At 41.6% G+C, this 288,358-nt stretch overlaps 2 protein-coding genes, 1 long non-coding RNA gene and 1 other non-coding gene across 18 annotated transcripts; 2 read left to right on the forward strand and 2 right to left on the reverse strand.

Moving 5' to 3' along the window:
* Nucleotides 1-31,818: 31,818 nt before the first annotated feature.
* On the reverse strand, nucleotides 31,819-205,298 carry Zeb1 (zinc finger E-box binding homeobox 1). 15 transcript variants are annotated; one of them, XM_076572425.1, is made up of 11 exons: nucleotides 204,804-204,928; nucleotides 158,885-159,031; nucleotides 150,217-150,353; nucleotides 147,806-147,993; nucleotides 86,591-86,791; nucleotides 53,091-53,252; nucleotides 48,510-48,712; nucleotides 46,100-46,205; nucleotides 38,494-40,298; nucleotides 36,042-36,222; nucleotides 31,819-34,285 (listed from the first exon to the last, which is right to left on the reverse strand). In XM_076572425.1, the coding sequence occupies exons 4-11, from the start codon at nucleotides 147,840-147,842 to the stop codon at nucleotides 33,687-33,689; spliced, it is 3,294 nt and encodes a 1,097-aa protein (XP_076428540.1). In that variant the 5' UTR covers nucleotides 147,843-147,993; nucleotides 150,217-150,353; nucleotides 158,885-159,031; nucleotides 204,804-204,928; the 3' UTR covers nucleotides 31,819-33,686. The 15 variants fall into 15 exon arrangements, with proteins under 15 accessions (XP_076428540.1, XP_076428543.1, XP_076428542.1 ...); XM_076572428.1 differs by having other exon boundaries at nucleotides 147,806-150,001; XM_076572427.1 differs by lacking the exon at nucleotides 204,804-204,928 and adding an exon at nucleotides 202,842-203,570.
* LOC143273366 (uncharacterized) lies at nucleotides 156,373-166,371 on the forward strand. Its single transcript, XR_013051429.1, has 2 exons — nucleotides 156,373-156,599; nucleotides 163,531-166,371. It is a non-coding gene; the product is annotated as an uncharacterized LOC143273366 (long non-coding RNA).
* Nucleotides 202,975-210,437, forward strand: LOC143273213 (uncharacterized). The gene is made up of 3 exons (XM_076571580.1): nucleotides 202,975-203,029; nucleotides 203,563-204,629; nucleotides 210,002-210,437. The coding sequence occupies exons 1-2, from the start codon at nucleotides 202,975-202,977 to the stop codon at nucleotides 204,615-204,617; spliced, it is 1,110 nt and encodes a 369-aa protein (XP_076427695.1). The 3' UTR covers nucleotides 204,618-204,629; nucleotides 210,002-210,437.
* A 59,939-nt stretch (nucleotides 210,438-270,376) lies between these two features.
* LOC143273652 (U6 spliceosomal RNA) lies at nucleotides 270,377-270,486 on the reverse strand. Its single transcript, XR_013051834.1, has one exon. It is a non-coding gene; the product is annotated as a U6 spliceosomal RNA (small nuclear RNA).
* Nucleotides 270,487-288,358: the final 17,872 nt, after the last annotated feature.

The raw sequence follows: 288,358 nt of genomic DNA on the forward strand, positions 1-288,358 counted from the left end.
ATCTGCCCACCCAATCCAGAGGTTGGCAGAGGGTGGCACAGCAGGAGGAATCCTGGGGAAGGTATTTATTCCTTTCGGCCTGTGTGCCCTCTGGTTATGTCCACATTGGAAATGAATGTCCCTAGTTAAGTTGTGGGCTGCTTGACAGTACCGACTTTCACCTCCCTGGTTAGCTACGTGCAGGGACTGACCATCAAAGTCACGGGCCGATGGACGACGTTTCTCCGCTCTTACCATCTTGGAGGCACAAAGCGGGTTGGTTAGGCCTCTCTCCTCACAGACAGCTTTAGTTCTTACCTGCACGGCCCCCTCCAGCCAGCCAGTGTTGCCAGTGGCCGGCTGCTGACCAGCTCATTTCTCACTGTCTCTCTTGGCATGTCTGTTTCCAGACCCACCATTTTGAAACTTAATCTTCCTGGCCTCCACAGACGCCATCCTCTGGTGGCTCTGTCCTGTGAGCTGTTCCCTTTCATCTCTTAATCACAGTCCTCCCCCGGCCCCCTGCCCTTCAAAGCTGCATGAGGTAGTGGAAAGAATGTGGGTTCTGGAGCCAGAGCAACTGTGTTTAACTCTGGGCTGTATCGTTTATTAGTTGGGTAACCTCTCTGAGCCCCAATTTTCTTCACCGTAAAATACAGATCGTCATGAAGCTTGAAGATATGGTAGGTAGGGCGCAGACACAGGTAATGGAGGCCACGTGGTAGTCATAGGTATCCGTGGGTGACTCTGCTGCGTATTATACAATGGCCCATTGCCGCCCTGCTCACCTCTAGGTGGAGTGGAGCCAGCTCTGTCCTGACTTCTCTCAACATCTGGTCCTTGTCTCCACATATCTGCTAAGCTTTTTTGCTTTTGATGTCCTGCCACGACCCAGCAATGGCCTGCACAAACCAACCTTGTCACCCTTCCCTCTCCAGAGCTCCCTGCCAGGATTTCCATGTTGCAATTTCCCAGATGTTCTGGCTTGAAAGGCTCTCTGGAGTCTTGAATGCAGACATCTTTGTCCTTTGGAGGTGATAATGGCTGCTGGGAGAGTGAGGTCATGTGCATTTCTGAGTTAACCCCAGTGGGACTTTGATGGATATGGTCCTACAGATGCGGTCCAGAGAGAGGAAGCGGCCAGGCCGAGGAGAGAGCTTGCTGCACATGAGATGTAGATCCTGAGCTTTCTGTGTTTCTTGGAGATTCCTTCCATGGAGTCACAGGCTGGTACCACATCCCGTTAGGTCAAGACTGGAGTCTTCCAAACAAGCTGGCCAGCCTTTCCCAATGTCTCCCTTAGTGCCTGGTGTTCCCTCACCTTCCTGCCACCGGGGAGTCATGGTTGATTCCTAGTCATTGTAATGTTGACCCTCATCCCAGCCCTGGACTAGCTCTCACCAAGGCCAATGGGTGACTCTTCTCTGGGAGGTCTCTTTGCTCTTCCACAGTTTGGAGCCCTCATCACGAGCCTCATTTAGCCCTCTAAGTTCCCCTGGTTTCTCTTCTGCATTTTCTTCTGTCTCCCCCTTCTGCCTGGGCTATCTGCTCTGACCTCTCTTGAATATTGAAGATCTTCAGGTTTCTTTCTGTGTCAGTGACTTTTTCTTTCCCCCAAGCTTCATAGTCTCCTTGGTGACGTCATTCACTCCCGAGGCTTGGAATCTGCTCCAATACCACTGTACTGGTGATTCCCAAACATCAGTCTCTTGCTTGCCTTCCCAGATGGTGATTATTAATTTAACATATCCATATCCTCCCGCCCGGATATCCATATCCTCTCATCCTGTATCCACCACTTACTAGCAGTGTTCGTCACTGTCACCTGCATGTGGAGTGGCTAGATGTTTGCTGAAGCGTGATTCTGGGTCCGTTTGCTTCTGGAGGGGCCTGGACATCACTAGTGACAGGGACCATTGCCAATCAGCTGGCAAAGGATCCCCTCCAGACTCATCAGCAATCACTCTCGATGTCACCCATCTCTTAGGTGTTTCCTAAAGTCAGCGGTGGATGGATGCCTATGACTTACTGAGACTCTTAGGGTGGAGAGAGACGGGATGGGACAGGGAGGACTCACTCAGCAGGGTGGGTGACCTCAGCCGAAGCACAGACACGGCCTGATTCCTGGGAGCTCGGGAGCATCACAGAAACCGAGCCACCCTGAAGCTTCGAGTAGGTTCTCTGCTCCAGAGGATGAGGGGTGTGACCTCCCCTGTGAGGCAGCTCCCTAAGAACAAGGTGATTTCACACGGACACACACCAGTGGCCCAAATGAGAGATCTGGGAACCATTTCCACTGTCTTCCTTTCCTTCATTCTGTCCAATCCTGTCACTCTCCAGAGTTCAAATTCAGTCTCCTAATTATGTGATTACTCGTTTTATGCTTTTAAAATTACACGTATTTAGTGTGTGTGGAGGGGAGTTAGAGAACAACTTGAAAGAGTTGGTTCTCTCCTTCCACCACTCGGGTCCTGGGGATTGAACTCAGCTCGTCTGGCTGGGCAGCAGGTGCCTTTCCCCACACAGAGCCATCTTGCTAGCTCCCAGTTAATCTTTTCTGTTCTTGTGGTCATTATCTAAGCTGACATCACTGCCTTCCAATTTCTGTATTACTACAGCAGCTCTTGTGTAACTGACTAGCTTATTACCTGTAGAGAATAGATAATAGGCAGGCAAATTCATTCTTCTAAACCCCCATCTTTTCATGTGACTTTCTTTACTAACTCTTCCATGACTTGCCTGAGGTTTTAGACTTTGTTTGAGGTCGGGTCTCATGAGTCCCAGCTGATCTTGAACTCTCTAGCTGAGGATCACCTTGAACTTCTGATCTTCCTGTTTCTGCCTCCCAAGCAATAGCATCACCAGGCCCAGGGCTTTGTGCACACTAGTCAAGCACTTTTCTGCATGGTATTTTAAATGACCAAAAAGGCCATGCACGGTCTTGGTTCCACTCATCAATCCTGGCTCACCTCCCACTCTTCACTTCAGGCTACAAGGATCGCTTCCAGTTTCTTCCTTCATTCTGTGAACCACACTGTCCTCTACCTCCTGCCCCTTTACCATCTCCCACCAATCGCCCTGTCTTTACCTTCATCTTGAAGTACCTTCTAGCTGTCACGTGCCCTTTAGACACCCACCTTCCTCCTTGCTCCAGACTCCCATAGTTCCTTGCACCTCCCCATCTTCTCTGTTATCACATGGCATCAGAAGCATGGCTTTGGTGTCTGTATCTCTCAGGATACAGGATACACTAAATCGATCTTCTCTCTTCCATCCCTCTCTCCATACCATCTTCTCTCTATACCTTCCCTCATCTCTCTTCCCTCTCGCCATTTCCTGAGTTTTTAAAGATAATTTTCCTTTCCTTTCCTCCTCTCTAGTAGTTTAGCAGGAGTTCATTTGACATCTCCTCTTTAAAATCCAGGGATTAATTACCTGCAGGTCCACCTGAATCCCAAGGCTGATGGCTTCAGGGGTGGTGCTTGCTACCAGGGTGCATGGACAGAGATGAGTGAAAGTTTCTTTATGTGAGCCAACACATGAATAATAATACCCTAGCTTTTCTGCTCTGTTCTGAGTGCTAGCCTCTGTGCCTGCTTTATAGTAAATACTTAATTAACATGTATGTTTATACATATGTGATGTGTGTGTGCGCATGTGTGTGTGATGGGATGTGGTGTGTGTGCATGCGTGTGTGATGTAGTGTATGTGGTGTGTGTGCATGTGTGTAGGCATGTGTGTGCATGTGTGTGTGTCTCTATGTGTGTGCGTCTGTGTGTGTGTGTGTGTGTGTGTAGGGCTGGGAATCTGCCCAGAGCCTCACACATGCCAGGCAAGCCTCCAGCCTCAGCCAACAATGAACCTTAAAGTATCTTCTCTGCGAGGTTCGAGTCCTCAGCATTTATCCAGAGTCTTGTGGTAAAGTGTGACATTAGTGAATGCCAGTCCCCAGAAGGGCTTCTTAGACTTTCACTTTACTGAACCCAGGCTCAGAGTGAGCCTAGAACAGGGGTGACTGGGACACGCAGCCATCCTGCAAGGATAGGAAGCCGTGGATGGATGCTGTCCTCTTTGTTTTATTTGTAGGAGTGGGGCACTTCTTGTTTTTGTGTTTGCTTCACCTCCTGGCAGTTTAGGAAATTTCTGTTAAAATGTTGTTTGAACACAAACTAAAGGACAGAAACTACCATACAAAAAGTCACACATGGCCTTTGCAAAAAAAAGCTTGAAAAGTTTCAAGACAAGGGTACGTGATGGCTCTCAATGAGGGGGTTGCTTCTAGAGGTATTGCATTATCATAATCAAATGCTCATTTTTTCACTCAATCACAAGACATATGAAGAGACAGCAACAAATGCTTCACTCAGACACTGGTTGAGAGAACCTGTGTGCCCTCCCCCCAAATCAGCCCAGACATCCACCAGATAAAGACTTTAAAACAACTGTTACTCATGTGGTTACAGAGCTAACAGAAAACCTGGACAAAGAACTAAGTCAAGAGAAGGAGGAAAGTAACAATGAGGCGAAAGATTATGAATAGGAACCAAATAGGAATTCTGGAGATGAAAAATACAATGACTAAAATGGAAAATTTAAACTAAATGTTCACCAGAGTGTAGCATGAATCTTAAAGGTACTTTAAAATCTGCTACACCAGAGGGGAACAACAGCGGATCTGAGCAGCTAGAAGGAAGGGCATCAACAAAAGAGGAAACACGAGAGATCATGGGACACTATTCCGTGGACCAGCTTCGTGCAGTGTGAGCTGCAGAGGGCAAAGTGAGAGAGAGTTCTGAACACTGCTCAAATGTAAGGAGCCACAGCTTTATGAAGGGCAGAGTGTAACTATAGACTGTATAGAAAATGCCATACCGAAAACAGAAGATGAAAATCTGGCATCTAGCAAGACTTATTCCTAAAGAAATACACACCAACCCTATCTGCATATTAATTGTCCTGAAGCTGTACTTTGGTTGTGGTGATGCAGAGGTGGTTAATATGATTTGAGGAGGCTGTCTCTTAATAGTCTAGTCCTCAAGACTCTCAGAGCTTAACAGAAACTACAGCATATTGGAAGGGCTATGTGTCAAAGAAATGTAAGCACCTGTGGGCCACAAAAGTAGTCCCTAGCCAACAGCCAGCAAATGGCTAAGATTGTCAGCTAGACAGTTACAAAGAATAACATCTGCCAACAACTCAGAGGAGGTTCTTCTTCAGCCTGGCCTCCAGATGAAGAGGCTCAGCTGATAGAGTTGCAACCTCCGGATTGTTGATGTTTGGTTTACCCATTTGGGGGGCACCACCCAGCTCCCAAATAAGTCACACATGGAGGCTTAGTCTTACTTATGAATGCCCAGCCTTAGCTTGGCTTAATTCTTGCCAGCTTTCTCCTTAACTTTAAATGATTGCATCTGCCTTTTTGCCTCTGGGCTTTTCCCATTCTCTTACTTTTATAAATCTTACTTGTGCCTTGCTGTGTAGCTGGGTGGCTGGCCCCTGATGTCCTCCTCCTTCTCTGGCTACTTCTTTTTTCATTCCTCGATCTTCTTCCAGATTCCTCCTCCTTCTTTTTTTTTTTTTCTGGTTTTTCGAGACAGGGTTTCTCTGTGTAGCTTTTGCGCCTTTCCTGGAACTCCCTTTGGAGACCAGGCTGGCCTCAAACTCACAGAGATCTGCCTGCCTCTGCCTCCCGAGTGCTGGGATTAAAGGCGTGCGCCACCACCGCCTGGCCAGATTCCTCCTTCTATATATTCTCTCTGCCTGCCAGCCCTGCCTATCTTTTGTCCTGCCTTGCTATTGGCCGTTCAGTTCTTTATTAGACCATCAGATGTTTTAGACAGGCACAGTAACACAGCTTCACAGAGTTAAACAAATGCAACATAAACAAATGTAACACACCTTAAAATAATATTCCCTAACATGGGACTCCAAAGAGGAGACTTACATTCCATAGAAACTGTGAAGTCATAAATATATGCTTCGCACCATTCAGCTATCCACATAGAAAACTGAAGCAGACGTGTTCAGTGAGTAGACAGTAGCTGAGGTGGAATGTCCTTAGGGGAGGCTGAATGTGTTAGCCAGCCTTGACCTGGGAACCCAGAGCCTTGAGCAATTGTTGCAATGGGTTATGTATGCTCTTTGCTTTCTCATCATGAACTGACCTACTTGAAATTCAAGTGTGGGAACACACAGGCTTGTAAACTGGCTGGTGGGCAGAGCCCACAGTGGCCGTTTTCTGCAGAATGGGATGCCAGGAAAGTCCAGACGCAGTCCCCTGTTCATTCCACAAACACACTGGGGCCTCTTGAAGGGATGTGTTACAGCCCAAGTTCCACTACCCCGGTTTAACTAGGAGAGAGGGCAAGAGAAGAAAAGAGGCCAGGCTCCCATTAGTGACAAAAACCAATGACAAGATCTCAGAGGAAGTTATTTCTTAATACTTAGGGGTGATTAAAAGCTTCACAGGCTAATCAATTCTTGTTAGAATTGTTCTTATTAGATGGGTATACGTTGTGATTAGTACAGTTTAATTTTTCTAAAAATTTATTATTGCATGTGTAGGGTCAGTGTGCAAGCACAGTGATGTTTTGTGTGTGTGGAGATCAGGGGGCAACTTCTGAGGAGTCTGTTCAGGTCTTGCCCTAAGGGGCCTGCAATCAGCATAGTAATTACTGCTATTCTTGTGAAAGCTTAAAGATTTTTACCCTTTTTATTCTTTTTGTGGTGATGGAGATTAATTCGGGGCCTCGTGCATGCTAGGTAAGAGCTCTACCACTGAGACACATCCAATTTTAGATTTTTTTAAAAATATAGACTAAACATTAACTTCATCTTCATTATATACTTAGCTGATGTTTTAAAATAAGACACGGGCATGATATAATTGTAAACAGGACAGCCTCTATGTAAACAATCACAAACAAGTTACATACAAATTACATAACTTTTATTTTATGTTCCAAGGGCCTGAATCCCATCTTGCTGTTCAGATACCCTCCAGGAAGCTGCTGGTGGTACCAGAAGAGGAAGGATGAGTGAGCCTCTGTCCATCTATCCAGTTACTGGTGGTACCAGAAGAGGAAGGATGAGTGAGTCTCTGTCCATCTATCCAGTTACCCATCAGCCCCCCTGAGGGGCCTGCCTGCTTCTTTTTATTCCCCAGAAGAAAAGTCTCAAGAGAGTCTACAGGTGTAGACGTCAGAAACATTGGCATTGCATCCTGAGGTAGAGTGGCTATGCGTTCTAGGTCTCTGTTTCTCTGTCTTCTGATAATGTCCCTGCTACGTTCCTCCAGAAACTAGAGACTATTCAGGGACCCCCAAACTGTTGCTTTTGAGAAGGGGGCAACTTTTCCCTCCCATACTCAGGTCAGTGCTTTTCCCTGAGGGAGGATCCTGACCTTTATGTTAACAGGGCTCAACAGCAGCTTGGTAGTTCATACAGGAGCCCCCAGAGCTCTGGCCAGAAACCACAGACACCTTTTCTTACAGAAAGGCTAAGGCATGGATTTCTGTGAAGGACTCAGCTCTGGCTCAGGGAAGGAAGAGAGAGAATCAAAGAGAGAGTGCAGACCTAGAAATGCACTCAAGTCTGGATATACCCTGTGTAATCAGGGACGTATGTGCCTCAGGTGGACTTTTCCTTGGCTCCACATTCCTGTGAGGCCCCCATCCCAGGCCCAAGCTGGATCTGAAAGCGACATGACTCATGAGATGGCATTCATGCCAGGACCTGGGGTCCTGTGTCAGGGGCAAGGCTGGACACACTCCTAGCTCGGTAGCTCTTGGTGAATTCTTAGCAGTCCAGGGCTTCAGGATCCTCTTTCCTCCCTTCCTCTTCCTTCCCCTCCTCTCCCCTGTCTACCCTTCCCTCTTTCTTTCCCAGAGAATATGTCCTATCTCCTGCCTGCAGTTCAAGTTCCCAAGTCTGTTCCCATCTACCCACTGGGCCTAGGGCCAACAGCAGAATCTCCGATGATGAAGGAGGAGCCCATTTTTCTGTTTTTCATATTAGGTGGAATTTATTCGACTTCATGAACAGAGGCCCCAGTAAAACAGTTTAAACAAGAGCAACATTCCTTTCCTTCTGTGAAAGTCTAGGCCAAGGCACTTAGGTCTGTACTATCCTTAGATTGGACTTTCTGGGCCACTTGCTCAGCTGCCTTGCAGACACGGTTCTGAGCCTCATTTGAGGTGAGTATCAACTGTTAGCCTTGATGTCTTAAGACCCTGGGGAAGAAGGAAGCAGGGAGGAGATGCTGCTGTGGCTCACATGCCTTTGTTCAGTGTGGTGGTTTGAATAAGAATGGTCCTCATAGGCCCATATGTTTGACTGCTTTGTCACTGGGGAGTGGTGCTATTTGGGAAGAACTAGGAAGTGTGGCCTTGTTGGAGGAAGTGTGTTGTAGATTATTTTCAGGTGTGTTACTTTTGTTTATGTTGCATTTGTTTAACTCTGTGAAGCTGTGTTGCTTTGCCTGTCTACAACACCTGATGGTCTAATAAAGAACTGAACAGCCAATAGCAAGGCAGGAGAAAGGATAGGCGGGGCTGGCAGGCAGAGAGAATAAATAGAAGGAGAAATCTGGGAGGAGAAAGAAGAGAGGTGGAGGAGTGGAGAGATGAAGTAGCCAGAGAAGGAGGAGGACTCCAGGTGTCACCCACCCAGCTACACAGCAAGCCACCGAGTAAGAGTAAGATTTACAAAAGTAAGAAAACGGGAAAAGCCCAGAGGCAAAAGACAGATGAGATAATTTAAGTTAAGGAAAGCTGGCTAGAAACAAAGCCAAGCTAAGGCTGGGCATTCATAAGTAGAAATAGGCTTCTGTGTTTGATTTATTTGGGAGCTGGGTGGTGGGCCCCCCAAAATAGCAGAAACAAACAACAGAAATGTGTTGCTGGGGGCAGGCTTTGGGGTTTCAGAAGCTCAAGCCAGGCTCAATGGCTCTCTGCAGATCCAAATGTAGGACTCTCAGCTGCTTCTCCAGCACCATGTCTGCCTGCATGCTGCTATGCTTACTGTCATACTGATAATGGACTACGCCTCTGAAACTGGAAGCGAGCCCCAACTAACTGCTTTCTTTGGTAAGAGTTGCTGTAGTCATGGTGTCTCTTGACGGCAATAGAACATTGACTAAGAATAAGACAGTCAGCCATCACTTGGCCACAGAGCACTTGGAAGAATGCGGGAGTGGTCTGTCATATGAGAGGGGGCAGCAAGCAGCTCCGGCCACCCTTTTCCTTCAATTTTTCTACCCTTTGGTTTTTGAGCTTTAAAAAGCTTACAACTCGTCAACTAATACAAGGATATAGCAGACAAACAATACTACATGCTTTGGAGGGGATAAATGGTAATAATTCAGTGTACATTCTTTCCCATCTTCCTTGAGCCATTAAAAATGCACACACACCTCTGTCTCTCTGCCCACTTTGAGATGTATCTTTAAACAATGAAACTGGGCTGCACACACTATTTTCTCTTTGTTTGCAGAACATGATGGACTGTGTATATGTGATTTAGTGTCTTATTTTCCATTTTAGTAACTGAATAATATATAATTTTGACAAAGGGGTTCAGTCCTTCTGCCTCAGTTTCCTGTGTTCTGAGATTATAGTCATGTGTCATCACACCCAGATTATTGATTTCATGATATCTCAGAGTATAGATGATATATTATAGACACATTGTATTTTCTTCTTCTGTCCCCCAACTAAGCAATTGAATACATCTGCATAGGTTATTTACATTTTTTTGTCACTTAAACATTCTTGCAATAAAAACCCAGTACATACATCTTGAAGTGCTTCTGTAGGGTACTAAATTAAGAAGTAGGAACAATTTAAATTGCCGTGGATGTTACATAGTAACTTTGGGAAAAAACCTACATCAGTTGCAAATGGCTGTGGCGTTGGCACACCTCTTTTCTGTTGAAGGAACCGGGGAGAGGTGAGGATGTGTGTCCGGCAGACTGCAACGTTTCCAGGAACCCTTTGCCTGGGTCAATGGAAGGAAGCGTCTATCTCCTGCTCTCTGCTCCCAGAGACGGAAACCTTGAGGTCACCTCCCCTGGCTGCCTAGAAGCAGATGAAGTCACAGTGACTCCACACAGGCAGCTGAGCCCTGGGGAATGGAGATTAATGTTGGGAGGAGCTTTGCACCTTGTGGAGGGACTGGAGCGCTCTGCTCCTGTGTGGGAGGGCTGGGGTGGAGACAGCTGTTGTCCCACCAGCCGGTAGATGGAACACGGCTGTAGTTTCTACTTCCCTGCCATGAATGCCTAATGCCCAGCTCTGCATGGTCAGGACAAAGAATTGAAGCTTAGGACCTTGCAGCCCCACCCACATTCACTGGTGAAGACCGGAGCAGTGTTCAAGGATGGAGACTCCATTCTCTGTTCCCACTGATAACACATGGCCAGCATCTCCAGGCTTTTTGGCTTGACTTGTCCTTTGTTTCTTTCAGGGGGCAGCCTGGTGAAGCCAACAGGGGGGCCACTCAGGCTGGCTACATGTGGGTATGTGAAGGAGGCACAGATATTTCTGGGTATTAGGGGTAGAGGCCAGAGCTGGCCCACTCCCCCGTTTCCTTGATTCTGCTCTGGATGGTTGCTCCATGCATCTGCATCCAGCAGAGAGGCCCACAGGGCAGGCTTTGGAGACAGTATGGCCTTTCCACAGCTGCTGGAGGCAGGGTGGGAGCTGGCATGCCCTGAGTACCTGGCTTTCCTGTTCTTCCCAGTCTAACCCTGCTTACAATGGAATGGGGAGCTGAACTTCCTGCTAGGCAGGGCCCAGCACTCAACCTCTCTACAGTTTTCTCTGCAGGAAAGGGGGTATCTTAGTGAAGGCTTCTGCTGCTATGATAAAACACCACCACCAAGAGCAGCTTGGGGAGGGAAGGGCTTATTTCATCTCACAACTTATATAGTCCATCATCTAGGGAAGTCAGGGCAGAGACTCAAGCAGAGCCTGGAGGCAGGAGCTGAGGCTTACTTACTTACTGGCTTGTTCTTCATGGCTTGCTCAGCCTGCTTTCCTATAGAAGTCAGGACCACCAGCCCAGGAGTGGCCCTGCCCACCATGGGCCCTCCCACATCAATCATGAAAACACACTACAGACTTGCCCACGGGGTAGTCTAGTGAGGGCATTTTCTCAACTGAGGTTTTCTTGTCCAAAATGACTCTAGTTTGTGTCAAGTTGACATAAAACTAGCCAGTATATTGTGTAACCTCATAGAAGGCAAGGACTTAATGTTTTAATGTCAGAGTGCTCAGCCTGGGGGTGTGGAGCCTGGCATACAAATTTAGATGGCTCAGACAACCATGACCCCTTTGGAATTCATTTCCTGCCTTCTGGATTTCCGAGATTCTTCTCCCAAGGTTGCCGCATGGAAAGATGCCACCACCCCGCTGTGATCAGATCAGGGCTGGGACCTACATCAGTAAGCTGAGTACTGTCCAAGCCAGCAAAGGAAGAGGTTGGTGAGAGAAGAGCAGCTTTTTCCATCTCCAGGGTGCTGTCTGGGTATCTCCTATCCTGGGTAGGTAGCTGTGGCCAGGAGCTGAGGATCACCCCTCATTGAGGGTGCCAGCTTTTCCCAGCCACCCTGCAGAGCCAGGTTGAAGAAGTGCCCCCACTCCACCGCCTACGTTCTCACGAAGGAGCGGCTCTCCCTATGCAGAGAGGCTCCATTTCCATCAGCTTACGTTTTGCTACTTGTGGATTTAGCCTCTGGTTTTCCCCACACTTGGGGAAGTACTAACATCCTCCCCTCCCCCCAGGTATATCTACGCTACTTGGTCAGCAACTCAGGGAAATGTTGCATCCAAGGATACTATTGAATCTCAGAAAGCAGGACAAGCAAGGGAGCAGAATAGCCCGGAGTGTTCCAGGGCAGGAGCAGCCACAGGCTTCTCCTTCAGACTGTGGGCTCTGAGGAGCAGAGACTGCTTTGCTTCACTTGGAATCCATGGCACCTCTGCAGAGAACTGCTTCAGAGAATTTTCTAGATAAACATTACTGTACACATGTAGAGAAACTATGGGCTCACAAGCTGGCTGTGGCCAGAAATGACTGTGCTCACACACACAGTGCTTTCCGTTTTTATTTATTAAAGTACCAGAAATAGAACTCCGGGCCCTCTACCACTGAGCTACATGACTGGTCCCTTCCTGTACAGTGAGTGCCCTTTGTGTTAAGACACCCAGGGGTGGTAGGCACCACCACAGCACAGTACAAGCAGCAGGGCACTAGGGTATAGTTTGGGACTCACCCACAGGCTTCCTGAACCATGCCTGATGGGGAAGGTAGGGTCGAACCAAGTGACAGGAAACCAGGATGACTGTGGCCAGCAAGAGCCTCGTGCTCTAAGAGGCAGTGGGCTGGGAGCCCTGAACCCTGGATGCTCTCTGGGGCTCTTTATTTCTTTCATTTCTGCTCTGCTTTAGTGATTTACATCCACAGGCCCTAGCAACAGTTGCCAAGATAAACAAACAGTAGTGGAAACCTGGAGCTCACCTCTTCTCTGGGTGTGGGGGATGGTCCTGAGGGAGACACGGTAGCCCCCACAGGTTGGACACCTGGGTGGGTAGAGGGCCTCAGAGGATTTGGATTGTTGCACACCAGGGATCTCAGCAAGGTCCTTTGTTATCTGTAATTAAATTGAGCTAATTTCATTCTGTGACACAGAGCCAGAGTCTCTGAAAAAAAATGATCTTATCCCATGTTGTGTAAATGTCATCATGGTGCCCCCACAGGAGGAAAAAAGGACAGTTTTGATCGGCTCCTGGTCCCCTAAATGGATTGGAGTCTGATCCCCCAGCCTTAGAGCCAATCTGATGCCCGGGCCACTAGGAGCCAACCCACATGAAATGTTACATTTATATAATCAGCCCACAGACAGACAGGAAAGTGCTTTTTCTGGATAAATCTAAGAACTAAGGGAGGGAGGCTGACCAATCAGAGCAGTGTAGCCTCTGGGGCTCTGGGGCGGCTGCTGATCTCAGCCCAGCTGCGGCCATTCATCTTTCCAGGTTTGCCCCATGGGGAAATGACAGAGATGCAGAGAAAAACCCCAGGCAGCCAAGTTCCCCTTTTAGTCACTGTCCTAGAGTGGTTCTGAGAAAGCAGGCAGCCCTTGGGACTGGAAAAAAAAAAGACAGAAAACAGAAAAGGATGACCTCAAAATGTTTCTCAAGATAAAGATTTGAGACAAACCAAACACTGGCCTCCAAGAGTCAAAATCTGGACAAGCTCAGCCAAGTCTTTGGAAGGGTTATGAGGAAAAAGACTCATGACAAGAGCTTGAGGGAGAGTTTCCTTAGGGGACTAAGACTTTTCTGGGCCTTGCTACCCTCCAAGTCCTTGGCAGGGCTCCTGGGCCTACCTCCTTCCCTTGCTTGACCCTGTCCTCAGCCTTGACCCCTTCCAGAGCTCTCTCCACCTGAAACAACTTACTGTTCTGAGTGAGGAAATAGCCACTGAGGACAGGGAGGTCTCCTGCTAGGGCCAGCAATGTTTGCCTGAAGAACATTCTGGTTGGATGATGGGGTGGGGTGGGGGTTGCTGATGGTGGGAGCTCTGTCCTTCCCCCAACAGCCTGGCTGCTGCAATGGCCTCCTCACTGCCTCAATGTCTTGGTTTCTCTGCCCTCCAGCTCTATAGCCATGAGTACATCTCCTTTTGTTCAGGGCTGGGACTCTGGAAGGTTTCTTCGGGAGAACTGCTTTCACGGGGCTCTGAGGGCCTTTGCAGCAATGGCCAGTTACAACATGACGATTTCTGGGCTTGCTGTGATTGGTTGTTCTACAGAGATCTACCACAGATTCAGATCTTAGGAGGGACAGAGCCCAACTTCCCAAGAAGGTGTCCAGATACAAAGACCACACACACACCATTGTTGTGGAATATATTTTAACTAGACCAAGATGTGTTACATTTGTTTATGCTGTGGAATATTGCTCCAGCTGTGTAAAGGTGTGTTACATTTGTTTCTGCTGCCTTTGTTAACAATGTAAGGATGTGTTACATTTGTTTCTCCTGCATTTGTTTAATTATGAAAAGATGTGTTGCATTTGTTTCACCTTGCCTGCCTAAGGCACCTGATCGGTCTAATAAAGAGCTGAAGGCAGCCAATAGTTAGGCAAGAAAGGCTAGGTGGGGCTGGCAGGCAGAGAGAATAAATGGGAGGAGGAATCTAGAACAAGAGGAGGAGGAGAAAAGAAAGAAGAAGAGAATGAGGAGAAAAAAGAGGACATGCTCGGGGCCAGAAGCCAGGCAGCCGCCAGCCAGTGAAAGTAAGATATACAGAAGGAAAGAAAGGTAAAAAGCCCCGAGGCAAAAGTTAGATAAAGAGAAACAGGTTAATAAGTTAAAAGAACTATCCAGAAATGAGCCTAAGCGAGGCCGAGCCTTTATAACTAATAAGTCTTCGTGTCATGATTTGGGAGCTGGTTGGTGGCCCAAGAGAAAAAGACTGGTCCACACGAACCAGCGCTGGGATGTTCTTGAACTTCTCTAGGCTGCGCAGGCCATGTGACCACATTGACCCTTCCTCCACCTTGTGCTTGTGTCGCTGGAAAGATGACTCATCCCCAGCTCGTTCCTCACCAACACTGCATCTGCCCAGACCCAACCCACTTACTCTCCACCAAGTCCCCAGTCCCTCTGAGCCTTGACTCCACCTAAACACACACAAGTGCTATTGATCTGGACCATCAAGGAGAGGAGTTGCTTTGTAAATGCCATGCTTTGTGATCACCTTCATAGACATTTCCTCATTAAGGTTGTCATCTACCCTACTGAGACTACTGACCTGGACATCAAGGTCTGAAATGCTCAAGACACACATCGTAGGTCAGGGCTGAGTCTTCTCTCTCAGGGATCAAACCCCAGAGGCCCCTTTCCATCCTTTCTCCTCCTGGATTAGCACCAGCTTCTCATACTTGTGAAGTTTCAGGGACCAGGCCCCACCTCAGCCAGCTTTGGCCTTGGTCATCCTTAGGTGGGCCTGAGGCCGGCCCAGGATATCTGGAAGCTCCGTGTCCTCAGCAAGGATGGGAGTCTTAATAGGAGCAGCAGGTTCTAGAGTCCTGTCTGGCTGGAGAAGAGGCCTTTGCATAAAGGGGTTCATTGCAGAGTGGGCTCAACATTAGACACTCTAAAATCTTCCTTTGTCATAGGTCACCCGTGGCAAGCTGGAGATTTACTGCCGCAGAAGTGAGGCCCTGTGGCTCATGACTCAGTAGTGACCTCATTTAAAGTCCCGCCAGCTCTTTATGCCAGAATCTGATGGCTCAGATGCCCAGGGCTTTCAAAAAGCCTCACATAGACTCCAGAGGTGACTCTGGACTCCCCGGGGGCTCCTCCACCAAAGGTTTTACAAACATGAGGTGAGGTGTCCAGGACCATGCTGCCGCTCTGAAGAAGTTTCTTGGGGTGTGTGTGTGGGAGGTGTCTCTATTGTAGCTGCTCTCAAGCTCAAGATGAAAGAAAGTTGTTTGGCCTTCAAGTCAGATCGTGAGGGTTGCTGCTCCTTGTGACTGGATGTGTGCTTAGCTCAGTCTGAAGGGGTCATCACACATGCAGTCAGTGCTGGCGGGAGGAGTCTGACCTATTTGTAAAGACTCGTTCATCTGTGGGCATGGATGAAAGACTGGATTTATGCTGCTGTGTCCTGACCTTGATGGGAGCTGGCAATCGGAAGGCCTGTGGCATTTCCTGAGAGGGCCCAGAATGGGCATCTGAGTAGGGCCTGGTGGGAGAGAGGAACTGGGTAATGGAGGGAGAAGGAGGGAACCAAGTTGGAGGAAGTCAGGGCATTCAGCAAAGGAAAGGACAGGTAGGACAGGACCTGCTGACTGCAAGCTGCGGAGCCTCTGGAGGGACAAGCATGAAGCCGGCAGGAGTATCTGCCATGCTCCAAGGGGCTGTGCTGAAAGCGAAGGCCTCCGGGAACCCCTGCGCAGATCCAGACAGGCAGTGCCATGCAAGCCGTGTCTTGCCCCTCACCAGGGTCCAGGGGCTGACACTTATAGAGCCCCAGCAGCTTCTGCTCAATGCTAGACACTGAACTTAGAAAAGAAAATACTGTGCTTCCTCTGTCCCAGAGCTGGGCTTCCAGAACAGGGGCACACCACCCAGGATGAGCTGACATCATAATAATGTTCTTCTTTTGGCTAGATGCTCTGGTCTAGAAGACTGGCATTTCTCCTGGGAAGTTATTTGGTAATGGAGACTCTAAAACACACTCAGATCATGTTAGTGTCTTAACCACAATAGGGCTGGGACCTAGGCTTTTAGGAGTAGCCTTGTGTCTGCTGTCTCAATGACGATCTTCCGATTCGGGAGAGAGACTGAAACCAAGGCCAGATCCTAGGGGGAGGGTCTGTCTTCACTTTCTGGAGGCTTTGAAGCATGCACAGAAGAGTTTGTATGAGGGCATAGGCTGGGGGGAGGGAGCAGAGAGAGGAGGCTGAGACCCTCTTCTATCTCAGCTTGTAGAGGCTGGCTGTGTTCAGCTTTCCAGTGTCTCTCTCCTTGGGGCAGCAGAGTCGGGTGGAGATGATATCTCAGCCCTCCACAACCTGCCTTGCTACTTGTCCAGCATGTAATTAGTCTGGTTAGTTTTTTACCAATTTGACACAACTGGAGACACCTGAGAAGAGGGAACCTCCACCGAGGTGTAGCCTCCATCACGCTGGCCCCTGGGCACATCTGTGGGGCATTTTCTTGATGGATGATTGATGTGGGTGGTGCCAGCTAACAATGGGTGGTGCCATCTCTGAGTGAGTGGTCCTGGGTTGCATAAGACCATGAAGGCCATGAAGAGCAAAGCAGTACACAGTGTTCCTCTATGGCCTCTGCCTCAGTTCCTGCCTTGAGTTCCTGCCCTGACTTCCCTCCGTGGTAGAGGGTAAGCTGTAAGGGCCCCGAGCTGCTTTTGGTCAGGGTGTGTATCACAGCAATGGAAGGCAAGCTAGGACAGACATAGTTACCAGGATCCCCGGGGGTATTGCTGTGGCAGACCTGCACATGTTGTTTTGGAGAGGATTGTAGAAGGAGTCTGGAAGTTTGGGGTAGAAAAGCCATTGAGTGTCGAGAGCTTCCTGAGCTGTTGTGGGTACTTGGAAGATAAGAATGGGAGCAGTGCAGGTGATGGAGGCCTGGCTTGTCAAGTTTCAGAGGGAAATTTTGGAGTCCTTTAAAGATTCTATAGGGGCTCTTCGTATGAATGTTGAATTAAGAATCTGTGGTTTCTAGTGAGCTGGAGATGAAGAATCAGCTGTGATTAACAAGAGACCAGAACTACTGGAATAAAACCTTTGCTTTCCTGGGTTATAATGCTCGTCAGCTGGAGCTGAGAAGTCAGCTGTGATTAAGAAGAGACCAGTATCACTGAGTTGAAATCTTCTGGGAAGTGTGTCCTCAGGGTCAGCACAGAGCAGCTGTGGTCCAAAGGGCACCAAGGCTACATCTTATGCTGGCAGCCAAAATTGATAATGTGTAAGCATCTCCTCCATGGTGCAGGTTTTGGCAATCATGGAAACTGTAAAATTGAAGGAGTCATGGAGGGAAGTTGAGGCTTGGCACTATGTGGCAGAGTTGGAGTCTCTGAAGAGACCAGGAGGGGCCATGGTGAAGGTGCAGCCTCTTGAGACCCCAGGATACTGGAGATGGCAGTACAGTGACCACCAAGAGAGGCACAGGCACAGAGTGGTATGGACCAGCAGGTCTCAAATCTGCTATCCATTGCTCTCCCCTGTTAGTGCCTCAGAATTCCAGGTCCCCCTAAGCCTGGTTCTCCACCCTCACTTTCAGCCTTGCTTCATTTATGCTTTTTTTTTTTCTTGCTGATGATTTCTCTTATTCTGCAGCTGAACCATAATGTCTCTTTTTTACCATGGATATTGGTTGGATTGTTTCCAGTTTGGAATAGATGTGCTGAAAACATCTACTGCAGACTTGATTCTGAGTAAAGACGTTTTCACTTCTCATGTGTGAGACTGTGATTCGGAGGCAACCATATATCTAACTCTTTCAGGCCCCACCACCATGTTCTGAGGCCGTGTTGTGCAGTGTGTGGAGGGGTAAAAGCGGTTGGCTGTGTCCTGCTCAGACCCTGTCCCCTTCCATTCTAGCAAGTTCTCAGTGGTGGTTGTCTGGCTCTGGATTTAACTTGCCATTTTCTTCTTGATTGATGATGCTGAGTGTGTTGTACTGGGTCCATTTGCATCTGTGTCCCTTCTTCGGTGAAATATTCTTGAAAATATATTTTCCATTCTTAAATTGAGTGGTTTGTTTTGTGAACGTTAAGAGTTTTGAACTATATTCTGTGTGCAAGTTCTTTATTAGATATGATTTGCAAATATTTTCTTTTTGTGATGTTTTATTTTTAAAAAATTTATCTTTAAAATAATTGTGTGTGTTCCTGTGTGTGTGTGCTCCTGTGAGTGTGTGTGCACGCACACACGAATGCAGGCACTCACCTGTAAGTATGCAGTATGCATATTTAGAGACCAGCAGTCGATGTTGGGTCTCTTCCTGTATGTTCTCCATCTTAGCTTTTGAGACAGGGTCTCTCACTGAGTCTGGAGCTCACTGATTGGCAGCCTGGTTGGCCAGTGAGCTCCAGGGATCCACCTGTCTCCACCCCTTAGTGCTGGCGGTCTAAGTGTACACCACCACATTCAGCTTTTACATAGGTCCTGGGGACCCAAACTCAGGTCATCACGATTACAGAGCAGGAACTACCCACTGAGCCGCCTCCTCAGCCCTTCATGTTATCTTTTGAGGATCAAATTTTCAATGAAATCCAAATTATAGCCCCCACCCCTTTAAAGTCAAGTTTTTAGTATCATACTTAGGAATTTTTGGTGCATGCTATTTTTTTTTTTTTTTTGGCTTTAAAAAAAAATTTCTAGAAAGTTCATAGTTTTGAGTTTTCACGAGGCCTTAGTGATTTTTTTAAGATGCAAAAATGGTTCACAGTTGAGATTGTTTTAAGAACCAGTAGGTAAAAGAGTTCCAGTTTAGCCGGGCGGTGGTGGCACACGCTTTTAATCCCAGCACTCGGGAGGCAGAGGCAGGCGGATCTTTGTGAATTTGAGGCCAGCCTGGGCTACAGAGTGAGACCCAGGAAAGGCGCAAAGCTACACAGAGAAACCCTGTCTCGAAAAACAAAACCAAACAGATCCAGTTTGTTGGTGCCTCTCAGTGACAAGGTGAGTCTACCTTCAGCAAACCTCGTGAGACAAGGCTGTGGTTGAGCTACATGCTCAACAGGAAGGAGGCTAGAAAGCCAGGCAACAGGTGGTCTACAGAGGAAACGGCTGTTGACAAGCCATTGAAATACAGGATACAAAGCTGGTGTGCTGCCATCCCCTGTAATCTCAACACGCGGGAGCCTGAGGCAGGAGGGTCACAAATTCGAGGCCAGCCTGGGGTTGCAAAAGGAGACCAAAAAAGTCCTGTAATATTCTTAGAGTGGCTAGTTGGCATTTTGCCTTTCAGCACAGTACTGGGAGTAATGCATTTTCGAAGGCAGTGTTTTATTATCACCCCCTCAGCGGGCAGTTCTGGCTCTGGTTCTGTTAATATCATCTATGATTTATACAGAATAAATGTGTGCTTTTAGACTCAAGGAGGCTCAATATGTAAAAATCCGTAATATTATCGATGTTTTCAGATTTCTGGTGCCATTTTATATACATCTTTGAAAAGTATACATTACGTACATTTCTGATTTGATTTCTTCTCAACACTCCTTTTGTTTGTTTGTTTTTTGTTTTTTGAGACAGGGTTTCTCTGTGTAACAGCCTTGGCTATCCTGGAACTCATTTTGTAGACCAGGCTGGCCTCCAACTCACAGAGATCTGCTTGCCTCTGCCTGCTGAGTACAGGACTAAAGGTGTGCGCCACCACACACGGCTTCAACCCTGCTTTTTAAAGACCTCTTAACAGTGAATGCTGAACTACTTTGTAGTCTCCAATGGTGCAGAGTTGAGTGTATGCATTCCATGGGGCTGGTTTATTCTTGCAGTCACAAACGTGGGGTTCTTTATGTTCCTGACACTGCAAACAATGCTGTCAGCTGCCTTGGAAGGAAGGAAGACCTTTGGGAGGCTATCTCGGAGCTGTGTACCCATGGGTCAGCTGCTGGGCCAGCAGGAAGGGGACTCCTCAGTCCCCCATGCACGGGCAGCATGTTGGCGTTCACGCTCCTCTGCATAGTGCTTGAAGGGTTCTGCTCTTTCCCACTTTCTCCTCACCTGCCCCCGGGGGTAGTATCTGCTTCTCATGTGCACTTATTTGGTTGATTTGGTTGATTGTCTCTCAGTCCCCGTTCTCCCTCCCTTCCCCCTCCTTTGCCTTCCATTGATGGCTCACTGATCAATTTACAAAGTCTTGCTAAGTTACCCAGGCTGGCTCTGAAGTTGCTGAGTATCTGGGATTACACATGTGCATCGTGGTACCAAGATTCCTCTTCATTTGTTTCCTGTTCTTTTTTTTTTTCTTTTTTTTTTTTTTGCGAAGCACCTATTCACATCCCATTCTAAAGACGTCTATAGGGCTTCCTAATTCTGTTTCTTTTCTTACATATTTACTTTCCTGTTTCTGTTTTGTTTTGTGGTGCAGGAGATTGAACCTAGGTCCTTTTTCAAGCCAGGTTAGTACTCTACCACCGAGCTGGGCCTTTGGCCCCGAAGCTTCGTTTAGATCAATTCTGATTGTAACAGCGTTTGTGATACAGCCATCTCTAATTTTATGTTACTAAATACATCATTTTTACTTGATGTTGTATTCTCTCAGGTGCTACTTAAGATAGCTTTTCCTGCTTCTGGGTCACAAAGACATCCTCCCATGTTTTCTCCCATTGGCCTTAATGTTTGTTTGTTTTTCCTGCCCAAACTCATTGGCTTTTGATTCTTCTGCAGCTTCCTGATCTGCAGAGATCACCTCACCTGCATCCTCATATTTTCTGCACCTTGTCATCTTTTCACATGCAAGAGGCACTCAGGACAGCTAAGAGGGAGTCGACATCCTCCCCACCTTCCGCGGTGTGGCTGCATGGCTACCATCTTGCAGTTTCTCAATAGCGCACCACTCATACCCTCAGCTGTACCCCCACTTTCCCGCGGCCTCCTCCTGTAGTACTCTGTTACCTAGACTCTTTCCAGGGCAGCCTCCATACAGATGGGCAAGCTTTTCCTCAATACTCAGTTGGCTCACTGAGCTGACACACAGACTTATTTCTCATGGGTGCCCCCTGAAGGTGCCCACTGCCACCTGGCTCAGGAACACTCACTAGCACTCGAGCTGTGCTTGTGGGCTGGGGAGAAGGCAGAATTGCTGAAACCAGCAGACAGATGTAAAAACCATGGTTTTGGTGTTGAAAGATTGCCAGTGGCCTGGTTCATCCTAAGCTGACCTGGCCTGGCTGGTGACTCACAATCACAAAAATTCATCCTGAGAAAGTCTGGGCATGGCTGCTAACACTTGCGACTATTGATTTTGGTGTTACAAATAAATTTTAGCACCAGGGGAATTCACAAGTACAGAATCCACAAGTCAAGAGGGTGACTAAGGGTTTCGGTCCCTTCTGCACCTTTTGCCTGCTGGTGTGTTCCAGTTTTGTGTTCCGCTGGCTTTGAAGCAGGTTGCTAGGCAACAGTGTGATCTCGTCCACCCCTACCCCCCAAATGCCCTCCTAAATCTCTTCAAATTTGACTTTCCTACTTTGTGGACTCTTACTTTTCCAAAAACCATTTTACAGTTTTGAACCCCTGAAATATGCAGCTGGAGCTCCATTAGGTATCACATCAAGCGGCAGAGGAAGAAAACAACTGACCTTCAAGTATTAAGTTCTCCATCTATGAATATAGTGTGACTCATCACTTCAGGGATTTTGTTTTACATCAGTTAGAAACATGGACATTTTTCCTCTATAGTATTGACTAGGTAAATTTCTAGGTACTTTACAGTTGTTAAAATTATAATTGTCATCAGCTGTATCTCGTTTTTTATTGTATTTCTTCATAAGCAAAGAATAATACTATCAATTTTTGTGAGTTGATATTTCATCTTGGCAATATTGGTGAACTCTCCTTAGTCACAAATGACTCTTTGTAGCGGTTTTCAGTTTTGTATGTGAGGTGAGGTCAGGGCAAGCTTCTGAGAAGTCTTGGAGATGCTGGCTGAGTGGGATGGCCCCTCCCACTGTGAATCTCTAGGGAGCAATGTCCAGCAGCACTGTCCCTACTGGGGACGGGGAGAGTGTGGCCAAAGAGAAGCCGTCTCTTCTTATCCTTCTAGCGCAGGATTTCCTCAGTTTCTTTGTCCATTCAGGTGTCTCAGGAGCATCCTAGTTTGGATTCCCTCTCTGGGGCTATTGTTGTTTTGAGTAAACTAACATTGGTGAAATCAACTAATAGTAAAAGAATGAGTTTACAACATTTACACTGACTTGATTCTTTCTTCAGTACTTTTCCTTTATGAATATTAGTCTCAAACGTCTGAGCTGTATTTATTTTGTCATTAAAAGCCCAACAACTTAATTTTCTTGTTTGCAAGGCAGGCCTACTGGCAGCCAACTTTCATGGCTCTCAACTTTTGTTTAAGGTACAGATCCTTCGCTGCCCCCCCAATACTTTAAATATTGTATCCCACGCTTTGCTTTTCCTTGGTTTGCTTGGTTTCTGAGGAGAAACTGATGAGTTCTTACTTTTCCTGTTCTGTAGGTGAGCAGTCTGCTCTCTCAGCTTCTTTCCTCCTTTCTCTTTGATATTTTGGGGTTTGAAAATATGTGTACCTGTAGGGATTTTGGTATTTATCCTGCCTGGTGTTCTCTGCACTTCCTGGATCTGTGTTTTGATGTCTGGCATTAATTTGGGGAAAATTCATAGCTGTTATTGTTTCAAATATTTCTTTCTGCTATTCATTTTTCCACATACACACTTTCTGTTAGTTGCTCTGGGAGGCCTTGTCGTGGCTCTTTCTAAGGGTTTCTAGCTCTCTGCTTACACTCCTCATCTAGTCTTTCATACTGAGGACCTTGTTCACTGAACGCCTTTGCATGCCAATCGCAAGTGTTTTAAAGCCCTGTCCTGGCTAACACTCTTCACTCTTCACTCTGTCTGGCTCCGGCATTTGCCTGTCTCCTCATACTGTGAGCTGCTGCTTTTTCTTATTCTTCCTTGTAATTATTTCTTGATAACTGAGCAGGATTTGCTGAGTGAAGAGAAGTTATATAACCTTAGTGCCTTTGGTAACAGTAGATGGGGGAGGGTATTCATAGTAATAGTATCACACACACACACACACACACACACACACACACACACAGAGACATACACACACTTGTTACAACATAAGCATAGGCTACAAACCCAAGATGGAAAAAGTCAAGAAGATAAGGGGTGTGATTTGCTGTTTCAGGCAGGTTGTTGTGAAGTAATGTGCGCCTCTTTATAGAGCTTAAAAAGATGCTTCCCACCACACTTAGTGTAGAGTAGATGTTAAATGAAGAACTGTCTTAGGTAGAAAACTCGAGATTGCTTACTTGGTTTCAGCACATGGAATTCTCCTTGCCGAACCTCTACACATGAGGATGCCTTTCTATTGAAACGGGGATTCCTCTGCCACCATTATGCCACCTTTGCCTAGGTTGGAAACTTCCGGTGCCACAGGATACTGTGTGTCAAGCTGAGTCTGGAACACAGCTCACCGGGACCTTCCTTTCCGGTCTTGCTATCCCTAAGGATCACATGGGAGCCTTGTAGACCAACATCTATATGTTCTCTGCCTGTTTTGTACCTTTCTACCTCTGTCACTCATGATAGACCGCCTTGAGAGTCTCCTTCCTGTCCCCAGCCTTGGCAGTTCTCCATGATGTGCCAACATGAGACGAACCATGCTTCTGAAAGCTCTCCTGGGCTTGCCTAATTAAGGTAACTCAAATACAGTCCCTGCAAACGCCATCCCAGGGGCTGGAGAGACAGCCCAGTGCTTACGAGCATATACTGCTCCTGCAGAGGACCTGAGTTTGGTGCCTAGCACCCATGTCAGGTGGCTCCCAACTGCTTGTGAGTCTAGATCCAGGGGGAACTGGCCATGTCTGGCATCCTCCTGTGCACATACCACATAGAAACATACCCACATGCATAGTTACATACAAATAAATCTGAAAAGCAAAACAAAACACAGCACACCTGTCCTAAGATTCAACAAGACTGCTGCTTGAAGAGTCACAAAGCAGAAGAGCCTGGGCCACTGGGAAACACTGTCACCTGTTCATTTTCGCTTGGTCAGCAGTTCCTAACTGAGCTATCTGGCCACCAATTCCCACTTGACTACACCCACGAACTCCACAGAGGAAGTTTTGAAAGCATCTTTCTCTCTACACTGATCTCTCGTTTCCTCATTTTGTTTTAGTTCATCTGTTTACTTACTAAATAATTGTTGGCTACCTATAAGATGTAAAAAAGGAAACAAAACACTTGACTTCTGTGTTCGAGCTTTGAGAGATGCTTAAAATCCATTGGTAGAATTCTACAGTGACAGCATCCATTATTCTTCCTCCCATGATATCACCAGGAGGTATCTACGTGGGACCAAGATGGCTCAGGGGGAAGAAGGCAGCTTCACTCAAGGGGTGACCCAGAAGCAGAACACAGGACTGAGTGTGCCAGGGCTCAGTTAGGTGCTAGCCCTGGAGAGGCCCATGGAGCCTAACATCGACTGAGGACAGAAAAGGTCCAGTGACAGAATGGGCCACCGAGAGCTGACAATGATTCTTGAGGCTGTTGGGAGTCACTGAAGCCAGTGTCAGAGCTGTCCCCGGCCTCCTGGGATCAACATGTGGAGAGTGTGGTCTCAGGGTCCATAATCAAGGTAGTTCCTACAGGCCTGCTGGAGGCCAAGTGGGTGGTTGTTGCCGTATGAGTTCATTCTGTGGTTCCCTGCCCCGGTGACCATAAATATGTGGTTCCCCACTGCCAAAGCTTAGGTTTGATAAGTGGCTGGAGTAATTCCAGCATGGAAGAAAACACTCTAGGTCTGACTAGTTTATTAGAAAGGGCACAATTCAGGAACAGGCAAGCAGAAGAGGTAATGCAGAGTTAAGATTGGGGTGGCAATGAAAAGCTCCCCACTTTCTCCTGCATGTATGCATATGCACACTATACATGCATACAGAGGCACACACATCCACATACAAGCACACGTGCATGCATACATGCACATACCTCAAGGCTATAGCTCTAGGACCTGCCTCCTTCCCAACTGTCTAGCATGGTGCCATGTCTCTCTCAGAGGTTGACTGGATTAAGGATTTTTGCCCTCATTGGTCAGGGAAAGAATCACTGACCACAAACTACACTAACTTACAACGGTTTGAGCACAATTATTTGTTTTCATTGGGAAACTGCTCACTGGAGGTAATAATTCATGCAGGATTTCTAATGATTTTCTATTGAGCCTCAGCACTTTCTAGTGACTTATTTTGAGGAGCTGGCAATAGTAGCTTCATTAGGTTGAGCAGGACTTCACACTACTATCCCTAAAAGTGACTGGACTCTTGAGGGAAGCATTTTATAAAATGACCTTGACTCTAAAGTCCTGTCTTTTAGTGCATGGCCATCTCAGTCACAGAGAAAGCAGGCTGCTCGTGCCAGGGACTCCCTGGAGCAGCCCTAAAGCAGGATTAGGAACTTAGAATTTGGAGCCGTTCGTTCCCTCTAGAACGTGGCTGGACAGCTGCCTTTGTGTCAACTTGACACAAGCCAGAGTCATCAGAGAGGAAGGAGCTTCAGTTGAGGAAATGTCCCCATGAAATCTAGCAGTAAGGCATTTTTCTCAGTTAGTGATCATTGGGGGTGGTGCCACCCCTGGGCTGGTGGTCCTGGGTTCCATAAGAAAGCAGGCTGAGCAAGCCATGGGAAGCAAGCCGGTAAGCAGCACTCCTCCATGGCCTCTGCATCAGCTCCTGCCTCCAGGCTCCTGCCTTGTTTGAGTTCCTGTCCTGACTTCCTTCAATGAAAGAACAGTGCTGTGGAAGTGTGAGCCAAATAAACCCTTTCCTCCTCCACTTGCTTTTTGGTCATGGTGTTTCAGCACAGCAATGGAAACCATAACTAAGACAATGTTCTAGAATTTGGCTCTGGGCTGGGATGACTGAGGAGGAGCCGGACACACCTCGGCTCTCCATGTTGGTCTCCCATGAGTCAAACAGTCCAGTGTCTCCACGTCATCTCTGGAGTGGGAACATGACTGAGTGCAGCTCAGAGCTTCTCCCGGCCAAATAAAGCCAAGGACTGGGTTTCATTCAGCAACAGGCCAGCATTTTCTGGATATCCAGATGAAAGAAAACGTAGCTTGTAGTCATCCTAGACAACACCTAAATTAGAGATCCTGCTTTTTTCCTCCACCTTCTATGGCTGAAAAAAGATCCCACTAATCTCATGACAGAAACAGTGTTACTGACCAAAAACAGCCCCAACCCCAGCACCCCCCAGTGCAGTAAGGCCCCGGCCTGCTGTGTTCAGAAACCAAGTCTGTTCCTAATTAATGGAGGAAATGAGGCTTATGTGAAACTGACATCCCTAAACACAATCTATTCTCCAACGCACCCCTATTATTCTGACAAAATGCACTCATTCCTGCAGCTGAAATATTAAGTGTTGATCTTTAGTTACCTTAGCTTAAAAACATCTAACGGCAGGTGGGGAGTGCCTATTTAAGTCAAAATCAACCCTCACAAAATTACACTCATAAAGCTTTCAGCAATGATGTATTTCAAAGGGAAACTGAAATGTGCCGCAGCTAAATGAGATAATCATTATGTAAGCCAGCATTACGCTGAGAATGTTTTTTTCTAAGGATTAATTTTAGTATAATTGATTTCTTTCCTTTCAAACCAATAAGAACAGACGGTTTGGGGTGGAATATTCAATGTTGCCTGCACGCAGGAGCGGCTACGTCTTTCATCTGGAGGTGGGGTTTCCCTTGTGTCTATGGTCTCTTACCTACTTCAGAATCGGCTTTATTGAGCTATTGTAATTTGCATATGCTAAAACTCACCCAGTGCAAACATAAATCGTTCAGAGGTTTGGAAAATGTATAGTCCCTGCATCCTGCTCCGCCAGACACTCTGCTTTGCATCTTTATTCACATTGTACATTTAACTCAGTGCATGGGTAGACCTGTCTCTTCCATCATTGGCAATGGACATTTGGACTAAGTCTGGATGGGCTATCCTGACTGCTATGAGCACTCTAATACAATCCTTCAAGAGGACCTGTGTTTTCCTCTATCTTGGCTGGATCTCAAGGAGTGGGGTTGAACTTCATTAGATGGGTAATTTTCCAGAGGGGTTGTGGCATGTTAAATTCCCACCAGTCACATGCAAATGGTTTGGCTGCTTTAGACCCTGGCCAACATTTGGTGTTACCAAGTCTCCAAAGGTTTACCCATTGTTTAGAAGATAGTTTCTAGTCTTCTCCATACTTAGCACACATTCACATACGTTTTAGCAGCTTTATTGGTACAGTTCATGCAGTACAGTGACCCATTTGTAATGCAGTGATATGGGTTAGTACAGAGTTGCTCAAATAGCACCACAATCTAGAACATTTGTTATTCCCCAAGGAAACCTGTACCCACAGGAATTAATCACCATCTTTCCCTGCTTCCAGTCTAAGGCAGCCGCAGATCCTTCTCTCTGCCTAGATTTCCTTCCTTTTAGACCTGTCACTCGTGGAGTCAGTGTGTAGTCTTCTGTTGGTGATGTCATTCACTTAGCACAGGTTCAATCATTTTCAAGGTTCATTCAGCCCATTACACGTGTTACAATCTCATCCCTTCTCATGGTCGATACTTTATTGTATGTAAATAACACATTTTGTTAACTAGTCAACTCAGTTTTACCCCCAATTTTTTAGCTACAATTCTGTTAGCATTCATGTGTAGGTGTATCGTGTGGACATGCTTTGATTTCTTATGGGTATATACTATATACATGTATGTTCTGCTAATATTTTATCTCAGTCTGACTTTTAGTTTTCTCAATAGCATTTAAGGGCAAAAGCTTTTATTCTGCTTTGTTTTTCTTATCTAGGATTCTTTCTAACTCAAGGTCACACAGGAATTCTCATTCAGGCTTATCACCAATTTTCATCAGTTTCTGGACATGCTGTGAGGAGCACATTCATTTCCTGAGGACTTAATGCCAGAGTCACTGTTCTGGTTTTTTTTGTTTTGTTTTGTTTTTGTTTTGTTTTCTGATTGTGGCTTGCTATGTAGCCCAAGCTGGCCTCAAACTCATGTTTCTCCTCCTCCAGCCCCCCAGGTGGGGGTGGGTGCTGGGACTGGAATGGACCACATACAGGCAGGCCCAGCATCACGTTTTGAACAACATTTGACCACTGCATTGTCTTGTCTCCTTTGATAAAACCTGGTTGTCAGTGTATGTGATCCTGGGGGTTAATTCCATTTTCCTCATCTATTGCCTTTCTCATGCTCATAAACTGTTTTGAATATCGTAGCTTTATAAAACTACAAACTCCAAGCCCTCCAAATTTGTTCTTTTCAAAATGATTTTCTGAGTTCTTTGTTCTTCCACAAAATTATAACAGCATTGTGTCAATAGTTTAGTTGGATAAAACTTTTTCCTTAATACGCTTTCATCTTCTAACTGATAAACATAGAATTTCATTTTCTTTGTATTTTTATTTCATCAATATTTTGGAATTTTCAGTGCACAGGTTTTGTATTTGGTTAAATCATTACCAAATATTTTAGTTTTTATGGTACCATGTGTAGGTGTAAATTCCTACATCTAGGACTATTTAGTAGAATATGACTGAATTTCTCATGTCTCTTGCCTTTCCTTTCCAAATTCCTTGTTTCCTACATAGACAACTGGGCTGCCTGGAGACAACAAGCTCCTGCAGTCTGTATGCAAAGAACACCACCCTGCCTGAGGTTCAGCGCAGCAGGAGAGTGTCATTCTGGTCTTGCTCCTCATCCAGAGGAAGGTGTGCTTCTTTCACACTGAGTGTTTTACTTGTGAAGGTTTTGAAGATGCCAATTATTACAGTGGTTACCTCCCATTCTAACTGCTGGTAATTTGTGACTTGGTGTTAAGTTTTGTCTGTTTTTCCTACCCTACTAAGATAATCACATAGCCCTACTCTGTCAATCTTACTGTTAATGGGAGTTACACTACTTGGCTTTTGATGCTTCACGAATCTTGATGTTCTAGGGCAAATCCCACTTACAATATATTTTCCTTTTGATAAAGTGTTCAAGTAACTTTCTAACATTCAGTTATGTCTTTGCATCTTTTTTTTTGAACTTAAGTCTGTAGCTCTTGATTTGAAATACCATTGTTGGTTATCTGAGCTTCACAGGCACTTGAGGAAGGAGATGACCTGTGAAGAATTGTTACAAACTTCTTAAATGTATGAAAGAATTCACCAGTGGCACCATCTGGTCTGAATTTCCTCTGGAGGGAGGTTTTTAGCTGTCAATTTGATTTCTTTAATATCATTTAGGTTATTTATGAATGAGCTCTGGTAATTAGGGCCTTCTAAGAAGGGTGTCACTTTCATCTAAGCGGTCAGATATATAGATATGGAGTTATCACTTCCTTACCTTCCTCTGTAGGATCTGGAGACTGCCTCATTTCTTTCTCAAGATTGGCAATTTATGTCTTGTCTGTCTTCCTTGGTCGGTATGGCTAGAAATCTATCTTTTCAAAAGCTGAGTTGGTTTACACAGCTTTTGTTTATCTCATTGTTTTCTCTTTTCCTTATTATTGGCTCTCTCCTGCTTTGTTCATGGTTTTTCCTTTGATGGTTTGAGGTGGAAGCTTAGATGAGTGAGTCCTTTATTCCTTCCTGTTGTCAGCATTTAACACTGTGCATTTTCTTGCATATATCACTTTAACTTTATGTTACAAGTTTTGACATAAGACATCATCATTTGAGAATCATGTTTCCCATCAGGAAGAACTTGATATGGCTTTGTAATAATTTGGGAGATCTTAAAAATGCATTTATTACTGGTTTACAGTTTAAACATTTATATGATTCTTTGTGTGTGTGTGTGTGTGTGTGTGTGTGTATGTATGTGTGTATGTGTGTGCACATGGCATACATATGGTGTTCAGAGGACATTATTTTTTCCTTCCACTGTTGGTTCTGGGGATGGAACTCAGGTCACCAGGAGTTCTTGGCAAGTGCTTTTGACCCCCTGAGTAGTTAGGGGAACCTTCTGTTCCAATCCTCTCAAATGTGAGAGTTCTGTTGGGCCCTATAATGTTTTTTCCCCATAAATGGCCCAGGTGTTATTGGGGTAAATTTTTTCTTCTCTGAGCAGAGGTGCTTCTGAAGGTCTGCTGTTCTGAGACAGAGTTAATACATGATCGTCCTAATCCAGCTTTCCAGTGATCTCAGGTGAAATCCATGAGATTTCTCTGTCAACTTGACCACTTTCAAAGTACATTCCCCCAAGGCTGTCTTTTAAGTTTGCATTGAGATTGAGAAAAATCCTGTCTCCCTCCACCGTCAACTCTGTCAGGTTGTGTATTGTTTGAGGGGTATTTTTTATTCCTCTTGTCTGGGGCTGGGCCTGTTTCTATGTGGCCAGGAGAATCCATTTCAACATGAAATGTGATGCAGGCTGGGCAGAGGCATGAACCTTGAAGCCAGACAGGCCAGTGCGCAGAGCCTCAGTCTACTTACTGTGCATGTGGTCACGGGCATATGGCTTTTCTGTGGATTTTTAAGGCTCAGTGGAAAATACTCTTGATAAAGGCAGCAAGGCAGATGCATCTGAGGGTGTGGCTGCTGCCTTTTTGCACTGTGAGGGAGCCGTGGGAAGAACGGCTCCTTGATAATGCCTAGTCACGATTTCCTCATTGGCCCTTTAGCCACATGGGTCCTCTCCAAGCTTTACCTTTGTGACTACTGGACACCCCCTCAGAACGGCAACTTCGCATTTAATAACCTTTTACAGTATGTTTGTTTATGGGGTTTGGTGTTAGGGACAGAGGAAATCAGGCAGCCTGATGACAAAGGACATGGGAAGTAGGGCCCTGGCACAGGAAGATGGGGGGCAAATGGGAATGTGCAGCTCTGACATGGGAAGTTACTGTCAGAATTGGGTCTATCAAGTTTGAGGTAGTTCCACCCTCAGCTTCCAACGTCTGTACCATGCACCATGAAACTGAGCACCAGGAAGACACCTAGAAATAAGCTCTCCACAGATCATAACAGAGCAGCCGAAAAGGCAGTAATTTGTTGTATCTCCTATCCTGAGTGCCTAATAACTCAAATAATCCCACTGGCAGCTTATGGGAATCATTTACCATGTGGATTCTCAGATGTGAGTGCGGCCAGGCTCTATCAGCATGCAGCCTCTACACCCTCCAATGAACAGCTGTTGTAGCAACTAGTGAGAGGCAGTCTGCTGGGCAGTGGGCACCTGGGGTGACCGTGACAGAGGGAAGGGACGCAGGGACAGCACAGGAGCTGATGAGAAGGGTACAAAACCAGCAGAGTCAAGCAAAAGGCATCTAAACTCAGATATCCCTGAAGCACCCTAAGGGTAAGGCCTTCTGGGATGTGGGTGGAGGGTTCCGGAAGAAGGGGTGACCCAGGCAGAGGGCTTCCCCGGGGCCATTTCCCCACAGGAAGAGGCAAACTTCATGCTAAATGTCTAACATACTTAGTGTCAACAAACTCAGCTCAAGATGAATGAAGCTCTGGGATGCAAGGCCCATTTCATAGACAATTTTCCAAAGAAAATCTTGACAATGATCCAAAGAATGAGAGCGGGTCAGGCTTGTTGATGCATTTTATTGTGAGCTGGGAAGTCTGGTAAAAAACTAGAAAATGACCATGGTGTAACAAGGAACTTAAAAGGAAGAGTCGGATCGGTAGCTTACATACATGGATACAGGAACAAATTGGCACAACATGTTAAACATTGTTCCCAACACTGTTTACAGAAGGCAATTCTAATTTGGCTTGCTAAGGGAATGAGTTATGGCTGGGCTAACTCTTAACAGAAGAACTGCAGAGCATCATGCTATGAGTCACACAGTGAGTTTCAAAGTGTAAGAGTTTCATATTAAAAACTGGGGAAAGGGAGAATGACTTGATTGTAGTTGTAAAACTAATACATTCCCATTTAAACTCTGCTCGACAGCCCAAGGCGAGTATAAATGTTAACAGAACACTGTTAAATCAAATCCCAATGCACGAGAACCAATTGCATCTCTACTTTAAATCTTATCAACTTTCCAAAATTTCATACTAAAATATATTATTGTATTAATACAAACTACAGTATTATACACTACACTGTGTAATAAATAAAGAAATATAAAAATAAGACACATAAATATAAAAGTTTTCTAAAACTAAAAGTACGTGTCAGTAAGAAGGGTATTAATACTGCCAGGCTTGAAGACGTACAGTACAAAATGTTGCACAGATCTATAAACTAAAAGAAAGAAAATAATACTGATAGGTAAAAATCAGCTAATGTTGTTCATCAACTGGGTCCGTAATAACTAACATTTGGAAACGGTTGTGAGCCAAATTACCAATGGCTTATCCATGTCTGACACGCAAGTACATGGATGAAGTAGTTTAGAGAATTTCCCTTTTGTTTCTGTAGAGATTTCTGAAAGTCAATCAACGTAAAATGAATACTGAGGAACCAAAGTATGAAATGTCCCAGTGCTTCAGTTTCTCTGACAGTCAGTGGTTTTGAGTTTTATTTGGGAATTTTGAAACATCAAACAAATCAACAAATGCTAGTTATTGTAGGCCACACACTGAATGAAGGCAGTTAGAGCCTTGAAATACTGGGAATGGCACTTACAGCACACAGGTCTTGCTTAAGGCCAAAAGAGACCCAACGCTTGCTTCCTAGAGATCCTTCATAGTTGCTCCCACGTACGTACGCAAACACAATCACCAACACTGATTCTGCCGACTCTGCCGTCCTCACCAACACTGTTCGTCCCTGCAGTCAGAACTCAACGACAACCTTTGAACTCCATTTCAAATCACATGAGTAAGAAACTTCAGTTCTTCTCTCGGCTGCTTCCTTAAGGCTAGCAATACATGTTAATGACAACATGGCGTCTAACGTAGAGGTCCTACCTCCTGACTGACTTGGTAACAGGTAGTCAGCACGGCTGGAACTGCTTTCTACTGCTCTGTGAAGGGAATTCTGTAGTGCAGAAGTTCTCACATTTTAAAAAAACATAATAAAATACTGAAGCGGATTTAGCATATGTTTACCAATAAAAAATTATAAAATTTCTCCCATTGTACAGCTTAAGAATGAACCAACGTAAGAGTGATAATACTGATAACATGCCAGATGCTCATCCAGCTTCCTGTAACCTGCTAAGAAACCTCTGTTCTCTGAGTCATTAAAGTTTTCTAATCTGCTTCATGTTACAAACTTGTTCCTAACTTTGAAAACTGCATGAAAAATTACTAGGTCTGAGGTTCAGGCACACCCGGATTTTTTTTTTTTTTTTTTTTTTTTTTTTGTATTTTGTTTTTTTCAGTTCTGACATTACACAGTAGTGAGCAGGAACCACAGCACAGGGGCTGTGTTTCCATGAAAAGCGTGGGTAATATAGAGCAAATTTCATTACCAAGTAGAATTTCCTTCTAGAACTCCTAGGCTTCATTTGTCTTCTCTTCCGACAGCTGCTCGCTCCTCTCGCTCGCCTTCTGTTCTAAGCTGCCTGCCTGCTGGGCAGCTCCGTCCTCCATTGCACCGTCAGTCTTGGCTGCTGCCTCATGCTCAGCTTCATCCACTTCCTCTTCTTCTTCCTCCTCTTCCTCTTCCCCCTCTTCCTCCTCACCCTGTGGGTTTTCACATTCCTTTTCTTCCTGCAATTCTTCCATCTCTTTATCCTCCTCCTCCTCTTCCTCCTCCTTTTCACTGTCTTCATCCTCTTCCCTTGTCAAACTTTCTCTCTCATCTGAGTCAGCCTGGGAGGGAGACGCCCGGGCACCAACACGCTCATTCATCAGGACTTCCGGCCCAGCCTCTTCCTGCTCCTGCTCCGTTCCGTCTCTCTCTTCAGCCTCTCTCTTGCAGTAGGAGTAGCGGTGATTCATGTGCTGAGAATAGGATCCCGAGTGTGAGAAGCGCTTTCCACACTTGTCACATTGGTAGGGCTTTTCTCCAGAATGTAACCGCATGTGTTCAATCAAATGATGCTTGTGTTTAAATGCCTTTTTACAGATTCCACACTCATGAGGTCTTTTACCTGTAAGGTTAGAACACAGAGATGAAACAAAACAGTGGCATAAAGAAATAAAAGAGCTTGTGAGCATTAAGGGACATTCAGGTTGTGGAAAGGGACAATTATAGTTTCGTGCTTAAGAAACTAGCAGGTCTCCAACTGCACTTATAACACTATGGTTTATCTTTAATATGTGAAAATTCAAGGCTACACACTGTAATTTGTAGAGGAGGTCAGTGGGAATTACATAAGGCAGAAATGCCAAAAATACATTCATCAAGACCACACGGCAGGACATTAAGTGAGGCTCTCATGAGCCATGGGTGGCAAGCACCGGAGGCCGGAAATCCCTGTTTCCAACGGTATTTTAATGTCTCATATATTTCTTTACTTATGACCGAAGATTGCTTTGACCCCAGGAAACTGGCTTTTGCCCTAGAGGGCCATCTTGCTCCTGGAGAGTGGGCGTGAGCTTGAGCATCACCGCAGACATGGACAGCAGCAGCTGGACTAACAGGGATTGGCTCTTAACAACTCCAATGTCACGAGGCAGTCAGCCCTTCAAAATGCAGAAATGACTGGCTATCTCTTTGTACAGCTAGGACGTAATTTTAACTTCGCTATTTGCCAGTATTTAACTCTTTTTAAAGAATAAGAACATTTTCTAATTCTCTCAGTGAAAATAACTAGAAGGCTGTGGTCCGAGGCCTTGTTAAAGGCCCAGGTTTTCCTACCTGGTACTACCTTTTAGCTCCAACAACTGCCAAGGTGTCAGTCACACTGCAACATACAGATGGAAAAAGAAAGAACACGTCTCCGTGTTTCTTCTCACCAGAGTGAATGAGCTAACACAATTGATAAGCACATGAGAGGCATGTATGTGGACACTAGCTAAAACAGCTGATAAGGGCCAGGGAAAAGAGGCTGGGGATTAGAGTTTAAGATTAAACCAGTCCTTCATCCAGCCATCTTGGAGAGAAACTGGCTGGCTGTGCAGCTTTTATCAGCTAGGAGTCTGATAGTTTATATCAGAATTCTGTGAGTTTTCTGAAAGCAATTCAAGCTGGAGGTCAGTCATGGAGGGAGTTCTCGGGCCACAGGGGTCTGCACATACGTCCTAACGGGATTCCTGGGCTGCAGATACACGTACTGAAATTGACCAGGGTGGCTCTGGAGAGAGGGAACTGGGAAGGTCAGACTGGCAAGGGTTTTCTGTAAAAGCCCTTTAGGGAAGGGTCTTGGGATTGGCTGGCCTTTGTACCAACTGCAATCACTCAAATTTATCGTTGGCCGGAGCAGAAAAGCATCCTTGGGCAACAAGCAAGTTAGGGTGTGACTGAGAGAGATGAACCATCAGCTAAGATGCTGGCTTTCGATTTTTACCTTTTATCTTCTTTAATCACTAGAAACGAAAAGTCCGTTCTTGGCTCACAGGCATTAGAGAGATGAGTGGAGCCTTGTGTTATCTGTAAGACACTATTTGCCAGTCCCTAGACGAGCCCAGGGCTTGGGTATTTTGTGCAGAATTACAGAATCTCAGAGCTGAAGGGATCTTAAAATCAAGTTCAGCCTCTCATGCAGAAGTTCTTTCTAAAAAGCAAAGGTCTTAATTTAAAAACCTTCAGGTGGTCAGAAGGCAAGCCTTTAGCCAGGATGGCTGGCACTCCCGGAACAGTTGCCTCCTGAAGCTGGGCCCTCTTCCCGTCACCTCAGCCCACTGTCCCCACAGTTACCATGGCAGAAGCTGAACTGAACCTTGTGCTCGTGTCCACTGACATACCTGTGTGTTCATATTTGTGTCTCAACAGTGAGCTGCTCTTCTGAAATATCTTGTCACACAGGTCACATGCATACATTCCGTTCTCTGTCTTCCGAGTTTTCTTTTTGGGTGGTGTAGAGTCAGAGTCGTTCTGGTCCTCCACGGTGGAGACTCCTTCTGAGCTAGTGTCTTGCCTTTCATCCTGAGGGGGAAAAAGATTAAATTTCAAATGAAAAGACACACAAGAGATAGGGTCAGTGAGATGGCTCAGTAGGTAAAGGCACTTGCCACCAAGGCTGAGGACCCAAGTTGGATCCCTGGGATCCACAAGGTGGGAGGAGAGAACTGGCTTCCACAGGTGTCCTCTGACCGCCATGTCTGAGTAGAGGCATGTGAAGCTTCGCCCCCCACTGTCCATAAATAAATAAGTGTAGGAAAATCAGATAATGCACGGGAGGTGAGCCTCATGTTAGAGGGCGGCTTCCCTCACGCTGACCACGAGAAGGACACTATAGTGACAAGACAGATGGGCTCCCGGGTCACTGGGAGACAGAAGTGGGGCTGGGGACAGCACAGGAAAAATCATGGTGAAAACATTTCTTTATTGGTAAGAGGGACGGCAGCCACAGTTACTTGGTTCTGACAAATTATGAATTGACAGCAATTTTGCAGAAAGGTTTAATCACTGAGCTTGCTAATTCATCATTCATTTACAACTTCATCATTTACCACACTTTTCATAAAAGATTCTGGGATTCACTAAGTAAATATTAAGACACAGTGTTTAGAAAATGTCTTTAAACTGTGCCCTCCACTCTGGGGGTTCGCACCAGCTGTCTTGGTCTGACAAAGACAGGTTTCTTTAGTTCACATTTCCTCTGGAATGAGGAGGAGCAGTGTGAGAAGGTCTGTGATTCTTAAACAGTAGTAGCCGCCTGTCAAAAAGAACCCTTACAATTCTCCTAGAATGAACAAAAGACAACATAGTACCACAGACAGTTTCAGGGAAGCCATTTGAGGAGGAAGGCGCTCTTCTCAATGGACTAATCCTGCAGAGAGCCTGTTGCAGACTTAGGTCAGCTAAGATTTGTGTTTTTCCTAGAGTCTCCCAGAGTGCTGCCTCAACCCACTGATGTCCTGAAAACAGCCCTCTGCCTGTCACTGTGGCTGCTGGTGCGGAAGTGAGTCCCCTCCACAGCTCCCTGACATATCAAACAGTCATCTGAAATGGTCAAAGCTCCGTTTCCTTTCGATTCCAACGTGTCAAGAAGGGCTGGAAGACGGCCAAGTGGGAAGATGCTGGCTATACGAGCATAAGGACTTGAGTTCAGATCCCAGCACACATGTAAAAGCCAGGCATGTGTGACGCTCATCTGTAATTCCAGCACTGGGGTACATGTGAATGTGTGTAGACAAGCAGACAGTGGAGACTCACTGCTAGCCAGTCTAGACAAAATGGTAGGCTCCAGGTGCAGTGAGAGAACCTGTCTCAAACATTAGAGTGACTGAGGAAGACAGTCATTGTCAACCCCTGGCCTTTACATGCACACTCATGGGTAGACACACCTGTACATACAGAAGTATACATTACACACACACACACACACACACACACTAGTGTTTTGTACACCAGCAATCTAGTGTCATTGGTCACGTGGACACTTTCTTCAGGAGTTACTACAGTCTGGGGAAGCCCAAGGGCAGCAGCACTGAAGGGCACCGCAGATAGCAGGGCGCATCTGAGCAGGATCTGGAAGTAAGTGCAGCTGTACTTGTAAGATCAAACAGCCACCTCTGGTATCTGATTCAGTTAAAGAAACTGATGAAAAAGTGGTGACATCAAGGTAGTGACATGACTGGACAGACTTCGAGAAACATACAGCCATACAGCAGAGTTCTATCCAAAACCAAAACCAAGCAGGCAAAGCAAAACCCCTCTAAAGAGGGGAATGCACACCCGGGCCTGCAGCCGTACCCCACCATAATTATGACCAAACACTCAATTCACAACCCACAAATGCATGAGCTAAGTTCCCAGCATACTCTGTTTCATTAAAACCTCCTAACAAAGGCGTTGGCACACGCTGCACCAGCAAAGCCTTCCTGGTGTTTTATGGTAGATGGGAACACAATTGTTTACTTAATGATCATAAGCAAAGTAGAAACTTACCAATTTGAGAAGTCAACTAGAAAACCAGAAACCTAATTAATGAGTATTACAACTTTTCTCTTAAGCTTCTAAGTTCAAGTATGTCTCCAGCTGAAGTGTACGCACTATTTTTCAGAGGAGAATACACTTTAAACTGTAGCTGATGCCTCCACCTCAGATTAGTAGGCAAAGGAAGGCATCCTGCCACACAAGGGAAGCAAACTGGTTAAGTTCCTTTTAAACATAACAGTTGTACCAATCTGGTTAACTCTACAGTAGATGGAGGTTACTTCACTAAAAAAAGTTAGCTAGTACTTTACTAACCTGGTTTCCGTTTGGCTGGATTACCTTCACCGGTGGTTCCTGCATTGCAGGGCCGACTGTAGCGGAGTATGTATAAGCCACCTGGGGAATCAGAATAGTCTGCTTGTTGGCAGCGAGTGCACGTAAGCAGGGAACACTGTTCTGGTCGGCAATGGCCACGATTGTGGGTAACTGGGCAGTGACTGTAGGAATAGCAATATTTATGGGATTGGCACTTGGTGGGATTACATTTACAACTGGTTCTGAGTCTGTAACACAGCTGTCCTTTTGTGGCTCCTTTTTTGCACAAGACAAGTTCAAGGGTTCTTCCTGGACAGAATAAACACTGTTCTGGTAAACACTACTGATAGTCGACCTTTCCAGTAACTCTCCCTGTTGCTTTGGTAGTGAGAGGTCGAGAGGTTCTACTTGGGGCTCCTCCTGGGCACCGTCTGCCACGCAAGAGTAACCCTGCAGGTTCCTGGCCGAGGAAAGGTTGAGAGGTGAAGGGGATGATGTGCAACTTCTGGAACCATTAATGGCTGATCCTACTGGCAAAACTGGGGAGCTAGTCATCTTGAGAGGACTCTGTCCACTTGTGCTGTCTTCTTGGGGCTCACTTCCATCTGCAGGTTGAGGCTGTTCATCGTTCTTTGCAGGGATGTTGACCGTGCCTTTTTCTGGAGAAGGTGGTTCAGGAGACTGGCCCGGAATCTGTCCAGCTTGCATCTTTTCAAACCACTTTTTAACTACATCTAGTGGTAAGTTCACAGAATCGGCGATCTTTGAGAGCTCGTCTGCGCTAGGCTGCGCGTTCAGAGCGTAGTAGGCTTTTAAGAGAGACAGGAGGTTCTTTAAAGGTGGCTGGCTGGGAGACAAGTCGCCATCTCTGGCTGATGAAGCAGAGGACTCTGGCTTCTCGGCTTCTGGGGCAGGGGGTGGAGGCTGGGCAGGGTGCTCTGGGTTATAGTGCTTTAGTTCTGGAAGTGCATTGAGGTCTCCTGGGCAATCGTCACACAGAAGGCAAGTGCTATCATCCACAGCCCCATCAAAGCTTTTGTCCTTCTCTGATTTAACAGTAAGATCTTCTGGTAACTTCTCACTTTTGCAGCTGTTTGTTGGGGCTGGGTTTTCTTTCTTTAAATTCTGAGGAACAACCTGAAGTTGGCTAGGCTGCTCAAGACTGTAGTTGATGATAATTTTGGTTGTTCCATCTTGATCAACTAAAGGAAGACTGATGGCAGAAATAACAGAGTGGCCACCCTGTTGGATGGATGAAGCACTGGCTGCTTCTTGCTCTTTGGATGCAAGACTGGCTTGATTATTCTCCAAAACTTGCCGTATTACGTTACCGTCTACCGCCACTTTAAGTACATTCTGAATGTCACTTAGATTGATACTTATGGGAGACACCAGACCAACCGTCGGCAGAACAACAGCTTGCACCACGCCCTGAGGAGAACTGGTTGCCTGCAATTGGCCACCACCGCTGAAAACCCCGTTTTGTAAAGGGGTTGAACAGTTGATTCCTGAAGCAACCACTATGGGTTTGAACTCATAATCCACAGGTTCAGTTTTGATTTGGTTTACAGAAAGCGGTTCTTGAAGGGGTTTATTCTCTATCTTCTGTCGTAGCTGTGGGCGTGTGGGGCTGCCTGGCGATGCCGAAAGAGATGGCGAGGAACACTGCGATGTCTTGAGTCCTGATCTGGGCCTCCCATTCACAGGCATCAAGCTAATACACTTCTTACTGCTTATGTGTGAGCTATAGGAACCAGAATGGGAAAAACGTTTCTTGCAGTTTGGGCATTCATATGGCTTCTCTCCTAAACAACAAAATAGATTCAGTGAGTCGTACATTTCCACACTGCCACACAATAAGACATAGCGATTTTAAAAAAACAGGACTCCCCTGTGTGCCCATGACACTATTTATTTACAGCATTATTTCAAGTTCAAAAGCTACAGAAATGTTAAAAACATGCGAAGTAGAACCTTCCTCTGAATGGTGTGCTAGCCAAGCAGGGGCCCTTCTTAACATGTGCACAGCATTCCTGCCATGCTCTGTAACTTCCAATAATGCTCAAATATCAAAAAGAATCAGTCTACTCTTTTGAGTAACTTTTTCTTATCCTATTTCATCAATCTGTGTAATGTTGAGACTCCACACAAGCATCTGTAGAAAAAAATTAATGTTAGAGGAAAGAAAAATAAATGTAATCTCCTCTCAGACTTAACAAGCATGCGTGTCCTTGATTGATAAAAATTCCCACGTCCTTTCAGCTCCATTGGAAAAATCTTTCCCTTATGAGGAGGAAACCCTTAATAGAAGCATTTGTAACCACCAAATTTCCCCCAGAGACCAGGCTCTCTTGCAGACTGGGGACCAAAGCATCAGCTTAATTTCTCATGCTAGTGGGTATGGTAAAACTTTGTTTTTATGTTCAAACAGATTAATTCAGTTAAATCCAACATTTGTGTGAACTGGCAGGAAAAGCACTATGAAGTCAGAGACGCCCACAATGGTGGAAGCCTCTCCTGAAATGCTGTCTAGAGTAGCCAAAACATAAGACATCCTTTCTCTCTGGCCATCAGATACCCTTTAGGAGAAAATTTTGAGAAGTACTGAGATAAAGGCATTACTGTCACATGAGTCTAATTTAAAATTTTTTATTCCAACTTTGTTACAGTCGATTAGCTGCTTAGTAAGAGGTATTCTCTGGGTCTAACTAGCCATTGTCTCTAATACCTATGGTGTGGGTCACATGGATACTCTTACACCATTGAAGACTCGTGGTTCCTTAGGAAATGTGAGAATGCTGATCTCTAGTGAGTGTTACAGCAGAATGTGTTCTTTCCTTCAGGCTAAAGGAAAGCACTGAGGAAGTCCGTGTAAACGCTGCTGCTGCTGCTGCTGCTGCTGCTGCTTCGGGGTCAAGGCTGAGGAAAGGTGAACCCACCTTCTCAGCAGGGTGCTTCTCTGAAGGAGATGCTAGAATTTTAAGGGATCTAAGAAGCCTCTGCCTAGAACTCCTTCAATAGGGTGTGTCTGCATATTTGATTATCATTTTCTGCTTAAACTGTTTAGCACAAGGCAGGTGACTCCTGCAGGACCCCCCAGGGAAGACAGCCAGGCTCTTTGCCACAGAATGGGTTCAGATTCTGACTCCAGCATATACCACTTCAATTTTTCCAAACCTTGGTGCTTTGGCATGTGAGTAGACACATTCCCACTGGGTTGCTGTGAAGGTCATGAGATTATATACAACACTTTCAGCATGCTCCCTACAAACTGCAGTGTTTCCTTTAAAAAAGCAATTTTACCAAGGGACAGGCTGAGCCAGAGCTGCTGGTTCTCACACCCAGGCCTTCCCTGCTTTCCCTTCTGACACTACACACACACACACAGCAAGGCTAACCTTTTCTTTCTTTCTTTCTTTTTTTTTAAACAAGCAAACCTTCCAATCCACTACATGCTGTCTTCAGCTTCCCTGTAAACTGAGGAAATCAGGACCCTTTACACGCTTTCTCAGGACAGGGTTCTCAGGACCGTTCCCTACTTACTTTCCTGCCTCTGGATGTGCTCCAGTTTATCCAAATGTTGCCAACAGGCTGCTTGGAATAGGAGTCGGCGCTCAGAACGCCTTCAGATGTACAGTGGCCGTGTGATAAAGGGTGTGTGCCAATTCGGCTCTGTTTGACAAGGGTCTGCTCTAGCTCATCTCTGTTCAAATGTCAATGACTGGGTAATAATGAGGCACAGGAATATTTCCTACTAGAGAGACAGGCAGCCAGGAATACTACAGTGGGTAAGGCCATGGCTTGAAGTTGGGAAGCTGCTGACAGAGCTCAGGTATGTCATTATTAGCCAAGTGATCTTGGAGGAGTTAGTCAAGTATTTTGAGCCTATGTGTCTTTATCAGAAAAGGTGGGTGTAATAGAATCTACCTTATGGGGCTATTTGAGACCTACTGGAGTAAGTAGATGTCATCACCCCAACACTTCACTGCTGCCTGGAAGGATGTATACAGAGTAATTATTCTAAAGCCAAAGGTACTATGTCAGAAAACTGGTTTCTAATTTCAGAGCTTTATGTTTACAGCATGACCCAGTTTACCTTGGTTATAAGGTTTGCAACCAGCTTAGCCTGGAGTTCTGTCAGGAAGTGGCACTACTGAACTAGAGATACAAACTGAGGGTTCTTAAGGGCTAAGGAAAGGGGTGGTCGGATCTTACATGAGAATTTGCAGGCTATAATACTGAGTCCAGGTAATGAGTATGCCAGTACTCTGTGGGGGGCTTGTACCCTGGGCAGGGGTGCTTTTGTCTTCCCTGAATGGAGACATGGGAGCCTCAAGGGCACAGCTCAGATCCTAACACAGCATATCTGCCCATTAATGCACACGGCTCTGCCCACTAATGCATACGGCTCTGCCCACTAATGCACACGGCTCTGCCCACTAATGCACACGGCTCTGCCCACTAATGCACACAAATCTGCCCATTAATGCACACGGCTCTGCCCACTAATGCACACAGATCTGCCCACTAATGCACACAGATCTGCCCATTAATGCACATGACTCTGCCCACTAATGCACACAGATCTGCCTATTAATGCACACAGATCTGCCCACTAATGCACATGGATCTGCACACTGCTATACATGATTTGCCCATTAATGCACACGGATCTGCCCACTAATGCATACCCCACTACTGCACATGGATCTGCCCATTGCTATACATGATCTGCCCATTAATGCTCATGGATCTGCCCAGGGTTCATAGCTAAAGCTTTATGGTGGTAAGAACAGAGTAATAATCCAGGTCATTTTAGGGAGTATAATTTTGGACTCTGATCCTCAACAAATTTTAAAAGCTAAAGGAAAAAAAATAACTAAGAAAAAAATCACTATAGATGTTTTCTGAGGAGTGTGCAGTTCACTCATTATTAGGCACTCTGAACAGTGAGTGCTTTTCAAGCCACCTCAGGGAAGAACTTGAGTTTTGGGTTTGTTTGTTTTTAAGTTTCAATCTATTATTGCCTGTAATCTTGTAAAGTCTAAAAAAAAAAAGGGTCCAGTGAGATGATTCAGTGGACATAAGTTCTTCCCACAGGTCAAGCCTGATGACCGGAGTTTGAGTCTTGAGACCCTGTGGTAGAAGGAGATCGCCAACTCCTGCAGACTGTGCTCTGACCCGCACAGGTGTGCACCGTGGCACACACAAGCACACACAAAGCAAATTGTTAGAAATAATGAAACTGTCACAGCAGTGGCCTGAAAGCAGTTGCTCAGTCTCTTTCATAGTCTCAGCTTCTATGTCACCTACTGGAGAGCCCAGGAACAGGAGGCTGGCAGTGTGTGCAGGCCCTGGCTGACACCTGGAGAAGCCCTGCTCCAAAGTCTTCCTTTGTCATAAACCAGACTTTCAAAGTGCTGTAAACTGGGCTGTATCCAAGTGACCACCCTGGGGAAACATGTTCCTAAATCACACTTGGGTGAAATATCAGTAGCCTCTACTGAAGAATCCGATTTAAAAATAGAAACTCTACCAAGTCTTCCTATAGCATTTCAAAATAACTCGGATGATGAAATAAATCATATTTTGTTCTTTTTAGACTTCTTTTAAAGATTTATTTATTTTTATGTGCACTGGAGTTCTGCCTGCAGGTATGTCTGTGTTGAGGGTGTCAGATCCCCTGGAACTGGAGTTACACAGAGTTGCAAGCTGCCATGTAGGTGCTGGGAATTGAACCCAGGTCCTCTGGAGAGCAGGCAGTGCTCTTAACCATTGAGCCATCTCTCTACTCCTCATATTTTGTTCTTTATGATGCTCCAAGGAACACTTTCCATCAACCAAATGTCAGGATGACTAGTCCCATTTTACTCAAGTATTTCCGAATCTGTATCACTTGCTGAGTTAAATGTACGCATTCCTCGTATCAGAGAAGTTGAAAAAAAAAACACACATATAATACATGACGTGTGGAGAGTAGCATGAAGGGAAAATTTTGTGCTTCCTGAACTGGCCTGAACTGAGCTTTTAAGCATCAGCACATCGTCTGATCATCAAGCTCTTGACCATATAAACTCATTTCCTCATTTCTTGATTGTGGTAGTTTGAATATCATCAGCCACCTCTCCAGCATCACGTCTGCCTGCATGCCGCCATGTTCCACCATGATGAAAATGGACTGAACCTCTGAAACTGTAAGCTGCCACTTCAATGAAAGTTTTCCTTTATAAGAGTTGTGGTGGTCATGGTGTCTCTTTATAGCAATAGAAACCCTAACAAGGACACTGATTAAGATGGGGTTTTCATCACCACGCAGGATTTCTCCATTAAATTTCAATGTCTTATTTCTAGACCAGTGTTTTGATCTTTGGAATAAGCTATGCATCCCAATTTGTTCCATGAAGAGAGATGATAAATGCTAATGTAAAACTACAGCATAAATCTTATTCAAGTTTTGGCTTATTTTTGTTCTTTTTTTTTTTTTTTTTTTTTTTTTTTTTTTTTTTTTTTTGGTTTTTTTGAGACAGGGTTTCTCTGCGTAGCTTTGCGCCTTTCCTGGAGCTCACTTGGTAGCCCAGGCTGGCCTCGAACTCACAGAGATCCGCCTGGCTCTGCCTCCCGAGTGCTGGGATTAAAGGCGTGCGCCACCACCGCCCGGCTTATTTTTGTTCTTTAACCCTAATTTCAGCACTTATAAACCCTGTGTTTAGCTAACATTTCAAATCATCTCTAGTAAGAAGGAAGACTATTATCAGTGAGCACTTTCAGTAACACAGGGGGCTAAGGAATAGTACACTGTACATTAGCACACTGTGCAGGCTGCAGGAGATAACCTGTACATTCTAGAAACATTAATAAATAATATGTGAAGATAAATAAGAGCTCCCTTTAAGGATCTTGGTTTGAGCATTTTCAGGGAATGACTTTGGCCTATATATCACTGAGGGTTAATTTAATGGTTGATACAGTGAGAGTTCCAGAAATGGAATTCCAAAAGATACAGAACTACCACTACTCACAAAGCCAGCCCACAACTGCCTGGGGGTTCATCAGTGCATTAACCATCATGAGGTCGGTGATACCAAACGCCACGTTCTCACATTCATTGGTTGATGGTTTTGTCACTAAACTTACTTACTTAAATAAAAAACATCCGATTTTAATCAAAAGAACCGATCTGACAGTGTGATGTGGGATTGCTAAATTTTCTTTATAAACTTTTGTCATTAAATCTACACAACAATGCAAACTGATGTGAAATAGAAAGGTACAGACTCTGGAGATACATCTTTCTTTTAAATTTTCACTTATGCTACAATTCTTCCTCTTTGTGTTGCGTTAGCTCTCTGGGTCCAGAGCACCTGTCCACAATTTTATTCAGTCCTTTTTTACTTTTCTCAGGTAAAGGCTATCTTCACTTGTACTATATTCACGTGGGAACATGGAGTTTGCTGTATTACATACTTTAGAGGTTATATACTACTACAATACCATTCAAACAAAAGGCAGCAAGTAATCCTTACACATGTGGACCTGTCATGACAGACTGACTCATGAGCACTGACAGCATGGTTGCACAGGATGCAGGAAGAGGGCACATACTCACCACTGTGAATCCGTAAGTGCTCTTTTAGGTGGTGTTTGTATTTGAAAGCTTTTCCACATTCAGTGCACTTGAATTTACGATTACCCCCAGACTGCGTCACATGTCTCTGCAAGAAAGAATTGGTGTTTTATGTCTCACATTCCAGATGAGTTTGATGATTTCTTCGTCTGTTACAGGCCTGAAATTGTAGCAGTCACAAATACAGAATATTTACCCAAAGTAGAGTAGTATATGTTTTGCTAGGATTTAGGGATGGTCTTGTCTGCACTCTAGATTAAAGATAAAGAAGACAGGCTGTCTATAGAGATTTGCCAACAGAACAAGGACCTGACTAGAGTACCAGGTCCATTTCAGTATAAGGCATAGCTCGTGTATGTTTGATGTTTCTAAAATATGCCTTAATCTGATGATTTTGAATACACTTTAATTTTTTTCATTTTAGTTTCGTTTGTATCAGTTGTGTGTGCTCCCTGCTGTTAGGACTTTGTCCTCTTCCTTTTGGGTCCTTATTACCTGGAATGGGGGTCTGACATGTAACAGAAATGGAAATATGTATCGAGCACGTACATACCTCTCTAAGACATGGAAATGCTCACCCCTTAGTCATAGTGTGATTTCACAGGCCTGAAGGACCAACATTCCTGAAGGGTTTCCAAGACCCCTCAGCCATCTTTTCTCACACTGCCCCCCAATCCTCATCACAGCTCCATTTAGTTCACACCCACCAGAAAAATCCTCACAAAAGTGGTCGTCATGGTCATTGCAGATTTTAAGAGTTTGTTTTTATGGAGTAATTTCAGCTTTGATGTCTGTCTACTCTTTGGCAAGGGCCTTCACTACTGAGGCAAGATGGCGGCAGTTGTGGAGCAGGTCTACTTTCAGAAGTCCCACAGACATCTCCTCCCTAAGCCTCGGCTGTGCTGTGGCTGCACCAGCCTCTAATGCAGAGAGCACTCTGTGGGGCTGTTCCTGGCAGGCCACCTCAGCAAGGCCCAGGAGCAGGCGGCCACTCCCCATTAGCTCCTTCCAGGGCAGGCCTTCTTCCACTTTCAATGGCTCCTCTCAGACTTCACCATTAGGTCACCGCTGCAAACCCTGGTCCTTTCCTTCAGTACCACTCTCTCCTTATTACTAGATTTCGTGAGTGATGTCAAAGTCCTGAGCAAGCAGGTTGACTGTTTCTTCTTTCTGTTGACTTTTTTTTCCATGTGTATTTATTTTTATTTTTATATCTGCATTCCCATTCCTAGCTAGGCATATTTGCCTATGTGTGCATTTTCCCCCCCTAGAGCTGAGGACCGAACCCAGGGCCTTGCACTTGATAGGCAAGCGCTCTACCACTGAGCTAAATCCCCAACCCTTGTTGACTTTTTTATAGACATTATCCATCAACTGAGTGAAGGCGTGAAGACTCCTGTGGGACAAGTGCCTTAGAGAAGAACCCCCCCCCAGAGTTCTCACAAATCCCCCCCCCCAGAGTTCTCACAAATTCCCCGGTGTGTGTTCATGATCCTGTGATGTGAGGAGCTGGACCAGTGCTGAAACCCAGACCTCCGCCACAGCACCCCGCTGCACTGGTACTCGGTTACTGACCACAGCACCCTGCTACACTGGTACTCGGTTACTGGCCACAGCACCCCGCTACACTGGTACTCGGTTACTGGCCACAGCACCCGGCTACACTGGTACTTTGGTTTGTAAAGTGAATGGAAACAGGTATCAGCTTGCTTGCTGGTAGCTGACGGTTCCCAACCAGGACATTGTAAAAAAAAAAACAAAAAACAAAAAAACAATTACTAATGCTGCTTTGATTTTAATCTTAACTAGAAAGCCGACACTTGAAATGTAATTTATCGTACAAACACTCAGTTTATACTTTTGGTTGTGAGCCTAGCCTTTAACGGCTGAGCCATCTCTCCAGCCCAAACACTCAGTTTATACTTCTAGAAAATGTGTACGGTGACTAAGCCATCCAAGTTGAGTCTTCGGGCTAAAAATTCTCAGACTTTATAGAGGAGGCAGCTTCCTTTTCTACTGCAGACAAACCATAGTACCTTATACTTAGTAGTCACTACCTCCAGGAAAATAAAAAAAATTGAAGCCTCCCCTTGATTTGGTTAGTGCCAAAGTCAAGCGGTTTAAAGACCAATATTTATTTTCCTACAGAAAACATGTTGCTAGAACATACCCTGTGGTCTCTCTGACTCAGAGGGATACTTGTTATGGTTTATGCAAAACAAGTTAGGATGGCAAGGCCTTACCTGAGAAGAGAACTCACTAACCACCCTCTCGTGTCTGTAAGACTGCGCCCAAGGCAGCTTCCCCGCATGGCCTGTAAGTGCCCCAGGGGCCGCCTGTCCCAAAGCTCCCCAGGAGTGGGAGGGTGGCAGCCCCTGCTTCTCTCACTCACTTGCTCTCTTCCTGACTTGTGCGATGTCATGTGGCGTTCAAGCTGGGTCCTGTAGGCAAAGGTGTAACTGCACAGGGAGCAGCTGAAATTGTCCTCGTTCTTCTCATGGCGGTACTTAATGTGTTCTTTCAGAGAGGTAAAGCGCTTGTAGCCTCTGTCACAATATGGGCAGGTGAGCAACTGGGAAAATGCATCTGGTGTTCCTGGGAAGGGAAGGGACACTGTAACTTAAAGCATCCAAGCAATATGGTCAGCTACCACCGAGTCCCCGGGCCACACACAGCGGTAGAGCCGCTCACTTTACATCTGCCCTCAAACGATGGACTTCCATTTATGAAAGAAACAAATGTGACAATAAATACACAGAAAGCAAACAATTAATTCAGCATTCACCCAGCTTTCGAATCCCCTGTTTCAGAACCATTTCTTCCCTTGGTGTGTACGGCTAACTGAAGAGACACAGGTGAAATCAGGATGGAGTCACACGGGTAAGCACGCGCGCACTGTGTGGGAGCTCCGTGCAGAGTCTGCTCATGACAGTCCACTGCTTACTCAGCACGAACTCCCTTCCACTTGAAAACGACACTGTAAGTTACTGGCACAAGTAAGCAGTGCAGTTTCCAAGGCGCCCTGGAGTCAGGTGTGGTCACATGATTTAGTTCACACCTTGGAGCACCATGACTGATGATCCTAAACGGGAATACTCTGCCGACTAATACTACTGAGTCGTTTCCCATATTTTATTTCTTTATTTTTTAAAGAAATTAGTTCATAAGTAACATCTTACTGTAAATAGACTCTCTACTTTCTTTAATTTTAAATTCTTCATAGAAATAGGCGACCTAAGGTAGTTTGATAATACTCTTTAGATGTTTTATTATACACACATATTGCTTTACTGGAGGTCAAGTCCATGTAAACTACATGTCTTACTTAAAGACAAGCCTGCAGATGAGAGACTGAAAACCTGAACTTTAAATGACTAGTCAAGTATGTTGAAATATCTACAAATATGTGAGTAAAAATCAAATAACCAGAGCTCCAAAGTTCACCGAGGCATCTTTAGCTGCTAGCTAGCAAAGCACTTGATCCGGAGAGTTTGGTTAAGGATCATTCTAACATAGACTCTTCTTTTGGAGAAAACCGTGCTATGTTTTGCACAGGCCAATGGGAAACCAGCATTTTGGGGCCTCCCCCTTGCCAGAACGCCTAGTGCACCTGACTGATTCTAGTAGTGATCATGCCAAAAGGCAAGATCTGCTGCTCGTGGTGTTTGCCGGCATGGCAATGGCCCATGGTTCCATTAACTGAAGAACTGCTCTTCCCCGGGTGCCAGGGAGCTGTGCGTGCTCATTATGTGCTACAGTTTGCCTTCATGATTCGACTGTACAGTTAGTAAGCAAACTGTTAACGAGCGGAGAAAATGACAGAAGGTTATGCTATTTGAATAGCAACTTATTTTCATAAATCAGTATATTGGATCCTCTTAAACATGAAGTAGGGATTTCTTCTTTTCAGTCACTAGCAAAATACAGTAAAAAGTAAATGTGAATGTGTTTTAAGAATCATAGAATAAAGGAGCTAGGGTGGGTTGATCAAAACTATGAATGTATGAAAAAGCCTTGTGGAACCCTACTACTTTATAAGCTAATTAATAAAAATACAATTTAAAAAGGAGTCTGAATGGTGGTAGCCTGCCCAGGTGGACAATGCTTCCTCAGAAGATATGGATATTAAATGGACCGTAGTGCTAGGGGTTGAAGCATTACTGGTCAGGGAGACCCCAGGAGCCCCCAAAATTCAGGCTATTGTCATTACTCCTGGCTGCTCATCAGAACTAGATGGCCAGGCCCTATTCCTGAAGACACCATGCACTTTGGTTTCAGGACATAGCAAAATCAATCTCAAACTTACTGGGAAGCTTCCTGCTGGTTAGCTTTTCTAGTGCTGGAAGGTGCAAAGTAGGGTCACTAGGAAGGACAGCTGTCAATCAACTTAGCCTCTGGTAGACCCTACCTATTGCAACACTGAGCTGCCAGGAACAATGTGCCCACTGGAGAAACAGTGGCCCGACTGCTTTGGGGACAGCCAATAGCTGGAGGCGTGCTCCACAGGAGGGGTTCATGTCGGACACTGTTAGCCTGCTCAAAGCCTCTGGTGGGGAAGTCACGGGTGCTGGGGGAACCTGCTACCACTATCTTGCTAAACGGTCATGCTGTCACGCTGCCTTCTGGATATTTCTGCTTAGACCATGGATTAGCGCTGCTTTCAACCTTGGTTGAAGTGAACAGCAGTAAGGCCGACTCACAACTGGTCAAAGTGCCGGGAATAACTGACTGTTGAATGCGCAGCCCAAACAGTACATTGATACTGATTCTCCCAAACTTCAGGGAGCAATGTGGGAAGAAAGGCTGAAGGATGTGAGTGGTCAGGACAGGAAGAAGTGCTCTGAATGCTGTCTTCTCGTATGCCACGGCCACTGCTCTCAGGAAATCACAGTGGCTATGGCTGTTTGGATACATACTCGACAATTCAAATGTTTACTACTTCAGAGCAGTTAGTCCCCCACTCGGGGTGGGGGTGGGGTGTTTACTGCACTGACTGGCAACGACAACCCTCATAAGGCTGAACATACTGGGTCGATTGATGGAACAAACCTGTATGTTTGTATTTTTTTTTATCAAGGCTTTTAAAAAATTATTTGTTATAAAAAAGTTTTACATATATGTTTAACTTTTTTCCATTTCTCTTTCATGTCTGTTATAACCTCCTGCATCTTTGAGTGAAATGAAAACATATTAGAAACAAATAGCCAGGAATTGAAAGTAGAAACAGTAGTCTTCCAGTAATACAACAATAGCAACTATGAGTTCTCTAAGTGCCCTAACAGAACCCAAAGCACTAATTATTCAACTGAATCACAGAGACCCTTGAGCTGGCAACTACATTCTTCCAATCCACCTGCTTAGCATGCTAGAGGAGCAGTCCTTGAATGTTCTATGCTTACTTCCTTACCACAGCTTTCATTATAGGAAATCCTGTCCATTCTAGACTGAACCATGTTTCTTTTCTATGCCCCTCCCAAGACAGAACCATACAAGGAAGCACCGTTGGCTTTGAACTCATGATCCCCCTGGCTCCAGCTAGTGCTGGAATTGTGTGTACATTACCACACTTGGTTCTTGTCCTGCTCTTTTCTTAGAGTTGATTCTTGATTTAACAAAGATACAGTTGATTCTTGATTCAACAAGATACAAGATGCTTGATGATAGCATCTATTTTCTTCTGTCTTTGTTTTAAGATCTTTGTGATAAGATCTCATGTAGCTTAGGTTGGCCTCCAGCTTACTATGTAGTTAAGGATGGCCCTGAATTTCTGATCTCCCTGCCTCCATCTCCTAAGTGTGGGGATTACAGGTGTGTGCCACTACACTCAGTTTATTTCATACTAAGGAGAGAACTCAAGGCTTGGTGCATGCTAGGCAAGCGCTCTACATCTTGGCTGTTTTCTTTCTTCATGCCATCTTTTCTCAATTTCCTCAAAAAAGTTCAAAGTTGACTGTTTGAATATTAAGCTAAATCTATCCACTCAATGGAGAACCCTGGAAAATTTAAGAAGAATTTAGGAAATTAACACTCGATGAATCCTTGAAAATTTTAAGACTCTTCCTAGTCTCAGGACAAATATGACATCAAATTAACTATAGGGACACTTACATGTCATTTGCATTTGATTATTATTCTTGGAAGGAGAGACTGGCGGTCTGTTTCTGGGTAGGAGTTTTGAGCATCTTTTTTGTTTTATTGTATCTTCACCCTTCTTTACTCACTCACCCTGAAGTGGACTAAAGCACATCCAGAGAAACTACTGCTCCCAAGTTTGTATGCTTTCAACCAGACCACCATATTTCACTCGCTAGGAGAATATTAACAAACAAAAATTACCCAAGGACAGAAGGGGCCAAGGTCTGCCTCCCTTCTGGCAGCAGCAGCATCTCAACGGGAAGTGACCCAGGCACCGCAGAAGAGCCTGGTGTGTCAGGGCCTGGTGTGTCAGTGCCTGGTGTGTCATCAGGGCCTGGTGTGTCGGTGCCTGGTGTGACAGAGCCTGGTGTGACAGTGCCTGGTGTGTCAGTGCCTGGTGTGTCGTCAGGGCCTGGTGTGTCGTCAGGGCCTGGTGTGTCGACAGTTCCTGGTGTGACAGTGCCTGGTGTGACAGTGCCTGGTGTGTCAGTTCCTGGTGTGACAGTGCCTGGTGTGTCAGTTCCTGGTGTGACAGTGCCTGGTGTGGCAGTTCCTGGTGTGACAGTGCCTGGTGTGGCAGTTCCTGGTGTGACAGTGCCTGGTGTGGCAGTTCCTGGTGTGACAGTGCCTGGTGTGACAGTGCCTGGTGTGACAGTGCCTGGTGTGTCAGTCCATCCAAGAGCAGTCCCCAACTCAGCGCTGTGCTGATTCTCTTGAGTACCCATGACTGTCTGGCTCTCCTCAGAGTTCCCTTTATAGGAATACATTCCTGTGACAGAGAAATAGAACTAGCACCCTCTAACTTGAGGAAGAAAGGCACGTGCTAAGCCATACTCACCGTTTTCGTCTTGGCCGCTGGCTTCTGGCGTGCCCTGCCGCTGGTCCTCCTCAGGCGCCTCCGGATAAATGACGGCCGTGTCTTGTTGCTGCAGGAACTCTTCCACGTTAGGATCATGGTTTTGCTCATTTTCTGCATCGGAGTCGCACTCATCATCTTTTACTGAAAGAAACACACTCTCTATAAAAAGCTATTTATCATCAACTTGTTTTAAAGTTTTTCTAAGGATTTATTTATCTTAAGAAGGATCCTATGTTCTATTCAAACTGCAGGGCACATACTTGAAAGCTAAAAATGTATTCTACTTCTTTTTGCAATCTATTAAGTATCCGCTTTATAGAGTTCAAGTGCTATGGATGTATGGAATTCTCAGAGTCCCCTTGAAGCTTCAGAGCCATACTTCATTCCACCTGACACAACTCGGAGAAAGGAAGAGATTCGAAAGAACTGTCTCTCACTAATGATAAACGAAGGGAAAACACATCTTAGTTGTCTAGTTACCTACCATGACATTTAAAGTCATACCTTGACTCTGAGTCATTCCCACACACACCAGCCTTTCAATTTAGTTGTGTGATTACCTAGAAAGCTAACTTAGTAATCATCCGGAGTTAGACATCTTATATGAGTCAAAGGCATCAAATCGGTAAAACTGCTTTTCAGAACAAAGCTATTCCTTCTTGGCTTCTGCTCCAATAAGCATTTAGTTTAATCATGGTGTTATGGCAGGGACTTTCTTCTTGAGTTCGAAGGTTTAAGAGAACCAGACCGTGCTCCCTTTGGAATGGTGACCCAGGATGCTCTGGGACCTCTAAGGCAGCACTACTGCTCCATGGTTCCTGTTTCCTCCCCTGGCTGTAGAAGACATCGTCTACTCCATGCTGTGACTGAGTTCACAAGGGTCAAGTCTCTTAAGCTAGACTTCAGGCTAGTTCTGTAAAGTGCCCCTTCCTAGTAGACCAGGAATGGACCCTGAATAGTAGAACTGACCTTCTTAGAGTGAATCCTGTCTAAGACTTGAGAACTAATGATATAGTTATAGCTGTCACTAACTTCTCAGCTTTTTAATACAGCCAATGAGCAATCATTTAGCATTTCTTGTACACTGGGAACTGTATCATTTAATCCATGCTGGTCAACACCACATCACTTAGCCTCTCCTGTGTTGTATGATTTCACTCATGTTGGTCACCATCAGATTGGAGTCACTGATCTAGAAGTATATGAGGATACTCTGCAGAGGTAAGCCAGAAACTTTTGGTTCCAGTTCAAGGTCATCTATGTGCTTTCTTGGCATTGGAGGGTTCTTCTCATGCTTTATTTTTCACAGGATCCTTTGGTCTCACTTTCTTATATGGAAAGGGAGAAAAGGGCGTATCCCTTCTCTATTACTCTCCAGGCAAAATGTAAACCAAAGAGACATAAAAACAAAGTGGGTTTCCCAAGTTTCCCTATTTCCCTGGGTTTTTAGGAGGTGGGAAGGATGTGCCCTGAAGTGTGTGGGTTCTAACCTGAAAGCTGAGCCAACTATCTAACACCACAGATGATGGAGGAGTGGGCGACATTTTCTTGTGATGTCTTCATGAACTGCACCCCGAACTACTAGGCAGGAGCGTTCTCAGACATCGTTCTTAGGGCACTGTTAGCTGGGATTTCTGGATAGCTAAGGTAGTTCTCAGCAGTGGCACCGAGTCCTGTGAAACTTCAACTCATCACCTTCTAGACCCACTCACGAAGGACATTTAGATTTTATGTTACCTTATAGATCATATACAGTTAGGTCTGCCAAGATAGGCACACCTACTTTTCTCAACTAGCTGTAAAAATTTACAATTTATAATTCTTTCTTTTATAAAATGGCAATACTTCCCACATCCTAGTAACAAACACACATACATACATGTCAAAAGAGAGGAAAAGGCTCAAGACGGTACCGTTAGCTCGCACCATTAGCCTACTGAGGAATCTTCCTGCTTTTACAGAAAATGGGCAAAGGATTCAAAGCTAGGAAGCAAATCCAGTTGTAAGTTTGTGATAAAATGTGAAAGTAATTCACTGGCAACTAAATGTATTTTATGATGGTATACCCTCCTAAAGCTGTAGAAAAAATTAACACAGCTAAAACAAAAACCAACTACTTCATCTTATTTGAGAATAAGGTTAGCTAGTGCTGAACAGAACCAGAAATAGCATGGAGTACATTTGCTTTTTAAGATAACGTCACCAGGTGTGGTGGTGCATGACTCTAATTCCAGCCCTCAGGAGACTAAGGCAGGTGGATCATCATGAGTTCTAGGCCAGCCTGGGTAATCAAGTAAGACCCTATTTCACCCCCGCCCCCCCAAAAAAAAAACTCGGAGGGAAAGGATGGAAGAGTGGGCAGAGAGGGAGAGAGGCAGTAAGGAAGAGGAGGAACGGGGAAGAGCGGCAGAGTCATCAGGCCTGAGAGGGACGGTGGTGAGACCAGCACTCATCAGGATCTGTCAGGAGGATCCTGAGTTCAAACCTGGCCAGAACTATGTAGCAGGACACTCTCAAAAAAACAATAAAAAAAAGTAACATTAAACTGTTACACAGAGTAACTAAAAATACCTCAGTTCCTTTATTCTCATTCACAGTAACATTTCCCTTTAGTTTACCCTGAGGTGAGACAAACAGTATTGGTTGTCAAGAATTACAGTATCTTCAGCACCGATTAAAGAGACCAGATACTTAACAAAAAAACTAAAAGGTTTTTTAGGCCTCAGTATAATGTTTTAAAATTTATTTTCAAGCACATCTAATATATTTGTGTTCTGATCAACTCTGAACTAGTGATAATTAAATGATAAATCCACTTTTAAGTTTTAATTTCTTCTTGCTGCTGAAATTAAAGAGAAATTTTAACTTCATGCACATATATATTTGTTTATACATATATCCCCAAATACAACCTGTTGAGTCTATATAATGTTACTTGAGTGTATGTTTTCAGGGCTGACCATTTGTCATTGAACAACCAAAGCATATTTCCTGATAGTGAAATATGATGGTTGATCAAAAATACCTTCTCTTTTTTTGAGACAGGGTTTCTCTGTGTAGTTTTGGTTCCTGTCCTTGGAACTCACTCTGTAGACCAGGCTGGCCTCGAACTCACAGAGATCTGCCTGCCTCTGCCTCCCGAGTGCTGGGATTAAAGGTGTGCACTACTGCCGCCTGGTTGAGCAATTCATGTTTTATCCACTTATCTTAAATGTACATGATGAAAAGGTCAATAATGAAGCAAATCTCCTATGACTATATATGTAACCACTGGAGCAATGGGAAAACTCCTCAGCATCCAGTGATAATTCAGTTTTCCTTTAGGTGAGACAATACCGCACTGGCTGGCAAGGTGTAGAATTACAGGACTATCAGCACAGATTAAAGAAGAGCAGTTTTTAACACACCAACTGAAAGAGTTAGTCCTCAGTATGAAATTTTCTCCTTTGTGGACATCTTTACCTTCCATTTGTGAAGCTTTGTGAACTATACGGACACCAACAGGATGCTTAGAGGACCAGAGGGTGTTTGGGGTGAGTGTCCCAGTGTCTGAAGATGATGCTTGGCCAATAGCTCTCTTAATGCATGAACAGCTAAAGGAAGCCAGCTGCAGAAGACCAGACAGCACTCCAAATGGACGATGATGACCTCTGCACCGTGCCTGCCTGTCTGCAGCCCCTCCTCAGTCAAGGGGGGAGCAAAAGTGAAGGCAAACTCAAGTGTCTTTTTGTTCACTATGTAGCGGGCCCTGAACTGCTTATGCAGATCTAGTGCTGGGATTAAAGAAGCATGTCTCCACAGCTCCATTGCCATCCTCCCCTAAGGAGCCACAGTCACTAGAATCTGTTGGAAGTTTTCTCGTTCCTGACTCCACCTCATGTTCCTGGGAGACCCTGTAGACTAGGTGGAAGGAATAGCAAAGTCCAGTTAGGAGCCCCTAGGGCAGTGGTTCTCAACTTGTTGGTCATGACCCCTTTGGAGGGGGCAGAGAAATGACCTCATCATAGGGGTTGCCGAAGACCATTGGAAAACACAGAATATTTATGATTCATAACAGCAGCAAAATTACAGTTATGAAGTAGCATTGCTATAATTTTAAGGCTGGGGGTCAACACAACATGAAGAACTAATTTTAAGGTTGGGGGTCACCATATCATGAGGAACTGTATTAAAGGGCTGCAGCATTAGCAAGGTTTAGAACCACTGTTCTAGAGGAACCTTTCATTTGGGGAAGGGGTCTGGCATTTTGGCAGCCACTGTGGCTAATACTCTGCATTCTAATTTGGTTTTCTGAAGGGAGGAAATCTATGTGTTAGTACTTCAAACATAAAAATTGTTTTTATAGTGTGAGATAAACATATGAGTCTGGAGCTATGGGCGTGTTGTTTGACAGTATTTTGTCTGGAAGAGGGGAACGGTCCTGTGACTCTGGAGATACAATATTTATAAATCATCAAAGTTACCATAAAAGGCAACAAACAGCCCTTTTGTGTTCACCAGCATTACTTTTTTACTCAAAACAAAGACTTTAAATATTTCATATGACATTATTATTTTAATACTAAATGTCAAGTTTAATTACCTTATATAGTCTGTTAGATAGCATGACAAATATTTGATAACAAGCATATATGAATACATTATTCATGCAAGTTACACATGGCCAAGGTAAGGAACAAAAAAAGCAGGCAGTTGGCACAACTCATCATATACTTCATTATTAATTATTTGGAATTCAAAGTTTACTTTCTATTTGAAGGAAATGGTTATGTAGCGATAATGCTTATGGATGAACAATACTTGTTTTGGTCACTTGCAAGCCAGAGATCATTTATAAGATGCCATGGATTGCCCTGAGGACATATTTTAAAGTCAACAAGCATATAAAAGGAAGACAAAAAAATCTAATTGAAATAACATGTTAGGAATATCTAACCCAAGGCTGAGTTTATATTACACACACACACACACACATACACACACACACCATTTTGTGGAAAGGATATCTTTATGGAGTGTGTTGGTTTGGTTTACATTCTAATGGCCCTGCCTGGTTTATGGGCCTTGGAAGAATGTTTGATGCCAACACACGTGAGAGATGACTGAAGGTTCCCACTTACTCTTTTGCTTCTCAACTTTGGTCTGAATCCATTACAGTGGGATAGCCTTAAGTCTCAGGAATACCTACTTTTAGTCACCTAGGAGCAAATTTCCTTGTTTACTATAACTGAATTTCATTTTGGTTACTGCAATCACAGAACTTGAAAGAAAAAAAGCTAGTTTGTGTTTGTTGATATGTTCACTCGACTCATCAACACCCATGATTATCATCTAGTTTACATAAACCCAAGACACCGATTATTTTCTGTCTTCTGCTTTCTGGCCCATAGATAACTCAAAGCATGTGGGCAGCTAATGACTTGGGCCAAGGTAGTCATGAGTTCTGCACTTTTCTAACTTTGATAAAAAGCATCATATATGTTCAACATATCCTTTGAACACTTGTTTTTTATATTCAGATGTATAGAGTGGAAAATCTGTATTATATAAGCCTGTAATTTTATTTTATATTTAAATAACATTAACATCTGGATTTTTCTTTAGTGCCCCATATACTAAAGTTCTTAACCACATAAGGAGGGCAAGATAAAAGATGAGGAAACAGACTAAACTCAGGATTCACAAATGCAAAAGTCAGTGTCACAAAAGACCTCTATCAAGGCTAGTAGTGGGCCTGTTGGGGCCCACAAATGTTTCCTAGTGAGATCTTAGCTTGCTTTACACAGCAGGACTGCATAAGGGGATGGCTTGACCACATGTGTAGTCACCAGATGATTGGAATGTTCTGCACTTGGCTGTGCCAGGAGGAGGTCTTTTGCTCCACCCCTTGGCATTCCTATAAAAGCCCTTTAGCAGAGACAGAAGGGGCCAGTGTGTTTTGATCCAGGCCCTCCTGAGTCTATCCTGTGTTTCTCTCTTTCTTTATCTATCTATCTATCTATCTATCTATCTATCTATCTATCTATCTATCTATCTAGATATTTCTCACTCTTCCCTCAAGAGTACCCTGGGTTAAAAGTGGGAATGGCCTCCCACATGGGCCTACCTGCACATCCCATACCACCTCCCTGAGTTTCTGGCCCCAGGATTCCTTTCCCTTCCTTTCCTGACCAAAGCAAAGAAGAAAGGATTAAGACAGATCCACACTTTTAGCTTCTGAGATATGAAAAGGAAACCAAGTTCAGATTATACTTTATTTTGAATTTTTCTTTTAAAAATGGGTAGTGTGCTTTTGAAAATACAGCTTTGTAACGAAATCTCTCAAAGAAACAAAAATCAGACCAGTTTTGGATATAATTCTGGAAACATATTTGTTTTAGGATTATAGGTTACCTTTACCTGGACTGCTTTGGGACCAGAAGTAACTGAGATTTCAGATTTTTCAATATTGATGTAAATAAATGAGATAGTTTTGGGACAGAAGCAAATCTAAATATGAAATGTTTGTTTCATACATACCATATACACATAGCCCTAAGATACTTTTTATACAATATTCTTAGAACACTCACAGCTGGGCTCTGACCAGCTAGGAGGTCAGGAACAGTAACCTGTCATCACTCACCAAGTTCAGATTTAGATTTCTAACATATGGATGCAGCACACTGGGATGCTCAAGCCTCAGGAGAACTTCACTTTTGGGGGAGCAGTGCTTAGAAGTAGTAGAGATCTGCCCCCATTTCTTCTCCGAACTACACATTCCCAGGCTCGAGGCACTGCATGAGAAGCTTCACAAACTCTCCTATTAATCTCCACAGTGGCCCATTTTATAAGTTAAAAAGCAAAACAAACTGTCCTGGGAAAAGCAATAACTTGTTGGACACACAGGGAAGTAGAGGCTGAACGCAGGCTGGCCTGACTGTCACACCCTGCCCTTCACACTGGAGGTTAACTGTGAGCAGAACCGAACCAAATCTTGTCGTGCCCCAAACATACACATAAATAGGCTTCCTTTCACTCTGTCCATTATCATATCAACTGATATAAGAAATAGAGATGGAAGTTTGTTATTCTCACATGCCAGCTTGGTATTCATAGTGGGCTAATTATGATATTTGATATGGAATAGATTCAGAATAAAGATATTATAAATAAATGTCTACACTGGGGCAGGAAGCAATTCTGCTTATGTTCAGGTATATTTTACTTATCATAATTTAGGAATGTGCATTCACAAAAGATATAGAGTTAAAAATGAACTGCTTTTAGTTGGAGCAGGATACATGTCCCAATTATAATCAGAATACTCACAAAATTATATTAAATAGCACAGTTATTTGTACCCTAATCAAATTCCATTGAAGATGTCAGTCAAAATTCCTGATTTTGATTTATTTTTAAGTGGACTGTTGAGAAAAGAGCACCGATCCCACACCTGAACCCCCATTAGAACGTGCATCTTCTACACTGTGGATTACAGTGGGCCACGACCTCAGCATGCCCTCCTTCTCCGAGTCTGGCCTCTCCTCCACACTTTTTTTTTTAAGGAAAAGGTCTTACACTGTAGCCTAGGCTGGCCATAGCAATCTTCCTGTTTCAGCTTTTTGAGTGTTGGGATGGCATTATAGGTATGGCCCACCATGCATGGCCAGCAGATTTTCTTTATTTATTAGCCTTTACATTAATATTTAAGTATAATCATTATATGAAAAGCAGTTAAAATATGCACATCTTTGAAATAAATATAGAAAGTAGATAGTAATGAGAAAGAATTCTAGTTTGTACCCCTCTGACAAAATGACAATTAGGATGTACAGAATTACAGGATAGGCACCATGTCTGCTGTGTGTCTGAGAACCTCTAAGTATTCACCCTCCCTTCATTCCTTCTTTTTACTGTCTTTATTTCATTCTTTCTTTTTAATGCATCTACTTCAAACATAACGGTAATATGTCATCTGTGTAATTAAAAGATGGTTATACATACTTACTGTGCATGTCTTTCCTTTTTCTTCAATTGAAAAACAGTGACTACTTGCTAACATAATATGAACACTGATATTAATGGTATAATTAGCTTTTGAATATTACTGGTTTTTCTATTTATAGCTATTATATCTAATTAGAATCTATCTGTGATTCAATTAGGTAATTTCTCCATTTACTCTCTTTCATTGCTCCTTGGTGTAAGACTCTCTGCTCTTTAGTTGATCAGCTACAATACTTCAGGATCTAGTCCCAGAGTTTTATTAATTACTCATGATTTTATTCTTGGCACTTTATTTTTAAGTATTATTTTGAATAGACAAATGTAGCACATATAAGCATGCGTGGGTGGAGGCCAGAGGTTTATGTTGGGTGTCTTTCTCAGTCCCCTCGTTTTTTCTTTTTTGTTGGTTTTAGACAAAACCATTTTAAAGACAGGGTCTTTCCTAGAACCTGAGCTCCTCGCTTGCTGCCCTGGCTGCAGCGAGCTGCAGGGATGTTCTCTCTGCGGGTCCAGTGGTGGGACTACAGGTGCACGTGGCCACACCTGGCTTTTCTATCTTTTTAAACGTGAGCTCTGGGAGTCAGAACTCAGGGCCTCAGGCTGTGGGAGAGCACTTTACTAGCTCGGCCATCTCCACAACCCAAGTGACAGGTGTCCTATGGCGCTTTCACACATGCTTAGTCTGGTTGTTTCCCCGCAAACCCCGCTCTTCCTTACCTGTTCCTTTCTCCTGTCTTCCTTCCCACCCCATGTACCTCCCACTTTGCCTTCTGTCTCACACATGTTCTATTACCTCACTACACCCCTTCCGTACAGCTTATCCCCTCCCCCTTTGTGGGCCTCTTCCTAGTTTCCTGACCTCTACTCATACTCATGCCCACATAAATAAACACACAGAACTTAGGAGCTGGGGTCTGCACATGAGGGAGAACATGTGGATGCTGTCTTTCTGAATAGGGCTTACCTATCTTAATATAGTGCTCTCTACCCATTTTCCTGCAAACTCCATTTTCTTTATGGGTGAATGTGTACACACACCACATTTTCATTTTCCATTGATTTGTTGATGGCCATCTAGGCTGATTCCATTTCTTTGCTATTGTGACTAGAGCAGCAGTGAACACAGACGTGCAGGAATACCAGTGGTAGGAAGAGTCCTTTGGCCACACGTCCAGGAGTAGTATAGCTGAGTCATCTGGGAGTTCCAGCTGTGGTTTCTGAGAAGCCTCACAGTGATTCCTACAGCAGCTGTACCAGTTCACACCCACAACAGTGCACATCCCAGCACCTGCACCAGTTCACACCCACCAACAGTGCACATCCCAGCAGCTGCACCAGTTCACACCCACAACAGTGCACAAGGTCCCTCTACGCGCACATCCCAGCAGGTCCTCTCCATGCACATCCCTGCCAGTACTTGTTATCTTTTGTTTCCATGGTGATTGCTATTCTGACTGCAGGAGTTGGAATCCCAAAGTAGTTTGAATTTGTATTTCCCTAATGACTAAGGACAGCAAACACTTTCACAAGTACATACTGGCCATTTGTTTATATTTTTTTCTTCTGAGAACTGTCTGTTCAATGCATCAGCACTAGCGTATTTATTGTGTGCCTGTGTTTAACTTTTGTAGTTCTTTATATATTCTAGATATTAATCCCTTTTCACAATTACACCTGGCAAAGATTTTCTCTTGCTGACAGTTTCCTTTAAAATCAGAATCTCTACTCTTTTCTCATTTGGGTTGGGATTTTGGTTGAAGGCTTCAAATCGGCTGACTTAGTGAACAGAGAAGAGGTGCAATGCTAGCTTAAGGCATGAGCTAGGGACAGACAGACCCCAGCGATATTCTCCATCTTGTGTTTTCACAACCCTAACACGAGGGCGGACTCACAGAGACAGTGCTGGGAAGTGTGTGCACCAGCCTCCTTTCTGGGGAAGACCATGGGATGTTCCCCCTGGGTCTCACTTCCAGTTCTGAGAATACAAGAACAAAGCACTACAATCTATTTGTATATAGAATTTTTCCCAATGGACAATAATGACCATTCCTTATGACTGGTTACCTAAATGCAAGTTTATAAAGTAACACGTTGGGCTGGAGATTTGGCGCAAAGGTGGAACACTTTCCTGACAAATGTAAGAAAAAAAGGGAGAGGAGGAGAAAAGGGGAACTAAGAGAGTGTTCCTGAGGCTTTTTGTCCAAATTCCAAAGTGAATGTGTAGACGAGAGAAACTTCTTGGGTTAAGACTTTTCAAGTATGGCAAAATAAAGTCTCATAAATAAGTTTTATGTTACTTCTGACCAATTAAAAGGAACAACCTATAATACACACAGTAATCAGATGAATCACTAAGAGATTACAGGAAGTGAAAAATAGATCCAAAAGTTGATACTGAATGAGTTTATTTATATGTCATTCCTGAAATGATGACAAAATGAACCAGTTAGTGATTGCCAGGGACTAGTGATGGTGTGGAGAGGAGTTGAGGGTGGAGTAGATAAGACTCGGGAGCCTTGAAGAGGTAGTTGTAGAGTTCTGGGTCTCGATTATGAGTGTTAAGTGTCAGTATTTTGGTTGTGATTTTAATTACAATTTTGCAGGATTCGGGGAAACCATATAAAGGGCACAAGGAGTGTCTGAATTTTTATGAATCTATAATTTTGTGAATTTTCTACAAATAATGTAATTACATAAAATTAAAGTTCAATTGAAATGGGTCAAAAAAAATATCAGGAACTTAGAGCCAAAGAAGTAACGTGTTATTTTAGCTATGAGATTATTTTTGGTAAGGAAAACAAAGATGGCAAACAATTCATTTTAATTAAAAATCTAGAAGGTTTGCTTGCAATCAGAGGGCAGAACCTGTCAGAGTCAGGACTTGCTGCTTAAACAGCACATGTGCTGAACTCTAAAGCTTGCATTCTGAAATTCCAACTCATCTGTCTGTAATCACTTCAGATTGTTCATGGAAACTTTTACAGCCATCTCTAAAGGGCAGTGAAGGGCCTGCATCAGCTTTTCCATACCTGGCCCAACAATACTAACCTGCTGAGGAAAACCTATGGAGAAAGCAAATGCCAGCCAATTCCTGAATTCAAACTAAGTGTTGAAACTTTAATTGGGAATAATCTATTTCACTGTGTAGTTTTCCAGGCTATTTCTTCTTCTGCACTTTGTATCTCCTAGCATCTAATTCTATACCAATATTTGTGATACAGGTTGAACATGCCAAATTTGAAAATCTGAACCTAAGTTTGGGGTGTTAGAGCACTTTGGGATTTACAAGTCTGGATTGGGTATGCTCAGCTGCTTCCTTTATGCTGTATCTCCAGATCTGAAGAAACACTTTGGGTGCAGAATACTCAACCTGAGCATCCCACTGGAAAACCCTCAGCAATTGTAGTTCACGATGTCTATGAAGACCTGATGACTGGGACAACCATGAAGTAAGAAGCAAGGTTCAGCTGAGGTGAAGAAAGAACAAACTACTCCATGTTTCCTATCAAATGTTGCTGATGAAAGCTGGGAGAACGACAGAGCAGGCACCTGCAGATGCATTCTGGAGAGGGTACCAAAGCACCACCAATGGAATCCTTCCACCCCCACACCCCGCCACCCCCCCTCTCCCCACCAAGCAACTGTGGTGTCCTTTGGCTTGGTGGGACACTCTAGTTTAATCTTATGGATCAGAAAGGGCTGAAAGAAGAGAAAAACAACAGTTTTTCTTCCAGGTGCTTTTGCTTCAGCCCTGAGGTGGTTTTGAGGTAGAGACAATGAAAGTGACCAAGGAACCTGAAAACTGCAAGTAAGGGGAAACCTGCTGACTGAACAGTATGAGTCCTCCTCCTCTTCTTCCTGTAAGTGTAGCTGCAGGAACGCAGCCAAGTAGAGTAAAGTCCCAGATGTCTGATTTGATGACTGACAAGGGGAGTTTCCAGGGAACCACAAGTTCTGAGGAGTTTATGACAATGGAGATGCTCAGGAAAGTGAGCTCATTAGATTGTTAGTCAGATCCTGGATTAATACTCAAACTGTTCATGGATGAATCTGACCACAGACATGACACACAAACACAGGCTAGCTCACTACCTGAATTCCGGCCTGACCACTGGGTAGTATGCACAGGACAGACCCAAACAGCACAGTGATTGATGAGGAAACCAGAGCCTACAGAAAACAGTTCACTGCTTACAGCATACATACAACTGGGTACAGTACACTGCCTGCTAAACACCAAGTTAAAACAAAACCTAACAAAACCCCAAAAACAAACAAACAAAAAAACAAAACAACTCAAGAATCTCATACTACTCAAAACTCTCAGGATGCAATCAGGAATGTTGACAAATCTGCAACATGGAAGACAGAGGCTGGGATTATCAGTTAAACATTTGAAGGCACTGAATATGAAAGTGCTTTAAGAAATAAGGGCAAATACTTTTGTAGGAAATAGACAAAGTTCAGTGCACTGGAGATCTGAAATAAGAAGTATGGTTTGAAAGGCTAAATGGAAGCCTTAGATATGTGTGGGGCCTGGAACAAGAGAAGGCTCTTCACCAGGTCCAGGCAGCTGTGCGGGCCGCTCTACCACTTGGACCATAAGATCCAGAAGACCCGATGGTACCTGAGGTGTCAGTGGAAGTTGGGGATGCTGCTTGGAGCCTTTGGCAGGTGAATCACAGAAGATACCTTTGGAATTTTGGAGCAAGCCTCTACCATCATCTACAGACAACCATTCTTTGAAAGACAGCTCTTGGCCTGCTATTGGGCCTTAGTGGAAACTGAGTTTGACAATGGGCCACCAAGCTACCATGAACCTGAACTGCCCATCATAGAGTTGAGTGTTGATTTAACCCACCAAGTCATAAAGCAGGACATGCACAGCAGCAATCTATTATCAAACGGAAGTAGTATATGCGCAATCGGGCCCAAATAGATCCCGAAGGCACAAGCGAGTTACATGAAGCTATGGTTTCTTCTCCTGTTACAATGCCATCTGCTGTCAACCATGCACCTCATGGGGTGTTCCTTAGGATCAACTGACTGAGGAAGAGAAGAGTAGGGCCTGGTTTATTGATGGCTCTGTACATTATGCAGGCATCACCCAGAAGTGGACAGCTGCAGCATTATAACCCATTTCTGGGACAACCCCAAAAGAAGCTGGAGAAAGGAAATCTTCACAGCGTATGGAACTTCGGAAAGTACACATGGTCAGACATTTTGTTTGGAAGGAGAAATGGCCAGATGTGTGATTGTTCATTGATTCATAGGCTGTAGCCATGAATTGGCTTGAGGGTCAGGGACTTGGAAAGAGAGTAAATGGAAAATTGGTGAGAAAGACATCTGGGGAAGAAATACATTGATAGATCCCTCCAAATGGGTGAAGAATGTGAAGATATTTGTGTTCCATGTAAATGCTCATCAAAAGTGACTTCAGCTGAGGAGGAGTTCAATAATCAAGTAGACAGGATGACCTGTTCTGTGGACTGCCAGCCTCTCTCCCCAGCCATTCCTGTCATTGCCCAATGAGCCCATGAACGAAGTGGTCATGGTGGCAGAGATGGGAGTTATGCATGGGCTTAACAACATGAACTTCCACTTACTATGGTTAATCTGGCTATAGTTGCTACTGAGTGCCAAATATATCAACAACAGAGACCAACACTGAGCCCCAGATATGGCACCATTCCCTGGGGTAACCAGGGAGTGACCTGGTGGCAGTTTAACTACATTGAACCATGTCCCCCATGGAAAGGACAATGCTTTGTCCTTACTTGGGTAGATATTCATTTTGGTTATGGATTTACATTTCCTGCACATAATGCCTCTGCCCAAACCACCATCTATGGACTTACAGAATGCTTGATCCACCAACATGGCATTTCATACATTATTGTTTCTGACCAAGGGATTTACTTCATAGCCAGAGAAGTGTGACAGTGGGCCCATGACCATGGAATCTGCTGGTTCACCATGTTCCCCACCCTGAAGCAGCTGGCCTGACAGAAAGATGGAATTGTCTATTGCAGACAGTTACAGTGCCAATTAGGTGGAAGCAGCATGGAGGGCTGGGGCAGGTTCTCCAAGAAGGCAGCAGAAGCTTTGAATCGTGGTCAATATATGAGACAGTTTCTCCCAAAGCCAGGATCCACGGGTCCAGGAATCAAGGGGTGGAAAAGGGATAGTTCCACTTATTATTACCTGTAGTAACCCACTAGGGAGATTTTTGTTTCCTACTCCTATGACCTTAAGTTCTGCTGGCCCAGAAGTTTTGATTCTAGAGGGGGAGTGCTCCTGCCAGGAGCCACAACAAACATCCCACTGAACAGGAAGCTCAGACTTCCTTCTGGCCACTTTGGGCTTCTGACGCCCTTAAGCCAACAGGCTAAGAAAGGAGTAACAGTGTTAGGAGGGGTGACTGATCCAGATTACCAGGGGAAATTGGGTTGCTTCTCCACAATGGAGCTAAGAAAGATTTATGTCTGAAGTATAGGAGATACCTTAGGGCACCTCTTGGTGCTACCATGTCCTGTGATTAAAGTCAATGGGAAACTCCAACAGCCTAATTCAGGCATGATGACAGAGGGCACAGACACTTCAGGAATGAAGGTATGGGTCACTCCTCCAGGGAAAGAGCCAAGACCTGCTGATGTGATGGCAGAGGGTGGAGGAGATACAGAGTGGGAAGTAGAGGAAGGTAGTCATAAATACCAGCTATGGCCATGTGACCAGTTGCAGAAAAGAGGATTATAATTGACATAAGTGTTTCTGTGATATTTTGTTAAGAATGTGTTTGTACAGATACTTGCGCTTACTTCCCTTAATTTCTTTATCATGTGATATACCATCAATGAAGAGAATACCAATAGTTATCATATTTAAGTTTGAGATACTAAAAGAATATCCCTTAAGGGATATTACCACCTATTCTAAATTTATAAATGCATTTGTAATTGTATGAGGGGTAGTTATATCATGTCAGGTGTATTTATGACCTAGTTAAATATACAATGCATTTTTGAGTGTATGTGGGATAGTTATATCATGTTCAGGTATTATTATGATCTAGTTATTGTTTTCATTTGAAAATTAATCATGTGATGGGATACTCTTGGTTGTCAACTTGACTACATCTGGAATTAAGGAATGAAGGATTTTTGCTTAATTTTAAGTAGAAAGATCCACTTCTAATTCATATCTTTGAGATAGGAAGACAAGCCTTTAATCCAGATCTTTTGAGCTGAGAAAAGACATAACTTTAAGCCAGATCTAATATGGGCCATGCTTTTTCTGGAAGCCTATATAAGAATACAAAAGAAGGAAGCTTTTGCTCTTTGCCTGTTTGCCCTTATCTTGCTAACAAGTTCATTCCTTTATTTGCATCAGAGCCTACTTCTTTGGTATTCCATTATTTACTGAAGACCAACATTCAGCCTTGTGAACTGAGCAACTATAAGATTCTTGGGCTTTCTGTTTGCAGCCAGCCATTGTTGGATTAGCTGGACCACAGCTTGTAATAAATCTCCTTTCTGTATATATAGACAGACTCATAAATTCTGTTACTCTAGAGAACACTAACTCAAGAACCAAAAGGAAACTTTAGAACTAAAATCATAGTGACAGAAATGAAAGCAAAGCAAAACAAAACAGTTACTGGTTGAGCTGACTAGCTAAATGGATACAAAAGAGCAAAGATCAGTGAGCTTTACAGTAAAACAAGGAAAAATTATTCAATCTGAACAACAAAAAAGGATTAACAGATAAAAAAAAGTCCCGGAAATTAAGTAAAAGACAAAAGCCAATAGGTACAAGAAATTCACTGAACTTTAGAGATAAACTGAGAATAATCTGTGGCCAAGCCCATCACTCAAGTATAAAAATTCAAGATTAACAATATTCCAGCAAAGAGCCAGAGAAAATGACACATAACTATCGGAGGACAATGTCTTAAAAGACCAAACATTTATCATCAGAAGTAACATATTCAATAAGAAAATAGAACATTTTTGAAATGCTGAAAGAAAAAGAAATCTCATTCAACTCCAAATTCTATACCCAGTCAAAATATCCTTCAAGAATTTTCTTTCGGGAATAAGTTCTAAAGGAAGAATAAGTATACACTCAGACAAAAATTGATAGGAGAGGATCAAATAGGTGGAGGAATGACATTGTAAGAATACTTACAACAGTAGGAATAAATGCTGGGCCTGGGGGAGTATACCTGTAATCTTAGGGCTTGGAAGATGAGAGCCAAAAGTCAGTAGGTTCAAGATCACCTGCTTTGGCTACACTGCCAGTCTGAAGAAGGTAGCCTGAGCTACATTAGGAATAGGGACTGGAAAGATAACACAATCAGTACAGATCCTTAGGGCCCATGTAAAGGGCCAGGTACTGTGGTACATGTCTGTAACCGCAGCACTAGAGGGAGCAGGAGCAGACATGGGGGATCCCTGAAACTTCCTGTGTAGGTTGTCAGCAAACTGCTGAGCTCCAGATTCCAGGAGACTCTCTCAAAGGGTAGAGTGTGACAGAAGACAGCAGAACCTCTCCATGTGCATGGATCCCCCCTTATATAAACATGCATACATCACACCCACTAACACATACCCATGACATCAGGAAGACTATACCCAAAACAACAGAAACACGGTGGCAAGATTTCTATATTCTTTTTGAAGTGGTAAAAACACTAAATAGAATCTAAGAAAGTTGTAAAGTGTTAGGTTTGTTTATTCTAAAAATCTTACACTTTATTGATTGGGTTAGCTAGAAACTCAAAAATGCATCTATTCTAACTTATAAAGCTAATATTATATAAAGAGAGTCAATCAAAACTAAAAGTAGAAGATTGAATATACTCAGATAATCAAAAAGAAGGCATGAAAAGTAGAACACAGAAGTGGAAAAAAAACAGAAAAAAGAAAACAAGTAACAAAATGGAAAAAACCTAACCAAACATCAAAAACTGCATTATAATAGATGGTCTAAACAGCAATTAAGGAACAGACCTTCTCAGACTAGAAACTAACCAACCAACCAAACCTAAGTTCCACTTTACTTGCTAGCTACAAGACTTTATTTTAAATATAATGATAAAAGCAGTTAAGAAAGTTAAAATGATGGAAAATCATATTATACAAGTATCAATCAAAAGAAAGACAGAGTGATTATATTAACTTCAGACAAAAGTAGTGTGTGGAGCTAAGGACATTACCAGGGTAACAGAGAAATACCTCACAATGACACTCAATCCAGCTGGAGTATGTACCAACAGCATTTATAGAATTTCCACTCATCCACAACAGAAGTCACATTCCTACCAAGTGCACACAGAACATTCATGAAGACACACACACACACACACACACACACACACACACACACACACACACAGAAACCACATACACTTGTACACACATGAACACACATGTATACAAAGATGCTCAGGGTACAAAACAGTAAGTTTTAAGACTGAAGTCCTACTAAACATCTCCAAGATTACAATGAATTAAACTAGACACGAGCATCAGAAAGTTGCTATGGAAATCTGCACATGGAGATAAACACACTTTTAAAGAATCCAAGTCGAAAGTAAAAATTTTAATATGTCAAAAATTTTGGAATGACCTTAAATGTCCCTGAAAGAGACAATTATAGCATTAAATGCTAATGTTATTTATTTGTTCTTTTTTTTTTTAAAAAAAGCTCCAAGATACCAGGCTTCCGTGTTACAAAAAATAGAAAAGAAGATAAGGCAGGAACAGGCAAAAGGAAACCCTAAAGACCAGAGTAAATACAATTAAATATGAACGTGTAGGCCAATGAAACAAAAGCTGCTCTCGCTAACACAGCAGACTGACAGCAGCAGCACAGCCCGGGCATGTGTGGGATGTGTGGGTGCCACAGTAGTTCTGGAGCAGACACACACACATGAAAACTCCTGAAATGGAACTGAAACCAGAAACCATTAAAACACCCCAATGAAATGGGTCACCTGAAAAATCCTATACTTACTTTAAAAATTAATTTTAGCACCTTTTTAGCAAGACCCTGGGCACCTCAAAGCAATTAAATTTTAGAACATTTTCCCAAACAAAACTCCATGCCAAGATTATCCTACTAGCAAAGTTTATCAGATATTTAAAGAACAAATACATCAAATTTAACTTGTTTTTCTGCAGGAAAATAAGAGTAAAAAACACTTTCTAACTCATTCTAGGATCCCAGTGTTCCTCTGATACCAAAACCATGCAACTGGCCCAAAAGAAAACTACAGGCCACTATCCATACTAAACACAGACACAAAAAGATTCTACAAAATATTGCCAGTCAATTCAGTAACATACAAAATACTGAGTTGGGCTTTCCAGGGAATCAGGGTTGGCTTAATATTTGAGCACTCATTAAAATATAATCTACCATATCAATGGGCTAAATACACAAAACCTCATAATTTTAACTAACATGAAACAAGCCAATAAAAAAGGTTTCACTACTTATGATGTAAACTCTCAGGAAAGTAGGAATTTGGTCAAGACAACTTTGGAAAGCCAGCACAAGAATGTGGTACCCAATTTGAGAACATCCTTTAAATGACAGCAGTCAGGCTTATGCAGCGCTGACAAAAAGCATGGTCATCAACAGAACAGAATGGAGTGCAGGAACAGGTCCACCTGAATAAAAATGATTAATCACTGATAAAGCCAGTCCAATACAGTAAGTTAGTCTTTCCAACAACTAGACCTCTGTATCCAACAATAATGATCTGTGACTTCACATCTTAAAAAAAATCTTAAATGAGCTCTTAGCTACGACATCCAAAGCATTATCTAAAAGGAAAAACCTAGTAATTTGGATTTAACAGTTAAACCTTTTGTCCTGGGAAAGACTAGGCTAAGAGAATGAAAAGACTAGATGAGGACTGGGAAAAACATTTACTAAGGGTTAGGGGTGTTGCTCAGTGGCAGGGTGCTTATCCAGCATGTGCTGAGACTCTGGTCAATCCCAGCACCAGAAAGGCATATATTTACTACAACTCTAAAGAACTCTCAGATCTGTACTAAAACTCGGAACATACACAAAGAACAAGAGATGTTTCACCGAAGGACAGACCGATGTAAGAAAACATATGCAAGTACATCAACTTCACTAGCTATTAAGGAAAAGCAAATCCAACTACACTCATCATGATGGTACACATTTAAGGATGGATAAAGTGAAAATTATTGCAGGGCTAGGTTATCAATCAGTGATAGAGCATGGCTAAGCATGCAAGACCCTGGGTTTGATCCTCAGCACCAGAAAAGAGCAGCAGCATGGAGGATGAAACAAAGCAGAAAAATGCTTGTGGGGCTGCGGGGAAACCGCACCTGTCTGTGAGACGGGAGAACCAGTCTAGCGAATAGTTGGCAATCTCTTACAATATTAGATATACTTACGATATGCCGCAACAATCCTACCTCTGGACACTTATCATACAGAACTGAAAGTGTATTCACAACCTCTGCACCCCTGTGCATTAGTGTTTACAGGCTTTATCTATAGGTCTACAAAGTGGAAACAATTCATATACCCTTAACATGGAACAGGATGCATGTGGCACATCATACTTTGTACTATCACCCATCAGCAGAGAGGAAGAATCACATATCAGTGCTTAGTGAAAGATGACTGATGCAGATGATTTCACACTAGATGGTTCCATTTTGATGGCATTCCCCTAAGGAAAGAAACTATAGTAACAAGAGTCTAGACTATGACAGCCAGAGCTTGAGTGGGAGGAAGACATAACTAGAAAGAAGTTACACTTCAAAGTTTTACTGATGAAACATTCTTTGTCCTCACTCTATGTGTGCTAAAATGTACAGGACTATATAAAAATAATAAAAATCGATTAAATTTTAAAATGATTCTTAGGTTAACATTTAGAAAGACTCTGTTTTCTAGTTATAGGTTCTATATCTAATTCTATAAATGGAAATGTGCAATTATAGTGTCTAATTAAACTATTTTGCTATCTTAGTTTTTTTTGACACCAACTGATAATTATATTCAGTAGATTTTATTTAATTAATCAACTAACAAGACATCAAACTGGGTGTTGTGTCATGTATGTGATCTCAGCACTCTGAAAGATTGAGGCAGGAGGACTGCTTCCAAGTCTGAGACCAGCCCGGCAATATGTTCAGTTCAGGGCAAATGTGCATTGCATAGTGAGACTCTGTCTCAAAAACATGAAACAATAAACAAGTAGTAAATGAAACCGAACCCAGAACACTTGTGGTTACTTTTAGGAAATGAGAAGGCCAGAGATGAGAGCAAAGGTCAGAAAGGAGAAACACCACGTACTACAAGACTAGCAATATATACTAACATATGTGCAGGTTACCAAATTTTACCTCTAGTTAGGAAAAATGGAAAACATCAGAAGTCTCAAACCATCTGGGTAGATCAGTTACCCTAGTTAACATCCTGGTTCTACTAGGTCCATGAGTCACTTTGGGGCAGAGTTATGAGTTCTTATCTTTAGTCTTAATTGCCAAAAAACTAGGGTATCAATTACCTCATATGACTGTCTGAAGACGGAATGAGAACGTATATAAGTATTCAGCCCAATGCCTAGCATACAGCCAGTTCTCAGTAAGTGATGGCTGCGGCAGTGGATCTGAGGAAGACACAGTAATTGTTATGTGGAGGTAACTACGTGGAGGATTTGGAGATCATAGTCTGAAACCTTGTGACCTCAAACTAACTCATTCAATTCTAAGAGCAGGGTCAAGTGGTTTGACAGTTACAGGAATGACTTAATTAAATAAGCCACCCCATTCACCTGCTCATTACCAGAGCTGACCATGAACCAGAAATTGTGCTAGGTGCTAGGACATGATATTGCAAAGACTTTATCATTAACCTCAAAGGGCAACTTAAGGGAGAGATTGTGTTAAGTGAGAAAGACAGTTATTGTTATGAGTGCTTCAACAGGGTGCCATTGGATCACAAGATATAACTTAATTGCTTTTTTATTCCTATTTAAGTTGTCCCAAAGGGACTGATTAAACAAACAGTGGCATCCAATACAACAGTGATGGTGAGTAAAATCAGCTAAGTTACATTTCCAGACATTCATGTTTCTTCCTGTGAGCTAAGACTTATAATAAATAGCCTGCCTATACACAAGCAAGCTACTTTAAAAAAACAAAAAACAAAAAACAAAGATTAGTTAGCTACCAGAAGCCTCGAGTCACATGAGTGTCCTATGGCAGTGCAGAGGTTAACGGCATAACCTCCAAATTCAGACAAGCAGGCTTCAAGCCTCTGCTCGTACAACAGGGACTCTGGAAAAGTGTCCACTTTTGTTTCCTTTCCCTCATCTAAAAAGCAGGGACATTCCCCGCTTCACTGTCGAGAGTCCAACAGTTTAGAACATGGGCACACAGAACACACACATACGAAGTATACAGTAACTGCACTGATGATTATTAACAGGCTGTGATGTGTGGATTGTGATGAAATTTTTACAGTATGTGTGTAGTTTATACAATAATGCCTTCTTAAAGATGTCTGTATTATGATTCTCCAACTCCACAAAAATCTTCAGTGGCAAAACAGATGTGTAGATGTGATTAAGTTATAGACCTTGAGATAGGGAGATTTTCCTGGGTTATGTGGGCTCTTCACAGTGGAAGAGGGGGCGGAAGAGGGCAAGGTGAAATGGAGCAGCACGAGAGTCTAACGGACTGGACTTGTTCTGCTGGCTGTAAAGACTGAGGAAAGGGTTGGGATTGTTAATTGACAAGTTAACAGAACCAGGATCACCTGGGAGATAAGTCTCTGGGCATACCCATGGGGATTATCTAGACTGCTTTAATTGAAATGGGAAGAGCTGTCCACTGTGGGTGGTACCAGTCCCTGGCTGGGATCCTGGACTATATAATTGGAGAAAGCAAGCTGAACAGAGTATGTATTCATCCTTCCCCGTTCCTGACTATGACTATGATGTGGCCAACGGCTTCAAGCTCCTGTCATCTCAACTTCCCAGCCTTGCTGGGATGTACCTTAACTTTAAGCCAGAATAAACCCTTTCTCCTTTAAGTTGCTTTTGTCAAGGGTGGTTTTTTCACAGCAAGAGGAAAAGAAACTATGACATGGGTCATAAGCCAAGGAATGCAAGTACCCTCTGGAGGCCAGAAACGGGCCTGAGCCAGCAAGGAAATAACGTCCTTTCACAACCAAAAGGATGGTGTTTGCTAACATCTGAGAAGGGAGATTGTAACGGCTGTAAGAAAACTAACGTGTACAGTTTAAACCATTAAATTGTGGTAATTTGTCATGGCAGCATAGAAAACACCCAGCTGATGAATACTGTTAGAGCAGGGAGAGGAATGAGAATAGCAGCTATTTTCTGTTAGCCACAGGGAAGATTTGGTCTTGTTTACATTTTGCTGCTTTAGTTTTTCCAGATACTGAATCTGAAACCCAGTAATTACTGGTTCTTAGCCTTGTTGGAGGCCATGAAAAATACAGAGTGGAATTTGACATGGTAACTGATCTTAAGATATTTTTTTTATGTATGGGCAGTGATGGCATGATCCAACTATCTACCTTTTGTTAGCTCTCTTTATGAATGACATATTTAAAATGTATATATTTTCTGTTGTATTTAGTAGAAAAAGAAGACAGACTACTTTGGAACCACACAGATTTGGTTTGATTCTTGGTCTTCCATTTAGTTAATGAGTTAATGAACACTCATTATTTTTCATAGTGAATGTGTCTGCATTGTAACTGAATGTCTGTACCTGATAGCCTTTCCAGTCCTTCAATGTTTCAGGTAAATGACATGTTTCTTAAAATCCAGCCAGACCTGATTAAAAAAAAATCTCCAATAAAGTAAGAAAAGCTTGATTTATATTGACCCCAATTTCAAGTCTTTTGAGACTACCCTAAATGTGGGGCCAACGAGGAAGGGACAAGGGCCACAGGTCTGAGAATGACTGATCCTCTACATTATATAATATAGATTACATAAGCTCAATTGTTAGTTTTCAATGTTTTCCTTCTGTTCTAGTAAATGTTTATTTAAAAAGTTGAAAACTCAACTTTTATCAGAGAAACAGAACCTGATAAAACGTTTATTTTGATCAGGATGCTTACAGGCCTTTAATTTGAAACTTTTTACACTTATAGAGAAGTTATAATATAGGAGTTTTGTCTACTCTTTAATTGGCTCCCCTTATCAGAGCACGCATTAACAAGTACCATAGAAAATATGACATTAGCATATGGAGAACTTTACTGAGCAACTGGCTTTCTCAAGCTCCCGTGGCAAACTTGCATCCCCTTTGCCTTCTGAGCAAAGCACACTGATAAAACACCACAGTGTGTTCACATCCCATCCTCTTGAAGTCACAGTGACCTGCGACCCCACTGTAAGGAAGAACACTTGGACAGCAGAGCAGGCAGCTCTGATCAGGAAGAGAACCTGCCAGCAACAATGCTACTAGTAAGCTCTGCCCAGCAGGGTGGATGCAGCTCTGTGAAGAAAGCTCATTTTGTGCTGACTCAAATTCTGTTGATGTTTCAGAACTATGATTAGATCAACCATATCCAAACTGACAGACCCACATTTCAAATTTCAGTCCTAAGAATTGTTTTGAAGAGCCCCCAAATCATGTCAAGGATAGAAATTGTATGCAACTAAAGTCTCATTACCTAAACTGTATTAATAACCACTGAACTGATGAATGACAAGATGTGATTAGTCTTTGTATTTAGAAGTAGGAAGGGTTGGTAGGATTCTGAATCTGTGCTATGGCAAGGAGTCTTGCTTGCTCCAGATCTTCAGGCAGTGCTCACATCTGCCCTGGATCAGTGGGTAGGATGCATATCTGCTGCTCTGAACCTTTAACACCCTGGACTTGACTTCTTGTAATGGCAAGGCAGGTGTGGTAATGCACTGGCACTGCCCTGGGCTGGGCTCTCCGCGCCTGGCACTGACACTGGTGGTTCATGTGGGCACACTATCAAAGGACTCATAATTGTATTTTAGATCTGTTCTTTCAGCTTTCAGTTGGGCAAGGCTGTCGTAAGCATGGTGGAATACACATAAATCTTTACTTTTTAAAATTTAGTGAGGAAAAGCCTAGTGTTCTCACTTTACATAGGTTAGAAATGGAGTTTATGCATGAAAATTACATGTGTTAACTGGAGAATTTTGTTTCTAGAAGTTCTAAGTAATTTTCAGTGCTTGAGAATATTATCAACAACATATTATATGCTAACAGTGGATCAATATTTATGTATGAGGAATGTGCAGCTCTATATATCCCCTGACTTGAGTATTAAATTGTCTGTAGGATCATGTTGAATATATATTTTTAGGTAGCTTACATACAATGCAAATTTAAAATTGTTGATCATCTGGAGGCTGGTTTTGCTAATTTCATGTATCCATATTTGTGTTATGTCTGTTCAGTCTTCATAGATAACTGGATAAACTGCAGGAAGAAGACATGTGACTGCACATCCCTGTCCACACCTCTCCTTTTCCTGCCTCCTTCATCATCTTCATCAGCCCTGTGTTAGTCAGGGTTCTCATACGGGGATTTAGTAGAGTGACTTATAGGCTATGGCCCAGCTAGTACAACCATAGCTGTCTACTAACAAAAAGTCCTAGAATCCAGCAGTTCAATCCATGAGGCTGGATGTCTCAGCTGGTCTTCAGTAAGTGGGCTTTAATGCCAGTGAAGCAATGAACTTGCCATTGAGAGTAAGGGCAAGCAGGCAAAGAGTAAAAGCTTCCTTCTTCCATGTCCTTTATATTGGCTGTTACCAGAAGGTGTAGCTCAGATTAGAGATGGATCTTCCCACCTCAAAAGATCTGGATTAAAAGTGGGTCTTCCCACTTCAAATTATTTAATTAAATAATCTCTAATTAGTTCCAGATGTAGTTAAGTGACAACCAAGAATGGCCATCACAATCCCCTTCTGGTCAGACAGCTTTGTGCTTCATGTAAGCGAGGGTCCTTTATCTGAAAATGCCTGTAGTTCCTCTGGACCTAGGGACCTAGGCTGACAGCGTTCAGAATTTAAGAAGTGAGCCACACCCTGCTGGCTTCCAGAGGGGTTTCTAAGAAGTGACGTCATTCAGCCCGGGTTGTCCCTACAACCACAGTCTTTTGCATTTGTCTCTGTCACTTTGCCCATCCTTAGTGTTCGCAAGTTTGACTTTGATGTTTTCTGGCATGTGCTTCTCCAGGATTATTCTATTCAGGGCATAGTTTTATGTCTTTTGCCAAATATTAAAGCATTTCAGCCATTTCTTTGGACATTTTTTCCAGTCCCACCCTCTCTCTCCTCTTTTGCTGAAGAGCTGATGTCATAAACATCAACTCCAAAAGCATACAGAGGCACCCGTCTTTCTTCCTACTTGTCCAGACAGCTGAACTGTGTCCCATCTGCACGTTCATCTACCGTTTCCTCTTCCTTCTGCTACTGACTCCTGCTATTTTTGTTGTTGTTGTTAATGTATTTTTCAGCTATAACTTCATTTAGTGCTTCTATTTTCCCTGCTTTGGCTGGGTGGGGCTTTCTGGTTTTGGTCCCAAGCCATGTTCATAATTGTTGATTTTTCACTTTGCTGGCTTACATTTCTGGTCTAATACCTGTGCCACTTAAGTTCTGGGTATCTGCTGCCTTTTCTACTCAACTTGAAATTTCCTTGTTCATGGTAACAAGTATTTTTGAAAGAAACATGGATGTCTTTAGTTATCACTTAAGAAAACAGACAGTAACTCTTATTTAAGTAACCAGCAGAGAGGCAGAGGGAAGGAATTCCAGGGCACTCTTTCAGCATCTGTTCCCTGATGGGAAGAAGGGTTTCTTGGAAGAGGCTGCTCTTTACTGCAGAGCTGGATGATGTCAGGCTTTTCCTCACTAGCTCCCAGCCACATCACCCTGGATGGGAAAGGCTTCATTCCTGTCTCCAAGAGGCTTCTACTGAGAGCCTGTTTGAGTGAATGCTTTTGTAATCTTGACTCTCCAGGAGGTTCTCTGCCCTACAAGCAAGATGATGGGCTGTTTTATTGCCGCTTGCTCTTATCTGCCACCACTGTGGTAGGGGGCTGGGATGCTTCTCTTCAGTGAGAATAGAAGACAGAGCCTCCTACCGAGGAACCTGCAGTTTCCTCTGTGGTATTTGGCTACAGATGAACATTACTCTCTAAAGGTTTTCTGTCTCACAAGGCTGTTGCTTTCCTCATTTTGGCTAGAGAGAGCTTGAGCTATTGTGTTATGTGTGTATCTACTGAGGTTTTGGACCTGGCTTCCCCAGCATACAGTATCATCTATGAGAGAGTGAACAGAAAACCCAGGGACTGACGGCCATATCATTATTTGGCTTCTTGAGGTTTCTGGTTTCTTCTTTTCACCTTTTAGAGATTTTTTTTTAAAAAAATGTTTGTTTTGTATAACACACACACAAAGTACTTAGCAGGAGGAACAGAGAAAAATGTTTATTCCATTTTTCCTGAAGCAGAGATTTCTATAGATTTTTAGTAAGTTGGTAAGGGATTAGGTGATTATCTTACTTTACTAGTTTTTATATATTTTATTCATGAGCTAAGAAAACAATATTTTTAATTGGCTATATCCGCTATTCATATTTTAGGAGAGATAAACACTGAAGAGGGAGCTTTTACATAGCTCAGAGTTTATAAGTGTATTACACAGGTCAGACAGAATGTCACATAATTAAAGATGAATATAGTAATTTAAACAACGTACTGTCCAACAGTGTCAGGTAAAAATGACAAAGAACTGAAGCTCTCAAAATGAAAGGAAAAGCAAAGAAGGGAAAGCCCATTTTTCTTGAGATCAATGTCAGAATTTAAAAGGAAAAAGTCATAAGGTACTTATTGTAGACAGCTTTTCAGCATGTAGTGTGTACTGGGCATCAAGGGGCAGATACAGCTCTCAGTAAATCACAGTCCCTGCCTTTCAGAAGTTCTTTAGTAGAAAAAAAGCAATCAATAATCCAATCACAAAGCAGCTGTGGATAATGGTAGGTGGTTCAGCATCCACTGTGTTAGGAAGTTCAGGTTTAAGAGGAGGTGACAGAAAAGGAAGAGGAGGTTCTGCAGGCAGAGGGGGCAGGACATGGGAAGGGTTAAAGGGAAAAGAATAAGGGACAAGAGTGGTAATAAGGCCTGGTTTGGGAAGGGTGACTGCAAGGTACTAACTAGCATTTGCACTCAAATCCAAAGGCAACCAGGAGCTGCAGGAGTGAGTCTGATCTCTTTAGAAAGCACCAAGTTCAAGATCCAGACACCCAAACCCAGGGTACAAGTCTCCACACAAAACACTTGCTCTCCTGTTCTTGGTTTCAAGCCATGTTCATAGTTGTTAAGGCATTTTTACCATACCAGCTTAAGTTCCGGGTCAGAAAATCTATCAGTGTCATTTTGGTGTTGGTGTCTTTGATCTCTGAGTGGCAATGATCTTTGAGGAACAGTGAAAATGAAAAGATGGGCAAATGCCATCCACTGTGTATTGCTGTAGGATATTCTGTATGCTGTGAGTATGTGTTTCTCTGATTGGTTGATAAATAAAATGCTGATTGGCCATAGCCAGGCAGGAAGTATGGTCAGGATAAGCAGACAAGGAAAATTCTGGGAAGAGGAAGGCTGAGTCAGGAGATGCCAGCCCACTGTCCATGGAGCAGCATGTAATGGCACACAGGTAAAGCCACAGAACATGTGGTGACATACAGAGTAACAGAAATGGGCTGAGTTTAAGTGCAAGAGCTAGTCAGTAGTAAGCCTGAGCTAATGGCCGAGCAGTTTTAATTAATATAAGCCTCTGTGTGTTTACCTGGGTCTGAGTGGCTGCAGACCGGGTAGGACAGAGGAAGACTTCAGCTACAGTGTATTTCTACTTCTGACTTCCTGCTGTAAACTTCAGATAAAAACATTTAATTTCCAACCAGAAAATGTTTATGGGATAAGTTGATAACTAATACAAGCAATTAAACAAAGAAAAAACATACTAAATTAAAATTAATAAAACAAAACAAAAACAACCCCCCCCCAAAAAAAACCTAATCACCAGCAGCCAGATCACTTTACTAACAAACAGAAAAATAATTATAAACTGGTCTCATACCCATTTTTTGTAACTTTACTACAGTATGGGTAGAAAAACATGTAGCTCTATTATAACTGGGTATTTAACATGATTTTCTATTATATTAATTTTGAAGAGACAGATGGATTACAAACTAGTTGAATGAATGTATTGAAGAGTGATGTCAGGACTGGAAGGGAAGCTAAGGGGCAGGGCACTTGCCTCACATTCATGATGCTGCAGGTTCAATCCCCAGCTCTGCTAAATAAAACACCACCACCTAGGCAACTCTGACTTGAAGGAACTTGCCAAAAACCGTTTACAGAGGAAAGTTCGAGCCATGCTCCAGCTCTGTCCTTGGTCCCATTCAGCAAATATTTCAGAAGTCATGATGAATGATGGAATCAGGAAAAAACAAAACACAAGGGTAGTTAAGATGGTTCAAAGGGTAAACACCGCTTGAGCAAGACCTGAATTCAGACCCTCAGTACCCATGTAAAAGCTGGATGCAGTGGCAGATCTGTAATCCTAGCACTGATGGGTTAGGAGAAGCAAAGACACAAGGGTCCCTAGCTCACTGGTCAGTCAGCCCAGCCCACCAGATCCCCAGCTCACTGGTCAGTCAGCCCAGCCCACCAGATCACCAGCTCACTGGTCAGCCAGCTCAACCCACCAGATTCCTAGCTCATTGACTGTTCAGCTAGCCCAGCCCACCAGATCCCTAGCTCACTGGTCAGCCAGCCCAATCCACCAGTGAGCTCCAGCAAGTGAGACCATCTCAAAAGAAAAGGTGGAAAGCAATAAAGAAAAATACCAGATACCCACTTTCTGTCTTCCACATACATGATACACACTTGTGTGAGCGAGCACCTGCACATACATGTGCACCCATGCATGAACACACACACGAAAATGAAACTATGGAATTTTGATTGCAACAAGATTGAGAGTAATGAACATCTCATCCTTCGGTTTCCTTCAAATTTCAACAAATAATGGAGATGGGATCATCTTAAGCTTTCTTCTCTTACTCCAGATCACATCTTGTAAAACTTCCTCTAAAAACACAATCAATTCTATACCTTCTCACCTTCTCGCCAGCCATCATCTTGACTCAAGCTGTGGCTCTCCATCTGCATTTACGCTGCTGCCTCCCTTCCTGTTGTCAGGTTGGTGACACAGCATCTACAGCAAAGCACGCCACTACTCTATCTGCAGTCTCCTCACACCTCCCTCTGCAAATGAAAACCAAAGTGCTCCTAATACTTTTCAGATCCTTAGATGTTATGGAATTTCATTACCACTCTGGCTTCATTGCCTTTAATCTCTTTCTGCTTCTTAGCCTCTGGCTGTTCCTATCACAACAGCTGGAAGATTACAGTGATGCCCTGCAGCTATTGTGTATGGCTGATATGAAGTCAAAGAAGGATACTTCACTACTGTGTTATTTCCCAAACTCCACATCCCTGTCCAATTACAAGAAAAATCAGACAACCTCAAACTGAGGGGTACTCTACAAGGCACCTCACCAGTTCCACTCAACACCATCAGTCACGGGACCCTGTTCTGCAGCAGAGAAGATGAAGGGACACAGCAACTTCAGGAAGATGGCACATGAGAAGGATCCCTGGAGCATCAGTAACATGGAAAGCAAGTCTAGAGGTAAGTTAAACCTATCTGTTCCATGAATAGAATGCTCTTCACTCATGTGGTGTCCTCTAATACCCACCACTAAAACCTTATCATCTTCTCTTGTGGTCATACACACCTAATATTACTTTATAGCTCTTACTCATGTATGGAGATTAAATTCAGTTTATTACTTTGTTTGTTTTATAGTACTGGGGATTGAACTCAGGGCCTCACATATTCTAGACAATTCCTCTACCACTGAGCTATATCCCCAGCAGTTTATTATCTTGTATTAAAAAAAACTTGGCAAATTACTTTACTCACTGTAATATCTACTTATCTGTAGATTCATTATTAAATGTGTAACTATCATTTGTAAATGATAGCTTTTCCCATTCAAATTCCTACCTCTATTGACTGACTTTCTAGTCTTCTACAGTGGAGACCACCTCACCAAAGGGTTGACACAGTAATAACAATGGATGTCCTTAGTTTGTTTCTGTTCATAAAGATGTGCTCTTGTTAGACAAGGGAGTGCTCACTATTCCCAGGGTGTTTGCTTTTATGACAGCCACTAAATTTTACTAACCCTTTTTCTTCGTTGAGATAGTATTTGATTATTCTGAAGTCTGTTACAGTGACAATTAAAAACTCCTTCACAGGTTATTCTGATATGGCATTCACATATGTACATGCACATACTTTTCTCATTTTGAACACCTGTAAAATTATTCAAGTTTTTCATGTACATATATTGCATAGCTAATATTTAGTCTGGGATTTTGGTATCTGTGTTTGGACTATTTTCTTTTATTTGGTTCTAGGTATGGCAGTCCCTTAAAGAGGTGGGTGATCATCTTTCTCATATTGATTTTGAAGAACTTAGTGCTGAGACTATAATGTTTATGTCCTTGGATGTTTAATAGAATTTACTGATAACACACACTAATACATAGAATACCTTACTGTTATTTCTTTTGGTGTTCAGGTATATACATTTTAAACCAAGCATAGGCTCATGTAAAGACTTTTGCAATCAGGATACAGAACAGTTCTATCATTACCCTAAGTCCCAGGACTAGTCAACTATTATCAGACTCTCTCCCAGGTCCTAACAACCAAGGACTTGTTATTTATTAAATGGTTTCTCTATTAGAAATGTCAAATGCAGCATTACAGAATATAACCCTGGTAACAGGCTTCTTCCACTCAGCACAATGCTCTTGATTTAGTTTGACTTTTGTTATATCATAATGTCTCAGACCACACAAAGTCTCCTCATCTTTCACCTGTGAAGGAAGGTGGGTTTCTGGTATTTAATTTTAGGCGTCATCCTGAGTTTCTGTGGAAGGTTGGTATGTTGCTAGATAGAGTAGTTTATACAGCTGGCTGATTTTCTACCTAATGATGCGGCCACTGCAGAGCATGGAGGGTTCAAGGCCGCTGTGGTTATAATATTGCTGTTTCTTCCTTCAGTTCTATTACTTACTTTAGACACGTGTTAACTTATTTTCAAAAAATTTTGAACACTTATTTTAGTGAGTGTGCACTTACTTACACATGTGCCACAGTTTGTGTGGAAATCAGAAGACACCTTCCATAGCTGGTCTCTTTTTCCACCATGTGGGTCCTGTGGACTGAACTTACAGTCAGGCCATCTTGCTGACCCTGCTAACATTTTTGTAAATACACTCTATCATTAGTGATGACTTTCTTTGTCTGTGGCAACAGTGTTTAATTTACATTCTATTATTCTGTCTAGTCACCATTCTTATGGAGTATTTTTTCATCCTCTTAGAGTCTCTGTCTTCAAAGCTAAAGTGAATCGTTTGTAGTTGGAATAAAAAAATCAGTACAGTCACCCTGTAACTTCTGATTAGAGTTCAACCCACTCACACCTTTGATTTTTTGTTTCATGTATCTTCTGTGTTTTTTCTATTTGTTTTTCTATTTTTCTATTTCTATATTTCTTACAGTGTGTGTTTGAGGAAATTTTTATCTTGTTTCTAAAGGATAGCTTTGCTGAGTATAGTATCTTGGTTTGCAGGTTTCTCTTTTGGCACCTGTGGAATATATTATCCCACTTTATCCTTGCCTTTAAAAAAAGTTTCTGCTTAGAAATTTTACAGCCTTGTGCCGGGCGGTGGTGGCGCACGCCTTTAATCCCAGCACTCGGGAGGCAGAGCCAGGCGGATCTCTGTGAGTTCGAGGCCAGCCTGGGCTACCAAGTGAGTCCCAGGAAAGGCGCAAAGCTACACAGAGAAACCCAAAAAAAAAAAGAAATTTTACAGTCTTGTGGTCACTACTTATTTGTAGTGAGTCATTTTTCTTTTGGTGCTTTGGACATCCTCTCTGATGGGCTTTCTGTTTTGACCCCAGGCCCCTGGAATAGAGCGCTGCTCACTAGCTCTCTGCAGCAGGCACCAGGCATTCTTTCCCCTCCTCCATCTGGTGTTGCACCTGACGGCTGAGCTGTGTGTGCTTCTGCACACAGATGTCCTGTCTGTGTCAACTCTGAAAAGTCCTCGGCTTTTATCACTTCAGACACTATTGCTGCGTATCCACCTGCAGTTCACACATGCCTCAGACTCTGACGTCTGCTAACCTCTTTTACATGTGTCTACTGGAATTTCACTTTGTGTGTAGTTTTCTCGACCTTATTTATTCTCTCTTTGACTCTCTTGACTTACTATTAAATTCATTTTGGGTTCTTACTACTTAATTCTTTTAATTTTTGGAAATTATTTTTAACATGCTTCCTTTACTAAATGTGTTTTTAGATCATTTTGCACACATATGCGATACATACACACCACTCATCCCCACTCTTTTAACACTCCTACCAACCCCCCTCTACCCACAAATCCCTCTTTCACATTCTAGTCTATGTCTAGTTATTCTATTTTGTAGCCACTGAGATCAACCAGGGCCATATGATGCTCATGGGTTTGGAGCTAATCATTTATTAGATCTGTAGCTAGTTTCAAATTAATTTTTTCTTTAAACAAGATGGAACATTTCATAATCAAGATAGTCTGAGTTAACTTTTGCTTCTTTTTCTTTCCCATGTTCCTGTCTACTTACTAAATTATTGAGAGACATCTGTAGTACTAGGATGAAGGGGTATGTTTAATGGCTATGGATGTTTGCAATACCTATACTTTAAATTCAAATATGGCTTAAGATGTTTTAGGATACCACTCACCAACGTGAATTGGAGCTCAAACCCATGCACAAGAGTATGGTAACCATGTCTCAGGACAGTCCTCCACTTTCTAGTACCTAGCCTAGCCAACTTTATTTGCTAACTTTGGCAGGGCATAGACAGTAGGGGATTTGTTTTCTGTTCATCATTTTACTAAAAACACCCCCTCATAACATATCTTTGCTTGAGATTTTTGCATACTGAATTATTTTATTGTATTAATATGTCATTTATTATTAATTTGGGTATCCCAATATGAAATCAAAGGTAGCTATAAGTATTTCAACAATATGTTGAAAGCTTAGCCCTGGTTAAAATGTCTATTAAATTCCATATATTTTAGGTATTGTTTAAATAGTCCAAACAAGATAATTCTGATTCAAAATCTACTTTTGAAAAATAAGTAGGACATCTAGCCTTGGTAAACGAATAATTGTATTGTTTATTTAAAACATTTACCCGGCTGATCTTTTCATTTAGTACATTTTAAGAGAGCAGAGAGAAGAGATCTGTGAGGAGCTCCACTCACCGTCCTCCTGCCAGCAGTTCTCGGCACCGCCGTCCCCGTCCCCGCCTCCCGGTAATACTGTCTGGTCTGCTGGCAGCTCATCCTCTGGCACGCCACCTTCACAGTCAGCCGCATCTGTGATGCTTTCCTCCTCCACAATATGGAGTTTGTCTTCATCGTCAGAATCCGAATTTGCTTCTACCACAGTATTATAATTTGTAACTGTAATACAAAGGAACAAATAATCAAAATTGGTATAAAAATCTATTTTTACCCCTCACAAAAATACAAATTAACTTAAAAATAGATTGCAATTCAGTAACGTTTCCAAAACCATAATTAATAAGCAACTCACTTGATAACACATCTAGACACTAGATGGTCACAGTGACAAATAATAGTATCTACACTTATTAAAAATTCATGTAATGTATAAATGCTTTGCAAATATTAGCCACATTTAATTCTTACAATTTTAAAACAAGCATATGACACCGAGTTTTCCCAATTACTGCTTATATCCCTATTCTACACACTAGAAAACCAGGGAGAGAGAAGGTAATGTCTCTGGCATGCAGCCAGCAGGTCACGGAGCCAGGATTTGGAACTCAACAGTCTGAGTCCATGTTATCCTCTGAAATCACATTACACACTCTTCATCAGCACTGACCTTATTGTGTACAATGCTACTAATGTACAATTAGGCTTCACATCTTTATAGGGGCCGCCTTTCCTAATAAAAATACATCCTTCGTCAAAGTTACTCTATGAAAAGGACTGCTTTCAGCCACACACACTGCATATTAATCCCACAGTGACTTTGGAAAGTATCAGCTAATTTAGTCAAATTTATATGTAATATAATTTCTAACTAATTTTAATGAATTTCATATCAGAATTAGAAAGATAAACAATTGTTTTGAATGGTTTCCATACTTTGTAGCACTTGTGAGATATAGAAAATAAAATACTTGAAACAATCTAGCACAAATGAGTGCACAGTCACCACTCTGGTGGCATAGTTTGTGTCCAATGGGAAGAAGTCACTGAAAGACCTAGTTTCAACTATTTGCAGAAAGACCATCATTTGCTACATTTGAGAGGGAAGGAGGAAAAGACGTTCAGTTCTTTCTAGATAATGAACAGTTACTGCCCATTATTCTTCCCCTTGACTTGCAGTCAGCTAGCTGTTCTTGAGAGAAAGGAACCACCCAAATGCTTAGATGATAGGCATCCATAACCCTCTCCCTAAAAAGTGCATGCACACACTATAGGTGTGTGCTCCCACACACCCATACTCAACCACCCAGATATATGCACACCGCTAACAACATGAAGAAACATAATTGATAGTATAGTTAAGGATATTACGGGGCGAGCAAATGACCCAAACCCCCAGGACTGCTTTGGGAGCTGTAGGAAGACCCAGTCTGTTCACAAAGTACCTGGTGTGCCACTGCACTTGAAGCAGGAATTGGTCATGATTTGGGTCCAAAGTAAACACTGTTCAGTCTTTTAACATGAATACATTTATCTAGGTTTTCTAAGAGAAAACAGTTTCTCTCATTATAAAATGCATGTCATCATAAAAAAATCAGAATGAAAACTCTTGAAGTAAGCGAAAGTAACCATTTCCTCTCAACTTACATTATAAAGGAAAAACAGCCAAGTGCATTACTTCAATGCACTGGGCAGACATGACATTGAACATTATCACATACCTTATCCTAATCAATATAACAAAAACCCACATTGCTTGTGCCTGATTATCTACCACAAAAGCAACAACAGCATCATATTCTACTGTTTAGCCACCTTACAGTGTGTCATGGAGAACTTTCCCTGTCAATATATCTGAAACTCAATTATTCCCCAGAGTTACCAGACAACATTCCACTGTGCAGATACATTCTCACCTACCCCACCCAGTTTTTAATAAAATTTACTTTCTTTCTGGTGGTAAGCATGAACATCAAAATAACTTTTCTATGCTGATTGGTTGGCTATGAATTGTCCCCCAAAGACTCATGTATGGATAAGCTGGACCCTGGTGGGACTCTTTTGAAGGCTCTGGATACAGGTGAAGGGGGTGGGTCATTCCTGATACCTCCTTGTTGTGCCCTTCGCTTCCTGTGTGCCCGAAGTGTGGACCACTCTGCAGCATGCTCCTGCTGCTAGGTTTGCTTAAACGCACGAAGCCAACCAGTGACTGAATGTTCTGGAATATCGAATCAGACATTTTTCCTCCTTTAAGTTGTTTCTGTCAGGAATTTGGCCAATGTGACAAAAAAGCAGGCAATACAATGGTCTTCTCTCAAAGAGATTTATCAGACAGTTTGTGGGGTAGAATGGTTGGATTGGGGATGAGGGGTGAAGATTTGCTTGATAGATAGTGTTCAATTGCTACTCTTCAAAGTGACTTTTTAACCTTTCCTGAGATATTACTTGAGCAAGTCTGTTCAATATATCAACAAGGAAAATGTTCCCTTTACTTTAATAAAGATAGAAGCATGGGCGGGTTCTCTGTGACAAGCCAAAGCACATAGTTGGGAAGCAACTATGTACTATATACAACTCCAGAGGAGCAGAGTGAAGAGTGTGGGGAGGGAGGGAGATTCTCAAACCCAGCATGTGCACACACAGAATGGGGACTCTGAAAATGATAAATCAGGATTAACTTTCATCTGGACTTCCAAGGTTATCAGTAACCTGAATTATTTGTTAAAGGCATCTGATAGTTAGGTAAACCAGCTAGCTTTGACTAAGGCTGAGCCAGTTCTCAATTCCAACAATCCCTGGCTACTGTGGGCAGCTGTGCTGACTGCAGAGTTCTCACCGGGCTTGTGCACGGTGAGAGTATACACATGGACCACCGAGTTTCCTGCTACTTGTTGAAGGGAAATGCTGGTACATTTTGGGGATTCCAAATTGGCCATTGATTCATATGGCCTTGCCTTTTAATGAAGTAATACTACACTTCAGTATTATCATAATTAATTTTGTTAGTTGTAGGTGGCTTGGCCAACTCTAGATTACAAATTTAATGTATAGCTGGGGTATTTTAGACTTAGAAGCATCCTCTGAATTTGGTTTTAGGGCCTAAGTGCATCATATTTTAAGTATTTGTTTGCATGCCTTGTATTTTCAGACTCCCTTTTAACCTAGACTACAGGGTATTCCAAAGGCCACTTATTATTTTCTAGGACTTTCCTGTTCCCCAGCATAATCTGCCACTGTGATATGAAAGATAAGCTGAATAGCCAAAACACAGGAACAACATACATGTAAGACTATAGAGCATATTTTGATATGTGACATGAAATGGGGAAAACACCCAAACTTCCAAACTTTATTGCTTAAGATAGAGAAAAGAACAGCAACTGTTGTCCAAGGTTGTTGTTTCTTCCTTTTCTATCTTTTGTCTCAATCACCCAGGCAAGATGAATCAACCATCCTGATCACTATTTAGACAACAGTCAAGATTCTCTGTTTTCTGGATCTGTCCTTTGAAAGCTTGAGACAGGGTCTCTCTTTGTAGCCCTGTCTGTCCTGGATCTCACTCTGTAGACCAGGTTGGCCTCCAACACACAGAGATCTGTCGGTCTCTGCCTCCTGAGTGTTGGGTGCACCACCACTGCCCATAAAGCTTGTGGACTTCTCCAGAGGATTTTCCTAAAGCATCACCGAAGCACATGGAATACGGCAGGCCCTGATCAGTCCAGAGACAAATGCGAGAGCCTGGCATCTTAGTCTTCAGCCCATTGTAACTCCTTTAATCTTTGATTAAAATCTGTTGTAACTTCTTTAATCTTTGATTAAAATAAGTAACGTACACTTGGTGAAAGAGGGTATTTTTTCATACTTTTACAACATAACACAGTCATTTATAGCCTCATTTCATAAACTGTGTTAAATGTGCATGGGGAGGTCTTAAAAGATTTGACAACAACAAAGGGTTCTGAACCCAGAACAACTAAAAACTTATTTTACAATTAAATGCAGAATGAATCGAGGTGCCCTGGAAAGTGCTCACCCATGCTGTATCACAACCCTTGGCATAGCACTGGTTCCAGACATACAACATGGCACATATTGCCCCTGAAACACCTCATTTCACTAATGCACATTTAAACCACACCATAATGTTTAAACTATATCTACAAAGTTTCTTGCTTGTACAGAAACATAATTCCAGTATTCCTCAGCACGTAAGTATCAATTTAGCATTATGTCTGGATTGTGCTATATTATTTGATTTTTAAAACTGCCATTTGAGTTGCTAATTTGAGTTCATAAAAAAATGGTAAATGGTTTTTGGCCTGAGATTAGGACAGAATATTCAAGTTTCTGAAAGAGCCATTAATGTACTTCTGCTATTTGGTATTATATATTTATGTGAAGTAGTATTCACAGAATCAACAATTATAAAAATCAGAATAATGATGAACCCTGAAAAGCAGTGAAGATGCTATACATCCCGCAGTACGAAATTCATAGCTGAGATTTAATTTTCATGTGAAAAGAAACAAGAATTTCAAGCTCATTAGCAAGTTTCTTTTGTCTTTAGTAAGTAAGAAGATCTTATGTATGGCAAAGAACTGTTTTAAAATGCATCCTTTATGATTTGTTTTCAGCAAATCCTTGATTTGTATACCTAATGTGGTAGTTTGAACAAGATGTCCTCCACAGGCTCAGGCACTGAACATTTGGTCCCCAGTTGGTGGTGCTGCTTGGAAAGCTTACGGGGGGAGGTACAGCCTTGCTGGAGGAAGTATTGTTGGGTACATTGGTTTTCACAGTTTAAAGCCTCATGCCACTTCCTGTTTGCTCTTTCTGCTTCGTGCTTGTACTAAGAGATGTGAGCTTTTAGCTTCCTGCTCCAGACACATGCTGCCATGCCTCCTCACCATTACGGTCTCTTACCTCTCTGGAACTGTAATTCCAAATCAAGTCTTCCTTTTATAAGTTGCCTTTGGTCATGGTGTTTTACCACAGAAACAGAAAAGTAACCAACATACCTACTTTCTATAGTTATATACCAGGCTCACATAAAAATATACTGGGTAAAAAGGGTCATGAATGGAAACATTTACAAAGCCTTGGTATATAGGATATAGTAATTCAATATAAATATACCATATATGTATGACCACGTCAGGGCTATTAGTATGTCCATATCCTCACATGTTATCACCTCCATGTGTCTCGAACCTTAAACTCTTCTCTAAGTCATTCTGAAGTATACTATTATAGAGCAGAGCTGGCTTATTGTGCTACAGGGCAGTAGAGTTACTTCCTCTCCTCCAAGCATATATTGGTTCCCTTAATCGCCATAAAAAGAGGTATATTCTCAGTTACAGGTGATCATCCTGACTCCAAATTTAGTTAAAACAATGGATATTAAGAAAGCAAGGATAAAAGAAAAGATAGTTTTTAAAATCTTTAAACATGGAACTAGAGAGATGGTTTAGTGGTTAAAAGCACTGGCTATTCTTCCAGAGGAAGCACCCACATGGTGGTTCAATACTGTCTGTAACCCCATTTTCTGGGGATTTAAAGCCCTCTTTGGGACTCCTTGGGCACTGCACACATGTAGTGCACAGACATACATGCAGGCAAAAACACTCATACACATAATAAAAAACCTTTCAATGTGACTAATATAACGTGGCTTTCAGTAAGACACGGCAAGTGTTGAATGCATTCCTACTCTCCCCACATGTGGTTATGACTGCTGACTTAGAGCGAGCTCCTGTGGTATTATTTAAGGCTCCTGTGTTTGCTGTGGCTGCTTCCACTTTCCCCTCCTCTCCGAATCTTTAGTGCAACCCCAAAAAGACACTACTGCATCTCTCTTTAGTCTACACATGCAGAATAGATGAGAAATTTGCACAAGGTTGTCGAGTTGGACTCCAACATCTTAGACCGTACTGTGTGTGGTACTTCCCCATGGAGACAGTTGCATTAGTGATAGACACTGTTATATACATTTGTTGTTTCTCTGTTCCAGGAATTCTCAGTTATACATTGAACAACTTGCTACTGAAAATATTTTCAAATGACAGAATAATTTTAACCATTGGATTTTATAATGATATAACAGTATACTATTGGGTAATATCATCATTACAGCCAACAAATCTTTCAAATATGTCCTAAATTACTTAGCTTCTTGCACATTGCACTGTATTAACTACACCAATTAAAATTCTCGATGAACCCCCTTTCCTTAAGTGATATAGTAGTATATGATGATAATGAAAGTATCCAACAGATTCCATGCATACAGTTTCCGAGTGGAGCAGAGCGCCCTCAACCTGCACGGTCACCTCAGTGCTTTGTAAAGAAAGACTCTGACCACAGTGACTCACCGTGGACTGTGCAGCACTCAGCCCGCCTGGAGGAAGCCACTTTAGGAGGCTAGAGAAGAAAGATTACTTTTGGAATCTTTAGTTTTTGTCAGATGATACATGAGACAAGCTAAGGTCACATTTCAACATATGCTTTGGTATGCAAAGGCTTTTCTTTCCAGAGGTTTTTCATTATGTGAGAACATTAATTTAACTACATCTTATCCATTCCCATCTATCCCCTTAAAATACTCATCTGCACAGCAGAAAGATAGAGCCTTTTCTTGGAAAGTCTTACCAGTGAACCTTACAAACCAAGACTGCATCTAACAGAGCAGCTCTGTATTCACCAGGCTAGTGTACAGCCATGGGGTAAGAGCCTTGGAAAAGCTTTGAAGTGTCCAGAGCCAGTGGGTTCAGTTTTTATTAAGAATATTTTACATGTCTTAGAATGATGCGGAGAATAACACAAATTTAGGCATGTGTACTATGAAGAAAAATGTACTGAGAACTTCTATTAGTAGGAGTGATAAAACATTTATACATACATGACATACATTTACATGGAGTGCGTGTGTGCATGTATGTGATGTTGTACAGACAGTGCCTGTTTCAAGCACTCATGTGCCAAGCACACGTTAGCTTGAATGACAGTGGTGGTTTCACCAGTAGGATTTTAATCACTCTGTAGATACACTTCTTAATCAAGGCTACCTATTCAATTGAACAGGAATCATAAAACGTTTTTATATTCAAACTATCTTTTAAAACCGAACTCCAGTGGAAGGCAATGGTTGTAAACTCTCCTTGCAGAGGCCTGGTGGATTTCACTGCCTCCATACACAAGCTATTAATAGAATGAAAGCTGATAGGCAAAGGCAGAGGGCTGCCATCACTGGCAGAACCCTAGTTTTTATTTTTTCCTTTTCTCTCATTACATAAAAAATAGTAGAAACTCACGGGGTTTGTCTTCAGCACTCCCTCAGTCCTTCTGGCCCTTGCTCATCCTCCGCAAGTGCCCTACCTGCGCCCTGACACCTCCTTAGACCTCTCATTCACACAAGAGCTAATTTCAGCTGGAACAGACTCAGCTCACAAGCAGGGAGATAACACAGTGAGAGCCAAGTCTCAATTCATTGAACTAATTCAGTTCCAGAAACAGGGGCTGCATGTCACAAAGTATTTGTGCTAAAATAATTCATACCAATTTATCAATAACTAATACTCTCTTCACAGCCAGACTATGTCTTCACAGAAAGAATGATTTTAATTTACATGACCTGTGACTTATAGAATATTAGTATGACAAACCCAGGAAAAGTATGAAACAGAAGTGAAAATAAAACACAGACATATTGAATCAAAACTATACAGGCCATGTTCTGATGAATCAATACAAAATTCTGTCTGTAAGGATCAAATGCCATAAATGATCCACCAGCCTAGTTGACTGTGCAGGAAAACTAAGAAACACAAACATTCAATATCAAAATGCAGTGGGCTGGAGATATAATTCAGTAGAAGCGTGTGTGTGTCATGGGTTTGATTCCCAGCAACCCCCCCCCACATGCACACACGTGAATAAAAGCAAGTAAAATTAAAGTAACTGTAATTACAAAGGAATTTAAAAAAGTGTTTTATAAATAAATATTTTGTAAGTCTAAGCAAGCAAATTTGATAACTTAGATGAAAATTCTTTCTAGGAAAATATAGATGATTCTAGTTTTGACACTTCAGAATAAAACTGGGAAGTTGCCCAAAAGCTAACTAACTGTCCCCAAATTGCCAGAGCCTTCCCTGGAGACTTCCTTCCAAGGCCTGATAGTTCTGATGCTTCTTAAGAGCTCACAGAGCTGGGCAGTGGTGGCACACACTTTTAATCCCAGCGCTAGAGAGGCAGAGCCAGGTGGATCTCTGAGAGTTCAAGGCCAACCTGGTCTACAGAGTAAGATCCAGGACAGGCACCAAAACTACACAGAGAAACCCTGTCTCGGGGGGAAAAAAAAAGCACCCAGAAGAGCACCCCAGCAGTTCCCTGAGGCAGCATAATTGTCATCTAAGCTCTGAAAATGACACTCAGGCATATCCACTTCAACCGAGGAGCACTTTACTAGTCACAACTGACGAAAACTAAAAAGTCACTAGTTTATTAAAAGAATACAGCAAACCCTGGCCAACACCAGGAAACAGATGAGACTTTATTAACACAGAAATAGAAAGAGTGACGTCTATAAAGTCTGGAAGGCATTTGGAAAGAATTTATCACTCCTTGCTGATATCTGCATAGGGAACAGCTCTGGCACTGGAGAGCTGCTGCATAGGTGCTCCTAAGCAAACAGGCTCGAGGATCCAAACTCAAAGTAAATGCTGGGCCTGACTGGGATTGCCTGGGATGCCTGCACTGTGGACACAGAGTGAGGAGGGCAGAGGAGGGGGCTGACAGGCTACCAGCTTAGCTCTAGGTCCACTGAGAGACACTGACTCACAGGAATAAGGACAGAGCGGGAACTGATGTCCTCCTCTGGCCTGTGTATGTGTAAGGCTCTTGCAGCTACACACACATGCATGCACACACCATAGCTGTACACACACACAAAGACACACTTTCACACAAAATCCAGTAATAAATAAACCAAGCTAGCATCATGATATATATATTTATGTACTAGAGATATTTATAAGATAAAAATGCTTGCCATTATTAACAATGTTCTAAAACAGTTCATTTTTAAAAAGAATGAGAAATTATACTAAAATGAGAAAGTGAAATTTATTATTTGTAAGTAGCATAATATTTCTAGAAAATTCAGAAAAATAAGACTAAATATTCGCATTAAGAAAACTGGCAAACACCTGTAACTTAAATTGGAAAAATTAATAACCTTCCAATATGTCAACAACAACCAGCTGAAAATACAACGGAAGGAAAAAGTCCACTAATATGAACTACACAAAAGACAGTGTATAAAGGAAAAGCTTAAGGGCAGGAAGGTCTTACATGAAGACCTTTAGCATTTCACCAGAGGCCAAAACAAATAAACAAAAAGGTACATCATACTGGATAAGAAAGATTTTATATTATAAATACACCAGTTCTACCTAAAATATTCTATAGCAGTACAATTCTTATGAAAATACTAAGCCTGGCATATGGATCACAAATGTAAGTGATTTAGACCCAAGGACTCCAGAGTACATCTAAAGGGAGAAGCTCAGTCTCTGATCAGGCTGCCTGGTTCAAACCACAGCCTCGCCACTTACCACCCACGTCACCTTGGAATGTGTCCTATCCTTTGCCCACCCCAGCTCCCTCCACTCTAACATGGGGAGATGTCTCTAGCACGGTTACCACAGTAAAGGAAACTATTATATATGCAAAACACTTAGTAGAATACTATACACATAGTCTCAAGGAATACTGTTAGTATTATCTGAGAAAATAAAAATATTCAGGAAAATCAGAAAAAGTCACAGCAATGAGAGTTGTGGGTGGACACGGACTTGTCACTAACAGCAAATGCAGGTTTGTACTTTCACAGGCATAGAGAGTCATGGGCTTGACCACAGTCCACACACAGGTCCCCACACAAACACAAGTCTAAGTCAGTGTAGGGAAGAAGTTTTCAATGAAAATCATATGGGAAAAGTAAACCCAGAAACGTATAGTTCACTCTTTCCACCACAGTGAAATCCACACAAATCAGAGTTTACCTGGGTGAACCCTGGAAGATGTAAGGCAGAGCCTTACAGCTTCAGAGCACACAAGGCTGCTCCAGCAGGACACAAACCTCAACAGAATCTGTAAACACGAGAGAAAGCCAATTTCTTAATGACACAGAAAAAAAAATCCTTAAATACCCGTAAGGAAAAGATGAGTCACACAAAAATAATATGCAAACTACACACACAGTAGCAGGAATGGCCTCCAAACACGCCGAGACGAGCTGTACTCCAAACCGGGAACTACACAGGTGACTCGACCACTGCAATCACCTTCACAGTACTTTCAACTTTCTCCATCTTCCTCATCTCAAATTCCCACTTTTCCCACCTCCATGGCTCCCCCTGTCTTGATGACAAAGTTTCCTGGAAAAGTGAGTTTCTTCCTGTTTGGAACTGAACCAGCTCCAGTCCTAACCTTGCACCAGCCGCTGTCATGCCCGCGAAGGACAGTCCTACAAATCCAATGACCCCCTTCATCTGCCACACACTTGTCACAGCCCAGGACTCTCCCCTTTAGAAAGCCACTGCTCCTCTTGCCGGCTGGGTTCCCCTTAGTTCCCCGGCTGCTGCCTTCTCGGATCTTTCATCTCCTGGACTTCTGTCTGGCTCCTTTCTCTCTCAATGACCCTTGTTCACTGGCTTCATTCTCCAGCCAAAGTTCTGTAAATCCCAGGCTTGCATACGAAATGCTGACTGAACAGCTCCATTTCAGCAGAAACTCAGCACAGCCCAAACTCAGCTCTTGGCCTTTCACAGGCATCCCATCTTCAGTAAACGGTAACTCCACTTCCCCACTGTTTGGGTTCAGTAAGTCATACTACTCCATTCTTCCACCGTTCAGGTGACACCCCTCAGTCCCACTTGGCTGCTCTCCTTCTCTCATACCCCCTGTCTAATCTGGAGGGAAACACCAAGGGTGTGGCACTTATTATTGACTCCTTACCACGGCCACCCTACGCAGTGGCCCTCTCCCTCAGAACACTGTGTGGCTGTTCCTCTCATGTCCCTGGGGCTGCTTTGACCTCCTTCCAATCATTCTCAGCACAGCAACCCAAGAACTCCTCAACAAAGTGCAGCCTCCCTCCTCCTCCTCTGCTCAGTGCCTCCACTAACGGCTTTCCATTTCCTTCACGGCACCTGAGGTCCCTTAGAACCAATCCCCACTTGTCCTTATCCCTCGGACAAACGTACTTCACACCTGCCCCACTGCACACTGGCTCCACTGTCTCCTGTGCCAAGGCTCTCATGCCGTGCCTCTTACCCATTTCACCGCTCAGTGGTTTTCTCTGACCACTATTTAAATTTATAGACCTCATCAACCACAATACTGCATACACTCTCTCCTGATGAAATCCTCAACTTATCACTGCATTGTATCCAAATGGACCCATCTTCAGTTGAAAACATCAGTTTTCACCCTAGGGCTCACAGGCAGAGTAGTTATGGCTCACTGCTGTCTATATGGCAAGACAGCTTCATACCACAAATGGCTAGTCCAGGAAAATACCAGAGCATGGCCCTACTGAACGGATCTATTTTCATTCCACTGTAAACTTGAAAAATCCTAAACTCAAAGGCTGTCCATGTTTATCACTGATTTCCACTGTCTACCGGATGGATGGACAGATAAAAATTTAATATACTGGCCAAAAAATGTCCTAGAAAGAAATAGTATAAGCAAGGACAAAGGAAAACACTATAGAATTCAGTAAATATTTTTCAAAATTAAAAATGTTTACCTATTGATAAAACAAATTCCTTAGCATTTAGCCTACAAACTCACTTACACATGTGTGCAAACATACATATCTCTATCAGTAAACTTACTTTAATTACAAACCCCATTAACATCATTGGAGATCCATCCCCTTTTACTGATACACACAAATGTCTTTTATAAAAGTTTGATTCCAGGTGGTGGTGGTGCATGCCTTTAATCCCAGCACTCGAAAGGCAGAGGCAGGCGGATCTCTGTGAGTTCGAGGTCAGCCTGGTCTCCAAAGCGAGTTCCAGGAAAGGTGCAAAACCACAAAGAGAAACCCTGTCTCAAAAAACAAAACAAGTTTGATTCCATTCTTGCAGGGGTCACAACAGATGTCAAATAGTACTTCATACACGTAGAGCAGTATTAACTGACACTGTCCAGAAGGACACACAAATGAGGGAAGGAGAGAATCAAACAGTCACTTGTTTATCTGCTTTATCCTTTTCATAGGATTTGAATGTTTACCCTGCTTTAAAATACTTTAACAAACATAAGTTCTAAATGTTAAAGTTTGAAATAACTCTCAGCACACTGTTGCTAGAGACAAACTTTAGGAAACTTAACTGGAATTCAAGGAAATAGTTTCTTAATATTTTATTATGAATTTGAACTTTGATAATAAGTAGAAGTTACAATTGAAAACAGTAATCAAGCCGGGTGGTGGTGGTGGCACATTCCTTTAATCCCAGCACTCACTTGGGAGGCAGAGGCAGGAAGATCTCTCTGAGTTTGAGGACAGCCTGGTCTACAGAGTGAGTTCCAAAATAGCCAGTGCTGTAGAGAGACTGTGTCTCAAAACAAACAAACAAACAAACAAACAAACAAACAAACAAACAAACAAACCAAAAGCCCTAACCAAACCAAATAAAACAAAACGACAGTCATCAACATAAAGCAGTGTGAGCTGGGGAAATGGCTCAACAACTCAAGACATTTGCCACTAAGCCTGACGACTTGAGTTTACTACCTCAGTCCTACATGTTGGGATAAAAGAACCAACTCCCATGGTGTCTTCTGACCTTTGCACTCATTCTGTGGGAAGCACACGTGTTCATACACACAATAAAATAAAATAAATACAATAAAAAGTTAAAAGATAATAAAATTAAATCTTAAAGAGAAAGATTAAAATAATATTTAAGAAGGCAGTAAATGTTATAAATACACGTGTGAACACTGAACTAGCTTTCATGTATCAGAAGGTGCTATTCAAGCTGCCAAGGGAGAGGAACAATCAAATCATCCTACCCAGCTGTGACACTTATGAACCATAACAATGACCATCACAGCAAGATATTCCTAACAGTACAATAGTGGCACTCATATCTGGGCAATAACAGTTCTATAATTGGACTTAAGGCCAGTTCCACAGGAGGGAAATGATGCCTGGTACTGAAAACCTAGCCAGCTTCCCAGGGCCAGTGAAACCGAGTCTACCACTTTACAGAACTCTACTTATCCTCATATCCACAGGTAAGTGCAGTTCCTACCCTTCAACAAAGCCTCTCTATGCATCAGACAGAGACCACTCTTGAAAACCACAACTGGTCAAAAAGCTAAGAACAGCTGCTCATGGATGCCCAGCTCCAGTGACTGCATCTACAATACAACTCCTGCACCCAAGGTTCAGGGAACATCTCAGAAGGAAGAACAAAAGAATTTACCAGCCAGAGGACCAGGAGTCTGCTATAAGACTGTGTCTCCTAGAAACGACAGGGAAGCTACGCGCAGGATACTTCCACAAAACCTGAACGATGACAACCTCAACAGACATCCTAACATAGTGGGAAAATCTCATGGGGCCCCACCCCTAGACCGAGAACTACAGGCCACAATGACTGCCGATTGCCGAGAGCAGGAGAATGGTCTTCCCCAGAGATAAGCCTCCTAATTAGTTATCCCATTCCAAGTGTCAGTCCTCAAACTATAAACATACAGGCGACACCAAATGGACTCAGCAGGTTGTTTTGATAAATGCACAGATACATATGTGTATATGTAAAACTAATAATCAAGAAAAAGAGGTCATGAATTTGAGAGGAAGGGGAGAATGAGGGTGAAGTTGGAGGGAGGAGAAATGAAAGGACTGGGAAGGGGAGAAATTATGTAACTATATTTTAAGTACAATTTTTTTATATTTTTAATTAATAAAGTTCTTCCTGTATGAAAGCTAGCAATGTGTCACAATGTACATATAATATTCATGTTTCCTGTTCATAGCCTCATGAGACACGAAATTACATCGAACACAAAGGCAATATTTGATAAGAGGCAAGGAGCAGGGTGAGTTTCTTTCCCAGGGTGCACAGGAAGTCGTCCATGGCTTGCAGATGGCAAGGGCCTTCAGTCCCCAAGAGAAACTCTACTCTGGTTGTAACACCCACCTACCCACACCACAGTCAACTCCAGGGGTTTGCATCTCAGCTTTCTTCTCATTTTACAAAACAAACCCCTAAGTATTTCATCATTTTCTGTCTTTGATTTTGAGACCTGTTGATTAGTAGCTGAAATGGTGATGAGAAATATGATGAAGGGACCATAATTCTATGCTAATTAACGTCATTTGGTTCTCCCTGATGCCTTCAGCCTAGAAATACTAGTTTATAATGTGAACATGCTGGAATGGAAGGGAAATCACAGAAGGGAGAAAAAAAAAAGACCATGAACCCCAGAACATAGTCACAGTCTGACCACCAAGTCTCTACTTGCTTCCATGAGTGACAGTAATGTGTAGTGTCCCACTAAGACCCAAGGACAGCCCTCACCCGCCTCTTGCGAGCTCTTTCAAGGGCCAGTGTCAGCACTGAAGTACTCAGTCCTGCCTCAGAGACAAAATCCCCTTGCTCACTGCTGTACAGACTTGGGAGCCCAGGCTACAATGATAGAGTCCCAACTGAAACTTAGTCATATATATATGTTTAACATTTACTGTTTGCTTGTTTGTGTGTGGGGTGGGTGTGCAGGAGGAGGCACACATATGGAGGTCACTTGGGGGAACCTGTTCTCTCCTTTCACCATGTGGGTTCTGGACATCCAACATTGGTCATTCAGCTTGGCAACACCATTGCTTTTACTTGCTGAGCCAACCTCCTGGCCCAGGAACTTCTCTCTTTCTCTTTTTCTTTTCTTTTCTTTTTTTTGAGACAGGGTCTCACTAAATAGCTCTGGCTGTCCTGCAACTCAATATGTAGACCAGGCTGGTCTCAAATTTACACAGATCTGCCTCTATCTCCCGAGTGCTGGGATTAAAGGAATGAGCCACTACTACCTGGCAAGGATTTACTTCTTAATGTGGCATTGGAAAGAATTTACAGCTAACTAGAGTTCGATTTTGCTGAGATCTACTACACAACGAAACAAATGAGACCAAATTCCTTAGTTCTTCTAAAATGTCTGGAAGGTATCAGCAAGAAGATGTACTATCAAAGATTTCCACTTCTGAGATACACACAATTTTAAAAACTAGAGTTACAGACTGAATATTCTGGTAAGAAATATGATAGTATAAAACTAAATACTGAAGTAGGGGTGACATAGGAAAAAAGGATTCTAGGACCCAACCACATTCAAGCACTCTTTTATACCTTGCTAATATATCACATAATACAATTCGCAATACTTTGTTTCTATTTTAATTTGAAATGATTGCTGGGATATTAAATGGAAATGAATTGACATATGAAGGAATTCTTGACATTTTGTTTTACTTGAGTTACCTGAAAATCAAAGGGCATTCTATTCTATCTAGAATAGAATCTCTGGACATAATCTATTCCAGAAAATCAGTGATATCCTATGAGCCAGCACACATTTTCCTATACATTTATCTTATAGAGTAAAGATAGTAAGGCCAGACAGGGCCACTCTTGGGAAATGCATACAGATGGTAAATGAATACCATGTGTAGAGTAAACAAAAAAGTCTACTTCACTTAGGACATAACTTCTTTAAGATTTGTTTATCAGCTGGGCTTGGTGACATACACCTGTCACCCCAGCTACTCAGGAGGCTGAGGCAGGAGGATCAAGTTTAAAGCTCCCTGGGCTACAGAATGAGCTCAGGACTAGCCTGAGCAACCTAGTGAGACTCTGTTATCAAATACAAAGTTAAAAAGGCCAGAGACACATTTTACTAGGTTTATTCTCCAGTGTGGGAGAAAGAAATACAAACTCTCAAATTCTTACTACTGTCAAAAGAAAAAGCTTAGTCAATCAATGCCCCTGTGCATTTTTGTACCCTGTGCCAGCTCTGACCTCACCCTGACCCAAACATTTGGTAAGTATTCACGCTTCACATGTACTGAGTGAGCAAACCCCTAAAAAACCACTTTTCTAGCTAAGGAGACGAACACTTTTGACACTCAAGAGGGACACTGGTTAGCAGTGCTGCCAGAGATGCCAGCAAGGGCCATGAGATGCTGGCATGGGCCATGAGATGCTGGCATGGGCCATGAAACACCAGCAGAAGCCATGAGACTAGGGACAAGCCATGCCGCTCTGCAGGCCAGACTCAGAACCAAGATACTGCATGGCCTCAAGAAATAGAAGTCAAGCCCCCGAGTGACAGAAAGAACATCCTTGGCTATACAAGAGAAGGGTGAGGCTCCCAGTGAACTGTTAAAAGCTCAACCAACATTTAATCACATCTTTAATTATTGACTCCAATACATTTTAATTTTATATATCCTTATCATTTTTCTTTCCTTCAGAATAAAAGTAGAGGTCTATATATAATCACAGACCTCAGTTCAGATTATTTCCCTGATATAAAAATTTTAACACTTTCCACTGCAAATCTAATCCATTCCAAACTCCAGCTCACGGCATCTTAGCCTCTCCAGAGCCTGTGTTCTCGTTGTCTCCCACTATTCACCAGCACACACCAGTCCACACACCCCTTTACTTTCAGGCACCCCTTTCCCCTTATCCTTTTGTCTAGTGCCAAATGACAGTGCATTTTTAGAATCCACATCCAATCCAGCAACAAGGCTCTTGGTTACCTCACTGTCTCTAAAGCTATTGCTCCTGTTTCAAACTTAGCTCTTCCTCTGCACCAGAACCATGACACCATCAGGTGACCCCTGAAAACAGGAAACACAGTGTCTCTGTCTCTCTGAAGCCTGTGTGCTCTCTGCACTAGCTACTGTGGTCTGCCTGGCTCTGCATGTGCTCTGGCCCCCTGCACAGTCCTATGTTAGCACTGGAAGGTCTTTGTTCTTTGTAAATGCGAGCCTTTCCTCACCCTGTTAGCCCTTGTGCTTGCACTCTGACTGGAATGTTCTCTTTGCTAGTCTTCCCTCGGACCTGGCCTCCACTCTTTATACTCTCTCGTCGCCGTCTTGTTTATGTCCTGCCAGGCAGCCATTACCACTTGTGATTATCATCTTTAGTTATTTGCCCAGTTTCTTCTATTTTAGTTTCTCTGTATTTCGCTTCCTTTTGCTGCTTTAACAAATTAGTGTTGAAGAACAATGCTCTGCCAGTGCCTTGGGTTACCCCACTGTCTTAGTCCCTGTTCTGTGGCTGTGAAGACACACCATGACCAGTGCCCTGGGTTACCCCACTGTCTCAGTACCTGTTCTGTGGCTGTGAAGACACACCATGACCAGTGCCCTGGGTTACCTCACTGTCTTAGTCCCTGTTCTGTGGCTGTGAAGACACACCATGACCAAAGCAACTTATAAAAGAAAGCACTTAATTGAGGGGGCTTGCTTACAGTTTCGGAGGGTGAGTCCATGACCATCATGGCGGGGAGCATGGCAGCAGGCAAGCAGGCATGGCGCTGGAGCAGTAGCTGAGAACTTACATCTACAAGCAGGAGGCAGAGAGAGACTGGGCCTTGCATGGTCTTTTGAAACCACAAAGCCTGGTGATACACCTCCTCCAAAAAGACCACCCCTAATTCTCCCTAAACATCTACCAACTGGGGACCAAGGACTCAAACATATGAGCCTGTGGGGGCCGTCTGCACTCATGCCACCATATCCATCATGTTCTTTCTAAACTTCCCGGGTTTAGAAAGTTGGGAAATTTCATTTCCCTTGTCTTGAAGCCATTCCCATCTTCAAGGTCAGCAAGGGCCAACTGAAAATTTCACAGCATGTCTTCCTATGCCAGCCTTTCTTTGGCCTCCAGTGTCCACCATTATGGATTCTTACACTGGGCCTGCCCAGACAATCCCAAATGATCCCCCTTCTTTGAGATTGGTTAATTGATATTCTTTGACACCAGGAAAACAAAAATTAAAATCACATGATATCCCATTTGCCAGTCAGAATGTTCTGGTTAGATGATGATGATGATGATATGTCAACGGGACACAAACAGGGTCACTTGGGAACTTAGACTGGCCCATGGCAAGTGAGGGGGGCATTTTCTTGATTAATAACTTATGTGGGAAGGCTCAGCCCCTTGTGGGTAGTGCTACCCTGGGCATGTGGTCCTGAGTTGTTTAATAAGCTGGCTCAGCAAGCCATGGGGAACAAAGCCAATTTTCTGCCTCCAGGTTTGTGCTTGAGTTCCTGCTCTGACTTCCCTCATGAGTACTACCACCTGAGAGCTCTAAGATGAAATAAATCCTTTCCCCCCAGTTTGAGTTTGGTCATGGTGTTTATCAGATCAACAGGAAACAAACTCAGACAGCAATTATCAAGAAAAAAAAAAAAAAAACCCCGAATGGAGAACAAATGAGCTGGCGAGGACATGGGAGTAGGACGGGAGGCTAACAATGTGACTGGAGAAATCTAAATTATTACAGCCACCTTATGATTCTGCAGGGAGGGCCTCAAGCAATTCAAAACTGAATGACCATATGATTCAGTTATACAATTCCTGGCATATTCCCAAAGATCTGCATCAGAGAACCACAAAGATGCTTGCACATCTATGTTTACTGCTGTGCTATTCACAGTAGCCACAGTAACCAGGAAAGGGAAGCAAACTCGATGCCCATCAACAGATGAATAGATAAAGATGCTGTATACATACACAATGGGATTTTATTCAGCCATAAAGAATAAATTATGTCATTTGCAGGAAGAGGGATGGAACTGGAGATAATACTAACTGAAATACTGCATGTTTGGGACTGAGGAAACAGCTCAGCCAGCAAAGAGCCTGTGTACAAGCATGAAGATCCACACTCGTATCTCCAGCACCCATGTAAGCCAGGCATGATGGTGCTGTACTAGAGCTCTAGCACTGAGGGGGTGCAGAGAGGAGACAGGCAACCCCTGGAGTTCACTGGACAGCCAGTCTTAGCCAGGTAGCAAGCTTCAAGTTAAGTGAAGAACCTGTTTCAAAAATAAGGTGGGGAGTGATCGAGGAAGTCACCAACATCAACCTCTGGTCTCCACACGCATGTGTACACACACACACACACACACACACACACACACACACACACAGCATGTTTTCTCTCATATGCTCAATTTAAATTTTACTTACATAACATAAAAGTGTAAGACTGACTATGTGGGGAAAGAAAAGAGGAAATAAGAGAGGGCAATGGCAGTGAACAGAAGCAAAGTACCTAATATGCAGGCATGAAGAGGCCATAGTGAAGCCCACTATCGTGCATACGAATTTCAAAAAATTAAAGATGAGTTGATTAGTAAGCACAATTCCTACTTAATTCTCTTTGTCAGAAACCATATTTACAGGTTGTATGGATATATTTAGGAGGCCATTACTCTACCTTTCAAGCTCTGATTAAAAGTAAGGTTCATGAGGATAAAGATGCTATTTTTACACCACTGTTCACACCATTAGGTCTAAGTTCCAAGTTTTACAGGTCCTGCCACGCAGGCATGTACATGTAAAACCTTTATTGAATTAGTGAACAAAGTAAAACACAAGCACTTTGATGACGCTCTTACAGCCCTAGGATTTGGACCCAGGTCCTTGTACACGCCAGACACGTTAACTCCACTGCTGTGCTACACGCTTAGCTGATAACACTCTTGACTTTCTTAGCTCTTTTTGGTTTTAAGACTCTGCAATAGTGCCCATTTTCTATATTTTTATTATATTCCTAGGTACCCTTAGGTCTTTGGTGAAGTGTGGAACACTTTGATTATCTTGTCAATAAAAGATAAAGCACTACAAAAGCTCCTACTGAATCAATGTCTTAAAAACATGAGCTATGCCGGGCGGTGGTGGCGCACGCCTTTAATCCCAGCACTCGGGAGGCAGAGGCAGGCGGATCTTTGTGAGTTCGAGGCCAGCCTGGGCTACCAAGTGAGTTCCAGGAAAGGCGCAAAGCTACACAGAGAAACCCTGTCTCGAAAAACCAAAAAAAAAAAAAAAAAAACATGAGCTACATCTGTCTTGTGGCAGCATGGGCAGGGGAGAGTTGCCCCGCCCCCATCAATGCCTGAGGAAGGTGGGAGAGCCGGCCCTGTGGTCATAAGAGCCGGAGAGCTGTCCTTGACCCCCGCCAGCTGCAACACTCTGCAGAGCAAGCCCTGCACCTTGCCCAGGCAACACCACGGAGCCAACCTTGCTGCCTGAGGTGTGAGTGAGCCAGCTCTGAAGTTGTAAGCCCTGTGGGAGGGGGAGAGATTCCCCCTCCCACTTCTCACCCCTCACCGCCTGCAACAGAGGAGGGCGCTGACCTCCCCTTACCAGCTGCAGCACTCAGGAAAGTGGGTCCTGCCCCTTGCCTAGGGAGCACAGCAGAGTGGCCTGGTAGTCAGAAAGGAGGTGAGGGTGACCCAGCCCCCGTGTTGTAAGCAAGGAAGAGCTGTCCATCCCTCCCTCTTCTGACATGTGGCAGCATGGGTAGAGGATAGTCCCTTATCCTCCCTGCCAATCAACACCTGAGACAGGTGGAGCAGCTGGCTCTGGGATCCCAACACCAACTGTAGCGCTCAGGAGAGTGACCCCTGTACCTCACCTGGGCAACACAACAGAGCAGGCCCTGAGGGTGCAGGTGTGAGAGAGCAGCCCTGAGGATGGGTGAGCAGAACTGGCCCCAGCCTAACTCACTCATTGCTGCAAGAGGTGAATTAGCTGAGGGGTGGGGGGTGGGGGTGGGGAGCTCACCCTGGTGGTGAGCACAGAGAAGAACTGGCAGGTGGATCAACCCATGCAGCTGCCCAGGCCCAGAACCAGGGTTATGAGTTGGCCCTCCCTGACATCCACCCCATCTATGATCTGCTGGGGCATGTGCTTGTGAAGGGACCTGACCTGAAGCCCCAAAGCTGCAGGATCTCCACAACACAGGGCAACAGGATGCCCAAGAAGAGTCGTAATGTGGACCCAGCATCGACAGTGTAGTAGAAACCAGAGGCCTTGAACCAGACCCGTGACTCTTTGCAATGAACTTACAAGTAAACATGTGGACAGAGGGGTTTGCTGTGTGACTCACTGTCACACTGTAGCTTCCATGACGAGACTTTGAATTTTTTTCTTTTTTCTCTTAAATTTTGTTTTATTGGGCTGTGTGTGTGTGTGTGTGTGTGAAGAGGCAGAGAGCAGATAAATAAATGGAATCAAACTACATGATATAAAAAATACATAGAATAAATAAAAAGTAAAAAAACATGAGCTGATGATTTGGTGGTGGTTTCATGGCTTCTCACAGAGTAATTAAGGCATGCTGTGTCAGCGAAGGGTGACTATGTTGTAAAACACATCAAATTAATGAATTTGAAATCTAGAAACATTGTGAAGATAAACCTTAGCTTCATACTTCACACTTATGAAAACTGAAAGCCAAAGAAGGCAAATATTTGTTCAATTACACACACACACACACACACACACACACACACACACACACACACACACACGACACACACGAAGACTGGCTTCAAATCCAGTAGCTTTAATATAAAACTTACACACCGTGGGACTGTCATGGGAAGTGGTTGTTACACATCCTCTGTAGACAGTCTTATTGGTATTATCATTTTTTCTGTTCTACATGCATTCCTTAACAATTAAAAATAACTTGTGCAAAGTACTCAGTAAATACTTGATGAATCCTTGGATGTGTTTTAAAAAATAACATGATTAAACAAATTTTAACATGGCAATTTCTTCCCTACTTTTATTTTTATAGGAGACACAATAAAAGATGAGACTATTGTATGCCATCAATCTCTATGAGGAGCTTTCCCTTGCTCTCGTCATCTATGTGGAAAGGTCAAAGCCGTTCTGTAATGCTAATACTGTGCTATTTGCCTTTCATGTTCTTACATTTGTACTCACTGGGTTGTTTTCCCTTCGTGCTTTGCATGTGCACTCTCCTGATGATATCTGTGCCACTGACAGCTTGGCATGAATCAAGGTAGGGGAGGCGAACCCCGCCCTTGCAACCCTTAAGACAAAACAAAACACCCCCCCAAACTAACAACCTTGGCCTTGAAGGGGTCTGAAACCCTTTTTATCTCCTTTTAACACTGCAACAAAACATCAGGTACACATGAGCTACCTAGCCTGACTCCAGAGTGTATGACTGTCTTATGGAAAAGTATCCTGAGGTCACAGATGTTTCTACCAAGCAGCGGCTCTTTTCCAGGGGCACCACTTTAACCTCAGAGAAGAGACAAGAAACAGTCATGCAGACTACGGTGCTGACAGACATTTTCTCAAACGTCACCAAGAAAGCGGTGCACTCTGATGAGAAAACAACCACCAAGCATGTTGTCAAAATTGTAACTTGAGATTTGATGTTAAATCTGAATTTTGGAAAACCCATTAACTGCCATGAAAATTCCACAATTTCCAATATAAAAGACACTTCTGAAGCAATTGGTGCTACTATTGCTGTTTTTCTAAGGACAGCAAAATAAAATGTCAACATCTGTAAAGTTTGTACAACTTAGTGATCTATTCCGAATTACTATTTAATGCATGAGGTTACAAATTTATTCATGAAAAGGACTACTCCAAGTTCCAGATGGGTGGGTAGATCTCAGCATACTGGGACAAGCCACACCATGTACCGGAGTGCTTTCAGCTCCCCAATGGACAACTAAGTTTTAAGAACCTGCTCCTTACCACACTTTTATAGAACACAGACAATTATCCAAAGGGGCTAATTTTAATGATACAGTATCTGTGTGAGCTTTTAACATACTTTAACCAAAGTAACAAATACAATTCCCTCCTTATTGGTAGTTTTATTTTTCATGGTGTCAATTACCTAGAATTAATGCTGGTTCAAAACTATTAAATGGAATGCTCCAGAAATAAATGATGCATAAACTTTAAATTCCATGCTTCTCCGAGTAGTGTGATGAAATCTTACTCAGTCCCTGTTCCACCTGGCATGTGAACCATCCCTTTGTGCAGCAGATCCACACTGTGCATGCTACCTACCCGATAGCCATTTCCATCATCATACTGACGGGTGCAGTGTTTTTCCTATGCCTGTGTTCAAGCAACTGTCCCGAAGTACAAGAATGGAGATACTGGCACCTCATGAGTGTCGCAGAGGAGCAATAACACATTACCATTATGTGAAAAGGTTTAAGTTTTCAACATCCTAAGAAAAAAGTTGGAGTGTTGTGAGTGGTAAGAGCTACAGTTAACAACAAACAGGAGTATAGAGAATCAAATACTAGCTGAGCTATCAGGCTGTGTGAAGCAAGATCACTGGCTCACGGTTTCTTTCCATCACTGTGGGCAGGCAATGGGGAAAAGAGTGGCACACTTCATGTGCTAGCAAGCCTCCCTCTGCCCTGTATCTCACAGCTGCCCGCAGCCTACAGAATGTCTTTGGTTCATTACCAATCTTCAACGGTACACCAATGGGTGTGCTTTGCCAACCTCTTTAGCGTGATTCTCAATTAAGCCTGCAAGTATTCACTGCACAGGCATTCCTTGGTGGGGGGCTGGATGTGTATTCCTGACATTATAGGGGGAACTTATTGCATTAGATTGATTAGAGAAGCAGACATGAGAATTATGTCACTTCTATTAAGACAGCTTAGAAAACCCTGTACAAACAAAAACAACAAACAAAAACACTATATAATTTTAAGCTATTTCTCATAAAATGTTAGTTCTGTTGACATTTAGTGACTTTATTAAGCATAAAATGTTTAAAATTTTATAAGTTTGAATTCTAAATACAGTTAACATCGATCAATAATAACCTACATAATCAAAAGCACTTTGGATCCTGAGATAAGTTTTGAGAACTGTAGTATCTAATATATCTATTTAAAGTTAACTCCAGTTAAAATACAGTTGCCAATTCATCCCAGACATGTTTAAAGTGCTTAAACATGTAGCTAGTAGCTATTGGTAAAATAAAGATCATTTCTGCCACAGATCGTTTTAACAGACAAAGCTGGCCTATCCTCTCTGCAGTGTAAATACTGTTTGAGTGTAGTGGATTAGGGTCTTACTGAATACCACCCTCATAATTCTTTAGTACTTTATCATACCTATGTTAAACCCCTTCACAGGATATCTGCCTTTTTAGGGTGGGGATTTTAACAGTGAAATCTGTATTTATGTGTATATGATGATATGGATATACGTTATGCATATAATAAATCACATAAAGTTTTATATTTACATTCTGAGGCAAAGCACCCAAATAATACACCTGCAGAACTGAATTATCTATTGACTTAATAAATATTTATTGGGAGTTTCACATAGACCAGGAGCTATGTGTTATGTATCTGATCATGTACATGTCAGTATAGTCCTGTGCAAACATTTTCTTTATTATTTTGTCATCAATTATTTTGCTGGTGCTGGAGAGACAGCTCAGTGATTAGGAACACTTAATGCTCTTGCAGAGGACCTGGGTTTGGTGCCGGCATCTATAACTGCCTGTAGCTCCTGCTGTAGGGGATCTGTGTAGAGCATACAGGACATCCCACAGCAGATCTGATGCCCTCTTCTGCCTCCTTGGCATTGCATACATGCAGGCAAAACACCCAGACACATTAAAAAAAAGAAACAGACAAAAAATAAACTCAGTCAACAACTTATGTTACTTCATATTTCTATAAATAAGGCTTAAAGGCAATCTGTCCTTTTTTGTTCATCATACTAAGTAGGTCTTCCAGTTCATGTTACAGAGTATTACTTATGACTTTAAAGTTTTCTAAAGAGTTCTGTACATGTACTGAAAGAAATGTTTTCACTAAATTACATTTGTAAACAAGACAGTAATAAATTTGTTTGGATAATAAGCATCACCTGGGGTTTTACAATTTCAGTTTCTGTACACTTTTGCATGGGTCTTGATTTGTAGAGTTTTAACATTCTGACTTTGGGCAATGGTCATATTGATTTGATAATACCTACTTTCTACTAAAAGCAGCAAGGTTTGAAAAAAATTAAAACTAACTAAGAATAAGTTTTAAGGCTAACAGGATGGTTCAGAGGGTAAAAGTACTTGACATAAACGCCTGATGACCTGAATTTGAGAGAACCAACTTCCAAAAGCTGTCCTCTGACTCCCTGCCACACACACCATGGTATCTGTGCACCTACCCTCTCTCACACACACAACACACAAGAACAATAATAAAAATAAGATAAAGCAATTTTAAAACTAAAATTAAAAATGAAATTTAAAAATATATCTCTGGGATTTTTTTCTTTACTTACCAAAATAATCACAAAACTACTAGAGCAGGCCTGGCAAGATCCCTATCATGGATAACAAATAGGGAGGGATAGGGTGTGTCATGAAAGCCATCTATTTCCCACTCAGTTCAAGGGAATGCACCCTTATAATCGATCCGCATTGGGAGGAAGAACAAGAGAAATGTGGGCTTCTGGCCAGGTGTGGTTTCTAGTCACCAACCCAAGACAAGGACCAGAACCATGGGAGAAAGCAAGTGCTTTTACACACATTCAAACTCTGCCAAGTTAGGCTATATTTTATCCCTCCCATTCTTCTACATATTCCTTCTAGAAAAAGAAAGTCTTTCATCTTAAATTTGATTTTTGGGTGACAGAAACAAAAATACTCTATATAAGAGCAATACAGTAGATGCATGATGAGCAGCACTGTGACAGAAGAGCAGTACAGTAGATGCATGATGAGCAGCATTACTGACAGAAGAGCAGTACAGTAGATGCATGATGAGCAGCATTGCTGACAGAAGAGCAGTACAGTAGATGCATGATGAGCAGCACTGTGACAGAAGAGCAGTACAGTAGATGCATGATGAGCAGCACTGTTGACTGTGGCTGTGAAAAACCATTTTTCACCATGTGAAAGGCCATGTGCCTTAAATCAGAGGGCTTACCCCTTTTCAGCAAAAGCATATAAAATAATTGCTATTTGAATAATTTTTATGAACTGTAAGCTTCATATTATGCTCATTTCTAAAGCTGTTGTTTTTAGTTGTGTCTTGCTGTGTAAACTCATTCAAAACAATGTGTCTCTAAGTAGGAAGGCTCACAACCTAAAAGATACCAGTGTCCGGAGTCCAGAACTACCTCACACTGAGCAAAACCACAGCCACTGCTTGCTAAATTTAACCCTACATGAGTCATGGTCTCCCCCAAGGCCATGGCCCCAAGAGAGGCTGAAGGGGATTGTGAGAGAAGAAGAGGAGGCCAAGGTGAAGAATGAGCCATAGCAAAGACTGGCGAGGCTGTCTGCTAAAACTGCTCCTTCAAAGTCAGAGAATAACTGGGTCCTTGAAGAGAAAGGAAGGGGAAAAGCTGAGCCTATCTGGTAAGGATGGGAATAACCATGTGGACAAACACTAAACACTGTGGGAGTAACCATGCGGACAGGCACAGAACACTGATGGGAATAACCATGCAGACAGGCACAGAACACTGATGGGAATCACCATGTGGACAGGCACAGAACACTGATGGGAATAACCATGCGGACAGGCACAGAACACTGATGGGAATAACCATGCGGACAGGCACAGAACACTGATGGGAATAACCATGTGGACAGGCACAGAACACTGATGGGAATAACCATGCGGACAGGCACAGAACACTGATGGGAATCACCATGCGGACAGGCACAGAACACTGATGGGAATAACCATGCAGACAGGCACAGAACACTGATGGGAATAACCATGCAGACAGGCACAGAACACTGATGGGAATAACCATGCAGATGGGCACAGAACATTAAAGGTGCTGTAGATGCACCTTCAGGTCGTGTAAGCACTTTTGACAACTGTGACTTCCAATGACCATACAGTTGAAATATTATTTTTGTCAAGTTTTATAAAAAATTATTTTTATTACTTTTAAAAAGCTATTTTGTTTGTCCACAGAACACTTCATTAGATTTTGTAGTTGTTATTTTTTTTTTCTGGAGCTGAGGACCGAACCCAGGGCCTTGAGCTTGCTAGGCAAGCACTCTACCATTGAGCTAAATCCCCAACCCTGTTGTTGTTATTTTTAAGATTGTATTTTAATTTACATTTCTCCCTTCCTTTTCTTCCGTTCAAACCCTTCCATATACTCATCCCTAATTCATAGCCTCTTTTCCATTAATTATTATTACTGATGTATTTAGAAATACATATATATTCCTAAATATAATCTATTGAGTTCATATAATACTACTTGTACGTATGTTTTCAGGACGGATTGTTTGGCACTGGACAACCAACTAGTGTGCTCTTCCTTAGGAGGGCCACCTCTCCCACCCCCAGCTTTACTCAGTTGCTCACAGTTCTTCATGTACCCAGCTATGATGCCTATGAACCACATCAACAACCAGCTTGTTGTGATAATTCTAAGGGTGCAATATTGACACACATATGTTCACAGCAACCAAGGGCTCCCTAATTGGCCTTAAGACCCACTCAACAAGAGGGAAAATACACCTCATACTGAAAACACAGTTAACTAATCAGTGCTAGTGAAATTATGGTTATTTGAGGAGAATCTACAACCACTAATGTACATATATATGTACATTATACTGATGCAAACAAGAAAGGAAAGGAAGGTTACAAATCAGAAAATCTAAGTAAATGGTTCAAAGTCCTCATAATTCTGTCCAAAAATTGGAATTATATGCCACTCTGATATTAATGGATTTTTTGGAAACTCTCCATAGTTACTGACTCTCAGTATGCAGAAAGAGTGGTCTTATGCATTGAAACTGCTGAATTTATCCCTGATGAGTCAGAATTAGCTTCATTATTTATTCAGTAACAAGAAATAATCAGGAATAGCAATTATCCCGTATAAATAACTCACATCTGATCCCATATGGGTCTGCCAGGCCCTCTAGCACAAGGTAATGATGAGATTGATCAACTATTGATAATAAATGTGCTGGAGGCTTCAGAATTTAATAAAAAACATCATGTCAATAGTAAGGGTTTGAAAAAGGATTTTTCCATAACCTGGCAACAAGCCAAGGAAATTGTAAGGAAACATCCTACTTGTTCTTTTTACAATCAGACTCTACTACCAGTAGGATGTAACCCAAAGGGTACTCAGAGGAATGAAATCTGTCAGATGGATGTATTTCATTTTGTAGAATTTGGAAATTTAAAATATGTACACCACACCACTGATACCTATTCAGGATTTCAATGGGCAACTGCTCTAAGTTCTGAAAAGGCTGATTCTGTAATCACACATGTGCTAGAAGTTATGGCCATCATGGGTATAGCTGTACAAATTAAAACTGACAATGCTCCAGCATATGTCTCCAGTAAAATGAAACAGTTTTCTGTTTATTACAATATAAAGTATATTACAGGTATACCACACCATCCCACAGGCCCAGCAGTCATAGAAAGATCAAATCGATCTCTAAAGAATATGCTAAATAATTAGAAAGGGGTAACAACCCCCCCATAAATAGATTACATAATGTTATGCTAACTTTGAATTTTCTTAATGCTAATAAGAAAGGAACAACAGCTGCAGAGAGACATTGGATAATAGAAAAAACTACAGAATTAAATCAGCCTATAGATTTTAAAGATGTGCTGACCTCAGAATGGAAATCAGGATATGTGTTACGTTGGGGATAAGATTTTGCTTTTGTTTCCACCAGAGAAGAAAAGCTATGGATGCCATCAAAATTGATAAACGTTCGATTTGAAATGACAGACCTCTTAATTAGAAGAGGTGATATTTCACCAACCAACATGACCATTCAATTTAAACTAACTTATACCACTAACAAATGCTGTTCATTTGATCAGATATAACTTGCCAAAAGGAACCTCCCCAAAGTTAGGGTTGGAGAAGGTTTTTGTTTTTGTCTTTCAGGAGAATAAAGGCTAAGGAATCTGAAGAATACTGGACAAATGAGACATCTGAAGAAAAAGGACAAATCATTCAGAAAAAAATGTCTCAAGAAAAAGAGCAAATTGGCCTATTGGTATAGCACATATCTAAGAGGATAAAATTTCGTAAGTCTTCCTAAATGTTTGTTTCTGCTCTTCTCTACAGACACATAATGCAAATGGTCTTTATATAGTCCCAGTTCAATTAAAAATTAAAGCTGGCTTTGGAGTTGGAGTGTGGCTCTCTCCTTCTCCAAACCCAAGCAAACTTGTTAAAAGAAAATGCAAAATCTCTGTATCATGTCAGAAAGAGCTACCTGATATGGGACAGAAGAAAAACCAAAATTAAGGGACTATTCTATTGCTACTAATCTCATGATCCTTTGGTTTTATTTTGACTCTTTAAAACTTTTAAGATACGAATTTTCTATCAAAAATTTTTTAAGATATATATATATATATATATATATATATATATATATATATATATATATAATCTTTTGTCATGATATTAATGGTCATATAAAGTACTAACTAATTCTAGAAAAAAGGCTTCATCTAGATTCCTGCACATGATTTCGGGTTTGAGTCTCTATCAGTTTTCTGCAGTGAACAATGACCACTGCCTAACAGCGACATTGAAGTCTCCAAAAAGATAATGGGACCCTACAACAACGATTCCATCGGTACAATGATAATGCCATCAATCTGACAAACACCACCCAAAGATCGGCTTTGGACTTCAAACTGCTCAGAACAATATTGAGATGGCTAGCTGAGATGACACTGCCTCACAGACTATTCCAGTCAGGACTTGACCATAATCTTAAATTTTCTTTGTGTCCCCATAGGACTACCAGCACCCCAATCAGCAGAAAGTAGCCTAGAAAACTACACCCACATTCCCATATGGATTATGGATGTTTGTCTTTGTTTAGGGGCTGGTTAAAAAATTGTTATTGATCATAGTCAATCTCTTTCTAAAAGAAGAAAGGGAGATATGATATAGCAATGTATTATATAGAAATGATAGGATAAAATGGTAGATTATTGAATGTCCTCTGAAAAGAAAAAAAGGAAGAACATGGATATAAGATAAAAATGTAGATTTTTGAATCTACTACTTTTAAAAAGCAACTACTAATTTTGTATTTTATATTGGATTGGATTTTTGTATATTGATACAAATCTGAGGTTATTTTGTTATATAGTATAGTTTCTATTCCTGTTTAAGTTATTTTTGTATATTGTATAAATTTAAGATTATTTTTGTTAGAAAATACTATGCATGCTTTTTTTTTTGAGACAGGGTTTTCTCTGTGTAATTTTGGTGTTTATCCTGGATCTCACTCTGTAGACCAGGCTGGTCTTGAACTCAAAGATCTGCCTGGCTCTGCCTCCCAAGTGCTGGGATTAAAGGCGTGCACCACCACTGCCCGGCTGTGCATACATTTCTAATCTTGTTCAAGGTATTGTACCTATACAACTCATTTAACAATGTAATGCAAATTGCTAGTCCTTGAAAGTTATTATTACCAACTAATTAGGATGTAAAGAAATGCAAGTTGGTAGTTAGTCATTATAATCAAACTTGTAGTCATGTTAAGTATGTTTTCAAAGTCAAACAGATATATTTTAAATAAACAGGTCATCTTCAAACATTTCAGAGATCTACAGAGTATGGCATTTAAAATGTTTTAATAACATAGATTCATTTTTTATGGCAATGAGACATGTCTGCTCCTGGCAGTACCAACCTACTTCAGAGAATATGATGGGCATCGAAGAAACTCTATATGGAATTTACTTTCTTTGTGGCAAAAGTTAGCCACCGGGCAAGAAATTGCTCTTGCCTCAATTGTTGATAGTATGCTGTCCAAATGGACAAGCAGGACACAAAAGGACTGCCAAACTTTGCCAAGACAAAGTAGGACAGCCCTTCAGAAAATCTTGCTTCACAAATAAGTCCTTCAGATATGCTAAGCCTGTAGGCTGAAGATGGATGCCCCAACATTGCAGAGGAAACTTGGGCGACTGTCCAGGCTGCCAGCTGTTTCTGTCATTTCTCACTTTTTTTGGAAGTCACTTGTTTGCACTTCCTGTTTACTTAGTTAATATTATTTCCTTCTTGGGTCTCTGATGGAGTTGAAGACAGTTATAATTACAGTTTTCCTTGTTAGCAAATTCAGAAAAGAAACTCACTAAAGAGGTGTAAAATGTGTAAGTTTGAAAGACATCAAAAGATAGTTTTGGGTTGGTAATGCAAGTTAGGACAGAAAGTGAATTAGGTACAACATTTTTGACTCACCAAAATAGGATAAATAATAGAGTATTTCCTCTGAATTTATCAATGTTTATGGACTGGACATTGTTAATATAATTCTTGACTTTATATATTGTTTATACTTATTGTATATAGTTTTTCTTATATTAGTTATAACCTTCTTCATTATTTTGGACAAAAAGGGGAAATGTGGTGATATGTTGTGTACCCTAATAAAGTTTCCTGAAAGATCAGAGAAACAAAGGAACAAGCCATGTTTTACCTCTAGGACTCTTCAGCCTGAAAAAGCTTCTAGCTGAAAGGGACACTTCTGCCCAAAAGCCTTTAGTTCCTGTCTCCTCACGCCTTATACACCTTTCCCTGGCTAGCCATCACTTCCCAGGATTAAAGGCATGTGTGCTTTCCAGTATTGGGATTAAAGGTGTGTGCCACCACTGCCTGGCTCTGTTTTCTCTCCTAGACTGAGTCAATCTCACATAGTCTAGGGTGGCTTTGAACTCACAAGAGATCCAGATGGATCTCTGCCTCCTAAGTGCTATGTTTAAAGGTATTTACCAACTGTCTGGCCTCTATGTTTAATCCAGTGGCTTGTTCTGTTCTCTGATCTTTCAGGCAATTTTTTTAAGGTACACAATATATCACCACAAAAACCAACATAATCCCTAACAGCAATATGAACATTTGTCCTTATGCCCACAGGTTAAGTGTAGTTTTCCCCCCATCAAGCTTCTCTCTGTAACAGATGGAGACCACTACAGAAAACCACAACCAACCAATATGCAAAATTGTGGAGCCCAGTGCCAGTGGATACACCTACAAAACAGTTCTGCACCTAAGGCTCGGGAATATTGCTGAAGATGGTGGAAAGATCACATGGGCCAAAGGGTCAGGAAGTTCGCTGTGAGCCTGTGTCTCCTAGGAACATCAGAAGCAATACCCATCAAGTCTCACCAACATGACTGCCCACACATGAGCTGAACAAGGATGACACCAATGGACATGCCAAATGGGATAGGAAAAGCCCATGAGGCCTCAACTCTACACAAAGAATATTAGTTTTTATTTTGATGGGAAGAAATATATGCCACTAACAAAAGTGTCTTAAGCTGGACTGCTATGGGGAAAACTTCTATCTTTTCCATGACAGTTCTGAAAGACCTCTCTTATCAGACATTAGCTACCTTGGCACAAAATGTCTTGCAGTGTGGGAAGACTCTAAATTCACTTTTATATACTTCTTCCCATCCACCATCAACACAGACTTAACCCCTTTAAAACCAGCAAACTGATGGCACCTGACCCCCTAAAGTTGGTTTTGCCAGTGTTGGTGATCTGGACCTTGCAGTGGCATCACTGAAATGGTCACCCTCAGAAGAGCCGTAGTTCATTCTCTAAAAAGACTGCGGACCTCCAGACTGATCACTTTTGCCATTTTCCTTTCATTTCCTGAAAGGCAGGGTCTACTTGTGGAATGCCACTGACAACACCTTTTTTTTTTTTTTTTTTTTGGTTTTTCGAGACAGGGTTTCTCTGTGTAGCTTTGCGCCTTTCCTGGAACTCGCTTTGGAGACCAGGCTGGCCTCGAACTCACAGAGATTCGCCTGCCTCTGCCTCCCGAGTGCTGGGATTAAGGGCGTGCGCCACCACTGCCCGGCAACAACACCTTTAATGGGAGATGTCAATTCTTGCTTTAAGCTCTCCCTCTTCACAGGGCGACACAAAGACTCACTGGATTTACAGTGCCTTTCTGATTGGGTAGTCCATACAAGCGAGGAGTCTCAATGTTCTTATATACTGGGAATAACTGAATCTGCCCATGTCCTGCCTAAATTATCATTATTTATGAAAAGTATCTTTAATGAAAGCTAGATACAGTTTGATTTAGAAAAAAAAGGTGCTAACAATAAACTTTTATTGCCCATAGAGATTATGTGTATGCATTTATTTCACCAATAAATTAATCAGATGCTAAGAGTAAATATTGCATAATATACTTGCATGGTAGAAATTTATAGACAGAGAATAAACACACACACACACACACCTCTCTCTCATACACACATCTTCAAGTCCCAAGTATACATACACATTACATCTTGGATTCATCCTAATAATCTATACCTGGCTATTACAATTTTTAAGTAGAACAGAGGATGTTGGAATCTTAGGAGCAGCCTTCTTCAATAAGAATTCTACTTATCAAAATTTCCAACAATCCATTAACCTCTAAAACAATTAAAGCCCTTCACATTGCACATGTGATCCCTGTACCAGCCAACACCTGGTTCATGTCAGTCAGATGAGTCACTAAAGTCCATTCCATGCATCTTGATCATTATGTGGCTTATATACAGGCTAATTGAGCTGAGTTTCTGAAACATAACTATATCTTTATTACTATACAAATTATGGGTGTCGTGGTTAGCTTCAGCTGTCAACTTGACACAATCCAGTCACCTGGGAAGAGGGAACTTGAAGAATTGCCTAGATCAGATTGGCCTGTGGGCATGTCTATGATGCATTTTATTAATTACTAATTGGTGCAAGCAGGCCCAGCCCACTGTGGGCAGTGCCACCCTTCAGCAGGTGGGCCTGGGCTGTATGAGAAAGTTAGCTGAGGTGATGAGAAAAAGCAAGCTGGTAAGCAGTGTTCCTCCCCGGTCTGTGTCTGCTTTGGCTCCTGCCTCCAGGCTCCTGCTTGAGTTCGTTCCCTGACTTTCCAATGTCATTTCCATATCCTTGACAATTTAGTTCAGTAGATCACTTAGATTCCTTAGAAAGATGTACATATTTAGAAGCAGCCACACTTCAAAACACATTGTCTCTGATGAACAGGAAGGCCACAGCTCTGTGTTCCACTGTCACAGAGTTACAGATACGTGCTAAGGACCCAACCAACTGCATGAGCTCCCATTCTGAGAAGAGACCCACCTCCAAGGTGAGTGAGAGATTCCTGCATAGAAAACACTGTACAATCAGGAACTGAAATTTCCAGGCACACATCCAATCACTTGCAAACAGGATGTGTACAATTACTTGTGGACTAGGCATGGTCACAGGATGTCCCCAACTGGAAAGCTGAAATGAGAGCTCCCTGTACAATTTGAGGGCCGGAGAGTAAGACTGTTTCCAAGGCCAGAAGGTCTCAGCAGTCTAAAGTCTCTGGAAGTAAAGCTTGCAGATATAAAACTCTCTTAAGAAATGTGTGTCAGAAGACCTGGAGGAGCCAGAAGTCAGCAGAACCACAAGCAGCTCTGCAGCAAGTCCCTTAGCTGGGCACAACTGTCCACTGAGTTACCAGGTGGGCTGGCAGGGACCAAGAGGGGTGCCATGCTTTCCCTGGGCCACATTTTTTAAAAAAGCAAAGGAGGAGTTTATTAAGAAATAGTTTTAGTGTAGATTTAGGAATGAACATCAAGAGAGACAGAGTGGAGAAGGGTACCAGAGACATGCATGTGGGCCTCTCAAGAGAGAAACTTCCCCCAAAAGCCATTCCCACCCCTTGTTTTTGTCTTTATGAGACAAGAGTCTCGCTCTGAGCCTAGCCTGGCCTCAAACTTACAGCAATCCTATTTCAACCTACTGAGTGACGGGATTACAGGAGTGAGCCACCAGGCTGTTTAGGCCACATACTTTGTTTTCAACTTGCAATTCAGATGGGGAAGGAATACATTACCAACCTGCAACATCTTTGCAATGTATAGGTTACAGGGCACGTTGGCTCACCCTCAAGATAATATGGCAAGCCTAGCTGTGGTGTTTTAAATGAGAATGGCCCCATGGGCTCACATGTTTGAATGTTTGGTTCCCAGTTAGTGGAACTGTTTGGGAAGGATTAGAGGGTGTGTCACTGGGGGTGGGCTTTGTGACTCAAAAGCACATGCCAAGCCCAGTCTCTGTCTTTCTTTCTGCTTGAAACTTAGGATCAGATGCAAGCTCTCAGCTACTGCTCCAGCACCACCCTCACCTGCCTGTTGCCATGCTCCCCACCATGATGATCATGGACAAACCCACTGAAATTGTAAGCAAGCCCCCAATTGAATGCTTCCTTTTGTAAGGTGCCTTGGTCATGATGATTTGTCATGGCAATAGAAGAGTAACTGCTGGAGCCCACTAGATTTCCTAGTAGCTGTACCCAGCAAAACTGCATAAGAGGTTAACTGGACCACAGGCCTGGGTACCAGGTGACTGTAACTAGCAAGGGGGAGGTCTTTTGCTCCATCCTTTGGTGCTATTATAAACAGACCTTTAGAATAAAGTTCTGGGCTGCTGGGTAAGGATCCCGGCCCACCCCACCCAAGTCTATCCTGTTTTCTCTCTGTTTCTCACTAAGTCTCTTATCCCTCAATCCTCAAGAGTTCCTGGAGTAAATAAGTGTGGGGGCTTGTCCTCTCCAGGTAACTAAGAGAGTAGTGGAATTACCACTTAGTCTAGAAAAGGTACATGAAGCCTAGTAATATTAAGTAAATTTCTCATATTTACACAGAGATTAAGAAATGATTAAATACAAGTTTCTTCAAGATTGTCTACCACTTATTAGACATGTGTACTTAAACTTCTCATATGGACAGGAGTCTAGGTCTCAAACACACTCAAATACTCTGATGCTTCGTCTTAGATATCACCTTGACTACATCTGGACTCACTTAAGAGATGAGCTACTAGACACACCCACCTGTGAGGACTTTTTCAATCAGGTTATTTGAAGTGGGAGGATTCATTCTCACTATGGGGGACACCTCACTGTAGCAGCTGGATAAATGAGGTCTGAGGGTCATTGCCTTGATGTCTTGCTGGGGAGTCCATCTACCCTGCTGCTTCTACATCTTCCTGCTGATATCACAACCCAGATTCTTTGGGCTTCCAACATGGACTGAAGACTGGTGGCTCCTCAGGAATGTCCAGGCCTTCAAAGTCAGGTGGGGACTGCTGAGGCATCCAATCATGGTCTACATGGCTACCAGGTTCTCTGACTCCCCAGTGGGGAACAGTCACTGCTGGACTACCCAGACCATATCGTTAAGGCCAATCTAATCAATCTTCCTTTAGTGTATATTATTTCTTTCGGTTCTATTCCTCTAGAGAACCCTAATATAAACCCCATTAGATTACAGACTGCTACATGATAATTTTTCAGGCCTGCATAAATAAAAAAGGAAAAAATACCAACTAACATTTAGATATAACACCAGGAATTTTAAAATCTTTAAAAATGGATGAAATTTGCATAATTCAAAATTTCATGAAGACTCTGATGCCAGTTGTGATTACAACCTAGGAAAGTAGGTCACGTGACAACTAATTCAGTGGCAGAAGCTTGTCATGCTAAATGCTGAAAATGTACTTTAAATTGGATTTTTGTAAAATGAAGGATTTCTCAGATCTGTTTAGAATGTTCATAATAATCTTTATTACTATTCCTCTAAGCTTTTCTTTCATAAGGCCCAACTTCCTGTGCTGTATTTTCTCAGAAACACAACTTCCAGACTGGGAGGGAAAGTGAATTTCAGTTTGGTAATCCTTGCGCATACCAATGTTACCAAAGGCAAAGTGCTCTGAACCCCCGAGACACAGCTGTGGAGGCTCATTAATGAATTTATTCAAGACTTCTCCCTTCCTAGATGGTTTAAGTAAAATGATCTAATAACTAGAAGAGTAAATGCATACCTTCTCTTTTCTTTGTATTTAGAATTAGAGCTTAGTAAACTATCAAGTATGTCTGTTCATTTGTATATATTATAAGATCCCAAATTTCCCCAGGAGGACTGACAATCTTTCCAAAAGAAACTGCTAAGTGTTCACCTGCCAAAAGAGGATTCTTCCATCAAACAACAACAAAAAACCTTGATTATATTTACTTTATGGAAAGCAGTAGAATAGGAACACTCAGGATAGGCACATCTATTCTGACTTAACATGTAAGTCAGCGAGCACAAAACACTGATCAGTTAACCTGAGAGTGTAAACTCTTTACATTCTAAAATGCAAATGAAGTAATAAAACTAAGACTGGGATCACTTTAACAAGAAACACTAAACATACTTTATTATAGCCGAGTCTCCATGTCAAAGAGGAATTCCTGTCTTAGTCCACAAGAGCAGCACAAATGATCCAACGTAGCTTTAGCCAGTCCGGAGCTTTCAGGCCCAGTACCCATTATCACACCTCTTTAACCATATACGTTTCTTAAATGAAACAAACAAGCTAATGATGTTCCTGAACATAAGGGTTTCAGATTCTAAGGTGTGACGTAACTGTGACTTGTTCACATTTTAAGTAAAGCTAACAAAATCATACGAAGTATTTATAGATTCAATGACAACTAAATTGCATCACATTTAAAACAGTGACATCAGAGAAATGCCTTCTCTAATAAGTTTCACTCACATTAACAGACTTAGGATTCACCTGTGATCTGGTAACTATGACAATCAGTTTGTTGATCTGGCTGAAGTGGTGCTATGTTATGATGAAAGGGCAGTCCACAAGGAAAATGGATAATCTTGCTGCTGACACAAGGATATTAATACTGCACAGATCTAATGATCTAACCCTAAGTCTTTAACACAAGTTTGCATAAACACATCTTAGAGAAGAAAATGAAAAGTGTTTTAATGGAGTAGCAGAACATTTTTCAGGGAAAATATTAAAATTGACTACTAAGAGTAGACAGAAACCTAAAACAAGCTGAGCCCATCCATCCAAAGAAAATGAAGGGACCCACTGTACAAACAGCTACAAAACTAAAGATGAAAGTTGGTCTTGCATGAAGGTACTTCATAAAAGGTGACTGTCATAGAATCTCTAAGAACCTTCTAGGCATAATGGCATCCCAACTAATGACACAAATTCTTAAAATCCTTTTAGAATTTTAAGAATAAAAGGCTCAAGACTAAATTTGGAGGACAACTCACATCAGAACTACAATCAGATTTCCTTTTATTTGGCTATTTTAAAATTTCCAATAAAGGTTCTAACTAAAGACTTTTTAGGTGGAATTTTTCTGAATGAACAGACTTGCTGCATAGCCAGCTCCGCCCCCTTGCCCGTTTGTTCCTGCAGTCTTGATCGCAAAGACGAGCAGTGCAATTAGGGAAAGGAAGGATGCTTAGTTGCTTAAAGAGGTTCCCATGAACATACACTGTACAGCAACACTGCCTTTCAGGAAGACACTACTGTGTTAACCATGGGATCGGAACAATCTGAAAACATTAAGAAGCATGCATCACAGAAACCAAGGTTCCTGATCTTTGAAACCTGTAGGCATGGCACACTTTCTACTTAATCATTCATTTTCTTTACCTACTCATAGAGCTGTTCAAAACATTTCTAAAAAACTAAAATATTAGTCACCTTTTAGAAACTGTTCATCCATAAAGTAAAAATAAAAACTTGTAGTCAACTGCAGTATTTTGGTATCTTCTAGCAAGGTACGTTTTCAAATAATGGCTGATCATACAGAAATCCACCACATGCCAGAGGAATGGCACATAACTGTTCAGAAATGTATGACTTTCGAGTCACATGAAAATCTCTTCTGTCTGTACACCATGCTGCCGTTCAATGGGTTTCATAGGGTTTACCCATTTAAATCCAGTGTCTGGGGCACAAGCCTGCTCCTCCAGGGATAGCCTGCTCCTCCAGGGATAGCCTGCTCCTCCAGAGATAGCCTGTCCTCCAGGGATAGCCTGCTCCTCCAGGGATAGCCTGCTCCTCCAGAGATAGCCTGTCCTCCAGGGATAGCCTGCTCCTCCAGGGATAGCCTGCTCCTCCAGGGACAGCCTGCTCCTCCAGGGATAGCCTGCTCCTCCAGGGATAGCCTGTCCTCCAGGGATAGCCTGCTTCTCCAGGGATAGCCTGCTCCTCAGGGATAGCCTGTCCTCCAGGGATAGCCTGCTTCTCCAGGGATAGCCTGCTCCTCAGGGATAGCCTGTCCTCCAGGGATAGCCTGGTCCTGCAGGGATAGCCTGCTCCTCCAGGGATAGCCTGCTCCTCAGGGATAGCCTGCTCCTCAGGGATAGCCTGCTCCTCCAGGGATAGCCTGCTCCTCCAGGGATAGCCTGTCCTCCAGGGATAGCCTGCTCCTCAGGGATAGCCTGCTCCTCAGGGATAGCCTGCTTCTCCAGGGATAGCCTGCTCCTCAGGGATAGCCTGTCCTCCAGGGATAGCCTGCTCCTCCAGGGATAGCCTGGTCCTGCAGGGATAGCCTGCTCCTCCAGGGATAGCCTGCTCCTCAGGGATAGCCTGCTCCTCAGGGATAGCCTGCTCCTCCAGGGATAGCCTGGTCCTGCAGGGATAGCCTGCTCCTCCAGGGACAGCCTGCTCCTCCAGGGATAGCCTGCTCCTCCAGGGATAGCCTGTCCTCCAGGGATAGCCTGTCCTCCAGGGATATACCATCTTCAATCTGCTGTCCACAGCAGAGGTCAACGAGGCTCTTCAGGGGAGACGGTAACACAGACATCAACTCTGACTAAAGTCTGGGGATTGGAAAGGAAAATCACTCTCTTTGGTGGGTCAAATGTTTCACCATAGAAATTACTCTGCATCTACAGCCTTCCACTTGTATTTGACATTTCAAGATGTGGAACTCCTGAAGATATTCAAGTTGCTAGGGTGGGAATTCCCACTTGTCTATTTCCTCCCTCCAGAACTTCACCCAAATGTGAATAACTGTCATTACTATCCTTTACTGCTGCTGTGTCCCACGCCAAGAACTCAGCTTTTCCCAGACTGTGGAATGACTTGCAGGCCTTCAAAACAAAAAGGCTTTGTCTCAGACATAACATCTGTTTTGAAGACTGGTCTTATGACTAAAATGTGCTGGTGAATAGGAAGTAAAAAGCACAGAATTCTAAGATCAGAGCAAGTCAACTAGCTGCTGAGAAGATGGCAATCACTCTAAATAACTCTCTCTCCCTCTCTCGTACATGTGTACACACACACACACACACACACACACACACGCACGCACTGAATAAAGTAACTACAGATTTTAATGGAATCTACATCTACACCCTAGGGATCAGACACGGTCAGTCACCTGCAGTCAGATAAGTGGGAGGTGCTGCTGCTGTGGCACATCCCTTTATTCAAATAGTCTGCCTAGTCTCTGGTGAGTCCCAGTCCAATAGTTAAGAAAACGAACATCACTTTCTGTCCCCCAAGGATCCTGCCAGCAGGGCGGAGAGACACCTAAGTAAGTCCTCACATGTTATGACAGGTACAACTACGAGGAACACCTGCAACTGTAGTCGAGAATAAAAGGGGAGAGGGAGGATTAAGAACAGACACTGGGGACAGCTTTTTGGAAATGGAAAGGCTTTAGCAAGGAGGAAACATCTAAGCCTATTTCCCTAAGCAGGGTTTTAATATAGCTGATAAAGTGAGAGAAAGGTCATTTTAGAACAAGAAATCAAAAGTGCTTCCTCAAGGAAGTGCCCAAGCTACCTTTTAGCTGTAGGAGAATGGATGCCTTAAGTTAAATGCAAGACACAGGATTTTGCTAGAAGATAGATGATGAATTGAAATGCAAGTGCCATTTTAAATTTTTAGACAGTATTTGCAATTAGTCAATATGGTTTGGAACCATCTGTGCATTAACACCATAGGGCTGCCCAACTTTTGCACAAGCACCCCTCCGGATGAACTTGGGAGCACACCATACTTTCTAAAGGCATTCTAGCATCACCAGCCTGCACCCCTTCATGCCACTGAGGAGGATTCCCCAGACTGCACCAGCACTAGCACCTGTTCCCAAATGTACTACATCTTCCCCAGCATCCTCACACTTCCGCCAATCACACACAAATTTCCAGATCTTGGGTTTCAGGAGCTATAACAGCTATGTCCTGTTAAGCCTCATGGGCTGCTTTACCTCAGTATCGAATGCATCTTTGTTCATCCAGAGACTGGAAGAAAGGTTGCTGGCTCCTGGTTTCATTTTTAGAGTAAATAAAGCTGTCCTTAGCCAATATAAAACAACAGACACAGGGTCAGAAACAGCCAAATACCTGATGGGACATTTGGGAAAACTGAAACATCTATGAAATGGAGAAAGAGAACAGGAAAGGAGCCATGGAAGATGTGAAGAGTCTAAGATGAACATTACTTGCTGGAAGCCAAGAGATACTGGGGTCCTTAAAAGGGCCAAGTGGGTAGCCAGAACTCTAAGCTAACTGAGCTTCAATAGCCTATGGACAGTGTTCCTGATACTGTCCCCTCTGCTTGGATGTGGACATGATCAGTGAGGATGACAGTTTATCACTGCCGTGATCATGTTAAACTATCCAGAAGTGTGAAGGGACTCTGCAGATGTCATTAAGTTCCTACTAGGTGACTCTATGTTTTTCAAAGAAGAGTATCCTAAATGGGCCTGACCTGACCTTTGTGTGTTATTCATTTGAGACAGCGTCTATTGTTGCCCACACTGGCTTAGAATTTACTATGTACCCCAGGCTAGCCATGGACCTGCGTGAGCCTGCAGCCTCAGCCCTCCAAGATAAACTTTTCAAAAGAGGATTTAAACCTTCACTAAGCTCAGAGACTTGAAGCAACAGAAAGTGCTCCCCACCTGTCCATGCTGTCCTTGGAAACAGAGGACCATGCTGTGAGCCGCACAGGAAGAGAGTCATCTTAAAAGCACAGGAAAGTGAATACAGTTAATAACTCAAATTACCTTGCAGGAAGGCCCTGAGTTCTTCAGAGGAATGCAACCCACTGACACCTTTACTCTAGAGTCAAGCAGAGAACCAACCTAAGCAGTGCCTAGACTTCTGACTCACAAAAACCATGAAATAATAAACATGCATCTGTAGCAATGTGCTATGAAACAGTAGAAGGTTAATCTGTTCAACTGGGACTCAACTTTTCTAAGAGTCAGGGCAAACTGGGATTCAATCTTTAAGTTACCAGGTCCTGCCACATGTATTAAGACTTATGGGTATGAGGGCACAGATTCGTTGAAGGTAATAAAGTAGAAACTTGGTAATGTAGTTGGAATGGAAAGGCTGTAGGAGAAAGACACAGTTAAGAGGGTGCACTGTGGTTTGATAAGATCTACTTCCCAAAGGTTCATAATCTGGAAGCTGAGGGGATCAGAGCCTTTTAGACATGGGGCCTAGAGCGTGGTCATCAGGTCTTGGAAGCACCATGGTTGGAAGGAACTAATCATGGAGTGAGTTATTATTGTGAAAGTATGTTGCAATGAAGTGAGACCACCCCACACATTTGCCCCTCTTCTGAACACAGCTAGTGCCTTTCCTGCTTCTCTGATGTACTGTGATACCCCACTAGGAAGTAAGTCTCGCGGTCTGCTTTACAAACAAATTGAGCTCTTACAACAAAGGCAATGACAATCATTACTTAATTAACTGAAATCTCTTCTAAGGATCCTACTATGTGCTAGCCAGTGTTTCTGTATTTATTGCAGTTGTGCCATAAGGCAGAGTAATCTAGTAAGGAAATCCTTTTGTATTTCTCTGTTCCAAACCTTTTGATGCTTCTGATTGTTGCTGGTGTTGCATTAGAGTAAAATCCTAAATCGTTACCTTGTCTTTCTATAAGCTGGGCTCGGCCTCTTCATTTTCATTCCCTGCCACTCACTTACCACCTCAGATCATTTGTGCATGTTATATCCCCTGCTTGGAGACTGTCTTTGTCTACCATCCTAATCATCCTCCAGATCAGAACTTAAATATTGACTTAAATGCCATGTCTTCAAAGATCTCTTGATATAAAAGATATCTTATGCATGGCAATAATCACAGAGCTTATAGTTCAATCTTAGAAACATTCTTAAATGCCTGCCACCTACATTATGCTAAGTACGATGAAGTCACTGATTGTATTTGTTTTGCTCAGAAAAATATGATTAATACTAAGAACATGGGTATCAGCAATCTGTCTAAACATCTATTGATTGACAAGTTTGTCAAGTAAGAGTGAAGGTTTAAGATACCATCCAACCACAAGGAACAAAAGCCATTGCTAACACAAGTCTGAACCAAGAAGCCCAATCAGCAATGCATCCCACTGCAGGGCACAGCTCCTAACTCAGCAGAGAGGAACAAGCCGCCACTGCAGCTCTCCCCATGCCTGCCGGCCTCACATCCCCACTGTAAAACCAACCCAACCCCAAACAGCACCCAAAGCACAAACAGTGCTGGTTTTATCTTTCAAAAAAAAAAAATACTGAGATACTCGATAAGATCATTATTATTTTAAAAATTCTACTGTTATGAAAATAAAGCTCTTAAATTACTGACTTAAAAATCCTTCATTGCCTATTGCTACAATGCATCTATGACTATGTCCACATCTCTTCCCACCTGCTTCCTCCAACCAAATTTTAGTTTAGAAAATCACTGCTTCCTAATCACTTGGTTCTTCCCTCCCCTCTTCCTCTCCCCACTTATAACACACACACACACACACACACACACACACACACACACACACACACACACACACACTTGCTCATGTTTCTGTTGCCACAGAAACCCCCTTTTGCTGAGGACAACTCAGAAAACCCCATCTTAGCCACCCCTTGTATTCAGAGAGGGTTCAAACTGTCTGTATGGGCGATATCAGAGTTTATACTTGGGGTGGGAGGCATGCTGGGGCTCTGTCTGATAGCAGCATTTGCACAGCAAATGATGTTACTTTGATTACTGGGCTTTATATAACTCAGAGGAGTCACCTGAAGGAAACGCTGACATTTTATAATTCATCCTTCATCCTCACACTGCGTCTACCACAGAAGTTTGTCTAAAGGCTGCAGAACAGACAGGAGCCGAGCACTGCATATCCCTCAGCCTTAGAGAATGAAGCCTGTACCAGAACTGTCTGCCCACCTGTATATCTCTTCCATGAGCCTAGAAGAGTAGGCTGCCATTATGAAGTTGTGGTCCCAAATTCTAACAAAATGCTTGACATAAAATAAATGTTCATTTTGTTTCAGACTATGTGAATCCAACATTTTATGAAAACCATGGTGTAAACAGAACCAGACTAAGTTCAGACGAGAGAATGGAGAAAGAACATGGCTGAAAAATAATAAACATTTAAAGTATTTTCAAAAATCCAAACATCAGCAAACACTAAGTCTAAAAATGAAAAGACTTTTACATTTTAAAAAAGCATCTGTATGTATCTCTATTTCCAAGCTACCTTCTACATCATCAGGGAAGCACTCAGCACGTTGGTATTTATTATCGTGTGCATCTCCCTGCATGACTGGGAACAGTGCACAGTGAGGGGGGTGTGCCACTGATCAGCTGCAGCACCCCGTTTCCTAATGGCACTGTCAGGGTCCCAATGAGAGAACGACTTAAATCAGAGGCTTAAGCCAACTGAAACCACCAGTTTCACACGTTTTTAGAGCTAAGTGAGAAGAGGTACATCCTTAAGAGGAAAGACAGCATGAAAAGATAGGAGCTGAGAATGGACATGTGTATGATCAGAAGGATGTCTTAGGAGAGACTCTGAAAGTTAAGAACAGGCTAGCTCTAGAAAACTAAATTCTACGCTGTTTAGTTTTGACTTGGTAGCCAACTGGAGGCTATTTCCTTACTCAGGAATGGAAAACACAAACACACTGCTAAGCTGTTTGCAAATGGCAGGTCCTCAAACGCGTGTTCCACGACAGATTCCTGAGTAGATGTATGCAATGCAAGACTGAGGCCAGCACTAAGCTGGAAGATGGCACAGGCCTGCAGTGGTAGCTCAGCAACAATAGGTGTGCAAACCTGTGACAGCCAATGTGTTTGCACTGAAGCTGAGCTCACTCACCAGATTGGCGAAACTACCAATGTGGGGACTGTTGCACACAACCAAGAGAATGGTTACTAGAGTATTTTTTTGGGAAAGTCTATGCCCCATGCTGTTGAGTTTTTGGATTAGCTGTAAAATGTGCATCTGAACTCATTCTTCCTAGGTACTAATTCCCTTTGGTGCTATGGGAAGAAGATTCAAGTTTACTTCCAATACTCCCCAGTTTACAAGCTTCTTTCACATCCTTGATGAGATGCTGTATTTTAAAGTTGGGTGGGAAGGGAGGTGGTGGTAGATCTGGGAGGAGCTGGGGGAGGGAGGGTGAATATGATCAAAACACATGGTACAAAATCCTTAAAGAATAAAAGTATCATCTTAAATTGCCTCCACACAATATAGAAAAATGAGGGTAAATATTTAACATTTTAAATTTCTGGATCTCCATTTCAATGTCTCGCACCTTGGTACTGTGCAAATAACTCAAGCTTAATATGGCATTATCATTGGAGAGTGAGAACAAATTTAATGCTTTATTGCACTTTTTATTATTATAATGCTAAAAAAAATGGACAGGCTTAATATTCAATTATACCAACTTTGGCCTGGAAGTCTACTGCAGAAAGAGAAACACACTTATAAATATGTTTACAAATAAATTAAAGGTAAGACTAACAAAGCATGATAAACATTACATTATAATCATTAAGAATATTTAATCACTATAGTATGTAGAGCTGGGACCACAGCTCAGTAGTACAGCACTTGTCTGGCATGTGTAAGATCCTAGGTTCAATCCCCAGTACCCTCCTCAGACAAAAAAGGAAATCAAAGAACTGTACTCGTGACTAATGTCAACAGTAGTTAACCTTACCTCACATGTAAATCTGGGAAAATCACTTCAAAGAACCATGCTTCTGGATAGAGCACGGACAGGAACTGGGGATCTCATGTTAAACATGCCACACACTCTTCTATCAACAGGGAGGGGGACAGGAAGTGTGGAGCTAATGTTAAATATGCCATACATCCTTCTATCAACAGGGATGGGGATAGAGGGAAATGACATGGGCATTTACATTTAAAATCATTACAAAAATCAACAACAAGCCCCAGTGCTGAGGGCCTCAACACCCTGGTATCACCTGGTACCTGTCAAACACTGGGCACTTCTGAATAACATGTTATTCACCATGGAAGGGAAATGGAATAGCTAGGAGTAATCTACAGAGAGCTGTGAGACAAAACTACCAACCGACAGGCGCGTCTCTAGATTGCCCTTTAGAAGAAAAAAAGGCAGCAGGTATCCAAAATGTAGGTTTCACATTCAAATAAAAATTTTACTTTATGTGTTTCGTACACACCCCTCAAATGATATTTGTAGAGCTGACAAAAGTATTTTCAAGTGTTGAGCAAATACTACATGTCCTATAAATGCCAGAACTCATTACAGGAATGAAAACTATCAGAAGATTCATTATCCTTTTAAAATTAAATTAGAAACAGTTTTGAATAAATTTTCACTTAAGAATTAGAAAAAATAAAAAGGTTCTAAAAGAGGATGCCATTGCCCATTGGCACCTTTGACCCAAACTCCCCACCACACCAAGATCAGACGCCTTTCTGTCCTACCAGTGACAATGGCAGCAGAAGGGCAGCCACAGCCACAGGCTTCGTAAAGCACCTGTGTTTAATTTACAGAGTGCATGTGGGTTAAACAAGCCCTCCCACAGTCTCCCTCCTGAACACCGGAAACTGCAAGGTATTGCACCCTGCGCCGGCCGGACAGTGCCTATCTGACCCACGTTCTGTATAAAGTGCAGGATGGAGGCAAAGAAAGGTAAAGGAGCCGGTGGCTGAGAAGCAGCGGGGCGTGCTGGTGGAACTGGGGCAGACGAAATCCATGATCCTGGTTCTCACTAACTTGTTTGCGTGCAGGTGATCCCCTCATGCTAAGCTTTGGTTCTAATCCTTCATCAATGTTTAAGCTTCACAAAGTATGAATAATGCTTCCGTCAACCTTTGAGATCTGTGTTCCTTACTTAATATATCAAAAGTCTACTTGACAATGCTACCATTTCTAACCAAATAAAGACTGAGATTTACTGAGGGACCCTGGATTACAAAAAAGTAATTAATGATGGATGAAGGTTTCATAGAGTGCAGAGGATGAGAATGCCACCATCAGGTATTTTATGATGAATTATTATAGGTAGAAACAGAACAGTATTCAAAAATCTCTGAGCTACCAGCTCATTGATGGAGATACAGAACTAGACATTTATTACTGAAAGTCAGACCAAGTATAGCCCACTTGCTAACTCTTAAACTTCTGTGTGAGATAGTTATGCTACTTGAGACCTCCGTGGCATAATGATACTATGTTTTATTATGCCCCCAAATTTGTCATTGAAATAACCAACTATAAAAAGAAAATACATTACCTGTGTAAATTACCAAGCTAAAAATTGGGCAAATACAATTCACTAAAGTATTTTGTATATTATTACTTGAAAAGAAGAGGAACAACATGTGCCATACATAGTAACCAAACATTAATTCTGAAGTGGCACTAGTAACCTTCAGTGACCTATGTCACACAGGAAACAAGTGAGGCCCAGAGAGACCAAGTGATTTGCAGAGATCCTGCAGAGGACTGAAAGTAGTCCAGGTTTTCACAGGCATCCTCAGAGACCATCATTGTCTCTAAGAAAAACTCGCCGCGTCCAGTGGACTCGGCACAAGCTCTTTCCCTATTTCCTGCTGTCCGTCTCCTTCCTTCCTACAGCGGTGTGTACGGAGTCCCTTTGCTCGATAGCTTTGGCATTCTACTTTAATGCTGTTACCACTGTATGTCTGTCACTAAATCCTAAGTCCAGTGCCTTCTTACCCCTGAATTTGTGGTCAACATTCCCTTCCTTTTCACTAAAATGTGTCAGAAGCAACTTTTCCCATCAACTACATTTCTATCTCCTGCTGAAAATTTCCCTAGGCTAAGGGGAAAAGAGATGGGATTTTGTTTGACTAGCCCAAAGGAAACAAGAGCTACCACCCAGGGGTGCACATACACACGTGTCCCTTAGCCTGCCCTTCGGTTCACACTCCTAGTTCAGCCATGCTGCTAGGTCTGTGTAGATGATGTTTAAGTATCTGCTGACATAGGTCACATTCAACTTCATTCTTACAATCAGTGCCTTACCAATGTGATGCAGGATAATCTAAATATACAGTCGTTTTATAATTTTAAATAAAAATCAATAAAATAAATAAAGCTGTCTACAGTTTTGAACGTTTGCCTCATGAACATGTCCTTACGATTGAGAAAGGCTGTCTGTATATAAGTCCACTAGCTAGGCCAGGCATCAGCTCTAGGTCACACATCCAGGACACAGGACTTTCAACACTGTCCCAAGGATGACAGCAACACTCCTGCTTAAACCTTTAGCCTACTGGTTCCTGGTATCTCTCTGGAATCCTGTGCAAGTTTGCGACATGTTTTCTAAAGGTTGTGGCATTTTGGACTGAAGCCACAGAGACTTCTAAAACTGAGCCACCGAGTCCTTAAAATGACCACTCCCCATCTTTAAATGTAGGCATTCACTCCATTTTAAAGCTGAGATTTCACAAGAAAAGTCATAATAAAAATTACTATTTTATCCTTACCTATTTCTAAAATGTTAGCTCTTTGTGACCTATGTACAGACAAGGACATGGGACACTTTGTAGCCACACGCTTTTACTACATCTGTAGAGAATGTAGTAAATTGGCTATGGCCAATAATCCCCTACTCTTTTCTGCTCCCTAAACACAACAGGGCTGTATCATTCACCAGCAGGGTGCTAACAATCAATTATGGCTGGCACTCAGACAGCAGAGTTACAGATCCAGAAAATCATCTGAATTGACTCACTCCAGTCTATTTAGATCCTTGTGGATTCAGGTAATCCTGTATCTCGTCTGTACCATAGTTTATTAGAATAAAAGGTAACTAACATTAAATAAAAGGTTTATTTCAGTTTGTTCTGTAGTCAATAAAGTTATGGAAATGTTATCAAAGAAGAGATCTAGAAAAATGAGTCTAGGTATGATACAAATAATACCTTCCATTTTAAATATTCGAGCACTGTAAGGCTATCAAAAATAGGAAACTAGCAGGCTTCCTTAAAAATCAAAATGTTGAGATTCTGAGTTTCCACACTTAATGTTCTAAAGACTTTATAAAAATAAAATTTACTAGTACTATAATAAATTCATGAGACAATGGCTACTTTAAGGACAATGGTAAGAGGACATTATTATCAAATAATAAAAGCACTGTACTGAAAAGGAAGTATCACTTGCACGGCATACATGAGGCCCGGGGTTCAAATCCCCAGCACTACAGAAAAAAAAAAGCACTATCCTAGAATACACCAACATTCGGGAGCACAAGTCTGTGGCTCCCATCACTGCTGCTTCTCAAATGATATAACTGTGTACAGATCTGACTTCATAAAGTCTCTATATGAGAAATGTGATTACTTTGATACCATGTAAGAAAACTTTACCAAGCTTCTTCAATTACAGAATATCTGTATACCCATATAATTACATTGAATAAAAGGCCAAATTTTCGGTGTCTTTGAGTCATCATTTGAAAAATAATTCCCAGTCTGGTCACATTATGAAAAGAATGAAGAGTCAAAGAGAAGAAATCTCTGCTTCTTGTCCTTTTGTTACGTTTCTATTACAGGATAGGCTGCCCGGTAGTGATGGCACACGCCTTTAATCCCAGCACTCGGGAGGCAGAGGCAGGTGGATCTCTGTGAGTTTGAGGCCAGCCTGGTCTACAGAGTGAGTTCTAGGAAAGGTGCAAAGCTACATGGAGAAACCCTGTCTCAAACAACAACAACAACAACCAAACAAACAAACAGATAGGCTACAATTTGTGGCACTTCAGGGCCTAAGGAAATTCCTGACCTTTCATTTGAAAATTAAGAATTATACTGAGCATTTGGCCTGTCACAGAATGGGTCCTCTACACAGATTAAACACTCATGAAGCAGGTCTGCTCTTGGTCTTCTGTGACCTTGACTGTATTTGGTTGGCTGCTCTGTCACTCACTCACTTCCTCTAAGGTCACCCACCTCGTGCCTTCCCATCTTAGTCACATGTGTCTCTCTGGCAGGGACCTCCATCACCATCTAGTTCTGTTTCTACAAACAGGAATGCAGTATGAACAAGATAAAAGGCAAGGGCACAGCTTAGCACACTTCCCAATGATACCACACTATCCAAACTCTAACCCAATGCATAGTAAGAATGGGGGATGACTTGTGAAAGCAGGAGGTCCCGCAGAATGGCTGCCTACCACTGTCTTCTATAATGGTGAGATAAAGTCATGGCAATTGGACGACAAGCCCTTGCTTGTAGTGTGGGCAACATGGGTAGCCTAGGTGTTTAAAAAAAGAGAACAAGAGTTGGGCGGTGGTGGTGCATACCTTTAATGCCAGCACTCGGGAGGCAGAGCCAGGCAGATCTCTGTGAGTTCGAGGCCAGCCTGGTCTATAGAGCGAGATCCAGGACAGACACCAAATCTAAACAGAGAAATCCTGTCTCAAAAAACAAACAAACAAAAAGTGCACAAGGCCATGAAATTGGAAACTTTTTCTATAACTGAATATTTGCCACAGTGCTGTTTATAGGCAAGTAAAAATATATAGAGAACCAGAGCCTGCATTATTAACAATTTAAGAAGTATTTATTATTATTGTGTGTATATAAACATCAGATACATTTATTATTTGACTTTCATTCATTGCTGAATTATAGAAAGCTATTACAGAGGGCCATAGCATGTGAAAAGAAATATTGTTCTCAGCTGCAGTAATTTCTTCTCACTTTTTTATTAAAATTGTTTTCATATAATGTATTTTGATCATGTTTTTCTCTCCACCCACCCAACTTTTTCTTTTTCTTTCTTTTTTTTTTTTTTTTTGGTTTTTCAAGACAGGGTTTCTCTGTATAGCTTTGCGCCTTTCCTGGGACTCACTTGGTAGCCCAGGCTGGCCTCGAACTCACAGAGATCCGCCTGGCTCTGCCTCCCGAGTGCTGGGATTAAAGGCGTGTGCCACCACCGCCCGGCCCAACTTTTTCTTTTTCAAAAAACAAACGCAAGAACCAAACCAAACCAACCAACCAACCAAAGACCCCCACAAAACCAAAAATCAAAACAGACAAAAACCCATTAACACAAAAACAAAACAAAAAAAAGATCCACAAAAATACCACTGACTTCGTTTGTGTTGACCAATTACTCCTGGGCATCTGACCTGCCCTGAAGTGTGGTGGACACACCCAGTGTTAGTCTACTGGAGAAAACCATTTCCCTTTGCTGGCAGGCATCAACTGCAGGCAGCTTCTTGGTTAGGGGGAGATGCATTTATTACTTCTGAGACAAGAGAATCACTGAAACAGTGTGAACACTAAGAAGAACCCAAAGTTAACAGATTACAAGAAAGAGCACATGACTGTCAGAGAAACAAAGGCCACATTGAGAACAACCTTCAGGAGCTAGGAAGGCAGCTCATTTAGTCATGTAGACACAAGGAATTGATCTTGACACCAGATCTCACATGAAAATGTAGTGTGAGGGACACCCTGGCAATCCCAGTACTGGGAAGGCAGAGGCAGGCAGATTCCCTGCCGCTCACTGGCCAGCCAGTCTAGTCCTATTAGCAAGCCTCAGGTTCCAGTAAGAGACCCCATCGCAAAAATCAAGGTCAGTAGCATCCTAAAAATGACACCCAAGGCTACCCTGTGACCTCTACATCTATGTGCAACATACACAGATATGCTGTGGGATGGTCTGTATGTCAAATTGCTCTGATTGGTCAACAAATAAAACACTGATTGGCCAGTGGCCAGGCAGGAAGTAGATGGGACAAGGAGAGAGGAGAATTCTGGGAAGTGGAAGGCTGAGGCAGAGAGACACTGCCAGCCGCCGCCATGACCAGCAACATGTGAAGACGCCGGTAAGCCACCAGCCACATGGCAAGGTATAGACTTATGGAAATGGATTAATTTAAGCTATAAGAACAGTTAGCAAGAAGCCTGCCACGGCCATACAGTTTGTATGCAATATAAGTCTCTGTGTTTACTTGGTTGGGTCTGAGCAGCTGTGGGACTGGTGGGTGACAAAGATTTGTCCTAACTGTGGGCAAGGCAGGAAAACTCTAGCTATATATAATCTTCTAGTCTAACTATAATCATAAAATTAATATGCTGTTTCAATTACATTGTTCCTTCTTTTAAAAATCTGATTTAAATTTTTAAATATCCAAAAGGATAATATACTTAATATTTAATATCTTGCTAGAAATTTAATATATTTAACTACTTGGTTTATAGAAAATGCATAGTTTTATGTCTTTAAAATTATATGAATTTTCAGAAATATTCTTTTCCTATTATCTGCATCTAGTTTAAAAGATGTTAGAAAATATATTTCTGCAAAGACATGCTAATTTTACTATTTCATTAGCGTTATTGATCATTTTAAATTGAAATCAAATTAGATGTATTGGAAAGTATATGATCAGCCCTGAAAGTATATATATATGTATATTATATATGTAATACAACAAACTGAGCAGATTATATGTAGGAATATACATAGACATATATGCATGTAACAATTAATGGAAAGAGGCCATGAATATGGAAGAGAAAAGGAAGGGGTATTTGGGAGGGCTTGGAGGGAAGAAAGGGAAGGGAGAAATATTATAATTAAATTATAATCTCAAAAATAAAAAGTCAAAATTTTATAGTAATTCTTTGAAAATTTTAAATTAATAATAGCAAAACTGAATTTGTAAAGCAAATAATATGTTGGAAAACTCTTGAGGGCCATACCCTTTATTTTGATTATATGTGCACATATGGATTCCCACGGAGACCAGAAGGTGTCAGATCCAGGAGCTGGAGTTACAGGTGGTGGTGAGCAGCATGGTGTGAGTGCTGAGAGCTGAACGGGGTCCTCTGGAGAGCAGGAAGCACTCCAGGATGCTGAGCCCTTGCTCCTGCCTCACTGGGTATCTTTTACAGGAAGCACTCCAGGATGCTGAGCCCTTGCTCCTGCCTCACTGGGTATCTTTTATAGGAAGAAACAAGCAAACCCCATAGGACTCAACTCCTGCTGCCAGATGAAAGATGACCAATCAGGAGACTCTAACTTGAAAAATGAGGTTCCTCTGGACTTCTCACGGAACCAAGTGCTATTTTGAAATGCATAAAGTAAAAGCATCCTAAATTCAGTTTTCTCCAAGCAAGGAGTGATGCTTATGTTTATTAAATAAGTTTATTGCCATTACCTGGGATGAGGTCATTATTGGCTTCTGTGGTGAAAACCAGGTAAAAGAGGAACAAAATTATTTCATGTGTGTAATTCAAACATTCCTGGTTTTTAATCCCCCCCCATGTGTGTGTTCAGTTATTAGCTAAATTCAGTCATTCTTAAAACATGTCCTGGATTAGCAGTTTCAACACCACCTTGTGGATTTGATGATTTTTTTGCATATTCATTGCAGACCTACCGAACCAGAAACAAAAACGGCAGAGCCCATGACTGAGCAGCTCCCCAGGTAGTTCTGCTACATAGAACTTTTAAAACCAGTGGCTTAGCACATCTTCAAAACGTATCAACTTTCCCTGACTTTTGTATTAACAGTATCTATAGATAGACCAATTGCACAATTTAGGAGAAACAAGAAACCAATCATACAAATATCCAAAACCTGTTCTTTTTAGCAACACTATAAACTATATGCAGGACGGATTATAATATAATGCAGTCTTCATCAAGTCAAGGAGTTGAGAAAAAAGAAATGACAGAATGACTGCATAGTAACTATATATTTTATCAACGGGGGCGGTTAGATTAAGCCTATCATACCCATGGAGAGCACAGAGCACATGGACGGAACACAGGGTGGTGCCTGCTCCCCAGGCAGCAGCAGTCTATCACAGCAGCAGCTCCAGCGCAATGCAGGTCTGACGCAGACCATTTGCCAGAACGTGTGCATCTTTGTGTTCTTATTAGTCAGAAACACTCAGCGACTGCGTATGTTTCCAGTTAGTGTACGCAGTCTTCTGCAGTCCTCGCTTCTCATCTCTTTCTGCTTGTTTTCCCATTAGCATCTTTCTTGCTTGCTGAGCCACACCGGGGCACCTTCGTTCATCTTCCCTTCTTGGTTTTGAAACTACATACTCCTTGTTCCCTACTTTTACTTCTTCCATGTTTTTGAACAAAGAACTTTCTAGGTCCATTTAAAAAGAAATAAATCAAGCCAAAGATACATATCTACTTTAATTCTACATAAATAAATTTCCCATGAGGCCTTAGGGACCCTCCTTTAGCTAAACATCCAGAGCAGCTTTTCCGGCTCCAGTACTAGATGGTAAGAAATTGGAAAGTGTTGTTATATTGTTATAACCATTGTAAAACATAACCAATAACTTTAGCTCTGTGTTTTTCATTCTCATAGGATTGAACTTTGTATTTTCACTACAGTGTTCTATTGCTAGATTTACTAGTAGTTAAAAAAAAACCCTAAAACAATGAACTAAGGAAAAACTGACCTTAAGTGTAAATCAAAGTTTGTCAAAATAAACTCCAACCAACCAACCAACCAATACATTGCCTTTGCTACACATTCTTTTTTTAAAAAAATATAATCCTATGCAATCCTTTCTCAAAACAATGTCAAAACAGTTCTTGACTTTGAGGGGGCTATAAAAATCAAGCTGAGAGATGGATTTGGTACATTAGCCATAATTTGTTGACTTCTGCTTTAAACAGTTGTACAAAAGATTAAACACAATACAGATGAGTCCAATTTTTTAATTCAACTTTTTAATTAAAAACACATTACATATTATAGAAAGAAGATCTATGATATGTATAACCAAAAAACAATGAAAACAATTCCTACTTGAGATGAAATACTGAGTGCTATAACTCTAGCCTGCTAGACAAGATGTCCATGGGTGCAATGGTGGTAAGGCTATTCCGGCAGCTATCCACCTCCTGCTGACTGGACTGAGGCCTGCTCCACAAAAGAGAGCACTGGCTTTGCACTGGTCAAAGGTCATGACTAGGAAGGACATAGACCATATGGTAGAATCTACTACTGTTATTTTGCTAAAAAGGCATATGTAGTTAAAACTGCCTTCTAAATACTTACGCTTATACCATAGACGAGTGCAGCAGCTCCCAGCCTTAGTCAATGGGTGATAGTCTAACCCATTGTGGAGACATATAACCCAGACCAAGGCTTAGACTAAGAACCTGCTGAGTGCTCATCATTAAATGGGACATCTATATAAACTACTCCGAGGCACAGGGGATGCTGCAAAAGAGTGGCAAAAGGGCTGTAAGAGATAGAGGGCGGCGAGAAATACTCTAAAGTGCCATCTTCTAGTCCTGACATGGCCACTGCAATCGCCAACACACAGCAGCAGATGTGACAACCTGCACGAGACCTGCAGGCAGGAAGGGACGAGTAGGGAGGAAGACTCATCAGGGATGGGAGGGGGAGATGAAGATACGGAGAAGGGATGGGGAGTGTGATCACGAGCATGGTATACAACAACAAGTCATCAACAATTACCAACTAAGCCTAAAAAAGAGAAATACGTCTGTATAGAGCTGAGCGAGTAGCTCAATGCTACGTAATATAAGTAAGGCCAGCACAAGAAAGAAAACAGGCAGTGGGGGAGTGGGAGCCAGAGCTTTATTTTTTATTTTTGTTGTTTTTCGTGTGTGTGTGTGTGTGTGTGTGTGTGTGTGTGTGTGTACATATTTGTATGTTTGTGACCATACAAATGAGGTTGTGTTAGGCATCATCCTTGATGGCTCTTCCACTTTGAGGCAATCAAACCACCACATGGTGATGTAGCTAGTCTTGCTATTATTCAGCTTGCTCTGGAGAATCCTGTCTTCACCTTTCAAGGCTGGAACTACAGGTTTGCTGCCACACTATCTGGCATTTATGTGGGTTCTGGAGACCATTCCTTTTCAAACTGTACATTTCCACAAAGACCTCAGTTAACCTCTTCAACTTCTGCCCCTACTCTTTTGGGTATTAGTGCATACTTTATTTTCCCAGGATTTACTACTACTCAGTTAGCACAATTGGTTAGTCATATAATAATCTGTATTACTACAATGTCGTTCTGTGTTCCAAGTCTCCCGTCATCATCTTAGGCTTCAGTACTATTACAAACAAATAATCTTTAAATGAATTTATTCAATGGCCCATGAAAACAATGGTTTGGCTGTTAATGGTAAATCCAAATTAAAGACAAAACTTTGAAAGACAAAAACTACAATAAACTTGAACATTTTATTTTAAAAAGTGATAAGAGATAGAACCTAAAGCCAGATGAAATTTTATAAACTGCAAGGCATGACCACCATTATTTTGCTGTTGCCCTCCCCGCACATTGTGGTGAGGTAATAAGTTGCCCTGATTTTAGTACAATTTGTGGTCCTAAAGTGAACTGAACCATTCCCGATGGCCATGAACCATTAGGTCTACTCAGCAGCCCACTCCTCCTAAGGTAGATGCCTCATCTCTATAGGAAAAGTTCCAAAGGTTCAACTATGGGAGGCGGTTCTGCGGAGCAGACAAGGCTTGCCCTGTATCCCCCGAGCCAGTGCTTCCAGATGCATCTCAAGGTCATGGTTTTCTTCTTGGGTACCCTGCCTGTGCGTGAATTCAGGCTCTAACTCTCCATCTTTCATCCCACTTCTAACAAAATCTGATGAACATTAATTTCAATCTATAAGAGTCTTCCTGAGGAGCTAGGTTAATCCCTTCACACAAAGCAGCTCACTTCCAGGTGTGGTGATGGGGCTAACTAAAGGCAAGAATCGAATGATAAAATACAATTGGTAAGCACGAAGGCATTTTAATAACGCCCTTCATGAAAAATACATAGGAAATGTTATTCTTGCCCATAAATTTAGTGACACTCTGGGAGAGGTGTACTGTACATGTATAGATAGATAGTAAAAACATCAGGAGACAAGGTCACTCCTACAAACATTGATCAGAAGCATCCACGGAGACCAGGGAGTTCTCCATATGCTAAAGTAACTTGGTTGGCACACGTGCTAAAGAATATATATAGTTACTCCCTGGCTAAGCCATGAGCACTGATTTGTGGGAAGCAGAACAGTACAATGCTTCATATGTACCTCAAATATCAAAAGTCAAACTCATTATTGTCCTCTAGCAACAAAATACAAGCCACCTACTTTCTCCCCAGTATTTGGACTTAATAGAAGAGATTATCACTAACCTCTGCCCACATGAGAGCCTATGAGCTGGCCACAGGTTTCCCTACACTCCCCATGTCCTATCCAATCCTTCCCACGTGCTATCAAACTCACAACCCGCAGCTCTCTATAACATGCCCACTCCATCTTCACCGCCACCATTCTAGCTGAAGCCCACTGTCCCTTTCTTAGCTTCACTGTGAAGCTTACCTGGATTACAGAACATCATACAACCACAACAATAACGAGTCACTTGCTCAACAACACAGACCTTACAGTTTTGTATCTGGCTTCCCTCACTCAAATGAGTACATCTTGAACGTTGCTATTTATATAAAGTATAACACAGGCATACCACGGATGTGTTAGGAACCCAGGCAAGAAGTTTCCTTGATGAACGTGGGGCAGGGCTGGTGAGAAGGAGAGAAAAATGAGGACTTTGAGATGCTGGTGATGCTCACAAATGTGTTCAAATGTGAAGTCTTGAAGCTCTATACTCCCAGTATGCTCACTGCTCTATGTGTTCAGCAGTCTTTAGTTACAAGTTTTAGAAAAAAACACAAATCTGGCATCCAGTATCCTCTTTCTGCTCTTAACATGAAGGTGAAATGATGGCCACCTAGGAGACTGGGAAGACATCTCCCAATACACCTTCTCAGCTGTGTCTTTGGTCTTGAGTACGTCTTGTCCCCACTTACCCTGTAGGGCCTTCATGTCTGTCATACCCTCAACCCACAACCCTATTCTGGTCCCCAATTTGTTTTACAAATTCCCACTGATGTCTCGGATTCAATTAAAGTTTCATTTCTATAGTCAGGAGTAAACTATTCTCTGACCTGTGTCCTCTGCTTCCCAGTGTACCTCTACAGCATACATTTTCCATAGACTGAATTATTAGGGGAAGGAAATGTGTTTAATTATCATTATGTTGTTACAGTTCTGCATGTATTCAATAGTTGATTAGATAAGCTTGATTATTCCCTATCTAGGAACATGAAAGGTAGCTATGGCAGAATTTCAGAGTTTAAATACTTCAGTAAAAACTGAAATTGTTAAGAGCTTTTGATACATAAACGTGAAGAAATAAAAAATAAATGCTAAGTTGTTAATGCACAGAAAGACATGCATGAGGGTAAACACAGATGTTGTTTAATGGTTCTCACATTCCTCTATAAGTTCTAGTGCAAACAGTAACAAATTGTATGGTAATACTATTCTTAAAAACATAAATAATTGTTAAGTCATTATCAGCACGGATGCCAGATTATTTTTGATGATATGAAAATCAAGGCTCCACCATTAACTTCATGAGTTGAATTAACTGGTTTAGTTTTTTGAATGAGAGGATAATATTTAATATGCCTATTTAGACTTTAAAAGAAATTATGTATACATATTTGCAAAGTTTCTGAAGAGGTTTGAAAGTTTTACATGGTGAATATAATGGGTAATTGCAAATTACTAAATTCTTTATCCCTCAGTTTCTCTATAAGCAAAATGATCCCACAATACTATATAAGTAGTAGCTTGACAAAAGTTTTGATACAAGCCCTTTGAAGGTATGATGAAAATTAAGAATCTGATGCCTAGCATCAAGGAGTATACACAGATTAAGTTACCAGTGTTTCACAGACCCTCTGATGGTCACCCAAGGATCCTTGGATTAAATAGGGACTAAGACTGAAGATTTTTTTCTGTAGTTTTAAATTATAATTTTAGAAATAATGTTGAGATCTTCAAGCAAAAGAAAACCAGTCTTGTGAACAAAAGTGAAAACCCAAACCCAAGTCATTAATATACTCTTTACTGTTAAAAATATTAGCTAGGAAAGGCTAAATACCTTATTTATATATAGATGTAGGTGTTAATTGGGCAAAATAGCTCATGCCTTAGAAATCTGAAGTTAGGCAAAGCATTCTTACATAAATGTACGATATTTCCAGACCCAGAAGTGGGTAACCCTGAAGTTTTCAAAGGACAGTAATCTTGCCGCCCAAGCCCACCACTACCAACAGCTTCAGTTCCTTTTCCAAGTGAGGAAGGAAAACTGACCACAAAGATCATGACTGAGACCTTTCAGCTAACTGTTTTAGGAGGAGGGCTATCTTAGAATTTCTTTAGAATAATTACTTTTTAAAAAGACTCACCTGCAATTCTAGTTCTCTGAAAGATGCCCAATCATAGACCCACCTCTCTTGGATGCAGTCTCCTAAGTGTGAATGCATTTCAAATGGATGATAGCTTATGCTTGGAATGGAAGACGCTGCCACGGAGCACTGGCAGCTGGGAGATCTGCCTCAACGGCCAAGAGGCAGGGTGACACCTGCCGTCCTTTTCTCTTTACTAAGGGTGTGGAGCCAGTCTAAAAACCACTGCCCTGAGGAACTTCAGCGGTCTCTCTGGAGCCTTAAGGGGTCAGATCCACATTACTAAATAGGTTACTAAAAATTCAAAAATGCTACTAAAACACACTTAAAATGTTAAAGAGTAAAGTTGGGATTTTTGTTCTTCTGCACAGAAGTGTAAAGAGAAATGAAGACACTGTTACGGTGTTGGAACCCAGTGCTCACCACCCGATACCTGCTGCACCAAGTTTTTCCTCAATGCCAGCGATCGATGTTCTGTGTTCATGTCTGCCAATCTGAGAGTCAAGTGCCAGCTACAGAGGTGACCAGTGCCAGGAGAGGTTCTTAGATTAGCCAAGGCCCAGAAACCTACTGAGATTACCTGTCCTCTGAGCGGTTCCTCAGAAAGTATAGAATCACGGTATGCACTCAACAGTTTGCATTTTATAAACTCAAGTTAGTCACCATCAGTTTCAAAACCATATAATGGTGTGAATTTGAAATGCTTCAGGATGTAAACATCAAGACCCTGCAATGGAAAAGCCCTCTCTGTCTTAAACTTCCCCATGCTGTCTCTGGGTAGGTTCCTCCTTTGGAGACTCATCTCAAGGCAGGGCTCTACTTTCCCAAACCTACAACTTTCTAGACAACACAGTGACCTTTCAGTCAAGTTGAATCAGGGCAAGATAAAACACAAAATAATCAGATCAACTTAGATAAGTTAAGCAGGGGTAATAATTACACTAAACAACTGTTCATCTGAAATTCAAATTAAATAGAATATCCTATTTGGCTTTTTGCCTTCTGTTAAACCTGGAAACTTCAACCCATGTGGACTATCAAGGCTATCCAATGGACAGATGAAGAAAAAGATGGTGGCTTCATCCACTCTTTGTCTAGATCCATCAAATGCAGGAGCTACCAGCCACATGTGGCTATACAACACTTGAACTGTGGCTAAGCCAATAGAGACACGCATAGTGTAAAATATAGACTACATCTGAATGTTTAATTTACATAACTATGTGCTAAAACATTATTTGGATAGGCTGGGTTAAATAAAATGTAATTACAATTAATTTTGGCTGTTTGACTTTCTCAGTGTGTCTATTAAAACATTAAAATCATCAGAATTGTTACTTGTGTAATTTCTACTTGTGACCTGATTATTATTTTCAATTTTTATGAGACAGGGATGGTCTATATGCCTCCAAAGAGTCTTATGGCTTTCCCTGTCCCATTGGTAAGCACAGAGGGTTGCCCTGGCCCCCACTTCCTTACCACAGGAGGCCAGGAGCAGAACCAAAACAAGGAAATTAAGCTGTCATTAGGGACTGTTTGCATGGATTGGCTAGGGTTGCTTTAAAAATAATAACAAACATAGATCTAAAGGGGAAATCAGAGACCCAATTTTGAACAAACCTTTCTTAAAACAATTCAAAAATAGTGGTATATACTAACATTTATACACAAGCTTCCATGAAAACAAGATGCTCATCTTGAGCCTGGTTCGGTGAAAGAACTAGTATCAGCCAGCCAAGCTGTCATGCCTGCATATTAGCACAGCCACAGGGTCTCCAACAGCTCATCTTGCTCCCTATGGATGTGGCGTCCATTACTATCGACAAGTGTTGCTACAGATCTTACTTCTGTTAACACAGACAGAGAAGGCAAGATCAGTGGTTCTGGTGTTATATACACATACCATGCAAATGATATGAAATTAATCAATAGCAATAAAACGGTGAAAAAAAATTTTAAAATAGGTTGTCAGTGCTATTGTAAGGCAACACTCCATTTTAAGTGATTTATTTATTTTTATTTTATGTGTATAAGTATTTTGACTGCACACTGGTACCTACAGGTCATAAGAAGGTATTAGATCCCCTGGAACTAATGTTACAAATGGTTATGAGAATCCTTGTTTGTGCTGAGAATTGAACCCATGTTCTTTGCAATAACAGTAAGTGTTCTTAACTACTTAGCTATCTCTCTAGTCTCCCAAAACTCATTTTTCAAAAAAAAAATTCATAATAAAGCTTTAATAATAAGAAATAACCTGTATTACTAAGCATCATCTTAGAATTTCAGTAGGTTTATGTCTTATTTCCAAATTTCTTCTCAACTGGCTAAAGAGTTATATTTATCCACTCTCTTCCATGCCACTATAAAGGCTGAAAATATTCAGCATGCTCCTAGAAATTAAAAAACCAATTAACAGTATGCACACATATAATCTCTAAATTATAAATACCTGGGGCTTCTATGTTGTACGACCTGTGTTAGAGCTACTTAAGAAGTTTTAATTTTTAAATTGTCTGCAATGAGACTAGCTCTGACCACTGAACTATTTACACACTGAAGAGTGTACTGCTTGTTAAGGCCTTTCTGTGGATGTCGAATTCCCCTCTTCTCATCCTAACAACAGGGACAAGGGCTATTTTCCTTCAACACATTTTATTAAGCAGATATAGGAAGGACTGTGGTTTGAAAGAGGGTGGTATTATCCATGTTTTAGAAGTAGGGCCATCAAACAGTCATCAGGATTCTCTCCATGGCTGGTGTTCCATAAGGTCACATCATGTGCAACTTGTCTCCAAGATCAACAAGAAGAGGTGAGTCAAAGTGGCCAGGTGGTATTCCTCTTTACTCAGCACTGTTATGCCCTATTACCAATGCTGCAGTATCCAGGGAACGGTGTTCAAATCCAGCTTCTTGGTGAAAGCAAAAGTTATCTAGTGCTAACCGACTTCTAACATGGATAGCGTTTTCAAGATCAGCACACATCTTCCTGTCCTCCTTAGAAAACAAATGACACCTACATGACATTTTTATCCAGGATTAGCCATTTGGAGGTGTCAATAAATCGACAAAATAACCATGAGGTTTTCTGTTGTTGAAGTCTGGAAGGAAAGCTGAAGCATTAATGTATCTGTTTTAAGTTTCTCCTGCTGGAGTCAATGTGTTTATTCTCTATTTCATGAAGAAAGAAGTCTAAGAGGGGAAAAAGGTGATTTTCCAGCATTTCTGTTAGGATCTGACATAATAAAGTCATGAACATGTTTCTTAAACATTAAGAAAGCCTTTGTTTCCACACTTGTTGAAGCTTCAATTGTTTGCAAATGATTTTAGAGCCCCTCTGGAGTAAGGCAAGAGACCCAACTTCAGAGAGATCATGAAGAGCAGGGCTTCAAGTTGGTTCATTAATTTACACTGTGTCACCAGGGGGCCTAAATTCTGAAATTATTCCAAAATTCTTGACTTCAAGCTTCAAGACATTCAAGAGTTTTGCTGAGAAATTAAACTCAGCAGTTATAAACTGGTTTAGATGCAGACTGAAAAAAATAAGCTTTAGTATAATTGGGCTCCTGTGTGTTCTTGTGTGTACATGACTGTGTGGGTGTGTGTACATGTAAGTACAGTGAAGGCCAAAGGTCAATTTTGGGTTTCTTCCTGGATCACTCTCCATTTGTTTTGAGACAGGGTCTCTTGTCAAGTGTCTATGCTGGCTGGACAATGGATCTGCCTGTCATCACTTCCCCAGGTTAGACAGAGGCTGCTACACTCAGGCATCTCACACTGGTGCTGAGGATATCAGTTCTGGTCTGGTGCTTGTGTTTCAGGCACTTTACTGACAAAGAAGCTATACCCCCAGCCCTAGTTGAAAAAACAAAACAAAACAAAAATTAAATTTATAATCTCTAGGGCATATTCCACTTATAAACAGTGAAAACTCTTGCTGGACACGTGGTACCCTGGCCAAGAGTGGGTGGTCCAGGTCTGATGACCTAGGCCCTCAATAGAGCATTCCAAACCCAGTCCTACATTAGGAGCGTGGGCCCACATGTGTGCACGCACTACCCAGTGCTTACCTTTAGAGAACAAGGTGGCTGACACACAATGCTCAAGCTCTCAGCCCACCTCCAAGAACACTGAAAAAGATCTGCAGATGGTTCTTGGTGCGGGAGGGCCCTCTACAGTCTTCTTGTGGTGGAAGTTTAAGATTATCCTGAAGGAGGAGAAAAGAGTGAGACATTACCCTGAGACCACACCACAGGGGCCAAGTTTATTGTCTATTACAAAACAAGGCTCTGAAAAAATAATTAGATCAAATTGTGACAATTCTAAAAGGTCACATTTTTTTTCTTTAAAAAGCTATCTTCTGTAATACTACATATGCAAATATTAGGACCTTCACTAGATCTTGGGGAATTTAAGCTCTGCCTTATCTCTACGGAATTAAAAAATTGAAAAACGTGGGAAAAATCTGTGTTGTAAAATGATCACACTCCTACACTCATATATATTTTATGATACATATTACTATGTGTCTTTTATTTCCTTTCCCTTAAAAGGCTACAGTGTCCTTTTTATTGACACTATTTGAGACCTCAGAACGGTCTAGGATGGTGCATCATACAGAGGGCTTGTAACGACTACTATTGCCATGTAAAACGTGTTTATAAAGATTTAGAGCAAAAGTGAAAACAGTGTGCTATCTTTAACAATTTATTATTAGAACAAAAGAATCCTAATCAATAGAACAAAAAAATCAATCTGAAAATTATACTAAAGAACTTTCACATCTCCTTTATGAAAAGTGTTGAACGTCTATGTGAATTAAAACCATTTTGAGATGCTATCTCATCCTAGTCAGAATGGCTAAGGTTAAAAACAATGACAGCAAATTCTGGCGGTAGTGTGGGTACACTGTGAGCAGGCGTGCAAACTAGTACAGCCACCATGGAAACCAGTGCAGAGGCTTCCTAAAATCTAAAGACAGAACTACTGTACAACCCAGCTATATGGCCCTTGGTATATGCCCAATGACGACTGTGTATCCCACCACACAGATAACTTGCACATCCATATTTATTGCTGCTCTATTCAGCAAGAAAACTGAAGCAGCCTAGATGTCCACCAACTGATGGATTATGAAAATGTGATACAACAAAATATGCACAACAAACTTTTATTCTGCCATAAAGAAAAGTGAAATGATAAAAAATTTCAGGCAAATGAAGCTTGAAAATGTTATATTAAGTGACACAGCTCAGGTTCACAAGGGCAAATGCACACCTATTCTCTCTTATACATGGATTCTAACTTCTAATTTAATTTTCACACGCATGTATTTGTCAGAGTGAGGATATCTGCAGGGGTCAGGAAACTAGAAGGGGAAAGGAAAGGAGAAGAAAGAGAAGAGAAGGGGAGGGGAAGGGAGAGGAGGGGAGGGAAGGGAAGGAGGAGCTTTGAGGGAGAACAGGACAGCAGAAGAAATGAAATATTAAGATGGATGGGGATGAGGGTTAAAAGGCTTCAGAGGGCTTGTGCTGCAGGGAGATAAGGTGGAGAAGATAATGGGAGGAAGGTCAGCCAAAATTATATGAAAAAGCCCTAAGAAAATCCGCTATTTTGTAAGCTAATTAGGAAAAAAAAATTTAAGTTTGAACAGAGGATCCCTGGGTGAATAAAGATGCTCCCAGAATCTGTAAGGTTGTTAAATGAAAACCTTGGTACCAAGAATGGAGCTTCCCTAAGAGTTTGTTGACCAGAGAGGCCCTTGAGGTCTCCCAAACAACACAGGCCACTGTCACTGCTGATTTCCCACGATAATTAGCTGGTGAAGATACCACACGCTTTGGGTGTAGGACATAGAAAGATCAGACTAGGATTGAACTGGAAGCCTCTTCTCTGCTAGCTAGCGTCACCGAGTGAGATGAGCTACGTGAACTACTATGGAGAACTGTCTTCAACAGTCTTTCTCAGCTGGAGGGTGTGCCTTACACTACTGACCTGCCAAGTAAACTTAGACCTACTGATGTAACAGTGTTGTGACTGTTGAGGGGATAACCGGACATTTTCTAATTGGATTTGAGGCTTGCTCCACAGGAGGGAATTCATTTTTGATACTGGAAACCTGGTAAAAAGCCCATGGCTAGGGAAGATATAGACCCTGGTAGGGAATCTAGTGCTCCTGTACTGCTAAGTGGATATGATGTCTCTGTCAAACAGTCATATATACATATATATACATACATACACACACATATATATATGCATACACATATGTGTATGTATGTGTGAGTGTGTGTATATGTGTGCGTGCGTGTGTGTGTGTGTGTGTGTGTGTGTGTGTGTGTGTGTGTGTGTGTATGAGCAACTACTGTTGCTGCCAACTTTGGTTAAGGAATTTTCTTTTTGCAATGTACAGTGGTTAGGAAAGAGGCTCATAACTAACTAGCCAAAATGTTGAGAATAAGTGGCTATTGAATCCTCAGCCTCACATGGAGCATCTACATTACACTGTTGCAAAGGTCAGGAAACCCTGCGGAAGAGGAGTCAGAAGAAGGTAAAGCCAGAGGAAGGAACAGGGATAGTGTTGTAGAAGGAGGTGGCCACTGCACTCCCAAATTTGCACCAGCTGTGACTACCTACACATGCCCTTCACAAAACCCTGCTCCTCTCCATGACAGCCCCTCCCTCCTTGAAGTTGTTAGGATTGAGAAGGTCACAAGACCTCATCCCTCCTTGAGGATCACTGGCAGTTAATGTTTACTGGGGAAAAGAGAGACATTTTGTTTAGTCATATAGCCATAGAGGCTGATCAAGCTCTTGTAAATAAGCATGTCCTATAAGCAATTGTATTAAACACACACACACACACACACACACAGAGAGAGAGAAAGAGAGGGTAACTGGGGTGAATATGATCAAAATATATTCTATACATGCATGAAATGCTATAATAAAGCTCATTATTGTGTATAATTAATATTCTAATGAAAACATAGAAACAGAAACACTATATTTAGTCCCAGTAAACAGGCCCAAAGGCTATAAACTGCAAATAGATGATTCACGTTGGGATATTTGGGAAGCTCTGAAATAATATATGTAAAAGCCAATAAGGTATTTCCATTTGATAGCATGAATGCATGTTATTCTTCAGGACAGGATTCTTTACGAATAAATCTAGAAATTTAAAACAACTGGTAGCTTCATAGCTTTTCATTAATGTGGAGAACTGGGGATGCCAGTGTGTGTGTCCAAGACAGAAATACACACATTCTGTAAATAACAAGAGAATTAACATGTTAGAGGACTAATATTCTCAGAAGATTCCTACTTTATATTCATTTGTAGCAGGGCAGAAACCAGATTTCAGAGCTCATAATTCACGCTTTAGGTCCTTTAAATGCCTGTCTTCTTTTAAAGAGCAAGGGTATATGCAAAAGGTAAGTAAGTCCCCAGTAGACACAGACTGCATTAGAACTAACAGTGGAGGCCAAGACTGTATTGAAATGTCTTTCACTTAGTATCTTACAATGAGAGAAAGATTTCTACATTGCAAACCAAAAGATATACTAGATTATATGATATAAATTTAGGATTTTTTTTATGTATTATACATTTTAGATATATTTTACATATGAATGTTTTGTCTGTATGCATGTATGTACGTACTTATGTATGTATGTATGTGCACCATATGTGTGCCTGGTGTCTGCAGAAGTCAGAAGAGGTCATGTAACCCCCAGGAACTGGAGTTACAGCCTGTTGTAAGCCACCATAGGGAGCTGAGACTTGAACCTGGGTCCTCTGCAAGAGCAACAAGTGCTTTTAACTGCTGAGCTATCTCTCCAGCCCCTATTTTTATTATTTAAATAAAAATATTTGTACTTAAAACAATTGAGTTAATTCACTACATAACTTCTCTTTTTGCATATATAAACTTCAAAGCCACAGAATCACAATTCAAAGTAAGTGTCATTTGAAATTTCATCCTGAAATTGTTTTTCAACAAATGCATTACTTGGGGAAAAAAATCACTTAAGTCTGAATATATCTATGTAGGAATGAATCAACTTAAAAGATCTATGTATAGAAAGCCTTACAACTTAAACATCAATTCTCATGGTAACATAGTACTATGCTAAGAGAATACTTTGTTTTCCAATAATATATACAAGCATCATTATGTCCTTTTAGGATTGCAAATCCATAGTACAAGTTGGAACTATTGATGAAAAGATGCTGTATTGGGGTTTTCATGGGGGTGGTATTCAGCACAATCTTTTCATTCACAAACTCACAATACTTGGGTTTATCTTTCATAAGACAAATAACAGGTGTTTGACATTCCTTCTTAGATGAGAAAAAGGACCTACTCTAACGTGGCTGGGATACTCAAGAGTCTGGGCTAAATGCTAAGTTCACCCGGGTCCTAGAGATGCAGTTATGGAGGCCTCTTTAGAGCAGCTTCTGAACTGCAGTTAAAGAGGAACCAGACTGGGTGAAATTCCCCTGCCCTCTATTCCACAGCAATAATGGGTAACAGGTCTTGGTAATGATTATGATCTATGTATTAGAGGTGAATTCTTTGGAGTAAATGACAGCATACACCCCACACAAAGCCATCTATTCTGTAATTATTTCAGGTGGCTTAACTTTGTCAATCAGGCAGAACATAATTTCTGGTGCTGGGGATTTAGCCTAGACCTTTGTGCATGTTAGGGAAGCACTCTGCATTGAGCTACATTCCCCAACCCAGGTGGAACACTGTAGATAACAGAATTATCATTATTATTACTGTTGTGAATAGAAACATATGAAGCCATGCTTAGCACATTCTACATGTAAAATACTATTCCAAGCGATATATATATATATATATATATATATATATATATATATATATATATATATATATATAATGTAGTTTTCTGTATGAGGTATACTGTTCCATTTTAGAGAAGGAACAGAATCACAGGGAACTCTTAAGGCTGTGAACCTTCCAAGTGTAGGTGTTAATAACAAATCTAGTCTGACCTAGAGACCAACTTCTTAACTACAGTGTGGAAGTGCTTATGTAAAACTGCCTGGAATAGCTTTCTTAAATGACATGTCTAATGTACAACACCCGACAGGTGTTCTGAGTTTGAAGTGAATGACACACATGACAGGCAGTCCATGTGGCAGTCCACATATGTTTTTAAGGACCTTCCATAGCAGTTTCTCGTATTAAACAATATACACACACACATAAGAAGACTGTTTTGCTTTCTAAGAAACACTTTTAAAGACTTCTTGCCAATTTTTTTAATGCCAAACTGAAGCCCATTACAGGAGGAAGGTGAATTATTAGTTTATTCATTAGTTAAATTACTAACACACTAGAGGATCAATTCCTGAGGTACATTAAGAAAGGACTTCGGTTTTTTGTTTGTTTGTTTGTTTGTTTGAGACAGGGTTTCTCTGTGTGGCTTTGCGCCTTTCCTGGATCTCGCTCTATAGACCAGGCTGGACTTGAACTCACAGAGATCTGTCTGCCTCTGCCTCCCGAGTGCTGGGATTAAAGGCGTGCACCACCATTCGTTTTTATAATGCCACAAGACACTGGGTTGATAATTATCTGCTCAATGTCTATGTTCTGTATTCAACTACAACCTGAGGATCACAGTCTTAGCACAAGCCCCCAGTGTCCAGTGCGATGTCCAACACACAGCAGGTTGCCACTGAGTGGTCTTCTGATGCGTAACAGGGATTTGTTCTATTAGATTTACTCAGTAAAAACCCACTGTAAGTGGCAGTTTAATGTATCTGGTAACATCTACCTTGCATAAAATTTAACATGTGGACAGTTATTGCCAGGATATTAACTTTAAAGATAGGACAGAACTTTGAAATAAACCCTTGTGGTTCATAGCAGCAAGAATTTAAACTCACAGTTCCACACAATTTTTAGTTGCAACTTATTTCTTCTGACAGGAGAAGCTTCAAAGATCCAGAGAGAGGCTATTAAAACACACACTGTATTTGCTGCACTAGAAATACCCTAAAAGATTCCTAATAGCCTTTGCTTGCTTCAGGATTCATTAATAAGCATTTCAACAGAGAGGCTATGCATCACCCCCGTCAGAGCTGTGTGTGCAACAGTGCTTTAGAAAGATGCTTACTGCACATTCAACTGACAAAGGAAAGGGTGTCATTGGGACTCGTCAGCTAGGCATGCACTATACGTTCATCATGTTCTCTCCTCATTACTCTCTTATACCTTGGTGTTTCAAGTTCCTTCATGTAGTGAAACTCTCTACTTGACACCTTAGATCAGTTAAACCTAACTCATAGAACCCAAAGGAGTGGTCAAAGAATATAGAATGTTCTGGACATCACAAGGCATGCTACACAGCCAAGAATGTTTCCATTTCCCCCGAGACACTCCTCAAGGAGGCTCTCTCTCCTACAGTAACAGGTAGGACTGTTCTCCATCTCTGCACTGACATCTTCAAATCAGAGTACTTAGGAGACAGCTTGCTGACATCTGAGTACATGCAGAGACAATCACATAATTTTCAGGAAAAAATGAATTTGGATTTTACTACTTGAAAAATATTTGTCTTATTTCATGTTTAAATGTTTAAATATTTCAGTGGTAAATTAGAGAAAGATTATTAGTTGTAAAAATATGAACTTTTCTGATATTAGTTTCATATTTGAGATGACTAGTTCACGATATTGTTGCATAGTTTATAAAGGTTCAGAGAAAATGTTAATTACTTGAATTTGATAGCTTCATATGAACATGCAAGTAGCACATTCAGTGCCAGTGTAAGTACAATTAACACATGGTAAAATTAACACCTAGGTTGACCAGTTTTTAAAATCTTCATGATCTACATATGAAAACAACTAACTTGATTATTTTTCAAACATCACTAGTATCTCCTGTAAATGAGACTGTATTATGATAGAAGCACCAACTTCAGACATTCAAATGGCCTAATATTTTATTTTTCAAAATTTAATGATGCAAAAATCTTAAAATACATGTGTAAGAACATAAATTTTATATTTTTAACAGGGATAAAATTTATGAAGAAATCATACTTTAAAAATGTCTGCATATAACTTTCTATCAACTGAAGAACTTGGGAGTTCTCTGTGCATAATTTCTGAAATACTGAAGGATCTAGTATGAATTCTCCCACATATGAAATTCTCACCTAAGAATTTGGCTCTCACAAGTCTCTGTTGTAAATGCTTAAGAAATTTAAGAGACTATACTATAAGTATAAAAACATATGTCTCCATGGTCAGAACTGAATCTTCCAAGGTTTTATTTAAAAGATGTTCAATTAGTAGGGTTATAAAATAAAAGTTCAGAAACAAGTTATTGTTTCATTTGTAAAAACATGGTTTATTTATATCCCAACGTTACTGCTACTCTGCTCACAGCGACGTATGCTTTCTCATGGGACTGTCTGCAACTACAATTCTACCTTTGGACGGAGGGTAGATGTGATCTAGTATTCAGGGCACAGCAACGTCTAATGACTGCATGAGCGATGCTGAGGCAGGTGCTTGTCACAAGGGGTAATTCTGATACAGCTGTCATTAAGCTGTGAAATGGCTAAAATCATGGCAAGATTCAATTAATAAAATTTTCACATCTCTAGTTAAGTAAGAAAAAATACTCAAACTATTTGTCTCAAAAATCCTAAGTTTGATAGCAAAACAGTCAACTGAATTACTGTGCAGTATTAGTATTCTGGTCTTTATTAGTTATTACCTAGGTATCATAAAGTTATTATGTCCATGGAGACAGTAATGTAAGTTTTGATAAAAGCTGGCTCTCATTCCTACCCAAAGTTAAACCAAAACACCTAGAGTCCAACAGGATGGAGATATCCATATGAAGAGATGTATAGACACCAATTACATTCTAAAAAATTGTTTAAGTTCATTTGCAGCACATCAAAATGATGCAAACTGGGGCTCTTGTTTCAGTGTGAACATAAAAAGATAGGACAGAGACGTCTGATTTTTATTACCAAAGTTAGGTGGTATAAATAGATCGTTTGGCTCATTTTAGTTATAGAAATATTTTTTTTAAATTAGTATTTTATATAAAGATGTAATAGCAATCTTCAATGTATAGAAACAGTTTTGGACAGCATTTTGTTACCTAAAACTCTTTGAGATTTGTTGACCTCAAATTCTCAATTCTCCTGCCTCAGTCTCAAGAGTGCTTGGATTATGGTGTGCACTACCATACCTAACTTCTATAGCAGAATTTTTAAGGTAAATAGATTTTTTCTTTGTTTATATTATTTTTCTATCAAAGTAAAAAGAAACTCTTATTATAAACTTTATGACTAGTTTGAGAGATACCAAGAAATTATATAGAAAAATTCAGTTTTGTATAAATATTCTTAAAACTTAACTTCATTCAAGCAATATTTATAACATGCTATTTTAAAGATAATTAGGTACAGTAGAACTACAAAAACTAAACTTGTTCAACTTTGTATGAACCATATAGACTAATGTTTGCACATTTTCTTAGTTTTCTCAACATTGCATGTATAATATTTCTTGTGAGACTGTTCTCTGCATGTATCCTAAAAAAGTATAACAGACACGTAAGACTCACACATTTGGTCATATGTCCTAGAATAGAAACACTCTAAAATTTTATTTTAAATATATATGCGTTATATACATAAATGCACATGTTAGTGAAGAGAAAATTCTTACCATTGGTTTCCTTCGGGTGCTAGTCTCTCCATTATTCTTGATGGTGCCCTCCTATGCCGAGTAGACAGTAACCAAAATGCATTTGGGTGCTCCCTTCTTCAGATGGGAATTTTCGGCCAATTGCCAGTTGAGAATTTAAACTGAAAACTAAATTACCCAAACTTTATTAAGTTGTTCCCATGTCCACCAGCTGATAATGAGCAATAACACTGAACTGGAAAAATATACATGGTCTACCTGCTTTCAGGCAATCATATTGTATTTGAGAAGAAATGCTATGACCCCAAACTGAAACTTGCTATATCTTCAGAGAATGGTTAACTAAGTTTCAGCCTCTCGCCTGAAGGTCCCCACACTCATCCCAAACATACAATAAAGATGGCATTTATTTGATGATGCAATAAATTATTAAATCACAAAGTTAAATGCCACCAAATATTGCCTTTACCTAAGAGCGATTCATAATGTTTGGAAACAGGTTGACTATAACATTCATTTTTACAAAATACTCTAAGTCATCAACTACTTGAAATACTATGTACCATAAAGAAATTCAAAGTTACACTGCAGACATAGGATTGGCTGAAAATATCATCTTACCATTGAAAATAATATGGTTATCCATTTGCAATTATAAAAAAAGCTTTAGTCCGCTTTTCATGCCCTTGCCCATTTAATTAGTAGCCATTCTTTGGAGAGTCTGCCAATCTTGTATGTTCTCTGATCTTTATTGGTCTTTATTATTTCTCAGTTATTCAATCTGTTTTGATGATTTTCATATTAAAATTACTGATTAAAAACTTTCTTAATATCAAAAAAACCTTTCTGAATATCAACTACAGTAGACCCAAAATTAAGTGCATATATCTAGACAGCTAAAGGACCTCAAATCTCAGGTTCTATGAAAAACCATGCAGATGCACATCCATCCACTCATCTACACACCAATCCATACATCCTTCCACATACTCATCCACATACCCATCTATCCATGCAGTCATCCACCCATGCACACATCCTTCCACTGATCCAATGTTCCTGTATTATAACCCAAAATTGCTATAAAGGTATTATGTAAGAGAGGCTATAGATTCAATCAGCTTATAACCAAACCAAAAGAAATGGACTTTAGACACAGGACCTCAGTAGAGTTAATCATATTTACCTCCAAACACTTTGCTATCCTAAGAACAGCACATTCTACCAAAAAACCTCAACAGTACAAACTATTCAGAGACTAACAAAGTTATTTCCCAGGTGCTATGGACCTACAAAAGGAAAAGTTCTTTTCTTAAGGGGTTTATAATGCAAAATTTAATGGGACACGTGTGTGTGAAGTATGTTGTACAGATGACTGGAATCCACCACAGAAACAAGCACATTGAAACACACACGTGTGTGAAGTATGTTCCATGAATGACTGAATTTCCAACACACACACACACACACACACACACACACACACACACACACACACCCCATTGGAGCAATGCAAGTGTTTTGAACAGGTTGATGACATATGGAGCCAATTTGAGAAGCCTAATTTATACCAAGAACCATGTTGGTTTTTTTTTTATTTAGTTTAATAAAGTCCACAAAGGAAACAGTGATGGAATGAGCACAGAATATGGCTTTGCAAGTATTTATGTCCTCAGTCTAGAAGATCAAAGAGAAATTCCTCAGCCAAAAGAAGAGATAGTATATGGAGCCATGCCCCCACACACACCCCACTCCCTCAAAGCCCTGCTTTCAGCAGGAGACACACTTCTAAACATGTTCACTCACTCTAATGATCACAGTCCTCATGGCCATAAGTTCACTTTTAATACAAGACACAAAACTGACAAAGCTCTCTGACATAAACAAGATCAGGAATGCATGACTCCTGCTAGCACACATACACAAGAAGGCTGCTTCATATTTCAGCAGGTGAGTCCCATAAGACTAGCATATACATGCATGTGCTTACATGTAGTCGAACATTTCTAATACATGTATAAGAGTTTTAAAGTTTAATACCACCTCTTCATTTTATAAATAAATAAACCCAGAAACCTGCCATTGTTAGCCCAAAGTCACACAGTTATCAAATTAAGACTCTTAAGAACAACACATGTTACATATACTGCAATTAAAAAAAAGACACCATGGGAAGGAATAGTAGAAATTTCAACATTTTAACATCCATGCTAACATTACATTTTCAGATAGCCCATAAGCCTTAGGAAGGGCAAATCATATAATCCATAAAGTTAGAGAAAGAAAAACTCATAAAATGGAATTCTCTAAAATTTCCATGGCTTACCATCCATTTCTCTTTCACTCTTGGTATCCTATTTTATCGTGTGTGTGTGTGTGTGTGTGTGTGTGTGTGTGTGTGTGTGTATCTAAATTTTAAGCACATACAGTATTGGAAAAACAAAGATCTTACTGCTTCAGGTGACATATAATCTCTCAATATAATGCATATTTGTATTTTATATGTGCACCTGAACAGCAAGAGAAGGTCTGTAACAGAATATTAATTTAAGACATGCTACTTTTGTTTATGTTGCATTTGTTTAACTCTGTGAAGCTGTGTTACTGTGCCTGTCTAAAACACCTGATAGTCAAATAAAGATTTGAATGGCCAATAGCAAGGCAGGAGAAAGGATAAGTGGGGTTGGCAGGCAGAGAGAATACTTAGAAGGAGAAATCTGGGAGGAGAGAAGTAGCCAGAGAAGAAGGAGGACTCCAGGGGCCATCCACCCAGCTACACAGCAAGCCATGGAGTAAAAGTAAGACTTACAGAAGTAAGAGAATGGGAAAAGCCTAGAGGCAAAAGATAGATGGGATAATTTAAGCAAAGCTGGCAAGAAACAAGCCAAGCTAGGGCTGGGCATTCATAAGAATAAGCCTCCGTGTGTGATTTATTTGGGAGCTGGGTGGTGGGCCCCCCAAAAGACAAAAACAAAACAAAACAATACCAAAGGTCTAAAGACTTTACTGTTCAGATATAAGAAGAAACTCTTGAAACACTGGATCCCAGCTCCTAAACTGAGTTGTGATGAGGCAGATAACTGAATGTGGGAGCTATAAAAATTAGCAACAATCAAGTTTCTGAATGTGTAAATATTACAAGTCAATTAGAAATCACACAGTCACAAAGTCAAGGTGTTCTGGCAGCCCTCGCCTGTGCTGCATCTCACAACAGCACTGCAGTTCTGAACACACAGTGTGTGCACTTTGCACTGTGCATGCAATGCTTGCAGGGCCCTCCATACTGCTGGAAATGTTTCAGTGCAGACTCCAGACTCAGGACAAACAGCTTACTGTTTCCTGCTCTTACAGAAAACAAAGACTTTTAAATATTTTCCTACTACCATTCCTCAGCATGTATCAAGTACATATATCTTTGGAATGCATTGTGTTAAGAATGTTTAAGTTTTAAATTACTATTTGTGTTGCTGTTGAGTTTTCAGGCTTGGGATTAGAACAGAATTTCCAGTATTTTCTGAAGTTCTCTTAAGCTTACTTTAGCCATTCTGTATTAGGTATTGATGTGAATGGCATGCTCAGCATTGATAATTACAAAATCAAACCATCAATCAACTCTGAAAAACAGTGAATATGTCCTCTGTTCTGCAGTATCAAATATTTAACCAGAATTTAATTTTTAAGGAAGAAAATAAACAAGTACACCCATTTCATTAGTATGCATATTTGCTTTCATCTTTAACAAAAGAAAAATTATAAGTACATCAAAGAACTGTTGAAGATGTATTCATGAGTATCAGTGCTTGAACTATATGCCTATTTTACATGCATATAAGCCTGCAGTCACATAAACATGTCTTGAGTGAAAAGGAGCTTGTGTGAGGAGTTTGAGAAGCCCTGGTTTAGACTTACTTACAATAAAAAAGAGGTGCCTGTTAGTTCAATTACTACTTCACTGTATTGACTCAGATGTTTCTAGTAAAGTGCAGCATGTTTTCTGTCTCATGTGTCTTGAAAGAGCACTCATCAGGCACTATCTCACATCACCAGACCGTCTGTGAACAAAGAGCAATGGTGAACCAGTCAGTGCTGGGATACACACCACACTCACCACTTTCAGCCTCTACACCATCAAAGGCTGCAAACCCAAAAGGCATGCAACATTCTGGCCATCTATTATTTTAAAAGACAAAAGATTATCATATGGTACCAAAAATATATGTGCTTAAGGTATTTGACTTATATTCTATTTGATCACGAAGTGACAACCTCAGTGTTTTATATGCCCATGTGTCTATAAATGTATATGCATATGTGTGTATAGCTCAACAGAATTAGTTCAATGTTAGAAAGAACTAAATTAAATACAAAGATCACAGATACATATGCGGCACACTAACAGCAACACCATCTTACCATCTATAGTAAGAAAAAGAAAATAGTTTCCTTTTTAAAAATCTGGTGGGTTTTGTTGTTGTTTTGAGAAAGGGTTTCAGTCTAGAGCAGGTTGGCCGGGAGGGAACAGTCTATATACACCTATGCTGGCCTAGAATTCACTGTGATCCTCTTGCCTGGGCTTTCTGGGTGTTGGGATTACAGGCATGCGCCACCACACCTGGCAAAACTGGAGTTTTGAAAGTTCAGTAACAACCTAACTTCCTTCTCCAAAGCACATGCAACCAATCCAGACGCCTACAGCCATCCTCCAGTGTGCCCACTACTCAGAAGCAGATGGAAACAGAAAGAAGGAGATCCTGAGCCAATAAAGAATTGAAGAAAGATACATACTTTATCCCTTCTTGTGTAGAGAAAAGCAATACAACTTATGCAAAAAGTCTACAATAAGCATCAGTATTTGAGCACGTACTCTACATGGTAAGCTCTTCTCAGTGTTGAGAGAAAGGGGCATAGTACATTATGTCTTCCCAGAATCTGAGAGGGAAAACAACTTCCATGTTTTCAGGTACCACAGAAGGCTTATTCCAGTTCAATGAGCAGTATAAACCAGGAGAATAGAGAACTTTAGTTAGCGGTACCAACCAAGAAAGACATAGGGAAGAGGACACAAGTCGGACAAGAGGAAAGATGTCACCAAGATCTTTGGTAGGCCTTAAAATAACTCACATTTTTATAGGTTTAAAAAAAAAAACTACTTTAAGGACAAAGAAGACAGGGTGGCAGAAAGCAGAAGCATGGAGGAGCTGCAGGTATTTCAGCATCAGCCACACACTGGGTGTCTGCCAACCTCAAAGGATGCTCTTTTCACTCTCAGATCAAAAACCAAACGAGTAAGTCGGGAAGATTATGTTAGCTGGTATTTGGACAGTTTACCTCTCGTTGGATAGTAGTAAGAGATGGAAATCCAAAGAATCATCAAAACTTATCAACTGACTATAGAGAGAAAACAGGTAACAAAGATAACAAACTTCGAAGGCTTTTTTTTTTCTGGCAACTTCCTATTTTGTGGAGGAAGGAAATGGTAGACTGTCAAATGTGGCTTTAGTAGTGGTCACAGAATTCAGAGCAGGGAAAGAGCTAAGCTGTGGCAATAAAGGCAGAGGAGCTTGAGCAGAGACTTGGAAGTGGGAACATGTGACACAGTCCTCAGATTTATCTGTGCTCATTTGCTGGACAAAGCAGACAGCTCCCAAGTACCTTTTTAACAGACATGTTAAAAGTCCCAACTGTTACTGAGAAGAAAAGGCAAAACAGCTTCATATACAGAATGCCTAAAAAATAATGGCCAACTAGTTTAAAGCTATAAATGCCTACATTTGTATATATAAAGGCAATCACCAAATAATGGGGAATACAGAGCCCCAACTGGCCATGTCTTGTCACCAAATGAAGCTTCTTTTGGAGGTTCTAGGACTAGGTTACATTTAATTGAGTTGTTGGCCAAAAGGGTCCAATGGGAATCCCCAAACAATGCAGGCTGCCGCCAAGACTATAAGCTGCTCTCCACAATCTGACAAGGCCCCATTGCTGAAGACAGCACCTACACAACTCAGTGAACAGAAACGGAGTTGGTGCCTACAAAGGGCCTTCACCCCATGTTCTAGCATCTTTGGCACAGGAAGGCACTCTGCACTCTACCAAAAGAGAAACGTAAACAGCAACCCAACCACAAACCCTTGAAAGGACAATGGTGTCCTTACAAGAAATGCTAGTGCAATGGTGGCACAAAGCTTGTGGGAGTCACCAACCACTATCTGACTCGACTGAAGCCGGCTCCATGGGATGGAACCCACACTAGATACTGCTTGGGTGACCAAGAACCTGAGACAACGTGGCCCAGGGACCTAGGGTAAAACCAAATATTATTGCTCTAAAGAAAGAAAGAAAAAGAAAAACACATAGCAATAAAATGACTCCTAATGACTTCCCATACTCATAGAGCAGTGCCTTGCTCAGCCATCATCAGAGAAGCTTCCTCCTGCAGCAGATGGGAACAAATGCAGAGATCCACAGCCAGACATTATGCAGAGAACCAGAGACCTTGGAACACTCAATTCTAAATGAGATGTCTCTATCAAATTCCTCCCCGATGTCAGGGAATTCTACAAAAGAAGAGGCAGAAATAGTACAGGAGCCGGAGGGAATGAGGGCACCAAGAAAAAAAGGTCCTCTAAATCAACATAATCAAAACACATACGAACCCACAGAGACTGAGGCAGGATGCACAGGGCCGGCACTAGGTCCTTTTCATATATTATGACTCCCAGTTTAGTGTTTCTATGGAATTCCTGAGTGTGCCATCTCCTGGGTTCTTTTTCTTCTGTTTGTTTTATCTAATTCCAATGTATTACTTTCTGTTTTATCAAATTATAGATAGACCTGGATGGGAGGGGACGGGGAAGAACTGGGAGGAGTAGAGGGAGGGAAGCCATAGTCAGGATATATTAAGAGAGGGGGAAAAACTATTTTCAATAAAACACACATGCACACCCCTCAAATCAATACCTTAAAGATGCACCTCAGGACCTTAGTAAAAGGCCAGATTTCAAATAAACAATCTAGAGTTATAACCTTAAATTATGTACAACAAATATATTTTGGCAACCAAATAATATAAAATATGCAAAAAGAGTCAACAAAAAGTTTAGCTGTATTTAATGCCAACACATCTATCAAGTGTTTGTAGTCAATTTCAATTAAAAAAAAATCATCTTTCCAGTAGGAGCAAGAATCCTTGTTCAGTTAGACTGAACCCACCTTTAATCACTACATCATCAATCTTTTAAACATAAGGAAGTCTTAAATCAAAAATCACATCCATGATTTGAGTCCATCGTGTTCCCAGAAATCTCTGTAGAGTTGGACAGCACATTCTGATCTTCTCAATCAATGGTTCATATCACTGAGGAACAGCTCCAAAGAGGTAGAGGCTGTGCTTTGCTTTTCTACTGAAATGTCACAACACTAGCTATATATTCAGCATGCTTATTGCCTGAATTGTACATTGGAGATATATAGGTTAAATAAAAGCTATTATAAAATCTGAAAATAAAGTTTTTAACTGAAAAGTTTTTTAAGTTTTTAAATTTAAATTTTACAAATCTTCAGACAGCAAATCACATCACTTACAAAGCTTTACAAGATTCTAAATGAAATTTGAGATTCTATAGCACTGAATGAAGTTTTTATTGATCTGATTCTGCTTTCCTTTTCTCTTGAAAAAGCTCTAGAGCAGTGCTTCTCAACCCTCCTAATGCTGTAACCCTTTAATACAGCTCATGTTGTGGTGACCGCCTACGATAAAATGATTTCATTGCTACTTCCTAACTGTACTTTTGCTACTGTTACAAATTGTAATGTAAAAATCTGTTTTCTGAAGGTCTCAGGCGACCCCTATGAAAGGGTCATCTGACCTGCAAATGTTTAAAGACACATTAGAGCAGCAAGGCAGTGCAGCAGCATGTAGCCCAGCCTACGGGTTCAGCGCAGAGAGCTGAAGAAAAAGGTCCAGCTTTTTAAGCAAGCTCCCACAGGATGATGAGCACAGCAGCAGGTGACTTAACAGATGTGACCTTCTGTACGACGACGATTCTAAAACACCTCAATCCAAACCAGTCATGTACTTGCTTTGTCACCCTTATTTAAAGTGGGACACACACACACACACACACACACACACACACACACACACACACGCATGCACGCACGCACGCACGCACACACGCAGACCAATTCTGTGCAAAGAACTAACCGTATTATACAAATACAAGTAAATAGGTCTATTTGAAAGGGAACCAAATAATGACAAGTCAGAGCATGGTCGAAGAGCTAAGCTGGCAATGAAACACTTAAACCATTTGGCTCCATCTGTTTGTAATGTCTGTGTGACCCCAAAACTAAAATATTGATACTCAGAAATCTGAAAACTGAAAGGAAATGTATGGTTAATTAAGACATTTCAGTCAAAATGGTACAATGTAATGAACATCTTCATAAGAGATTTAAGATCTTAAAAATAATGTTTTTGCTTTGTAAATGACCCATTATTTGAACTTTGCTTTTATGACTGTGTCATAAGAAAGAAACCACACATTGTAGGTATTCCATTTTATCAATCATTCATCTGCTGTAGTGCTGGGGGCTATAACAGGGTCTGACAATTATTAAAGTGGTGCTCTTCCAGTAGTCAGTGGGCCTCAGGGGAGGCAGAATGACCCCACATCACAAAAATCAATATTATATAGCCCAGTATGGTAAGTACCCAGTACCAAGGATCAGTCTATATACCCTGAGCTAAAACATCACATATGACAGAAGCAGCAGGTCTGAGGGGGACTGCCATAAAGGAAAGTGTGCCGCTCACAAGAAGATCAAGTGGATTAAAATTTTCTCACTTTGGATTTAAAAGAGTAAATTATACAATCCAAAAAAAAATGAATATTGTGTAATGTTCTTTTCCCTACCTCCATCCAAGCATTTGTTACTGTTTTCTTAAATGAGAGCCATTTTACTTGTTTTGAGATAGAATTTCATTGCAGTTTTAATTTACATTTTCCCTAATTCCAAGAGATATTGAACAGTTTTCATGTTCACAGGCCATCTTTTGAAAACTATTCATTATTAGCTCATCTGCCGGTTAGACTCCATCAATTGCTTCTTAGTTCCTTGTGTATTCTAGACAGTATCTATCAGACACATAACTAGACTTCCTCCCATTCCCAGGTAATCTCTTCACATGCTTACTTATTTTTAATTTTATTCAGTTCCATTTGTCTTCTCTTGGTATTGCTACCTAAACTACTAGTCTCTTTCAGTAGGTCCTTGACTGTGCCAATATATTTAAATGTTTTCCTTAGTTTAAGAGTTCCAGCTCTTACAAGAGCTCTTTGGTCCATTTTTTCTGCTGATATTTTTAGACAGGGTGAGAAATAAGGGTCATCTGAGCCAACTGATAACATCTTTATTTAGACCTAGATTGGATCCATTTGATAATGAGTTGGTGTTAAGGAACCAACATTGCCAAATTCTGCGCTTACTTTTTAGAAAATTATAAAAACTATTTTACTTCATTTAGGCTTTAAAAATACTATTTTAAATACTATTTTATTTCCTAGGTTTTAAAATTTCCCTACAATGATTTATGTATTTTAAGTCATTAGATAGAAAATATTTAAAACACCAGACTATTCCCAACAATTTGACCTCTTTTTAATCAATCATCACCCACATCCCTCTATGACATCAGTACCTTCATGGGCCTACTGGGTACTCAAGATTACTAGGTCTTAAGAGATGACTTTGTTCTGATACCAGCTGCATCTTGTTCCTGCTATTTTATTGCTTCTTAAAAATATTAAATTTTCTTTTTATGTTTTGAGATTGTTATAATTATATCATTTCCCACCTCCAAACACTCCAATATAACCACTCCTTGATCTTTTTCAAATTCATGGCCTATTTTTCTTTAATGGTGTGTGCAAGCGCGCACGCGCGTGTGTGTATGTGTGTGTGTGTGTGTGTGTGTGTGTGTGTGTGTGTGTGTGTTCCTAAAAAGTGCAACCTGTTCAATCAGTATAATATTACTTGTATGCATATTTTCAGGGCTATTTGGCACTGATAACCAAGTGGCCTGGTTTTCCCCGGGGAAGACTATTTCTCTCACTCTCAGCATTCCCCCTTAGCTGCCTGTGGAGCTTTGTCTGGGGTTGAAGCCTCATGAGCTTCCCCCCTTCCACACTGCTTCTCTATTGGTGTAGTCCTTGTTCAGGTTATTTTAGGAAGCCATGCTGGTGAAATGTTATGGGTATAGCTTCTGACATTCCTAGGAGACACAAGGTCACAGCAAACTCTGTTTTCCTGGCTCTTACAATCTTTCTGCCCCCTCTTCCACAATGACTCCTGAACTTAAGGTACACAAGTTGTGTTGTAGGCGTATTGGTTGGAATCGGCCTCCACAACTCTTTATTTTGATCTGTTGTTCTCTATAATGGTCTCTGTCTACTACAAAGAGAAGTTTCCTGATGAGGGGTGAGGACTACACTTATATGTGGATATAACATTTAATATTTAGACTGTAGGTAGGGATTCCGCTGGTTTAGTCAAGTGTCAGGTATGGATTTTCCTCCAAAATCCATGACTTCATTAGCTCTGGGTAGTTGGCTAGGTTTTGCAGTACCCTGGTATGATTTTTCTCCTGTTGAACAGGTCTTACGTCCAACTAGAGAGCTGTTGGTTACCACCAAGGTATCCATGCCACTACTGTACTCTTAGGGTTACTGTGCCATGCTGGTTGTGATGGTTCACAGGCATAATAGCTAGGTGAGACTACCAGTTGTTTCCATCCTTTGGAAGCTTGCATGGTGCTTTTGGTACCCTGTAAGCTAGTCCTAAGTGAGGGGGCTTTCAGGTCAGAACTAGCTGGGGTTCTCTGGGCCCTGTGTCTGAAGTACACAGTGTCTTCAGCAATAGGGACTTATTTTCCACCTCCAGGAGGCAAACAAGGGCAACAGCAATTACCTGTAATTCTTTGGAAATCTCTCTAAAAGCCCTAACCAACAACTCACAAGAGGGCTTCTCATGCCTGATGTTGGGGTTTATTAGTCTATGGCTCTTGCTGGGAGCATTGTCAACCCAGATGTGAAAATGTCATTCAAACTATATATATGCATATTTATACATCAACTTACAAATGTCATAGACATTTCTAAGTAGTTAATTGTGGAATTCCTGAGGACTTCTCCAGATACCCTTACTGTTGTTTTATCCTCCTTCTTTTGTATTTATATCCCCTTTCCTAATCAGACCCCCCATTTTTTCCATCTCCCTGATCAGATCACTTGTACCTTGATCTTCCCCTCTCTATTGCTTCCCCACACTCCTACCCCAGCAATGGCCCCATTTTCCTTTCCTAGTTTCTGTAGTTACTCTAGATTATATACTCACATATAAAGATCTGGAGCTAGGACCCCCAGATAAAGGAGAACATGTGATGCTTGTCTTTCTGGGTTACCTAACTTTTTTCTAGTTTCCATCCATTTACCTGATAATTTCACGATTTCATTTTTCTTTACAGCTGAATAAAATTCCATAGTGTATATGTGATATTTTCATTGTCCATTCATCTGCTGAAGGACACTTAGATTGTATTTCCCAGCTACTATTCATGGAGCAGTAATGAACATGGCCGAGCCAGTATCTATGGAGTAGATTGTTGTCCTCTGAGCATGTTATGGAGTGGTATAGCTGGGTCATAAGGCAGAATTATTTTTAGTTTGTTGATGATTTTCCACACTGATTACCAAAGTGACTGGACCAGTTTGCCATCCCATCAATAGTGAATGGGGATTTCCTTCCTGCCACATCCTTTCTAGCATTTGTTACTGGTTGTTTTGTTGATTTTTGCCCTTTGACTAGGATAGATGGAACCTTAAAGTTGTTTGATAAGCATTTCCCTAGTTGCAGGGGGTGATGAGCATTCCTGAGATAGTTCTCAACCATTTTTAGTTCTTCTTCTGAGAACTCTCAGTACAGATCTCTGGTCCATTTTTTTAACTTTGTTTTCTGAGTTCTTGATGTATTCTGGATATTAATCCTCTGTCAGATATATCTCTGACAAATAGTCTCTCTTTGCTTGTTCTTTATTTTTTTTTAGCTGTGTAGAAGCTTCTTAGTTTTGTTTGTTTGTTTTTTGTTTTTTTTTTTTTTTACAAAGTCTCTTTTTTCAACTGATAGGCTTAATTCTTGAGCAAATGGAGTCTTATTCAGAAAGTTTTTTCCTACACTTACATCATGCAGACACTGTGTAGGTGGTCAATGTCTTGACAGTCAGGGTTTCAGGTTTCACAATTGGGTTTTGATCCATTTGGAGTTAGTTTTGGTGCAAGGTAATATATATGGCTCTAATTTTACATTCTTCTGTATGTAAACATCCAGTTTTCTACTTACTGAAAATGCTTTCTTCAGCATAAATGTTTGGCATCTTTTAATGGCTGAAGTCATATGGACTCATGGTTGGGTTTCCAATTTTGTTCTACTGGTCTACATGTCTGCTTTTCTGCCAGGACTATATTATTTTAATTACTACATTCTGTAATGTATCTTGAGATTTGGAATGGTAATCCTTCCAACATTGTTCTTTTTTTCTCAGGACATTTTTCTCTCTGCAATCTTTTGTGATTCCATATGAATTTTATGATAGTTTTTTTTCTATTTCATGATGAATGAGAAGGAGAATTTGATTGGCATTGGACTGAGTCTGTAAATGGCTTTTGGTAAAATGTTCTTTTTACAAAATTAATTCTACCAATCCATGAATATGGGACTCCTTTCCATTTTGTAGTGCCTTAATCTTCCTTCAGAGGTTTACATTTGTCATTATAGCGGTCCTTCACCTCCTTTGTTAGGCTTATTCCTACAAGTTTATTTCCTTTGCAGCTACTGTGAATTGGGTGTGTTCATGAACTCTTCCTCTCGGTTTGCTGTTGGACTACTGGCATCTCTCAGGTAGAATACATTACCTGTAAAGAGCGATGGATGACTCTTTCTCTAGTTGTTTCCTTTCACTTCCTTCTTCTGCCTTCCTGCTCCAGCTAGTGCTCTAGTACAGTATTGAAGAGAAGTGGGGACAGTGGACAGCCCTGTCTCATTCCTGACTTCAGTGGGATTGCTTCAAGCTTTTTCTCCATTTAGGCTCATACTGGATGCATTCCTGCCATTCTTTATTTCTGAGTTAAAGAGAAAACACAGTGCCCTCATCTAGCTAGCCCACTGGCTTCCTACATGTTACATGCTCTCTTCCCTTGAGTTACCAGTTTTACATTTTCAGTTTCAGATGCCTGAACTCGTGAGGCAGATGCTTAAAATCATATGAAAACTCTTCTAGTGACTGTGAATAGCTTCTTGAACTCAGAGTGAATATATAACACACAGTATATTTTCTACTTAAAAATAGTATTTCTTCTTTCCTTTCTCTTCTCTCTTTCAATATTTATAGTTCTCTTTATCTTTAACTTGTCTCTTCAAGTCTTTCATATGGCAGAAGCAAGGGCCAAGTATTTGCCACAGGTATAACATGCTTAGTACAATGATCAGCACAGGCTGTTTTAAAGGCATTTGATTACAATTAGCAACTAACCCACATAAAATCTTCAATTTAGGATCCCTCCCAGAATGTTGGCAATCATGAGGCTGAATGCCACATGGCCCCAATATGGTGGGATGGAATGTCAGATGGTGCCCTCCCCACTTAGGTGAGCACAAACCCTACCGCAGCTTCGTTGGTAGTTCCCTAATGGCCAAATGCCACAGCCTATACCTTCTGGATCTGACTCACTGTACCTGATTAAAAAAAAAAGACCACAAGAAATACCACTGCTTAAGAGACGACAGCAACTCCTAAGAATTCTCAGAACTATCTTTGCAACTTCTCAGTCTCTTAGTTTATCTAGGAGACTATTTCTAGAGCCAATGATCCAAAAGCAAACTCTTACCATAATGGAAAATTGTTTCCTCATAGAATAGTATCTGAAACTTCAAGTTCTAAGTGTCAAACTGGCAAGAACAGGAAAATCCCAAATACCCAGACCTCCCCTCTCCCCCTACACCCCCCCACACTCTCTTTCTCTGATATATTCTAATAGCTACTCATTTTTAGGGTTCCAAAGTTCTTCTTTATGCCTAGCTCCATTCTTTTAATTATCTGTTTTGCAACAATAACATTTCATTTAGTTTTACCTTTTGTGACATTGTTTAAAACCAACTTAGTCCTCAATATTATTTTCCAGAGCAAATCAGGACACACGTTTTTATCCTCTTCTTTAAGGAGGACCAGGTTTCTGGGACTCCGACTTGAAAAGGAAACTCTGCCTTGGCGGTACTGTGAGCTGGAGGAAGGCTAGAGCAAACAACAGCTGGCTCAAAGAAAACTTCAGCTCCCCAATTTGTAGCCACAGAAGTGCTGTCTTTGTCTTTCTCAAGTGCGACCACTGAGGTGGAGGGACATTTCTCTGATGAGGGCTTGCTGCTTAGCATGCACAAGTCCTGGGTGTCATTCCCATCACCATGGCAATGGGGAGAAAAGGATAAATGGCCATTGGAAAATTACTATCTTTCATTACTCAGCATTTTAAATCCAAATGGCTAGTGATATGGAAAACAGATCATAAAAAAACTTCTGGAACTCACAGGGGCTGGGGGGTGGCTGCTTAAGAAAGTCACAAGATTGTTCTGGAAAATGGAAAGTAGAATATACCGTATAATGTAGAGCTATGGCAAGTAAGAAGAGTCAATCAACTATTTAAAATACTTTTACCAAACAGCCCACTGCACTTGTGCAGTATGGTGTGTAACTAGCTATAGCACTAGTACATGCTTGAAGACATGTAAATGACATAATTGCTACAACTTTTTCAGACTGGCACTATTAGGATGTTTTGACAAATAATATGTGTGTGTGTGTGTGTGTGTGTGTGTGTGTGTGTGTGTGTGTGTGTGTGTACACATCAGCGAGGAGTATAAAAGATAAGGACTTGAGATAATTACAGTATTTTACCAAAATATCTGTAACTACTGTCTTGGAGTATATGTTCTGAATCTCCCACTGGATGCTGAAACACATGCAAGTCTCATTCTCATCATCCATTTACTTCAGTTCCTTGCCATAAAGAGCATATTTCTTGATTCAGACTAGTTACAGAACCTGTTTTAACCAACAAAATGGGCAGAATGTATTATTCTGGGAAACTCTAGAAAAGTACAGCTTCTCAGATCACCTTGGTGAAGACCTCTGCCGCTCTGAACATCGAAGACTCCCTGGGATCTGGGAGAAGCAGGTAGAGGATAAACCCTGCAGACCAGGCTTTCCAGCCAAGTGTCCTCTGGTAAGTGAGATGACTCACAGCACCTACCCAGGAGACCACGTTGAGTGTCAGTGCTGTGATTTGTTCTGTGAAAGGATAAGGAAGCCATCCAACTTCTGGAATACAAACTTAGAATACTAAGTCACAAGGTGGGTCACTGGGGCAGGGAAATCTTTGGAGAGAGGCTTTAATTTGCCCTGCATACAGGAGCTCAGTGATTCTAGGCTCTTCCCTTGGCCCATGGGGTAGGTCTGCTGTAATTATTCCCGAAACCCTTTAGCACAATCATTAGAAACTTACAGTGACACAAACAAACGCTCCTGCCTCTGTCTCTGGAACACTCTGAAATCCTCTGCCAGCTAGGGACCAGGACACTGTGGCCGCCCTCCCCAGCACCCATGCCAGAACACAAAGAAAGTAAGAATCATGTAGTCAGTCCTCCAAATCATGATAGTGAATTACTGTTGTTTTGAGCCACTAAACTCCAAGGCTGCTTTCTATGCAGCAATAAGTGAAAGAAAAACTCCTTAAAAATGAATTTCAAAAATACCACCATCAGCATTGAAAGTCCAGTAAAACTCCACAACAGTTGGTTTTAGTGACTAGTGAAATAGAACTATGGAAAAACCATAGTAAAGCCTAAGTTTTAAGACTTGTTGATGGTTTCATTTAATTTAAATTAAAAAACAAAACAAAACATGATTTAGTATTTAAAATCACCTGTCACAAAATTACTATTATTTCTAAAGTTAATATTGCAGAAACTGTTAAGTTCTAAGAAAATAAAGGCGGTACTTCAAGTTTAAGAAAAAGGCAAATGGGTAACAGAACAATTTTACTTTTATGAAAATACAGTACTTAGATTAGCTTTGTGTGTTATGTATTCTGTATCATGTAGTCTACATCATATGAAGAATTAGCATATGACAGAGCATAGGGCATTGAATTCTACCAACCTGTTCTTTTATCCTACTTAAACCTTAAGGACAAACACATTGATGAAGCATGGTGTATTGGAGAGCCAGCAGAACTCCCATTCACAAATTTGATGGGAGTTTAGATTACAGTTCATTGACTTTAAATGCCTTAATAAATCCCAACGTCCTACAACATGAAAAGTACTTAATAACATAAATTTCACTTTCTATTGCTGCTTTGGATATTCCATACTTCCAACCAAAACTAAGGGTGAAGTTTACTGATGAAGGGTAAACTTCCTCTCCAATAGTGTTGCCCTCAGCAAATACCCAACTAGAAGGCAGGGGCCTGTGCCAACAAATCATTGAGAGTCACAAACTACAGAGCAGACAGAAGTATATGGCAGAACTCCTGCTTTTTAATAGAATGAAAAGTAGGACAAGTTAGAATTCAACATGAACATTATCAACTTCAAATTTCTCACAGATTAAAGGATTTAAAAAATTAAAGAAAATTTAAAATTCCATGTTCTACTGGACATTTTATTTAATGTAGTAAAAGGATTCTGAAAAAATTAAGAGAAATCTAGTGATTTACTCAACTTTAAAACAATTTTAAAAATAGGTATACTGAAAGATTTTTCAGAAGTAAAACTATATTTAGCTAGAAGTGTTGAGTGCTTTTCTACCATGAGGATTTGAGGTCCTCCAAACTTCAACTAGTGTATTTTTCTCAGTTGCTACTACAGAATACACATTGAAGACATTTTTCATTCTCTGACGTGACCCCAGACTCAGCTAAGCCTGAGGTTGAAACCATGCCCAGCCCTTCCATATTCACACAGAGCTGCTCTTGGGCTGTAAAGGGGCCTTTTGAAAGAGAGAAAGGGAACATAATGGGGAGAAAGGAACTGGGAAGAGAAAAGGCCTCTTTTGTACGGTATGAATTATTTATCCAGTCAAGCCATGAACTCACTATTTCTAACTAACACTCTATCAGGGCACTCTCAATAGTGAACCCCAAGAATGAAAAGTTGCAAGATTATTTCTCTTTAGCCAAACTGTAATGTTTTTCTCTGCTTAGGAATATTTAACAATATAACAGATTATGGTGTATCCAAAATTTATATCTTTAATTATAAATTTTAAAAGCAGACCAAGGTGCCAATTTTTAAGTGACCCCAAATCAGCAAGCAGCTTTCATGGCATTAACCAGCTCCTTGGCATTAACAGACTACTCTTCTGTTGTTCTTAATTTAGGAACCCAAGTGTAGACATGCTTATTTACGAGCCCTCTTATTTGCGCCTGACAGATAACCAAGCATCTTAAACTGCTGGAAACAAATCTTTTTCTCCTGCTGAGTGCTGTTGAGATTTACCTCACTGAAGACTCCAGAAAGGAAGTCCTGGCTCTTGAGCAGCAGAGACAAGCTAGAGTCAGATTTCCCCCACAACCATTAATAACGTTTGTTTCTCTAAATTATTAATGGAGATGAAGTCTTCTCTGAATAAGGGCAGAGAGAAGGCCCTTGCTTCTTGAAAGAAAAAACAGGCCTAGTCTGCACTCCAACGGATGGACAGCCTTGCCCCATCTTCCCACAAAACAATTTACTTTAAAAATATGAACAAAGATCTATGGATGCACCAACACATTTACAACAAAGAGGCTAACAGTGCACAATTAAGAAAGAATCTCCCTAATAAATAGTATTGGGAAAACCCAGTGTGTGTCTCCATGTCGACAGGTAAAATGAGACTTTGACCTTATACCACATAAAACAAAATCAACTTGAACTAGATTAAAGACCTAAACATCAGACTGCAAACCATAGAGACACACCAGAGAAAAATGGGTACATGGGGCTGGCAATAATTTTTTGGGATGAGTCCAAAACACAGATGAGAAAAACTTAACAAATGGGATTACAAACTTAAAATATCTTCATAGCAAAGAAAAGATAGACTGAAGGGAACAACCCACCAGTTAGTAGAGAATATTTGAAAATCATATATCTAATAAGAATGTAGGATCAAAAACATAGGTGGAATCAAGTCTGCAGCAGAAAAAAAAGCCTTTAAAAAGGAGCTGAAATACATTTCTCAAAAAATTAACATAAAAGTGAAGGGCGGGATATACTATAGCAAAATTCTAGTTCACAAGTAAAAAGCTATAACTTCTCTGTAGTAAGAGGCAAAAGCCATCATGGTCACTATAGTTTATGACAATATAATATAGATTTAAAGATGGCTAGGAAGACTAAGTCTCCTCAACTTGAGAACTAAAGTAATACATTTGAACACAAGGCGTGATGGTGCACGCCTTTAATCCCAGCACTTGGGAGGCAGAGGTAGGAGGATCTCTGTGAGTTTGAGGCCAGCCTGGTCTACAGAGTGAGTTCCAGGAAAGGTTCCAAAGCTACACAGAGAAACCCTGTCTCGAAAAACAGAAACAAAAACAAACAAAAAAGAGTAATACATTTGTTAGCTTAAGCCATTTCACAGTATATTCATAATAAATTGTTACTTAGCATAAACATATATATTTATTTTTCAGCTTGAAAATAATCAAAATATTCATCATTTTGTGAACAAGTAAATTGTACTTATACAGGGTTATTCTGTAACTTAAAACCCGCAAAGCACACAAGTTGTTCTGGAGAGTTATATTCCTCTGAAGTTAGGCATCCTTATGCTTTCTTTATTTGAAACTATGTGAAAATCCTAAGCTCAGAAGCATCTACATAATTTTACTTGACCTCGTTCTTGCTAAGATATAAACCCACAAGTTTTAGATCTGGAATCCATGAGGTGGAAGGAAAGAATCAACTCTTGAAAACTGTCCTCTGAGCTCCATACTTCAACAGTAGCACATGTACTACCCCTCCCCCCCAAGCAAATAACATGTTAAAAATATGTAAATTTTCTAAAAAGGGCCAGCAAGATGACTGTGGTGTAAGAACACTTGCCACCAATCCTTGTAACCTGAGTTTGATCATTAAAACCCATGTATTGGAGAACAACAAACCCTCACAAACTGTCCTCTGCTTTTCACATGTGTTTCATGTCACATATACATGTGCACATGATAAAAAAAATGTTTAAAATCCAAGTTTTTTTTAAAAAAAAAACATATTTTGTGCAACATTCCTAACACCCTCTTGTCTCATTCCTACCAGAAGGCATGAATTAATGTTTTCAAAGCATTGTCCAACAACTCTTTTATCCCAGACTTTATCATCAGGATAAAGATACAAACTTTCAGTGCATATATTCATGCTGGGGTAGAGCTCAGCAATAGAGCATTTAACTGAAAATATTCATGGCAGGTATTTATGATGAGAAAAAGTAGGTCTAACCATAAGGAGAGATGCTACATATCATCAAACAACTATAATGAATCAATATGAACCATTTATGGGAGTTTTAGTTAAAAAGGCATTTTCCAACATCAAGTATTTGTGGATACATCTTTAAGGACATATCCAAACTAAACACATTCTTTTACATTGAGATTCACACAGATATGGGTAGAATCTTGTATTTTAAATAGGTGCTAATTATATGTGAGAAGAAAATAACTTATATAAGATATCCATTTGCTTGTATCTAGGGAAATGGCTCAGTCAGTACGGTGCTTTTCATGCAATCCAATGACCTGAGTTGGGGTTCTCCAGGATCTACATAAAAAGCCAGGGGTACTGACTGCCCTCCTTCAATACAGAGATGGGACAAGGGACAAATAACATTGAGGTTCTTTGATAAAGCTTCAAGGAATCATATATTTACCCAAAGTTATACACAACATGGGTAAGTGTGATGTACACACACACACACACACACACACACACACACACTAAATGAAGTTAAGCCACTTGGGCTGACAATGCTCCCCACAAGAATAATAGACGAACAAAACCCCCAGTACTAGGCATATCACATGGTGGGTCAGGGTAGTCCAGGTGATTCTCAAAACAATACAGATTATTGATATAGCCCTTAGTTGCCTCTCAAGGGTCATGGGTGGGTTCCTAGGACACAAAACTTGGATGATTCAAACTGGATCTGACCCGAAAGCCTCTTTCCTGTGTCTAGCCTCCATGGCACCAGAAAATACTAGGCAAGCTGCCAAGGAAGGGAAGCAGTTAAATAGTCTTCCCCAGCTGCAATACTTATGAACACAATGGCCAACATGGCCAGACATCCATAAAGGATACCCATCCCTAATGTGGGTGGTAACCAAGAGCTGTCTAATTGGACTTAAGATCCACTCAATAGTACAGAAATCATGCCTTGTTCTGGAAACTAGCTAGCTTCATGGACTTAGAGAACAATCTATTACCACCGGTTTGTTAGACCAGCAGAATTCCTTACTACATTCTAAAAGTTATCCTTATACCCATACTTATGTGCAGCTAACACCCCTCATTAAAGGAGCTTCTCTGTAGAGCAAATGGAGACCATCAGAGAAAACCACAACTGGACACAATGCAGAGATCAACAGATTGTCAGGAGCCCAGCCCCAGTGGATACATCTACATCACAGCTCCTGCATCTTTGACACTGTGGGGGAGGGGGCAGAAAGAATTAAGAGCCAAAAACAAAAACAAAAAACAAAACAAAACAAAAAACAGGAAGTGTCTTCTGTGAAAGTTTCTCCTAGAAACAGTCACAAAACCAAGACCAGAACAATATTACAATCAGTACATGTTAACATGGAAGGAGGAAAATTTCTCAGGGTCTCATCTCTAGACAAAGAACTATACATAGCTACAAACTGCTGGGGGAAAAGGGATGAGGCCCCTTTAATGGTTGTCCAATGCAGAGTGGTCAACCCTGAAACTAAAACACAACAAAAACGCACTTACAAGTTCGTATTTAGCCGGGCGGTGGTGGCGCACGCCTTTAATCCCAGCACTCGGGAGGCAGAGGCAGGCGGATCTCTGTGAGTTCGAGGCCAGCCTGGACTACCAAGTGAGTTCCAGGAAAAGGCGCAAATCTACACGGAGAAACCCTGTCTCAAAAAACAAAAAACAAAAACAAAAAAACAAGTTCGTATTTATATGTGTGTGTGTGTGTGTGTGTGTGTGTGTGTGTGTGTGTGTGTGTGTACATGTATACAACAATAATAATACAAGAGAAAGAGACTATTGAGAGCTGAGGGGGCATGGAAAGGGTTAGAGGGAGGATATCTGGGAGGGGCTGAAGGGAGGAAAGAGAGGGGAAAGTTGAAATAATTGTTTCAATTTAAAAAGTATCTAAAAAGAAAACATGAAACTAAACTGAATGGCCAGGGGTGTTCCTACTCTGTGCTTGAATCCCAGCACTGGGGAAGCAGAGACAGGCAAGTCCCTAAGACTCACCAGTCAGCCAACCTAGTCTAATCAATGTGTTCCAGATCAAATTAGAACCATCTAAAGAACTGGGATGGCCTCTGGCCTCCACATGCACATAAGACCCTTGTTCTCTGTACTGGGGATGGTACCTAGAGCCCTATACATAGTGCATGAGCACTATTCCACTTAGTTCCGTCCCCTGCCCCACTGTGATTAAAATAAAACTAGTACTGCACAATTAATTTTCTTTCTGTCACCTTATGAGACCAAAAAGTAATAAAAACAGCAAGTTTCCTACACCTGAGACAGACTTCAAGTCTACATTATTACAGCTGAACTGTATTGTACCAACAGAACAGAAATCTCTACAAGGTGTTCTAGAAAAGTGTACCCCAGGCATGGTGGTGAATGCCTTTAATCTCAGCACCTAGAAGGCAATGGCAGGTGGCTTCTGAATTCAAGACCATCTCATTCTATACAGAGTTCAAGGCCAATCAATAAGTACTGAGAGCCTGGAGAAAAGGGAGTGGGGAGATCCTGAGTTTGAGAAGTGCGCTCACTTCAAACATGACATGTCAAGGGTTAGCTATATTGAGGTGCTACAGAGAACACGCCCTAGAACACCTGCAAAGCTCACCTACCTCCAGGGAAAAGGCTGAGTCAACAGAATATATTCTGAGAATGGTAACTTATTAAACATGCATGGTTACGCTTTTAAGGCTGAAATGGTATGTGTGTAACCTAACAAGATTTATTAAATTCCCTTTGCAAATTAAAAGGCAGCAAAGAAAGGTTATTTTTTTTAAAGAAGCTACTTTTCTACTCTGACATTTCATTGTGCTCTTCAGTAAGTGCTGTTCTTCACCTTTCCAGGCAGAATTAGACCATCAAGGCGCAAATTTTGCTTCAATAAGAAAAAATAAATTAGACTCTCGTTTCACTCAAGTATTTATTGTTTGTTAAAAGAAACACTAGGGACTGGTGACCTGGCTCAGCAGGTGAAGGAAGGAGCTTACCACAGAAGCCTGACAACCCAAGTTTGATCCCTAGAGCCTTCGTGAAGGTGAAGGAGAGAACCAATTCTCCAGACTTGTTTGTTGCCCTCTACATGTGTGCCATGATAAGCACAAACACATCACACACACTAATAATAAAGTTTAAAGTAACTAAGAGAAACATTATTCCCAATGCCATTATGTGTCATACAAACTGCTAAGGCATCTGCGAACGTGCCTTGAGAAGGAACTGTGTTTCCCTCAGGCTTCTGCGTGCTAAGGTTTCTGCACACCAGCTTTCAGGCTTAAGTTACTACTCTGTAACTAGAGTTCTGAAAATCAAGTATTTACTAGAAATAATCTGTGAGTAGCTGGAATACCCAGCTCAGTGAGAAATTTCTTCTATGTCTGTAGAGACGGCAGCATTTCCACACAGACACTGATAGTGCTTTTCTTCTGACGTGATGGTGAGTGCAGTGCACACACGTACTGCAGGGCTCTTCTGTCACATAGTCCTCCACAGTGACTGTCCCTCTGCTAACCAACTAAATGCAGTAAGGAAGTGGCAGCTTCTGCTTCTGAGGCGGACTACATAATGTTCTGGGCCTCTCTATAAGGCGAATCGTACTAGATGAATTTTAACGTTCTTTCCCACCTAAGAATCCATAATTCATTTCTCTCTCTCTCTTAAACCTTCCTCAAAGGTACCACATCACAATAAAAGAACGTCTATTTCTGCACAGATCTGCACTTGGGAAGCCTTCAAACTTTTCCAGTACGGTCAAACTCGGAGAATGTAGAAGACAGGATTCCCCTTTTAGCAAAATATCCCCATGAATGAATGAGCTGCCTCTGCTAATGGATTTCTTTTAGTCACCTTCCTTTCTGACCACTGCTACCTCATGCTTCAGTGGGCAGACTCCCCATGGTCCTCCTTAGAGAATAGGAGCCTCATGGAGCTGCCTGGCTTGCTTTGGTCTTAATACTGTTAGTAAGAAGTTAGAGCTTCTGGAAAGTAGTTATGCCTGGAAGCCACACCAGAGCACCAAAATCTATATTCACCATATATTTAAAATATGCAACAAATCTAGAGAAGAAAAACAATTCTAGGTCACCCAAATACATTCTTGTCACAAAAGCAATTCTGAACGGTAAAACTGTTTTCATCTTAAGTAGCTTTAAAAGGGCTTATTGTATAATACAACCCTCCCCATCTGTTTTCATCTCTCAAATGTACAGACTTTACTCTTCAACTAAATGTAGTTCCTAATGTATGGAGTGATATAAGAGCTCTGAAAATGAGACACTAAATGACAAAAATGCAGAAATCATTGGGGGAAATGGCCATGAACATCTGCATAACATCTACTTAAGGCTGACCTTTGCTCCTACCCCTCACCTCTCACGGTCCTAACCCGTCACCTCTCACTGTCCTAACCGGTCACCTCTCACGGTCCTAACCTGTCACCTCTCACTGTCCTAACCGGTCACCTCTCACGGTCCTAACCCTCACCTCTCACTGTCCTAACCCGTCACCTCTCACTGTCCTAACCCCTTACCTCTCACTGTCCTACCCCTCACCTCTCACTATCCTAACCCTCACCTCTCACTGTCCTAACCCTCACCTCTCACTGTCCTAACCCTCACCTCTCACTGTCCTAACCGTCACCTCTCACGGTCCTAACCGTCACCTCTCACGGTCCTAACCTCACCTCACACTGTCCTAACCCTCACCTCTCACTGTCCTAACCCTCACCTCTCACTGTCCTAACCCTCACCTCTCACGGTCCTAACCCTCACCTCTCACGGTCCTAACCTCACCTCACACTGTCCTAACCCTCACCTCTCACTGTCCTAACCCTCACCTCTCACTGTCCTAACCCTCACCTCTCACTGTCCTAACCCTCACCTCTCACTGTCCTAACCCTCACCTCTCACTGTCCTAACCCTCACCTCTCACTGTCCCGACCCCTCACTTCTCACAGCTCCAACCCCTCACTTAATTCTTCAGTCATAGCAAATTCTTCAGGTAGAAACTAGCAGATCTTATCTACAAAAATCTTTAAATATTTTGACCTGTAGTTTTTTTTTAATCAGAACTATTAGATGCCATCTCTATTTAATGCTTCTCATTAATTTAAATTAATATTCACTAAATATATTTTAAGAAAGAGTCTTCCTTATGGGAATAAACAACCATTTTCTAAGTGGACCTAAGGGCCACTTCACAGGGTAAACCCCATACCTGGCACTGTTAACAAGGCCAAGAACCTGCAGCTTGACAGACAGGTCACAGGCCCTAGGGGAGAACTGAAGACTACTATTCTGCTAAGTGGACATGTAGTAAGAAACCCATCTTAGTGACGTGTTGCTACTCCTATAGACGAGTGCATCTTTCAACCCTCAGGGAGGCCTTCTCTCTGCAGTAAGTGCTAATTAATATAGAGGTTCAACTGTTCAATGTAGAGTAAGGGACTGGAGTGCCCAGCCCTAAATGGCGCCTATCCCATCTCCGCACGAGTCTCAGGGATCTTGGGAAAAGAGTGTTGGAACGACTCTAAGAACCGGGTGTGGGGACAGAACTTCAAGAGAACAGTGCTTTCTGGACACAACATGGCAGCTGCACACACAGAATCACAGCAACGGAGACAGCATGCAGAAGACCTGTTTCAGCTCAAGGACACAGAATCCCAATGGTCGGAGCACAAAATCCCACCCCTCGTCAAGGGATTACTGGCATTTGAGAGCTCCGAGGAGAGGGAGAGCTGGGTTTGTTTAGTGGTGTAACCACCATAGTCACGCCCAACACAAACTGGAGAGAGAAAAGAAAATGTGGAAAGAGATATTCAAAGTTGGGTGGGTGAATATGATCAAAATATATTGTATAGAATTCTCAAAGGAATTTTAAAACAAAATTATTTCACTTAAAAATTAAACTGTTAATTTAGCAAAATAAGAAAACATGAAGTCATTCAGGTTTCACTCTACAATTCCAGTGTGGCAGAAACCCCCAGGCCACACTTCAGGGAGAGGAAGCAGGGTGTTCGCAATCAAGCTTAGAGAACTTCTCAGGCACAGCGGACAGGTCAGCGAGCAACGATGACAGCCAGTTCCTTGTTTGTCACGCTGTCACCTAAAACTGCCCACTTTTTATCCAACCACAGCCAGCAAAGACATCAGCAACTTCTATACAGAAAGGCAAGTAAGACTAAGAACATCCCTGGGTTTCTAGAAAACAAAGTATCAGAAAACAAACTGGGAACTCTAAAAAACACAACATGAATTATTCATCTTCATTCCTAAAAATACCAAATACTACTATTCAAATATATTCAAATATTTTAAGTACATTATACTTGAATGTGCAAATTGTTAGTTACCATATGAATACAGAAACATAAGAATCTCTGTAGTACATATGTACATGTGAACAGAGGAACATACGCATGGGGCTTACACCTGGTTTACCCGTAAAGAAAGAGTGCACTGTTTCACACAGAGCACCCATGGCCATCACACACCCCGCAGTTAGTGACCTCGGGGCTTAGATCTGCGGGAACCTGTTGGGCCTCCAGTGGTGCTGCTTAGGGAGTACGAGGACACGGCAGAAAGTCCACTGACACCGGGTTTGCCTTCTCCCCTGGGAGAACTGCTAAGTGGGCTGAAGGAGTGGTCTTCAACAACCTCTGTGAAACGGAAATTGATGAAAGTCGGGATTACACCAAGCTGACCCTAGTTCTGTGCTCTACCTCATGGAACACTCAGTAAAAACATCCAGTCTTACACCTGGTTTACAAAGAACAGAATGGGATGATAAAGTCATACTCGGGCAGTCATGGTTCCTGGGTCAGTCACTTGGCAGTAATTCAGCTGGTGCCCACCATGGTTTAAAGATGAAGAACAGAGCCATGACACTGGTGAGTCTCCTCTGAAAGGCCCCTTGAGAGGCTCTCCAAACCCCTTATCACACAGACATACATTATGACAATGAATCTTGAAGAAACTATTGACAGGGCGATCGAGTGTGGAAAAGGAGAACACAGAAGTGCACAACCATTAAATTAAAAATTCTGTAAGCCCAAGGCTGTTCTCTAAATCGATGTGATAAATTATTAAAATCTTAAGTTTAACACATTTTTGTGGAATTACTGGGTTTTTATATTTCTATGAGGGGAAAGAGCATACAAATTGCAATGCTACCAAAATACATGGAGAGAAATCAAAGCTTTAAGTAAAAATAATCATATTGAAGAATCTTTGGACACAGATTTGATTAAGTCTTTGAAACTTTTCTGAAAATGATCAACTTAAAATACTAAGTATAGCTTAGTATAACATGAATTTTACTTTTTCCTTATGTTACTATATAAAGTAGAAAGAAACTCTCAAGAGCTTCAAATACAAAGTATCCAAAAAGAAACTTGCATAAGACAGAGGCTGGGGTCAGCAAGGGTTCCAGGAACAAATGATTGTCCAGGGGCAGGTGCTAATAGTATGAAGAACAAAGGCAGTGTCCACCCTTGAGAAATGGACCTGGCAGCCATCAATCATAGGGTGAGACACAATGACACACAAAGATCCTGCCCTATTACTGCATATGAGAGAGAGAGAGAGAGAGAGAGAGAGAGAGAGAGAGAGAGAGAGAGAGAGAGAGAGAGAGAGAGAGAGGAGAGAGGGGAGAGAGGGGAGAGAGGGGAGAGAGGGGAGAGAGGGAAGAGAGGGGAGAGAGGAGAGAGGAGAGAGGAGAAAGAGACCGGTTTAGGGGCTTTTTTTGTATGTGAGTGAGACATAACATTCAAAATTAATATTTACGGTTGGCTTGTCGGGTGAATTTATAAACTCTGAATACTTTTTAAACTATTACAGCAATTTTATTTATAAATGAGAATAAGTAACATCAAACTCAGTTTATTTCAGTCTTTTAGCAAGCCAGATCAAACTAACATCAACCTATTTTCAAAAAAGTTAGAATTTACAGAAAGAAAATGAGACTTGTATTTTATGCTCCCCTGTTCCTTATCTACACATCTGCAACTCAATACATTCCTGAGGCCTGGACCATGATGTTCTTCTCTAATGGAATTTCAACTCTATCCTTGGGCATTTCCAGCGCATACAAAGATGCCTCGAGAGCACCTATAATAATGGCCTTCTTTCTCTTCTCCCAAGATCTGACCTCTGTTATCACTTCAAACAGTCTTACCTCAAAAAAGTAGAAAGCCAAATATTTTATTTTCCCCTTCTGCCTTCATGTCCATGTGAGTTCCAGTTCAAACCCTACAGCTTGGGGTCCTTTCCTAGCTGAACAGTTGTGAGGTCTCTTCACCTCTCCCTGCCCAGTTTCCACATCTCCACAGAGAGCAGCGTGGACACTTCACAGCTGCTCACTGACTGGTCTCTGAGCTTGTCCTGCACCAGGCACAGAAACACAAAAGAAGTCAGAACCGCCTTCCCATTTTCATACGTTCTGAACTCTTCAACTAGGTTGGCCGTGTGGATTCAACAGTTAATGTGTGTGCAGAATAAGGCACAGCACACAACATGCAGCACCTGGCTGATCTTACCTAAAGCACTCCAACTTCCACACCTTAAATCCCTAAACTCAAATGTACTGTTGGTCTGCTGAAACCTCAGCTCAGGCTACAGTACCCTCCTCTTCCTCACGGGTCTAACACATCCCATGGAAAGTGTTGTGGCTTCCCAATCGTAGCAGGGTTGGCAGTGACGACACTTGGCCATTCTGGTCAGTTCTTTTTCTGTCTCTGTTACAGAGATTCTTTGTATTATCTACCTGGTCTTAATACGCCCCTTTGAGATCCTACCCTCCTTTTCTCTTTAAAATACATGTGCTCCCTGTGTGAGCTCATGGTTTTGACTCTTTTAACAACTGATGAGTTCTTACACTTGAACTTCTAGCCTGGGACACCCATTTCCACCCTGCACAGCAGTAAGTTGTTGGGCTAGACCTCTGTTTCCTCTCTGGGAACTCACTATCACCTCAAACATGACTTCCTCATCTTTTCCTAAACTGATGCTTATTTGTGTCTTTGGTTGGTGCCATCCATCAATCCCCTCAAATAAATGCTGGAGGCGGCCCTGACCTATGAAACAAGGATAACAGTATCTCACACCGAAGGTTAAAGGAGTTAATATGCTGAAAGTGCTTCTAAAAATGCCTGATGGTAAACAGTACTGGGTAAGCAAAACCCCAAAGAAACAGCAGATTCTGAAAATGTGATTGCCACAACACAGAAGAAACAAAGAGACATCATACGTACTTAACATTAGAAAAATATAACAAGGAAATGTCTTTTTAAACTTCATAAAATGTGGTTAATAAAAAGATGTAAGGCAGAAATCATTTAAATTTAGTTTAGAAAAATATAAAAGAATTAAAAATTCCTGTATTACCTAAAATAAATGAAAACATCTTGGGCTACCTTACAATTAGAGATAGAAATTATGATCTATTAAATACAAAGTCAGAATTAACTAAAGATAATCAAATGAAATGGATCTAACAAGATGCTCACAATTCCTTCCTTTAAGTAGTGATCAGTTACATTAACGGATGTCCTTACAACCAATTCTGAAATTCTAGAATAAATCTAACTTCGTTGCCATGGGTTGTTTTCTTATACACTGATGGATCAAGTACAGCAATATTCATGCACTTCTGTATTTATGTCTAGGTTAAGGTTATTCTTCAATTTTCATTTCTCACACTTTTATTCCAGATTCATAAAATAAGTTAGGAACTATCTGTCCCTTTCTCCAAAGGATGGACTGATCCCACAGGATGAGACTCAGTGTATGCTGGATGTTTTGCATAACTTGTTAGTAAAACTGTCCAGAGTTGGTATTTCTTTTTGTGAGAAGATTTTTCTCATGTGGTTTAAATCTTCAATTTTCTGCTAGTTTCCCCAAACCTGTCCTTTTGACCTAGACATTCAGTCATATCAGCCTACATTAATATATTAAGGATCAGTGGTTGCTCTGTCCTGAAACATCCAGAGCTACATCCCCATCTCCATACCAGATCCTGCTAACTTTTTTGCTTTGAATAATCTTGCTGGCATTCTGTCAGTTTTGATAGGTTTTACAGTCAATCTACTACTTTATCTGCACTGTTTCACTCTCTGAGTTATTTTTATTTTCTACTTCATTATTTCAATTTTATTTGGGGGGTGTCCATGTTAGTATGGGCAGGTGCACCCACCTGTTCATCATACACATGTGGAAGCCAGAGGCTGACACGTTATCTTCCTATACTGTTTTCCATCTTACTTTTTGAGACATGGTCTCTCACTGAATCCGGAGCTTGCTACACAGCTAGACTAACTGGCCAGTGAGGCCCCAGGATCCTCCTGTCTCTGCCACCCCAGCCGTGGGGTTATGGGCCTGCACGGCCATGCTTGGCTCTGTTTTACTTCAATCAGAAGAATACTACATAATTCCTCTTCAGTTCTCTGAGGTACATGGCCATTACTCTTCAGCCTCTAATGCTGCAAAATTTAAAACTGTTAAAAACCTACAAATTCTCAGAAAGTGATGCTTTGGCTATCCCCAAGTTCTGATAGTACTTTCCTGGTAACAGATATTTTCTAATTTTTCTTATGTTTCTTTGAATCACAAGCTGTTCAAAAACAAGCATGTTAATTTTTATGACACTTGTATCTAAATTAATGATATTACAAGCATAAAATATCGAATGCTAGAATTTTATGAAACTTGTTGTATTTGACCATGATTTATTCTTTGTATATTCAAAGAGAATGTTTTGGTTATGGGGTACAGTGTTCCACACCTGCCCATTACATTGTTTGTAAACTCTTATTAAAATCTTTCTTCTTGATTTTTCTCTGCTTTTCCAATACCTACTAAGAAATTATTTCAAACAACCCACAATGATAACAGATTTGCTTATTTCTTTTGTGGTTCTTTTTCTTCTCTCTCTCTCTCCTTTTTGCTTACTAGATTTTAGAGGTATATTAGCTATATATTAATTTAAAATTGAATTGTCTTTGTATAACTTAATGACTCTTGAAATCAATTTTGTCTCAAAGTCAATGTTGATTGGTATAATACAGTCACAGCTTTTGTGTGACGCAGGAACTTTCTAGTGTTTCTTAAAGGAATGTGGCTTGTAGCGAGCATCTAACAGGACTTTGTCACTTTATTCCATACAACAGCTAGGCTCTACTGACTGGGCATTCTGTCAGTGTGTCTGCACTGGGGCCCCAGCAGCTGCAGCTATTACTGCTAACTGCATGCTATTGATCATGTTTCCTTTCTTCCTCTTCCTCATCTTTTGCTTAGCTTTTTCATACTGGGATTTATTCTCATCCTATTTTCCTTATTTTCACGTTACATTATTTCTAGGTCTACAGCTAATCAATAATTTTACCCTGACCCCAGGTTTTATCCAGCATTTGTTTACACCCACCGGCATTCACCCCTGTTCTCCCCTCCATCTGTAACTCCTTTCCCTGTCTGAGAATGAGGCAGTAAGAATCTCAGAGGGTCGCAGGGAAGCATGACCACCATAGTTAAAGCACTGAGGACTTTACTCAGAGACATGTCATTTCCAGGAGCTTGGGGGGCGAGAAGGGGAGAACAAGCTGAGGGTGAATGTGGTGGTGAACCCTGGAAAGGCCAGCACCCAGTTTCCTTCCACCACATGCTCAATAAATATACTGCCAAGAGCAGATGTGCCAAGGGCAGCCTCCCTGCCCCTTCCTGACCTAAACTATTTTTGAAGTTGGCACTATAAAACTCCATCCACACATATTAAGAAAATCAGAGTGGAAGAAAGATGATGTTTCCCACTAAAAACGCCAGCCCGCTTTAGGAAGGCTGGGTTATCAGGCCCGTCCGCAGCACTCAGTTTCGGTTTCACAGCTGCCAACAGGACACACACGGCAAGTTAAACACACGACGAAGCGAAGCAGAAAGGAGCACAGGAAGACAGTGGGGCTAATCAATCCTTCACGTTCAAAAACCATACAGCATACAGTATCTAGTCCCACACAGGACACAAAAGCCCTTTAACTGACCTAAAGTGGATCCCATGAAAGAGTTAAACAGATACAAACATAAATAACACACTCATCTTTATGTAAGAAGTATTAAACTCAGAGGTCAAGACATGTATTTTCCTAATATACAACCCTTAAGAAGGCACTGGCTTTAATGTGTCTTGTAGAATACAATGCATCTTTAAAAGTTTGCTTTGTAACGTTCTTGTTTTTTGAGACAGGCTCACTACCTAGCCCAGCTGACCTTAAATTCATGATCCTCCTGCCTTGCCTCTGAGTGCTGGGATTAAACCCAAGTGCCACCACACCCAGCCTGCATTCTTTTGAGTGAATAAAAGAATAACATACAGTCCGAGTTGCAGTATATTGAATATGAAGCACTAATGTAAATTTTTATTTTATTTGGAACTGGAAGATTTTTAAGTGCCTAGCTAATTTAATTCAAATAATAAAACAGCGAGATCATGTACTACCTTCATTTATCACAGGCTATCAGACACTTGGCCATGACAGTATAGAGAACAAGGGCAGGACAGCCATAGTGGTTCATGCCTATATCCCAGCACCTATTAGGACGAAGCAGACGATTCCTGGTTCAAACCCAGCCTAGACTACACAGGAAAGTTTCAGGCTAGACTGGACTGCAGCAAAAGCTTGCCTTAACATAGATAAAGAAATTAATTAATTAGAAAAGAAAGGCAGAAATTGCCTAATTGTAGTTTGTTAAATATGTCAGGATCAATTTCAAAGCACAGTGATAGGTTCACAGGGTGGAATTTTATTCAGACATTAGTCCATTGCATAAAGAACTGTTTTAGTTTGCTTTCGGCTGCTGTGCTAACCCACGCTGACCTGAGGCAGCTGGAAGATGAAGGGCCTATGTGGCCTATAGGTTGCAGTTCCTCATGGAGGAATGCCAAGGCAGGACCTTGCAGGCAGAAACTGAAGCAGAGGCTATGGAGGGGTGCTGCTCACTGGCTTGCTCTCTGTGGTTTGCTCAGCCTGCTTTCTTACACAACCTAAGACCACCTGCCCAGGAGGGGCACTGCCCACAGCAGGCTGGACCCTCCCACACCAGTCATTAATTAAGAAATGCTCTACAGACATGCCCACAGGCCAAACAGGTTCCTTTTTCCTGGATGACTCTAGTTTGCGTGAAGTTGGAAAAAAAAACACTAAGCAGCACAATAAACAGGCATGATTTAGTAACCAAGAGTCCAGAGCACTGTGTCTTTGGAAAACCACAGTTCACATCAGTAGAATATCTCATTCGAGAGGTTTGAAAATCATATAATTTGTTTGGACTGTGATTTGTCTTGGGAAGAAAAAAAAGTGAAAGTATGCAATTCCCCGTAAGAACACAGAGCACAAAATCACTGCCAACTGGTATCTAAGTTTCAGCCACCAACACTGACCTAAGTAAGTGTCTAGCAAACAATCCTGTCAGTGGCATGAGAGTGGCAGTGGGGACAGCCATGGCAGGACAGGACCATCTCAAAGCAACAGCCATGTTAATCTGTCAGCATGATCAGACCACATGATCAAGTCAGGAAAAGAGGGTCAGCTTCTACTTTCACAATGTTTTCTACTTTTAATAATGCAAACATATGTTAATATTTACTACATAAAGAAACATTACATGATGAATTACACAAATACAATTCTTTGCTTCAAGACCATTGGCAGTTACACCTCTGAAGACCAAATCCAAACTCAACTGTCAATATAAACTCTCTTTCTCACTTGCTCCTACCTCTCTAGCTTCATCCTTAGTTAGCCCTTCTCATCCTACATGACTCAAGCACAAAGGTCTTCCAAGGCCCAGCACATGGATGTGTCTCATGCAGCTAGCTGCACAGATCATTCCTCTGCATGGAATATCATTATATGTATCGTCACCAGGACAGCCATACACATCCTTTAAGACTCATCTCTAAGCTCTATCCTCTCTGCATATGTGATGGGACCAGATACTAAACCAAATTCTTGAGTTTAATTCATGTTTTGTTTCTCCTATACTGTAAGCTCCTCTGGTTTCTGCCTGGTGCACAGTAATCCACCATATCAATTCCACAGAAAGCAAATGCAGGCTTAAATGAATTATTGTTCAAATTTCATAGCCCAAATAACATCAAATTTAATATTATAACCTAAGACTTCTATCTCCTACTCAATGTTTTCTTTCTATAAATGTACCAATGGATACTAGATCAAAAGTTATTATATAATCATATATAGAATGTCCAAGATAGACACAGTTAAAAGAAATATAAAAACATGAGACACTCTAGAACAAAACCAAGGTATGTAAGCGCTAGCAGATTTTCAAAGAAAATCAGTAACAAAACAAAATGGAAAAGATAGAAATAATAAAATGTGAAGTATACTAGTGATAGTACATCTTTTAGAAAATGAGGGGTATATGTGTGTGTTGTATGTGTGTGTGTGTAAAGAAATGTACTGGTCAACTTGTTGGTTTTTTTTTTCTGTAACAAAATGAGGAGCAAGATATATAACTAAGAATCAGTAAGATCAAGTGCTCATACCAAAGAAAATATGTCCCTCAATGAACTCAAGATGAGTAGCAGGTTGAAAGCCTCTGTGTAAAGTTAGAAGGTGTGCAATGTGAAAGGACAGTGCTCAGCTCATCAAAACTATGCAGGAAACAAGCCAGCAGATCACAATCGAATTCTGCCTACTCACTGGCTCTACTTAAACTGGAGCCTTACAAAATCTTGAGCTCACTATGGCACATACTTGCAATTTCAGAGTTGGGGAGGCAAAGGCAGAAGGAATCCTGGAGCTTGCTGGTCAGCCAGCCTAGCTAAATCAGAGACCTGTGTTCAATGAGAGACCCTATCTCAAAACACAGTGAGGATCAGCCAAAGAGAGGCCAATATTGGCTCTTCACTCCACAGGCATTCATGCCCAGACTCCATATATGCACACACATACTCCATGTATGCACACAAATACACTATACACAAAGAAAATGGAAAAAAAAGGGACTGGGTTTTTTTTTGGGGGGGTTGCCTTTTGCAAATTACTGAAGGCAAATTCAGACACTTAAAGATCAAGATCAAAACAGAGTATGAACAAAGATTAATATGAAATGGATCACGCACCTAAATGTTAATGCTTTAAACTTCTAAATTATTTAAGAAAATCTTCACTTTGATCAAGGAATAAAGCCCAAAAGAATAAAACCATAAACTGATACCCAAAATTAAAACTTTTATTAAACTTCAAAGATACCATTAAAAATCAAAGGATACCCCAGAAAAGGTTAAAGCCCTTTAAATACCTATATCCAATAAAGAAACTGAGTCCAGAAAATACAAAAGACCTCTTTCAATTCAATTACTGAGAAAAGATATCTAACTAAAAAGTGAACACATGATTTGAAAAGCATTTAACAAAAGAAAATAAGTGAGGGACACGTCCACGTAGTTTCTTCACATCCCTTTATTTACCAGTCAAGTCCAAGCAAAGCAGCAGAGTGCTGCCACACACCATGAGGATGGCCACAATAAAAACACAAGAAAACTTCTGGAAAGTCATGGGGAAGCAGAACTCTGCATGATGGTGTGGTGGGAGGCACAAAGGTGACAAGCACTTTCCATTCGGGCAGTTTCTTATCAAGTTAGCCATGTGCCTAGTGAACGGCCCAGCCACTTCTTTAAGTAGACAAGAGAAATGTCAGCATACCATCTCATACTACTTGTGAGTGTTTACAGATTTAATTATAGCAATCCCCACAAATAGTCAAAATTAATAGGTCAACTTTAGGTGAATAGTTACACACATTGTATTCTATTTATATAACGGATAAACTACTGATGATGTGAATTTCAAGAACACTATGCAAGGCAAAATAAGGAATATAAAATAAAGTAAGGAGTATACACTGCTTGGTTGTAATTCTAGAAACAATAAATCCAATCTCTAATGAGCAAAAACAGACAGACCATTGAGTTCGTGGGGGCCAGAAGTGAGAAGTACTGACTGCCATTTGGCACAAGGGAACTTTTGGGGATGATAAGAGATACTTCCTATGTAAATTTCAGCAGTGGTTTTATAAGCATGTAGGTATACCAGAACTCTCCAAACTGTATGAGACTGTATCTTATTGTATATAATAGCATCTCAATTGTTTATTAAACCATACCTACTGACCCACATATGGTTTTAACTTTTGTCTTAGGATTGTTCTGATCTAAACCATAGGATACAGTAAAATATCTGCATTTTTCAAAATATTCCAAGCCAGATGAATGTATGAAAACCAACAGGCTCCATGCTCAAACTGCTTCCTCAGGATTGGTTTTTGATTTATGCAGCATAGTAACAGTGACACATTATTTTTTAATTCCATGTCAACATTTACACAAAAATGTTTCAGTATCTCTCCATATAATGTACCTCAAGAGCTGAGTCCAAGATGATCCTCCTTAAGCTAAAAGACACATCTCAAGCAGAATAAGGTGATGCTTCAGGGGCTGGAAAGATGTCTCAGGGGTAAGCATGCTTGCTAAACAAGCCTGAGGTCCTGAGTGTGAATTCCAGCATCTACATGTAAAGAGTGAGGCAAGGCATGTGCCTGGGACCTCAGTGCTGTGGGGAGGCAGAGGGCAAGGGCAGGAAGATCTCAGGCTTTCTGGCTGTCAGGTTCAGTGAGAGACCCTGCCTCAAATGAATAATGCAGACAGCTATAGAGTTTTAAAGACATCTGTTCTACTCACCTGACATTCATGCATGTGCACATGAGCATGCACACGCGCGCACACACACACACACACACACACACACACACACACACACACACACGGGGGGGGGGGCAGCCATTCAGCAGCTTCATATGGAAGCTTTAGACCCATAATGCACTAGTGTATTGCTCCTGCCAGAACTAGCCAAAACTCAAAGTCAAAGCCACAGAATCAGTGAGTGCATTTTCTAGTAACATCCTTTCAGATAGTAGTCACATTAGTTAGGAATGGATAAGAAACAGTCAACTGATGCAAGATGTATTTAAAGCAAATACATAACCTTTAAAATAGCATTTACTGAGTGCTTAAAACACAATAAACATGCTGCTGCGTGACCTTGTTTAACCATTCAAACTCTGAGATTAGCATTCCGGTGGAAAGCTAAGTCATTTGGCCAAGTTAAGAAAACTGGTAAATCACAGGATCAGTCCCAGCTATTACCCCTGCTTATTCTTGAGAAAGAAACACTATATCTAGCCAGGCATGGTAGATCATGTCTATAGTCTCAGCACTTGGGAGGCAGGAGGATTACACAACTTCAGGGCCAGTCTGGACTTCCGTATGAGACTGTCTCAAAACAATAAAAAGCAATCAAACAAAGCAAGCAAAGAAACTAAAGGTCCCGTTATGTTCAGAGGTGGCCTCCACAGACACAAGAGACCTAAATATGAAAGGCAGAATAATGAAAGTAATAGAAAAGTTTCTATGAAAGTATTCTTAATCTACATATTAGGAAAGATTTCACACTACCCACAAAGTCAAAACTTTGATAGATGTGAGTTAAGATTAAAATTAAGGATTTCGGTACCATCATCAAAATCAGATGACCGACGCCATATTTGGAACTATTATAAGAACTTCACAAGCAATTTAGAATATCAACAAGAAACACAAGAAAGAAAGGCAAAGGCAAACCCAATTTGCTAGCCAAGGATATGCAGAAATGACCAACTCCCTAGTAAAATAAAACCACCTTGGCATCCTATTTAACAGCTGTCAAAATAGCAAAACTGGGGCTGGAGAGGTGGGTCAGTGGTTAAGAGCACTGGCTGTTCTTCTAGAGGACCTGGGTCCAGTTCCCAGTACCCACATGGCAGTTTATAACTGTCTATTTATTACCCTAGTCCCGGGGAACCTGATGGACCCCTTCTGGCCTCCACAGGCACCAGGCACATAAATGGTGCCCAGACACACAGATAGGCAAAATACTTCGATATATAAAATGAGAAATTTTTAATTAAAAAGTGTAAAATGCTAGATAGTGTACAATACTATACTCCAGAAATAAAACTCTGAAATAAGACGTAGTTATACATTGTTGGTGAAGGTGAAGATTGGTTTTGCCATTCTCAAAACAATGTGGCAGGATTTAGTCACTATCCTCAGAGAAACTTTTCCTCAGGCCTTCCAGACACACAGGAAGATGTGTATGATGGGATCACTTGGATCTAAGAGTTGGAGGCGAAGTGGGGATCCACCACTGGAGGACTTCTTAACCAGTTAGTGTGGTGTTATACAAATGAAGTAACTACAGCTAGAAGTAACCATAAAGCACCTAAGATTGGCACAGGAAAGATACCGTGACTGGAGTAGAAAACAACGTCATCCAAATGAGAGCATTCCTCTAAATAAAGCTACGCTGAGGGAAACAGCTAAATCAACAGCTACGTTTGTTAGGTGCCTGCATATGCAGTAGAAATCCCTTTGTGCCAAGATGATGAGCATTCTATAAATACACAAGAAATACTGGCCTCTACTTGCTTGTTACAAATTTCCAGGTGAATACACTTAACAGTCTAATAGTGGGATCATGAACGAGGCCTTAGTCGGAGCTAACTAGAAATACAAGCACGGCAAAGTCAGCTCATGTTCCTCTGGGTTCACGTTTGTGCTCCTACTCCACCCTTCTCCCTCCTTCCTCATCTTATCTCCCTTTTTCCTTCCTCTCTCTCACAGGGTCTCACTTTGTATCCCAAGCTAACAGTGTCAAATGTACTATCCTCCTGTCTCAGCCTCCTGAATTACAGGATTACAGGCGTGAACCACACTGGTATCGTTTTTCTCTTTAACAAATGCTTTTGATGATTCTCCCAAATCCTTCCATCTCTAAACATACTACTTTATTGTCTTAAAATGTTATTCATATGGAATGATTTTCCTTTTTCCCACTTCCTTTGTTCATTCACATTAAAAACAAAAACACCAAACCCGCAAAGGTACATGGAGAGATTCAATTTAGAGTAGTGAGCTAGCAACTGTTCAGTACTAGCCAAGCAGTGGGCACTGTGGGACGATCTTGGAGCACACGCCAATGATAAGGAGGGATTAGTGTAATGTAGTCCTGTGCCACATAAAGATGTGTTCAATGACAAGTTTCCTCTCCAATGCTGGTTCCATAAGACTGTACTGTCCAGCAACACAACAGAGTGCTCACTGTGACGGCCCCACAATAAAATCACATAGGTCACATTTCTAAGAATGTACTTATTCAGTGTTGGGGAAGAAAGGAGAAAACATCCAAGAGATGGTGATTTTCACAGTCCATTCTAGAACTCCCCAGAGAGCAAGGTTAACTTAAGGCCAGTTCTGCACTTCCTCCTCCATGAAGGATTTTACTCATGCTATCCACACATTACTGCATCTGGCTGGAACTCCACTGCAAAGTACATGCAAGTCTCTCTGCTGTTTCCATGTTAGCCTCTCAAATATCACTTCATCTGCATCAGTTGTCTGAAAAAATGGTTCTGAGTTTACGACAATCCTTCATATTAAAAATCAGAATTGGGGGATGGGGTATAGTTCAGTAGTCGAGTGGTTATTCAACATCCTGTGTTCAATCCCAGAAGTTCAAATAAAAGTGTAAAATTTCATTAGAATGATTAATTTTTAAACCAGAAAGCAAATTACGCTCTGAATACTATCTAACAATAACAAAAAACCCTACATGTTGCGTTCAAATAATTCAAGGGTTCATGAACAGAGAAATCTCATTTATGTTAGTGACCATGAACAGTAATGGAAATATCTGAAGGGGTACCCATTTTATTAAATGAAAGCTAGAATTAGAGTATTTGAGATCACTAAAATGAGGGCTGGGACGATCGTTGATTCAGTAATGTGCTTGCCTGTGACAATCTGAGTTTGGATCCCCAACACCCACACACAAGTCAGGCCTACTTGTAATCCCAGCAGTGGAGAGGTGGAGACAGAGGGTCCCTAGGGCTCCCAGGCCAGCCAGACTAATCAACTGGTAAACCCAAGATTAAGTGAAGGACTTCTCTCAAAAATAAGGTAGAGGGGACTGGAGACGTGGCTTGGAGGTTCAGAGAACTTGCTAATATGGCAGCTATAATCCTAGCTCCTTAAAGCTGAAGCAGGGCACCACAAGTTCAACGCCATCTGGGACAACGTAATGAGCCACTGTCTTTAACTTAAAAACTTTAAAAAGGGTGGAGAGGTAATCCAGTGGTACTTGCAGAATATGCATGAGGCCCAGGTTCAATCTCCAACACTATAACAAATACATAAATATAAATAAAAATTATGATGTCATCAGAAACCCATTTTCAGGTTAAGAATAGTATAATTCACCTCTATCAAGTTTAAATCTCAGACAGACATGCCCTCTCCACACAGGGAATCTTTACATAGTAAACCTGATGTTCTAGGACTGCTGCCTTTGGGGCCGTAGAGCTAGCTCAGCAGTTAAGAATGCTCACCGCTCTTCCAGAGGACCCTTGTTCAGACCAGAACCTGCATCTTGGGGCTCACAACTGCCTGTAACTCCAACTCCAGAAAACTCAATCCCTCTGGCCTCCTCAGGCCCTATACACAGACATGCACAATTTAAAAATCAAACAATTCTTTTCTTAATAAAGGATGTTTCCTTTAGAAATGCAATACTAAAACATTGTCTCATACAAAAGAAGCATTATTCCCTCTGATAGCATCTACACAAACATCAGATTTACCTGTTATAAAACTTCACTTTCCTCCTCAGAAACCGCTGCCGTAACAGATGTATTTGCTATGTGTTAACCGCGCCACTCCTCTGAAGTCTTAACTACAGCGCACACAAACTTTTATATATGATACATATAATTTATGTTCATAACATGAGTACCTAGTAGTATGTATAACATCTGCCTGTTTCCAAAGGGAAATTTTGAAAGTAATTTTATCATATACCCCAATGAGGGTGCCTTTCTAACTTAAACTTTCTGAATTTTCTTTCCACGGGCATTTTTATTTTAGCTTGCATCTCTATGAGAATCGAACAACAGATTAACAGTCATGCTGCGAAGCATATGAAAGCATTTCAATCCGAAGTGTTCCTTCTGCGTCCGTGCCACCCTCCAGCCTCTCACTGTACTCCTGCACACTAATGCAGACCCCGGCATCCGCCAGCCTCTCACTGTACTTCTGCACACTAATGCAGACCCCGGCCACCCGCCAGCCTCTCACTGTACTTCTGCACACTAATGCAGACCCCGGCACCCTCCAGCCTCTCACTGTACTCCTGCACACTAATGCAGACCCCGGCACCCGCCACCCTCTCACTGTACTTCTGCACACTAATGCAGACCCCGGCCACCCGCCAGCCTCTCACTGTACTCCTGCACACTAATGCAGACCCCGGCCACCCGCCAGCCTCTCACTGTACTTCTGCACACTAATGCAGACCCCGGCCACCCGCCAGCCTCTCACTGTACTCCTGCACACTAATGCAGACCCCGGCATCCGCATGCTTTCCTTCTCCTCTCACTGCAACCCAAGGCAAGGACTTAAGAGAAGCTAGCAGTATCACCCCACATGATACTGCATCTGTGTTGACATCTGACTCTAATCACATGCTTAGAAGTGATTTATAAAGGGGAAAGAAATGGGCAAAAAAAAAATCACTGTGAGAAATATTTTAGAAATATTCCCAGTACAGCTTTCTCATATTTCAAAACCGCTAAAATTACATGCATAGAGGTGTACATGATCTCAAAAATAGTGAAGGCTAGACAAAGAAACAAACAAAAATAATAGTTATTCCTCATGCTTTTATACAGGGCCATCTAACCAAGCAACTTATGCTTTCAGTTTATATAAGACACTTCTGATGTTTGGCTTCATGTGAGAATTTCATACATGTGAACTCTGATAAGTTCCTTAATTCATGAAAAAAAGAAATTAATTATACTCATTCATGGAGATCTCAAGAAGTAGGACAGTACCACATTAAAGACAGACCTGTCAGAAATGAAAAACGGCGTTTCCAGACACAATCCATAAGCAGTTCACACTGACTTACCTGACAAGTCAGGTACATCCTATTTAATTCAAGACAAACACTGTGGCTACTGCATTATGGCAGAATCACAAGTGCATTTCTAGAACTACCATTAACGTAAATAGGAAAGAAATGCTTCTAACTTCTGACCCAAATGCAAGGCTTAAGGATTATATTTACTTAACTGTATTGACACAAAGCAATAACATAACTAAATACTTTAAATTTCATGCAATTATTTATAAGCCAAAGCCAATGGTTTTCTTAAAGTGGTAATTATTTGAATACAACTAATCAATTAACAAATTGTTAAAGCCTAAAAAAACCTGTATTTCTTAATTTATAACTGGTAAACTCAAAGTTAATATGCTGCCAGATTCTTCACTAAAGGTATGCATGGGATGAGAATGAGCCACCATTAAGTGATAAGGAGACTTACAGGACAAAGGATAAAATCAAAGTCTACAACCAACAACAGATGACTAGCATCTACTTTAGTCTCCCAACCCATCTACAGTCTTAAGTTTACTCAAGTTATAGGAAATTACTACCCAGTACTGTCAGTAACTAAAACTTCTTTTACCATACCTAACCATGGACATCTTTAACATTTGAAAATGTGTTTTTCAAGACTCCTACTATCATCATCATCAACAACAACAACAACAAAAGGTTTAAAAGTATGGTGGTGAATATGCAAAATAAATATACATAGTCACTGCATTTTTTTGCCCAAGTCTAAAACCAAACTTTTTATAATGTAAATATAACTGCTTTAATGTAATACCAGAAAGCTCCAATTTCAAGATTTTGGAGCTTTAATTTGTAAATACTTTCACGTGAACACATTCCTCCCTCTTTCTAGTATCAGTAAACTAGAAGACACTTAGGCTTGTTGGAAGATTCAGAAGGACACGGAAGATTCCCCATCAGCAGAGAGGACCAGCAAGCTTAGGATGCTGCACCAGCAGTGGTTTTTGCTAGCATCCTCTACTGGTGGTTTCTAAAGACAGCAAGAAGAAATGGTGCTAATGATAGAAAGGTATGTGCCTGCTATTCCATCTAAGGTGAATTAGTCAGCATGCAGCCACTGGGAGCAAGAGCTCATTTGTCACGAATAAAAGGGGGGAAGGAAAACATCAAACAGAACAGAACTTTGGAAAATAGAAAATATTTCTAAATACAACAAAACATTAAATTATAAACAGTAAAAATGAATTTCAGCAATCCTAATGTCATTCCTTCAGATGGCTAGCATCATTACCATAATGTCCCCCACACAAGGTTCGATGATTTAGGCAAGCCTGCTCAATTGCTACACCCTTGTTAAGTTACAGTTTTTGATGCTGTCATCCGTATCCTAGCCTGCAGACAGATTCTAGGAAGGAAATAAAAATATTTTACTGCTGGCTTAGCTGTAAAATCTAAATACCCTACTTCAAAAATGAAAACAAATATAATTTACACATAAATAACATAAAATATCTCTATTACAATCTCCCACTCTACACACCGCTATTTATTCATTTAAATGGATTTTAAGAGTTAACATCTTTCCAGATAATTCTCTCCCCACACATCTGCAACTTAAATATGACTGCGTTGCACAGAAATATCAACCAGCACCTATCCCCAGGTTTCACAACACAATGCATATAACTTCATTTTCAATTTGCAAAAATAGCAGGCTACATCAAACAGCATGGCTGCAACGGTCAGCGCTGGCTGAAAGCATCAGAGAACAAAAAGAAATACAAAGAGAGAGCCAAAAGTGACGAAAATGGAAGATACCTGTGGTAGCACAGCGCTATCTCACACACCTTTTGTTTTCTCCGAGTAACGAATACTGCAGTCAAGACATTTCAGGCTCAAGAGCCCCAAATCTGTTTTTCTAATATTAAACACAAAGGAAAAACACTGACAGCGAGCGTGGTAAATAAATCCCTCCCCTGAGAAGGAAGGCGGCAAACAGGAGGGGGCTGACATACATGCAGGGGAAACTAAACACCATCTTTTTTCTACCTGCACAAGTTGCCATTTGCTGCAGCGATCAAGAATCTCCTTCCTGTTGATTTCAAGCACCTTTCAGGATCGCTTTCCACCCTTAAGTCATCTGTTGATATGCCTTATGTGTGTGATATTAATATCTCAGGATCTCTAGGAGAAAAATCCATTCTTTCCTGTTCAGGTAAACATGTTTACAGCAGCTGCACAGAGGCTGGGTGGTTCAGACTCACATGTCACACACATGTCGTCAGCAACAAGAAAAGCCCCTTTCTCTGGCAATCAACATTTTAAATAAGGCAAGGGCAGCGAACAGCCCTTTCCTAACCAACTTACCTTTCATAAAGCCACATCAGCGATAGCGGCAACAGCTCAATGTAGAACAGACACTATTTGACGCTAGAAGCAGGAAATTACAATTGCGGTAGCCTGTGCTCAGGTCCTTGCCACCACCAGTCACCTCTCCACAATGACGCTACCCAACACACCTTTCCCTCCGAACGAACAGGCTTCTCTGAAACACAGCGTTTATCTGAACAACTGAAAATCATTCATGGCAGCGGGGATTTTAATGTAGGCTCAGATATATTCAAAATGTGTTTACAACCGAGAGGAATCCTCTTTGGAACAGCCTAAAATCTTCGTATCTGCTTCTAGACAGGAAATCCCACACAAAATCTAAAATTGCCAGGAAAGGTTACAAAACCTGGCGTTTGGCATCCCGGAGGGGAGGGAGCAACACAGACCGGGCGGGGGTGGGGCGCGGGGGGCGCGCCAGGGTTGCCACTTAAACAGGATTTCCTAGTTCTCCGGACGCCACATCGATGCCATCAGGGGCGCATTTATTACCCCCCCCCCCCATTCTTAAAAACTCGTCGTTTAACGCCCCGCGGGAGCCCCACGGAGCCACCGGGTGCTAAAGGCACGAGGAATTCCTTATATAGCAGCGGCCGCAGCAGCACAGGGCTGTGGCCGCCCATCACCACACACAGGTACCCGGGCGGGGGCATCCCCCGGCCGCCGCCGCAGGGACTGTCCAGACAATGACCAGGAGCAGACGGCTGTCCGCGCCGCGAGCCGAGAGCACACACTCGCCTAAGAGAGGCACCATCTAGCAACTCCTGCGTCTCTCCACGCTGGGAGAGCCCACGCACACGATGCACCCACCGATACAGGTCAGAGTGTCGCGCTCTCTCCTGGTGCCTGTGGCTTTCCCTCTTTCTTAAAAAGCAAAAACAAAAAGACCAACAACAACAAAAAAAAAACTCTGCAGCCGGGCCGAGGAGTGTGTTTCCCTGGCACATCCGCGCAAATCAATACCCCCGCGCAGCTGCACCGCGAGCCGCAGCCCCGTGCGCCCGTCGGGCCGCCCGCCCCCTCCCCCACCCGCCCCACTCGCGACCCCGAGCGCCAGCCCAACTCCATTATCTGCCCTCGGCTCGCGCGTCCGGCCCAGGTAACAACTTCCCCAAACCGAAAGAGCCAAAGCGAGGCGCATGCACACAGCCCCGTGCCCGCGGGGACTCGGGCTGCCCGGGCGTCCCGACCTGTCTGTGCTGCTTCCCGGCCGTAAGCAGCAGGCGGCGAGTCCACGCACACGCTCGGCCCACGGCAGCAGCAAGGAGCCGCCCGACCCCGCTCGGCCCCCGACGGGCACCGCACGCGCGGGGTTCCAGCTCCCCGAGCGCCCGGCTAGCGGCGGCCCCGCGCGTCCCCATCCCCGCCCGCCCGCCCGCCCGCGAGCGCGCGGGGCGCAACTTTACCGCGGGCGCCCGACCCGGCGCGCAGCGCCCGCTCCCGCGCACACGCGCGCACGGCCGACACGCAGCCGACACGCAACCGGCCCGCGGCCGCCCGTCCTCTCCCGCCCGCGCCTGCCCGCCCCGCAGCCCGCGCCTGCCTGCCCGCCCGCCCGCCCGCCGCAAGTTTGTTCCCCGCCGCCGCGGCCTGCGCGGAGGGAGGATCGCGCGCGGGGAGGCGCCGAGGGGCGGCAAGAGTGGAGAAAGTGCGGAAAGAAGCAACAGCCGCTCCACCCGCGGGCGGAAAAGTGGCCGGGCGCGGCGGCGGGATGCGGCGCGGCTAACGGTCCCCGGCGGCCGCGCGAACCGCTAGGCGCAGAGGCAGGTAAGACATAACGGTCCAGGACGGCGGCCGCGGCGGCGGCGGCAGCGGGGCGCACTACTTTACTTTCCCACTCCACTCGGCCCGGCCCCGCCGCCGCCCCCGGCCCGCTCGGCCCCGCGCCCCTCGTCCGGCCGCCCGCTGCCCGCCGCCGCGCCGGGCCCCTCCGCCACTCACCGTTATTGCGCCGCGGGTTCGCCTGCTTTCTGCGCTTACACCTGGGGCCATCCGCCATGATCCTCTCGCTTGTGTCTAAATGCTCGAGTCACCTCCTCCCCCTCCTCCCTCCCTCCCTCCCTCCCCTTCCCCCCCCCCACACCCGCCGCCTCCACCCCTCCCCCTCCCCACCGCACCTGGTTTACGACACTCGCGGCTTTACGACATCACCTTCCTAACACCTAGCGGCGCTCGCTCTACGGCCGGAACCTTGTTGCTAGGGCCGGGGCGGTTTGCGGCAGCCTCGGACGCTGCGGAGTTTGAATCGGGGAGGCGAGGGAAAAGTTTTGCTCAGGTGTGGTGGGGTGACGGAGGAGGGTGCCGGGGCTCTGGGGACGGGGCCCGGGAGGCGACGGGGTGGCCTCCTGGGCCAGGTGGAGCTGGCGGCACGGGCCACACCCGCGGCGGCCCCCCGCGCGCGGACCGGTGCGCACTCCTCGGATCCCGCGCGCTCCAGCTGTCGGGGGCGGCGGCGGCCCCGCGCGTGCGCGCCGGGGACGTGGACAGCGTGGACGCGCCGCGAGCTACCTGGCCAGCTCGGTCTAAACTCACTCCCCTCCCACAGACGCGCGGGTTTCCCCAGCCTACCCGGACGGGAAGTGACAGCAGTTGGGTTGAACTTCAGCTGGACGGAGAAGGAGGCGAGAAATTCCGCTCTCAGGAAAGCCGCATGAGTAATCCCCGCACGGTGCCAGGCTCACTTCCTCATCCGCGCCTAGTTCACCTGCTGTCACCTTGCCTACTCCGCCCTTGCAGGGTCCCAGGGTGGCCAGGCTCGTGGGGGCGTTATGACTTGCCCTTGAGGCATAAACAGCTCTAGGGGGAGCACGCCTGGAAACCTGTAATCCGAAACTTGGAGAGCCTGAAGCAGGAGGATGGCCGAAAGTTCAAGGCCAGCCTTCACTACGACAGTGGGACTCTGCCTCAAAATAACTACACTTTCACACACATCTGAGCAGTATAGTGACCTCAAGGCTAAAAGCAAAGCTGAGTAGTGTTCGCTGAGGCTGATTTTTATCTTAAGTCCTTGACTTTGTACAAGACCCCAAATACTTTGATACCCATCTTCAATAATTAAGATTTAAATTTACCTTTCTCTCCCTGCTTCCCACCCCTTTCAAAGGAGGAATTGTGTGGGACAACTTTATAAGATAAATGACCTAAGCTATTATTTCAGATATGTAGTTACTAAATGTTAATGTATAAACGAGAGTTATGGATAGAAATAACAACTGAAACATGCCTTGGAGTCTAAGAAATAATACACGAAAGCAGCACAGTGCGGATACATGCAAGCTGCTTGGAAAGTTTCTGCCCACAGGTTTTGCCATGCCTTAGGCAAGGTATTTTATTGTGTGACTAGTCATGGTGACATACACCAGCAAGCTTTGCTTGTGGGAGGTGGAGGCAGGAAGGTCACAAGTCCCAGACCAACTCTGGCTGCATAGTGAGACTCTGCCCCCACCCCTCAAAAAAAAAAAAAAAAAACAACCCTCCAATCCCCAAATGTTAAAAAGAGTCATTAAATGAAGTAAGTGTACAGCCGAAGTCCATTAATTAAGAAGTGCTGGCTATAGATGAAAAGCTGCTTCCCACATTTGTTGTGTCTGAAGAATGGGAGTACACATGTTCTTTGCACATCAGCTCTATTCTTGTTGCAAAACTAGACTGTCTCTTAGTCCTTGTACATGTAGGCAGTGCTTCTTTTCCTCAGTACCATGTTCACTGAGACACATTTGTATCAGATGGTGTCCTTGGATTAGTGGCCTTGGATCACCCTATAGCTCAGCCCTTAAGCTTGGGAGCCCTCTGCCTTAGCATCCTGAGTGGCTGAGATCACGAGAATGAGCCATGGCCAGGCCTCAGTTGCTTTCTGAATCAGATCATAAACTTTTGTCTTTTACCAGAAGGTGTCTAGTTTCCACTTGTTACAGTCACCCTTGTTTCAGCCAAAAAGAACTTTTTTTTTTTTTTAACTTCACTCTACCACATGTTTTACCTTCCCTTACACTTGGGAGGTGTCACACATCCAGTTCTTTTTCTGGCTTGTAAACCCATCTGTGTTCTTAGCGGGAACAATCAGAGGCCTACAAAAACAAACAGAAGATACTTTGTTCCTTCTGGGGTTGCTGATGTCTTATGTGGGGGCAGTTATTAACTATGGGGATGGTAAACCCTTCTTTGCCATTTCTGTATCCTCAACACCTAGCAGAGTACCTAACCGCCTAGTCGATGTTTAATAAATATATCTGAAATAAGTTTTAAGTTTTCTGAACCTGTTCTCATCAATGAAATAAAGATTGTGTGTTTTACTTTATCTTAGGAACAGTTGAGGTGAGTGTGTAACACAATAGTTGCCATTCATGCCCATGCTAATCTTGATCTTAATCTTTCCATTATCATTTTCCTTTTCCCCAAATAACTACTTCGGCTCAGTTCTATTTTTAAAACATGCCCAGGAAATACTGGTAAGCCAAATTTAATACAAAGTTTAAATTTTGCAAAAGCCTCTGATAACTTACAAATTAAATATTTGACTTCTATTCATAGTTTCATAATGTTATGGAAGATATTTAAAATCTGTACTAGAAAGAGAGAAGTCTCAGAATATAAAGTACTGCTTTAAACTTGATTCTTGTCTGATAGTTTAACCAAAAAACAGGGAAAATATTTTTGGAACCAACTTATGAAGGAAATAACTATTAAGGTTTAGATTAAATCCAGCACTTGGGAGGTAGGGGAAGGAGAATCAGAAGTTCAAGGCTATATGCTGAGTTCCAGGCCAACCTGGGCTACAGGAAACCCTGTCTCAAATTAACAAGAGTTTAGATAAAATGGGTAACAAGGCTAGTGTGAGTTTAACATGCTTCATGTCTTGTTCACAGTGACTGTGACACATCACAGAACATGCCTACACTCATGTGTTAGTCAGATGTTAATACTACTTTTAACACTAGGATTATATGTGTTGAGCAAGAAATACTGTACAAAGTGGATTACTATATTTTCAAAATTTATTGGAAATGTAAATGGTTGGACTATTTTCAATTACAATTTTTTCCTATAAATGTTTCATACTCTTTGCACATACTTCATATAAGATTCATATTATATATATATATATATATATATATATATATATATATATATTAGAATAGACTGATAAATTACTATTTTGAAGTTTAAATCAGGTGTTCTACATCAAGGGTATAGCACTTTCCAAGTTGCATTTTAGAAGTATGACGACAATTCTCTAGACCTCATCAAACTGAAATGTCAGGTAGTCTCATGGAAGACGTCTATGTGAATGCCAGCAATCCATTCAGTACCTGTTTTCACACTGGACTGTTGAAGTGGTGGGAGTGTACTCATTTAGGTAGGGTTTCTGCTGCTGTGATGAAACCCATGACCAACGGCAGCTTGAAGAGACACCATGACCAAGGCAATTTTTATATTAAAAAAAGCATTTAACTGAGGGCTTGCTTACAGTTTCAGAGGATTAGTCCATGATCATCGTGATGGGAAGCAGGCAAACACAGTGCTCAAGCAGTAGCTGAAAGCCTTACCTGCTGATTCACAGGCAGCAGACAGAGAGGGTGAGAGACTGGGCCTGGCTTGAGCTTTTTAAACTTTAAAGCACACTTTCAATGACACATCTCAAACAAGGCCACACCTCCTAATCCTTCTCAAACAGTTTCACTCCCTGGTGATTAAGCATTTAAATTTGTGAGCCTATGGGAGACATCCAAACCACCACAGGGGAGAAAAGGGCTAGTCAGGCTTAAACTCTCAGATCACATTCCACTGAAGGAAGCCAGGGCGAGGACCTGGAGGTGCGAACTGCTGAACTGCTGCGGAAGCCATGGAGGGGCGCTGCTTACTGACTTGTTCATCATGGCTTGCTCAGCCTGCTTTCCTATAGAACCCAGGACCACCAGCCCAGGGGTGACACTGCCCACAGTGGGCTGGGCCCTCCCGCCTTAGTCATCAATCAAGAAAAGGCACTACCAGCCACTCTGGTGGGGGCATTTTCTCAGCTGAGCTTCCTTTTTCTCAAATAAGTCTAGCTTGTGTCAAGTTGACAAAAAACTGACCAGGACACATGTAAAGAATGCAGAGACCCAGCTGCTTCTCCGTAATGGCTCAGCTGAGACTGGATTTGCTGTCCATAATGGATCAAAGGAAGCTGGTGGTCACCTCACTGTTGCAGTTCAACCAGATTCTGCAGCCAGAACCCCAGGGCAATGCTTAACCAACATTCCTCCTCAGGACCCATGGCAGCTTCTCCAATCAAGCCTTCTTGGAGGTGATGAAGAGACAGGTTTTCCTCATGGCTCCAGGTCATTTTTATTATGTGCTGCACCCACAAAATTTCTCTCCGATGAGGCTCCCACTTTTAGTAGAAGTCAATGAACTGTTGACAGGTAAGGGCTGTTAACATAAGTGGCATTTTTCTCAAAACATCAGATATAAAAGCATAAATGTAGGGAGATATTTGCAGAATGTCAGTGATATCTCCAAAAGCTAATGCAGTAGTAGCTCCTCTAGAAGATGTCTTTTATTGGTACCACGTGTGAACACGAGTGCCATGCTCAGGTGACTGACACACGAGAGCCCAGGATGAACAAATGGTTTTGAGTGGAGTGTACTTAGCGTGGTGTCAGGGGTCTGGCATTCGGTTTGCACTGCTGTCTTTGCCCCTTTGTTTCCGTCGATTTCTTTGTTTGGCATCTTGACTTCTCTGAGCAGCTGACTGATTTTGTTACAGAGTGCATCTGTTGTCTGGCTTACACCCCTGGCTTTCTGTAACCCATAGTCTCAGTTATAGGCACTGCCAGCATTTACTCCTTGGAACGTATGTAGTTAAAATTTAAAAGAAAAAATAGTAGCCTGTTTTCAATCTTTCACCACTGTGTTAGGGTCACATGGAAGAGATTGTGACAGAAATATGCCGTGTTCGGTTACACCCACAACTCTAAGGGGGTCTGACCTTGCTCATCCTTTTACCTCCTTGCTTCTGTATTTTTTTTTTCCTGCTTTATCTTGTATAACTAGGCCACGCAGTGTGCCCCACCCCACTATTTTACTTTTTAATCATTCTCTTCCTCTGTCTGTCTTTGTCCCAGGTCTGACATAGTTCCTTTCCCTTTATCTTTTAGGTCAAGGTTTTTAAAAATTGTTCCAACTCTAAGACGTCCTGCTTGTTTGCATGATGATTACTCTTCTGACTGGTTAAACCCAGCCTCCGCCTGCCCGTGCTCTGAGAGCTGGCTTCTGTGGACCCCATCACTCGGGCGCCTTGGTCCTCTGAGTCGGTTTGATTTCAGCCAGTTTGGGAAGCATTGGCAAAGGATCAAAGGAAGGAGAGAGTCCAGGATATTTACTCCCTCGCAGTGGCTGCAGCTTCTTCTTCGACTAAGGCCCGTGGCTCCTGCCAGACACCTGTGTCTTGTAGCCAAGTTCTAGAAACTGCTTCTCCCCCTTGTACCTTCAGGCCTAGAGATGGAATGATTAGATTCTCTACCATTCCTTCCCTTAAAAGCGACCTCCACCTTTGTAAGAATTCTCCTCATTAAACTCTCTTCAGTGACCCTCTGAAGGTACCACCTGCTTCCTGCCAGGACCATGAGTAATATGTAAGTTGGAATTAGAAATTGTGTCCAACCTTGTCAATCAAGAGTACCCACCAATTCTAAATTAAAATTTGAATGTGAGGTAAGTATCTTATGATATCCTGACATATGTTCTTCATGCAAAATCCGGCAGATACCAATTATTCAATAACTGTAGAATGAAGGTTCTATCATCTAAGATCTAGGTGAGACAACTTCAAAATAGCAATTTAAATCGAAGTTTATGTGTACTGAAGACAAAGTTCCCAGGGTATTTCATAATGACCGAATACTTGTTAATGACAGAACTGTCTGGTTTGTGCCACTTGGCCATTTGCAGTAATGACTCGGCGTCTTCCCTCCTTGCATGGGCCTAGGTGCCACCATGCTGCGAGTTCTGCCCAGTGTGATAGAAATAGAAGTGATGTGTGCAGCGCTGCGGCCAGTCTTCAAAGGCAGTGACTCACCATTCTTCACTTGTCCCTGTTGGGTGAAATGAGACCTGCTATGCCAGGCTCCAAAAGGCAGGCAGACCAGAACTGAAGAGAGGCTCTTGACATTGAAATACCGTTATCAGCCCCAGATTTCCCTTACAAAGAAAGAGAGAAACACCATGGATCAGCCACCTTCTCAGAAGTTGTGTTGATACTCGGCCGGCATCACTCCTGTGTTGTGTGGGTATATTTGTGTTCTCTTGGGTGCTGTGAACCTGACCCACCAGTGAATGAAAACTACATTCAATAGCTTCTCATCCTGGAAGACAGAAGTCCAAAGTGGGTGTCACACAATTAAATGATTCTCTATCAAGGTTTTGGCAGGATTGGGGACATCAGAAAGCTTCAGGAGAGAACATTTCTTTGCCTTGTACAACTCTGAAGGCCACTCATACTCCTCAGCTCAGGGCCTCTTTCTCCACCTCCAGACTCACCAGCGTCTGTAGAGCCTTTCTCCAATGGCCTGCTCACTGGTCCACTGTTCTGCTTATCCACCCAACAAAGTAGATGCTTTTGTGATGATCTTAGCCCAGCCTAGATCATCCCATCTGTCTCCCTGCTTTAAGATCAACTGATAAGCAAGTTCTGTTCCACCTGTAACCTTATGTCCCCTTTGCCACATGACTAATATAGTCACAGGTTAAATTTGGGAGGCATTGTAATTTATGTTTAAAGTTTTGTGATTAAGAAACAAGTTTTTATTAACTTTTTCATCTTTAATTTCAGTGCAGCTTTCCAGTATTATGCAAATTAGTCATTACTCTTTATGCCACATAGAAATCTTTAATAATTAAGTATTAATTACTTTTTTCAACATCTGTTCCTGAGAGCATTTTATGTGATAGACACAGCATGGATCTATAAATATCTAGCACAGTCCCTGACTTCAAGAAACTTACAGATTGTGGGAGAAGTAGATTTGTCAAACGTGATCATACAATTGGCAGGGAGGCATGGAGATACGTAGGAGATACTGACTGAGGTGGAAGATGTCTGGACTGGAAACGATGGAGTTTGTCCGAGTCAAGTAGAGCAGAGAGAAATAAAGGTGAAAAGCACAAGATATGAAAAATCCCAGGATGAAAGCCTAGCCCTTCCAGAGGTAAACCCGTAGAGGTGAGGGGTTGACTAGAAGGTGTTCCTGGCTCCAGATGAGGCTGTGGGGTGGGTGAGTAGGAGACAGATTGTGTGAATGATGCTTTGAGAATTTGGGACATTATATTGAAAGTAACTGTAGGACATTGCCTTAGATGTTAGGAGGACTGTTGCTGGAGGGCTTCTCTCCAGGTTCCCCAAGCCCCGCAGTCCCACAATCCACTTATAAAATAATCACTCAGACGCTTATATCACTTATAAACTGTATGGCCGTGGCAGGCTTCTTGCTAACTGTTCTTTTATCTTAAATTAACCCATTTTTATAAATCTATAACTTGCCACATGGCTGGTGGCTTACCAGAGTCTTCACATGCTGCTTGTCCTGGCCGTGGCTGCAGTGTCTCTTCCTCAGCCTTTCGCTTCCCAGAATTCTCCTCTCTCCTTGTCCCACCTACTTCCTGTCTGGCCACCTACTTCCTGCCTAGTCACTGGCCATCAGTGTTTTATTTATATAGAATGATATCCACAGCAGAGGACTGCATTATACAAGATGTTAATTAGTATTCTGAGAAGGGAAAATAAAAATAAGCAGGATGAACAATAAGAGAACCCTAGCATTTTTCTTTAGAATAAGCATTTAAGAAGGAATTCAAGAAGGAATAGCCATGTGGATGCACACATACCTGTGAGGATCCCAAGGAATCTCAGATGGGGTCAGCATTCCCAGAGGTATTAACTACTCTGTAGCTGTGTTAAAGGTTCAGCATTAATATTTCCTCTGTTGTCAGTATTACCAAAATTGTGCCAGGCTGCATATTCATGTGGTGTTGCCAGCTCTTTAATGATGCCTCACCACCATGACAGACCCCCAAAATATATATGCTCCATGAACAAGTATTAAAAAGGAGCCCCAAATGTACCCATTAATTCTTGCTGTTTCCTGGCCATTATTTTTGTTCTAACACGGGAGTGGTACTCCTAGCCCTGTGAGATCGGCTGTCTTCCAGGTTCCTGTCCCTGCTTCCAAGAAGGCAGATTTGTTTGGTTTTGCTGGGTTAAAAAAGTATCTGTGCATGTCAGGTATATGGAATTCCTGAGACTGTCAAGCAGTCTCCTTTGCAGAGCTAATCATTCTTTCACATACCCCTAAAGGCCTCATCTCACTACGTATTTTTGTTTTATTTCATTTCAAATTATGTGGGTGCAGGCATATGTTTACATGAATGCAGGTGTTTGTGGAGAGCAGAGGAAGGTTTTGGAACCCCTGGAACCTGAATTATAGGTTGTTATGAGCTGCTCACAGTAGGTGCTGGAGCAAACTAGTGACCTATAGTTGGATTTTTTGCTCTTACTCTTTGCTCTTTGGGGACCCACCACCCAGCTCCCAAATAAATACATGGAGGCTTATTCTTACTTATGAATGCCTGGCCTTAGCTTGGCTTGTTTCTAACCAGCTTTTCTTAAATTATCCCATCTATCTTTTGCCTCTGGGCTTTTATTTTTATTCTATATAACTTTCTTTACTTCTTACTCCGTGGCTTGCTGTGTAGCTGGATGGATGGCCCCTGGAGTCCTCCTCCTCCTTTTCTTGCTCCTTGATCTTCTTGTTCTTCTTTTTCTATTTATTCTCTCTGCCTGCCAGCCCCACCTATCCTTTCTCCTGTCTAGCTCTTTATTAGACCAATCAGGTGTTTTAGGCAGACAAAGTAACACAGCTCCACAGAGTTAAACAAATGTAACATAAGAGAATGCAACACATCTTTGCATCACTAAACAAATATTCCACAGATGAAACAAATGTAACATCTTTAATATTCTACAACAATGGCCTCTGCAAGGTAGTACAGTGCTCCAGCCACAAACCCTGACCATGCACACAAACATTTTTCTTTCCCCACTTGTGCTGGAGATTGAAGCTGGAGTCTCACACGTGGCGACAGGCACTCTACCTCCAAGCTATGTCTCCAGCGCTAATGCTACATGAGGTTTTGTTTTTGTTTTTTCATCAGTCTCCTCTCTTGCTCTGAGCTTTTCATCTCTGCGTTTGTGACACTTAAGCTAGCACTTCTTCTATGGGGGATGTAGATGTTCTCGTCACTGAGGACCCCTTGCTCAATAAGCTTTTGTGAAGAACAAGGGGGAGGCAGTCTATGTAAGTTTGTGCTGGTGTCTAGCACTTGGTAAACTGTAAATGAAAGGCAACAACAAAAACATCAAGTCCACAAGGATTAAATCTCTTCCGTGTTAAGAAAACACTAACAGCATAGTCTGCTGGAATTCCTACAAAGTTCTTTCTAACCCAAGGCTAAAAGCAAATTCTTACCCCTGAAAAAGTATCATCTCAAGTGGAATGATTGCATCCGAGAGCCAAGAGGACAGCGAAGCTAACCTGGTGGGCTTTAGCTGGAGTGTTGTCTGGAGATGCAGGTGACTTTCAGGGGTGTGCTGTTTAAACCACTGTGTGTCTCCAGGTAGCAGACTCACTCTAAGGCAGACAGCACAGTCTGCAGTGCCGTGGGGGAGGCCCCATGTGGAATTTACTATCCAGCTATAAGTTAAAGATTATAAGAGAAACTCTGAATTTGTTTTCTTGTTTTGAATTTCACAGACATCAATTTGAATGAGCTGACACAAAATGATAGTAATTTATAAAGATAAGAGGGTTCTGTTGTTAACTGTTTTTGTTGTTGTTGTTGTTGTTGTTTTGTCTTGTGGATCCAAGTCTAGGGATGGCGCTACAGGAAGCCCTCCAGGTACACTGGCTTTGCCTCTGAGGCTCCCTGCTCCTCAGTTTCATTGTTTCCTGGCTGTGCAGGGAGGTGGATGGCCTGAAAAGAGGTACGTAGAGGCACTCAGAAATGCACAACCACACATTACTCTACAGTGCTTGGGAAAAAAACAAGCTTTCTTAGCCCCAACTATGTGATTAAAGATTGTATTAAATCTTTTCAACATGAGCAGTTTACGTAATTATAATAACAATAATTTGGGAATATACATAAACGTTACATACAGCTTTAGTACTACACTGTTTTTACTTACCAGTCAAATTTTCCTTTAAGTCTACATGACCTTTGTATTCTTTTTTACTGGACTAGAACATTCCACAACTGATAAATGAACTGTAATATACTAAGCCAGTCACATATTATTGAAAATTTAAATTCCTTGTAATGTTTTGTTTCATAAAGAATAAAAGCTTTTACCATACAGTTTTTGTTTTGGCTTGGTTTTTGATCATTTTATATTAAAAAAAATCCCCAAACCTGTAATGAATTAATAAATGGGAATGAACATGCCCCCTCCCCTTTGTCAGTGTCTCTCTATAATATAGCTCCGGCTGTCTTAGAGCTTGATACGTAGATCAGGCTGGCCTTGAACTCACAGAGCTCTGCCTGCCTCTGCCACCAGAGTGCTGGGATTAAAGGCATAAACCACCATACCCAGCTTAGAGGGGAGAGACAGAATAGGTACTGCAAAAGAAACTCTTGTTTCTAATTGTAAGCCTACCTGTTAACGGATGAGCCATCTCTCCAGTGAGTTGTGTGTTTTAAAGGTATGGCTAGCTTTTGAGAAGGATTGTGTTCCTGTGTGATGTATATGAGAGAGTGTCTTACCATGACTAATTTTTTTTTTCTAAGTTGGGAGCTTATTCAAAATGGCTGGAAGCATTTGAATTCCTTGTCATTTTACAAAGGATGGTGTCATAGTTTGATTTCTATTGTTGTAATAAAATGCCACAACCAAAATAACCTGGAGAAGGCAGGGTTTATTTCAGCTTACAATTCTCAGGTCAGTCCAGCCCTGAGGAAAGTCAGGGCATGAACTCAAGCAGGTCGTAGGCCTGCAGGCGGGAACTGAAGCAGAGGCTATAGAGGAGTGCTGCTTACAGACTTGCCCCTGCTTCTACAGAAAATTCAGCCTGCTTTCTTATAGTACCCAGGACCACCAGCCCAGGGAGACACTATCCACAATAGACTGCCCCTCCATCATCTATCAAGAAAACACCCTACAGACATGCTTGCAGGCCTGCCATGGAGGCATTTTCTTGATGAAGATTCCTTCTTTCCAGTTGACCCTACCTTAGGTGAAACTGACACAAAAACTAGCCAGAACAGATAGAAAACATTTAAATGGGACAAGAACCTGTATGAACAGTATACTCTGAATTAAATTAATTCACACGTACAAGTTGTTGTTGTTTATAAAGCTGGAGACCAAACTCGGGTTCTTTCCTATGTCAGGCAAGTACTCTGCCCATGAACCACTTCCTATACTCTGTTATAATTTGAAATTAACATATTTTAATGAAGATTTTCACAGAGAACTGGCTGTGGCTTCTGACTGACACTTGATTATTTTTATTAAATTTTCTTTGACAATTTCATACACATACATAATGCATTCTGATTACCTTCACCTCCCCTCTCTCTATTCTCTCCCCCCATCCCCGCTAACTCCCTTCTTCCCCTTACAGGACAGTTTCCCATATCCACGTCATTTTTGTTTTTGCAACCCACTGAATTGAGCCACTGGAAGACAATGGGTGTGGAACTCTGCTGGAGTGTGGTCGTCTTCGCAGTGGGTATACAGCTGCAAAAAAATGGCAGTCCCTTCCATGGCTCCTATCAACAGCCAACAGTTCCCCAGGGAGGGGTAAGGCCCCATGAGCCCCTCTTCCTTCCCTGACTGTCGGCAGGGCCGGTAGGTTTTATGTATGCACAGTGAAGGCATCTGCGGCTGCTTAAGATCATGATTGCAGTAGCTCTGTCCATGCCCAGAAAGTAGCATTGCCCAGCCTTTCTCCCTGTCATCAGACTCTTACACTCTTTCTACCCTCTCTTTCTTGATGTACTCAGGCCTTAGAGGAGGGTGATATAAATGTCCTGTTTAGAGCTAAGCACTCTTAACTCTAAACAGGACCAGATTTTGGACCAGATTGGCAGTACCATGCATTTTCTCCTCAAATCCAATCAACGGTTTGTTATTCCCACAACAGTCATGGTACTGTTACATTGGGGGGGGGGTGCATCTTGCCTGGCATGTTGGCAATGTGGCTTGAAAGGTTCACAGTTGGATAAGATTGTTGATTACCCCACCCCCATCCCCAACAGACTGCAATGCTCCTTTAGCGCTCTTTGCTAGTCAGTAGGGTTCTAGCTTGATTTCCATGTATGACCATTTATCTGGTAAATGATCTGAATAGACTTCGGCCAGATTGTTTGTCCTGACTATGTATATTGTCAACTTGATATAAGTCAAGAGTTGTTGGGAAAGAGGGACTCTCAGTTGAGAAAATGTCTCCATGAGATTTGGTTATAGGAAATATGTAGCATGAATCTTAAAGAGTCTTATTAATAAAATCAAACCTGAGGCCAGTTATTGGGGTGAACACTGGAAGATCAGAGCCAGAACAAGCCACAGCTACCTCACCTCCCCGGATCTCAGCTGGTCTTGTCTTCTCAGACTGGAGGCCTCTGAGTCCTCATTTAGAATGGGTCTCAGCTGAATTGCTGCTCAAAAGCCTGAATGCTTAACCAACCAAATGCTTAACCAGCCGAATGCTTCTAGTTTCTGGTCCTCATGCCTTATATACCTTTCTGCTTTCTACCATCACTCCCTGGGATTAAAGGCTTGCTTTCTGGGATTAAAGGTGTGATGAGTCACCATGCCTGTCTGTATCCTTGAACACATGGATTTCTGCCTCTGGAATGCTAGGATTAAAGGCATGTGCTACCACTGCCTATCCTCTATGTTTAATATTGTGGCTGCTCTGTCTCTGACCCCAGATAAGTTTATTAGCATGCACAATATTTGGGGGAATACAATACCACAGAAATAACCTGGAGTGCATTTCCTTACTAGTGACTGATGTGGGAAGGCCCAGCCCATTGTGAGTGGTGTCGCCCCTGGGCAGGCAGCAGTCCTTCCTGGGATGTCTAAAAAAGCAAGCTGAGCAAGCCAGTAAGCAGAGCTCCTCTGAGGTCTCTGCTTCCTGGTCCTGCTCTGAGTTCCTGCCCCAGCTTCCCTCAGTGATGGACTAACAAGCTGTAACGAGGAATAAAAACTTTTCTCCCTAAGTCACTTATGGTCATAGTGTGTGGTTTTTTTTTTTTTTATCATAACAGCAATAGAAACCCAAATTAAGACAGAATTCTGTTAACTCTTGAATGCAGTTGAACTTGATCATATTTTTCTTTCTAGGATACTTTGTATTTGTTATTCTTATAAATCATTAAAAATTCCCATCAAGAGCCTTATTTTAGGTCTTCATTTGATGTCCCACATAGTTACTGCATGGGGTTGGATTGTTTCATCTTCAGGAGCTTCATTTCATTCATAGATAAAGCTATTTCTGGATAAGCATATGTTTAGCTAGTGCAACCTAAAATTTAGATTATTTAAATGTAAAAATTTGTGTAATTTAGTCACTTCCTTTGTGGTGAGTTAGGTTTTGTTAAATAAATACCTTTTTCCTTTAGTAGCTTGAATTACCAATAAATACCTATGTTGTTTTTCTCTTAAAATGGCATATAATAATGGAAGTTTTCTGGCAGGTATTTTCATTAGCAAACTGGAAACATTTTTAGCAAATGCCAAAAAGTAATGTTTGAACATATAAAACATCAAATGTTTAACATAAACTTTATAAATAGCAAAATGCTTAATAGAAGAAATTACTCATATTGTCACTAAAAATGATTAAAAACATTGACTACATGAGAAAAAAATATTCTCCTGAGCTAATGAAGTGAATTTATTATAGGTATTTCCTCTTCATTTTTCTATGGAAGACATATTAAACATTTTAAAGTACATAGCTTTGAATTATTTTTGTTATTTTTTTGTACAGCCTCGTTTATTACAAGTTTGTGTCCCCTTTCACTCACTTTCTCCAGACTTTGGTGTGTTATCGGTGTAAATCAAAGCCCGAGGCCACTTTTTTAGAGAAGGCGCTGGCTCACAGCGTGTTCTGCTCCCATCTGCTCCCTCCGCTGCTGAAGAACAGACTGAAGATAATCATCTAACCGACAAACACGGCGTGCAGACTGTGATGGTCATTAGCTAGGAAAGTGTTCCCTGAATTTCACTTGCTTTCTCATCCCTCCCGTGCTGGCCTTGGAACAAACAGGTCGGTGGTGTAGCAGCAAGAGGTCCCCTGCTGTCAGAAGGAAACAAGGACTAGGAAGACACTTTGGACCCCTTAATTTCCAGGCCACTTGATAGCGGCCACAGTTCATTACCCAGGAAAATTGCTTGATCTCTGGGAAAGAGGGTGCTGGAGGTGAGGGAGAATGAGTTTGCCACCAACACAGTTCACCTGGCAACTCAGTCATTTGGATCTAACTAGAGAGTGATTGCAGCCATGTTCTCGACGAGGCTGAAAGCTGCTTCCTGCGGTAAGTTGGTGGTCGTGTGTGTCCTGTGTCTAGAGTGTAGCGGGGTGAGGGAAGCAAAGGAAGACCCTCTCTCCTCTGCCACTCCCCTCTGCTCTTCGTTTCATATCAATGGATCCTGTCTTTAATTCTGTTAATTGATAAAGAGTCACACCCAGAATAAGATTCCAAAGCACAATGTATAACTACTCAGATAAAATTAGGAACGGAGACACTTTATTGAGTAAGGGCTATACATTTGTTTCCATACATGTTCTCATGCTATACAAAACTTTAGGACTGTGGTGTAGCTCAGTGGTGGGGGACTTACTTAGCATGCAGAAGACCCTAGGCTCAATCCCATAGCACCACCAAAAGTTTTTGAATGAGTACTCTTACTTAACTCTTGTTTTGTTGAACAATGTCAGAAATACAATACATACCCCCTGCTATGAGGATTTCCTTGTGGGGATGATCCTATAATCCCTCTCCTTTTACCTCTCTTGATCTTCCCTAGATTCTGGTCTCTCGTCATTCAGCCCAAGTTTTGGACATCTGTTTCACAGACTATTGTTTGATATCTATCTGTCAGACATTATAAATACTAACTATGTAATAACTCCTGTTGTAATCATGAGTGTGTCTGCCTATAATGAACAGATGCATCATAACTACCCTACTATGGTGGGTATAAGAAGAGGAACCTGATTTGAGAGTCTACAGAAGCTGATCAGTGTCTGAAAACACAGAATAACCCAACATCACACAAGAAGTGCAGAAGCTTTGAAGGGTCCTTTCTAGATGAGTTGCCCATCACACATGACTTCCCATCACATCTCAGCACCGTGCACATTGCATATATATGTTATATTCCAGAGTTTTATGAACCAAGGGGAAAAAAAGATTGTTTTTTTTTCTTTTATGGACAAAATCAGCATCTTTAACATGACCAGATAAAGCAAAAACAACAAAAAAAATGGCAGCCCACTGTTGATAGTATACTACCCAAAACAATTCAATTCTCCATTCGAATGTAGTAGCCTGGCATGGAAAGGAGTCTCTGTTACTCATAAATGTTAGTATTCATGACAGAATATCTTTGGAATTGTGGAGATGCAAAGTATCGCAAATACGTGTTTCAGAGTGGGTACCTCTACTATAGAGAACCCAGAGCTGGGAGAGAAGTCCATATTCCTGGTAATGAAGTCTGTTATAAAACATTCTCCTGAAACATGACAAATGCTGTTAGCCAGGGGTGGGAGTGCAGGCCTGTAATTCAAGCATGTATGAAAGCTGAGGCAGGAGGATAACCCTGTCTTTAAAAAAAAAAAGTCCTTACATTGTATATGAAGCCAAGAGGTAATAATTACAGTGATTCTTTTTGTATCAAAATCAACAACCAACTCCATCACATAATTACTTAGTAGAATGTTCAAGCAGTTACTCCCTCAAGGTGCACATTGAATTGAATACAAGAGATAAGAACTGGCAGAAGGAGGGATTAAGGAAGGAAACATTTGAGATATCATGAGATGAGGGTGTCATGGAAAGGAATTTAAGTCCTAGAGCAAACTTCCTCAAAAAGATGTATCACAGAATGATCACTAGTCAAAAGGCTACAGAGCAGGAAAAACCTCAGAAGCCTACCCAAAGGTAATTTATGGTAAATGTTTCGATTTTAAGATCATTGTATCTGAAAATCAAGGCTGGTTTCTGTGAAAATAAAAAGAATTTTTACACACATGTACAAGCACACATAGGATCAAGAGTGTTAAAAACATTAATATCTGAGAAAATGGTAATTATGATAAACATGTAAGGATCAGTGACTATGGAATATGTGGGCCATTTATTGGGAAAATGTACATATAGACAAAAATTAATGCAGTTTTCCCCCAGAAAGGTGCATCAGTGGAGAACAGCTTTTAAAAATGAACCCAATGGGGCTAGGAGATGGATCCAGGTTAAGAGCACTGGTTGCTTTTCCAGAGGACCTAGGCCTGATCATTGTGGCTCACAACTGACCGTAGCTCCAGTTCCAGGAGATCTGACACCCACTTCTGGCCCCTGGGGCACCAGGCATGCACGTGGTGCACAGCCATTCATGCAGGCAAAACACCCATGCACATAAAATAATGCGGTAATTTAAACAATAAAAGTTAACAAAGTGCTGGGAAAATTAGACATTTCATCTGCAGGAGTGTGAAATTAGATATTCATCTCACAAATAATAAATCAAAATAAAAGATCTATCCACATGACCCTGAAGTATAAAACCATTAGAAGGATAGAGGAAACAATCCTGGACAGAGTTGGAAAAATGGGTGTTTTCATGGGACTCCCAAACACAGGAAACAAAAGCAAAAATAAATAAATAAATGGGGTCACAGCAAAACAGGACTCTTCCACACAGCCAAGAGAGTGATCCACAGAGTGGGGAGACAGCCTGGGAACTGGAGGGTGGGTTTGAAAGTTATGTATTGCTCCAAATGCACATGGAGCAACTCAGTAGCAGGACAACACGGAGCCTGATTACAACAGACAATGGGTCTGGACAGACTGAGCTCAAAAGAAGTTACCAATGGCCAACAAGTGTGTGAAAAAGTGTTCAACATCATTAACCACCAGGGGACACAGAATGAAGCTGTGTTGAGGTGTTGCCTCACTCCTGTTAGGGTGGCGTTACTCAAAGATGGAGGATAATAAGTGGAGGTAGGGAGGGACGGGAGCCCTGGTACACACCGGTGGGAATGCACATCAGCATGGCCATTCTGGAAGGCAGTGCAGAGGCTCCTGAAAAGATTAAATATAGAACTCCCACTGCTCTGGGTATATATTCCAAGGACATGAATGGTGTGTTGCCATTGTGTATTTATTTCAGTGTTACTCACAATAGCCAAGGTATACAAGCACTCTGAGTGTCCAAAGGCTGATGAATAGGTAAAGAAACTTCACTACATAAACCCAGTGGAATACTATTCAGCCTTCAAGAAAGAATCTTGCCTTTTACAACAATATGAACCTGGAGTGCATTATGTTAACTGAAGTAAGCCAAGCAGAGAAAGAGAAACATTGTATGTCCTGGTTGATAAGTAGAATCAAAAAACATCACACTCTAAGACACTGAGAGCAGAATGGTGGTTTCCAGGGACTAGAGTGTCAGGTTGGGAAGATGTTGGCTAAAGATACAGTGTTAGGTTAGGAAAAGCATGGGGAGGAGCTGGGTTGCATACCACGGTGATTATAGTTCATAATACACACATACACTTGATATTTGTAGAGGTTAAGTGTGCTTACTGCAAAAATAAGCACATGAGGTAGCACCTTAATTGGTTTGATTAGCCAGTTCACACATGTATATGCTGCATGCTATGATGCCAATTTAAAGTATCAAAATCACTCTAAAGACAAAACAGGAAATGAAAATGGATTCCACTACTTACAGGACTCCTGCATAGGAACCATTGCTTTTTCATGGGAGGTCAGTGTGGGAGGCCATTACAGAAAATAGTTCTAGGTTGTTCCCAGGAAACTGAATAAAGCTGTGTACCTAAGCAAGAGAAAAATCAAGACACATATTAAGCCAATGATGTTAAAACACCATTCAGATTAAAACCCCTGCCCAGCAGAACTTACAGATCGATGCCAGAGACAAAGGACAAACAGTAACTGGGGACATGAACGATGCTAGAGGATTAGATGCCACAGATGAGAGAGACTGAAGGTGATGAGGCCTCGGGACTACTCCTTCTTAAATTACAGAACATGAAAACCCGGGAACTGTTCTCAGAAAGGTGCAGGTAAAGTGAAGAGAGTGCTCTAGGAGCCAGGGTTGGAAGCTGTCCAGTAGGTTGACTAGTGTTTCTTTCGGTCCTCAGTAGTTCCTGTTAGGTTCAAAGGAGAAAACAAGGTGTAGGATAAACATAGATTATTCTGTGTTTAGAGAAATGCACGTTTTCATGAATTCTATAATAAACAAACCTGTGATGTTGTCTATTGATTGAATCCCTAACACCTGTTCTTTTTTACTCACATTAGTTTTGTTTTCCATTTTGGCAAATACTAATTCCCTGCTGTTTTAAAAATGAAATAATTGAACATATGTGCAACTTTAGTTCTAAAACGTTTACATTTCCCCCATCAGATTTAATGAAAATATAATTGTCTATGTTCGTATGCTTAAGGAAATGGGGATGATTTATGTAACTACCATTGATGAATATGTATGCTCCTCTGTTTTGGCAGAGAATGAACACCAGGGAGAAGGCTAGAGACCTGCAGTTTCCCCGAGCTCTAGCTTAGCCCTTAATTGCATCCAGCTATGTTCGAACTGTGATGGTCCCACCTGGGGTCATTGTTAAAACCAATTGTTTAAAACTGTGTGGGAACTTCTGCCTCCTTTTCTAGGCTCATGAAAGGGCTTTAGAATTAGGAAAGTAACCTATTGTTACTAAACTGCAATAGCAACAGTTTAAAGGGCTTTGTGTCCTTTGCTAATTAAAATCTCACTTGATCTCCATAACAGTACAATGGCCGGGCGATTCCTTGGAAACTGAGGGTCAGAGAGGTTACTAAACCAATTTGTCCATCCTAGAGTGGTCAGGGATGGGGGCACAGTGTGTTGTTGGGTTGAGGTGAATATGACCTTGGCTTTAACAGACATTGAAATTATTTCTCCTGAAGTGATTTGGGTTAGTTATGGAGCGTGGAGAAGTGTGTAACGGGGCTGACCAAATGCAGACCAGGTGTGTCCAGGTGAGTCAGTAATGGCTGAGTGTCCTTTCCTTTCTCTTTTCTCCTGTTCTCTGCCCGCTAGCAGCTCACCTCAGCCCCACTTCCTTTGGCCCCTCAGGCTGAAGGGACAGAGCTCCTCAAAACCCCACTAAGTGAAGCATGCGATTACGCACGAGAGCTCTGGCTTGTTTAAGTGTTACATTCACTTAGCATATGGACTGCAAGTGTTCTGAACGGGACACAATACCTCTTGCAGAATTACACATACTAATCCACTATGGTTAAGATTAAAAAAAAAAAAAAAAACTCAAACTGGTTGTTACAAAGTGGATATTTTCAATATCAGTTTTTAACTAGTTTGTATATAATTTTCGAATCAAGCAAAAACTTTTAGAATTGAAGTCTGTGAAATGTTCCACCTGTCATGCTCATCATGAGATGAATTGCAGAATTGCACGGTCACTTTCTCTTTTTACAATAAGTTAGTGGAGGGAGCTTTGGCCTCTTTCTCACTCGGTCATTAGCTAAACTTACAAAAGAAAAGCTGTTTCGTTTCCTAAAACAGTGACAGTAAGAAAAATATACTAGAAACCTAATGGATTTTCTTATTTCTGTTCAGAATTTTCTGGACTTTTTTTCTTGCATTCTGCCAAGAGATTAGTAAACAAGTTCAATTGCGTATTAAATAAGGAGGCATGCTGCCTCATTCCAGACAGTTGACAGGAATCGCAAGATGGCCCTCTGTGGTGCTCGGGAGATGTACTGCTGATGTGAGGGTTTCTGCCTGATTTGCTCTGGTCTGGACACAGATGGAGTGAGTGCTTTTGCTTAAAGCCTGAATCCTACAGCATCTTCTTCGTCGAGACTTTGCCCCTGATATGACCTCTTTTAATAGTCCCATTAGAGATAACATCAAATAGGTGGTTCTCAGTTCTCAGTCCTTCTGACAGAGAGTTCATACTTGATTCTCTGTTCTTGAAACACCCGCCCCCCCCCCCCAAACCTAGAGGACCTCATCCTTGCCTGGCTTCTCTGACACTTTCAAGTGACAACTCTCTTAGTTGTCGATCTTGTCCCTAAACCAAATGCCAGAATGCCAGGCCCTGTCCTCAGATGTTTCTGTTCTCCATCTCTCAGTTTTTAAACTCTGGTTCTTATCTACTTGCCAGAGACCCTTTAATATCTTTCCCTCAATAAATGATATCCAGAATTCTTAAAATGGTCATCAGCTTCGGTCTGTGATTGCCCCCATACCCCTAATTCTCTAGTCTTCTGTTTCCCATCTTTCATGCTCTTCTAGCTCCACCAGCCTTCCGCTGTTCCTTGAAATGCCAGACACATTCCTACCTTGGCATAGAGGCCTACTTCTAAATCCAAATTAGAATACTCTCATAAAATGTGGTACCTTGATCAATACTAATTTTTAAATGCTCTTATTAAAGGAATTTGTAATGTAATACTTCATTTTCCTGGACTATTTTCTAAAGTGTAATGGAAACAATTATGGGATGAAAAAGAAAATGACATAATTGAGTTCTGCAATGTCTGATAGGTACAGAATACCTAATAATGAGTAATTCAGCCAAGAGTATCCCCACTGCTAACATGGTGAGTACTAACATCCACTGTAGCACCGTAGGTGGTTTCATCCTGTCTAAATAACATGGGCCTATATACCCATGATACATGCACATGTGTGTGCTTCTGTGTATGTGTGTGTGCATGTGTGTGTTAAAGAAAAACTAAAGATGGCCCAAATGATTTGCATGAAGGAGTAGTGTACTTGTGTCCTTCATACCTGTTTCTAAGGAAAGATATACTAGTTGCAAAATGAATCTGGGAATACACGTCTTATTTAGCCTCCCATATCAATTAATGAATTCACAATATCACAAAGTAAAGACACTAAGGAGAACTTAGAGGTGGCTTTTTTAGTAAGACACTGGCTCTGCAAGCCTGAGGACCTGAGTTCAAGTCCTTATGTGAAAGCCAGTATGACTGATTATTCCTGTAACCCTAGCACTGGGAACAGAGTGGAGGCAAATCCCCAAGAGCCTGTTAGTCAGCCAGCCTAGCCAAAATGGTGAACTGGTAGCTCTGTGAGAGACCCTGTCTCAAGGCGACAAGCCAGAGTGCCATGGAGGATGCCTGAGGTCCTGCTCTGGCTCTGTATGGGCACACACGAGGGTGTAAGCCACATACTCATAAGCAGGCACCAAACATATACTACACACACTTGTCTCTTAAAGGTCATATCAACAGATATAGAAGCCACTTTTGATCAAATTCAGCTTTCATTCCTGATTTTTTAAAAGGGATCCTTGTAGGAAATTCGAAATAGAAAGAAGCAGTCTGACAAGAGGTTCCCACAAAAAGAACTTCTGCCAATTATTATATAATGTTAGTGGACTGATTAAAGCTTTCTAAGATCCAAATAATATAACAATGTATCAAACCAATATCCTAACCAGTGAGATAAGACAAGAAAAGACTTAAAACATACAGAATCAGTAAGTAAGAAGGAAAAGTCATTAATAGATGGGATGATTGGGTCAGAGAAAATCCAAGAGAATTTTCAGATAGACTTTTAGAATGAGTAAGAGTGGTTACCAACAAAGGTGAGTACACAACACACATAACACTTAAGTTTTTTACATTAGCAGTAAACATTGCTTAGAAAAATAAAGATACTATATAGAATAGTTTTTCAAAACATCAAGTGTCTAGGAAAAAGAATAATAAAATATGTGAATAAAAGATCATCAAAAGCACAGCCGAATTTAATAAGCATGTATGAATTAAAAAACATTGTATGATGAAGACACAAGCGAGCATAATGTACTAAGTATATCAACAACCAAATAAACATCTAGGCTTGCTCTGCAATCATGAGGACCCGAGTTCAATCCCCAGAACGCTGTGTAACAAGCCAGCATAATGGTGCTCACTTATAATCCAGCGCTGGGGAGGCAGAGACAGGCAGGTGTCTGAGACACCTGCTGTCGTGAACCAGCCCAGCTTACTCAACAATCTCCCCATGCTAGTGAGAGACCTGTCTCAAACAATAATGTGGATGTCTGAGGAACTCTATTCGAGGCTAGCCTGTTGCTTCCATAAGCACATGTACATATATACACCTCACCTCACATGCACATATACAGAATGAGAAAACATTTACAAAAGACTACATTAAAATGAAAGTCTTCTACTTCTCAAAGGCATCGAAACATGGCATTTCCAGTCTGTCTAACCGAAGAAGTGCTATCAAAATCCAGAAACTACTGCAGGTTGGTAAGAAGAGTCAATACATGAGAGAGGTTGGGAAGACTTGGACACTCCACAAATATGTGAATGTTCAGTAAGGATAGAGAAAGGTGACATCATTATTTTTCAAGAGAATAGGACCTGAAATAAAAAAGAAGACACCACTCAAAACCTACCCAAAAGAATAAGAAGGAGAAGCAGACTGCCCCTGGGAAGAGGGTGTTATACCCAAGCACTCCTGTATTGATGGCCGCAATCTCAATTGGTGCTGAGGTTTAGAGAATCAGCTCATATTTTCTGTGAAAGCTGAACAGACCTGTAACATTGCACCAGGAGCCCCGTGCCTCAGTAGAAATGCATACACACATGCATAAGAACCAAAAGATGCAGCGTTCAAAATCAGACCAAACGAATCCAGGATAACAGAACTGATGCCCTTTGGGGTGAGGGTTTAGACACAGAGCCTGAAGAGATGGCTAGTGACACTGTATTCCTTGAGCTGGAGTATGAAGGCCATAGAGCCTCTCAATATCCTTAACCTATACAATTAGGATTTCCACGATAACTTTTGAAGTTTGTTTGTTTTGTTTTGCTTTGCGGCACAGAAAATGTCCTACTTTGGTTTCTGCTTCTGTAATAAACACCACGACCAGAAAGCAGCTTTGGGGGGAGGTGAGGGCTCATTTCTCTTACAGCCCACTGTCCGTCAGTGAGCGGAGCTGGAGCAGGAACTCGAGGCAGAACCCTGGAGGCAGAAACGGAAGCAGACTGTGGAGGAACGCTGCTGCTTTCTGTCTTCCCTGGCTTGATGCCCAGGTGCCTTTCTTATATAGTCCTTATATAAGATATATAAAACACACACACACACACACACACACACACACACACACACACACACACACACACACACACGAACTGGCTGCTCTTCCAGAGGACCCAGGTTTGATCCAGCACCCACCTGGTGGCTCACAAACACCACAACTCCAGTTCCAGGGGATGCAGCACCCTCTTCTGACCTCCATGAGCACCCGTGACACACGTGGTGCACAGACACATACACGCAAAATAAAACATTTTAAGTTAATAATAAAAGAAACCATAAGATTGGCTTTAGTATTGGACATTCTACTGGATATTTTGAATTAGCCACCATGGAAACAAAATTTAAAAATATTTTTGTCAAGTCAATATATTTTTGAAATCTTTTAACAATGTATTGGGGGGGTGATAAAGAAGGGAGAAAAATAATAAAATAAAATCTTATTTGGAAAAGAGGAACATAATGAAACATAATTCTTGTAAGCTAGTACTTAAACAATTCTATATGAATGTGTCATCTATGGTCTAAGCATTAGATTATGGCTGTATTTTTCAATAAACCTAACACATATATTTTTAATTAAATGTGACCACACTTAGAAAATTACTGTGTGATTTATTCTTACATCTAAGATAGCTGTTTTAAATTAACCTAGTCATTAGAGAACAAGAAGATTGCGTGCCATTTATTTTTGTAAAGTAATTGCTAAGATAGTCGGACTAAAAAGTTATAGGATGAATAGGGCCCCAGCAGCCTCATAGCCCTTCATCTGCATTTTTCAGAATTAAAAAGCACTTTTGCACCTTCCCATAAACTTATCCACATGAATGCCAATGTGGGTACCTCTTTGGTTTGGGGTGGGTTGATTTTTGGCATTTTTTGAGATCATATTCATCTGGAACTTTCTTCTTTCATCAGTACAACATGCATACATTGTCATGCATAAATGTCTATATTACTCTTTCAAGTCCAATATCTACCTTTTAAAAACACTTGTATAATATGCTAATGTAGTGAAATTTTATAATTTATTCAGCCTTTCTCTTACTAAAAGGTATTTATATTGTTTCTAGGGTTTTTTTTTTCTTTTCCGTATGTTTGAGAAAGGACATGTAAAGGAACCACTCTCTCAAGGGCACAACATTTCTATATTGAAAATAATTCAAAGAATTATCTTCTGTGAGAGATTATAAAAAAAAAAAACAACTAGATATCTTGACACACCAAGGCTGGGACTCTAGCAGGGGACCTTCATTCTCCCTCTGGTCCTCCATTCTAGTCTCTCCAGACTTGTTCTTGGTCCTGCTGCAGCCTGCCTGCAGGAGACTCTCCTCTTAGCCCACCCCCGACCTCCAGGGGCTCTGCCTCTTGGTGCAGACCCAGGGTCCCTCTAGTTGTCCTGCACCACCCCTCTCAGCTTCCTCTCTAGCCCGTCTCCGGTCCATCATGAGTCCCTGCAGACCTGCAGAACTGCTCTCTACCACCCACATCCACCACACTTGGCTAGAACCCAAGGATTCCACAGATACAGCACTTGGATAAGACCCAGATGGGGAAAGAGCAACCAAAAAAATGGAACACCCACCCTACAACAACAAGATATCTACACCAATGAAACACCCCAAACATCTGAACTCCTGATACCAATTCCAGCACAAAAACACAAACATAAATAACCAAGACACTATGCCTCCTCCAAAAACCAGAAACTCTGTTGTGCTAGGCCCCGAGGAAAGCAATTTAGTCAAAGCATAAGACAAGGACTTCAAAATAGCAATTATGAATATGTTCAAAGGCCTTAAAGAGGACATGAATAAATGCCTTAATGAAGACCATAAAATCACAAACTGTTGAATGAAATAATAGAAACAATTCAAGACACAAAAGTAGAATTTAGCAATGAAATAGAATCACTTAAAGGAAACCCAAACTGAAATATATGAAATTGGGAATTAAAAACTCACGATGACAAACAAAAATCTCAGAGGTAAATCTCATGAACAGATTAAAAGACATAAAAGATACAATTTAGGTCTTTGAAGACAAGGTACAGGAAATGGATAACTCAAAGAAAACATTAAATCTAAAACATGTAGGAACAAAACATCCACAAAAGCTGGGACACTATAAAAGACCAAACCTATGAATAATAGGTATAGAACAAAAAGAAGAAATTCATGTTGAAGGCACAGAAAATATTTTTAACAAAACTGTAGAAGAAAAATTTCCCAATTTAAAGAACAAAATGGCGGGCTAGAGAGATGGCTCAGCCATTAAAGGCTAGGCTCACAACCAAAAATATAAGAATAAAATGGCTATCAAGGTACAAGAAGCACACAGAACTCCAAATAGTACCAGAAAAGAAACTCCCCATAACACATAATAATCAAAATACTAAACTATAGAACAGAGAAATGATATTAAAAACTACACGGGGGAAAAAAAAACAAGTCATATATAAATGCAGTCCTGTTAAAATATTACCTGATTTTTCAATGAAGACTCTAAAAGTCAGAAGGGCATGAACAAATGTTCTATAGTCTCTTGGAGACCAGAGATGTCAGCCCAAACTACTACACCCAGCAAAACTATCAATCACAATCAACAGAGAAAGAAAAGCTTTTAATGACAAAAACAAATTTAAGCAATTTCTTCCCCCAATCCAGCTGTACATAAGGCACTAATCTGAAAAGGAGATTAACTATGCCCAAGAGATTACAATGAATAAATTGTCACAGAAGTTATTAAAAATGGGGGACCCACAACAAAGTAATAGGAATTTATAACCACTTCTCATTAATAACTCAACGGTCTCAATTCACCAATAAAAAGACATAGACTAATAAAATTGATTAGAAAACAGGATCCATCTTCCTGCTGTATCCAAGAAACATATCTCACCACCAAGGACAGATGTCATTTAAGGGTAAAAAGATGGGAAATAAAAGTATTCCATGCAAATGGAACCAAGAAGCAAGCAAGTGTAGCTATTTTAATACCTGGTGAAACAGACTTCAAACTAAAACTAATATAGATAGAGAAGGATACTGTATACTCATTAAAGCAAAAACCCACCAAGAGGATATTATAATTCTAAACATTTATGCACCACACACAAGGACATCCAAGTTCATAAAAGTTCACACTGTCATAGCAAAAGTCACATTTTGACCCTAACACAGTACATGGATGATTCTAATACTTCACTCTCACCAATAGACAGGTCATTCAGACAAAAAAATAAACAGAGAAATGCTAGAGATAAATTGTAAATTAAATAGACCTACAGAACATTCCACCCAGAGACTAATGAATATGCATTTTTTCGGCAGTCCTTGGAATTCTTCTCCAAATTAACCATATATTAATACATAAAACAAAACAGATAGAAAAATAATAAAATAACACCCTGCAACCTACCTGACTACCATGGATTAAAGCTGCATATCCAAAACAGTAGAAACAGAAAAAAGTATACAAACTCATGGATGCTGAATAACTCACTACTGAAGGAAAATTCAAGAAGGAAACAAAAAACTGTAGAATTGGATGAAAATGAAAACACAATATACCCAGACCTTTAAGACACAGAAGGCATTTCTAAGAGGCAAGTTCATAGCACTACATGCTTACATGAAAATGGAGAAATCCCATATTCATAACTTAATTACACATTTGAAAGCTCTAGAAAAGCAAAAAGAAATAATATGCAAAAAGAATAGATGGAATAAATAATCAAATTCAGGGTTGAAATAAATGAAATAGAAACAAAAAATGCAAGAATCAATGAAATGAAGAGTTGGTTCTTTGAGAAAAATCAAGATTGACAAGCTTCTAGTCAAATTAATGAAAAGATGGAGAGAGAAGATCTAAATTAATAAAATTAGAGATGAAAAGGGAGACAACACAACAGACACTGAGGAAATTCAGAGCATTATAAGGACAACTATATATTTCACTAAACTGGGACATCTAAAAGAAATGGATTAATTTCTTGATATGTATGACTTACCAAAGTTAAATAAAGATGAAATAAACAATTGAAACAGACCCATGATCTCTAGTGAAATAGAAGCAGTAATTTAAAAATCTTCCAACCAAAAAAAAGTTCAGGGACAGATGGATTCAGTGGGAGATTTTTATGTGACCTTCAAAGAAGAAGGAATGTCAATACTCCTCAAATTATTTCACAAAACAAAAACTGAAGGAGTATTTTCTAATTGTTTTTACAAAGCCACTATGACCCTGACACAAGCCCATACAAAAACCAAAAAAAATTATGAATTAATATAACTATGAACATAGGTGCAAAAGATCTCAATAAAGTGCTTCCAAACCAAATTCAAGAACACATAAAAAAATTATCTGCCATGATTGTTTGCTCTTTACCAGAGATACATGGATGGTTTAACATATGTAAATAAAAATGTAATTCACCACATAAGCAGACTAACAACAAAAAATGTTCATCACTAGAAGCAGAAAAGGCCTTCGACAAGCACCAACACCCCTTCATGTTAACATCCTAAAGAGACTAAAGATGCCAGGGATGTACTGCAGTGTAATAAAGGCAATTTACAGCAAGCCCACAGCCAATATCAACCTCTACAGAGAAACTCAAAGCATTTCCACTAAAATCAGGAATAAGACAATGCTGTCTGCTCTCTCCATAGCTGTTTAATACACACTTGAAGAAGTCTTAGCTAGAGCAATAAGACAACTGAAGGAGATCAAGAGGATTCAAATCGAAAAGGGAGATGTCAAAGTGTCCTTGTTTGCAGATGACAGGACTTTGTAAAAGACCCTGAAGATTCCACTATAAAGCTCTTACAGCTGATAAACAGTCTCAGTAAAGCAGCAGGATATAAAATTAACTCACACAAATCAGTAGCCTTCCTATATACAAATGACAAATGCATTGAGGAAGAAATCAGGGGAACAACACCTTTCACAATACCTTAAAAAATATCTTGGGGTAACTCTAACCAAGCAAGTGAAAGACTTGTATAACCAATACTTTAAGATACTGAAGAAATAAATTGAAGAAGACATCAGAAAATGGAAAGATCTCCCATGCTCTTGAATCGATAGGATTAATATTGTAAAAATGGCCTTCTTACCAAAAGTAATCTACAGATTAAACACAATTCCCATCAAAATCACAACACAATTCTTCATAGAAGTTGAAAAAACAATATGCAACTTCAAATGGAAACACAAAACCCTTAAATATCTAAAACAAATTCTGAATAATGAAAGAACTGCCAGAGGTATCTTCATCCCAGATTTCAAGTTGTACTACAGAGCTATAATAATAATAATAACAACAGTACTGGCTTAAAAACAGACATTGATCAATGGAATAAAATTGAAAGCCCAGACATAATTCCACATATCTTCAACATCTGATTCTTCTGTAAAGAAGCAAAAAAAAAAAAAAAAAAACACACCCTGTAGAAGAGACAGCATCTTCAACAAATGGTGTTGTTCAAACTGTATGGCTATGTGTAGAAAAGTGAAAATAGTTCCATATATATCACCCTGCACAAAACTCAACTCCAAATAGATAAAAGACCTTAACCTTATAACCAGATACTTTAAATCTGGTAGAAGAGAAAGTGGGAAATAGGCTTGAACTCATTGACATAGGAAAGGACTTTCTCAATGAAACACCAAAAGCACAGGCACTAAGAGCAACAATAAATGAGACCCCCTGAGCTGAAAAGCTGCTGTATGGCAAAGGAAACCATCATTCTGGCCAAGCAGTAGCCTACAAAATGGGAAAACATCTTTGCCAATTATACACCCGGTAGAGGAGTAGTATTTGGAATATATAAATAACTAAAGCAAAACAAAACCCTGAACATCAAGAAAACAAATAACGACAATGAAAAATGGGGTACAGAACTAAATAGAGTTTTCAAAAGGTAAAACACAGATAGCTGAGAAACAGAGGAAAGTTCAACACTCTTAGCCATCAGGGAAATGCAAATTAAAACTATTTTGAGATTTCATCTCATACCAGTCAGAATGGCCAAGATCAACAAAACAAATGACAGCATATTCTGGTGAGGATGCATCCATTGCTGGTGAGAGTACAAACTGGTACGGCTTCTATGGAACTCAGTGCAGGGGTCCCCCAAACAGGTGAAAGTTGACCTACCACAAGATCCAGCTACACCACTCTTGGGCATAGACCCAAAGGACTCTACATCTGACTACAAAGGACACTTGCTCATCCGTGTTCATTGCTGCTCTATTCATAACAGCCCCCAAATTGAAAACAGCCTAGATGTCTATCAATTGATGAATGAATAATGAAAATGTAGTACATTACATAATGGGATACTATTCAGCTATTAAGAAAAATGAAATTAGGAAAATTTCAGGTAAATATATGGAGCTAGAAACAATCTTCCTCAGTGAGGTAACCCAGACCCCAAAGAACAAAAGTATTGTATCTGAACATTTGGAGCTAGGAGGTTTAGATGAAAGAAAACATGTAATAGTTGTCTTTCTGGGTCTGAGTTATCTCAATCAATATAATCTTTTCTAGTTTCATCTATTTACCTGAAAATTTTTAAGATTTCATTTTTCTGTACATCTGAATAGTGTTATATAGTATATATGTTTACCACATTTTCCTTATCATCACCCAGAGGTGGAAGGTAAGTGCCTAATTTTTTAAGACACCATGCACTTCAGACACAGGACCCTGGAGACTCGTGCTGTATCTGACCTGAAAGCCTCCTCCCTGAGGGACTGGCTTTCATGGTACTAGAAGTCTCCATGCAAGCTTCTAAAGGAGGGAGGTAACCAACAATTCTACTCAGTGATGACACTTCTGAACCACAATAGTGACCTGGGATAGCACAGTCACCCTAAGGGTGCATTAGTGCACACATTCCTTGGTGGTAGCCAACAGCTCTCCAGTTGGACTTAAGACCAACTCCACCAGAGGGAAATCATGCCTGGTACTGGCAAGCTAGTCAACTATTCAGGGATAGTGAACTCAGTTTTTTGAAGGAGACCTGCAAACTGAACTTTGCTAAAACAGCAGAATCCCTAACTTTATTGTAAACATTTGTCCAGTCCTTGTGCCCACAGATAAGTATAGTTCTCACTACACCACCACCAAGGAAACTTCTCTTTGCAACCAAGACCATTCTTGAAAACCATAACCCATCAAAATACAGAGTTGTGGAGCACAGTCCCAATAGATACATCTATAATAGAATTTCCAAGACTAAGGGATCATTGTGGAAATGGGGGTGGAAAGATGGTTAGAGATCAGGGGAGTTGCTAAGAGGTTGTGCCTTCTGAAAATATCGGAAGCTACGCCCATAAGGTGTCACCAACATGACTGCCTAAGTACGAGCTGAGAAAGGATGACAGTAGACATGCTAGGTAGTTGAGGGAAATCCCAAGGTGCCTCAGCCCTACATTAAGAACTGCAGGTAACTAAGAAATTCTGAGAGAGAGAGAGAGAGAGAGAGAGAGAGAGAGAGAGAGAGAGAGAGAAATAGTCTTTGTGAGGGAAGCGGACACCAACTGACTATACAATACCAAATAGTGAGCCCTGAAAACATATGTACAAATAACACATAGACTGCAAAGGTTGTATTTATATATTAAGAATATATATGTTTACCAATATGCATATATATGTATATATATGCATATATATATATATATACACATATATGTACTGTGTGTGTGTTTGTGTCCATGTGGTGTGTGTAACAACAAGTAATGAAATACAAGGCCATGAATTTGAAAGAGAGCAAGGAGGGTCATATGAAAGAGTTTGGAGGGAGAAAGGGGTAAGGGGAAACTTAATTTTAATCTCAGAAAATAAAAAAATAAAACTATAGCCACAATTATAATTACATCACCAATATATAACATCAATAGTCAAATAAACATTTTATGTCGAGTCCTTGCCATTAGAAGATCCCATCCCAATATTATAATACATACTTGGAAAATCCATAATCCTTGAGTCATGCTGTTAAAGAACTGAGTTTGTTTATAATGGAAAATTGTTGATTATTTAAGTCTGTACCTACTGCTGATAGTGGTTTTTAGTTGAACACCAGGACATGAAGGCATCAGATGCTTTTGGGGATGAGGCAATGGACAGTGCATGCACTTTCGTTCTCTAAAGAGAGCTGAATTTAGAAAACAAAATCCAAAATTACTCTACAGCCAGATACAGCAGATAAGTACTCTGGCTTCTAGCTACTCCCCTAGTTGGTGCATCTGAATAAAATCTTTCTGCTACATAATACAAGCTTAATAGCAAGAAGAGAGGAGTTAGACAGGAGTCCAGGTAAATGAATGACTTCTAGCCTGGTTGGTGATAAATAATGGACGATTTCTCATCTTGAGCATGGTACACTCATAAATGTTCCTGAACTTGCTCATCATAGCACTCTAAGAGGTGAGTGTAAATTAGGTTCTATTTTAGAGAATAGATGCCCAAAGCCTCGGGCGAGGCAGTGACTGCTAAGCAGAGCAGACTGTGCTCATACAGGGTATCTCCAGGTATACACCCAGGTGTTCTCCCAGCATCACCCAGGTGTTCTCCCAGTATGCACCCAGGTGTTCTCCCAGTATGCACCCAGGTGTTCCCCCAGTATGCACCCAGGTGTTCTCCCAGTATGCACCCAGGTGTTCTCCCAGCATCACCCAGGTGTTCTCCCAGTATGCACCCAGGTGTTCCCCCAGTATGCACCCAGGTGTTCTCCCAGTATGCACCCAGGTGTTCTCCCAGCATCACTCAGGTATTCTCCCAGAACTCATCTAGGTTGCCTATTATTATTTATTTAGGTGCTGTCCCAGTATAATGGCTATTCTTGATTGTCAACTTGACTATATTAACTAAACCCCAAGAACCTGAGTACACCTGTAAGGGATTTTCTTGGTGAATTATTTGAAGTAGAATTACTTAAATACTGATCTTTGAAAGTGGGAAGATCTACCCTAAATCTGGGACATACCTTCTGATGGTAGACCATATAAAGGATACAGAAGAAATAAGCCCTTGTTCTCTCCCTACATTAGAGCCTACTTCAGAATTTAAGCATATACTGAAGAGCAGCTGAGACATCCAACCTTACAAAATGAACAACTACCAGATTCTTGGACTTTCTGTTGGGAGACAGCTATTGTTGGAATAGTTGGGTCATAACCTATAAGCCTCTCTCTCTCTCTCTCTCTCTCTCTCTCTCTCTCTCTCTATATATATATATATATATATATATATATATATATATATATATATATGGATTTATTTGTATATATATATACAAATAAATCCTATTTTATAAATCAGTGATTTACAAATCATTCTATCTGTTCTGTTTCTGTAAAGACCCCAATTAATACATCAAATAATTACTCAGGTGTTTCCCCAGTATTTATCCAGGTGTTCTTCCAGTGCTCATACAGGTGTCCTCCAGTATTATGCAGATATTCAGTATTCACACAGGTGTTAGCCAGCGATTCCATAAGAAATTCTCTCGGTATCCACACAGATGGTCTTCCACTATTGAACAAGGTGTTCTCCCAGTATGGAAAGAGTTAAGTTTCAGTATTGACCCAGGTGTTCTCCCAGTACTCACACAGCTGTTCTAGTATGCACCCAGGTGTTCTCCCAGTATTGAGTTAGACCTTCTCCCAATATTCACCAGGTTTCCCCTCATTATTCCTAAGGGACTGTCCCAGTATACACTGAGGGTTTTCCTAGCACTTACCCAGGTTCACTCTCACAATTAATGCAGTTGGTCTGGCTAGCCAATTTCTTCTAGTGTTTCACTGTAACTAAAGCTTTCCCACTGTCTTATGTTAGGACATTTTCATGGCTATGATAAAACACCACAACCAAGAGCAACTTAGTTAGGAAAGGGTGTATTCCAGCTTACAGTTCTACATCATAGTCCATCATCAAAGGAAGCCAAGGCAGGAACTCAAACTTTCCAGGAACCTGAAGGCAGAAACTGAAGCAGAGGCCATGAGGGAGTACTACTTTCTGCCTTGTTCCACTTGGCTTGCTCAGCCTACTTTCTTATAGCACCCATGACCACCCATAATGGCACCCAGGGCTGGTACCACCCACAACAGGCTGCCCCTTATCAATCATCAAGCAAAAAAAATGTACCATATCCTTGCCCTTGAGCCAATCTAGTAGAGACATATTCTAAATTGAGGTTTCCTCTTTCCAAATGACTCTAGTTTGTGTTGAGTTGACATCTAACTAGCCAGCACCACTGAGTTCAAGACTATTTCCCAATTTCTCTTCTATCAGATTCAGTGTATCTGGTCTCAGGTTGAATTCCTTGACCTATTTGAAGTTGAGTTTTGTGCATGGTGTTAAGTGTGGATCTATTTGCATTGTTGAATATGCAGTCATCTAGTTTGAGTGGGGCCATTTGTTGAAGATGCTGCACCCCCACCCCCACCCCCAGTGTTTGTTTCTGGCTTCTTTATAAATAAAAAAAAAACCAACAAAAAAACAAAAACAAAAACCAAAAGCAAACAAAAAACCCAGGTGTTCACAGGTGGTTAGACTTGTCTGGGTCTTCAATTTGATTTCATGACGTGATCAACATGTCTGTTTTTATGCCAATATCTTGCTATTTATATTGCTGTAGCTCTATAGCACAGTTTGAGATCTTTGAATTGACTCCAGCACCATTCTTTGGATCAAGGAACTCGACCAGATTATTATTCAGGATTGTTTTAGATATCTTGGGTTTTTTATGTTTCCATCTGAAGCTAAAAATTGTCCTTTCAAGGTCTGTGAATAATTGTGTTGGGATTTTGATGGGGATTGTGTTTAATCTGTAGATTGCTTTTGGTAGAATGGCCATTTTCACAATATTAATCCTACTGGTCCATGAGCATGGGAGAACTTTCCATCTTCTGATATCTTCTTCAGCTTCTTCAGTGTCTTAAAGTTTTTTTTTTTTTTAATCATACAAGTCTTTCACTTGCTTGGTTAGAGTTACCCCAAGATATTTTATATTTTTGAGGCTGTTGTGAAAGGTGTTCCCCTGATTTCTTTCTCAATGCATTTGTCATTTGTATATAGGAAGGCTACTGATTTTTGTGAGTTAATTTTATATCCTGCTGCTTTACTGAGACTGTTTATCAGCTGTAAAAGTTTCTTGGTAGAGTTTCTGGGGTCACTTATGTACCTAGTCATATCATCTGGCCAGGTGGTAGTGAGGCATGCCTTTAATCCCAGCATTGGGGAGGCAGAGGGGGGTGGAGTTTGAGCCATCCTGTTCTACAGAGAAAGTTCCAGGACAGCCAGGGTACACAGAGAAACCTTGTCTGGAAAAAAAAAAAAAAAAGACAATTAAAAAGAAATCATCTGCACATAAAGATACTTTGACTTCTTCCTTTCCCATTTGTATCCCCTTGGTCTTCTTTAATTGTCTTACTGCTGTAGCTAAGACTTTAAGTACTATATTGAATAAATACAGCAAGAATGGATAGATAACCTTGTCTTGTTCCTGAATGCAGTGGAAATGCTTTGAATGTCTCTGTTTAGGTTGATGTTGGCTATAGGCTGTAAATTGCCTTTATTGAGTTTAGGTGTGTCCCTTCCCTCCCTAATCTCTCCAGTACTTTTATCACGAAGGATGCTGAATTTTGTCAAAGACATTTTCTGCATCTAATGAGATGATCATGCGGTTTTTATCTTTATGTCTGATTATATGATGAGTTATATTTATCTATTTATGGATGTTGAACTATCCTGCATCTCTGAAATGATGCTTACTTGATCATAGTGGATGATCTTTTTGATGTGTTCTTCAATTTGGTTTTCCAGTATTTTATTGAGAACTTTTGCATCTATGTTCATAAGGGAAATTGGTCTGACACTTTTTCTTTGTTGGGTCTTTATGTGAGTTAGGTATCAGAGTAATTGCAGTCTGGTAAAAAGAACTAGGCAATGTTCCTTCTGTTTCTACTTTGAGGAATAATTTGAGGGGTGTTTGTGGTTTTTTTTTTGTTGTTGTTGTTAATTCATCTTTGAAAGTTTGGTAGAATTCTGTGCTGAATCCATCTGGCCCTGTTTTATTTATTTATTTTATTTTTAATTGGGAGACTTTAATTACTGCTGTTATTTAACCAGGGGTAACAGATCTGTTTAAATTGCTTATCTGTTCTTGATTTAACTTTGGTAGGTGGCATATATAAAAATTTATCTATTTCTTCTAGGTTTTCCAACTTGATGGACTACAGGTTGTTAAAATATGGCCTATGAATCCCTGGGTTTCTTGTCTCTAATAGTCTTGAACTCATTGGCATAGGAAAAGATTTTCTGAACAGAACACAGGCACTAAGGGTAACATTTAATAAATGCTACCTCATGAAGCTGAAAAGCTTCTGTATGGGAAAGGACACCATCATTTGAACAAAGTAGCAGCTTACAGAATGGGAAAATATTTTTTTTTTTACCAACTATACATCTGATAGAGAGCTAATACCTAAAATACATAAAGAACTAAAATAAACTGGACATTTAAAAAACCATTAAAATTGTGCACAGATCTAAATAGTTCTCAAGAGATGACATACGAAGGACTGAGAAACACTTAAAGAATATTCTCCATCCTTAGTCATCCAGCAAATACAAATCAAAACTACTTGAGAATTCATCTTACACCAGTCAAAAAGCTCATGCTTGTGAGGATGTAGGGTAAGAGGTACATTTATCTATTGCTGTGGAAGTGCAAATGCATACAGCCATTATGGAAATCAGTGTGGTGATTCCTCAGGAAGCTGAGACTAGATCTACCTCAAGATCTAGCTATACCACTCTTGGACATATACCAAAGGACTCTCATCATCCTACAGAGACACTTGCTCAATCATATTCATCGGTGCTCTCTGTTCATAATAGCCAGAACTTGGAAACAGATAGAGAAAATGCCCTGTACCCTATCTGGGCATCACACTAGAACTGACCCTGTTGTTGGGAATGCAGGTGAGCTGGCTCTGAAGGCATGGGAACAACATAGCTGATCCTTCTCCCCCCCTCTCCTCTGCCATGGGTGGCATGAGTAAAGGAAAGATTCCCTTCCCAGCAGGGGAAAGAGCTGGCCCCAGGGTCACAAGAATGAGAGAACTAAACCTGCCCTTCACCAGCTGCAGCACCCAGGAGAGCAGTCCCTGCACTCACTCCATCTGAGCAGCACACTAGAGCTGACCCTGTTGTTAGTGCGCAGGTGAACCAGCCCTAAGGGTTTGAGAGCAGGAGAGCTAACTCCCCCTCCTATGCCCTTTACAGCAATTGGGAGAGAGGGCCCTATACCTCACCTTGGCAAAACAGTAGATCTGGCCCTGGTGTTGTGAGTGTGGGTGACCCAGATCTGAGGACCTGAGAGCAGGAGAGCTGGCCCTGCTCCTTGCTGGAGGCTGCACTGGGTGAGCTAGCTGAGGCAGTGCTGGAGAGTTCACCTGGGTAGAGACGACGAGGGAAAGGTGGCAGGCTGACCAACTCAGCTACCACCCAAGCCCAGAGCCAGGGCTATGAGTTGGTCCGCCTCAACATCCATTTTATCTATGAACTGTTGGAGCATGTGAAGGGGATAAACCTACAGATCCAAGACAGCAGGGTCTCCACCACACAGGACAAGAGGATATCCAAGAGGAGCTCCAGTGAGAACCCATTATTGGTGGTGCAGAAGTCAGGGGCCTTGAGCCAGATCAGTGACTCATGGTAATTAATACTTGCAAGTAGAGATGAACAGACTAAAGGATAAACTGTGACTCGACAGGCCACACTGCAGCTTCCACAAGATTCCTCTCTCTCTGTTTCCCTCTCTCCCCCCCTCTCTCTCTATTGTTTTGTTTTGTTTATTTTAAATTTGGTTTTGTTTTTGGGGGGGAGGTTGGAAAGGGCAGAGGGCAGATGCAAAGGAGATAAGTGGGATAGGAATGCATGATGTAAAATCCACAAAGAATAAAAAATTAAAAAGGAGAAAATATCATACATTTACAAAATGGAGCGTTACTCAGCTGTTTAAAAAAATGAAACCATGAGTCATCTTGTCTGCCTAAGGCACCCGGTTATTGGTCTCATAAAGAGCCGAACGGCCAATAGAAAGGAGAAAGGGTGGGTGAAAAGGCAGGAGAAAGGATAGGTGGGGCTAGCAGGCAGAGAGGATGAATAGGAGGAGAAATCTAGGCTAGAGAGAGACAAGGAGAAGGAGGATCAAGAGCAGAAGGATGAGGAGAGAGCAAGGGAGATGCCCAGGGCCAGAAGCCAGGCAGACGCCAGCCAGCAGACAGAAGAGGTGGAAGTTAGATATACAGAAATAAGAAAAGGAAAAAGCCCTGAGGCAAGACACAGATAAAGAGAAACAGGTTAATTTAAGTAAAAAGAGCTGGCCAGAAAAGAGCTAAGCTAAGGCTGAGCATTCAAAGCTAATAATAAGTCTCCATGTCATGATTTGGAAGCTGGTTGGTGGCCCCAAAGCAAAGGCCTGGTAGGATATAATGGCTCCTAATGAAATTCTCCTATACTTATAGATCAGTGTCTTGCTCAGCCATCATCAGAAAAGCTTCCTCCTACAATAGAGGGGAGCAAACTCAGAGTCCAACACTGCACTGTGTGCAAAGAATGAGAGACCTTGGAACACTCAGTCCTAAATGGGAGGTCTCTCTAAAATCACTGCCCCTCCCCGAATGGCTCAGGGGATTCTGTTGAAGAGGAGTTGGAAAGACTTTAAGAGCCAGTGGAAATGGAAGACACCTAGGAAACAAGGCCTTCTAGACACAACAGGACTGACACACACACACACACACACACACACACACACACACACACACACACACACACACACACGAACTTACAGAGACCGTGACCACAGACACCGGGCCTGCACAGGTCTAAACCAGATGGGCTACCAGCACTGAGAGGGGAAAAAGACACAAGCCCCCATCCTCAGAAACTGTCTCCAGCTGATAACTGCTCATAAAGGAAAAATTAGTTTTATCCAATCTAATCTCACTAGGCATACAAACCACACTTAAGGGCAGGCCCCTGCCAGGCAGTAGATGGTCAACACAGAATCAATGGTAGTTTGAGAGGGCTTTTTTTTTCCTTGTCTCATATTGTTTTGTCTGGGCATTTCTTTTCTAACCTTGAAGATCTTTTGTTTTTATGGAATTTCTCTGTGTGTGAATGTGTGTGTCTCTGTGTTTCTTGTGCTTTTTTTTTTCCTGTTTATTTTGTCATGTTCAGATTTGTTTTTATTTTATTTTTCTTTCTTTTTTTAGATGCCTGTTCGTTTGTCCACTCCTTTCCTATGTTGTTTTAAATGAGGTTCTCCAGAGAGGATCACGAAGAGCCTATTTAAATAAACCAAAGCTTTCATCAGATCAGTGAAATTCTGGAATCCTAGTCATACATCATGGAGTTTAATTTTTGTTGGATCTTACCACATGTCTGCTCTCTATCTGTTAAAATGAATGTATTGTTTTTTCCTTTTTCTTTAATGAAGCGAATTAGATTAATTGACTTTCAAATGTTAGGCCATCCCTACTCGTCCATAATATACTCTGGTTAGTAACACTCAACTTTTTTTTTTCATAACTGAATGTGATCTGCAATTCCATGATTTAGGGATTTTAAAATATCTTCAAGAGAAAAACTGTTCTGCAATTTCCTTGTTGTTTGTTGAAGAGTTATGGTTCTTGCCTCTTTTTGTGATGCAGCATTTATTAATGAAACAAAAATCTTGTAAGTTTTTTTTTAAAAAATCTGTTAGATTAGCCATCTGAACTTAGAGTTCCCTGGGAAAGTTTTTATGAACAGACTTCACTCTTGAATATATGCATGTTATGTAAATAAAAGTTCAGTTATAACCTTTATATTAAAAATTACATCCATGTATTAAGATATTGTATTTATTCTTTGTTGGCTCTGTTAAGTTCTAATTTTGGAAGAATTTGGTCATTTCACAGGTTTTTACGTTTGTAAAACCTGTATGATGCCCATGTGTTTGTTATTTTAGTGTCCAGCCTGAGAACTGCCATCTCCAGAGGAGGCAGAGTGGGCTCTCTTTGTGTTTAGATGAGCCCTGTATGATGCCCACTGCTTTGTGTTCAAGTTTGTGTGTGCTCTGGTTCTGTTTACTTGATTTCTATTGTGTATTTTAAAACTATTTTCATCACTTCACTTTCCTTAGGGCTAATGTGCTTTTCTTTTTCTAGTCTTTTTAAGTTTTAGCTGAAAACATTACTCATTATCTCTTCTTTTTTCATAAATAGAATCCAGATATGATTTCCCACTAAGTAAGGTTTTGGCTATGAACTATGAATTTTGTTATTTCTTCGTTAATATTTAACTCAAAGTATTGTTCTATTTCCTTTATACTTTTTCTATGAGTATTTGTTTGAGTATTTTTCTTGTTATAATGTGTTTGTTGGCAAACAGTTGGGTGAGTATTAATTCCTTCCTGTAGTAAGAAACACAGTGAGTGATCTCAGTCTTCAAACATTTTTGAGACACTTTTATGAACCCAAATATGGCTGGATTTTGTTGCTGTGCCGAGTAGAGTGCGTTTTAATGTTTCTTGGACCAAGTTTGCTGGTTGTATTGTTTTGATCTTCTGTAGTCCTACACTAAAGTTTGACCACATGGCTCCACCAGTTGCTTAGACGTGTGTGTTAAAATCCCTAATTGATTATACTCTGGTAAATCCCTTTCTTTAGTGGTATTAATTTTTGATTTATATATTCAAGCCTCTTATTTCCTTTCAGACTGATCTCTGTGTGAAAAGTCCCTCTATCACTTATTTATGTATCTTGTTTTAAGTCTATCATCTATTAGTATAATTAAAGAATCCTTTTCCTTACTTTTACTTTCAAATTGAGTCCTCATGTCTAATTACGTCTCATATAAGTAAACTATTGTAAAGATTAATGACTGCTTTGTTTTGAAAATCCCAGCCTTTCCTTTGGAATAATTAGTTCATTTACATTTCCTTGTAAATTTTGACTTTGTTGGATTAAAATTACTTCTTTGTCTCCTGTTTGGCTCGTCTGTGTGATGCTCGTTCTTCTGTTCTCCTTGCCCACATGCATCAGGGTTTTCATGACTTTGTTTCATTGTTAATTTGTTATCCATTCTTTAGCTTTTCTCTAGTGACTCCTCTGGAGATGGCAGTTCACATGCTGGGCACTGTAATCTGAAGATTACTATCAATGTTTCCTGGATAATGCTAGGACATAATGGCTTTTACATTCCATTCTTCCTCTTCGACTTCTTATTTTTATATGCATTTTTATTCTTAATATAGTTTCAACTCTGTGAGACCAATTTTTGCTCCTACCATCATTTGTGAACTCAGTACTTGCTCTTTAAGACATTCTGATGTTGAAGCTTTCATCTTATGGTTTTATTTATCTCTGGGGAATTTTAATGTTTACCTTAAATTGCTGGTCTACCAGCGGCGATTTATCTCAGGGTCAGTGTTCATAAAAAAAGTGCTTTTTAAAAAAATATAAGAGACTACTACTTAGCCCAGCCTGGACTTGAACTTATGATCTTCCTTGGGAGAGAGCTGAGATCTTTAGTGTAGAGCTGGGATTATAAGTACACAGCACCATGCCTAGCTATATCATGTTATGGTGGTTTTAAAATACTTTCCTATTTTAAAGAGCTTTAATATACATATTTTTAACAATCAGTGTGAAAAGCATCAAGTTTCATTATGGCATTTTCAGAAAGAATTGGTTTTGTTAATTCTCTTCTTCCCTTTTGCCCCCCATCCCTCTGTCCTCCCTTGTGCCATCTACTCCCAGTAACCTAGTTTCCACTTCCATATCACATGTATGCCACCTCCTCCCTCAATACCTCTTTTCCTCTTTTCATGGTTGTATGGCCTATTCCCATACTCACCACACTCAACACACACACACACACACACACACACACACACACACACACACACACACACACATTAAATCTAGGATCTGCAGTTGAAAGAGAACATGCCGTATTTACTTGTTTTGTCTCACTTAATGTACCATTTCCACTGCCATTCATTTTTCTACAAATTTCATAATTTTGCTTTTCTTTTTTATATAATTTATTTGTTTTTATTTTATATTATATGTGCTGGTATTTTGCCTACATGTATTTCTGTGTATGGGTGTTGGGTTCCCTAGAACTGAAGTTACAAACAGTTGGAAGCTGCCATGTGGGTGCTGGGAATTGAACCTGGGTGCTCTGGCAGAGCAGTCGGTGATCTTAATAGCTGAGCCATCTCTCCAGCCCCCAATTTCGCTTTTCTTTATGGATGACTGGGATTCCACTGTGTGGTCTTCCACATTTTTATTATCCATTCGTCTGTTGATAGATAGCTAAGCTAACGTTTTCGTGTTATCATCAATAGGGCAGCAGTGAAGACAGATGTGGAAGCACCTCTGGGGTAGAGAGTTTTTTAGTAGTTTTTGAGCTTTTGATCTGGATCATGCAATAGTTCTATTTTTAGCCCTTGAAGAAGCCTGCCCACTTGTTTCCATAGTAGCTGTACAAGTTTACACTCCCACTAGCAGAGTATAAGGGCCACGCTCACCAGAATTGTTGTCTTTTTCTTTCTGAATGATGGCCATTCTGACTGGACATTGGCATCTCACCACCTATTGTCCATCAGGTTTTGTTTTTTTTTCTTGTGGTTTAAATGTTGTAGTTAGTTATGTGTCGTGCCTGTCTGAAATGTAGTTAGCAAAGCTTTTTCTATAGGCTGTCTGTTTGCTTTGCTGCTGGTTCCCTTTGCTGTGCAGGTTTTCAGCTTCGTGTAATCCCATTGTTAGTTTTCAGAGCTGTTTCCTATGCTATTGGGGTCCTGTGCAGGAAATTCTTGTCTATGGCTATATCTTTTTTTAAAAATCTATCTATCTGTCTATCTATCTATCTATCTATCTATCTATCTATCTATCTATCTATCTATCTATCTATCTATCTCTTTTTTTTCCCTAGCCGTTCAACACTTCATATCTTAAGGTCTTTGATCCATTTGAATTGGCTTTTGTGGAATGTGAGAGATATGGATCTAATTCCATTTTTTTCTGCTGATGGATATCCAGTTTTGCAAACTCCATTTATTGAATAAAGCTGCCCTTATGTACCTCATTTTGATAATTTGAAGAACATTATGTGACCATAGATATGTGGATTTATTTCTGGGTCTTCTCTTCTATCCCACTGATTACAAAGCTGTCTTTGTGCCAATAACATGCAGAAACACGCTGTCTTTGTCACTGTGGCTCTGTAGTATAATTTGAGGTCAGGAATTGTGACACTACCAGGAGTGTTCTTTCTATTTGTGGTTTCTGTGTTTGCCTTTACATTTTTATACTTTTCTAGTTCTATGAATAATGTCATTGGAATTTTAACAGGAGTGGCTTTGAATCTATAAATTATTTTTTGTAATATAGCAATTTCATTATATTAATTATGCTATCCTAGAAGCATGAAAGATCTTCCCATCATCTAGTATCCTCTTCAATTTCTATTTTCAGTATCAAATGTTTCCATATTTATCTTTCACTTGTTTAGGTTTATTCCTGGGTTATTCATCATTCATCAAAACATTGTGAATAAGATACTTTTCCTAATTTCTTTTTCAGAAAAATACATTACTAGTATAAATAAAAGATATTATTTTGTAGCTTGTAACTTCAATAAAAGTATTTATCAGATATGAAAATTTTCTGGTAGAGTCTGTAGAATCTAAATATGCAACATGCTATCAGCAATTAGGGATAATTCAATTTCTTCTTTTATATTTTTAACTTTTATATCTTCCTCTTATCTTATTACTCTGATAAAGACTTCAATAACTGTATTGAATAAGAGTGAAGAAAATTGAACAGCCACATCTTATTCCAGATTTTAAGTAGAATGAAATGCTCAGGGTATTTTTTTTTTCATTTTTTAAGCATTTAGTATAATGTTAGCAATGGGTTTGTTTTATATAGCTCAATTATTTTGAGATATGTTCGATTTCAAACTTCTTCAGGACTTTTATTATGAGGTCATGTTGAACTTTTTGAAATACCTTTTTCTGCAGTCTATTGAAATGGTCACATGTATCACTTTCATTTTTAAGTATTTTGTTGGAGACAATTATAGATCACAGTTCTCCTTAGCACTTAAATATGCAATGCTATTTTTGTTTTCTATTATATCTGTTGAGAAATTCTCATTCAATCTATTGATTCCTTGAAGGTAATTTTATTTCTCTGGTTGTTTTTAAGATAGTTTTTTTTTCTTTCACGTAGTTATATTCTGTGTTCCAGGAACATTTATCCTTACTTTTGAATTTTTCTTCTTGAAGTTTTCAGAGCTTAATGGTCTATGTCTTTTAAATGTTTCATTATTTGAAATAGTATCTTAAAATTATTGTGTTATTTATTCATGTGTGCATGTATGTACATCCATGTGTATGTATATGTGTGTTGAGATATGCATGTGCTGTGGTGTATCCACGGACATCAGAGGACAACTTACAGAAGTTGGTATTCACCTTCCACCATGGGAGGGGGATCTCAGGAATCAAAATCAAGTTGTTAGGGTTGGTGTCAGGTGTCTTTACCTAACCGGGGCCATCTTGTGGCCCTAGAATCATAGTGTTTCATCTCTTCATATGCTACTGAAGTTTTATTCTCTCACCCCATGTCTTCTAAAGACTCCAAGTACATGTTTTTTGGACATTTCTACTATGTCCTATGTGCATTTCATATCTTCTATTCTTTGGTGTACTCTGTTCATCAATGTCAGTATTTCAGATTATTCTACTTTGAGGTTTATACCTTTAAGCTCATATAAAAATCTGCTGTTAAATCAATACATTGCAATCTTTAAAAGTCCAATCTTGACTTTTAAAGTATTTTAGTATAATTTTTTTAATTTCTTCTACTTCATTGACCAGATTAATTATAATTATTTCAAAGCTATTTTCTGCTGATTCTGGTCACTATAGCAATTTCACATACAGTGGTTTTTAAAAATCATATGCTCCTTAGAACATAAGTATTGATTTATCTCTTTATTTATTTACTTATTAGGTTTTTGACATATTTGTAGTCTAGGCTGGCCTTAGCTGCTCTTGACTCAGCTCCTGATACTTACTGTTGTGTGCCACCAGGCATGGCTTCTGAGTAACATTTTTATTGAATTCTGGATATAATGCATTAAAAAAGTATAGAGACTCCAGACTGTATTCTTTCCCTAGCATAATATCTCCTTTCCTCTCCTTTTTGTGACAATAAAGACTGGTCACATAGACTATATAGCTTGGGACTTGGCTTAGCGCACATTGGGTAAGGCTCCGTTCATCTCTCTATGGTGGTGCTCCCCATCGACAAGCTCTCATGAAGAGACCTGGAGTGTCCTTCACTTTCTTGTTTCCTGCTCTGTCAGAAACTCACAGTTTCCTTTTGAGGCATACTCTATCATACTCGAGAATGGAAGTTTGTTTTTCACATTGTCCTTTCCATTGAAGACAGACTGGAGCCAGCGTGCTAATGACTCCTGTAATCTCATCGCTCAGGAAGCAAAGGCAGGGGGATTGCTGCAAATATGAAACATAGCAAATTTCAGGCCAAGCAGAAGGGTTACATAGCAGGACCTTATATAAAAAAAAAAAAGTCCGGCTTTCTATACGTTGTTGAGTGAAGTCACTTAACAATATTAAACTAAATACTTTAAAACTTTATGGCAGTCAGATTAATTTGAGAGGAGTCTAGTAATCTTTATTTAAATGAAGGAGAGAGGTTTTAATGTTTGTAATTTAAATATGGCTTTTAAAATGTTTTTTGAAGTTACCAGTAATACAAGAAAATCTCCATAGGTTGCAGGTAGCAGGTCTTACTTCACATACAGCAAACATGTCATCTCTTCCTCCACTTAGTGCTTCCTGGGCTTGGGGGGCAGGGAACCCCCCGCCTGGTTGCAGACAGGGGGAGGGTGGGGAGAGAAAGTAGTCTCCTGGCTCTGGCTATATTGCTGGGTCTGTGTAGAGAGGCGGTTGAGATCCTGCTGTCCTTATTAAGTGAGAGGCCAGGAAAAAAGATGCCAAGTAAAGAGCACATTGGCAATTAGATAAGCCTCTTGGAGTGTAGACGCCAAGTCAGAGTTAAGAGTAAGTGATGACGATCAGTACGTGTAAACAGCCAGAAAAATAGAGGGAGTACAGCCAACTCACCAAGCCGGTTATTTCCTATAAATAATGGAATCCTGTGTCTCATGTCATCCCTTATTTAAAGTGTCTCAGCCATGCTTGCTTATTTTTTTTTATTGTATACTCTTGTAATGTACAGGATTGGATTAAAAGATGCATATTTGTGAAAGAACATATTCTTTTACCAAGTTACATCCTGCCCCCTGCTTCCACGACTTTATGTTTAAAGTCAAGCTTAAGTAAGGCTCTGGAGCACTCTTGCTGGCAGAAAGGAAGGGATTAGAGATTGCTGACTCATCATTCTGCCTGGCCAGGGAATCCCAGAGCCATTTCAGGCCTTGCCACCAGCATGAGCTCCCTCGCTTCTCCTGGTGTCAGATCCTCCTTTAACATTGAGAAGACTTACACATACAGCACATACACACCATACAAACACATGCCATATATATACTCACACTATATACATACAAGCCTATACACCTACACCATAGAAACATACATCATACTCACAATGTATACACAAATAATACATGCACATCAGATGCACACCCTCATATAACAATACACATAAACGTGCATATATACATGATACATAATTCACACACATAGCACACACACACACACACACACACACACACACACACAAATAAATAAATGCTAAAAATATACAAAGGGCTGGGAAAATGACTCAGAGGGTAAAGGCACTTGCTGCCAAGCCTGACAACCGGAGTTCTATCCCTGAGACCCACATGACAGAGAGAACCAAGTCCCACAAGTTGTCCTCTGATCTCCCTGTGCGTGTGCGTTCTCTCTCTCTCTCTCTCTCTCTCTCTCTCTCTCTCTCTCTCTCTCTCTCTCTCTCTCTCTCTCTCACACACACACACACACTTTTTTTAAAGGAGTCTTTGCAACTTCCTTGTCTTGCCCTGTTCCTCTGTTAATACTTGGATGTCAGCCCACCCTAAACTATTCTTGACCTCACAATCCTTATCTCTTCCTAAATCCAACCAGCCATAGATCAAAAGTGCTGAAGGAAGAGTTGTGTTTGTCCTGAACATGTAGTTTTAAAATGACTATGATTCCCTAGACAATGTAGTATTGTGGCTTTTTGTAGAGTCTTTACATACAGAACATTTACATGGTATTAGGTATTTCAAATTTTTGAGGGTCTCACTGTGTGGCCCCATTTGGTCTCAACTTCAAAATCATCCCAGGCGCAGGGCTCAGAGACGCACCACAGTCGGTGCTGTAGATGACGTAACATACACAGGAGATAGGTACAGGCCCCACCGAAATGCTGGGGCATGCTGTACAGGAGGCTAGACAGCCACAGCCTGTGGTATCTGCAGAGCAGCTGCAGGCTGGGGTGCATGCTGGGGAGCACAGGTCGCCACTGTGAATGCACCATTTCCTCCACACCTCCAGCATCTTGGCTTACGCCATGGATCTCTTCCTGGAAGAGGTCCACTTGTCCAGCCCCTCTGCTCTTCCTATCTCTGTTTATGGTGATCTACTTATTTTTAGTACTCTCTTTCACCCTTGCCTCACTCTCTGTTGAATAGTTCTGGTTCCAGCCAGATGTGACCTTTCTTCCTTTACCCCGCTGGAACACTTGGCTTGTGTCTCTCATGAGACTTGTAGCATAATCTGTGTTGAAGAAAAGCTGCCTGTGCACTTGTGTTATACCTCTTATTAGACAGACAGCTCTTTAAGGAAAAGAACTGTGAAAATTTTAAACCCACAGCTGGGCTCACTAAAGTCTCACAAATACTAGTCAGCTAATAAATATGCATTAAATTAAGTGATGGTGACATGTGGCTCCTTTAGGAAGGGTGACTATCTGTTTTCTCATTGGCCAACATTCTCTTCACCTCCCTTTAAACACTCACCTGAAGAAAATCTTTGCAAAGTGCACAAGAAGGAGTTAATATTCATAATAAATAAGTAACTCAAATGAAACAATAGTAAAAAATAAGAGTCCAATGTTTAAGTGGATGAGAGACAGCTTTCCTTTGAGAACCCCATGCTTATGCTCTTGGGAATGGCTTCCCCATCATGCTCAAAATCTATATTAAAAATCTTTTAATAAACTCCAACTCTGCTCCAAAGATGAAACTAAAACTGGACTAAAGATTTATGTAGACATTTCTCAAAAGATGACCACAAGATCAGTAGGCACTTGAAAAAGTGCTGAGCCCCACCTAACCAACAGGGAAATGTGAACTGAAGTCACTCTCTTACTCTAGTAAGGATGGCTGTTCTCAGAAAGACAGCCGGTGCTGATGGGGATTTTGGGAAAAGTGAACTCTCACACATAATGTTTATGGGAATGTGGGTTAGTGAGGTCAAAAGGAAGCTGCCATATGCCCCAGCAGTCACACTATATAATACATATATGTATATGCATACACACACACACACACACACACACACGTGTGTGTGTGTGTGTGTGTGTGTGTGTGTGTGTGTGTGCGTGCAATACGTAACCAAAGGAAATTACATCAGCATAGTGAAGAGCCCTCTACATCCCCATGTTTTTTTTGTAGTGCTATTCACAGTAGCCAAGGAAGGGAAAGGATATCACACAATGAATAGATAAAAGAAAATGTGGAATATGTGTGTAAATCATAAATACTATACAGCCATATGAAACAAAATCTGAACATTTGCACCAATATGGATGGAACTGGAGATCAGTAGGTTACGTACATAAGCCAGACACTGAACAACAGTTCTGCATGGTCTCATTGACATGGGGAATTCTAAGACAGTGGAGGAGTGGGGAGAATTGAGGAATGTGGAAAGGGAGCTAAATGGGTACAGAGATACAGTGAGAAGGAACATAGATGCCCAAGTTTGCCCTGTCTGTCCCCCCCCCACTGTGATTTCCCAGTGCCCCTTGCAGGTGAACGATATCAAGAATCCTATATATAATTGGCCAACTAGATTGGGGGATGACCCCTTGCTGATGACTGTCAAGACTCTGGATTTATTGACCTTGTTGCTCTTGTTGTTGCTAAGTGAGACTCAATGGAGAATATTCATAGACTAGATATGACAAGTATATGATAATATTCCTCCTATGACTACTAGCAGTTGACTAATCTTGGGATTCACACTGAAATAACTTGGGTTTTTGTTACAGAAATGAGACCCAGCCATATCAAAATAGAACTGGGTTATAATCAGAAATTGCATTTAAGATAATACTGTATTTGTAGACAGTGCATGGCACCAGAGGTTGGATATAAACACCATGAATTTACTCCAGTGCTGAGTAACTGAAATTTTCCATCCTTTCATGAAATTGTAGCTACAGAACTCAACCAATCTCCAACCTAAAGTTTCCTAAATCAAGAAGCAATTTAGCAAATGTCTGTCTACATTCCTCATAATTTTCCTCACGTGTGTCTGTGAATGCATGTGTGTATACATGTTTACATGTGTGAGGATGACGTGTACAAGTACACACACACATGAAAGCCAGAGGTTGACATCACGTGTCTTCCTGTACCCTTTCTACTTTATTGAGATGAGTCTCTTGCTAAACCTGGGGCTTACCAATTCCGGCTAGTCTAGCTAGCCAGCTTGCCCAGGGTACCCATGTCTCTGCCTCTTGAGTGCTGCTATGGGTTATTGTCACACCTGCCTGGCTATGCCTTAAGGATCTTAATTGTAATCCTCATGATTACATGATTATGGCCATTGAGCCATTTCCCTGGCCTAAATTTCCCATATTTTATATATAAAAAATCTTACAAACTTGGTTCACCAGCATATTTTTATAAAAGGAAATAGACTCTAACATTGATTTTTCTTCTCTCAGGATCTTGCATTCAAGGCGGGGTTAATAAGGACAAGATTTTCTGTAAGCTTTGGCCTACTGCTGAGTCATGAGGACCTAGAAGACGGTGCTCAATGGTATTGTTTAATAACTGTGCTTTTCAATCATTTTATTAGCACGGAAGGGAAATGAGCTGGACGGCATTTCCTGTGCATCCTCTACAGCTAATGAGGACTATCAGTTAACTCAGTAAGAACGAATTCCCGGCAAGAAGGGGGCAAGGTCTTACTCATGTCTCAACTGTGCAGATTCCACACTAAGTTTACAGACTTTAACCCAAGCATCTCGATGTGTAAACTGAGGTTGTCTGCTGCAGATGTATGTTACAAATCATACACACAGGTATCTGGGGAAATGCATTTTTATGTCCCTTCTATGATTATTTTTGATCATGTTCAATTAAAATCAGTTAAATTAAACATTAACTTTTGCAGTAATTGATCCCCAGCAGGGTGCTGGCCGAGATGAGCCTATGGGCTGCTGGAGGAAAACAGTGGTAAGACAAAAGCTGAGTGAAGAGAGCCAAGGGACTCCTTGCCCTTCTGCAGAGGACCTGAGGGAAGAAACCCTCAAGGCCTGCAGTGGTTAGTTCTGGAATCGCTGTGGACATAGTTACTGTCTTAGTTGGGTTCTATTGCTCTGATAACACCATGACCAAAAGCAACTTGGGGTGGATTTATTTCAGCTTACAATTCCACACCACAGTTGATCATGAATGGAAGTCAGGACAGGAACTCAAACAGGGCAGGAACCTGGAGGCAAGAGCTTTGGCCATGGAGGAATGCTACTTGTTGGTCTTCTCCCCGTGGCTTGCTCAGCCTGCCTTCTTATAGCACCCAGGACCACCAGCCCAGGGATGGCACCACCCATAGTGAGCTGAGTTCTCCCACACCAGTCATCAACCAAATAAATGCACCATGGGCTTTCACACAGGCCAATCTGGTAGGGGCATTTTCTCAGTTGAGGTTACCTCTTCCCAAATGACTCTAGTTTGTGTCAAGTTGATATAAAATTAACTACTCCAATTATGATTAAAAAAATAATTTTTAACAACTCAAAAAAGTATAACACATGCCAGTCCTGGAGTTTTATGTGGTTTCCACAATCTAATGGTAAGCCCCTCTTGTTGAAAATACTGTATGCTTATGTCACAGAAAATGGCTAAATAGAGCTGGTACTCACTGAAAGCCTCACTCTTACTGACGAGTGCACACTGAGCATATACAGAGTGCTGGAAGGTGCTGTATACACTATTGGAAGAGAAAAGTAGTCAATCTCATCCAGCTAGGAACCCTGCAAGTGACAATAACAACCTCCCAGGCAGATAATCCTACGGTACAATAGTGTCATAAATGGTATGGGAGTAACCAACCACTTTTTAAAATTGGATTTAAGGCCCATGAAAAGGAACTCATATCTGACATGGTTAATGAGGCTGAAAATCTGAGATTAAATAGGTCATGGGCCCTACAGGAAAACCTATTACTTTTTCTGCTAAAGGAACATAACATTTAAAGTGTCTCCTAATAGCATATTGCTATACACATGGATAAAAGCATGGGTCAACCCTCATCATCTTCCTGCAGTAAATGGTAATTAACACAGAGACCCACAACTGGACAATGTGCAGAGAGTGAGAGACCTTGGAGCACTCATCTCTAATGGCATATTTACCACAACCCTCCCCTCAAGGCCTAGCGATTGGGAGTCACTTCAAGGAACAGCATTTCCCAAACAGAGTAGGGCTGATGCACACATGAACTCACAGAGACTGTGACAGCACACACAAGACCTATCTCAATCTGGACAAAATCCCAGCACAGAGAAGAGGTGGGCCCCAAGTCTCACCCCTAGCTGAGAAGCTGTTTGCAATTGTTGCAATTGTTGGCTGCTAGAAGAAGGAAAATGTTTTCTTCAATGGAGTGACACTGTGTATGTCAGTGCTGGTCCCATGCTCAAGAGTAGTCGGTCAGCACAAATTGGACTACATCTTGAGACAGGGGTTCTCTGTGTAGGTTTTCACTTTTCCTAGAACTCACTCTGTAGCTCAGGCTGGCCTCGAACTCACAGAGATCTGCCTGCCTCTGCCTCCCATGTACTGGGATTAAAGGTGTGCGCCACCACTGCCCGGCCCTAAAAAAATGTTCTTAAAGAGAGAGAGTGAGCAAGAAGTTGGGTGGGTAAGGAGATGGAGGAGGACCTGGGAGGAGTTGGGGAAGGGGGAATATATGATCAAAATATATTGTATGATGTTCTTAAACAATTAAATAAAAACATAAACAAATTCTACATAAATTATGGAATAAACAGTAAATACCTGTACTTGTAGAAAAGCTAGCATTTTTATTTTTAAATTCTTCCTTTCACATAGTTTAAGAGACTTCAAACCTCCTGGGATGCTTTCACTTCAAAGCCATTTATCTGCCTGTGACCTGAAGTTTCCAGAGGGTGCACGCTCTCAAACAGAACTGAGGTCTAACTATCATTTTACCCAAGAGATTAAAATATTTGGAAATGTAGGTAGTACTTGTTATTAAAATATAGACAAGGAGAAGGAGTAAGTTTGTTAGCCTATATCAAATGCACAAAATTAAATTATCCTCAAGTGAGCCACAATGGTATTTCCATACATAGAGATAACACACCCATGACCATTTCTGTCCCCTTATCCTTGCCTCTCTCTTCCATAACCCAGGTGGTATACCATTCTCTCTCTCTCTCTCTCTCTCTCTCTCTCTCTCTCTCTCTCTCTCTCTCTCTCTCTCACACACACACACACACACACACACATACACACAATTACAAATATGAAAGAAAGCATGCAGTATCTATCATTGTGAGGCTGGCTTATTTCACTTAGCATCGTGACCTCTACTTCCACCATTTTCTTTCAGGTGGCATCTTTTTGTTCTCCTTCATAGCTGAATGAGATTCAATTGCATTTTCTTTATCTGTTCCTCCATTGGATGCCTAGGCTGATTCCACAACTTGGCTACCAAGAACAGTGCAACAATAAACACTGATATGCTGGTATCTCTGTGTTAAATTGACTTTGATTCTTTTGGTTCTATACCCAGAAGTGGTACAACTGGATCATCTTGTAGGTCTGAAAAGGAGTATTAATTTAGACTCAGATCCATTTTAAATTAGGCAGAGGAACCTCCTTCCTCATTCTTTAACTGCTCTATACCCTTCTGTCTCCCCAGACAGCTGTCCATCATGTGAACTTTGCTCTGTCACACTTAAGAGGAAAACTCCTCTCTTTTTCAGGAACCATCCTCCCCGCTCAAGTCATAATCATTCTGGACTCTTCTTATGCATGTATTCTCAGAGATTTCTGTTCCAGGGCTCCAAGGAGAGAATGAATCTGCTTAGCAGGCAGCTTTAAATCTGCAGTCTGGTGGGTTATCTGCTGTCCTGCCTCCTGCCTCCTGCTTCCTCTGCTTAGTGGAAGTGGAAGGCTTCAGGGTCTGGGGGTCATCTGTCTTCCTGTTTCTGGCTGATGAGACAAACTCCCACAACCCCTCCCTGTCTTTCAGCCCGGCAGGTCACAAGTTCTTTTGTTATTTGAACTTTGGCTCCTTTCATTCTCCCCACTTTCCGTTTTCTCTCCTTTATGAATTCTTTCATTCTTAGTTTGTCTGCTAGTTTCTATTAATTTGGGGCATTAGGAATAATTTCCTATATTCAAGTGTGTGTGTGTATAAGGTGGGTATTCTCTTTTTGTTTGTTTGTTTGTTTGTTTGCTTGTTTTTGCTAAGAGAAAATTGTAATCTTTACCATTAGAATGGATGTAAAAGCAATTCCTTAAATTTCAACTCTGGTTATGCCAGCTAATTAAAATGAGCCTCTTAGAAAAAATTTATTTTTATTTTTACTGTACCAAGTAACACATGACCTGTTAGTACATTTTGAAATCTAAAAACCTTAAGTCTTATTTTTTGAGAGCCAATACTGCCCTCCCCAATCCTCTTAATCCCCCAAACTGACTACCCAGAGGCAGCAAAACCCAACTGCTAGATGTCTCTCGTCATTCCAAGCGATAGTGATGATCCTGTTTCTTGGTGTGAGTGTTTTAGAGAACACCGAGTACAGCATGGGCGATAATAGCTCATCCCTCACCCTCCACTTCCTGCTTCCGCTGGAGTACAGTCTGCTCTCAGGTTGGACTGCCTTTTGCTGTTTACACCCTTGGGAGGGACTTACATCGCTCAGTCAGACAGTAAACTGGGATTATTTCCCTTTTTTTGCACAACTCTTTGTTCTTCTAGAATTAGCAATCTCCTTTATATTTTTGTTTGTTTAGTTTCTGTGTCTCTATCTCTGGATAAGTTTCCTTGTGTTGTAACGTCAAACAACTGAAAATAACATTTCTGGAAGCTAAGCAGGGCAAATCAATGAGTTCGTTGCTCCACTTTTTAGAGATTTTTCTCCTACCACTTTCAATCCTTTTGCTCACGGGGGAACGTGCTATTTAAGGGTGCTGCACAGATGCTCTTCAGGGACCTTCCGTCACTGACTCCTGGGTGTCTGCTGTCTCCCACATCTTGTTTCCTTTTTCTTCGACAACTTCCTCTTTCACGTAAAGTCCGTTTCCCAGCAGTTTCCTGAGAAAGAGCAAACACAGGAGAAAACTTTTTGAGCATTTGAATATTTTATAAGATGTCAGGATTGATTGACAGCATGCCTGGGTTGAGTATTTTAGGTCTGAAACAATTTCTCTTGAGCATTTTGAAGACATTTCTCAGCTGCCCTCTGGCTTAGGGCGTCTTAGAGGGACAGCTGTTGCTTCCCGATGCCTCTGGGTGCTGCTGGTTTTTCTTTGCTTGTTTATTCCTTTCAAAAAAGATTCTAGGGTGGCATGTTACTATGACTCACCAATGTGGCATGAGTCTTTCCTTGTTCATTATGTTATAACCTCCATCAGCCTGGGAATTCTTACGTTTTAATTTGGGGACATTAAAAAAAATAACTGTGTATTCTCTCCTCTGTCCACTTTCTCTCTCCTCTCTAGGACTTACAAATAATTTCAGTTTCTAATCATGTATTTATAGGGCTGTTTAGGGCAAAAGAGTCACTTAAAATAAATACGTTTCCTGACTACTTATTATGGAGAAAGAAGCATGAAATGATTTATCTTACTCTCCTGGTTTTTATAATGCATTTAAATGAAGACATTTCCGCTACGCCTTTGCATGGTTAGCTGTACCATTTTAAACTATACCAATATCAAGGATGCCACGATTTTTAGTAACAATGGCTTCCATTGTGTCTTTTTCTGCGCACCAGGGTTTTCCTTGGATCACAACAGAATCTACCTCTTAGTGCAGGGAATACTAAGTCACAACACGAAGTGCTGAGAGCAGGTAGTGTGCTGCTTCTATTATTATCAACCACCTAAACATATAGGGCTTCTACCCTCCTTGTTTTTGAGAAAAGGGCAGTGAGGCCCCAAGAGGATATCCCCTTGTACAGGTGACATAGTTCATAAGGCGGAACCAGCCTTTCAGGCTCCAAAGAACCTGCTCCCCCTTCTGTTGTAACATCCGTGGAGGTGTTCCTGTCTTCCTTCCCACGTGACAAGTCAGGGGTGCTCCCCAAGTCCACTGAACTGTGGACTTGAAGACATCCGAAATCAAGGCTGTGGTGATTTTCGGGTAGCGGCACATGGGCAGCTTTACTAATCAACACGTGTGGTTTGTACAAAAACAAGGAAGATGTATTTCCTGTGCCAGACAATGCGAACAGATTGTCTCTGTTCTTGTCTATGTGTGTGTTGTTTCTACACATGTGAGCATATGCCCCCAAGTGTGTGCATACCTTTGCATATGTGCGTACATGTGGTTGTCAAACCAGAGTTTGACGTCCAGTATCTTCTTTGATCATACCCCACCTTTATGTGCCGAGGAAGGGCCATCCACTTGAACCTAGAGCTTGCTGATTAGCCTAGTCTAGCTGGCCAGCTTGCTTAGGAGATACCCCTGCCCCCTCCCCCGTCTCTGCAGGCATTTGCATAGGTTGGAGGGGTCCAGACTCCAGTTCTCACACTTGCACGGTAAGCACTTACCCACTGAGCGATCTCCCCAGCTCCTGTCAGTGTTCTGTAGACATTTTCCCATGGGTTAACGTGCTTATTTGCTCAAGCCTTAACTATTTCCCCACCATGCACTGCGTTCGTTTCTTTTCTTGTTGCTCAGACAAAAGCAGCTTAGGAAGGGAGAGGTTATGTTGGAATGGAATGGTACTGCCCACATTCAGGGCTGATCTCGTCACCTCAGTTAACCCAATCTAGAAAGTCCCTCCCAGGCATGCCCAGAAGTTTGTCTCCTAGGTGACTGTAAATCCTGTCAAGTTGACAAATCAATATTAACCACCATGGTCACAAGAAGTAGAGCCCTTTGTCTCCTGAAGTGTCCCCATATGTGGCTCAAAGCTGAGTCTGAACATCTAGCAGAGCCCCAGGGCTGCCCTGACAGAGCCAGTTCCTTCTTTGGCAGAGGGTGGCACTTGCTCAGCAGAGCTGGAGACATAGGTGTCACCTCCTATTCTGGACCTAGGAAATGTTCTTTGTTGACAGTCATGGGTCCATTGCATTATACACATCTTGAACTAGAAATACTAACATACGTTAGCTTGAGTAGAGAAGGATCTCCACCTTTCTCACCATTTAAAAGCTTCTTTAAATATCTGATAGACGTTGTTGGTAAAACACCAATAGTGGTGACTGTATGGTTCTCTTGACTCTGAATATGTGCTGCAGAGAGGAAATGGCTCAGACTCAAGACTGTAGAAATACAAGAAGCAAAAATGTGCAACAGAATGTCAAATGTTGCCATGGGCTTGCTTCCCCAACAGTACCCCATTCTCTTGGAAGGTCAGGCTCCTGAGAACTTCCTGTATTTGATACCAGTGGGAGCTGAGCTGGAGAACAGCTAGGCAGAAGGAAAGCACACCACTCCCGTCATGCATCCCGACTCCCATTGTCCTGAAGACTCCTTTAAAGATAAAGAACTGACAGGTCAGCCATATCAAAAGCAAATGGAAGAGCTAGACGTGGCCAGCACACAGGAAGGCTGGGGCAGGAGGACTGATACAAATTCAAGGACAGCTTGGTCTACATAATGAGTTCTAGGATTATATATGGAGATCCTGCCTCAAAAAACTGAAAGAATCAAAGCAAACAAGCATCAACAATAACAATAACAGAGCCCAGGAGGAAGAGAAGGCGCTTTCTCAGACTGAGTGCCCACTATGGACTTCTGTATGCCTAGACCTTTCCATGCACCAGCTTTAAATTCTCTGACTTGGTGAGGCATTCTCTGTTCTTATTTTATCAGTGAGGAAGCCCAGTCATTTAAGTTATACAGAAAACTACATGACTTATGGGCATGAGCTGGAATTATATTCAGTCTTGGGTTGACTTTCAGGTCTGTGTTAGCTGAGGATGGTGGCACAAGCCTGTAATTACAGCGTTTGGGAAGCCTTTCTGGGCCACATAGTGAGACCCATCCTCCCATCTCAGAAAAGAAAATCTGTGCTCTTTTCACTCTATCACTATGCACCTGTGAGTGTACACACATACTCATGTGCACACGTACAGCTGCTACAAACTGATTGACCTGGACTGGGGCAGGACAAGGTCATTACAGCAGTGTACACTCAGGCTACACTATTCAGACCTGCCTCTGTAGGTTTGTCCCACCAAAAAATCGCATAGTACTAGAACCTACTCCATAAAGCTATTGCAAGGCGTAAGTCTTAGCTGAACTATAATGCATTCAGTAGCCAAATATTATTTCTGGAATTCTCCCATGAAGGTGGTATTATAGATGATACAGATAGAGTCGTCTCCAGCACTGGTTTAAAACGGTCTCAGTTTTCAGCCAATTCCTTTATTAATAAGACTGGTTACAGTGTATGCTTAGCAATGGGAGAAGACATATAGTTCAAACAATGTGCAAACTGGTGCACATATGTAAACTATTGATGGCAAAGCCAGCACAAGGCTCAACGAGACAACACTGCTGTGCTGGGATTGTGGGGCAAAGGACGCCTGGCATCTGGAGCTTATAAGAATGATTGCAATGGCATTGTGGCCTTCGGTGAGCATTTATTATTATTCTTTTTTCTTGACTAGGTACAAGCCAGGGTCATCTGGAAAGAGGAAACTTCAGGTGAAAAAATGGCTGCATTAGGTTGGCCCATAGGCAGGTCTATGGAACATTTTCTAAATGATTGACAGACGTGGGAGGGCACAGCCACCTGGGCAGGTGGTCCTGGGTACTATAGGAAAGTGGGGGTGAGCAAGCCAGATGGAGCAAGCCAGTAAGCAATGTTCCTCCATGGCTTCTGCTTCAGTTTCTTCTAGGTTCCTTCCCTGACTTCCCTTCTTGAAGAACTATAAGCTGTAAGGTGAAATAAACCCTTTCCTCCCCAAGTTGCTTATGGTCATGTTGCTTATTACAATCATAGAAGCTAAACTAAGACACATTCTAACTGGAAAAGCAAAACCACACTTATTTTGTTAAAACACTGATTATCGCTCACCTGGCTAAAAATTCTGAAGCAAGTAAGTGGCTGTAATTTGCACGCATCATCTTTAAAAAATGAACTAATTTACTCATTTATTAACAACTTTGTACATACACACAATATATTGTGATAATATCCACTCTGTTATCATCTCTTATTCTATCCTCTCCCCTGACCTCTCATAGCTTCTACTTTCATGCTTCCTTTTTCTTTCTGTTTGACCCACTGATTTTAATTAGGGTTGCTTGCATTACATGAGCGTGGAGTAGGGGTAATGTATTGGAGCATGGGCAATTTAACCAGTGGCTACCCCATTGAGAAATATGACCCGCGCCCCCCCTCCCCGCCATGCCCCACAAACCCACCAACTGTCAGTGTCGATTTATGAAGGAGTGGGGTGTCACGAGCAGCTCCTCCATCCCTGGTGGACTGCTGAAGGCCCGGGTCCTGTGCAAATATTCTGCCCAGAATACTGCAGCTATGTGTTCATGATCACATGCAAAACTCATGCATGACCCAAAACATTTCTCTGGTTACTCCCCTGCTTGCCCGGTTGAGGGTCACTGAGGATAAAAAGACATGGATCTGATGCAAGGCTAACAGGTATGCAAACATCCAGAACATGCTTTCCTGGCCAGCCTGAGCTAGGCGATGTAGAAAGAGTCACTCATGTAACTCTTACCCCGGATCTGCCCTGCACCTTTGAAGAGAACACAGACGTGAGACAGGCCTGAGGGATGGGGAGCATGCTTTGAACATCGTGTCTCACACATGAATGTGGACTCGAGTCACGAGACTGAAGATTCCCGGCTCAGCTGCTCGCTCTCTGCAACATCCAGGCAAGTCATGTGATCCACCTGGGCTTCCAAACATCAGGGCTTTTATATCCAGATCTCCTTCCATTCCTCACGTCCCACACTTCTGCTTCAGCATTCCTTTGCTCCTTGGGCCTGGAATTAATCTGAGAGTCCAAGAAAGCATCTGGTTCTACAAAGATCAACAGCCGCCCATCACCGCTCCTAATCTGGTTTGTCAGTTCCAGGTGGCGTGGACTTCAACCAGGACCATCTGTCCCTCCCAGCGGCTCCAGAGCCGCACTGCCCCGGAGACCGGACAGACAGATGTCTTCACCTTGACTTTGCTGCTGCTTTCTGGCATGTCTTCATTACTGCCATCCCTTCCATCCCCACTCCCTCTCGCCTTCCTCTCCCCATGCGAGGAGGAATAGAATGAAAAGCAAGAAGACGACCCTCAGGCAAGCCCTCTTCACGTGATTTATTGCCTTGCACAATAATTTTCCAAGTCCCCATGACCCAAAGTCAGGAAAACTGGCGGAGTCTCTCACAGGAAAATGAAATATTAAGAAAAAAAATGCAATCCCAAAAGCAGGCTGGGGGATGAAAAGAACTTTCCATTTTCAATTCTAAATGTCAAACAGCAGTTCTAGTTTTTATTGTAGGACAAATAACCATTATTTGTTGAAATTCTGCAGCAAATAACAGTATGGTAAGGCTTTTAAGGCAAGATCATCGGGGAATGTATTTAACTCACTTAGAATTCACACCAGGATGACTATTTTAAGCACAATGAAATACCATTTTAATAATTTCATATAATATTGTCATGATGGATAGCTACTTTAAATTTACATGGCAGCTATGTAAATGGCCATAAGTGATTTTTCATTATCCTAAATGGTGAGTCATTTGAGATATTGATGTAAGCGCTGTGCAGGAACAACATTGACAGTTTATTAAGCTAAAAGGGTGCTAATCAGTTATTATATTTAAAATGACACCCACGAGGAAAAGAAACTGATTTGCTAAGATACATTTTTATTTTTATTTTTTTAGAGTTGGAAAATCAGTAGAGGTGAGTGTTGTGGCAGACTTTTTGTTTGACCTCAAGAGATGGCTGTGCCCTTGGTGCTGAGCGGAGCAGGGCCTGTTATGAACAGTGAGCATGCCCAGTAGATGGACCATTGGTTGCTTAGCTCCTCTTGCGTCACAAGATAATGCCGCTTTGATGTAGTGTCAGCCTGACCCTTACATCAGTCAGCTTTCTGTGACAGTAGTGAAATACTGGAAACGATCAACTTACAGCTTTGCGCTCACAGTTTTAGGGTTTCTGCTCTCTGATTGGTTAGACCCATTGATTTGGTCCTGCGACACATGCGCAGCAGAGCAAACCAACTCACCCAATGAGCCAGAAAACAGAGACAGAGCGACCTCCATGACCCCCCTTCAAGGATTTACCCTCCTAGCAACCTAGAGACTCCCCCAGGAGACTCCTCAAAGATTCCACCACACTCCCAAAGAGCCACCCTGGGGACCAAGCCCGCAACACATGGGCCTTTGGGGAGGCATTCAAGACCCAAGATATCCCCGCCCTAGAAATCAGACTATACATTGACATTTGGGCTGTATGCTGTTGTTTCTTCGGGTTTTCAAACTAGAGTAGCTTTTCTCCAAAGTCTTACTGTCGGGACGACATCAGAGCAGAAGGGGCTTAGCTGTGGAGGTTCTGTTTGTGAGCCAGCACGAAGTCCTGTTGATCTTCTCTCCTGGGTCATTATGCTAGTCACGGGACTAAAAGATGAGCTACAGGATACTTTTAAAGTAATTTTATTTATTGTATAACGAATGTTTCTGAAGAATATGTGATAGATTTATAGCATTTTTTTTTTAGTAATGTATTTTGTCACCAAAGAATCAAGTTCATTTCACTGAGGATTAATTCATACTTTTTTTTAAATTTAAGAAATTTTTTATTCATTTTACACACCAACCACAGATCCCCCTCTCATCCCTCCTCCCACTCCCCTCCAGTCATCCTCTCCCCCACCTCCACCCTTACCCAACCACCCATTTTCTTCTTCAAAAGGGTAAGGCTTCCCATGGGAGTCAGCAAAGCCCTGTACATTCAGTCGAGGCAAGATCAAGACCCTCCCCCTTGCATCAAGGCTGAGCTAGGAGTCCCACCATAGGTAATGGGCTCCAAACAGCCATGAGTTCATGAGTTCCCACTAGGTTGGTTTGGTCATCTCTGCATGTTTCCCCATCGTGATCTTGATCCCCCCCTTGCTTATATAATCTCTCTTCCCTTTCTTTGACTGGACTCCTGGAGCTCAGCCTGGTGCTTGGCTGTGGATCTCTGCATCTGCTTTCATCAGTTATTGGATGAAGGCTCTATGATGACAGTTAGGGTATTTGCTGTGGGATGGTCTGTATGTCAAATATGTTGCTCTGATTGGTCAATAAATAAAACACTGATTGGCCAGTAGCCAGGCAGGAAGTATAGGCAGACTAACAAACAGAGAGTAGAATGGAGAGAACAGGAAAGCGGAAGGAGACACTGCCAGCTGCCGCCATGACAAGCAGCATGTGAAGATGCCGGTAAGCCACAGTCACGTGGCAAGGTATAGATTTATAGAAATGGATTAATTTAAGATGTAAGAACTAGATAGCTAGAAGCCTGAGCCATTAGGCCAAACAGTTTAAATAATATAAGCGTCTGTGTGTTTATTTTATAAGTGGGCTGTCGGACTGCTGGGGCTTGGCGGGACCCAGAGAGAAAACTCTCCAGCTACAGGTGTTCACCAGTCTGATTACTGGGGAAGACCAGTTCAGGCACCCTCTCCACTATTGCTAGTAGTCTGATCTGGGGTCATCCTTGTGGATTCCTGGGAATTTTCCCTGGCACCAGGTTTCTCCCTATCCCTATCTCCATAATGGCTCCCTCTATCAAGAGATCTCTTTCTTTGCTCTCCCACTCCATCCCTGTTCCAGCTGGACTATCCTGTTCCCTAATGTTCTCATCCCATATCTCCTCCCCTCTAATGCCCCCCCCCCGCATTTACTCATGGAGATCTCATCTATTTCCCCTTCTTAGGGCGATCCATGATCCATGCATCCCTCTCAAGGTCCTCCTTGTTACCTCACTTCTCTGGAGCTGTGGGTTATAGCCTGATTACCCTTTGCTTTACATCTTAGCATGCTAAGAATCATCTTCCATTTTCTGCACTTTTTACATAGTAGAGCAGATTTCATTCGATGCCACACACCTATATGTTTAACTACTGGGATAGCTGAAACAGGGGGATCACTAGTGCTGAGGAACTCAAGACCAACCTGGGCAACACAGTAACACTATATCTGTAAAACTAAGTTCAAAATATTTTTTTCTCAGCACTAATATTACAACACATATGGAATTCATTCACTTATTCAGTTTTGATTCCAGTAAGCAGTCACAGAAAGTGTAGTCAGTATAAAGCACTGGTAGAGTGAGGTAAGGGACAGTCCATGCCTCATAGAGAATAGATTTGTCAGGTTGCTTTGTGGCTGTAACAAAGCTAAAATGCAGCAGTATAGTAAAACACTGCATTAAAAACATATAGTAGGTCCAGATCTGAGCTAAGGCATTTGTTGGTGTCATACGATGTGGTGTGGTGACCCAAGGCAGTGGGTGCGTGCTATGTACTCAGAACCAAGGCTGCAGTTGCTTGTATGACAAAGGCAAGGGCTGCCAGCAACACTCAGCTTCATTACCTCTTGGATTTTGAATTAAGTTGTGGGTTCTGTGCACTCACAAACCTTTCACTGTTGTCAAGTTTTTGTGACTTATGTAGGAGTCGTGACCCTCAGTTTAAGAACCTGTAGTGTCCCTGCTCAGGGGCCATTGTCCTATGGATTCATCAGTTCTCATGAGGCCAAGAGAGCACCCTGAGTGGAAAAGCTCCAGCCCTGACTGGTTAACACAGTATACAAGATCACCAGCATCCTTTGGGCAGGTTGGTTCTTCTTGCTGCTGTCCTGATTTGTTATTGCTTTGATTGAGGTTCATAGAATTTCAAGGAAGTTAAAAAAAAACCATCAAAGTTTCAAATATTGAGCCTAAAAGCCAACATTGCTTTATTTTTATTTGGATTACATTTCATGAATAAATAATAGCAAGGATATCTTACTCAGTCTTGGAGCTCAGGAGTTTGACCAGGGAGTAGCATAATAAAAGAGTTGTCTGATTCTGTCACACCCTCCTTCTGAGTGTTGCTTGGAAGGCTATCCTGCAGCAGCTCCAGGGATCTAGATTCTTTCCTCTACTGGATCTACTGGGCCCATGGGGTCCTTTGAGACCTTGGAACCATTTATTGGATCATCAACAGGCAGTCAGCAAAGACAGAGAGACAAAGAAACTCTTGGGATGACAGAGGTCAGGCTCAAAAGAGTGTACACGATACTGTGGCCATCCCCTAGAGAACTGCATGAACCCCTCAGAGGATGCTGAACACAGACAGTGAGTACCGTACTCTGTCTAGCTGTCAGTGGTTTCCTATACGCATAGGCCAGATAAAATTCACTTTATAAATCAGGTGCAGTAAGACATTAACAGCAATATTTGATAATAAAATAGGACAATCATGATTTACAGAAATAAAAGTTACATAATGTGGTCTCTGCCTTGATTCAAGACAACTGTCAATATTTTCAGATCTTGATTGACTATGGGTAATTCTAATTCTGGAGCGCAAAGATAAAGGAAGATGATGAACTCACATTCTAGTGGGCAAAATGAGTCACATGACCCCACCTAGAAGCACAGCTGTGTGCGCAGTGTTATTATGAGCTCAGAGCAAAGGGAAATAGTGAATATGTGGCCTTGTGCCTGCCACAGTACAAAAAAAATACTTAAAAATACAGAAAAGTTGTTTTCTATTTCAGTCTGAAAACAGCTGTTAGGAATTGGATTCATCTTCTCATCTCTTTAGAGACTTCAACTGTCTCATTTTTGAGCTGGGACTCATACCTACGCATGGTACATGCTTTCATTGTCCAGAATTTCCTTGGTCCAAAACCTCATTTTGTAGCCCAGACTGACCTCAAACTTGAGAGGCTCCAGCCTTAGTTTCCTGAGTGTTACACAAGCCTGTGCTACCAACTCCAAAACATTTTAACATGTGTGTGTGTGTGTGTGTGTGTGTGTGTGTTATATGCTTAGTTTTATACACTTCTTTTTCACTTATGTTCCTATGTATTTCATTCATTCAAGAGTTCAACTCCCAATTCTCCAATACACTAGCTGGATGAATTTATAAAACTTTCTATGTCTCGTGTCTTCAATTCATCAGATGGTGACAGAAAGGCCACCTATGAAATAAGCCGTCATGGAGATTAGAACTCAGCCACAGGAAGGTCTAGCACACAAGCTTAGCTAGCCTCTCAAGAGTGTACTAAGTCACTAAAGTTCCAGTATAATGCTTAGGCTAGTTTATTAACACTTAAATTATTTTAATTCATTAGTTTAGCATTTCATAAATGCATTTTGATCATATTCACCCCCAATTCCTCCCTGATCCATCCATATCCATAAATATTTCTTGATCATATCTCAATTCCTCCCAGATCAATGCTCACCTCCCTAAACCCCAACTTCATGCCCCCATTATTTTTTAAAAATAATCCACTAACTCTAATTTGTGCTACCTATATGCTCTGGGATGTGTGGCCATCTCCTGGAGCATGTTAGACCTACCAGGGGCCACAGTCTTAAAGAAAACTGACTCTCCCAGAAGCCACCAACTGTCCTCACTTAGTAGTAGGAGACCTTGAGCCACCTGTCCTATGTTAGAATGTTAACCAACTTGATCTTGGCAGGTCTTGTGTGGGCAACCACAGTTGCTGTGAGTTCACGGGGACAGTGGTCCTGTCATGTCCAGAAGACTCTGTTTCACTCCAGTCCTCCCCAGTCTTTGGCTCTTACAACCTTTCCACCCTCTCTTTAGCAATGGTCCCTGAGTCTTGGTGAGGGGTGTGTTATAGATGATGGATTCATAGCGAAGCACCTGATAGACACATATTAGCTGTACTTCAGTGGTGAGTTTTTGCATTGACTACGATTCACTGCACGAAGAAACTTCTGTGACAAGACCTGAGAGCTACACTAATCTACAAATGGAGAGAAACAGATTTTCAGGCCAGTTTGATACTATGTCCATATAGCAGAATAATGGAGTAGGTTCAGCCTTGGGGTCCATGAATTCCCCAACCATGGGTTCTTGGCCAGATTTGCAGTATCAGGTATGTGTTTCCTTGTGGTGGTATTGTGTTTCCCAAAATATTGTGTACCCTAATAAACTTATCTGGGGTCAGAGAACAGAAAAGCCACTAGATACTTAGGATAGGCAGTGGTAGCACACGCCTTTAATCCTAGCATTCCAGAGGCAGAAATGCATCTGTTCAAGGATACAGCCAAGCATGGTGACTCACACCTTTAATCCCAGAAAGCGAGCCTTTAGTCCCAGGGAGTGGTAGTAGAAAGCAGAAAGGTATATAAGGCGTGAGGACCAGGAACTAGAAGCATTTGGCTGGTTAAGCTTTTAGGTTTTGAGCAGCACAGTTCAGCTGAGAGCCATTCGGATATGAGAACACAGAGGCTTCCAGTCTGAGGAAACAAGACCAGCTGAGAAGTTGGCCAGGAGAGGTTAGCTGTGGCTTGTTCTGTCTCTCTGATCTTCCAGCTTCACCCCAATACCTGGCTCAGGTTTGATTTTATTAATAAGAAGTTTTTTTTTTTTTTTTTTTGTCATCCTTGCGCAGGGGCCATGCTAATCTCTTCTCTGTATCGTTCCAATTTTAGTATATGTGCTGCCGAAGCGAGCACTAATAAGAAGTTTTAAGATTCCTGCTACATCACTTATGTAGTGGGCCTTAAATCCAACCAGAAAGCAGTTGATTACCCCCATAACATTTATGCCACTGTAGTACCTGTGGGCGTATCTCGTTACACTGGTCATTATTTCAGTTTACAAGGTTAAGACTGACTTTTCCCTCCAGCAGGCTGTACAACATCTTCTGGTACTATGAGAGCTAGGCATCTAGAAGAAAGCTTTCAGGGTCAGTATCAGCTTGATTTCTCCATGTCCTATCACCAATGTGTCTTAACATCAAGTTCTAGTGGGTAATCAAAAAAGCATTAACAATGTATTACTTAGGTGTCACCAGGGCACTTCTGATCCAAAACTGAAGGGGAGATATGCCACATCTGGCAGTGGGCTTTTTGTTTGACAACCCATGACTTGTGGAATGAGCACAATGCCTTGTGTAGAGCAACTCCATTATATGATGCTTATAAAATAGCGGGTTTCCATAACATTTTTGTTGTTGTTTTTAAAATAATTTCGGTTTAGAACAGTTTTGGTACAGAGATTTCCATGCGCCACCCCCCACCCCCGACACACACATACACACACATTTGCACATCACCTTTATCAACATCTATACCAGATGGGGGCATTTGCTTCCACTGATGGACTTCCATTGAGCTAACAGTATCGAGTCTTCTTTTAATACAAGAATGCAATTCTCTTTGGGATGCCTTATTCTTCAGGTGAGCCATACATGCAAATGTGTTCTAGTTTGGCTTCTAGAAAGTTCAGGTCACAACAAAGGGCCTGTATCTTATCAGGGGCACCATGAGAGTTAAGAGGAATGAAGCAGAGAGACAATAGGAAAGGGTGTTTGGTTGCTGGTCTGTGCAGTGGATAGTTCTATCCCATAAGATGTCCACTGAGGATTTGCATAAATACCTCCTTAAGCTAGTTGAATCAGGGGGGCAGAAATGGGATTTTGCTGACTGGCTCTCCTCTTGCACTGGTTAAAATATCACCCTGCTGGAAGTGTCTTAGTGATTGGAACTTCTAGTGCAGTTTGGAGTTCTTCCATTTGAAAAATGTGATATTTGCATGGGATTGTTTGAATCTTGTTTTCTAGTTCCTCCCCATCACCACCCTCATAGTCTGAAGGTAGATTTTTCTCTTGATAAAGAAACAAAAAAGGTGAACATCTTGTTTGTAAATAGGTATCTAGTAACTAGTGGTAAACTTGAAATGGTAGAATTCTTTAAAGCCTAATTCTAGGTAGCCTTAAGAAAATGTATCTTAATTATTTTTGAACCTGTATTCACCTTGTTTTTTTCAAATATCTTAAGTTATATTTTCTTTTTCAGAGCTGCTTCTTATTTGGGGCTACTTTTTTTTTTTTTTTAAATTAGGCGTAATTCATAAAAGGGTATATTGTTTTGATGAGACTTTTTACAACTGTGGCTGGATGTCTTTCTTTAGTCTTCCAAGAAGGGCCATTTTACTTTTTAGAGTTACTTTTTAAAGTCATGAGGTCAACAACTTGGACTACTATGCATGTAAGTGCTAATGCAAATTAAAGCCCAAGTTGACCTCCAGCAGCAGTTCATTCTATGTTGACAGTGAGAGAACACTTTGCCTGTTAGGATACTGTTACTCGTGGACTGAAACTGAAGAAACCCCTCCCCCTATTTTGTTTTTTGCAAAAATCAAGGTATATTCTAGGGTTTCCTGGTTGACCTCAACAGATAAACTGAGATGATAGTCTTAGTTCAGAAATGATCTGAATGTAGATTTACAGTCTACGTGTATAGCTGGCTAAGTGAGATCGCTTTCACAGTTCTGCATGTATCCCATCGGCTCCCTATTAGTCACTGAACTCTTAAAACTGGTATTGTAACATTATCACAATGTTTTGCGCCAATTTTATAAACTTTACAGTGCAATATGTGTTCCTTTTCTGAGGCAAACCAAAGGTATATTTCTCAAGGTTCTGCTGCTAACAGCAGCGTTGATGGAGGATTTTTTATACATTTGTAATAGATAGAAATAAACCAGAAAAAAAGAAGAAAAAAAAAGTGGTGGAGGAAAAGGTGAACACTGCAAGAATACTCAAAAGGGCTGAGGGTTGCAAATGCCAAGAATGGCTTTGCATAGTAAATGGAATAGAACAGCTCTGAACTATAGCTAACTTTTCCTGGTTTGGTCTGACAGAATGATTGAATGCTTTTGTACAAAAATCAGAGCCTTAAAAACAAGGATTTGGTGAGATTGTAAAATGGTGTGCCACTTTGGCAAAACAGTTTGGTGGTTGGTCAAAATGCAAAACATTGTTACTCTGTTACTCAACAATTCTACCCTTAGGAATATATCCTCAAACTACTGAAAATGTGCACCTATGAAACATGTACATGAAGGTTTACAGCAGTGTGTTAAAACAACTCAAATAGCTATCAAATACTGGAGAGAAATAAAATGTGGCTTATTCATACAATAGAATATTATTAAGACATAAAAATGAATGAGAAACTGACAGAGTAAATGACTTTGGTGAACCTTCATAATTTCATTTGTAGATCTTTCCATTTCTAATTTATAAATACATTTGGGGTTATAAATTATAAATATACTGCCTCCTGTCAACATTGTATACTTCTATTTGATGATTTCTGTGTCAAACATTATATGGAAATGTTTCCAAGTATTTTCTTATTTTCTGTATTAACTGTGAATGAATAGAACAAAATAAATTGCCTGTGATGGAAAAAAAAAAAAATATCACCCTGCTGGAAGTTGATGCCACACACTTGGGAGTTGAATGTGACTCCATATCCAGTGTGTCCTGTGGTGTGTCAGATGCAATGCAGGTCCATCAGGAGAGTTAGACCCCGGGTAAGGTGAGGCTAGGCACATCTGACAAGATTCTCAGAGGCAAATTTGTGCCTTTATATTATACAAGTTTATATTATGGTGGAGCGTGTTGATGACACCTAGAGTTCTTCACATTCATTTCTGAACATGTTATTTACAGTCTCTAGATTTCTTCCATTATGATAAAGTTAACCAAACTCTGTGTATATGACGGCGGTTGGGTCTTGCTTATAAATAAAAAAATATTGTCTGAGGTTAACACTGCCCTTCATGAGATAACCAAACTTAGAGAAAAGCAACACAGGTTGATGGCATCTGAACAGTCCAAACTACTCGCTGCTGTCTTTAGGATCCGTGGCAAGGGATCCTGGAAACTAGAGGATCAGTTAGCAACCTCTGGCCTGTCCCAACCCTCTCTTGCTTCCAGGCCATCTCTATTCTCAGATACTTAAATACTTACTAAATAACTTTTGAGTTCCTTCCTTAGCTTTAATTCAATATTGTTCAAAAGCTTGAGAATGGTGTGTGATGGAGTTCTTCCAAACTACACACCCTTCTCTTGGCCACCTCATTCCCTAAAACTCAAATTCTCCTAGTCTAGAAGCAGCATCCTGGGTATCACTGAAATACCTCCTGTGAGAAAGGAAGGGAACTTGACCATTTTTTGAAGTGCTGTGAGTGAAAGTTGCTGATGACCATTTTACTTTCAAGAAAATGACTCTGTGGGCTTCGTTCCCAAGCCCATCCAAAGGCTTTCTACTAGAGCCAGGTAGAAAGTTCCCAGTCTCAGTTCTACACAGGAGCCTAATATGTGCAACCAAAGGCACCAGTTATTTGTCATGTGATTATTCTGGGATGTTTGAGCTTCTGCCTGGGGCTGTCTAACCATGGAATTGCCAAATGGCCATGGAGGTAGCTTACTTTTCTACTCCATGTCCAGATACACTTTGTGTGATTATATGATATCAGATTTCCCCAAGAAATACCACCGCAAGGAGCTATTTGCTTATGTGCACCAACATTATTTACTGTACTTAATCTGTCTGGTAGTATTTAGTGACCTTCACCAGTTCAGCATTCTTGGCAAGGATTTTCCCCTTGGCCACAGGAGAAACTTGCATTTCTCTGGATCCTTCCAAGAGAGGGGAATGCAACCACAGCAGCTGTGGATATGAAAATAACTAGGAGCAAAATAGATAGCAAACTCAGAAGAGCTTGAGAAAGACTTCTCCCAGAAGACATTCACTTCTGATACCAAACATTTGGGAGAATTCAGTGATAAGTTGGCCCTCATGCAGCTATTTTTAACCCAAAGAAAAGCAGAGGTGGACAGACAGGTAATTCCATATTTTAAACACAGATTAACATAATTCTGTCTTCATTTTACTCTCAGCTACACATGTGTGATTCATATTATGCTCTGAAATACATAGCCTTCTAATATCGCTCCCATCATAATAAGACAGGAATAAACTTCTGGGACTTCATATAAAAAAAAAAGAAGAAGAAGAATTGTAGGTGGATGATGTCAGGGCCTAGATTTCTGTTAATTTCAGAATGTACTTCTCTCATACTTAAAAAAAAAAGTTTTATGGATTGTAAGGCCAAAGCTCACTGAGATCCACAATGCCTTTGAGTGAGCCTTCCCAAAACATGAACGATCCCATCTGGCCTGGGCGGTTCTTTGTTGAGCATTCCCAGCCAGCACAACCACACTTCCTCAGTCATATGTTCTATTACCCATGAGACTCTCAAGAAGTTCCACCCCAAAGCATCCTTGTTTCTATATTACCGTAACAGGATGCCCCATGGGTACCATTCAAAACAAAATGAATGATCTGCACTAGGTTGGGTAGCAACAGCCTGTCCCTCATTAGAGGCACACATGTAACACTGCATTAAGGTCTGGGTCCTCCAGAGAGGATGTGGACTTTCAAAGTGAAGAAAGCCTCACCACAGTACACGGAAGCTTCCAGAATCTTCTTTGTCTTTGTTTTTACTTTTTCTCCTAAGGTATTTTAATGTATAAAATCTCAACTCTGAAGCTGCCTTTGAGGCCAGGGAGAAACATTTAAACATTTGTGCAGTTCATGATTCAGAGACTTATTTATAAGACTGTTGATTTTGGGACACCCGGCCCTTGCATTAAGCTGCCGAAGTGAGTCATGTTTGTGGGAGGTAATTACTACCAGAAAGCACAACTAACTTGTAAGCTTCTCTTTAAAATGTCCACTCACAATCTGCAATTATGGCAAATAACAGGCTACCAGGGCTTTTGCAATGTTTCATGGCTGTATATATTTATTACGAGTGCATTAAGCAATACCCAAACATACTTTTGTCACAGAGGGGTTCTTGTAGGAGAAATGAGTACCTTTATTAGCATCAGTATAGATTTCTGAGGACGTAGGATTGAAAATATATAACCTCAAGGTATCCCTTCCATTATAGAGAACAAAGCCCTAGGAACAGCTAGCTCAAAAGAATAATAATGGATTTCATTTGCTGGAAAATAGATATGGATATGTGGATTGGATTGAATTGAACATCAGTTCCAACTCACTGAAACCAAGGCAGGCACTTACTTTTCTCAATACTTCAATGTCTCTCTCAGGCGGAGTTTGCACTCCTCTGATTCTTCACATAGTAATTGATGGATCCCACGCCCTCTAACTAGTATAACAAGTGGGCAGCTTCTTATGGACCGTAGTACCAGAATCTTTGAGAACATCCTGTGGTTCAAATGTCCTTGACTCCTCCTGTACCATTTAGTTCCTGAAACTGCTCAGGCTTATAGCTAGCTGGTGGTACAGGAAGGAGGAAGAGGAGGCAGAGACTTGGTGCTTGGAGCCAGCACAAATAAGGGGTTGTATGGCAAGAGTTGAGAAAGCACCAGAAAGGAAAAGCTGGAATTGGAAGCCGGAATCCTGGATATTTGATGGTTTCCAGCTGCCTTTGACTTGCTCTTGTTTCTCTCTGCTGTGATGCTAATGCCCTTCTCTCTTTCCTATGGTTCTCCTGCCTGCTGAGCCAATATGCACTCGTAAGTAAGGTGGAACCTGTATGAAGCTACGTCCTTAGGCTGCATCCTCAAGCTGAAACTACTCCTTTTCTTACTTAATCAGTATGTTATGAGTGTCCATGCTAGACCCTGTCTGTGACTATTTCCCAGTCCTTGTCTTGGAGAATCTGTGAGGGTTCATCATGATAATCATGTTGAGTGGGCAGAGAAGCATGGTGGGGTTAGTTTTACACTGCTTTCAGTTTGGTGAGGGGTTTCCAGAGAGGGCTAGTGTGGTAGTTTGAATGTAATTGACCTCATAATTCCATAGGGAGTGGCACCATTAGGAGGTGTGGCTACGTGGGGGTGGGCTTTGAGGTTTTCTATGCTCAGGATACAGTTACTTCAGTTGACTTCCTGTTTCTTACAAGATATAGGACTCTCAGCTCCTCCAGCACCATGTCTGCCTGCATGCTGCCATGCTCCCCACCATGATGATAATGGACTGAACCTCTGAAACTGTAAGTGAGGCCCCTTAATTAAATGTTTTCCTTACCAGAATTGCCGTGGTCATGGTCACAGCAATAAAAACCCTAACTGAGACAATTAGTGAAAGGGGTAAGACCCACCATGAGTGTGGGTGGCATCATCTTGGGATGATCCAAGAAAAAGCCAGCTAGCACAGGCTGTCTCTGCTTCCTGGATGCCACAATTGTTGCTGATGGAAACCTCTGAAATCTTGAGCAGGATTAGATCACTCCCCTCTAAGGTCTTCTCCATTGTGCATTCACTGCACTGATAAAACAGACTAACATAGGATCACACTGCCAGGTTGGGAAGACAATGCTAAAAGTACAACTTGGAAAAGTGCAATAAATGAGTGGGTACTGTGGAGAAGCATAGAAAAACATTACCCCCAGCTCTGGGGAGCAGAAAACAGTTCTGAGCCATGCACATTTTTAAGCAAGGACCTGAAGAAAACTTAGGAGATGGCCCAAAGGAACACAGGCAAGGAAACAGGATAAAATATTCTATAAGAAAAGGAACAGAGCAAATTCTGTGGCGGCTGTAAAGATTTAATTCAGGAACATATAATTATTTCACAATGACTGTATTGTTGCTGACTGTACAATAACACAACAATAATGGGAAGAATGGACAGACAGAGGTCAGAATGTGAGCCCTCATCTGCCATGCGAGGGAGTCAGGATGTAATTGGGGTCTCACTCACTTTGTGTCTATCGAAGCAGCCTACAGGATACTGGATACGTTGGTGTCTGAACATCCAGGCTTAGTCCTGAGCATGCTTGCATACCTCCAGCCATTTGGCTAGCTTGACTCTCTGATCTTTTCAAGCTTTTCTATTCTGAAGGCAGAACAAATGCCTGGTTTTGTGCTCTGACTCATCACATTGCCCAGGTTGTTCTATGGTCTTTCGTGGAACACCAGCACCACACTCTCCACAGCCCACCTGGATGACAAGCTATCCACAACCCTTTTATTTTACATGTTTTCATATAAGTGTCTTTCTTGCTCAATTTCAAGTTAAATTAAAATTTGGAACAAATCAAAATTAATGAGTTATCACCAAATATTTAAGGCACTGAAGCATACTGGGAAATATCCCAGGCAATACAATAATGACCCTCAGACAAAGCTTCTACTTTAATGGTGACATTTTAGAGGAAAGAGACGAAGAAATTATCAGGTAATGATGATGGTCCTACAGGAAATCGTTATGATTGTTATGTGGAAAATTAAGCAAGGGCTTTGGATGGTGTGTGTGTGTGTGTGTGTGTGTGTGTGTGTGTGTGTGTGTGTGTGTGTGTGTGTGTGTGCAGTGTTATTTTAATGCAGGATTGAAGGATTATGGGCTGGAGGACAGTAGAACAGGCTCAGTGTTAATGAGTAATGGCTACTCTTCCAGAGGACCATTGCTTGATTCTCAGCATCCATGTTGTGTGTCTCTCAATCACCCACAACTCCTGCTCCTGGGGATCTGACTCCTTCTTCTGGCCTTTATAGACAACCCCATACATGTGGCATGCACATACATATATGCACACTTACAATACACATAAATAAACAGTTTAAATTCTAAAACACAGGATGGCTTTAACTGTGGAGATGCATAACCAGGATAAAGAGACAACTACTAAAGTTGTCAGAAACAGAAGCAGGTTCAATGTGCAGAGCACTCAGTGGCAGGCAGCAGACTTGTCATTCCTGATGGACGAATACTGTCATGTGTTCATGAGAGAAGAGGAAATTTCCATGTAAAGTTTTATATTCAGCAAAACTGCTAAGATACATAAAGACTTTTCATAATTACAAAGACTTAACCAACTAACCAGTCACAGACGTTCATTGTACAACACACACATATATGTTATAATAGTTATTATGGTGCATATATAAGGTATAGCTATAGTATATAATTACATATTGATATATAACTATGTATATATTTTAAATATATGATATCATTATTTACCGTTACATAATATAACCCAGGGGACCAGAGGGATGGCTCAGTGAGTGAAGGGACTTGCTGCCAGACCTGAGACCCGGAGTTAAATCCCCAGGATCTACGTGGTGACAGAAGAGAACTGACTCCTGCAAGCTAACCTCCAGCTGTGACATGCCGACTCACACTACTTACAAATAAGAAATAAAAAATGTAATTAAAAACCTCACAAATTTAAGCCTTGCCTAACAAGTTAAAATGTCCAATAGGAAGAGTTAAGATGCTGAACAACTTCAGACTTTGCCTAAGATTTTATAGGTAGAAATGTCTTAAAATTCTAATGGTAGTCAGGAAAAGAATAGAATTTATAGCCTAAAGAAATGAAGAAGAAGAGGAGGAGGAAGTAACAGAAAAGATACACTGAGTCTAGTAGAAAACAGCAAAATGTGATGGTGGGAAAATCAGCAACAATAAGTACAATAAAGAAGCCAGGTGCCTTTCTGTAAATGTTGGCTAGAAACATGTTAGGCATTATAGATCACATAGTTTCTGAAAACCTTTAACATGTGAGCCATACAAAAGTGGGTTTCAGAGCAGATTTGGCCTATGGGCATAGTTAGTCAACAACTTCTAGATTAAACCTTACATGAAAAAATTCAGCATATATATATATATATATATATATATATATATATATATATGGCAATCCAGTTAGTATTTTTTCCTTAAGCTGGCAATGCACCCTTCACAGGAGAGGACCCTAAAACCAACGTACAAATTCCTTTCCAGGGGTAAAGAAACAATACTCTGAGTGTGTTGATCCCTTAAACAGCTAGTTGTCTGGTATGGGTTTCCCCAAGGCAGACCTGGGAGGAGACATCCAAGTCAGATGGTTTATTTGGGAAATGATCCCACAAACCACCAGTAAGTAGGTAAGCAGAGACGTGACAGAAGGAAATGAGGAAAGCCAAGCTGTGTTACCACTGTGGGCAACTGGCATTTAGGCCGATAGGGAGACAATGCACATGCCTCGAAGATAATCATCTGCGGAGTTAGGTTCCACAACTCCCCAAGCAGCGCTGGCTGCTGAGGCCAAGTGTTTAACCATGGGAGCCTCTGGGAACCTATTATACTCCTTGATGTTGTCTGCAGTGCTACAGAAGGGACCCTTGCTGCAGAGAGTGTGAATCAGAGTGTTTTCAATGATAAAACAGAAGCCAAGCAAACTTAGTCTAATAACAGTCTCTGTTAACTTTAGGTATATGCTCTTTAGGCTAACCTTGAATTCATAATCCTCCTGCCTCCATATCTTTACTACTAGGGTTACAGATACGTGTACCCATGCCCAAACAGTCTAACAGTTTCATATAGAAGGCTATGCCCACTCTGATAGAAATACTGATTTTTTCAATAATCAGAATAGTTCCAAATATTGATTATATCCCAAGCAATAAAAGAAAATTAAATATATTTTAAAGAATTATTAATATATAGGAAATTTCTTAGAGTAAAATGGTATCCACTTAAAACTAACAGTGGTGGAGGAGAGCAGAAAGGAAAGGGGGAAAAGGTGTAAAACATGTGGAGTTTAGTGAGGAGAAAAGGAGCGTAAACCCTGCTAAGACTGCAGAGTGGCTGATCAAGGCACTAGAGTCATAGGAGAAATCTTGACATTTGCCCTGGGACAATTGAGCACATTGAGGGCAAACGCCAGCCACCCGAAGCTCTAGGGTATAGCAGGAGAAATTCACTTTAAGAGAGATTAATGAAAAGGTAAGGCTTCAGAGTCCTCTGCCGGGAAAGACCTTGCAAGGGAAGAATTTGTACACCAAACAGCTACAGCTGTTTCCCAAGTGGGGACGACTACACCTTAAGCCAGCAGCAGGGCTGCGTGGAATCCACATGGTCGTGATTTTGTAAGCATGCAAGATATAAGGAGTCGTGGACATGTGTGCCAACATTCCAGAAAGCCACTGAGGATAAGCAACATGGGGCAGGGTCGGATTCCCTGCAAAGAGGTCTTGAGAGGTCATTGCTTTAAGCTGTGCTGGCGAAGCCTACATGTGTCGTGGAGGACCTAGTGTATCAGAGCTTTCGGAAATTTTCACTGACGTAGCTGTACACACAGGGCAGACCAGTCTCAGACATGACAACTAATGCAAGTGACAGTGTTGGAGGAGCAGAGTGAGCCAAGCCAATGGAAACCCAGATGATGCTATCACAAACCCCAGTGCTAGACACAGAGCTACAAAGTGTGGTGTCTGCTCTGCTGAGCTTAGGTCCAATTTTTTCATGCTATGGCTTCTTTCCACCATTTTGGAACAGGAATATCTATGCCATTCCATATTGGCACTACATAACTAGTTTGTTGTTGTTGTTTTTCTTTTTTTAATTTTATTTACAAGAGCACATAGTTAAAAGATTGTCTTGAGTATCAAATAAAATGTTATACCTTGGCCCATGAAACAACACTGGAACTATTTAGATTATAGAGACTTTAGAAACTGGGCTGAACGCATTTTGCATTATGTGATGGCCATGAACCTAATGGACCCTGAGGTGGAATGCTACAATTTGGGTATGATGTGTCCCCTCAGGTCCCTGTGTTTGATCTGCTGGTGTTGCTGTTCTATGAGGTTGTAGAAACTTGGATGGTCGAGTCTAGCTGAAGGAAGTGGGTCACTGGGAGGCAGACTGTATTTCTGATTCTTCCTCTGTTTCCTGGTCTACCCAAATGTGGGCAAGCCGCTCTTGCTGCCACAGTCAAGAACTACTTCTGTAACCTGCCTTCCCCCACCAGGATGGACTGTATCCCTCCAACTGTGAGCCAAAATAAACGCTATCTACTGCAGGTTGCTTTTTATTAGATATTTGGTCACAGTGGTGAGAAAAGAAAGTAATACAACTAGCAATAAAGCGTTTTCTTAAAACATGTTAGAGGAACTCATAACAGAAATTGCATTCATCCCTCAACAGTGATAAACGTACTAGCTAACCAACAGAGGAGAGTATACAGCACAAAACACTTGTTCTAAAGAGGAAACATTGTTTAAAAAATCAACACACACACACACACACACACACACACACACACACACACACACACACACTTTAGTGTTTGGATTAAGAAGCCAGAAAAAGAATATCACAATTAACCAAAGAAATAATAAAGACTACAGTTTAATTACATCAAATCAAGAGAATAGAAAGGGATATGAACAAAATCCAAGCTGATATCTCAAAAATAGAACAAGAGTAAAATCAAGAAAAAATACAAAAGGCTCCAACTTATATTCCCAAGGTTTTAGGAAGATTCACTAAAGGTGGGGCCTTTTACTACAAAAGATTACCACGAACAAGCTTATGCACCAATTTTAAAATCTATTTATTTAAAAATATACCACAAAGTTGTCACTATTCAATCAGGAAAGGGGTAACTTCAACAATGGTTTGTGGGAAACTAGATATACCCATGCAAAGAAATGAAGTTAGACTTGAGGCTCTTAAGGAAAGTACAGAGTAAGGCCTGCCCACCTCATGTTTATGGTTTGGTACCCACACTTCCACTAGATTAAGATTGTTCCTGAGCCCATCTCTAATAACTTCTTCAGCAGATGTGCTGTGGACATGGATTCAGTAACAGGTTAGTTTGAACCTCGTGGATATTTCCAGGATGGCTCCTACACAGGGACTGGAACCAGGAGAAATAAGGTAAGTGTGTGATACTATCTGGGCCCTGTGACATGAAGTCACTAGGAGACAAAATGAACTGGGCTTCCTGCTCTTCAGTCATGGTGTGTTTGGGGTGCAGGGGTCAGAGAAAGTTCTTTTGGCAAGTTCCATGCTGGAGCATTTCCCAAGAAGAAGACCATCAGAAGATTCAGGATCCAGGAAAAGAGTAGTTTCCAGAATATCATCTTGCTAAGGGTGTGTGTGTGTGTGTGTGTGTGTGTGTGTGTGTGTGTGTGTGTGTGTGTGTATGACATAGAGATACAGACACACAGACAGAAGTGAGACAGAAGGATGGGGGCAATGACAGATCCATCATGCCAGGAGCAGGGTGGGGAATCCCTGGGGGGAAGTGCTCTGCTCTGTGTGTACCCCTTCTTTGCTATCTAGGGCCACTTATCTACTGGAACACTCTGGTGTCCACAGGTCTAGTGACTCACCGGGCAGTTCCAGGGGCTCTGGATTTCAGATGACTAAACATTGAGTGTGCTTATTATGAACCAAACTGACATCAGCCAGGGAAATACCAAGCTGAGACCCACGGGGTTAGCCCTGAAATCTGGGAAACAAAGCAGAGCACAGGTTGGAAAGCTTGAGTTGGTTCTGAGTCACAGAAGGAAGGACTGAGCCCTGACCCCAGAGATGGGAATAAGGGAGCAGTGGACTTAGGAGACCTTGCCAGGGGTGGACGTCCCAGTGCTGCTGGAAGGAGTTGGCACCTGCCCAGGCCTGCCCTACCTTCACATGCACTGTGATATCTAGAGGGCCTTAAACTGCCTACCGAGTCACCAGACCTGTGGACAGCTGAGTGTCCCTTTAGATAAGAGGCCCTAGACAGAAGAAGTGGACTCAGACAGAGCAGGGCACTTCCCCCGGGGATTCCCCACCCTTCTTCTGGCATGATGTGTCTGTCTTTGTTTGTATAAGTCATCCCTGTCTCTCACACACACTCTGCTTTGTGCCCAGGACAACCTGTCTTCTCTTTCACCCCTGCTTTAGTTTTCTAGGCCCCTCAGGATCAGTAGCTCAGCTTGGGAGTCTGAAGCTAGAAAGTTCCATGCCAGCCAAGGGCAGCTGTGAATTATCTTGGCTAGGTTCTTACTCTATGTCCTGCCAGCCTCTCCAGGCATCTAGATTTTGAAAAAAATGCTTAATTAGTTGGCTTGGTTTTTGTGACAAAATATCACTTTGTAGCCCAGGCTGGCCCTTGAAATCATGATCCTCTTGCCTCACTCCCACCCCCCACCAAGTGTTAAGAATTACAGGCATGATCCAGCATGCCTGGTCTGCATCTATCACTTCAGATGGAAAATACAGAAAACATTTTAATTAACAGCCCTTGCTAGGCATCAAACTCAGCATAGGGGGGTGTAATATTTGCTACTTAATGCAATTTCTTCTTTTCAACTCTCCTTTAAGGCAGGATAAGTAAATAGGGATTCAGTTTTTGTACCTATGTGAGTCATGTGGATGCCCATGATTGCTCTGGTTTTATTCTCCTTGATCCTTCATTCAGGAGACTTGCTTTCCTTGTCTGTCTTTAGAACTGGGAATAATAATATATTCAGGATTGTATCCAGAATTAAATTAAATTCTTGATATGAAAATGCCTAGCACAAGGTAGATACTTAACAAATCACAGTTTCTTTATTTAATTCATTATTTTCTGATCTTTGCTTAGAGGTTCTGGTTCCCCAGACAATTTGAGTTTGATATACGTCTAGAAAAAATACCATTGCACACAGAAGGCTAGAGTCAATTTCTGATTTGGGAGGACCTAAAGCTGGTCTTTGGTGGACTGTGGAGATGTCCCCACAGCTAAGGTGCTTGCCTCATAAGACTGAGACCTGAGTTTGAATCCCTGACACCCAAGTAAAAACTGGGTACGGAGTGTAATCTGTGACTCTACCTCTTATGAGGGGCACAGACAGATCCTGGGGCTTGCCAGCCACCCAGTCTAGCTGTATCAGCAAGCTCCAAGTTCAGTAAGAGGCATTGTCTCAAAAAAAAAAAAAGAAAGAAAGAAAGAAAGAAAGAAAGAAAGAAAGAAAGAAAGAAAGAAAGAAAGAAAGAAAGAAAAGAAAGTGAAGAATGATTACAGAGGACACCCCATGTCAACTGTTGTCTCCCACATGTGTATGCACACACACACACACACACACACACACACACACACACACACACACACACACACACACAATCATCCTTTCCCCTCCGATGTGCAGCTCACAGATGTCTTCTCTCTGGTTCTGTAACCTGACTATCAGGTCTGTCTTTGGAGTACTACTCCCCCCCCCTCCCCCCCCCCCCCCCCCCCCCGCCCTCAGCAGCAGCATCTCTTTCACTCTCCTCACTGCCCACAGGCTCCTCCAGGACCTCTGTGTCCAGTCAGTGTGTCCCAGGCTTTCCTAGCTTGCCTGGATTTTGCTTTCAAAGCTACAGACTTGGTTTTAGAGCATCGAACAGAAGAAGTGTGTTTGGCTTATTGGGTGGTCCTGAAAGGCCAGGTTTTCTTGGGAGACAGGGGAGGTGACAGTCTATTGCAGTGTGGTGAGCTCTAGGCTGATTAAGGCCACCTGCTGCCTCAGCAAATTTCCAAATAATTAAGCAATCTAACTGAGAGCCTGGAGTTCGGAATAATAGAAAAAGCCTTGGCTGGAAGTCTGAGTCAAAAGTCTACCGTGGCTTTCTCCCAGCCAGCAGTTCCATTAAGAACATTCATTTTAGTGCTCTGGATGGATGCAGACTTTAGTTCAGTCATGGACATCTCTACTCATTACTCAGCAGATTCAAAGGAAGCTCAGGAGAAAAACCCAGGGTCTTGGACCATCTGTATGCCATGACACAAATGATCCACTAAACAGAGGATGCCTGGGTCCCTGGATAAGTTATGCTGAGCATCTGTGAGAGCTTAGAATGATGACTGATATTAAGCTGCCTCTAGATTTTGATCAAGCCCCTAAATTAAGGCCCTTAGGGAAAAGAGGGGTCTAGAAAACAAGGTCCTTGAAATACAGATTGGTGGGTGGCCTAAAATCACATGCTCCCAAAGCTCTCTTGTCCCACTGTGGACCATTTGGTGAGCACTTAGAGACTCAGTTCTGTCCTCTACTCTACAAATCCACTTCATTTCTGGCCAGGGTGTATGAAAATGCCAGTAGGCACCAGCTGCCTCTGACATTCCTGTGGCTCGATGCTCCTGAATCTGAGAAGGGATGATGTCGACCTCACTTACCTTGTGACTCAGAAGTTCTAGATCTGCCTCCCTGCCTTACTCTTAGATATCTGAGCTCCTCCCTGCCTCAGAGTCTTCAGGACCAAAATCTCTCCTTGCTGTCATAAGAATTTGCGGGACTCTGAAGTCTTTGTTGCTTGTCAAAAGTGGATTTAGCCCAGTCTTGGAATTTTCTAGGGCAATTTGCTCTCCTGTGTTGTGTTAACCCAGTTTCGTACCTTATTTCTACAACCCAGACTTTCCAGATTTGACATTTGACTGTACCCTCATTCTGAGTGAGTAGAATTGCATGGATGGACCTGTTCTTATCAACATTTCCATCTGTAAGTAGAGTCTTGGGGCTTGAGTGGGAGTTGCTAGGAAGCAGCAGAGCCGGAAATCAGATGTCACTGAAAAGGGAAGAGATTCCCATCTCCGCTTCTGAACAGACACCTACCGCTCATTCCCAGAAGCCAGCCTCCGGTACAATATGCATCCATTCACATCATCCTTCCAAACACTCAGAACTGCACCATATGCCTTCATTGCAAAGAACTACCCAATTAAGAGTCATAAACTGCTGTGAAGCAATAAAAATTTCCCTAAACAGTAACTATGCGGAGGATCACTTCCAAGACAGAGATTTTGTTATTTCATTTCAGGCATTCTAAATTAAGCCCCAGAGAAACATTTTATTGCTAATAAATAATCGCTTGTTGTAATATGCATTATTGCTGAGATAATAGGCTACATCAATATCTATTCATGCAATTGTAACTGGGAAATAAGACCTGAGAATATTGTTCTGTGTCCCAGGATTGAGGAAAAAAAAAACAAATGTTAATTTCATACTGTCCTGTTTGACTTAAATTATCTATTCTAAAATACAGACATGTATTCACTTTCACTATAATGAATCCATTTGTTACTCAGTCACATTTGATTTTTATCAATTTTCTTTCTAAAACAGTCTTATGTGGCAGGGTAGAGATGAAGAAATCAGCCCCTAACTTAGCCGTTGATAAATAGCACACTGACATTCACTAAACAGGAGTGTTGGAAGACTCTTTTTTCAAACCTTTAAAAGACATTTGTATTAGTGGCTTTTCTCATCCCCCTGTGACTAAAAAAAAAATAAAAATAAAAAGCTTGCAGAGGCAACTTGAGAAAGAAAGGACATCCTTTAAGGGATTCACTCTATCACAGCAAGGAAGGCAGGCAGTAGACTCCTCCATGTGGAGGGGGTGGACATGGGACTCACTGCCTCCCTCATGTCACAGAACAGGAAACAGACACAGGAAAGGAAGTGGGAAAAGGTCTATAAACTTCAAGCCCTGCCCCACAGTAACCCATTTCCTCCAGCAAGGCTCCCCTTCCCAAAGGTTCCATAACCTCCTAGAACAGATCCACCACCTGGAAACAAAGTGTCCAATACAGGTGCATATGGAGGGACCCTTTGCATGAAAACCTACACAACATTTTTAAAGGAGTGTTTTATAATCAACTCTAAGTTTTATATCTTGGAGATTAAAAAGACGGTAGTTCAGATTCCTAAGTATAAGCCTCCCCTGCTGAGCCACATTTCAGAACGTACTGGTGGCTGTAAGACCCAAATCCTCCAGATGGACACCAACCTTGACAAATGTAATAGAACCCTCCAGCTGGAGACTCACGGTGTCTGACTGCTTTTGAGGTCTGATTTGAGGTTTTAACCCATAGGAATGGTTACTGAAGAAATGAACTGCTTTACCCCTGTGGCTGCTTTCAAAGCTTAGTTTCTAAAAGTCATTTTTCCTAAATAAAATGTGTGAAGACCATGGCCATGGCTCTGGTGGACTCGAAAGCCTTCCAAAGCTTTTGTTTCAGGTTTTTCAACCCAGCACCTCTCAAGCTGTGCAATGGAGGGATGATTAGCTGGTCACAAATAATAAAGAGAAAATGATTCAGTACAATGATCTTCCATCCAAGCTAACAGTTACCTTGACAATAGCCGGTCTGGTTAGACTCACTGTGTCTAAGATATGAACATCTACTATCTCAAGCAGGCACTCCACAGGAGCTGTGTTTAGAGTTTGTGATAGTAAATTAAGAAAAACCTTGAATTTGTTTGAACTTTTAAAGATGGTGATTTAAAAAAAAAAAAAGCCATTGTAAGCAAAAAGGCCATCCTACAAGTCCCAGGAAGTTCTCTTCTAACCTTTGAGGGAGGTTTGGTTTCTGTGGCTGACTAATGCTTTCACTGAAGCAGCCAGAACCCAAAGGACCAATATCCCAGGAAAAAAGAGATTGAAAAAAAAAAAAAACCCACAAAATTTTGGCGTCAAATATATCTGTAAAGTATTTATTTAATCTTGAGCAGGCAAGATTTAATAACTAATGAGAAACAGTTTAAACATAAAGTTTCTCTCTCTCTCTCTCTCTCTCTCTCTCTCTCTCTCTCTCTCTCTCTCTCTCTCTCTCTCTCTCTCTCTCTCTGTCTCCCAGTGTGTATTCCTGTGTGTGTTGGGGGGTTATATGCACATGTATGTGTCAGATGTTATTTTTTGAGACACTCTCTACCTTGTATTTTGAGACACGGTCACTTACTGAACCTGGAGCTCATTGATTGGCTAG

Source organism: Peromyscus maniculatus, chromosome 5 (genome assembly GCF_049852395.1).
Source record: "Peromyscus maniculatus bairdii isolate BWxNUB_F1_BW_parent chromosome 5, HU_Pman_BW_mat_3.1, whole genome shotgun sequence".
In the NCBI taxonomy this organism is placed as follows: Eukaryota; Metazoa; Chordata; class Mammalia; order Rodentia; family Cricetidae; genus Peromyscus; species Peromyscus maniculatus.

What these genes read in the sequence shown, in the direction of transcription:
- Zeb1 (XM_076572424.1), bottom strand. Translation starts at nt 204,861, where the DNA reads ATGGCGGATGGCCCCAGGTGTAAGCGCAGAAAGCAGGCGAACCCGCGG. An exon ending in ACAAGTCAGGAAGAGAGCAA is followed by an intron (nt 46,206 to 48,509) that starts GTGAGTGAGAGA and finishes TCTTTCTTGCAG; the next exon opens with AGACATGTGACGCAGTCTGG. An exon ending in ACACAAATATGAACACACAG is followed by an intron (nt 34,286 to 36,041) that starts GTATGTCAGTGG and finishes CTAACCTTACAG; the next exon opens with GTAAAAGACCTCATGAGTGT.
- LOC143273213 (XM_076571580.1), top strand. Translation starts at nt 202,975, where the DNA reads ATGACGCTACCCAACACACCTTTCCCTCCGAACGAACAGGCTTCTCTG. An exon ending in ACAGGCTTCTCTGAAACACA is followed by an intron (nt 203,030 to 203,562) that starts GCGTTTATCTGA and finishes GACCAGGAGCAG; the next exon opens with ACGGCTGTCCGCGCCGCGAG.